This window comes from Thunnus maccoyii, chromosome 11 (genome assembly GCF_910596095.1).
Source record: "Thunnus maccoyii chromosome 11, fThuMac1.1, whole genome shotgun sequence".
Classification (NCBI taxonomy): Eukaryota; Metazoa; Chordata; class Actinopteri; order Scombriformes; family Scombridae; genus Thunnus; species Thunnus maccoyii.
In genome coordinates, this window is record NC_056543.1 from 26,437,490 (window position 1) to 26,719,601 (window position 282,112).

Consider the following 282,112-nt stretch of genomic DNA (forward strand, 5'->3'; position numbering starts at 1 on the left):
CTTTAATGTTCTCATGGTCAAGTGAGACTCATTAGTAAATAATTCACAATTTGATACCATAAACCTACAGTGAGCTCTAAAAATATCATGCACAGGAAGACATATTTGGCATGTCATCCTGGCATGAAATTTAATTTCAAAAATCGTAATTATGCATCAAAAAAGGAAAACATTCTTTATGCTGCTGTTTGATGCTTATTTGAGTTTGTAGAATTATTCATGAGTTCAAGGATTAGATCTGACTGAGAACAGAGTAAGCCATAAATATTAAAATATCCAATACATGCTCTCTTGTACGATGACTATGAGGTTACAGTGAATCTGCAGGCTGAGATAACTCCAGGATAAGTGAATGTGGGTGTAAGAATGTCCGTCCAGCAGCTTCTGTATTAACAAGACTACAAGAGGCTCTGTGCAGTTGAACTTTGGAGTAGTGCTTTGATCTAAAAGCTAAAAGCATGTTGATGTTTAGCAGATATGTTTACCATGTTCACAGTTTTAGTTTAGTATGTTAGTATGCTAGCATTTGCTAATTAGCACTAAACCCAAAGTACAGCTAAGGCTGACGGAAATGTCTTTAGTTTTCCAGGTATTTGGTCATAAACCAAAGTATTGGACAAATTGAAACATTGACCTGATGATGGCGCTAGAGGAAACATCAGAGGATCAGAGTTATTACAATTTATCTTCTGGGGACCATGACCATCTGAACCAAATTATACAGCAATCCATGGGATATTTCAGTTACAATGAAAAATGTCAACTTGCTTGTGGCGCTAGCAGAAAAGTTAAGACTTAAGTCATTATGACTCATCGTTTGGAAACCATGAATGTCTGGAACAAGTTTTTTGCCATTCCATCTAGTAGATGTTGAGCTATTTCACTAAATTAGTCAAAACTTTGACTTGATATCACAGTCATCAAATGTCATTAGAATTCATCATCTAGGGACCATGGATGTCGTGGTGCACCAACTGACTGTCCCTTGAACCACGCTGCTAGGATGGCTAAAAAGTATATAGAGGTGTTCATCAAAGAAAGCTATTCAACATTCTCACATCTGCCTTGAACAATATCTTACTTTAATAGATAGATATCAAATCACCAAAAATGTTGGGATTGTGATTGTGTGGAATATGGGACTATGTACCATTAATGCAGAATGTCCAATCTGTATACTTTTATTACAGCCAAAGATTCCTAATATTGTGCTAAAATTGCAAACTGGATATAGAAATCTGGGACCTCTAGTATTTTTCCCTTTCAAAATGTATTTTTCCCTTTTAGTCTTTTAATGTTCAATATTTATTTCCTCGTTCTATCTTTTGTGGTGCCATCTGAAATGGGGCTGAGTGTTTGTACAAACCTCTGTTTTATTAATGTCATGTACATGGATATATCTATAGTAGACTTTAGTATTATTATATCTAGGATCTGAGTTGAGTCTTAAGCTTGTGCAGTCAGTGTCATTTGATTAGCTTGTTTGTTTTATTGTGTGTGACCATTAGTTGAAGACTTGCAAGTTGTGTGGTGTTTTGCAACTATCTTGTAATATTTGTTTCATTTTAAGAACTCATTGAAGATTTCCTAACATACAAAATTCTTCCTTGAGGCATGTGTAGTCGTTCTTACAGTATGTCTTGAACAGAAATTCGTAGCATGATGGTATCTGGTACAGTGTGTGATAAAAGTGTGAAGCTTTAGACTCAGGCACCGTTTAGATGGCCAGCAGCACTCTGCCTGCTGTTGAGTGAAAGCCTTATCAAACCACAGTGTAAAAGCTAAGCTCTGGTCTCCAGTAACACAGCCTGGCAGGCAACTTTCCATTGATTGAGAGGGCAGAGTGCCTCTGAATGCTATGAAAGGCCTTTTAGTGTGGTCATGGGAGGTGCCTATTGCATGTGTATGAGTTGCAAGTGTGAGTATAGTTGTTGCCATCATGCATAACAGATTTTTTTTATATAAATTCTACTGCTAGGTAGCCTTTGTGTTTTTGTCTTCTTTAAGGAGTTGGTATGGGTAGCCTGGAACATGCCAAATTTAGAAAAGTCCACTTCAAGTGAATCTCTACAAATTGTGGAGATATTGTTGATCAAATTAGTTTATATATAAATTAAAAATGATGAATGATAATATATTCAAAAAGAGCCCATTTAAGTAAAGGACATTTTAAACCATTGTACCGTGTATGTTGTTCTTGATAGAATCATATCAGATCATATCACAGCAGTGCAACATTGTTGCAGAAATTAATGCATTTTCTGCTCTTTCACCAACTGTCTACAACACTTCAGAAAACACTTCTCCACTCCTCTCTTGGTTATTTATTGAGCAGTGCCTGATGATTACACAACAGTAGGAGTGCCTATTGTTAAATAAATAAAATATGAATATTTACACCTTTAGAAGTGAATTCTTAAAAGACACCTCCTGTCAGACTTAGATAGAACATGCAATGCATCACTGTCACAAATATCTCAAGATCATTCCTGGGCTTAGAAACAGTAGTTTGATTTTTTTTTAAAAATCTTATCTCAAGGTGCACTTACTACTACTTTCAACTCAAGGTTTACTTACTAGCTTTTTCCACAATAAATGGACCTAGTAAATAGACTGGCATTAATATTTTTGTTGTCATATGTTCAGTATGTGTTTTTTGCAACCTTTATTTATAAAAAGTGGAGTTCATACCACAATTAGCTGCAGCTAATGATACATTTCAATCTGAACGTGGCCTTAGGTGGCCAGTCTGGACCAAAGTGGTGGACTGACTGACAGGCAGACATTGGCATCCCTAAAGCCATGCTACAAGCATGGCTAAAATCACCACCTCCCATCTTCCTATCTTGCTCTGTATACTTTCCTTCCTTCTACTACAGACTTGCTATCCTCAAGATTAAGCCATGAGCCCAGTATAATGGTCCTGATCCATTTAACACGAGCAAGTGAAGCTGTGAAAACATTACGTTGCCATGGAAACAGCTATCATCTATACAGAAAACCTCCTCCTCATAGAGTGCCACTTGTTGACCTGCCAAAGGTTAACAGTAAGGTATGGACAGAATGTATACATGTTAGAGAGGTGATTTAGGGCTCCAAATGTATGAAATAAACAAGACTGCATCATAAACATCACACTAAATCAATACATACACTATTACAGCGAGCTTGATACATGGCACTGGGCTTGTGCAGGGAGAAAAGTGGACAAACCAAATGGGTCGTCCATCAACATACATTATGCCACATGACCACTAGCTACTTCCAAGTAAATTATTGATCCAGATACAAGCCACAGCAGCTCAAGCGTAATGTGGTTTCTGCTTTGAATCTTCAGACCATGGCAGGCACTCAGTGTGGCAATACACACACACACACACACACACACACACACACACACACACAAGCCTCCCACTATAGTTTAAGAGCGTGAACTACTCTGTTCTGCCTACGACTACTGAGAAATATGGGTCATGCTGCAAGGAAGGGAGCAGCACAAATCGTTCACATTATTTGGCCAACACGTTGTGTTTGCACAGTCCTAATTACCATGGTGAGATGTTGGTGCTAAAACAGTGTTACATAACTGATTTCTCACAAACATGTACACAAACACACACGCCACCCACAAGCTCCCTTTCATATTTATTTTACACAAACCATCTCTGCCCTCTAGTGGACGGCTACCTTTCCTACTAAAGCACAAGAACCAAGGTGTCCAGTATCCATAACAAGACAACAATAAGTCTGGCACACCACCATTTAGCTTACAGAATATAATTATAGAACATATGACTTGAAAAATTAGATTATCTAATCTCATTTTGAGTTCAGCTATTCTCTCCAGCAGGCACTTTGAGCTCATTTGGAAAGAGCTGATGTGTCAGAGGTGACAGCTGCACCAAAATATTTCATCAGCACTGCTGAGCATTACTCATGGAAACCATTTTTTAATGAGCTGGTTTTCTTCTGGCATTACCTATCTGGTTTCAATGGATTGTGATCACAATACCTGTGGGATTTTTTCAAGAACATACCAATAAAAAAGAGAGAATGTAAAAGATCTATGCTGAGGTGTGCAGTTGTTTGGTCTATAAAATGTCAGAAAAAGGTGAAAAATGTTGATCACTGTTTCCCAAAGCCCAACATAACATCCTCAAATGTCTTGTTTTGTTCCGACTAACAGTCCACAGGCCAAAGATATTTTGTTTACTGTCATAGAGGACTAAAGAAACCAGAAAATATTCACATTTGAGATGCTGGAATCAGAGAATTTCTGAATCAAAATAGTTGGTGATTAATTTAATAGTTGGCAACTAATTGATTAATCAACTAACTGTTGCGGCTCTAGACAAAACAGTCCAAGAAGGTCAATTTAGTAGCTGTTCTGGAGCTTTCCATCATATCACGAAATCTTCCTCAGCAGGGACTGTTGAAGTTCAAATTTGCATTTATTCAAAGGACTTCAAGGACTTCTCATCCATGGTAGCTTAAAAGTTGAGACTGAACGTTTCTTGAGTATTCAATGAATTCCTTGCGACACTCCATGATCACATGAACTTCCTCTTCCTTGAAACAGCTACTAAATGGACCGTGTGGTGAGATTGTTTTGAGACCAGCATGTACGAGGTGATAAAAGAGTTGACAACTACTTCAGTATAGTTAATAGGCTATCAGTATCTGGGTTTTAAGATTGGATGTATATCATAAAATACATTATTTCCAGCTAAATGTCAGTGGTACAGAAGTGAACATACAACGGTCTGTTTTTAAACAATGAATAATTTCATCAGCCAAGTATAAGTTTTTGTAACTCTTTTGAATGGGTAAAACAGCTGTCACACTTATTTCAGCTTGCAACAGTGTAGCATGTGTTGTGTTGGCTGTCCTAACAGCAAGCAATACTTTAGCTTCTCCTTACAGCTGATAATTATGATAAACAATCCAACCTAACATTTAAGATCTTTTTTTTGTCATTTTTGTTGATTTCAGTTTCATTGGAGTGATAAGGACTTTTTGATATGTATATCATGTGTGGCTGATTATAGCGCCAAAAACAAGCTATCAGGCCAGTTACTTCCTACGTAGCTAGTTTTCTGGCTTAACAACACAAAAACACAACAGTAAAACATCTGTTGTCCTGTAAGAGTTCCATAACTCTAAATGACACGCTGCAATGGATGAACATACTGCAGCTGAAGAGGCAGCAGCTTTCTTTGTCTTTCCTTTTTTCCTGGAAATCGTAGGTGTAGTGTGGGAGTTGAGAATTGGAGCTGTTGTTATATGTGCTTTTCACTCTTCAGCTGCACATTGAATTTCCACACTGGGACAATGAAAGCACTCAACTGACTTGAACTGAACAAAATAAAATGTAGCACTTACTAGATTGGGATATGAATATGTCCTGGTGGCATAACAATACCATCACTATATTGAGTTCTGTGGATTTGAAACATGCTGACGTCAAAATTATATAATTGTCCTCCCTGCTGCTGATGGGAGAGAAGAACAACAGCAGGATCCTTGTACATTATGTGAGTGTGCTGACCATTATATATGTTGTTTTAATGAGAATCAGTTCATGTTTGACAGTATCATTTTGATAAAGATGATTGTATTAAGCTGGCATTATGAAAATATTGAAAACAGCAGGTATGTGGTATTGACCCCAGTGCTATTGAATATTCTGGTAAATTATATTTTTAGTTAAATGGGAAGAGGGTTTCCCCTGCCTGGTGGATACGAGAGCTGTAGGGAAACAGAGAAGGAACTATTGATCATTTGGGCTAATTAATGTACATTATACATTATTTATAAACATGTTTTGTCTTTGGTTATGAGAAGAAAACCCTAAACCAGACTGTGAAAAAGTTATAAATGTTTTAGATTGCCTGACAGGGAAGCGTGCTATAATGAGATTTTCTAAACTGTACTACAGCAGATATCATACCTGAGGGTCAGGACTGACACCAAAATTATACTTTTAAGATACCTACATTGAAATATATTTGCTTTACATATATTTATATATTTTTTCATATATATTTACATTTGTTTTTTTTTTACTCTCATATGTTAAATGTTATTTACATAGACACAGCCAAAAAATGTGAATAAATATGAGCAAAAATGTTGTTTATATTAGGAACTTTATGATCAACACATATATAAACAAGATTATGAATGTGACCAGAGATTTGATGCCAGTTTTGAATATAGTGCAAGCTTCTCATGGCATTGTGGTTAAATGTAGATAGGGCACTTTGAGCAGCTGGAGTACCACAATTTATTGAATTTTTTCTGCACGTGGCTGAGAAAACATGAGGAAGACATGATAATAATGGATGGGAGAAAACATGCAGGACTGCACTCTATCTGCTAACTGCTCCCTGTAGCACCACCATCTGGCTGGAAACCTTGTTTTTGTTATTGTCAAGTGTTTGTTGTTTTGGTTGGTAATTTGGTTTGTTTTCAACGATTGGCTGAGGTTTTGGATGTCTGTCTATGAGATTTCTCCACTGTAATAAAATGAAAGTGAATTAAATTTTGTCGGTTCTCCTGGCAATGACAAACTTATATTCATGCATTACAGTTTGTGTGGGAACTTTCACTGAATAATCTGAAAACTGTTTACAGCAAGATTTTAACCAGGGGGTATTCTATTTTAAGTACAGTGTTGCTTTGATAGCATCTTTGATAAAGCACATCTACCCAACAGCGACATCTCACCGCTGGTCAGGTTAACTGGTGACTGCCTGTGTCATGTTGGGACGCTGCCTTACCATTGCTTTACTCGTTTATACTTTCTTATGCTTACTTTTAATTACTTTCACTACTTACTGCTTATACTTATTTATACGCTTCTTTGTTTACTTCTTAACTTGCTTAAACTGACATGTATTTTTGCTCCATGCCATTAAATTGTATGTATATGATGCAGGGGTTTTCAGTGTTTGTAAACAAACATTGTGATTGGTTCATAAGATTCCCTGCTCAGTATCCAGGGTAACTGATACCGCTGAACTAGCCTTCTCCATAGCGGATTAACTGTCAAGCCATGGATGTATAATAAGAGCTGGATACGGCGCCGCCACTCAGCCTTGCAGCCAATTTTTCCCTGTGGCCACTTGCGGTATTGTAGTGAAAAAAGCATTATCCTCATAAACCACCATTATAAAAGAGATGTGTGTAAAACTGTTGACTGGACACCTACAACTGTAAACAAAATCAATAATGATTATTTTTGATCTATAGAAGTTTTTTATTTGTAAAACTTTCCTCAAATTGAGAAAGGCGATTTGACATCATCACAATGTAAAGTCTATGGGCCGTGCGGGAGCTTGCGGGTGGGGCCAGCGGGGGAAACACCACTGCGCATATTCAGTGGGCCACACAACGCGAAAGCAAACCCGGAAGGGAGAAACTTTTTTGGCATATGCACCAGGCGAGCAATTCTGATTGGACTGAATGGGCGCCATTTTCAGTCTGGTATCCAACTCTTATAATACATTCATGTGTCAAGTTTAATTTAGCTGTGTTTCAAAGCATTTCCAACAGGCAGAAACAGAATCCCAAAAGACAGCTCTGCCAAGTGTTTTTTCGTGTTATTTTTTTTCTCACCTGCATTCTGCAAAGACTCACCCCTACTCTGTCTCTGGATGGTTCTGACCCTGATACTCATGCCTAAACCTAACCAAAGTGAAGCCAATGCGTAGTGACTTAAACCTGCATTCTCACTTGATTCATTACCTCAGTAAACACTTTCCTAATGAGTTTATGGTCTCAATCATTAGTTTCAAGTCTTCTTCAATGCATCATGATGTTCATTTTGTAAATTATGGTCCAATTTAGAGTAAAATAGATGATAAAGCAGAGCATGCTTTAGGGTGTGGCTATGTTGTGATTGACAAGTCACTACCACACCAACAACATTAGTTAGGTAACGTAAGCATAACGTAACCCCAGATTCACAGAGTATAGGCGTAGCCATAGCTGTCACTATTTCAGTGTATTTTCAGTTCATGAAAGTTAAATGTAACATTTTGGTCGCCTAAAAAAAACTTTTTTGGCATTTGGTTGTACTAAAAGACCCTCCAAGGAGTCAGCTGGTCAGTTTTCCGGTAAGTATATTTTGCTTTAATGGTTTTAAGCCTGTTTTGCGAGTGAAAATTAGCATTAACTTTATCACGGTTAACCATAGACCGTAAATGTATTGTGCCAACCAAGCTAGCAGCTAGCATTAGGGTCAGCTCCACCCTCTCATCCAAATATGGTCACTTCTGGCTCCAAAAATCCAAGATGGCAACAGTCAAAATGCAAACTCGAGGCTTCAAAAACGGGAGTCCACCATGGATGTATTACAAGGGCTCAACACGGTGCCGCCGCTCAGCCTTGCAACCAATTTTTCCCAGTGGCCACTTGCAGTATTGCAGCAAAAATACCCCTGTGGCCCAAAAAGCATTTATAAAAAAAAATTGTAAAAGAGACATCTGTAAAACTGTTGACAGGACACATTGAACTGCAAACTAGGTTATTATTATTATTATGTCTCTTTCTATTATGAATTTTTGATCCATGGAGGTATTGTATTTATAAAACTTTCTTCGAGCTGAGAAAAACGATTTAAAAATCAGTCATCACAACGTAAAGTCTATGGGCCCAGCAGGATAAACCAAGCCAAGAGTCCACAAACCAGTGGGTGATGTCAAAGTGGCTATGTCTATTATATTTTTTTACAGTCTATGGTCATCCCCTATTCGAAGATTTTAAAGGAAATACCCAATTTCTTCTCTGAACAATAGTCTAAACTTTTTAATCACACAAAACAATAAAAATAAATCAAAGTTCTATATAAGTAGATAATTGGCCTATATTACTTTCCTTGAGCTTTTCATTTTGAGTGTTGTTTAATTAGTTATTGAGTTGGACTTAAAGGTGTCCTACTGTGGTTAATGTCTGAACAGTTATGTGGGTGTACTTGACATTTTCTGACATTAAGAACTTTGATTCTGTCTGTATTTCATCCTTCAGATCTGTTTGACACATTTTTTACTTCATGTCTCACATCACAGAAAGTCATCATGCTTCTCTTATACATGTAAATAATAACTCACATCTCACTCTGTAGTTACAGAGGACTTTTGAAAATATTTTCTCTCAGCATGCCGTCTTGGTTTTTATCTCTACTCAATTTTATCAGTGTGAGTTGGTCTAATTTTAGAGAGGTGTTAAATCAAATGCAGTGCCACTGACTTCAGTTGTGAGTTGAAAGAGCCCCCTGCTGGACATGTATTTATTTTTTATTGCTTAGAATATGAATAAAAAACAATTTGGGTTATAGGCAACAAAAAACCCTTCTTCTGTTGGCTTCTGTCCTTTCACCACACTCATTTTCATATTCTGCTTAATGGGTTCCCCTATTAAGACAGAGACAATAACGCCAACCTTGACCAAATTCAAATAGACAGCATCAACAAACTAAATGTGATCTGAACCTTTTGGTTCTCTGGGTTTTGCTTTAGATGAGAGCAACTCTCGCCGTATATTGAATTTAGCTTGAATTAATATTAACATGCACTGGTTGGTGACTTCAATCTAGCTAAACAGTTTGATAACCAGGGAGGACATAAAATGCTGATGTCACAGCCTGCTTCACTTGCAATTTAGTGCCAGCCATTTTAAATCACTCCATGTTAAAATCAATTTATTCTAAGTGGAAAATATCAGATGAACGCTAACTCAAAGGATGGAGGTGTGGCAGGTTCCTTTGGAAACGCTCTTATACATCCTCAGATAGACTGATCAAATAATGCAAAATTCACTTAGAACAATAATCTCAGTTGTGCAGCCACATATTTCATTATTTCTTATTTTTACAGTAATGTAAGTTGATCTTGTTGCCACATATAATCTCGTCTTGTAAATAAGCTTGTAATGAGGAGGAATATGGATCAGCCTCTCTCAGCATGGTCTCTCGGATTAAAAATGTTTGCCTGCTGCTCTCACTGTAACTCCGCTCCACTCCTTTCATAAATTCGTGTCGTGCTGAGTGACTTTAATGTGTGTTTTTTGAAAGTCTTTGTTTCTTTGAATATCTACCTCATTCTTGGTTTGCCATATGTCTACATGATTAACTTCTTTGGAAAAAAATATCACAATACTAACTGCAGCCTTCTACTGAAAAAGCAATTACAACTTCATGTGTATGTGATGACTCCTTTATATTTTTCATAGAGTTCCATCAGCAGGGTTTGTTCCACTGCTTAGAAGATAACCACTCTATTTTTCGCATCTTTTTGCAACATTCAACTGTTCTGGGGAGAAGGGTCTATCTCATGGATGTAAGTATGCAGTGGTTTTTGATGCTTTGCCAAGGGCTGTGCTGCAGCTTCTTAGAGGTTCAGTAATTGAGGCGTCATTGATAGATCCATTTAATAGTGTTTATTCCTTGGGGAAGATCACATTACTGAGAATAAATGCTTGAATTAATACATCAGGAATTACATACAAGCTGTAACTCAGGAAGATTCTTTTGGGCTTTGCTTTATGGAGAAATTAATTGGCAGAAAATGTGGCTAGTTGGGGACAAATTTTGTCTTAGTAATAAAGATAGAGGTGATAAAATTTTGCATCAGATATATCCAGCAAAAAAGACATTAGAGATATTGAATATTCTTGCAATTCGTTTTATCACTGTGTGTATACCAGAATACTTTGGGTGGATGTTCAGCATTATATAAGAAGGAAAACTGGGCAAACAATCCAGTTTCAGGATAAAGACATTTTTATATGTTTTAAAGGTAATGAGATGTATGTGTAGAAATCTATACAGACGGGTGACAAATTGAAGGAAAAACTGGTACAGGTCTGAATGCTTGACCCCTACAGCGAGGGGATCTGGTGGCTCTGTTATGCTGTGGGGGGCAGTTTGCTGACATGGTTTGGGTCCACTTGTCCCCTCAGAGGGAAGGGTCACTGCAAATCAATACAAAGTTGTTCTGAGTGATCACCTTTATCCTATGATGAAACATTTCTATCCTGATGGGAGTGGTCTCTTCCAGGAAGACAATGCCCCAATTCACAGGACACAAGGGGTCACTGAATGGTTTGATGAGTGTGAAAATGATGTGAATCATATGCTATGACCTTCACAGTCACCAGATCTCAACCCAATTGAACACCTATGAGAGATTTTGAACTGACGTGTTAGACAGTGCTCTCCACCACCATCACCAAAACACCAAATGAGGGAATATCTGTTGAAAGAATGGTGTTCCTCAGCCTTGGCATTGATTCTCTTCTTCTTTGTCATCCGTCTGTATATGTATATATATAATCAACTGTACATATATGTAAATTAACTGGCAATTAACACTAATTGTGTTTTTGATAAATTTCTTTTGGGAACAGGGACATTCGTGCACAATCCTGTATTCCCTCTCTATCAATTCAATGTTCAATTCAAAGGGGCTTTATTGGCGTTATTTGCGTTTATATTGTCAAAGCAGGCGTGAAATAAAAACAAAATGAACTGTGACTTGGCTCTGTTTTGTTTTTGTAGCTGTAGTTGCACCAAGCTGCGTCTGGGTGTCGCTGTCCGATCGCTCTATAGGGGGCGTTCAGGGGCGCTGCTGCAGTGTCTGAAACCAGAGAACTGAAGGAAAAGAAGAGTGACGCAGTTAATATGACAAACTGACAAAAACAACTAAAATAAAACCATAAACCTTGATCATCTCTACATGTGCGTTGTGTTAGTGATCAGTGATAATAGGCATCACATTAGCGACAACCATTCATTACTGACTTAAAACATCCATTCAGTTTGGTCATTACAGTCTATTCAGTCTGAGAGACTCTGCTACTTTGCCATCCAGCAAAATAGCCATACTTCGACTTTTACAACCATCTAATCAGCGTTTTTACTACAATCATCTAACCTATTCTAAGTTGCTAAATTGCGTTAATTGAACGGCTTGAACCTTAATTGAAAATCGACGTTAATTCAAACCGAACTTTTTCAATTAAGCGCAGATTTCATTAGCGATGCTGATGAATACACCCCCGGTTAACAGGGAGTGTTTCTATGAAGATGTGTTTAAATAGCGTAAGTGTGAGCCCTACAAATATTCACATCCATTGCAACAGGTACCGTATTAGAGGCAAACATCTCTGAGGCGGCTATCCCCAAACGTTGGCAAACTAAGCCAAGTCTACCTGCTGCATGGCTAGATACCACTCAACAGAAGTGAGAATTGTTTTTTCTTTCAGATAGACTGATAGACTGATCAAATAATGCAAAATTCACTTAGAACAATAATCTCAGTTGTGCAGCCACATATTTCATTATTTCTTATTTTTACAGTAATGTAAGTTGATCTTGTTGCCACATATAATCTCGTCTTGTAAATAAGCTTGTAATGAGGAGGAATATGGATCAGCCTCTCTCAGCATGGTCTCTCGGATTAAAAATGTTTGCCTGCTGCTCTCACTGTAACTCCGCTCCACTCCTTTCATAAATTCGTGTCGTGCTGAGTGACTTTAATGTGTGTTTTTTGAAAGTCTTTGTTTCTTTGAATATCTACCTCATTCTTGGTTTGCCATATGTCTACATGATTAACTTCTTTGGAAAAAAATATCACAATACTAACTGCAGCCTTCTACTGAAAAAGCAATTACAACTTCATGTGTATGTGATGACTCCTTTATATTTTTCATAGAGTTCCATCAGCAGGGTTTGTTCCACTGCTTAGAAGATAACCACTCTATTTTTCGCATCTTTTTGCAACATTCAACTGTTCTGGGGAGAAGGGTCTATCTCATGGATGTAAGTATGCAGTGGTTTTTGATGCTTTGCCAAGGGCTGTGCTGCAGCTTCTTAGAGGTTCAGTAATTGAGGCGTCATTGATAGATCCATTTAATAGTGTTTATTCCTTGGGGAAGATCACATTACTGAGAATAAATGCTTGAATTAATACATCAGGAATTACATACAAGCTGTAACTCAGGAAGATTCTTTTGGGCTTTGCTTTATGGAGAAATTAATTGGCAGAAAATGTGGCTAGTTGGGGACAAATTTTGTCTTAGTAATAAAGATAGAGGTGATAAAATTTTGCATCAGATATATCCAGCAAAAAAGACATTAGAGATATTGAATATTCTTGCAATTCGTTTTATCACTGTGTGTATACCAGAATACTTTGGGTGGATGTTCAGCATTATATAAGAAGGAAAACTGGGCAAACAATCCAGTTTCAGGATAAAGACATTTTTATATGTTTTAAAGGTAATGAGATGTATGTGTAGAAATCTATACAGACGGGTGACAAATTGAAGGAAAAACTGGTACAGGTCTGAATGCTTGACCCCTACAGCGAGGGGATCTGGTGGCTCTGTTATGCTGTGGGGGGCAGTTTGCTGACATGGTTTGGGTCCACTTGTCCCCTCAGAGGGAAGGGTCACTGCAAATCAATACAAAGTTGTTCTGAGTGATCACCTTTATCCTATGATGAAACATTTCTATCCTGATGGGAGTGGTCTCTTCCAGGAAGACAATGCCCCAATTCACAGGACACAAGGGGTCACTGAATGGTTTGATGAGTGTGAAAATGATGTGAATCATATGCTATGACCTTCACAGTCACCAGATCTCAACCCAATTGAACACCTATGAGAGATTTTGAACTGACGTGTTAGACAGTGCTCTCCACCACCATCACCAAAACACCAAATGAGGGAATATCTGTTGAAAGAATGGTGTTCCTCAGCCTTGGCATTGATTCTCTTCTTCTTTGTCATCCGTCTGTATATGTATATATATAATCAACTGTACATATATGTAAATTAACTGGCAATTAACACTAATTGTGTTTTTGATAAATTTCTTTTGGGAACAGGGACATTCGTGCACAATCCTGTATTCCCTCTCTATCAATTCAATGTTCAATTCAAAGGGGCTTTATTGGCGTTATTTGCGTTTATATTGTCAAAGCAGGCGTGAAATAAAAACAAAATGAACTGTGACTTGGCTCTGTTTTGTTTTTGTAGCTGTAGTTGCACCAAGCTGCGTCTGGGTGTCGCTGTCCGATCGCTCTATAGGGGGCGTTCAGGGGCGCTGCTGCAGTGTCTGAAACCAGAGAACTGAAGGAAAAGAAGAGTGACGCAGTTAATATGACAAACTGACAAAAACAACTAAAATAAAACCATAAACCTTGATCATCTCTACATGTGCGTTGTGTTAGTGATCAGTGATAATAGGCATCACATTAGCGACAACCATTCATTACTGACTTAAAACATCCATTCAGTTTGGTCATTACAGTCTATTCAGTCTGAGAGACTCTGCTACTTTGCCATCCAGCAAAATAGCCATACTTCGACTTTTACAACCATCTAATCAGCGTTTTTACTACAATCATCTAACCTATTCTAAGTTGCTAAATTGCGTTAATTGAACGGCTTGAACCTTAATTGAAAATCGACGTTAATTCAAACCGAACTTTTTCAATTAAGCGCAGATTTCATTAGCGATGCTGATGAATACACCCCCGGTTAACAGGGAGTGTTTCTATGAAGATGTGTTTAAATAGCGTAAGTGTGAGCCCTACAAATATTCACATCCATTGCAACAGGTACCGTATTAGAGGCAAACATCTCTGAGGCGGCTATCCCCAAACGTTGGCAAACTAAGCCAAGTCTACCTGCTGCATGGCTAGATACCACTCAACAGAAGTGAGAATTGTTTTTTCTTTGTAGTTTGGGTGAACAGACCCTTAAAATAAGGTTCTGTTGTTACTAATAAAACAACTTGGCAGATTTGCGAGGCATCATGCAGATTGCTAGTTAACGTTAGTTCACCACCACGTCTAAAGGGGTAAACTCATTGAAACTGAAAGAAACAGAAGGCAGATATTTGCTCTCTTTTTCGCCTTTTCTTGTAAATACGTGTATTTAAGTGTATATGATAACACTACGGGTAACAAGCGTTCAACATTAGTTAGTTTTTTGTTTGACGCTATCTTTCATGCATAACGTTAGCTAACCGTACCGTTGTGTAGCATAGCTAACGTTAACTGTTAACGTTCATTTTTGAGTCTCAGTGGGGTAATACTTTGTTGCTAACTCTGTCGACTTCAACGACTGCTCATTTCAAATCTCAAACGACTTTTTTCGGACACTTAACCCATGACTGCTTTTCAGACAGCGTGGCCTTGCTGTCCACTCACATTACCCTACGAGGTGACTGTTTCCAGGCCCTCATACTTTACGGGTGACTATGCGGGCGTGGTGGTGCCTTCGCGGGTGATACCCTGTTTTTACAATACGGTGATTGAAAAGCCAAGTCCAAGTAAGTCCCCAAATACACTGTCACTCTTAAACAAGACGACTGCTTACACAAGAGGGGATTTCACACTTTTAAAAAAAGACTAACATTATACCCATTTACTTTATTTAAATCAGCGGAATCCTCATTAATTTAAGATTAGCCTAATTTTGGGATAACTAGCTATATTTTTGCACGGTAACGTGAGGACTGTGGATTGCGGAAGGAAATCTCAGTATGGACAGGAATGTTTAATGTAAGAAATATCTGTTCCAGTGTTCATATGGGCACCTACCTGACTATTGCTTTACATGAAAAATTGTGAACCTATCCTTGTTATTAATAACAATTAATAACACAAAACATTAGCCAGTATTTCATTCATTCATCTGACTGGTTTCTTCATCAACAGAAGAGAACAGAAAGTTCTTTCTGGACAGGTATGGAGCTATATCTTCACTCTCTCTGCACAAATATCTTTGAATAACAAAATTGATTTGCTAACCTATAGGGCTATTGTTCTTTTGCTATTGTTCTATTGTTCATCTTACAGGTCTGTGTTTGATTTGGTGGAAGATCATCACTACCTTGCATTAACTGACCAAAAGCTGCTGGGCTGGTATCTTGGTTTGTCTCCAGAGGACAGAAAGATCATACAAGGTCTGTTTCTGTTGTGCAAAACGGTAAACATAATGTGGGTTATACACACATTAACTCAAAAAAAGGAAGAGTTAAATAGTAACTGGACAAATCATGTTAAGGTTGTGAAAACCTGAACTGCTGATGACAAGTTTACAGCCAGAAGACAATAAATAACAGAACAAAATAAAACAAAAACAGTCAGTTGCATAATATCATATTGATAATATTGAGCACTGCTAATGTGGGTTTTAATAGGAGTGCAATGGTAGAAAGAAGAGAGGGGGAATGAGCAATGAAATGAAAATAAGTGTTTGGTTTGTGTGTTTTCAGAAGTGTGAGTTTTATTTCAGTCAAGTTTTAAATTTGATTGCTTTGCTTTCTCATAGATGATGGAGGTTTATACCAGTTTCTGCAAAGACATCCTGCCCTGGAACTGTCTAGGCATCATGTTTATGTGAAGTGTAAGTCTGTTAAGCTGCTGTAACCTTTTATTAGCAGATGTTCAATAAGAAAAAAATGACAATTTTCATTTACAACCAATGCAGATAACACTGGAGTTAACAGTCCTGCCCAGCCAACCATCACATCCAACAGGCACATGTATGTCTCAATGCAGTGAATTGATTACTCTACATTACATGAGTCAAGGCTTCATCATTTTACAGTAATACATTGTTGAAACTCTGTTTTGTTCTCAGATCTGGAACACCAGGAGCAAAAAAGTGCAGATGTGGTAATATGCAAGTCTCATGCACTGCCAGTGATGTTCGTTTATTGTTTTTTTTAAATTTTGTTTGTTTGTTTTATGTTTTGCTTTGTTTGGTTTGGTTTTGACAAAACCATCTAACAGACTGTAAAGGGATTATATATATATATATAATGTTTTTTTTTGTTTGTTTGTTTTTTTTAATTGCCAAAAATAACGCCAGATATCAATTCATGCAGAAATCAATAGTATTTTGGAGCTTCTGTGCAGCGCTGTTCCGTGTGTCACCCTCTGTGTGTAGCTCCTTTTTAAGGAACAGGGCAGTGCGTAATGTGTGTGCGTAGCAAGTGAGTGGTTGAATGAGAGAGCGAGTGGCAGAAAAGTGACGGTGAATGTGAGCAGAGCAGAGGAAAAGGTTGGCAGTAAACTGTCAATATGGCAGTAAATGTACAGTACAGGCTACCGTGTGTCAGTTAATAAACGCTGCAGCTTGTCAAGACCACAAAAATTCACATCTGCTGTTTGGCCAAGTGCTGGAAAAGTGAAGGGCGTTTAGCACCAAAGTTGGCAACAATGGGACACTAAACATAGAAATAGAGAACAGAGAAATGTGTGGCTGTTCACCCCCACCTCCCCCAACCCGCCAGACCAAAGCAGTCAACCTAGAGGAAACACTGGTATTGATGCATGAACCGGTAGCCAGGCTACATGTCCTGTTGTGAGTCATCAGTATAAAAACAGCCCAAAAACTCAAATTCTGTCTCTTATATGACAAGTGTACATCTTCAGTGCAGCAGATAAATCATTACATCTTGACATTGCCCTACCTGAATGAATCAGATTAGAGTTGAAATTATTAGTTGTTTAATCAATTAGTCTATCAACACAAATTTAATCACAAACAATTTTGATTGTGGATTTTTTTTTTTTTTTTTTTTTTTTTTTTAAAGCAAAAATGGCAGATTTTCAGGAGTTTTAGCTCCTCAAATGGGAATATTTTCTACTTTTCTTTGTCTTCTATGATAGTTGACTGAATACCTTTTGGGTTTTGTACTTCTTCAGTTCTGTTTGTTTGCTCCTCTTCTCAAGAAATGCCCCATAGAAATCTAGAGTTGGAGGAAATGATTCCCAACAAATTGAGGGAGAATTTAGCCCTGCTCAGCTGCAGCAACAGCAGGGGTCGATCTCAAAAACAGCCACATGAGGAAATCTGCCCCAAGAAACAGATAGTCCACCTGCAAGATGGCTTCCAAACAGCCTCCAACTGCCCCATCACAGAGAGCCATCAGAAGACACACAAAGTGAGGGTATAAGCTTTTTTTTCTGTGTATGCATTGAGTAGCGAAAGGTATAATATCAGTATAGTCCTTAACTGTTTTCATGTTGTAAATATACTGTATGATTACCTTTTTTGGCAAATAGAAGAATAATACAGGGCTTTTTCCAGGATCTAGCAGCCATGGCGAGCTTCTCTCTGGACGTGGAGCTGGAGAGATGCAGACAGAGAGGAAAGCCTGAGCTCAGGAGCCAGATTTCAATGGCACAAGTCCAGAGTCCTAACTTCACATGTGCAGAAATCAGTCAGTTACAGTGAGTATGCATATTATGCCTGACACCATGTAATGTATTTATTTCTTGTAGTTTAAGCTTAACCATGCCCACCTACGTTCTTTTTTTAATCTACATTTTACATATACATACAGTACCAGTCACAAGTTTGAACACACTTTTTCATTCAAGTGAATGGAAGTTGTGTCCAAACTTTTGACTGGTACTGTGTCTGGAAATCATAAACTGTCATTGTAATTCATCCCTGTGAAAACTAGTTTACCACTAATATCTAGATGAACCAGGGTAAATCACATACTACTATAAAAGATATGTCATTTGTTTTCACTTGATTTCACAGCTCTGGTGTCTATTTATATACATGGATGATCTCATTGTGTAAGATGATTTCATATTGATATGAGCAACATTGTGTCATGTTGCAGGTCTGAATGGTCAACAATTGAGAAAGAGTCTCCTTCTAAATACTACAGCTTGGATAGTATCCGAATGGATGGTACAGAGTACTATGACAAGAGCGTTGTCCAGTCAGCGGAGCCAGAAAAGAACGACTCTCTTTTGGCCTTCAAGGGAATCTCCTCCACTAGGGAGATTCCTGTGCAACCAGTAGAGGACAACTGCTCAAACAAAGGGTGTCAGAATTACATGGTCTATGGTAGTGAGTACACTGTGGATGATGATCAAGCTAGCTCAAGCTTTGAAGATCAGAGTGACAACTTCCATAGCATCATGGAGGAAGATCAGAGTATCCTCGCCTGTCTGCCCAGAGAAGGTCAGAATGCACCTGCCAGTGGCGTTCACTCAGGTCCACTCACTGCTAACAGTGAAGCACCTGTAGTCAGCAGCGAGACCCTGAAGGCTGATCAGTCTCTTATGAAGATGAGCACTGCAGAGACGAACACCTCCCCTATGCCCTGTGTTCCTACCTGTGACGTTATGGTCGGCACTGAGCTGACTGAGTGTGTGTTAGCTTTCACCCAAACTGAGGATCCAGCAACAGCTGACAAGCACGTCATTACTGAGGTCCACATGGCTGATCTGGACTATCTTGCTGAGGTAAGGTTGAAACCAGAGAACTGATGTTATGAGTTGCTTCTAGCAAAACATTACGCGACTGTTATAACATTTCAGGAATTTACCAAACTCAAGACGGCTCAAGAGAAACCGAAAGAGCAAAAAGAGAAAACTAAAAGGTGATGTATCAAACCAAAACATTAGAGATTAGATTTGTTCCCAAAGAATTTCTTCAACAGTTTTAGAACTAATATTTTTTATTTATTTTTTTATCCAGTCACGGTTGCAAATTGAGAAAGGAATGTGACTGTATCCAACGTGCTCAACAAGCCGAGCTGTACCTCCTGGCCCTGCAGTACAGCATGTGTAGACAGCACTGCTGGAGACTCTTCTATACCTCTGCTGAGGGAGGACAACTTCCCCCAATGCATGGAGACATGAATCTATATTGGTCAGATTTGACATGTGTTTTCCTTTCAGTATAGAAGTTGCTCTTCCACCAAGACAGTTAATGGTTGTCAAACTCTAATTTAATAGATTTATCTAGATGGATTTTTGTAATATAAACTTGGTGACTAGTATGTACTTGTATCATTCTACTCTCACTGTAGGCCAAAGGACCCTCCTGCAAATATTGTGACTGTTCTGCAAAATCTGGAATGTGATTATAATCAGATGAGGGATAAGATCCTGGCAGGGGTTCCTCTGGAGCAGCTTAAGCCTCTTTCTGTTGACTCTGAGAAGATAATCAAAGGAGCAAGTTACATCCCTGCCCAGGTAAGACTCTACTAACCCAGTAATCTCCACATATTTAAAACTGGTAGTGATATCAAATATTTTAACCACAGATTTAATAATTGTCTAATTCTGTTGTCCCTGTTTAGATCATTGGTGATGTGCTGGGAAATGCTCCATCTTGGTATGTAGGCACATGCATGAATGTCAAATGTTATTCCTTTTCAGTGGTTTAGCAGACTTGGCCTTTGACCTGCTGGATGCTGTAACATTATCTTATCTTGTGTGAAGGAACTCTCAGCAGACATGGAAACATAAAACACCAAGTGAAGGAACTGGATATTCTGATGGTGAAAACAACAATGGCTGCCAGGTGTGCTGACAGACCGAGGTGTCAAGAGCTCTGTTAAAACTAAATCCTTAAGCTGCTTGTTGTTGCTTTATTGCTGCTAATTGAACCCAGTTTGGATTTTAGATTGAACAGTGCCAGTGTTCGGTTGATTTCTCTGCAGGATGGTCAGCAGAAGCAAAACTCAGCTAACCAGCTCATAAAGGACAGCTGCAAATCCAGGAGAGCTGTCACTCTAGTCCCCCAAGAAAGGGGTGCGACTTATAGTGCACACAAGACAGAAGAAAAGCAGACAAGTAAGCAAAAGCATCTTTCAAGTTTTTTTTTCAGTTATTACTCTGGAAGTGGTTGTTTGAGTCAGCTGTGTGCCTTTCTTTGTGGGCTGCAGGTGCATGTGAAGAGCTGAACATGAGCGAGGCATGGTACGATGCAGAGGAAGACCTGGAGCCTGCAGAAGCTGCTGAGATTTCAGAGGAGTTAAAAGATAAGAGAGATGGTACGCAGTCAGTGGATGTAGCTAAAGCCTTACAGGTGCAAACGTGCTCACTTTGAATTTATATTAGGTTAAATCCTCTCCTGGTGAATCTGTTGTTGTAAGCACAGAATCAGCCAGTGAGGAGATCAAGAGCTCGATACTGTGTGTTTCCAACCTGCCCAGTAATGTGACTGAGGTGAGTCTACACATTTCTGCTTCTGAGGGCTAAAAAACAACAATACCATCTCAAAGAAGTCATATCTAGTTAAATATTGATATATGTGGGATATTGGAAATAAAAATTCTCCCTTTGTAATGTTGATTGTCTAACCTTTATGTATTGTAGCCAGCAGAGGGCAGTGCAGGCTTTAAATAAAACTTTGTTTTTGCCAGAGTGATGTGATGCTGTGGTTTGAGAAATACCATGCTTCTGAAGTCAGCATCTCTACTTTAAAGAATGATTTGAGGTGAGCCTCTGCTCTGCTATGTGAAAACATCTAATGTAACACACATTACTTATTAAATCACCAGATTGTCCTTCATTATTGTTTCTTCTAGATTCATGAGTTATTACATTAAGCAGTGTTTATATATAATATGCTGCGGTTTCGACTATGTGTGAGGTTTTATTTCCTGTGAAGTCCAGTGATCTATGTCATTCTCCTCATCCAGCTGTCGTATTTGCAAGAATAAATGTCACAACAGCGATTCTCTTTCCAAATCGTCAAATTTATGTGTAACAACTGTCTGTCTCACTGGCTGCTTTCTCTAGAGTTGCCATAGTGATGGTAAGTGGCCATCAGTCTGCAGAGGGTGCGGTGACAGATCTGAATGGCTGTAGCATGCAGGGCCATACTTTACGTGTGGAGCACATCAACAGGGTCACAGCAGGGAGTCAGGGCCAGGCCTCAGCCTCCATCAGTGAGCCTGAGTCCTTACAGGACCCCACCAAACCACAAACCTCCAAGACTGACTCCAGCAGCACTGACAGACAGGTGAGAATATGAGGAGTATAGATCCTTAATGTTGTCCTCTCCATATAGAAACTGAAGAGCGTTGGTGGAAATGATCAGGAAGAGGAGATGAAGTAAAAATTCTGGCATCTTGCATCAGGACTATTGTAGTAATATTTTTTTCAACCATTATTAGCTAATTTTCTTAGTCATATGATAGTAATTTGAATGTCTGTGGGTTTTGGACTTGGTCAGACTAAACAAAGAAGACATTACCTTTGTCTGTTTTTCATCAACATTCTATGAACAAAACGATTCTCTGAGAAAATAATGGGCTTATAAATTGATAATGAAAATAATTGTAAGTTGCTAAAATAAAATATAGTTGCCTTGAAGATTAGTTAATTCATTTTACATAATCCTGAAAATGTAAATAACTGTACAAGTTTTTATGCTATGGGATTGATTTAACTTCCTGCTCTTTTGTCAAGAAAAATCTGTTCTGTCTTCTCTCCAGTTGATAACTCAGCCTCCGCTTAGCTCCAGTTTAAAGAACAGGAAGGTGGTCTGCATCTCCCCCACAGCAAAGGGAACCTGTGTGCCCCAACACTACGGCACCATGGGCAGCTTCGATACCCTGATGGCACAGCTGACACAGCGCCACCCAGACATTGGGAGGCAGAGGATTGTGGATGCTCTGATAGAACTGAGGACCAAGCACCAGGGCATCCTCTGCGGCCTGCCCCTCAGGACCATCAGGGAGATGACGTCCGACCTTCTGACCAGGCCAGCGAGTGCCAAACAGTTATGAGGAAGCAGTGCTTTACGCTTGAGTTTTTGTTGTTTTTTAGTGGGTGGTGGAAGTTATGTGTTAGAACAGCTGAAGTTTTTCTTTACAACTGATATATTCCAAACACAGAGGAGAAGCAATTAATCTAAAAGGAAGTGAATGTAAACCTCAGCTGAGGTAGAATTGTTTTGGCCTTTTGCCAAGAAAGTCAAGATGCTCTTAAAAAAGCTGTTCAAAAAACTTTGTTACAGTTCCCCATAATGTTTGTGTTCACTCCAGGTAGCATCAGATTGTTTTTGTTATTTGGTGAAGGGGTTTTTTTGTGTCTTGCAAAGTTGATACATTTCAAGTTTCAGTCCCTCCTCTGCCAGTGATTCTGCAGTTAAATTAGTTTATATCTAGATATCTAAAGTGGTGTTAGTGTCTGCATACAGTTGTAAATGCAGCAGCTTTGTTTGTATTTTATGTCCTCTCTAAATAAAAAGGATATAAATGAAAAGGTTTTATCCTCAGCTCTATGTTCGCCTCTCTCACAGTGTCTGAGCCAACAGCTGTCTGTGACACATAGTCCTAACTGGATTGAAAAAGCTAAACTGGTATGTTACTGTAGACACGCCGGCCATCAGGAGGAGAAGAGAGCTATGAAACTTAAAATGTTGAATTTTCAGTTTAGGGGTTCAGTGGTAAATAACTTCTATAAGACTGTACAAAATATCATCTTACTGCATTACGATGCTTGTTGATTTAGAGTGCCAGACTGTATCAACAAACAGGGAAAGTGAGCTGCTAATGATTTTGCTGTCGATGGCCTGATAGTTCCTGAACCAGTCCATGAGGGCCACCACTAGGTGTCCGCAACAACTGGGTGCAGGTTGTGCGGGTGTTAACCACAATATGGTGCCGACTGTTCAGCAAAGCAGTGAAGGGGTTAATGTAATCCCTAGTTGGGAATGGGCGGAGATTCCAGCTGGGACTCAAACCGGACACCGAACAAGCAACACTCAAATCTGAAAAAGACAACCAGAGCTTGAACTGTGTGTATTTATTTGATCTAATGACCTTCATTGTTTTCTCTTCCACGTCATCTTTGCACAGACTTTGACCGTATCGGACCGGAACATGAAATCGACGGAGAAGTCTTGGAGTTGCTGGCAGCTATGGGTGAAGTAGTCAGGACGTGGAAGGCTGCAGAGGCGTCCAAACACAGAAACTCATCCGTCTTGAGTTCAACAAGCAGATCAACAGGACGCTGAGGAACGCTCGCTTTCTGCAAAGCGTAAAACAATGGAAGACTGTCCCTGATTTCACACGGAGCCTTCATCAAGAGCAGAAAACAAACGCTTCAGTGGAGCTGAGATGGTTTGAGCACACTGTACTGTTGTGGTTTGCTCTGATCATCTGGACTAAATCCAGAGGTCTGATGGTAAAGTGAGAGGATCTGTGTCAACTAAAAATAGAGAAATCTTTTCACATAGCGTCGATAAACACGCCGAGTGACACCATGTGGAGCCCGGGGACGTGGATGTGGCGAGCGGCTGTGTGCTGCATGCTTCTGGAAACATTTCTGCACACTGCCAGAGGTAGGACAAAGCCATGATGCCTGCTTTGGAAAAAAAAAAAATATCACGAATATCTGCTGTCAGCCTGTTTTTGCAACGACATCACACACTAAGCCTGTGTTACATACACACATGTTCACAGCCACTGTCAACTGGTGCTACATGGAGGCGAGAAAAACAAGACGTTTGATTGTTTGTTTATTGACAGTTTACAGTGAAGGAGACCTGGCTATGAGATGTAGATCTATGTATAATTTTATCCATGAAACACTTTTACTGACATGCAAATGCTACATTTTAAAAATAAAGAATTTGTACTGTATAATACAGTTTTAAAATGTCCTGCACACATAGGCTTTACAGCTCTCCACAGGTCTTAATATCAAGGGAATATGAAAGTGATCAAATGCTATTAGTTAGAAAAAAAATCACTATAGTGTCACAAACGCATCGGGTTACCAGAAAAATAGAAACAGCTGTGAATGCATGTTATCTTTGTGAATATTATCATTTTAAATTATTTTTGGCACTGTATAAGAGCAATGGTCATTTTTGTCAAGCTGTGTTATGTGGTGATGTTTTTATTGAACTGTATTCATATTGGAAGATCGTGTCTAAATCAATATAATGCAGTCCAATACAACAACACTTACTAACATGACCACAGAGGTGAATCAGCATCTCTCGGATCCATTGTCAATAAAACTGAAATAATAATAAACAGAAATACAGTAGTGATTGTTCTTCCATTTCAGTTTCAGCATTGTAAATGTCACACTGTATGATTTTTTTTTTTTCTCAGGTCTCAACATATGTATGAGTGGCAGCGCTACATCCTGTGAAGAATGCCTCCTAATTCACCCCAGTTGCGCCTGGTGCGCACAAGAGGTACAGCTTATCTGTCACATTATTATTAGGAATGATACACAGTTGCAGGCACGGTGTTGCACGGAGTCAGAGAAGGGGTGCATGCATGAGTGTGCGTACATATTTCTTTTCCACAGTGGTGACATGATTTATTGTGGTCCACATGTATCATTACATTTTACCGTTGCTGTTTCTTTATGAGTTACAACAATCAGTGATGCAAGTTTTGTGGCTCTCTTACTTCAGAATTTTTTGAGGGGACGGACTCTGACATCACGCTGCGATTTTAGTCAAAACCTGCAGAAGAGGGGCTGCGAGGGGAGGTTCATCGAATACCCCACCAGCAGCTTCTCTGTCCTGCTGAACAGGCCGCTGAGTTCTAAAGGATCAGGGTCGACCCAGTATGATGTCGTCCAGATTATGCCTCAGAAGGTCTCTCTCAGCCTGCGACCAGGTATGCAGTAGTTCCAATAGTCTAAACATAGAGAGTCTGGGATAAACAGCTCACATGCTTAAAAATGATGGTTGAGTGAGCTAACAGATTCTTTCCACCGGCCACCCAGGGGACCAAACATGGTTTGAGCTGCAAGTGCGGCCGGTGGAGGACTACCCAGTGGATCTCTACTACCTGATGGACCTCTCCCTTTCCATGAAAGACGATCTGGACACCATCCGTAACCTTGGCACCAAGCTGGCTCTGGAGATGGGCAAGCTCACCAGCAACTTCAGGCTGGGCTTCGGTTCCTTTGTGGACAAAAACATCTCCCCCTTCTCCTACACATCACCCAAGTATCAGGAGAATCCGTGCAATGGGTGGGTAGTGGCAGCAGGATTTACAGCACGGTTTAAATGGGATTGTGCCTTGATGACTTTTGGATTCAAATTCTAAATGGATAGATTGGTATTATTGGTATACCAGCCCAATTTAAATGTAGCTCAACTAAACAAACTGTACAAGACTGTATGTGAGATGAACCTTAACAACTCTTCTCTCTTGATGTAAATGTGTCAAAGCAAATGAAAGGGAAATCCTGAAATAATGTTTTACTCTAAGCCCACACATTCTATTTCTGCACATTCATGAATTATATATAGTCAGATATTCTGCAATTGGAGATTTTTCATATTTGATAAAGCAGAGTTCAAAATGGCCCCTCTCCTCCCACACTCCTCAGCCCTGCTGATGCGGGCAAACTGAAAGGGAGCAGAACAGATAGATGGTAAAAAGCTGTGGCACACGATGTTTGCCCCGGAGGTGAGACCGCACTGCACTAACTCGCTGTCCGCCATCGCGCATCACTTCTCATCTAGGTTACGGCCTGTGTTGTGTGCATGCATGTGTGTGTGTGTGTGTTAGTCACACACACTGGAGCACGGCAGGAAAATGTTAAAGGGATAGATGACGACATTTTGACCCCTAAGCAGCCCCAGCCCACTTTTGCCATTGCTCACTCCATTAATACAAAATGAGAGAACGGCCTACATTTAGAGCAACTGGATCTTTAAAAATGGATTTTGCGTTTTAAGCTGCTGTCAAAGCAAAATGTACAGTCAGTGACCCGTTAAAATAATCCTGCTAGGACTGATGCAAATGTTTCATTAACCTCATACAAATCTGGTCAACTTTTATCATTTTGCGTATACAAGGCCTTTTGCTCCTTTCAATATTGTCCTGATGTGACTTTCCGAGGAAATGTCTGGATCTCTTCCTATCTGTCACCCTTCACAGATACAAACTGTTCCCCAACTGTGTTCCCTCCTTCGGTTTCCGCCACATCCTCTCGCTGACCGACAAAGTGGACCGTTTCAATGAGGAGGTGCAGAAGCAGATGGTGTCTCGCAACCGGGATGCGCCAGAGGGCGGATTTGACGCCATCCTGCAGGCTGCTGTTTGTAAGGTGACAAGTGTTTTTTAATCTTTTTTTATTCATTCACTATTGAGTTGTCTTAGTCAACGCCCTCTTCCAATGCTTCCTTTAGATGACCCCCGACTGCAGTCAGTGACAGCACACATTTAGTTCAGTTGGAGGGAAAAGCTCCTGTGAAACTACTGAGATTCCCCCCTTGACAAGCAACTGGCCTATTTGCCTGTTAATTAAAAGCACCAGGGGGGATAGACAGGAAGTGCAGTCTGGTGCAGCTGGTTAAACATGAGGACGAGTCACTCGCAGGCCCAGTCATATCCCTGTTTTCCTCCGCCAATTTAATTGTTTTCAACAGGAAGAGAATGACTCCCTCCAAGTAGCTCATGCCTTGTAATTTACTCGAGCTGCACTATTTCAAACACACACTAGTTACTAGGAGGATGGGCTGGTGCTGTCCGAAAGCCTGATTGATCTGGGCTATTCTAATTTTATACTGTAAGTCAGGTTAGCCATTATATATGAAGGGTTTCAACATGAATATGACTTCAGTTAGTTGCTTTATTAGGAGATAAAGCAGAAGATGAGTTAATTATTAGCATAACCATGCTCGTGTGGAGGGGAGTGCTTGAAGCAGACTGTTATGATTTATCATCATGACAAAGTGAGAATCCTGCTGGATATGGTTTGTACTTCAGTTCTTTGTTGAAATTACTTTTTAATATTTTTGCCTTCTCTATGAGTTGAACACAGTCGGTCTCCTTGCAACGTAATTGCTTCCTTTGTACAGTATAACCTCAACAACAGGAAATAGTCGTCAGTAGACGTCAAACCAAGGGTACACAGTCCAACAGTCCAACAGTCCAGCCTTCTCAGACATGTTTCCTTCTTAGCTGAATAGTCGCTATAGTTCCGCCTCAAACAGTCATAGAAGCCTCTGATAGGGACGTCTCTCACAGCCCTTTTGTATACTGTACAGGTTAAATAATGGACAATGGAATTTTAATAACCTACTCCTCACTGGTTGTAATGTTATGTTTCTTTAGTGTCAGGCATTAGTCAGCACTCTGTAAAACGCTCATTCTGCCGCTGCCTGTTGTTTCCTATTGATAATGCCTGGGCCTGCTGCAGAAAGCTCTGGCTGTTGTTACACTTTCACTGTTTTTGTGTGTGTTTGGATCAGTGGTTCCCATGCTTGTGTAGAATGGTAAATGGTAAAGTGTCCAGAATTTGCTTTTAGTGAAATAAAAATAGATTTACACATGTGCAGATATATTGTTTCTATCATCTATTCTAGGAATGCCTCCCACCATATTTGCTCTAATCACATTTCCAGAACATCCTTTAGTGTAATCCTACCAACCAAACCGAAGTAATAGTAATAAAGTTGTGAGAAGGATCCCAAAAAACATCTCCTGTGTGTCATAACCTACTATGCCTTGTAAACAGGAGGAGATAGGCTGGAGGAAGGAGGCCTACCATCTGTTGGTGTTTGCCACAGACGACGTGCCACACCTTGCTCTGGACGGCAGGCTGGGAGGCCTCGTCCAACCTCATGATGGACAGTGCCACCTCAATAAGAACGAGTACAGCGCTTCAACTAAGATGGTAAGAGGAGCTTCCCCAAGAAACTTAAAAGCTGGAATTTAGGGACTTTTCTAGTTTTTATTCCAAAGAAAGACTTGTATAGTTCAGCTTAAAGGTGGAGTCAGTGATTCTGGAGCAAGATTGTTGACATTTGAACTAAACTAACAAACAAATACCTCAGCCCCCCAAATTTATTGACGTGCATTGCCAAGGCAACGACACTTAACATCTGGGCTAGCTGACCATAAAACAAATATGGCAGAATCCAGAGCGATGCGTCAGCTGGAGAGACCCTTCTATTCCTCCCACACATTATCACGAGCGGAGAAAAATGTTGTCTCATGTCCATCCACGCGCTCCGCCTTTCTGCAGCTTCTCCACTTCTCACTCGACCTTCGTTCAGCATCTCTGTCCACAGAAGCAGCCGTCTGTCAGCTGCAGCTTCTGGGGGAGCTGAGAGGCCAGCTGCCGGACAAACCGCCTTCACTGAGCTGACCGGCAGCAGAAATATAACAGAACCAAAACAGTTTTCATGTCAGCTACAGGGCAAACGCTCCCTGCCGATTGGCCGCAATAAGTGTTGTGTGGCGCGGACCGAACCACTTTGTTTGTTTCCCGTTTACAGAACCTGTGCTGTGTATGAATATCGGACTTTTTTCAGCGGGCGCACACAGAACGGACAGCTAGCGGACAATGAGGAGATAATAGCTGCGTATTGGATTAGAATCGCTGACTACACCTCTACGTACTGTAAAACGAGGCATTTTTCGAATTCTTGTTCAACCAGGCAACTTGAGTAACAACAAATGCTTATTAATAGCATCAGTGTTTGGTAGTAATTGTAGAGGGAGGAACCAATACACACTTCAACACCTGGAGGCTGCCTAGTAAAACCACAGAAACCGTTGACTTGTAAATACACAGCTCAAGAGTACATACCTCACCTACATATCAACCAAACTCTTCCAACTGACACTTAAGATACCAAAGAATAGTTTTGATATGAGATATAACGCCAATCAGGAGCCAGTAGATTTTTTTTAATTAGATGCAGTAAATCACACAAAGAATGTCTTTGACACATGATTAGTTTATACAAGGTCTGAAGAAGCCAGAGGACTAATGCAATAAAAATGGATTAATATCATATGAATGGCACCGTGCTCCCATTTAATGTCTTCCTGGTTTATTTTCCTCCTTATTTCAAAAGACTAATCGATAGTGTCATCATACAAGAGCTACAGTATAGAAATATATTTGTTAAAGGAGAGAATTTATCTTGAATACACATTTATCTTGGACTTCTGCCCTATAATTCCTAAATACTTTGACCCCAGGAAGAGATGGAGAAATAGAATCCAGTCAAACTGTTCCCCATTTCTGTTTTGGAGTTTGACCGTTGATACAAATCACTGGAAGTATTTTTTCTTGGTCCATCTAAAACAGAAATCTCAGTATTTACTGAATTGTGTCCAGTCACAATAACCACATCTCTCACTGCAATCTGGACTTCTAGCGGACTTCTTTATTTGTGATACTGAAATGTGATCTTGCCTAAAAGAAGAATCCACACCAGCTTTAACTCCGGTGTCAAAAGGTCAGCAGACAGACCAATGTAAATACAACACTGAGGGCAGAACAGCAACCACATCCGTTGGCGTAGCTTCCTGACTATATACGGCATATGTGGACATAACTACCCATAACTCCCCATGTTTTCTCTTTCTATTTACAGGACTATCCCTCTCTGGCACTTCTGGGGGAGAAACTGGCGGAAAATAATATCTTTCTCATCTTTGCAGTGACAAAACGACTTTACGTTATTTATAAGGTACTTTAATTTTGCCCTTTTTGTCTTTGTGGCTCAAAGATCAAACACTTTTCCCATTTCTGTAAATCTGAAACAACAAATATTATCTCTTCTTATTTCATGTCTTTCAAAAGAATTTTACCGCACTCATACCTGGAACTACAGTAGAAATCCTGGACCAGGACTCTAAGAATGTCATTCAGCTGATCATCAATGCCTACAATGTGAGTAAAGAAAATCTGTGCCGGCATATCTGTCAGTTTCCTGTTTATGAGTTTGTGTGTGAGAGAGTCAACACAGATGGATTTTGAGAAGAAAGATAAGAAGAGGGGGAGGAAAATGGAGGGAAATTCTTTAAAGTGTTTCCCACTACTGTGACAGTTAATGAGCCTCCAGCTGACACGGCTGGTTGCACAAAAGCTGGTTTTCTCATTTCGGTGGAGCAACGTGAATGTGGTTTTAACAGCTGACTTTGTAGCCATTTAGATTTTTTTCCAACAGTTATTTCTTTTAAGGATAATGCATAAAAATTTAGTCGATTAATTGATTAGTCAACAGACAATATTCCATGTTTTTTTTAAAATAAATAAATAAATAAAATAAATCAGATATATTTGGGTTTGGACTAAACAAGCAATTTGAAGACATCGACCCTTAGAAAATGGGATGAGAGTTTATTCCTATTTTATTACATTTTGTTAAACCAAATGATTGATCAGTCATTGACAAAATAATGCAAAAATGAATCAGTAATGAAAATAATCATTAATTGTAGCCTTGTATTGGGAGAGCTGCGCTGAAGGCAAAAATAATATCATTACCTGAGTTAAACCTTGAGAGTCGGAGCCAGTGAAATGAATTTTTGCAAAGTAGCATTGATGCTACTGTAATACACTTTGAATGACTAATGTACAATCTGTTACTGGTTATAAATCGCAAAAAACAGTGACGGCAGCTTCACTTAGTCCAACAGTAGAAGGTTCACTGTCCTCCAGTTCTTCCCTCCTTTCACTTCAGGCTTGATGCTGCAGCAGCTAATCATCCCGCGCTTTGAAGAACTTTGGGTCTTTGTTTTGTGATGATGATGATGATGTAACACACCAGTAGTGCTCAGATCTCTGGTCTAGTTAGAACTTATACAAAACCAGTCAAAAGTTTGGACACACCTTCCCGTTCACTTGAATGAGAAAGCGTGTCCAAACTTTTGACTGGTACTGTATATCAACAGAATTCAATTTAGTTTATTAAAGCTCTTATATGGAGGTTTAAATGGCTATAAGATGTCTTTCTGCAGCAGTTTGAACTTATTATAGGTGACTTAAAGCAGGCCAATTTAGGAATAAAGAAAACAGTGGTGGGAATTTAAGTTAGATGTAGATGAGTGTTACTAATAGACACATATGAACTAATAATGTTTAACGTATTGGGTAATGAATGAATCACATTATTCTCTGGTATGTAGCCCGCCCCCCCCTCTGTCTGGCCTCTAAACTGATCCCTGATGTTCATCTTATCGCCTGCCTTGTTTTGTTTTTTGTGCTTTTTGAAACCAAAGAACTCGATCGCATGTAGTCAACCTTTCCCTAAATGTTTTCCTGTGTGGTTGTTCAGATTTTTCCTCGCCTCAGTCAGGAGGAACTGCATCTTGTTTTGGCCCGTGGCGGTGTATTCTTCGGGACAGAAACTTGTGTCAAACGCAGACTTGACGTGCTCAGCGTGTGGGAGTGAGCTTGAATGAAGCGCTTTGACTCACGGTCTTATTAACATTCCAGCTGCCACATTATATCCACCACGCTGGGGTTGTTAGTTAGATAGGCTTTGCCAAATACTGCGAGGTTACGTTGTATAACCAACTCATTTTTCCCCCAAGTTTGATTGTGGCACAAAGCTGCTGCTTGTTGTGATTGTGTTCAGGGTCAAATAAGTGTAAGTGTGTTTGAGAGAGAGAGAGAGTGAGTGAGGGAGGGCATGTTTATCCATGTGCACCGAATACGATCCTGATTTATCCTTGACACAGTTATGTCACAATAAATGTGCATGAATGACTGCAGATTGGGTCTGCATACAGTATGTTGCACAGAGCCAGATGCAGCAGGCGTCGCAGACATCGATGGTATTTCACATTCACACACGTATGACCTGCATCCATGCACAGTGCTTGTGGTTTTGGTAAGACTGACTATAAAAATGTGTGTAACCAGGGCAGTGCATTCCCCATGTTTCGCTCTTTTCCACTCTGTTCATGCATGTAAGCAGAGTCGCATGCATGAAAAGACAGACTGAGGTGGTTTCAATATATAGATTTCTATCTGGGAGACATCAATGAAGAGGGTTTACTGTATGTTCACAATGATAATTGCTAGAAATCCCTGGTGCGCTGTCGTAGCAAAGCCTGAAAGGTATTTCTTTTACTGTGCAATAAAAGTAATCTCATTTGAAAACCTTTATCCTCTGTACCAACAAACTATATGTCCTCCTGGCTGTGTTCTCCTCAGAACATCCGTTCTAAAGTGGAGCTGACAGTGTGGGACCACCCGGAGGACATCAGCCTTTCCTTCACCGCCACCTGCCAGGATGGACAACCGCTGCCAGGCCTCAGGAAGTGTGCCGACTTGAAGATTGGAGACACTGTGAGTCTATGTCCACACTCCCCCGTCCAGCTCATCTCACACCATAAATGTTTTACGCATCCTGTTGATCCAGGGAAATGTGGAGTATTTTAGCAGCCTGGTTGTCTTCACCTACGACGTTTTAGTGCTTTAACAGGGCTTCAAGATCTCTTCTAATGTATACTCAGCAGCAGAGAGGATTTAGTGATTTTTGTCATCTTCAAGATGCCTGGTTTAGAATAAATTACATTTTCCATGAATATATTTGGCTCAATGATCTTCTGAAAGCAGCAGATCGTCAGCCGCATGCAGTTTTCAGTTTTGACCTGTAAGTTTCAGGCTGTTCAGGTTATATTATTGTCCTAGAAAAACATACACTTCCATGACTCCATTTGTGAATTATTTTACTGTTATATGTCTATAATTAAGTTTGCATATGACATTATAATTGGATAACATTATCTAGCCTCCCTTCTATGACTGTATTTTTGCAACAAGCTTGATTGAGACACTTGAAAAATATATTTTTGTTTTGCGAGAATGAATTCTCCAGGATCACTACTCTCACTGCATCCGTTCACGTGCAGGTTAAAAGTATATGTTTCCCCATTTTTACTGCAGCAAACGTGACAGAAATGTAATTCTACAAAATGCAAGATGCGGTTAAGGATCTGAGAGGGTGCGGTGAGGGATTTCAGGAAGTGTAACTGAGTTGTGAAGATGTGAGAAGAAACTACTTTCTCTGTAACTTAAAATTTACTGAAACCTGTAAAAAATATTGTCCACATGCACAGGTGTTCTGCTACAGATACAAATTCCATTGCATGAGTGCTCTGGGGTTTCACAAAAACGTCTTCATATTTTACAGCAGAAGACAATAATTATGCAGGTGAAGACAGCGTAGCACACAGGAGAGGACATGAACCTTTACTACTGGAGAGGTCGTAACTCTGTTCGACAACATCTCTCTGCCTGGTGAAGGCTGCAGATTTGAACCAGGTTTCAATTCTCACACTGTGGACAGATTCATTATAGAGAAGTTTATCTTAGGTGTGCCTTAGAAAGCTGTACTGATTTTATTTGTCAGCCTAAATTCACTCATCCTAGTTACTATATTATCATAATCCCAACCCTAGCAACATGAGAAAGGAAATATCTTGCACTGATGTATTTAAGAAAAGTCATTGTTACATTTATTATTCCCAGGGTGAATGTGAAGCTTTATTCTGGTGTAGATTTTAGGTCATATCATCCAGCCTTAATCATTCTGACCCATGCTCAACCCTCACAGATAATGATTAAAGAAAGAGAGTTGTGACTTGGCAGTCTGGGACGAATGCAGTGTGACCTTTGTATCTTCTTAGAACGAGTTCCTGTCTGATGAAATCTAACTGAGATGTGGGGGAGGGAGTTGATATTTCTCTTCACTGTTACCAAAGAGACAGTATTGGCGCACGTGAAGAAAAGTAGCCACAGTAATGAAAGTCACCGTGACTAACTGACTGTAAACCTCTGTCAGCTCTACTTTTGACTCCAGGATGCAAGTGTTTCAGCTCACAATCTCTCCCTGCCTCAACCAATTTCCTAGTTTTTCCTGTAGGTGTGGATCTGTGCAGTTTAATAATTAATTTGACTGATTTGTAAATTGTATTTTAAGGGCTAGGTAATGCTCGTCTATCAGATAAGTACTAGATTTATTATCACACAACTCTCTTGGCAGAGATTGCTCCCAAGGGAATATTTGCTCCTTTGCCTCTCAGCTGGTTTTAGTCAAGAGTGGGAAAAGCTATCTATGGGAAAAAGTTAAAGTCTGTCCTTAGGCGTTCAGACCAACAACAAGACCAAGACAACAAGACAAAAATGCAGGATCGTCCAGTAAAAATATTGAGCTTGGCTGAACTTTTACCTTGCAATTGTCAATGCTGAGGATAAAATTGATTGCTCCCATCTGTGATAACTTTCCTGAGTTGTGAAAACCTGTTTCGTTATTTTAGTTTCAGTGTTTTAAACTGCTGCGCTGTGTTTTGGTGTCTGATACTCAAACTCATGGATACAAGAAGCCTTTCCGGATCATTCGTCTTCTCACTTGTACCTGTAGCAACATGCCCGCATCAACGCAGCCCATTGCATTTTTTTAACAGTTTTATTTTCAGTCTGAACATGTCCTTAGAGGTGTCACAGGACTTTGTCCTTCCTCTGGTACTCTGCGTAGGCCTTTAATCTCTATTCCTCTTCCAATTTCAACAATTTCTATGAGTTCTTTTTCTATTCTAGTTGTTTGATTTCATCGTTTGCCTTGCTGAATATGACTTTCTTAACTTAATGTCTCCACAGATATCAGCAGTTTCCTCCAATCTCATATTGAATACTCCACTCTTGATTTGTTGATGTCGCTTGTGATTAGTTTGTAATCAAGAACTCCATCTTCGTCATGTGAATGTGCTCATAGCCTGACTGGAAACCCCCAAGCTTGTTGATAACTAGTTTTGGGATGCTGTTTATCCAAGATCAGCCATATTAGTTTAGAGAGACCAAAAAAACCCAAAAGAACCAGACTATAAGATGAATTTGTTTGGTGATCCAAACCTCAGGTCATTCTGAGCTCTGAAAATGGGTATCAGCTCTTTTCAGGTGGCATTTTTGGATGGTCCTCTGATGGATAAGATTATGGACGTCTTGTACATAGAGAATAATATACTGAAGGTTTGAAGACTTTTCCATGGCTTTTAGCCTCAGCCCCAGTTGGAATGCTTTCTCTTATGTTGTTTCTGAACAAAAGCAAAGGTCAGGTGTTACGGGATGGTACATCCCAATTGCTGTGAATTTTGCACCGATCTTCCTCTGGTGGTCACTTAATATTCTATACAGGCCTCAGTTAAGATTTGTATTGAGTCCAGGATCTATTGAAAATGCTAGTTAGGGGCAGCTTCATACATGCTGTCATACAGGGAGCTTTTGCGTGCTGGAATTCTTCCCCCAAATCCCCCCCTGTGCTCTTCTCTCAGCTGCTTTATTTTCCTGGGATGGTTTTAGGATGGGAACGGGTGGTGGAGGAGGCGATTGAGGCAGAATAACACCAGTGAATAGAAGGGGGTTCTCTAAAGACCTCGGGTGATGGGCCTCGCTCATGTCCTTTTATCAAGCGTGGTGAAAGGAGATGGAGGGTAGCAGCACAGTGCTCTGTGCCAAGCCTCCCAGTTTTTACTGAGGATATGGCCCAGTCCACGGCCCTGGTGTCAGTCATTGTGTCTGTGTGTGCTTGCCATCAAGCCTGATGCTGCATGTCAATGACCTCACACAAAAGTAGACAGGAGGAGGCCTGTGAAACTGCAAGCCATGAAAGAAATAATCTGGCAGGAGTAGAAATGCTAGCTGGAGTGTATGTAGTTAAGCCAGCATCCTTTTCACTGTAACACTCACAGAACTGTATGACTACTGAATAGACTCATGCATATAAATGAAGCCAAGTCTGCGCTAACATACCACACAGGTCCTTCTTTTTGAAGACTGTTTTTTTTTCCAAATAAACCAGAAACGTTTGAATTGGGTTATGCAGTGTTTTGTTTGACCTTTTCTATGGGTTTTGTCTCAGTTAATTTAATTTCAAGCAGTCATAAGAATTCCATCATCCCAAAAATGATTCCATGCCGCGTTTCTGCGTGAAAGGCTTCGATGTTTTTATCCGAGCCGACACAGCCGTTAATGTTAATTTCTGATATCAGCATACAGTTGTCCCACCTCTTACATCATCTATAAATCAACCTAACAACTGTCTGCTCCTTAGCCCTCCCTGATCTCATTCCTTAAATCTCTCCTTGAATCACATTACTCACCCAATCGTCTGTTGAGGCATTTCCTCAATGAGTTTAGTCTCAATATGTCATTTCCCCCACTCTTTCCTCCCCCATCCCCCCCCTCCCCCCAATGTCCTCCACGCTACTACTCCCTCCTAACATTTTGCACCCTCCGTTTCTCCACAACCCTCACGGTTGTTCTTATGAGCCACATGATTGGGTGAGCTGGCCTCCTCGCGACTCACATTTACAGTAAATTTAATTGTGCCCCTCATTAACTTGTTAAGCTTCCCGCGCTGAAGTGGAGGGGGGCACGCGGGCAAACAGGAAAGGATTGGCCCTCTATTGGCAACATGTGACGTTGGCTCTTCCTGTATCCTGAATCGGCTTGTGTTGTATGTTGCGGTGAAAAACACATGCTCCACTTTAATGGCCCCTAATACTGAGAGCCAGTGATATCTATCTTTTGAAGAAGAGAATAAGAGTGCTGCTTTGTCTCAATTACTTTTATCAAAGAGAGATGTCATTTCTTACTTAAAAGCTGTAACAAAAATGGGAGAGACATGAGGAAAACGTTATTAAATTATTGTTAATAAGATGTTATTTTTCACATCAATACATGTTGGAGAAGTGACCAACAGTGTACTGGATTAATGGTAGATATATCCACATAACTTCCATTTCTCTATTAGAATCCTGTGTAAATGGCCGTAACAGTAGCAGGTGTGACGGTGACTGTGAGGGTGGAAGAGTACAAACTAATATCAACCTTACCACACTCCTACCGCTGTAAATACTGTGTAATCTATCTGTGTATCTGTCCCTATCTAAAAGTTGGGAGGCTGTTTATAACAAACAGCTGATATCACTACATAGTTGATCTGACATGGATGTGAACACCCTCCAATTAAAGATGAAATCTGGCTCTTTAACCTCATAATTCTTGTTTTGATCCAGCTTCACTACAGAGCCAAACCAGTGAAACATGTCACTGTCCACAGTGTGCTTTTCTTTCTCAAACTGTCATATGTGGTGTGAAAAGTTTGAAAACCTGCTTTTTTTTAAAAGCTAATTATGCAGATTTGTAGTAGCACAATTGAATCTATTTAAATAAAGACAACATGAGAGAAAAAGCCCTGAGCTTTACGTTAAAAAAAGCATTGAGGATGGTGGATGTGACTGAGTATATCTGAGGAAAATACCAGCAGAATTTGCTCATGTTGGAACACAGAGAACAGAGCTGGGGTTGGGTTTCTCTTCTTGTCAAGACTTTCTTCCTCAGAGCAATCAAATGGGTGTAGGTCTCATGTTTTTTTTCTCCCACTTTCCAAGCACATCAGCTGCACACTGTTAATTCCTTTTGGTGTGAAATAAACCCATTGGTGTAATAATAACAACACAGGGTCATGTGTAGTTCACGTCCACAGGCTAGTTGGCAGCTGCCAAGTGTTTGTATAGCGGCTGTGTTTGCTCAAATGAAAAGATGTAGGGTGGGATCAGGTCTCTTGGAAATATGGAAACAAAAGAAGGTTTGAATATTGTGGATCTGACACTGTGTGATGCTGCTACTGTATAAAACTCTGAACTCTTGTATCTCTCAAATAATCTGAGCTTGACCTGAATATTCCTCATTCCACAAACAGGAAGTCACTATCTTTTTTCCATCAGTGCCAGTGCACATTTTCTTTCTAATTACACTACTTGTTTCATTTTTGTTTTTGTTTTTTTTTTTCTTGGTCATTTTAGGTTTCGTTCAATGTGAGCGTGGAGGCGAGGAGTTGTCCTCCTCGTGGCACCCACCAGGGCTTCACCATCAAGCCCGTGGGGTTCAAAGACCGTCTGGAGGTGGATGTGAATTACCAGTGTGACTGCGGCTGCAGTCAGAAAGCACAAACCAACAGCAGCATCTGCAGCTCCATAGGTAGTTTTTTCCATGTATTTCTGGACATTTTACTGTATTCACAGTGAGCATAATATTAAATCAGTATTAAAGTCCTCATACTTGGCCAATCCATTTTTGTTTGGTTTAAAATGGTTGTTTTTAATTCTTTCACAAGAGCAAAGCTGCTTGAAAAGCGTTTATCAGCTCTCTATCACATTTTATTTTTCCCTCAAGAAATCCATGAATTTATCTAAAATGGCGTGAAAAGGGAATTTAAAAAACACATGGTATTAAAATCAAATGTGAAACACATTCTGTAGTTTATCGAAAAACTTGTCTTCTTGACGCAAGAAACAAAACTCTAAAACTGCTGTTGCTCTGCTTCCTGTGGGTTGAAACTTTCTAGGAAGTTGAACATCTCATTCAGTCATGTCAGACCTGATATTTACCTCCTAATAACTGAGGACAAGTTCTACTTTTACCCATTTAATTAGCTACTTTCTTCGGTATGATTATGGAGACACTCACTAACAGTATGGGAGTTGTTGTCGAGATAATGATGGTCATAAAAAAGGAAAATTACAGCATAACATATATTCTTTTTACATTTGAAATATACAGTTATTTGACATAGTAAATGCAGTATTTAGTTCCGTCTGTTATCATCCGATTCTGCTACATACAGTATGTGACAACAGTTTCAGAGAATTTTTATCCTTGCAGGTACATATAAGTGCGGGACTTGTCAATGTGAGCCGGGCTACCTGGGCGCCCGCTGTGAGTGCCAGGAGGGGGAGGCCAGCAGCATATACCTCAGTGCCTGCCGGGAGGCCGAAGGCAAGCAGATCTGCAGCGGACGTGGAGAGTGCAGCTGCAACCAGTGTCTTTGCTACCAGTCAGAGTTCGGCAAGATCTACGGCAGCTTCTGCGAGTGCGATGACTTCTCCTGTGCCCGACACAAAGGCATCCTCTGCTCAGGTACAAACATCATCCAGATTATTTTATAGTTTTGCTGAAACTGAGTCTGCCCGAGTTGTGTATCTGAATTCTGTTGTCATGGTCACACTTGGTTGCTATGGTTAATTTTGTTGTTTTTTTTAAATCGCCGTGCTCTAATTGAGGTGGACTTTTGAGCTACAGCTGTTGAGAGACCACACCTCCCTGGGCGTTGAAGCTAATGAGAATACAAGCTGACATCAAACATGCTGTTAACTCTTAGATCTGCGGCTTGTTGCGGGTTATAATTAAAAAAATAATGCATATTCATGATGTTGACTCACGTTCCCATACCTGCTCTGGGTGTGTCTTGGTGGTTTGGCCCTCTCCTGAGCTGAGACTGTGACCTGCAGGGCTGCAGGCATCGCTTCCAAAAGTGGCTCAGAGGCGCAGCTGCAATAGTAGTTGTTCAGATGTTCAGCTCATGTTTTGTTTCGGGTCTGGCCCCGGAGGGCTTGTTTTGGTATGATACTTGTCTTGGAAAGATCTAGGACCTGAGAGAGGTGGAAAGACTTATTTGTTTGCTGGAATAGAAATTCACGTAAATGAGATGTGTGACAGATTAACAGATTTAAACCCAGCAGCGTAGAGATTATATAATGTCAAAGCTTTGAGCTCAAGCTCTTTGGCTTCAGTTATCTCCATATTTCCATCCTTAGGCGTACATATGCTCTGTTAATCAGCAATGCGTGTACCCATGCCAGCTTGAAATCCTCCTCCTCCTCACTGAACCGTCCTCTCTTTACTCCGATGCCCAAAGAGCGCTGAGACTCGGTATGAAAAGGCAGGTTTGGCTCAGTGTATCTGCTCAGCTGTACCACACAAGCTGAAGCTTCTGTGTTCCCAGAACATCGGGTCCAAGACTCCGCGTTCTGCAGCGAGACCTCCTGGCTGGAGGGGAGCCCGCTGGCTCATCACCAAGCCACCGACTGTTCCCGTGAAACCACAGAGAGCGCTTTGTGACAGTGGGGCCAGCTTTGGCGCGATCCCCTCACACAATGCCCGTGTCTATTTATCTGTACCCAGTAGAAACAGAAGTCTTTCGTTTAGTCAGCAGCAAGGCCGGACACACTGAATGCACAGATGCAGAATGGCTGTGTTTGTTTGAGCTGATCATCCATAAGCAGTCATTAAATGTTAACAGTCCACTACACCTTCTGCCGCTCCTCTCTTCTCTCTCCTCCTTTCTCAGCGTGGTTGCACAGTGTAGAACCCGTAATGAGTTCCTAATGATACCAAACAATACGCCTCCTCCACACTTTCCTCCCCTGACTCCTCTGAATCTGTCAGTTAATTATTGCAAAGTCCTCCTGCACAAGGCATGTTGTAAAAACTATCCTGTGCATGCACGTTTCTTTAAAATCCACAGGAAAAACTATTAAGGTTTGTTTCAGACTCTTTAACTGGCAATGTAACAATATCTTGTGAATAGTATTGTGCTCCACCTGGATTGGTCACAGTCCACTGAGAGAAGCTCATTTTTGTAGTCTTATGTCTGGAAATATGGAGTATTCAGACTGACAAAGCGCCTAAAGGCACAGCAGGTTTTATTAAAGAGGAAATCAGCTGGCACTGCATCCTTTTGTGTTTCTTTTTTTTTTTTTTTTTTTTAAATCTCCTTGAACGTCAAAGTCGGTTCCCATGGAGCTCACTGAGGTGCAGCTATCAGCCTTTAAAACTGAGATGCTGGTTTCGCATCAGTCGTTGAACTTGTGATATTTGTTATGTTTTTCTAGCTTGGCAACATGAGCTGCCCTACAGTTGCACTAGTTAGAAGAATGTAAAACCCTCCTTTCACTCCGGCAGATCAGACTGTGTTACATTATGTCAGTGGGCCAGAAAGCAAGCAGCAAGTCAAGGTGACTGGATACAGATCAAAAAGTAAAGGCAGCTATTTTGTAGAGATGGGACAAGTGATCAGCATCATGATATATTGTGATATAGTCTCCTGTGATTTGATATTGATTCTCCTTTCTTTCGTTTGCCAGTTTATTACAGTACATCTTCATATATTTATGTTGCTGTGTTTGTCTCTTAAAAATGCTCAGACTTGATTCTTTGGTAATCATCTCGTCCTTTATGGAATGAAGTTGAGATCAGATGGCTGTTGGCTCCTGATTTTCATCACATACTGGCATTATTGCATTGCACAAAGCTGGTTGCTTTATGCATCACTTTTATATTAAATGATTTCTTTTTGTTTCATTGGTTTTCAAACTAATTCAGCAAAACAATGTCAACTCAAGGTCCACTCACTAGCTTTTTCTGGAGCTTTCAGCAGTATCACACATTCTCTATTATTGGTGCACCGGCACAAAACTGCAAGACTCTGCAGATGCTTGTTAGATGTATAAACTGCCAAAAACGATGACAGCAGTATATATTTACTGGCTTTAATTTTTCCCCCCGACCCGTAAACTGTGACTATAGCAACCTCTTAACATGAGTGACTCAGATATTTTTCTCCCTCTCATCCAACTTACTCAAACACATGTTTTTGTGATGCCCAGCTGTGATAAACTATCTCTTTGGCAGCTCAAGTCAACTCACTTTTTGGGCCGATGAACAGATTAGAGCACTGCTGGTTTTCATTAGAAGAGACTAGTCGAGTCACTCAGCTGTTTGTGTGTTTGTAGATCTATATGAAGTTTAGATTAGAGGGTGCAAATAGGTAACAGGTTGAGTTCCAGGTCAGCGTTGATATGACACGAAGTGTGACATTAATCTTCAGCACCCTGAACCACTGAGTGTGATAGTCTGAGAGACTTCAGAGTATTCAGCTCATGGTTGTTATTGGTGTAATCAGACCTCAGAGACATTAATCAGTCTCTGCACTTTGTTACGCCCTCTGGCATAGTGCAGAGGGAGGGGAGGAAGGGCTAAAAAGTTGTAAATCACAACATCCTTTTTTGCTTCTTTGATTTTAGTCAGACTATCAATTAACTTATCAATCAAAGAGCTAGATCTGAAGGTACTCTTTTCTTTGTCTGCTCATCCACAGCGACTATCATCACTCATGTTAACTATAAAGAGTCTCAATCATTTTTTTATTGTATCCAAAGTTGTCAAGTTCTACAAGCTGGCAAATGTCAGATTTATAATCTTGTTTACTCATTCTTCAGAATCGGATTCTTGACTATAACTAGAAATGGTGTAACAATAAACAGATGGGGAAAAAACTCCTGATTTACATACAATTTTGACAATTTTAGACTGTATTTGATTTAGGCAAAGTTTTTGTATTGCTGTTTTTATTTAGACAAGATTTTACTTTTGAGAACTTGGGCTTCTTTTGTTAAATTATTTATTTATTTTGTAGAAAAACATATATACTATATATTTCTCAAAGTTGAGTAACAAACACAGTATCTATTTAGTATTGGTTTTGACTCTCAGGTATCGTTTTAACACTCGTATGGAAAAAAAAAACACTCAGCCCTTTATGGGGATGAAATAAGAGGTTGTTGGAAGCAGGAAGCTTACAGGAGTGTGTACTGTATCAGGGATTTGGTGACCGGTGTTGGACGACTGTCTGTCTCTGAATGTTCCAGTAATCTTATCCTCAGTATCTACATGGCCATCTGTCTTTGTGTTTATGTCTGTATCTGATCCTCGAGGCCTGCGTGTGCCCAGACTCTCTGAGTATCCTCAAGGTGAATGACGTGCAGACAGTCATAAGCTGTATAGACACGGTCAAGATTTTTATAATCAAGCTGCAAATGACATCATTCAAGCCCCTACGCTTCGTGTGTCATTTCCACACAATGTTTGTTTGTGTCTCGTTCAAAGACACTCATGTAAGAATAAGTTGTTGACCTATATATTAGTTATATTAACTGGCTTATTACAGAAATGTCAGTATCAGCATGTATGTATGTGCAAAGATATGCAATGTTTACAAGAGGAATTTTATGTATTTTTACCTTTTATTTTATATTAATTCAACTTTATAAATGTATCCTCATCAGATGGTCTCTTATTCTCAAGTATTGATATCAGTATGGACCTCCATAAGTCCCATATTGCTCAGGCTCTTCTCTCCCGTCTGTTTAAGGCTTCAGTATTTCTTGACTTCCTAGTCCTCCTGCCCCCCTGACCCACATCTCCACCGCCGACTCCGCAGCTGGTTCTAAATAATGATCTAAGCGCTCAGCAGTCTCCAGTTGCCAGAAATAGCGTAGCTTTATTTTCCAGACTCGCACAAACCCTACTTTACCTCATAAATATAACTGCTTTCCCAAAGCTGCGCCCCGTGTGTGTGTGTGTGCATGTGTGTAGCTGCACACCATGTGTATACATGCATGTGCGTGTCTCCTTATAGGGTAAATAGGAACATGTGTGTTCATTCATATTCGTGCCTAGCATTATCTGAGCTGTGCTTCACTGAAGGAGACAGTTTCCTTCAGGCCCAAAGTGCTTTTTCACTTACGTGGTCTTTGTGTTTTGTCAAAGAACCCGACGGATAAAAACAAGTAGATGAATTTTTATTCGCCTTGAACAGACAGTGCAGGTGAAATAGAGAGGTTCAAGTTGTAAGACGAAGCAAAGACATGTTGAGACAGAAATATGTGCGGTGTCAGCTTCCTTACTATTTCTGTCGCTAATGGCAACACAGAACTGCTGTCATTAAAAACATTTCTCATATTTGTTGTTATAAGGAGAGAAGTATCTCAACATACTGTGGGGTCCCGCTGTTATATGGAGCTAATATAGCCATTCCTTGATAAACATAAGTGTTGTTATGAGACATTTAAAGCTTGTTGCCACCAGTATAATACAGAAATGAGCATTAAAGTCTGCTTCTGGAAAGCACTCTACATAGAACTGTCATAGTTATTTGGACACTATTAAGAATTTTTTCCTCTCTGTGAGCGAATACTCCAGTTCATTTAACCAAAATTACATTCAAGATGTCGAATTCTTCCTCTTAGGAAAGCTTGTTCTGTGATCTTTGTTGTGCAGCCTAAACGTCAACTATGAGTCTAGCAGATCCCATCATCCTCTGAACTACAGATAATGAATAGGATACAGAAATATCTTACACGAGCTAAATGTATCATTTTGACGTCATACCTTCTGGTTTGAATGAGATGATGTATTGTTTTGGGGTTTTTTTACCATGGTAGCTCTATATTTTTGTAGCTTGTCAGCGTGTACAGTAATGTAATTACTGTAATTGAAATTTGTTTAGAATGGTATCTTTTGCTTTTGGTGTTGAGTGTGTCTGATTCAGTGGCTGCGGTGCACATTAACCGTTTTATGTGTTGTTACTCGAACATGCAGCAATTAGTGAGTCTGGTCTTCGTCAACATTTTGGCTGACAGCCACCCAGGCAGTCAAAGCAATGAAAAGCAGTGTATATTATGTACTAAATGCTATGAATGAAAAATTATATATACTGATCAATTTAATATTTTATCAAATTTATTGCATAAAACAAACATGTCAATTAAATTAGTATTACACATGATGGTAAATTTAATATTTTTGGACTTTTGGCTTCTAGTTAGATTAACCCTGCTATTGTCTTAGGGTCAAATATGACCCATTTTCAAGTTAAGATGTGTAACACATACTTAAATTTTTTTCTGATCAAAACAAGTCTTCATTACATCCTCTACAATGGCCTACTGAATACAATAAAATGCATTTTGATCATTTTTCTTCTTTTTTAATGCCTAAAAAGTTACATCTGTTGTGTTATGGGTCACATTTGACCCAGTAGTAATTAAATGTTGCCAAAAAAAATCATGAATAACAAAAATTACAATAAAAAAATAATAGTAATGAAATCCTATAAAAATAGTATAATAATATAGTGTAATAATATTAAAATTATGTTTCATGCCAAAAAGCGAATTGACTTGAATTCAATTGTAGAGTGGCACGCAGCAAATATGACCCCATGCACACCCCCCCCACTCTCTCTTTCACTCACACACCACACACACACACACGCACACACATGTCCTGTCCCCCAGCTGTATAGCAGTATATAGGCTGTATTTCTCACATCTCACCACACACCTGGCACAACACACACACACACACACACACGTCGAACTAGGTCACTTCTAGGGACATTATGTGGACTTATATTAATTTCCTGGAGACTTACCCTAACCAACCATAACCATCATAACCACTAACCATAACCTTAACCACTGATCCAGAAATCTGCTTTTTACCATGTGGGGACACAGCTGTTGTCCCCAATTGGACAAGCTGTCCCCAATTAACTGGTCTTTAGTCTGAAATTTATCCCCGAGAGCAGCCTATGACAGACACACATACACACGCACGCACACACAGACACAGATATACATCTCCTGTTCCCCACCTGTATAGGAGTATAAAGGCTGGGGCTTTCTTGTGCTTTTTTCTCACATCTCACCACACACCTGGCACACCTGGCACACCTGGCACACCTGGTGTTTTAAAGACCAAACAGTCAATTGAGAAAATAATCAGAAGATTAATCAATAATGAAAATAATCATAAATTGCAGCTTTATTCTACATGCTGAGACACATGGTGGTGAAATCTTACAAACACTCCTGATGGTACCATCTTCAAAACTGGCATTTAGGTGTTTTAGAAATCACAATGTGTCTGACTAAGCAAAGTTACCTGAGCAGCACCTGACGCTCCTCAGACCTCGAGGCAAAACAAACACCGATTGCCTCCGCCCTTCCTTCCCCCTCCGCTTTCTGCTCTTTGAGACTTGACTGAACTTGACCGCAACAGACAAAAACCCTCAGATCTGTCCGGTGAAATACAGCAGACACAAGGCCACGCCCCGATACTATCACTGCGCACCGGCTAATAAAGTAGAAACTAAAGCCTAGAAACCTCTAAGTGTTTCTTTACACTGGAGTTCTGGTATTTTTCCACTGGAGCCCAACATTAATTCAAACCCTAACTCACAGTAAGGCCACGTGTAGATGTTATGAGTAGCTGAGAAAAGCTCATTTACATGATCGAGTAAAAAATGTTTCATTTTGTGGGCTCAGCAGCTGTTTTCAGGAGTCATTGTGAAGTCCAGTAGACAGCCAGCTTAGTCTCTTGGGTAATTCTTGAGCATTAAGAGCCCCTAGAAGTTACTGCTTCAGCCCCTGGATTTAGATCCTTAAAGCTAAACAGCTGACTGTAATTGTTTCAGCGGGATAAGAAAAAAAAGTCACAGCTGCATGAATGCTTGATGCTTGCTGTGTTGTCCCCTGTGTGTTGAACCAGGGCGCTGGTAAGAAAATAAATAAAGGAGAGCTCCTGAATTTAGCTTTGTGTAAAGTTGACTTCAGGGAGTGGAGACCTTTCTGCATTCATAGAGATAAGCTGTCTACAGTAGTGCTGATATGACTTAAACTGATACTGATTTTTTTTTTAGGTGGCTAAATACATTTTGCTGTTGGCACCATCCACAGCATTACATCGCTTAGCTTCCGTGCCAGTACTTCTGCCCTTGAACTATGAGCTATCCCTTTAAGGTAGTGGAAGAAAGGCTAGCTACAAGGAGAGGAGGGGGTGGGATGTTGGCTTTCTTGTGGCATGAAGGAGATTAGCTTTGACTGGCATTTCTGTGGTGCCACCCACCCAACACAAAAGCAGCCTAACTCTGTGTGTGTGTGTGTTAATAAAAATTGATCAACTTTAGCGTGTATCAGTGTGTTTTTTTGAGAAACAAGACAGAGATAATTATCATTTTTAACCATGAGCACACAGAGTGTCAACAGATGATTTGCCAACTCTGCAAATATCAGTGTTTAACAAATAGCTGGTTGCCTCAGAGTTATGAGACGACTCCGGTCACAGAGGTAATCATTGTGTCTCCTTGTTGCCCTTCTGTGATTCTTTTTATAGGCTTTTGTCTTCTGCTGACTATGAGTAATGTCAATGGTGTGGAGGCATCCTATGACCTGGAGAATCTAGAAGTAAACACTATTTTCATGGCTGTTAATGACTGTTGTCTGTCAAGCATGTGATGCTATCTATGTAAAAAAAATCACACGTCAGAGCTTCCGATACCTGTAATTATACCCGATATGATCCTGTTGCATGTTCTTTTTAGTTTTAGTGAGCTCTGCACGCTGGTTGTTTTTGAAGGTGGCACCGTTCCTCTTTTACTGGCTCACAAACACAAGCTAACCAAGGAAGTGGTTGTTTCTCTTTGAAGGTTTTTACCCCCCACAGCTCGTGCAGACAAGATATTAGCTGTCTGTTTTATTTCTGATGATGAACAGCTTGGCTCAGCATACAAGAGAGGGCTTGTCCCAGCCAGCACATTTTAACAGCCAACATTTTTAAGCTGTTTAACCCTGACAGAAAGACACACACATACTCTGACTGAGGGGGATTGTAATATTATTTTAACAGCTCTTTAAAGGGGAACAGAAAAATTGGGTGGTATATACTAACACATCACAGGAGACCCAGAGTTGTAGTAGCGTAGCATGGATTTGGTTTCAGTCGATGTATAAAATGTGTAAATTTAAACAGTTTCTGTGTGTGGTAGCGCGTAATACACTGCTACAGTTGTAAAGCTCATTTTGCTAACTGAAAGAATTAGACATTTGGGGAAATATCACTTTCTTTGTAATAGTTGCAGTCAAGATGCCACAAGCATTTCTGTGCTTTAAGTATGGAGCTAGGAGGCAGTTAGCCTAGCTTAGCATAAAGACCAGAACCATGGGGAACAGCTAACCTGGCTCTGTCCACAGTTCAAAAATACACCTACCTCACTGGTTTAATCTGTACAAAAACAGTAATGTAAAAACAAGACTGTGATTTTTAGGTATGTGCTGGAACTACTGGTATTTCTTGGCAAACAGTTGCCAACAGTTTCTTGGCAAACAGTTGACTTCCTGTAGAGACATCCTCATACTGAGTTTACCAGTCAATCAATGAAGAAACTGCATAGAAGTGCTGCACTGATGGATAAACTGTCAAGAGATACAGCAGCTGTGAAAAGTACTCGTACCCCTTCACTTTTTTATGTCACAGATTTAATTTAACTTGGATTAATTTGACTTTTTTGGCTTTCCGTCTATACACAGTCACCTATAATGACAAAGTGAGAATTGATTGGATGGGATTTAAAAAGGCATACACATATTTATATAAGGACCCACAATTCATAGGGCTTTTTGGACCAAAAACCAAGCCATGAAGTCCTATAGTAACTCTCCTTACACTTACACACAATCAGAAGAGCCCACAGATGTGTGTACAGTAAGTTAAATGCATGCTTATCACCTAGCATACTGAAGTTGCTGCACAGTAAATCATCATCAATGTTGGTCATGAGCAGGACGGCATAACATCACATCAGAAAAGATGGCTTGTTCTCAAAGTGAATGTTTCACTTCTTCCACCTGCTCTCATGTTTTTCAGTAATCTGCTGGCTGCTGCGGTCAAACTGGATGAGCAGGATGTTGTCTCTGTGCGCTCTGGGACTGTAAATCTGACAGTACTCTCTGGATTTTAAAGATGAATCAGCCCTTGCTTTAATACGGCAACATATAAGTCAAGCCCTCGGAATCCATCGGCTGTCTATGTGATTCTTGAAACACTGTTAATCTCAAGAAGTATTTAGTCCCTCAAATTGGATGACATTTAATATGGCTCTCCGTCCATCGAGTTTGCTTATTTTCTTTCCTGCGTAGCAAAGCCTCAGTAGCTCTGAGTCCAGGGAGACGGCCTCTGTGTGTTGTGTCTCTGTCTCATCTTATCAGAACAGTCTGTTTTCCAACCTTCAGCCCTGAAGGAGGATTAGTAAGCATTCCTCACGTATGACAGAAAGTGTGACATTGTTTAAACTTGGACAGCGTCCTCTAGTGAACCTTGAGAAATGATACATGGTTTCAATTGAGACAAAAGAACAGATTTTTTTTTTTTTTTAATGTTATCTGAGAAATATCTGTGGGGAAAAAAAAAAAAAAAGTAAATGCCTCATCAGCAGTTTGGTTGCTTGCTGACTCCCCTTGTTTACAGAAGCCGCTGTCACTCCAGAGGTTTCACAGGCCGTACTTAGAGGGTTTCTCTGCTGATTGTTTATGTGGTTCTTCTTACTGTCATGAAAGCATCATTTCTGTTTCCATCACTATTCTAGCAGTTTTTGTTTGGTGGGGGGGAGTGTTTTGCTGATGTGCAGTTAAAGTGTTTGGGAGACTGAAATGATAGTCAACCACAAACGGGGATCTGGTCCTATCCCCTGAAGTAATAAATAAGCGTGTGTTTGTGTGTGCCTTTATTGGACAGTTAAATATATTTGAAGTTCCTCTCATGCACAATGGAAGCAGTTTTTGTTTAATGAAAAATGCACAAAAAAAAAAAAAAAAAAAGGAAAAGCTCTCCCAGGCTAGTCTGAGCCTGTGACCAAACAGTAATCTTATCCTGGAGCCTACTGTGTAATTAAGTGGAGCGGTTTTGGTGATATTGTTCCGCTGACATTTAAAGACATTTAAAGTCATATTCCGCGTTGCTTCCCAGGGTCAGGGAGGGGCCGCACGTAGATTTCTCTAGTCTAACTCTGAAATTAACGCACAAAGCACTCTGTCATTGTCATATTTGCTTTCTTAAACTAAGTCAGACAAAACAACACCATACATATTATATGTGATAGTATTAACTGGAATGCGCAAGTTGTGTATAGGCGTATATGTAGCCTACTTTTTTTTTCTTTTTTAGAATAAACTGTGGTGACTGTGGTTGAATTACACCGACTGCTATGGATTCCAAATAGAGACAAATATTAATGGAAAAACAAAAATGACAAAAATTAGCAAAATTAACCACTCCTAAATTTAACCAGCATAATTTACTCCTCTGCAAACCATTTGTTGCCAGTCAGAAGCCTTGATGAACTGACACCTGCCTATGAAAACTGTCTTTTTTAGACATGCAACTAACTGACTGACTGTGTCCCTGGAAGCTGAGCCTAACAGAGTAGGTATGCTCCAACCAAAGTGCTCATCAGATGGTCGAACTAGGTCTGAAACCCCCTCCTCCCGCACCTGTCTGCCATCAGTTAGATCATTTAATACAACTGTTAGAAACCAATAATCTGATATTCATGCAGTGATTGGCAGAGGAACGCAGAGGTGAGAAAGAAGGCAGGATCTGAACTTCCTTCTCAAGCTCTCTCTCTTTTTAATTCTTTATACAATTATGTCATTTGTACAACCAAGCGCAACACTGTGAACGCCCTCCAGGAGAGACTGTCTGGACGGGTGCGACTCATATCTCATATGGTATTCTGGGCACATACAGCACAACCAGGGGCAATAATATCACAAGGTTACACTTTCCATGGAAACAAAAGAAGTTAGATTAGTTTCATTTAGCTAAATATTTGCGTTCCTTCCTCTTTTTTTTTTGAAGCACATTATTTTTAAAATTATAGACCGTTATGCCAATACTGCACTGATTTCCAACAGGAAATGCCAAACACAGGAAAATAAAGCTTTGAATGCCTTTTTCATCCTCCCTGGAGACAGACTTGTTACCTCTTTACTTTCCTTTTTTTTTTTTTTTCAAATGCATGAATTCTCCATGTGATGCTGGCGAACCGGGGTGCACCACAAGTATTTCAAACATTCAGTGAAGCTTTTCATCAGGCTCGGCTCAGAAAGTGGGGCGATCCTTCAGACTGCAACTGGAGATTTGGGAGGTTAGAGGGCATGTTGTCTTCCCATATGCACACAAACACACCACGGCCTCTGGGACACAGGCAGCTCTTTGACCATCACTGCAGGAAGTGACTGTTTCTCTCTATGTCAACACTGGGGAAGGAGAGGAACGTTTTTGACCTCATGCCATACAGTTTCCCCCACATGTTACCGCCGCATCATATCAGACACTGCATTCCTAATGAGGGTTACTGAGTTCAGTACGATGACCTCTGCAGCTTTGTAGTGGACCATTTCTCCAGAGCAGACAAAGAATGCTGGCTAGATATAAAACCGACGGTATGCTTCGCGGCCTGTTTCAAATCTGAAGGGAGCTCATTACATCTTGTGTAATCATTTTGGATAGATTGGTCAGGGTTGATGGGACGCTGTTAAATGCGGTCAGTTTGCTTTCATTTGTCCAAGTTTTTTCGCACACACACACATCGCAATTAGACGTTTAGAAAATGTTTCCATAGCTTCAAAGTAGTAGGTTTAAATCCCAAAGCAGAGGGTTGAATAACTCCAACTTACAAGGCTAAAAGTGATGCACAGCTGTTCTAAAACAACTGGAACTAGGTTTGTGGACATCTGACTGGATTACACATCTGACTGGAGTCTGTCTCGACGTCTCGCTCTTCTTCTTCTCCTCCTCCCCCCCACAGAAGCGCAGAAGATGATGTGTCTAGTACTATTTTGTACACTTTTTACCACAGACAGGAAATATTTGAACATGCAGATGTCTGCTAATTCCAGATGTCAGAAATAAGCTGCAGAGGGAACATTTTGTTTATTCTGAGTGTTTTTTTGTTTTTTTTTTATGAGAAGGGGTGCATTAGTTTAATGACTGTTTGTTTTTAGAGACCTTGTTTTCTGGCACATTTCCATGACATGGTGCAACGTCTATCCTTCTAAAAATAACTCGTTTCCTCTTCATATAATCTCCAAATATTTACTTGAGCCTGATTTTTCTCCAGGCAGAAAATCCAGGAATGCACGTGTGATCTTGTAGTTTAGTTTACATTCTGCTAAAGCTCTTTGCTAATGGATCTATTCAACTCGTGTGAGAATCAATAAATAGACTAACATGCAGATTGTGAGCTTCATTGTTCACTTACATTATAATTATGATATAGCTATGCTGTGTTACTCCTTTATGCACTTCAAAAATATCAATATTTACGAAACAGTCTCAGCTCAAGGTCAATTTAGTTGCTGTTCTGGAGCTTTGGATGATATCACATGATCTTCCTCAGCAGATGGGGTTTGCCCAGTTTTCAGGGAATTGTTTACTGTGCACTTTTAAGGACGTCTTGCCCACATTTGCACACACTTGGAGTTCATTCTTGACCTTATAACCTGCAAGATCGACTTAACAACCTCACCTCAAGGTCCATTTAGAAACCGTTCAAGATCTTTCAATCATATCACGGGATCTTCAAAAAATATTTTTAAGCACTTTTTCTTCTCCGCAGACGCTTTCATTTTCCCGTAAGTAAATCAGAAGTGCTTCTATTTATTTATGTGTGATTCATTGTTAGGGGTGAATCACGAAGAGCTGAAAGGCAGGTCAGTGAAGACGCTAGACTATTCTCTCTCTGTTTTTCTCTCTTTTTCAAAATGTGAATTAACTCGCTGATCTGTAATCCGCTCAGCAGAGGAAGCGAGCAGCGTGGGAGAGACCCAGCTGCACAAAGCTGAGCACGGCTCCCTCGCTTTGATTTGCTCATTCTCTTGTACACTTTCACACTCTTATACTGATCTGACGGCTAACCGAGCCCACAGAGTCTGCTTTACATATATTGTATCTGAGATAAAGGAAGGGATGAGCCGAAAAGATGCTTTTATTATGAGAGAATACAGCCTAATGTCAAGATGTATTTAGACTCAGTCCAGAACATCTCCACCTTCTATGTCACTACGCCTCAACTTGGCTACTCATCCAGGCTGACCGAACGTCTACGAACAACGTCATGGAAAAGCTGCGAGGAAAAAAGAGGGATGCTCACAGCTCTGAAAGATCCCAACACATTCCATATCTCCTCCGCTGCCGCAGCTGTGTTTTTCATGAGCAGTGTTTAATCTCAACACAAGCAGTGAGTCAAAATGGCCCGAAAATACAGCCAAGAGAAACGGAGTGACAAAGCAGCTCAATAACAAAAAGGAACGGGAGGATAGAGAGCGTGCGCACGTGCTCCAAACATCTGTTTTAAAGCACGGCGGTGGTTATTGGATGTGGGCTGATGTAGTGTTGAGAGCAAATATTCTCTCCTGTCAGGATACCAATTGATCTTTAGATGTGGTGACCAGTTGCTTTCAGTGCTTAGATAAAGAAACAATATCTGACTATAATTTGACAGTTAGCACACTCAAGACGCTTTTTTTAGAACATTAGTTTTGACAGTGATGAGATCTCTATATTTCAGCCCTTATACTGGTAAAGCAGGTAAGAGGATGCTGGGATTGCGGCCGTTTGGATCCCCAATGAATGGACTGATTACAGCAGCAGAAATACTTTGATAGATAGATAGATTGATAGATACGTTATTAATCCCAAAGGGAAATTTGTTTTTGTTATTTAGCTTATTAATGCATAAAATGTTCATTCTTACACAACAACAGTGTTTGATATACAGTATAATTCAGGAAAAAATGATATTTGTTTGTTTCTTACTTAACATTTTTTTAGCTTTTTTTCGACTTGCGGGCAGTGCCAAAAACTGTAAATACATCAGCGACATATTATCACCTCATAAAGGTTCCCGCCAACATTTTAGCAAACGATTGCCTATTTACACATCCAGCAGACACGGAGAAACATTGGCCTTCATTCGGACTCATGTTTCTGACAACCTATGAATTTAAGGACAGTATTCACTCTACTTTCAGCTCTTCAACAACTCCTGAGGGAAATATCTGGCTCTTTAGCTGCTAAATTCTCCACTGTTTATTATCTTACTGTCGATCGGTGCTTGGCGGGTAGCATACAGTGTGTTTATCAAGCTTTTTTTGATGAAAACAGCTGCCTTAAGCATCTGTAAGTGACATTGATGAGAGCAGTGAGAACAAAACCAGAACCAAAACATTTAAAGTTGCAGACCGGGAAATCAAAACAATTAGCTTAAAGACACTAAAACGCTCAGGAGAATTACAGAGTTGGATGATAGTTCTTTCGCCATTCGTCACTCTGAGCAACACCCTGTCACATTACACGCAGCGTTGGCCCATTGCTAATATAAAAATATTGATTAGTGCAGCTTAATAGTTGCAGAAAACTGCACAGGAGAACATCAGGCAACTGCTTCTCAGTTTTGAAGAGCTGTGAAACGATATGCACGGACACGCATAATCTCTCAAACAGACACAACGAGCAGAGGAGAGCGTTTGTAGACAGACGATGAGGTAGCAGCTCGTCAGGACTTGCTGAACATTAACCCCATATTAAAGCAGCTGCACCTGCACTACTTTTATAGTCCTTAAATTCACAAGAAAAACCCCCCTCCCCCACCCGCCCCTCCGCCCCTCGTCCTCCAAATGCCGGCACAGTGGTGTCATTTAAGGACACATTCCCAGGGTTGATACCATGACTCAGCTACATGCCACTACTCATGCCAGCTCCACTGACCAAAGCTTGGGAGTGGTGCTCCAGACTCTCAACCACAAAATAAAAAGGATAATAAAAAAGGATTAATTTGATCGGTCTCTGTTTTTCCAACTTTTAAAAATGCACAGTTCTGCAGCTCGCTGTGAATAATAAAGACGTGAGACTTGATAATAAAACAATACAAAGAATTTGCTATGCGTGTGTGTCCAGACAGCGTGTTGCACAACTCTGACCACTTGGTTGATGATTACAAAAAAACACTTCCCGTTCACTTTGAGAAGTTTTTGTGACCTCTATGAGGATCTGAGTCTAATCGCAGTTTCTGTTTTCTTCTCCACCGTTTCCGAGGTTGAGTGGCAGCATAATCTGATCGTTCTTATCCCCAACTGTCATTAATTCATGTTTACACAAGGAGCAGCAACTCCTACGCAGACATGAGTGATTTCTGACCCATTTTCTCTCTACAGTCCTCACTCCTCAGCTGGATCACAGCTTTGTCCTCACCGTGGTTCCATTTTAACTGCTTTTAAAGGGATATTTAAAGGCAGTTTTTGGAAACACGACAATTTCCCCGTTAATCGCTTATTGGAATAGGTTTATGATGTATCAAACAATGAAATGCTTTTCTAAAACAAAGCCTAGAATAGTTTCCCTTACGCCAGACACTGCCAAATTCATAACATAGATGACTGGCCTGACTGATTTTTCTGCCTCTTGGAATACGTCCAGGAAAGTTCCCACAATAATGTTTTCACACAGGACTGGAGGGGTCTCAGGCTCTGTAATGAAGCCACATGCTGCTTTTTACAACAGCTCAGATCCAGTTGGGAATTCTGTCAGAACAGTTTTCACCAGCTTTCTTTGGAGGGTCTCAGGTTTAGCAGCTGCCCTTGTATATCTGACACATTAGTGTTCTAGTTTGTTCCTGCATATTTCTTTTTAATACAAACCATGCAGGGTTAGTGACCGGCCTGCAGCCTGCTCCGATAAAGTGTGCCTGTCTCCCGTTCGTCCACTCTTTATTCGTCTCTGATAACAGCTTAATGAATGTGCTCTTTGTGGAGGGTCTTGGAACAACTAGTGTGAAATAAGCTTGTCTAGTAACGCTTCCCTGATTACAGCTGCTGTCCTCCCCTCATCAAGGGTTCCTCTTGTCTTAAAGTGGCCTGCAGTAGGGGAGAGAAGTCATATAGACAGCCGAGACAAATCAGAGTTTCAACAAGACTCAGAGGGACACAACTTCCTCCTGAGGGCTGGCCCTCCTGTTGGAGTTATTCCAGCGCAGATAACAAGTTATTGAGTGCGGTACAAAAGGAGCAGCTTGCTCGGTGCTGGTGGTAGATGTGGATTAGGTCACTGCTGTAAAGCTCTCTCCAGCTGCTCCAGTTGTTCACTGTTGCAGGGGAAGGTCAAAGAGTTCTCTCATGAAGAAGAAACAGGATTCTTTGTGAGAGTGCCCACCTTATGACACACTGGAGATTTATGTCCAGTATTATGATATTGAATATTAAACAGAAGCATTTCAAGATAAATGTGTCAAGAACCACAGATGTGATTATTAACTTGAGGTGATCACAGCTGAGGAGGACGATGCTTCTGAATACAAATATCTCCATACTGGCAACTCTTCTTCACGGCACTTTTGATCATAGAACTTTGTCATAAAGGCCAAAAATGTTGGACACCTGTGCCCAGATACTTTAATGTACTTGTGGTTTTGGGATGTTTTCATGCTCGGCCCCTTTGTTGATGTTACAGCGTACAATAGCGTGCTTACAAATTCGTGACCCGGCACTTTCCTGTTTCAACACGACAATGCCCCCATTCACAAAGCAAGGTCCATAAAGAAACGGGTTTTGAGAGGTTGGTGTGCAGGAACTCGTCTGGCCCGCGCAGAGCCCTGACCTCAACCGCATCCAACTCAAGCTTCAGCCATGAATTGGAACGCCGACTGCGAGCCGGGCCTTTTCGCCCAACATCAGCACCAGATTACTAATGTTCTTGTGGCTGAATGGGAGCAAATCCTCGCAGCCAGGTTCCAAAAACCTTGTGGAAAACCTTCCCAGAAAAGTGGAGGCATTTTTAGCAGCCTATTAATGCCCATGGTTTGGGAATGAGACGTGTGTGTAATGTTAGGGTGTACACATGCTGTTGGGCATGTAGCATTTTCCTTTGCATAAACATTCTCCAAGTGATTTTTGTCAAATTTGTGGTGACTCCAACTTAAAACACTTAAAAGTTTGCATTCTACTGTTTGTTTTTTCCCTCCTTTTTTGCAAAAAATAAATAGATCCACACAGCCGACAGCTAACGGCACACGCCTGGCAGCTTGTCTCAACTTTTACTGGCTACTGGTGTTATCACATGATCTGTTTCTAGTTCTCTAGTGTTTGTGTATGTTATCCCATCAACACAGCACTGTGTATCAGATCAGAGTAGTACACTTGTTCCATGACCAGCGCTGACTTTTTCCTCTGCTCCTCTCTTGTCCAGGTCATGGAGAGTGTCACTGTGGGGAGTGCAAGTGCCACGCCGGTTACATCGGCGACAACTGTAACTGCTCCACCGAGACGGCGTCCTGCATTTCAGATGACGGGCAGATGTGCAGCGGGAGAGGAACCTGCATGTGCGGCCGCTGCCAGTGCACAGAGCCAGGGGCCTTCGGAGACACTTGTGAAAAATGCCCCACCTGCCCTGACGCCTGTGGTACTAAAAGGTAACTGTAGGAACAGACTGCACTGTAATGAGCACGGCACGCCACAGATAGAGAGAAAACAGTTCAAAAAGAGCAGGTATTATTATGTTTCTTCTTGTGATGCTGACATCAGTTATTGGAGGAGGTGGGTGGGATAATAGCATGAGCTTGAGGGGGGGAAATATCCGAACAAGGCGCAGGAATCTGACCACAGGAATCTGCATCAGAGATGAGACGCAGTCAGGTAGTGAGAGAGGTGAAAAGGTCAAACCATCAAACACATCAAGTCCAAGACTAAAGTCAAGACCCTCACATAACTCACTCACTTATGAACTTATCTAAGCTTTGATGACAAAGTCAAAAGAGAGTCGTTCAGATAACTCTCATGCCATTTGTGACCTAAGAAACGAAACCGCCGCCTCGCCGTTTGAACTCGCAGCGCTCAGTGTGGCAGCTCGCACTCTTTGAGGTTACGGTTAAATGTCTATTAGATGTCTTGTAAAAAGAAAGGTCTTCTGTGTGGGCAGAATAACCGCTGTGTCCTCTCAACAGGCCCTCCTTACATACACATGGCTCCGGTTTTCCAAGGCAGTAGCAAACTTTATGGAACAACCTTTTGACTCTTTACCAGACTTGAGATTAGAAACGGGTCATCACCGCCTCGTCAGCTATTTGAAATTAAGCCGAGCAGGAGCCGTAATGAATAAACTGATAGCAACTTGTAGATTTGTACAAGCCTCTACATTTCCTAGGAGAACACATCTGCGTTTTTTTTTGAACAATTGTTACCTCTACTATTGGATTTATGTTTTCAATTTTTTGTTAAGATCCAGAAATTTTTCTGGCGTATTTTAACATTTTTTGCGCAGGGATTTCCTGACCAGTTTTTTTTTTCCCTGTTCGTTTAATGTCGAGCGTGCGTCGATGCCAAGTCCAAGTCAATGTTCTTGTTATTATATTTTTTTTCTGGCATAAAACAGCTGCACAGTGGACATGTAGCCTGACAGCCTCGGGGAGACACTGTTCAGTGTAAATCAAAGCTTTTCCTTGATGGTTTTATATTTTTTTACAGCGTCTTTAAATATCCAAGCAGAGAAAGGAGTGTCACCGTTAATCTGTTGTGGCAGGAAGCTTTGGAGAGAAGTTAGACCTCGTTTCATCTCCAGCATAAACAAAACATTAAAGTTGAATTTGTTTTTAACCAACTTGATGCTGTTTGTAAAATGTTGCTGAAACCCAAAGTGATGCACACGGAAACATCAGTAATTGAAATCACTGGCTTCAGTTCATTTGTTTTATATTCTGAATGGTTCACTCGCTCTGAAGATGTTTAAAGTTTACTGCAGAGACGTTTGGAGTGTTTAAGTGAGCACAGTGGGGCATACTTCACAACTGACGTACCCAGAGCTAAAATAACAAACAGCATTAAAATAACAAATTAAGAGGATTGTGCAGACTTGTTGAAGGTTTGTGCTCTGTGGGCGCTTTCTGAATAAAGAAAAAAAGGAGTCGGTTTTTAAAGATCGGAGTATAAGTTGTACTTTTCCACTGAACTTGTTCTCTTCTGCTCCAGAGAATGTATCGAGTGTCGGCTTTTTAACTCAGGACGGCTCGCAGACAACCAGACCTGCCAGCGCCTGTGCAAGGATGAAATCATCACTGTAGAGACCCTCAGTAAGTAAACACCAGTACTGCACACGCACACACACACACACACACACACACACACACACCAGCTGGCTGGCAGAGAAAAGTATTCACATCTGTGGCATCTGCAACAGTTACCCCCTTTTTTCACATTACATACCTCCTCCAACTGTCACATTTTATTAGACCTTTCATTGTTGTTGTTTCAGCGCTGCGGTAAAACACAGTTAGTGGTCCGTTGTATTCAACCAACGTGTGACATTTCACACCTCTGATCACACCACAGCAACATGCGTGAGCCACCATCCTGTCTCCAAGTGTTAGACTTCACAAACAAGATGACATTTCTTTTATGTTGCCCAAATCATTGGCTCCGTCTTGACTGCATGCTATAGAAGAGTTGTAATCATGTTGTTAGTATGTAGGCACTGACAGTGGAAAAATAGCAAAATAGAGTAAACTTAAAAATGACAGAGCATATATACTGTATTTATATAAATTAATTAAAATTTTGACTATATTTTAACGTCTTATGCCAGAAATGCCAGAAGTTTTTTTTTTTTACTAAATAAATTGCGTCTGTATTTCATTACAGACTAACATTACCTCTAGAAAGTAACCTAAAAGTAATAAGTAAATTAATCTCATTACATTTTAGCCTCCTCGCCTCAATAATTTGTTGTGCTTATTGTTACTTCACTTGAATGTCTGAGCTTCACCGTGCAGAGTCTGACGCCCAAAAAGGCTGTTCTCAGTTTCATCTGCCGGAGGGAGAAAGTTTCTCTCACTCGAAATCCAGTCGGGGCCTCTCACAGCTCCACAGACACCTTCACTCCACACAGTGGGCAACGACAGGCACCACCAACCAAACACCTCATTTTGGTTCAAAGAGTGCAGTTAATTCAAGTGTACAATCCTGCAAAGAGCTCTTCTGTCCTTCTCTACAGGAAACGCAGTCCACCCACTAAACAAACTTGTACCTGCCGCAAAGCGTCGCCTCTCTCATGTGTCGTTTTAAAATCAGGGAATTCAAGTTTGAGTCCTGCTCTGTTAACTATAAGTGTTTCTATGCTTCTAAGTTTTTTTTACGTCCCTCACAGCTTGGTGGAAAGCATCCAGTCGATGTCTGAGAATGTATTAATAAGTGCACAGTGATTTATAGCCTTCATGGCACTGTGATGCTGCACAGCGCTGCAGAGCAGAGATAGAGGAACATGAGTGTAGTTATAGAGACTATTATAAGACCGCTCCATATTGGCCCAGCATGGCCTTGGCCCAGATCTGACGTGTTTCATAGCAATCCCTGCTAGTCCAGCCATCTGACTGGCCTTAATGGAGTCCACATGTACATTCCAGATACTTTGTGCATGAAATAGAGGAGGGGCTGATTGGGGGGGGATGAGCACAGGGAGGGAGGGAGGGAGGGGTGGACCAGGGCAGTCTGACCTCACCCTCCCTCCTGAGATTTTGGGGCTTTTTGGGTGATGAGGACCGAGCGAAAATTTGGGCACCCAGAATATCAGTGTCTCACTTGGGAACGCATTTTTCTTTTTTTCACTAAGATGTGATTTCACAGCAAAGAAATTCAAAGTATGCGAGGACCGTTCACAAGTGTTTTCTGTTTTTCTCCTCAGCATAAGATTCCTCTTTGACCTTATCTCATCTTCCCCCCCCCCCCATTCCTCTCTTTGTTCCTGAATCTGAAGTAATTATATTAGGATATTACAGCTTTCAACACACAGCTGGAAGGCAGGTTTACTACAGAGAGAAGAAAGCTCTGAAATGTAGAAATGCAAAATGAATCTTTGTGCTATTAAAATAATCTTTTCCATAAATGAACATAAAGAGAAAAGACATTTAAAGGTACTCAGAGAGAGGTTTTTTTCTTTATTAGTTCCCGTCTCTCTTTGCTTCATGACGTCTTTTTGTCATCATCAGCTGTGTAATGGAAAGAATTTTAAGATGATTGTGGTTCAAACCAACATAATGTTCTACTGGAGCAAAATTCAGTTTTTTTTCTTTTTTTCTATCTGATTGAAACTCTGTCTGTTTCTCTGTTTCTCTCTCGCGCCTTTTTTCCCTTCCAGAAACCGAGGACCCCGGTGCTGTGCTTTGTCTGTATAAGACAGACAACGATTGTGTGATGAAGTTCACATATTCTGAGCACGCCAGCGGACAATCCATCCTCACAGCTCTTAAAGAGGCAGGTCAGTTTTTCCAAACAACACATTAGATATTCTTTCATGATTATACCTTTTCTTTTTTTTTAATCACACTGATTTCTGGGTCAGAAATCGACATGTGCCAAGAACCAAGTGGCTTCAGATTGGATCTGTGGTTCATAGATCAACAAGGAGTTGTTTTTGTTCTTTTGACTGACGTAAGGTTTTTTCCATGCTAGTCACTAACTGTGAGCTCGTCAATAAAGTGACTCAGACTTCCTTGTCTGACTAAAACTGGCTTCACTGCACATTACATTTTTGCACATCATGTCAAAATGTGAAATGTTTAGACATTCAGATATTTCTGTGGCTTGTAACCTGAAATGTTTTGAAATTGATGATTAAGTGCAAACTTAACTCACTACTCAACTTCATATACAAAACTCCATTAAAGGATCGTTCCACTTAATTCCAGCCAGGCTCTTATTTAAAACTCCTTCTGAATTTCTCTCAATTTCTCACATTTTCAAAGCAGATATGAAACCGATTATATCGAAAGCCAAAAAATCATTTTATGTCTAATACGACGATGTCTCTAATATGTGTTTTCCTGTGTCAGAGTGTGGTGGCGGGCCAGATGCCATGATGGTGTTGCTGGCAGTGGTGGGCAGCATCCTGCTGGTGGGAGTGCTGCTGCTGGCTGTCTGGAAGCTGGTCATCACCATTCATGACCGGAGAGAGTTTGCACGCTTCCAGAGCGCACGCTCACGTGCCCGATACGAGATGGTAAGAACGGTCGCCCTGCCAACCATTTTATAATCTAAATCACCAGTAGAATAATGTTTTGGTATAATTGATGTAGTTTATCTACTAGCACCAAACCAAAAGAGCCAAGTAGAAATATGAGGCTCATAGTTAAATACAGTATGAGTCACATTACCACTGAGTTGAACCAGTTCCTCTCTCTTCAGTGAATGGTGAGATACAGTTTCTCTTGTCTGTCACGAAAGTCTGCTGAAACAAGAGATGAGAGTCAGTGAGTGATGACAGTTTTTGATAGAGGACAGAGATGGAGAAGCAGACAGGAAACATGAGGGCAGAGAGAGAGAGGCAGGGTGGGCGGGGGGTGTAGACATGCAACAAAGGTTCCCAACTGGAAACTTTTTAACATCAAGACATGACAAAAATGTTTTGATAAGGTTGTTTATTATATAGTTTGATCCAGATATGTAACAGGATTTCCCTCCGGACATTATTAAGCAGAGCTGGTGAACTACTCAGATCTTGCAGCATCTTATCTCAACTGCCACACTCATTATACAGTATACCTGGTATTTGCTGTGTGAAACATCACTTCAGCTCTTTGGGTTAGCAGAGGGTGGTCTGTGTTTCAGGCAAGGTGTCCCACCTCTGCTACAGTATAAAGTATAAAGACCCTCTGTAATGTAAAAATGAACTTGTCAATTCTCTCTGGTGGAAAAACTGTGATGGTGACACTGTTTTGAAATGATCTCCAACATATCTTTTGTCATCATCTTGTGACACGGTGTAACTTTCTGTCATTATCTCTCACACTCACACAGGCCTCCAACCCTCTGTACAAGCAGCCCGTCTCTACACATTTCGTAGAAACGGATTTCAACATGTACGGGAAGTCCTTCAACGGAGGGGTCCACTGATCCCTCAGCACGGGGCGCGGCAGGACCGGTCCAACGAACAGATCCCTGGAGGCCGAGGTGGACGGAGGACTGAACACACTCATCCCTCTGCACAGTACACAACTGATAACAGACACGAAATGAACTAGACTGTGTCCGAGGGAGGATTCTGTGGCCTTTTTATCTTTTTAAGGAGGAGGTTCAAGCCTTCCACAGAGAAGTGACTTCTTTTTCTTCGTGTGCGTGTTTCCGCTGATGGCAGTCTGCAGAGGAGCAACGAAGCATGAACCCCTGCGTCTTAGAGAGAGAAAGTAGAGTTAGCAGAGAGTTTGTCTGCAGTTAAACAAGATAAACAAACTCATAAAAAAACCATAACTGCAACCACTTAAAACCACCATTCATTCTGTGTACAGAGCAGGCAGGACATTGGCTTATATTTGTATATTTTTATAAACACTAAAAAATGCCTTTTTTAGTATAAACTATGCATCCAACACAACTCCCATCTGAATAAAATGAATTTCACTCCACCTCAGATCATTTCAAATTCACAGGATTATTAAAAAAAGCACATATTTCTGAAGGTGGCTCTGATCATGTTGTGGTACTACTAACATTTACTAAGCAATAGACTTTCTACCTTCATTTTGCACAGAAAATATTAGTCTCGTAAAGATTTAACTTTTCTGTTATTTTGTGTGTGTGTGTGTGTGTCTGTGTGTGTGTGTGTGTGTGTGTGTGTGTGTGTTATCGTATGCTCCACTTGCACTCCCTTCTCCTAATCTGAATTGCAGGGTATCAATTTACCAATTTAACCTCCCGGCCTCTGAGCCCTTTAAAGGATATTATATTTGTATTTTTTTAATGTCAACTAATCCAGCCAACAACGTGTTACTCCGTCTCTCAATACTTTATCAATTTTCCATCCTGTTAATCAGACCGACTTGTAATTTTGTTCATTCAAATTGGAAATACAAGCAGCAATTCAGAAGCAGGTGATGACTTCTCTACTGAGGCCCGAGCCTTTTCTTTTCTACTGAACATAAGTCAAAAATATATTGTTTGGTTTTTCAAGTAATTCCTTACAGCAGCTGGCCACTTTTTAGCAAACATTACTCAAACAGGAGCAAATAGTGCATTTGTTTGAGATTAGTTTCCGCTCCAGATGAATACATACTTGGCGTACGAGTAAGTGTTTACAGTAGAGCTGAAACGATTAAATAGATTAGTTGATCAGCAGAAAATGAATCGGCAGCTATTTTGATAATTAATTGATAAAAACGTTGTCTGGTTTCACCCGTTCCAACTTGCTTTTGCCTCTTATTGCAAAACAAACATCACCTTTGACACTAGCAAATTGTCACTGACAGTTTTACCATTTTCAGATTTTATAAACCAAACAATCAGTAATGAAAACTTTAGTTTTTGGACAACAATTGAATATGCTACTACATGTTAGGCTTTGGATAAACAGACAATATTTGTTAGTGGGATCAGTTTATTGCTGGTTTTGGTCTTTTCATGGGATTTGTTGACAATAAGAAAAACATAAAATATCACCAGCCTCTTAACAACATCCTGGAAAATATGAAATAGTCTAGCCAGTAATGTGGTAACTGCCTTAAAGCATTCTCATGTGATAAAGTAGATTTGTTAAATTCATTAATCATGGGGATGTACATTAGATGACCATTAATTTGGAATATAAACACATGCAGTACTTATAGTGTATAATGGAGTTGATATTATTCGGCACATGACTGCTGCTACATTATAAGGTCTGTCAGACGTTGTGTCCACCCTGCCCGTTATAGGAGTGGGTGGAAAATAGTGACATATAGTGTCATAAATGTACCGTTACTGTTCCCACAGGAGGAGGCAGAGTCTGAACTGTCACAGGGAAGTCTGACAGTGGGGTGAGGGAGAAGGGTGCTCCGTGGCCTTTTTTTTTTTTTTTTTTGGTGATGGTCTTACAGTGAGAGTGTCAGGGACTTGGAGTTTGTGTGTGTGTACGAGTGCGTTTGAATGAAAAGAGTGTATGTAAATAATATTCCACGGGTACGTATGTACATACAGTGCCAAATGAAATTAAAATGTTCTCAGTTGTGGAGTTTTGACTCGGCTTGGCACATTGTACTAAAACTCACCCACCCACACCTCCTTCAGCTCCAACATAAAGCATTAGTGCAGCATTCTTCCTGTACAGTCCTGAACATTTGATCGCACCACGACATGTTTATGTAATACTGCACACAGAGCAAAAACAATAAATTTGCTTATGTCAAAAGCCAGTGAGTCTGTTGTGTTTGGCTCAGCCGTACGTTCCACATTTATAAGGGCTGCATCAGGAGTGGTGTAAATCTGAGGTCTAATTTTAAACATCACCCGTAACTCTGTGTCTGTGTGTATATATATTCAGACTTCAAAGTTCAGTTACACATCTGCTTGCACCGCTAAGCATGTTCTTACATGTTTGATGTGTGATCACACAGGGAGGAAGGCTGGTTTGATGCGTCCACTGATGCTGTAATTGACACCTCCCTGGTTGGACCCCTCACCGATATAATGATTATGCTGAAGCTTTTAATAAAAAATAACCCTTTAATTATGTATTTTGTCATTTTAAAGCATGGTACATCTATTATTGTAGCAATATTATTTGCAAATATGTGTGAAGATTTGTGAAACTGCATCTCAATCTGTACGCGTGAACACACATTTGTGAATGTGTGCAGGAAATGCACGCAGTTAAAGGTTCTTGTACACATTCATAAATCTGAGTCAGCATGTATACGGGTTGAGATACAGTTTCACAACTCTCCAAACACGTTTGAAAATGATCATATAACAGTAAACTTTATTTATATAGCACATTTCATACAAAAGGTAACGAATACACCACAATGTGCTTCACAAAACATGAAAAAGACAGATGCAAGAAATGGGAACATTGAAAACATAAAGGATTTAAAAAGAGATGAATCAAAGACATTTAAAAACTAATCAAATTAATAGTAAAATGACAATACTGTAAGTGAGGTTAAAATATGGTTTCTCAGTAAAAGTAATTCAGAAAATTTAAATATTATTATTCTACTTTAAATAACTCTAAATACTAAATAATGACTCCAGTGATGGTTAAGTGTTAATGTGGTTTGATGAGGAAGTTCTGCATCCTTTTTCTTCTAAAACAAGGTTTAAGTTGAAAACAAAACCAGACAGCAGCAGCAGTGCGTGTTGTCATTGGGCTATTTCTGTAAAACGAATCAAACACATCAACTGAGACTGTTATTTTTTTTCTCTCATACAAAGAATTTCTGGTTGATGCCTCCAGTAGCTTACATGTGTCTCTACAGCCTGCAGCTGTGTTGGGAGAGTTAAGATAAACCTCTGACAGGAGGAAACTACAGCTGTGATGCAGAACAAATCAATGTTTCTTCTGTTATTCCTGCTTGAGGTGAGCTCATAAATCTCTGCACTCCCCAGGTTTAGTGTGCTTTTTTTTTTTTTTTTTCTCCCTCTCTCTCTCTCTTCCTGATTGTGAGAAAGCCTTCTGCCAGCACACTTCCATGTTAGTGAAGTCACTTTTTCAGCACGGAGCTCAGGTTGAATCTGGCTGTGAGCGGTGCAGCATGACAGTTTGGTGAAGATCACAAGCACACAAAAAGGGCCAACACAGGTAAAAAAAAACAAAAAAAAACAACCCAAAAAACATCGGACATAGATGATGAAGATGAATCACCGGTTTACTCACTTGCACTCATTAACACGATCAATGACCTAATTAGCTGTTGTTGAACTGGCCCAACACACAGCTCACAGGAGATGATGGAGGATTGATTTTCAAGAGGGTAAATGCTTGTCTCTATCATTGACTATCTTTAAAGGTTACTTTAGTTTAAATTTTTTTTTCCCATAGACACTTTATACCAGAACAGACAATAATGTCCTGTATGTATTTATATTTTATGTGCAATTATTTTTCTTTTCAGGCTTTTCTTTGACATTTCCGCTGCTTTTTCAGAGACTTTTCTAAAGTGCCTTAACAGTGTTGTTAAGTTATGATTGTTAATTGATCATTGACAATTTAATGGGCGAATGTCCTGCATAGCTCTACTACACTGTAATATCCAATCACATGCATTTGTAACACATAATTATGATTATAATTCAAAGATTGTGCAAAGTCATACTAGATGTAGTAGTATTTAAAACCCACATATTTCTTCCTTCAAGGTCTAACATTTTTCAAATTGATGAGCTCTTTTGATATCATAACTGTTTTTCTAAACATTGTAGAGAGTTTCATAGTGAGGGAAAATGTGAATGTGTATTTATACAATAATTTCTGTGTGTGTGTGTGTGTTGGTCCTGTGCATGCTGTATATAGAAGACAGACCGCTGAGGTCATACTTTCTCCTCACACTTCACACTCGCCTGAGAAAAGCTTTTCCACTGGATAAAGCTATTTCTGACTGACGTTTTCAGTTCCTGTATTTGACTTCTTCACTGCGTAAAAAAAGAAAATCCCTTCTTCCATCATTCCGCTTTATTTCCTCAACACAGTATCTTTCCATTTACTGTGTACTTGAGAGTGTTGAGTGTTGCCTCTTTCTGTTCTCCTCAGCATGACAGCTCTTCTGCTTGGAAGGAAATGAAAATGAGGGTAGAACTCGTATTAATATGTGAATGCACCTCGCAACTCTCATTCAGCTGTTTGCAGAGAAAATTCAGTAACTGATGTCATCGCTGACATCTTTGGGGACAGTCAGTGATGATTGTGCACAGTGGTGGAAAAGGCACTCAAGTCCTTTACTTAAGTGAAATTACCAATATCACAATGGTAAAATGCTCCAAGTGTAAGTCCTGCATTTAAAATTAAAAGGGAAATTTCATACTTTTGTATTAACCTCTACAGATTTGTTAAAATCTTTAAAGTTGTTAAGATAAAATCTGAATGCATTGTGTAACTGAGCTGAAACAAGGCTGTTTCTCAAAGTTCTCAAAAAGCTTTGTAGATACAAGATTCATACATGAGAGCATCTATATTTACGGGATCTCATTAGGATTTTAGAATATGAAAAGTAATGCCATTGGCTTTATTGAGAGATGACAGGAAGTGATGGGTAAGAAAGAGGGACTTTGTGATGGCACGGTCATTGTGCACTACTTGCAGATACATTTAATGGATTAAAATGTACATAATTGCCCTTTTAGGTGAATTAAAGACTAATACATTCAAAATATTCACGCAAAGTACCAGCATCTCTAAACTGTATTCATATACAGTAATTCATCATGCTCTACCAGATCTTTCATTCCTCAACAGGAAATTCTTCTTGATAACACTTCTAGTATCCTCATGATTCATAAAATACTCATAAGAAACAGAGTCAGAAGTGACAGCATATCAACGCCTCAGTCAGAAATATGATCAAGCTAATTTATGACAGTCTTCACTGATGAATTATCCACTGTGTTACTTTTGCAGCTGATGTCTGTTTCACTCCACATCATGAAGAGAGAATTCAGGGAGGGAGCTGCAACTGTGTTTTCTTTGGCGCATTAACCTCTTTTTGTGATGTAAATGTTTTGTTTAAAATGTGGTCCGCATCCTGAGAAGACTCAGGGAGATTTTCACATGAACTGCTGTGTGTGTGTGTGTGTGTGTGTGTGTGTGTGTGTGTGTGTGTGTGTGTGTGTGTGTGTGTGTGTGCGCGTGTGTGTGCGTTTGTGACTGCAGCTCACTTGTCACTAGTCTTATCTGTTGGCGTCCACATGCGTCCATGAACACAACACTGTGGAGCGCTGACCTCACATTCAAGCCATATGCATCACAAAAGCTCTGTGAAGCGTGTAAAACAACATTGTCAGAAAGTCACAATGTTTTGACCTTTGACCTCTTGTTGCTGAATGCTGGTATTGTCAACCTGCTCTGAGAGTTGCACTTAAATAAATACTGCCATATCTGCAGTTTCTTCCATCCTGCACCTGTCACATTTAGTTTGATGATATAACTTTATTTGAACTCTTGAGCCATGAAGTAGCTTTTAACTAAAACATGATGTCAAAGTAACAGATGAATAACAGGAAATGAACAAAAGTATAAAACACCATGTCTGCACCCATGAAGTGACAGAGTACTTCAAATGTTGACTTATGATCATTAGAAGTCTGGTTGCTGCCCAGCATCCTGTCTTCTGCTGCCATCTAGTGGATCACAGATGTGTCTTGTGAAACAATGTACTGTTGTGGGAGCAGAAATATGTGGATAAGGAAACATGTTTGGCTTTCTAAACCTAATTAGTTACTTGCCAGAGTGTCTTGCCAGGGACAATACATGCTCTTTTAGTGACTTCTTCAAATTTGATTCTCAGATCCCTTCTTATGATACCAGACAGGCTGATCATCTTCACTAACCTGAGTGTCCACTCAGACATCGTGGGGTACAGATATGGAGTGCCACTGTACACATTATCAAGAACTTGCAATCTTTTGAATTTAAGAACAAATTTTCATCAGATCAAATTATGATGTCTTATTTTATTATGTTTTCTTTCATACGGGTCTTGGTTGTCACAGGATTATTATCTCCTGGTTGGTGAACTTTTCTCTTCGTTTTGTGTTTCTTATTTTATTTATTCTCTTTGTATTTTGCTAAATCATGTTCATAAATCATTTATTAGTTTAGCAGTTTTTTTTCCTTTGTTTTGTTTGTTTGTTTGTTTGTTTGTTTAAATTGAGGGTATGTCTGTTTTATATACCTATGGTTTTTTTACCTCTGATGTCACATCTGTTTTATTTGTGTTGTCTAAATTTTATGCTGTTGTATAAACACAAAGACAGATAGTAAATTATTTATTGCCATACTGATCTCAAAGCAGTAAGTAAGTAATGTGACTTACCTAAACTGTCCCAGACTGGACCTGAAATACTATTTAATTTGTTTTTAGAATTTAAAGTATGCAACTTGCACAACTGTGATGTGGAAGCCTCCAGTGTACAAACACTGCACTTTATGGTGAAGGAGACATCTTGTGGCCAGCTGTTAAAGGACCAGTGTGTGAGATTTAGTGGCATCTAGTGGTTAGGTTGCAGATTGCAACCAACTGAATACCCCTCCCCTCCCAAGCATGCAGGAGAACCTACATGGCTGTGAAATTTGTGAAAAACCCGAAAGGCTCTCTCTAGAGTCAGTGTTTGTCATAGCAGGCTCCATGGAAGAGGACCCGCTGACAAAAACACTACAATTCTTAAAACATACTTATGAATATTATATTCCATTTCTGCCAGGTCTGTTTTGCTAGATGCCACTAAATTCTACACAGTGGACCTTTAAACTTTAGATATTAACAATATTTACATATTCATAGATTCAATGAGGGAGAAGGAGTAGAAGTAACTTCAAGAATTTCTAACAAGGAAAATAAACTTTTTTGTGGTAAAGCCATATGAGACACACATTATTATTCAAAGCAGAGTAATTCTATATGTTTAAAACATGTCTGGAGGGGATCTTTACATATCACTTAATCAACCCTTGAACCTTGACATTGTGGAGATTTGGTTTAAGACTTGTATTTGAGGATTACTTGTCTAAAATATCTTCTCTGATGCTAAGATTTCTCTGAACCCCAAACCACCAGCCCTAAAGAGTCCTAATGACTGGTGATCCCAATTTTTCATCTCGTCAACACTTTAACCAACACTTTGACCGACATTTTTGGTTCAGAGTGAAATGTCTCAACAACTGTTGGGTAGATAGGCATGAAAATTTGGAGACATTCATGGTAATCACAGGATAAATTGTGGCTGTAGCCTCTGGAAGAGAAATATGCTGGTGGGTAGTGGTATCTGTCAATGAAACATGAACAGCAACATTTACCACATTTGCTTTCGAAGCTGGTTTGTGGCAACTTCATGTGTTTGGAGAATGTTAGTCCAACAATGTTCTTCTGTTCTTTTTCTACCTGAGGGCATTTTAATTTTATTTTTTGGTTTTGGTTTGTTTTTATGGAAATAAGGAAAAACATGATGATATATTTATTTAGTAATCATTCTCCACCAACAGGTTTAAAGGAGTATTATAAAAAACTTGGCTATTATAGGTGAAACGAAAGATACTGTTTGATTAATAAGGACCCTTCTACTCAAATTGTTTTAAGCTGCACTCTTAGAAATAAAGGTGCTGTGTAGAACCAAATAGGGTTCTTTGTCTTGTCTCCATAGGAGAACTCTTTCAGAAGGTTATACCTAGAACCGTCTGTGAAAGGTTCCATCCAGAACGCCCTTTGAGAGATTCCACAGAGAACCCTTCTATGGTGTAATGGTTTCACCCAGAACCCTCACTAAGGGTTCTATTCAGAACCTTCACTTTCTTAGGGTTTCATTGAGAACTTACATAGGGAGATCTACTGAGAACCCTTTCATATTTCAAGGGTTTCACCTAGAACCTTCTTATCTTCTGAGGGTTCTATGAAGAACCATATTGTATTCTACAGATCAGGCAAAAAATATTGAATCCCATATATTGTATATTATGGTCACCCATCATTTATGTTACAATGTTGACATTGTGAAAATATTCAAATAATTTTTAATGAGAAAAAAACTTAAACTAACTAACTAACTTAAAATAAGGAGTGGAGATTCTCTGAGGATAAGCCAGAACAGGAGAGGCTGTGCAGGTCCTGGGGGGAACAGGTCAAAAGTGAGCATAGGACCAGTGGAATCAGCAACATGACAGACACAAGCCAGCCTCATCAGGCTGTCTTCAGCAGGTGAATCCATGTAATCTCCAGCAATAGTGACATAGAGACATAGACAGAGAGGGAAGAGAAGAAAAACAGTTAGTAGCATCAATCCAAGGTACCCTTTCTACACCAGATGAAGCAATAAGCCATCTACACACAACAAAGTAATGCATGGTCCAATGAGAGCAATCAGAGTATGGGCACATAATAATGGTGACATTGGAACAGATTGAATAAGCCTGTCCTCCAACTCCTATACTAAGAGCCTCCACTGGCACACAATCAGGTGAAAGTGAGGGAACCCCACAAAGTTTTCACATTAATTTATTTAAAAAAGTCCACCTTTCACTATAAAAGTCCTTGGTTAGAGTCAAGCTTGCAGAAATAAGATATTAGATTTAGCTTACCTTGATTCTCTGAAGTTTCTGATCTTCTGTCACTTCAATCCAGCTTCTAGTATCAATTCATACGCAGGTGATCACACAATGTGTGAACAGTAATCACTATCGATATGTCACACCTGTTTTGTAGAGAAGGGCAGACTATGTGATGCAATCTGTAGGGAAACCAGCTCTCACCTCCCACATATTAACTCCAGCAGGGCAGCCAGCTCCCAGGACCCACACACCAAATTCTAGCTTTTCCCCTGGGAGATCGGGGTTCAATTCTCGGCTCCAACACCCCTCCACGCTGTAGCCCTCCATCCAGCCCTCCCACTGTCCATAATAAAGGAAAAATAGATAAGGAGGGTCAACTGCCCACTCTCCAAAAAGAAAATAAAGGGCATTTTAATTAGGACAGTTGTTTTGGTTCATGAGGTCCTCCCTGCAGAGGTTGTAGTTACAATGATCAAAACAAAACTAACATGTTGGCTCAGTAGGTACAAGCACAGCAGTGCTATTTTGAAGATTGAGGGTTCAAGACATGATCTTCCCACCAGAGACCACATCATGTAGCTACATTATATACCGTATATGCACTGTATCCTTAGCCACTCTTTATAAAAGCACTCGTTAAGTGTTGTACATCATGAATTAGAAATTGTCAAAAAAACAAAAACAATATCAAAAAAGATCTTCAGCAGACAAATGCCCCTCAACTCAACCCTTGTCTCAATGCTCTCTCCACAGCCTACAAAACCTATACACAGTGTATCTCACATTAGAAGGACTAACCAATTAATATGGTGTGTGTTCAGTACAGGTACGCAATTAACTATTGTATGGCAAGAAATGATGGTAAAGAAAGACTATGACAGAACACGTAACAAGTAAAATGAATTGATTCATCTACATTTAAAAACACTATTTGAAACATAGGTAAACATTTGAATATTTGAGGGTGAGGATCTTCTAATACCCATGCTTTCAACAATCCTTGAAGAACTCTTTCTTCCTAAAAGGGTTCTTTAGATCGAAAGGGTTCTTATTGGAACCCTTAAGGCCTTTACACACTGGGGGCATAATGAATAAACAACATGAAAATGTGAAATAATCACCTGCGAATAATTCGCATCAAAACTATTCACACCAGCAGGGATACAAATTTGTGACAGAAACACAGAAACCCAAATTTGCACAAGAATTTGCGACAGCTCATTCTGCTGTCAGTCAGCCTGGTGAAGGCTGCTTCTGTGGACAGAGACGCTGAACTCAGGTCAGACTCAGTGTAGATTGAACGGATATAACGCTCTCCTCTTCTTTTGTTGAGTGAGGAGAACAAGGACAAGATCATCATCACAGGATGATGATGATCTCCAACTTACGTTCAGCGTCTCTGTCCACAGAAGCAGCCATCTGTCAGCTCCTGGGGAACTGAGAGCACAGCGACTAGACAAACTGCCTTCACCAGGCTGACTGACAGCAGACACTTACTGAACCAAAACAGTTTGCATGTCGGCTCCACAGTGTTTGTATTCATAAATACATGGTAATGATGCATATGATACATGATACATCAATGTATTGATTCATGGGCTTTATTTCTCTGCCCACTGTAGCAAGTGAGCATACCTGCCTATCTGCAGTGAAACCGGTGAGCTCACAGACAGACTGGGAGCTGATCAATCAATGTAGATACAGTAAATAAGTTCAAAACACATACAACAGGATATTCAACACCCCATGTGGTCCTTCGCGATAAACAGCTGTCTGCAGATTACGTTTTGTGATTGGTTGATGCTTTTATTCACTGTGTGAAAAAAAATCACATCACTTTTTCACCTCGTAATATTGGCATTCTGTATGAAAATACTCCTCACAAAAACAACGGTTCAAAAAAACATATTGACGCATGAAAAAAAGCCGCCTGTGTGTAAAGGCCTTTAGTCTTTCAGAGAGCCCTTGAAGAACCCTTTCTTCCAAAAAGGGTTTCTCAAAAGCAAATGGTTCAAGAAGAACCCTTTTGGAACCCTTACTTCTAAGAGCGTAGTTTCTCTTTTTTACTCTGATGATGTCAATTCATTTGACGCAGGGATCTTTAACAAAACACTGAAGAGGGAGGGTGTGTGTGTGTGTGTGTGTGTGAGTGAGTATGTGTCATAGACCACCAGAAAGAAGAACATCCCCCCTCCCTGCCCCATTTGACACATGCCAGTGCCGGTATGTTAAGTCATGGAAGTCCGTTTGTACAGCCCAGAGAGTTAAAAAAAAGAGAACAACCCAGAAACAAAGACTCTATTATCCTCTGCATGTGTCCCTCCCTCCATCCGTCTATCCTCTCTCCATCTGATCCTGTTGTATTTGAAGTGCATGTGGAGGTTGTTCCCAGTAATAGTTACACACAGCCTGAGAGAGAGTCTGAACAATAGAATAAGCACTGATCCAGAAAGGTGTTTGACATGTGTGGAAAGCCAAGAGGATGCCACCTCATTTCAGGACAGTAATTACTCACCACAGTGGAACCCCAACATTCAGGGAAATTTCTCCAGAACTTCCTGTTACTGATTAGTTTCAAACAGTTGAAGCACACTCAGACTTTACCAACAAAAATAAACATACTCATACTTTTAAACTCTATTACTTGTTTCATAAGCTTGTTTCATGCTCCTCTCTGTGTGGAAATAAATCATTCTGGCTGCAAATCATTTGTTCTGAATTTTACTTCTCATCAAAAAGACAAGCACAAAGAACACTACCATATTACTGAACTATTTAAAGCTACACTAATCGATATTATTTATGAATGACTATGTGTAATGTGAGAGGTGTCAGTAATAGTGGCACACCTGCAGAGAATTATCACCTAATTTTGTAGTTCCCCACAGCTCTATGAAGTGTTTTAATGTCTTTCAACTCATTTTGGTTTTACGGCTCACAACTTTACTGTTTTGGTGCTTTTTCATCACTCTCATCAACCTCGTTTCCAGCCACAGCAGGCAGCTGTTTTCAGCAAAACAGCTCTGATAAACCTAACCTATACATATGCTACCTGCTCAGCACCAAATGGCAAAGTTAGTGGCGAACAAGTAAAACACACACACACACACACACACACACACACACACACACACACACACACACACACACAGATATATATGAGAATAAAGTCTTCTGTACTTATTAAACACCTGTGTAACTGAAGTAATTAATTTAATCACCAATTTTATGATTCATGACTTTTTTATACTATAATTGCCTTACTTTGTCCTGAGTAGATGTCTAGACAGATCATGTGCTTTATCTTGTGTAATCAAAATTTGTGTCTAGTCAGTTATAAAAGGAGAATCCAAAAAGTTTGTTTGGAGGTACATGATACATATGATGACCCCGAATCTAAGAAGTGATTACTATAGAAGGGGAAGTGAGACTGAGGAGTAAAACTGGTGTCATACAGGACTTGCGCAAAAGTCACACAAATATGGTACATAGGTCACCGATCACACACTTATTCTTCGAAACACTGATTTACTGCTTCCCATGCTCATGTAATAAAGAAGTCTTGAATTCAGAGGCCTGGATTGAGACTTTTGTTTAACTGAATATTTTCCGCGAATCTTATTATTCTGTTATAAAATATAATGCTTATTTTAGTTTTTTACATTTTACTACATAGTTGGTCTCAAGAGACCACAGGAGGTATGACTGGACTACTTCTCCTACTTGTTTCTGACAGTACGTAGTGACAACAAGACCAAACAAGCCAAAAAAAGGCTCAGTCAGTTTTTCCTTTTCAGCGGCGCTACACTTACTGTTCTCATTTTTGTGATATAGCAACGTCATTGGTAAGATTACCCATTGTTGCTACATTAGTACATGTAGTACACATAAGTAAATGTTAGAGTGTCTTCAGGTGTATATTTAAAGCATGAAACAACCTAATAATGTACAACACATCCATCATGACAATCAACATGTGAAATCCTACACTTAACTATAAATCAAATCCCATGCTAAAAGCATCCAGCTCACACAGAAGCATAAATCCAACTTTAACTGTCAGGGTCGTAAAAGTTGCTTTTGGAATGTAATTCACATAGTGAGTAATGTGATTCAGTTAAACATACATACACAAAGAATTATTACTTAATTACCTTTAGTTGTGCTTAAAGTTTTCCATGATGTAAGTAAAAGGGTGTTACATTAATTTTTTAGGATGTTTCTTTCAGTATATAACAACGCTTTCTCAAAATGCCAATATCTTTGCTACATGTTTATCCTTAAAGTAAGTTTTTACTGATTTATTTTTATTCTGTCTATTTAAACAAGATACATTTCCCAGTTACACATTTGAAAAAACTCCTGCCAGATTAGTTTAAAATTGATGTTAAATCCATGAAACACGTGGTGCTAATTCTGTCAACATTATGTCGCCTTTCCTTCTTCTTCTGTGCACATTTAACATGTTTTTTACATTTATAATCCTCATGACAGACATGATGTCAGTGGTATAAATAAGTTAGTGCACTTTTATTGTTTTTTAATCATGTTACAGACTACTCACATGATGCTGCATAAGCAGTTTACAGTTGCTGGACACATGGAAATGATGATGCATCTCTCATTAAAATGCTACCGTGATATACAGTATGTCGCACTACTGTGTCTGAGACGGACTTTCCATGTGTGGGTTTGAATGGGAGAGGCGCACTGAAAAGTAAGAGGGTACAGATCATTTCTTCCCATATCTGGAACCAATTCTGGACAATTTTACCCGCCAGGCAGTGGTATGTGTGCCCTCTCACATTAACCTGCGATTCTGAGAAAGCAGATATCATGTTGCAGACTGAGGTATCACACTGTTTACCAAGGCTCTGCTCTTGTAAACCAAGCGCTGTAGGACAGAATTCAGTAGTTGTGTTTTTGTTTGGTTTTTTAACTTTAATGACTATATTTAATTTATTTTATTCTGGTCTGGTTTGACACAAAATAAACTACTGGATGCCCACTGTGAGGTTGATAAATTCACACGTGCCCACCAGGCAGCTCTTTGACTTCATTAATTGTTTGTTGAACTTTAACCTACATTAGTTGATTTTTTTGGCTACTAGCAGGCACTGCAACAAGCTGTAAACACCTGATAAAGTTGTTGTGGTGAATGTATCAGCAAACAGTTGAGGTTTACACATTCAGCAGATACAAATGAACATTAGTATTTGTTTGGAGTCATGTTTTTTTAAGTCCATGATTCACTCTCCTTTTAGCTCTGAGAAAAAAGAAAAATGGTCTTATTAGCTACAAAATGCTCCACTATGTTCACCAGTTAGGTGCTTACTAAAAAGTTTATTTGCGGCCTGTAAAACCAAAACAATGAGCTGAAAGACGCTGCATAAAGCTGTGGGGAACTGTTGGGTGATGATTTCTGTGGGCTCTAAGTAAAGTTATCCTTTTGCCCAATAAGAAGGAAAACATAACTGCCAGATGTTATTTTCTCACAGTTATTTTTGTTGTTGCTAACTAGTTAATTGTGTATTAATATAATTTTATATTGCTAATTTGAAAAGTTAATTGTTACTGTCAACTGAAAAAATATGTATCTTTAACTGTAATTTTAGTCAAATCCTAAATAAATTCTGCTTTGGGCTTCCTGGGCTGGCTCAAGGGTTGCTTTTAGGGCACAGGAAATGCTATACTATCTCTTCCCAAACTGCTGGGAAAACACAGCCCTTATTTCAACACACAATGTGTTCTTGTAAGTGAACCCTATTACTGGAGCTGTAGAGGACACCTAACATCTGGAAAAACCTCATGCATGGTGGGGTTTTCTTTGTTCAGTCCCCTGTGGCCTCTGTTGTTGAGCAACAGCATTGACGAGACTCTGCAGGGGAGCTGGGCAGAGAAGCTCAAAACCTTTTCTTTTGTCGAGCCAAACACTAAACTACAAGAAACAGGTCTTATATTAAAAAAATAAGCTGCATTAATCAATTTATTAAATTACTAGTTATACAGTTAAAGGGTTCACTGGGGTTGTGATAACCTACCCCCTGCTCTGCAGCTCTACAGGGAGTTTTAGCCTCTTTTAGCAAACTGTTTTGTTTTTAAGGTACATTTACTGTTTGGTCCAGTCTCACCACTGCCATCATGTGTCCAGCAGCAGCAGGCAGCAAACAAGCTCTGACAAACATAAAGTACGCAACCTGCCCCACACTAAATTACAGACATTGGGACAAAGTTAGTAATAAGCCTATACAAGCTGAGGAAAGACAAACTCTAACAGCTAAAGAGCCTGATACATTTCCCAGGTGTTGGTGGAGACCAAAACAAAGCTAAAAGGTGAATGAATATTTGATTCACATTTCTTACAGGATTAGTTCCCTCCAGTGTCACAGTAGACACTGTAAAACTGGTTTCAGAGTCTGAGTAGTAATTTTATGACAAGTAAACTGGTTTTGATGTATGTAATCAGTGGAGTGGCCCTTTAAAACAGTATTATAATAATTATTATTATAATGTATGTCTTTTAATTTGGTGTGGAGGTCCTCTGCCCCCTAGTGGCCAAAAGTCGATTAATGCAAATTTAAGTCAAAGTGAACATGTCTAGATGTAATGTAACGTATTAGTGTTAATGTAAGGAGGCTACTCACTGTAATAGAACAGTTGCTTTCAGACTGTTAAATTTAGGTAATAATGATTTGTCTACTTTTAAGTTGTCTTCTGAACGTTATAATTAACATTAGCTTGTGAGCACCTCTGACACTAACATGTTGCTGATAGGTGTCTGAACTGAATAATTTTGGGGATTTTTAGTCTTTCAGATAACTGTGGTGTGCTCCTACAAAGCGTGAAACTTCCCACCCAAGTGCCCATTGTCATCATCTGACCAATGTTTCCTGGAAAGTAAGAACCAGAAATGTGGAAACTTTGGCGGTACAAGACTTCTTTAAAGGACCATTGTGTACAATTTAGTGGCATCTAGTGGTGAGGTTGCAGACTGCAACCAACTATATACCCCCCACCCTGCCCCTCCCCTTCCAAGCGTGTAGGAGAACCTACAATGGCTGCGAAACTCACAAAAAACGCAAAAGGCTCTCTCTAGAGCCAGTATTTGATTTGTCCATTCTGGGCTACTGTAGAAACATGGCAGTGCAACATGGCAGGCTCATGAATGTATAAAGATAACTTGATACAGGAAGAGTGCAAGGCTTTGAAGCAAATTTGACATAGCTGCCAAACACTGTAATTACAACATCACATGATGCACACTGGCCCAAAAAGACGTTTTCCCATAGACTTACATTGTGAAAGAGACGTCTGTAAATCAGCGGATACATTTTATGAGTGTCACAACCTTCACGAAATGACTGATTTCATCAGAATTTTATCAGTTCGGTCTCATCAAATTTTGAAAGTCCAGAAGAGCTGCACAATTGAATTGTTTTATCCCTATTCAAGTTAGCCGAAGGGCTAAACCGAAAGTAACCCTCCGAGTACAGCCGGTGAAAGTCATTAGTGCACTTGCTCTATGGGCCCCACAGATGCAGAAGCAAGGCAGAAAAAGTTGAACTTTTCTGGCTTCATGAGCCACTGAGCAACTTTCATACAAATGAACACAGCCCTGCCTCCAACGCTGTATCCAGTTCTCTATATACATCCATGGGCAGGTTCCATGGAAGAGGACCTGCACCATGGATGTATAAATAAAATGGATACGGCGTCAAAGATGCTCTTCCGCATTGCTTCCACATCTGTGAGGCCCTTAAAGCAAATGCACTAGTGACTTTCAACAGCTGAGCCGGCTACTTCCAGTTTAGCCCTCAGGCTAACTTGAATGGGGATAAAACAATTAAATCGTGCGGCTCTTCTAGACTTTTGAAATGTGATCGAACCGTATGGATCGAATTCTGATGGTGAGACAAGTCATTTCGTGGGGGTTGTGACACTTAAAAAACTATCCACTGATTTACAGATGTCTCTGTCACCATGTAAGTCTATGGGGAAACGTCTTTTTGGGACAGTGTGGATCACGTGACGTTGTAATTACACGGTTTGGCGGCATTGTCAATTTGGCTTCACAGCCCAGCTGTTCTTGGGGGCTTGACCTGCTCCCTATGTAGATATAAAGGGCTCATTCTAAGGTACAAAAACACAACGATTCTTATTTTCAGGTGATTATACACAAATTGAAACATACTTTTGAATATTATATTAAATTTCTTCCAAGTCCATTCCGCTAGATGACATTAAATTTTACACACTGCACCTTTAACAAGTAACAGCATCATTTTGGAGCTAAAATCCTAACCTGCAAAGTCGTAACTCCTGCCTTAAAGTCAATGTGGCGGACTAAAAAACTTTAATTTATCTCTGAAGATACATTATAGTGAAAAAAATGTCTCTCTGAAATCGACATTCTCAGAGAAGGGGTCAGCAGTTGTAATACATGAGTAAGTAAATGTGCTCAGTCACTTCCCACCTCTCTGTGGAGGCAGCAGCAGGCAGCATGTCGTATATAAAGCCAGAGAGCTCCTGGAAACATCTGGACCGGGGAGAGCAGCAGCGCACGGAGGGCTGCACGATGCACGTCTTCGCTATTCTCTGGACACTCGGGTTTCTGCTGAAAGAGGCGCACGCATGGGGCTTCAAAAACGGAATATTTCACAATTCAATATGGCTGGGTAAATAACCTTTATCTTACTGATTTTGTAGTCGTTGTGGCTGAAATAAGGTCTGTGACGCTGTGACATATAGGTCCGCTTTGGTGTAAAGTCCTCATCGCGTGCAGCATCACTTTTAATCACTTCTCTATTGTACTAATTGTGATGAAACCAAATCGGGGCACACCTGATGTAGCGATCAATTATATTTACATCCTCCGTTTCATTCACTGAACAAAGTCTAATTTCTTTGTTTTTTCTTTTCTTTTCTTTTCTTTTTGTCAAAACCGGGGTAATCTGCGGGTTATTCAGATCATCAGATTACAGTCTCAACGTTATCAAGCAGCATCTTGTCGATTCGCATTTCAACATGTTCTTCATTCATCTATTGTCTGTGTTTCTCAGCAGTACAAGTTTTTGCCCGCTCACATACTTCTACCTGAGCATGTGAAAACTTTTTGTTTTTGTAAACAGTAAAAGTTACCCTCACATAGAGGCACATTGTGAAGAGTAACAAGGATTAAGAGGCTATACAGCAGTCCAGAAGCTTTCCTCTCTGCCAAACTGCATGTTTATGACCTGGCTGAATGCTGCATGAGGCTACACGGGGAAATGACTTCATCTCACCTTCTTACAAAAGGCATAGACCAAAACAGCAAATAGATCAGAGTCAAAAGAAAAAAAAATAGCTTAACCAATTTTCTATGACTTTGGGAACATAATGACTTTGTGAGCTTCCCTCTTCATTTGTACTGAGATATAAATCTGACAAGCTGCTGATTCCTATGCAAACACTTTTGACTACCACTTCATAAACCCAATTCTTTATATTTTTATGAGGTGAGAGTGAAAGCCTGTTGTAGTACTGGCCTTGGACGGTTCACATGCACAGCATTTTCTAAAGTTATTACATGCAACTTCTGCCCTGTGTTTCATCTTTCCATTTTAAGGTTGGGCAGCACACAGGTAAGGCAAATTGAGTTGCTCTGATCCTGCAGTTGAATGGTTAGATACTTACTGATGTGAACAGTAATATAAAACATGTGCCATTCAGAGCTGATGAGTAAAAAGGCAGTTGTTCAGTGTAGTATGGGAGTTTGTGTGAAAACACTCATCAAACATGTTTAAAAGATCAAAATATCAATAAGGGCTATTTTAGAATGCTTTCTGCCCAGTCTTGCAGTCATGCATGCGTAAAGCCAAAACAGGATCAGCAGAGGACTCCCCATAGAGAAGACCAGGGAGCAACTGACGTATTGTTGGTGGATGTCCAAAATAGAGAAAAATGTCACACACTTACCTTTCCGTTCCATGTTTTATGTTTGGCTCAATTTAACCTTCACATGCTTGCTATACAATTTCACCTCACATGCCTGCTTGTGGTCCCATGGAAGTTTTTTGTACCTTTCAGATGACGCAAAGCAAAACCATCTAATTCATTGTGGTTACTACAGAAACACAGACTGTAGGTTCTGTCTTTGCTTTGGACTGTGTTAGCAGCTTTCTTGTGGTCTCTCTTTGACAGAACAAGCAGCTGGAGTTTACCACCGGGAATCTCGCAAAGGGAGATATCAGTTGACGTATAAAGAGGCCAAGGCTGTCTGCAAATACGAGGGAGGAACACTGGCCACTTATGAACAATTGGAGGCAGCTCGACAAATAGGTCTGCAGCAACCTGGACACAAACACATCTACAGTACACAGCAGAGCTCTTACCAGAGAAGATTTACAATGGGAAAACTGGGTGGACCATACTTCACCATCATAACTCAGATACACACTCTTTTGTCACTGTCAACACTAGTTCCCATTAGTCACAGAGTCCTGTTTTATCCATTAACTTGGTGCTGTTTTATAACTTAGGTAAGTAGAAGTATATACATTACCAGTCCATTTCACCAAATAAAGGCAGGTAGGGTTGTGTTTACCTCGGCTTTCATCCACGAAATACATTAAGAATCATTTTTGAGGACTCTTCCCTGATGTTACATTAGTGATACATCTCTTCACCCACTGGAATGCTTTTAACATGTAGGAAAAAAGGTTCATATGTTCAAAGGGTAAAGGTCAGTGTGAAGCAGTAAGTGAAACACTTCTTTAGACGATTGCTTGGCTGTGAGCCGTTGCATGACACTGCCAAAATGTAAACGGCCTCTCGAGTATTGTTAAAGCCTGTTAACACTTTCTTGGGTGGATAATATCAGTGTTCCCATGGCACAGAGATTGAATCCAGCCACTGGCTCTGGCATTACAATCCACCCCCCTGACAGCTGAGTTTCCCCATGGCGGTCTACCTAGGAGGTCCCCCTTTTATCTGGGCTGTTCTGGCTGAGGTCTGCTGATTGTAACTCGAAGCTAAACTCTAAAGCAAGACTGTGTCTCCATAAATGAGAACAGCAGAACAACAAACCAAAGAATTCTCACAATGGTCCCCAGGAGGCCCTTATTCAATCTTTTCCATCTGAGACTCTCCTGTTGGCGCAGTTGAAAGAAGGCTTTTTTGTGGTTGGCAGAATACAGTAGTATATTTGTGAAAGCATTATCAGTGACTGTGACTGGGTACTGTTACATAAAACCATCATAAAGCCGTCATTTTTTCTTTTAGGTTTCCATGTGTGTGCCGCTGGATGGTTTGGCAAAGGACGTGTTGGTTACCCCATCGTCAAAGCTGGTGTCAACTGTGGTTTTGGAAAAGTTGGCATCATCGACTATGGATACAGGCTGAACAAAAGCGAGAAATGGGACGTGTACTGCTACAACCCAAACTGTGAGTGCATTTTGCACAGTCATAAATGGTGACTTCACTTAAAAACTGTACTTAAAGCTGCCCTAATCAATATTTTTATGCTAACAATGGATCAGATGTGTAATGTGAAAGTGGTCGCTAATGTGACGAATCCACAGAAATTATTGCCTGACTTTGGACTAGCGGTTCCCCTCACCTCTATGGAGCATTTTAGTGTGTTTTTGCTCCTTGTTTTGATTTTCTGACCTGCAGAACTACTATTTGGTTCACTCTCACCTCTCTCATAGTGTAATTTTTGGCAAAAGAGCATTGATAAACCAACTGTGCACTACTTGCTCAGCACCAAATGGCAGACAGACAAAGTTAGCGACTTCAAGCTAATATCAGTGGTAATGTTGCTCTGTGTCTGCTGACTGTGTAAATAAGCAATTGATTGGTAGCAGATTCTCCATAACAACTTTATAAGGTGATAATATTGTCAATGTTTTGTTGCTCCAAGTGGCCAAAAAAACCCCAAAAACAATCAATGCTTCTTTAAGTACAATTTTGAGATACTTGAAAGTTTACTCAACTACATTTACTTTACAGTTGTAGTTGACAGCTGTATGTATAGGGTTTACATACTAAACATACTATCAACTCAATAATATGATGTATTACTTTTAAAGGACCATTCTACATAATGAGTACATCCACCTGTGATCAGTGTTTTGCCACTAAACCCATTATGGCTAATGTATTAGTAAATAATGCCCTACTTACACATCCTGCAACAGTGAGTTTATCTGAGTTTTTTGTTGAAAAGGAAACGGTGTTAATGACAGCTGTGAAACTGAACAGTAAATTTGTGGTCCATAAACCAAAACAATGAGCTAAAAAAGGCTAAAAAGCTCCGTAAATATCTAGAGTTGTTCTGCTTGGTACTGTGATAAATCTCTGTGGTTTCATAAAGCAATCCCTTTCACATAACAATGAGTCATTCAATTCACTGTAATATAAAGAAATGTTGATAAATGGAGCTTTAAAAACATTTTGATGCTAATACGATGCAGTATTCCTATTGAAGTGAAATTATGAATTCAGGGCTTTTACTGAATAAGAGGTTCTCTTTAGTTTAAACAGTAAATGATGAATGTATGGCTGTGATTTAGTTTCACAGTCATGAGTTGCAGTTGGGGGAGGCAGGTTGGGCCCGCAGGTTAAGAATAGTCATCAAGTCTGAGGCTCCACAGACTCACTCAGGACATTGTCATCACCAAGGCTTCAAGTCAAACATGAGGGATGATACAAAGAATTTAATCTGTGCAGGACAGGACCACAGTGGAAGACGGGACTTTTTGAGGACTTGAGTCAAAGCCACAATCTCAGTCCCACCCTGTGAGTTATCATGGTCAGACCAAGAATAAACTTGGAGGATGTAAGAGCATCAGTGTGGTTAAGACATCAGTGAGTAAATGCACCATGGAGAAACTAAGTGATACCTGCAACACATGCTGGTCTATGAGTGAGTGTTTTAACAACCACCACCCCGAATGACTCACCAGAGTCTGAGAGATGAAGTGACACATAAATGGCATTAAGATTTCACAATTTGCCTGAAGCCATAATTTGGAAATTACACTGTTGCTTTAAAAAGTTGATAAACAAACTGTAACAGTTAGCAACAGTTGCACATTCAGAGGAAATGGAGCAACATTAGCATTCATTTGACATAATGTTTCCGGCCATCTGATGAATATAAGTCTAATATTCTCTCGGTTAGTTCTATTTTGGTTTCCAACAACTCCTAAAGGAAATACAGTATGTGACTCAGTTAAATGCTCAACTATGTTCAGCAGCTAGTTGCTAATTTTGTCTTTCTGCTGTTTGGTGCTGGGCAGGTAGTGTACAGTGGGTTTTGAGAGGTTTTTTTTGTTGCTGAATACAGCTGCCTGTCTTCATCTGGAAATGATGCTGATGAGAGTGGTGAGAGTGAACCAAAGCAATAAAGTTTTTAAAAGATGCTGAAACACTACAAAGGGCTGAGGGTAACTGCAGAGTCTGATGATCATTCTCTGTGAGCTTGTCACTACAAGCAGCTCCGATTACATTACACATTGACATTTGGTCCATTGATTAGAGCAGCATTAAACTTTAGTTATTAGTTACCGCTTCTGGTACTTATTTCTAAATACTTATTAGCTGACATATGTGCTGATACATATCTGGAATATGCTAATATATGCTGATGATATTGACCCAGGTGATTTGTTGGTCCGGCTCTTTTTAGAAAATGTTTCATCTCCTCAAGCCGGTTCAAACTGATGAGACGTTTTAAATGAAATCAAACTTAATTTCTCTCATTTCCTAACAACTTGCATTTCATAATTAGTGGCTGTGAGATTTATTGTTAGAGGAGAAAGCCACTCATCCCATATATGAATGAGAAATGATACACAAGGTCTAATTTCATATCCCTCCAGGGAGTCTAGAGGAAAAAGCTTTTGATGCTATTGTCATCAGTCTCAACATGTGTGTTTCATTTTCCTCACTTAACAAAAGAATTTTTTTCCCCTATTTTGAAATTATTTAGAGCTCACAAGCAACAGACAGACCCCCAAACCAAAATGCTTCTCATGAACATACACACAATCCCACTAGCTGATTAAAGAAATGCAGTGGACTGTGGGGAAAATAACACACTGGAGGACATAGACACTAAGATTATCCACATGTCTGCAGTTGACAGTGGTCCAGAGCTGCCTTTTACTGTGATGATATAAAATGTGTCGGTGGTTTTCTTATATGTGTGGTAAATGTATACACTGTATGCTTTTGCCGCTGCTGCTTTTATTTAGATTTTTCTCCCACTGAGTCACCATGTGCAGAGCTCCTACTGTTCACCACATTTACTTCCTTTGTGCATGCAAGGAATACATGGTCTACTACAAAACCGCTTTTTAAAATAAGATTCATCAGTGTGAGGCATAAATATAACCATAACAGAGCATAGCATTACCATTTAGAGTTTCACATTTCTGATTTAATGCTAGTCACCCATGATAATTCAACACATTTAGCAATAGAGCACTGATGATATTAGCTGTATTTCTCTAAAGTTCAAGTTCAAACAAGAAGACATTATTTTAATTTGTCTTCACTAATTTGCTTTACTTGTCACTTACTATCCAATCATTTCATTGGAATTTGATTGCATGCATTCCTGTCATCTAATGATCATATTAAGTGTCAATGCCCTGTCTATGGCTCCCTAGAGAGATATCTGATTGTCTGCTTTTTAAAGGACCTCATTGCTTTAATTTAATTTAATTTAATTGACCGGGTAAAGCTTCAGTATTCCATTTTACTGGTGGCATCTTTCCTGATTCATCAAATACAAGAGTAATCAAATTATCATATGAATTTCAGAATGGCTTTTATATTCTCTTAAGCTTGGAGGAGGTTCCACATAGATTATATATAAAATATATTTCTTGCCTATTTCATTTGTTTTTTGCTGGAAAAATATCAAATATCAATATATCTAAATCTTCCATGTGCATATAAAGCAACCTCACTTGGGACCCTGACCACATGTGTGTGAAACTCAGTATTACATGTATCTGAGAAGACTAATCAGCAGGTATGGCTAATGTGTCTTACAGCCAAAGAGTGTGGTGGTGTGCTGACCGATCAGCAGAGGATCATTCAGTCTCCTGGCTTCCCTGAGGAGTATCAGGATGAACAGATCTGCTACTGGCACATCCGTGTGCGCCTGGGTCAGAGGATCCGCCTGCACTTCCTGGAGTTTGATGTGGAGGAAGACACAGCGTGTCTTGCAGATTACCTGGACGTCTACGACAGCTACGATGATGTCTCAGGGTTTGCTGGCAGGTGAGAATCACTGAAGGAAAATGTAGTATCCATACATGGAGCTCCCAAAACCTTATTGGACTGAAACAGGGTCTTCATCAAGCAACTGGCAATATGTTGAAGGGCAAAGTGTATATAGGCATGAGATTGAGTACATCATGCTGGCGACATAGCCAATGGATCAGAAAAGAAATTATAAATAAATAATATAAACATATACAATAAGACACTCAAGACATGTTGGGACCACCTACCAATCTAAGTCAGTGCACTAAATGGTAATGGTTTATTTATAATTTCCTAATTAGGCTTTTTGTGAAGACCTATGTAAATTGGTTCCAATTATGGGGAAAATATGGATGTCTTTGAGAGAAAAGCTCAATTTAATATTGACAAAACAATCTCAGTTCAATGTTCACTTACTCACTTGTTCTGGAGCTTTCATCACACAGTCATCATGTTGTCATGGAACTGTAGATGTTAAAACTTTCTGAGCCCTTTTACGACATGTTGACTTAAAAGTCGAGAACACCAGCTTTTTTTGTCCTTGAGTTGAGACTGTTTTGTTAACTGCTGTTTCCAAGGGAAAGAGTGGACTGTCAAGCAAATTTATTTAATATATTTGTTCATAAATTCATTTATTATTGTAAACATTATCTGTTAATCTGTTGGATTATACACTTGCCTGTTGAAAACTTCACATTTTCATTTCACATATTTCACGTCTTCAGCTGACTAAAAGACTCGATGTTAATGCAGTGAACTGGATGATGATTAGAATTGTACCTATTGAACACTGTTGCTAGTTTTCAAACAACTAAATCATTCATCAGTACATTAGACTGCCGGTAACCATAGCAACAATACACAAAAGTGCAACGTGAATATCACTTTCTAATCTGTTTACAGGTTCTGTGGCGATTATTTACCTGACGATATCATCAGTACAGGTGAGTCCTCCTCATATTTTCATAGAAGAAACGCAGGATATTTCTATGCTATCCCTATGAGGAACCCAATTACATTTTTTTCTTTAATGTTTTGTTTTACAGGAAACGTGATGACACTAAAGTTCCTGTCTGATGCTTCAGTTACAGCTGGGGGCTTCCAGTTGCAATATACTGCCTTCAATGCATCTCTGTATTCACACAATTACACTAACTATTATCACTGACCAATGGTTTTATACACTGATGTAAAATGTAGTAGTATTAGTAATTCTTGAGTCTTTATAGTTGATTAAAGAAATAATTATGTTGAATAAAAAAGGTCATTGAATTTTGCTGCAGTTTCTGACATTGTTTTTCTTCTCTGGTCTTATTTCTTCCTCTTATCTTGTAGAAAAAAAAACAATCTTGACTTTGTATTCATCCGTCCAAGTCTTACTCTATAGATTTTTTTTCAATTCAATTCAAAAATACTTTATTCGCCCTCAAGGGGCAATTTGAGGCAAACAATTTAAAAAACCTAAAAAAAAAAACCCAAATATGACAATGTCAGAATGAGTTTAAACACACAGGGATTAATGGCAGTGGCCGGTCTACAGCTGGCCCACAATATCCAACACCAGAAAGGCACAAAAGAGTCAAAAGTGTGAGTGCATGAATTTATCAGTCTGTACACGAGGTAGCTGACCATTTCTTGTACTGTGGCTGTTCACAAGTCTAATGGCTCAGGTTCTGGTCTGGTTTCCAGTTATGTTATTTATAGACTTTCACACTGTCAAGTCTTTTCATAGCATAACAACCATGACTATGGCATTTTGTGAACAGGTATTTGGGTTAACACTGTTGCATCTCTGTTTTTAATACCTCATCTGTGCGTCTGTTATGATCCACCACTGTCTTTTAAATACATACTTAAACTTTGTATTTATAAAGACAATACTGTACGACATTAAGTTCCAGCAGACCTAATTGGAGCTTTTGATTCATAACTCACACTGCACTGTGACTTTTGTTCTTTATTATTTTAACTGTATTTAAATGTGACTTTTTTATAATGCATTGTGTTTCTTTTACATTTTGTTTTGATGCCTGTTATGTTTCTGTAAAGCACTTTGAATTGCCTTGTTGTTGAAATGTGCTATTCAAATAAACTTGACTTACCTAATTAAAGGGATTCTGAGAGGAAAATGTCATCTATATACTGCATTTTGTTCTTTAAAGGTATTTTTGCATGTTCATCTACCTTAGTGTACTATAATTGCCAGAAAGGCAAAAAAATTTTGTTAGACTTTGCACATCATGAGTTTTCTTTTTCTTGTGTACAGTTTGTCTTTGTTGTTCTAGTTCATAATAGAAGTCAAAGACTCAAAGGAGAAATCACTTTGCACTCTGCTGCATTTTGACACGTAGTGATGGAGAGGTGATAATGCAATTTTTTCTGTAAATCCATGAGGACTGACCTTTAATGCTATCCATGAGTGAGTCACATCAGTCCTTTGTAGATCACTAAAATATCATTAAAATCTGTTTAATAGATAGATAGACTTTATTATCCCCTTATTGTTAAACCAAAAGAAGAAAAAGAAGAAGAAGCCGGTCGTTTACCTTATAAGGTGAAATGGGTGGTCCTGAGTGTGACGTATGCGGGTCAAAGGTAATTTTGTACGTCAGCGTGGTGGTTTGGCGCCAGCAATTTCGCGGGGCAACAGCACAAGGCGCAGCAGAAGAAGCGAGATAAAATATAAAATATACCACGCTGGAGTGCAGACTAACACGCTTCACACACTGAGGCAGACAGCTGGAGCTCTTTGTTGGCGTTGATGGTGAGCGGTGGAGGCTGCGTGTGTGTCAAACGTGCAAGTGTAAATATCTGTTTGTTAGCTTTGTTTTTTTGCTTGTCGTAGAATATAAATAAGCACCTTTCCGCAGACAGGTGAGGCAAAGTCCCCGTGGTGTGAGCTCAGCAAGTGTTGTCCACCTGTGTGCATCAAACTTTGCCAGCTACAGACTCGACATGCAGCCTGCTAGCGCTGCTAACCTGTTAGAGCTAGTTAACATTAGCAGGCTAATGTTGTTCCCCTGTATGCTTCAGCATGTGTACAGAGGGTTTTATGTTTCCCTAAATAATGCTAGAGGACAGCTGTTGCAGTGTGACGAAGCTGTTAATTACAGCAGGACACTGACTGACTTGTTTTGGTTCCTCTGAGTGTCCGAGAGGAAGTTGCTACATGGCCTTGGGTAGCATTCAGCAGCACACACACACACTCATTAACTTAGACAAGTTTCACTCAAGAGACTCTGTTTTCATTGGCAGCTAATGTCCACACACATCTGCAGAGTTTAACCTTTGTCTTCATCTGCTCCATGTTCACAGCTCTGGATATAGTGGAGGGTGAACACAGCTCGACTTAAATCAGAGAGGTATGTCCACTAATTTATTTTCTACCCCATTGCTTTTTAAAGTGGGATCTGGGGACCCCCAGGCCTCCTCAGGGGGGTTCCCAGCAAAAGGGGAATAATTTATTTCCACTATAATTCCATCCATAATTATCACAACACATTATCACTATTTTGGTCATGGGTCTCATACACTTTATGTAATAAAACATCTAAAAGCAAAAATCTTAGATGGGGGAACTTGGGACAAAATCTTATCAAATGGGGGTCTATGGTCTAATTTGTTTCAGGTTAGGGGTTATTGATGTGAAAAAGTTTTGAGAACCACTGTTCTACCCTGCCGTATTTCTGTTCAGTATGATGGTTCTTTGAAGTTTATGTCTTGCGCCTTACTAAAAGACACACAGGATGTAAAAAATTGTAAAGCAAGAGAAGATAAAATTGAATGATAGTTACAGCGCAGTGGACCCAGACTGGTTTAATTTTAAAAAGAGGTGGAGCAGACCTCAAGTTTTCTGGGAGTTTGTTCCAGATGTGTGGAGCATGAAAACTGAAAACTGCTTCTTTTGACCCTGAGGTCAGCGAGCATACCTGTCCCAGATCTGGAGGTCTGGACGGCTCATGTAATTATCTTTAATGTGGATGTTAAAATTTAGGTTTGAGTCCAAGATTTCTGGCTTGGTTTGAACTATTAGTAATTGAAGTGGAACATCCGTCTTTGTTGTTTGTTCTGCTTTTGCGACAACAATTATTTCCGTTTTTAACTGGAGCCATGGTATAGTACAGTATAGTTTATGCAGCAAATTCTCACATTTGAGAAGTTGAGACCAGAGAGATTTTTGCTTGATAAATGACTCAAACAACAAATAGATTCAAAACAGTTAGCCAATTAATTCTCTGTCAACCAATTATTTGGTTAATTGTGTATTGTTTGACAATAACGAGGTCCAGGTTGCTCTTACTCTTTTAGCAGACACTTTTGTCCAAAACAATTTACATTTTTACAATCAAATCAAGGGCGATTTGCGATTTTGTTGTCTTGCTCAAGGACACTGCTACATGTGGACAGCTGTAGCCAGGGATCAACCCACCAGCTCCTATCTACACTCCCCCAGTCCTTTGTTTCCCAACATAGCTAATCGCTGTTTTCCTGACTCCCTCCTGCTTTCTCTGCTTCTCTTTTTAAGGCCTTGCGGAGGTGAGTAATAATGATGGCGACGGCAGGGCCTCCCAGCAACTCCAGCTTCCTCCCTCTGCTGGAGTCTCTGGAGGACAGTGCTGCTGGACAGTCCGAGCAGACAGACGCCTACCTCACCATCGCCAAGTAGGTCACTAGTGCTTGGTCCTTCACCATCCTCTTGATATATTGCGAGAGTCGTTATTGTTGGTATTGTGTTACAACGAAAAGTGAGTGAGGGCAAATGATTTCTTATTTGCAGCCGGCTCAGCGGAGAGGAGGGCCGTCAGTTTCTCCCTGCAGTTGAAAAGCACTTTTCTCGTTTGGGTAAAGCCATCTTGGTGAGTCTCTTGTATGTCATTAATGCATATAGAACTATTAAGAGTCCTGTTTTTATATTGAAGTATTATACCTAATCTGGTTTTTGTCTCATGTCGTTTCCAGGCTCACATAACCAGTCCCAACGCCGAGCTGAGCCAAGCTGCCTTGCAAGCTTTAGGGTTTTGTGTGTATCATTCTCACGTCGTCTCTGGAGTGCCTGGTACACAACTTTCCTTCAGAGTTAAAAGTGTTGGGATTACATGATATGGTTATGAAATCGCTGCTGAGACTGTTCTGTCTTCTGTTTGTTTTCCAGAAACCTTTGCAGCAGAAATACTATCAGCACTTTGCTCCTTGGTAGTGAAATCGACAGATAAAAATACATGTACCAGAGCATTATGGGTCATCTCAAAACAGAGTTTTCCTCCAGATGTGGTCGCCAAAAAAGTAAGTATTGGTATCAGTATAGGTTTAGATCTGGAGTAATATAATGTAGTTTCAGAGGTGTCAGGCTGTTGTTGTATTGATCCATGTTTCCTCTGCTTAGGTGCCGTGTATACTGGACACGCTGGAGAGTGTGTGGAGCAGAGAGGACATCCAGTCTGTTGTAATGGAGCACGAGGCCTTGAATGTTGTCATCAGGTAAAAGAACATTTGGTCATGCTAGTTCGTTATTTGATGGGAATATTGGTAATTGCAAACAGGACAGGAAACAGACGGATCTGTTGTACAATGGTTAAAACTTTGCTGGGGTTTGTTAGATAGAAGGAATGAATGTGCTTATGTGTCTCCGTTGTTTTTGGTGGTTGGAAAAATGCGCAAAATAGTACAAATCTGACACACAGCGTTCATTTTCCGTATTAAAGGATCGTTCTGCAACTTTCTTTGACCAGGTACAAAACAGGATTTTTTTCAATTTGAAAAATCATCATAAGATTTAATTAGACCCTTTTACTCCTGTATTTACAGCCATGACTGACATAAACAAGCTTTTAGTTGTTGTCAAGTATTTGTCTGTGCACAACAAAATCTGTAAATGAGTTTTAGAGTGATGGAAGATTCCAGACCTGAGCTTTGAATTTTAATCGTCAAGCTTTAGGGTTTAAATTTGAAACACTGATTAGGCCTCTAAAAAAGTTTCATCTGTCATAATTAGCAGTATTTAACTTCTGTAGCGTCTTTTTTTAGCTGATTGCAGAGGAACTAGGGCTTCCTTATTGCGTTGTATAGATTGCATCATATCTACTGCACATGAGTACATTGTGACGTCAATGCTGAATAAACATGTCATTTACCACTGTATATTGATATGACTTCAAGAGTTGGTTCGTATTTTTCCTGGTCTTTACAGGATGCTGGAGCATGTGCCGAACCAGATGGGCAGTGGAGCGGTGCGGTGGGCGAAGCTGGTCATCCCGCTGGTGGTGCACTCCGCCTCCAAGGTTCGTCTACGAGCCGCAGCAGCCATGGAGATGGGCATGCCTCTGCTACTGGAAAAACAGACGGAGGTGGCTGCTGTCATTGAACCAATAATGTCCCCGGTGAGTAACCCTGTGTGTTTCTTAGTAACAAGGCTTCAGTAGCTCAGTTTTTGATTTTGTTTTGTACTGTAAAAAAAAACCTCTGCTGACATGCCTCTATGTTTGTCTTCACAGAAACTGATCCCAGAGCTGCAAAAGCTTTTCATGTCCAAGAATGAAACAAACGTCCTGAAGCTCTGGCCCTTATTTGTGAAACTTCTAGGGAAGGTAAAGCATATCTGCCCTCATGTTCTGTCTCTACAGTACAAATCCATGAATGTGTGACTGAACGTGGCCCCTCTTCTCCACAAATCAATATTGTCCATAAAGGAAGAGGAATTTTGTTTAGAGGCAGATTAGACATACTACAAACTTAAAGCGCATCAGAAACATTCTTGGCTTAGATTTAGTTCTGCTACTAATTTTAATGTAGACACACTTTAGACCAAGAAAAATAACTGGACTGGACTGTCTAGACTCATTGTTCAACGTTATGGGGCAATGAAAACTTGGTCTGCAATGTGCTTTCTGCAAGGTTTCCCAAGGTTTAGGACAAATACTCCATTCAAAATGCAAAGCAGTTCACTTAACAGAGGTCTAAGATCTGTCCTTTTAGAAGAAGTGAAATTCTGAAAGGTCTGAAGGTGCAAGTGGCATTAGTTTGAGCTGGTCACATTGGACAGACTGAAAGCTGGAGTTTTATTAAGCCTTTATGAAGCAAATTATTGTATGAATTATAATTATATTAAACTTGTTGTGTTTTGTACACAGCTGCTCCACAAAGGAGGTCCTTTCATCAACTCCCTGCTGCATCTGGAGGAGCTGGGTTTCCGTAGCTCCTCTCCCACCATCAAGAAAATTGCCTTCCTTGCCTGGAAGAGCCTGATAGACAACTTTGCCCTCAATCCCGGTGAGCAGCTGATCCAAGTTGAACTCTTAGATTTAGTTCCTCACAGTCATCACGGTAGAGTTTTAATTTTTTTTACGTGTCACTCCTGAAGATATCCTGTGCAGCGCCAAACGTATGAAGCTCCTGATGCAGCCCCTCATATCCATCAACGTGAGGACGGAGCCCCTGCTGCTCACCAAGGTGGAGGTCTGGTGGTACCTGGTTGTCCAGCTCGGGCCCAACCTGTCAACCAACTTTGATCAGGTTCGACACGCTCCTCCTTCCCTCACTTGCCTGTCCCAACTAGCTTGCAGAAAAAACAACAGCTAGATTGCTGTATATCAGCGGTCGCATCTCTTCATTGTCTCTTTATTATCTTATGGGCTGAAGGCGATGGTGCTTTTACTGTCATGACTTCATGGCTTGATCATTTTCAAAACGTTTTGTCCCCTTAATGCTTGGAAGAGCGTTTTTTAACTTAAATGGTTTTGTGAAGTGCTGCATGTTTGGATGTGAACTCTAAATACACTGATGTAGCCATGCATGTTCAACGCTGACTCAAATCAGTTTTAAAAAGGTCTAAGTTATCTATGCAAGGATGTACAGTAGTAACCATTAGAATGTCTTTTTTTTCTCACATGTTGCCATGTACAGACAAATTCTTCAGTAAAGTTTTTTTTATTGTTATGCAAATCAAGACATTTGTTTATATTTAGTTGTACTTATTCAATGTAGTCAGAGAGCAGCTTAAAGAAAGTAAGGCAGTGGCATCTGAATAGTGACCATAAATGTAAGACAAGCATTTAAATCTATGTGATGTCTTTTTATAGCTCAGTGGTTATTTGTATAAATCCTGTTTGCACACAAGTGGGCAAGTGTGCAGAGAGGACTGTTTGTTACTTTTGGAATTCTGTGTAATTTTACTGTTGAGCAGTCTGGAAACTTTTGTCAGTGGTGACAAAGAAGGAATAACCTGTGACAGTAGTCTGTAGGGGTAGAGGAGAAATTGATTCTTAGATGCATTGCAATGTGGATGTTGATGATTCTGCATTGATTTGCAAATGTCAGATTGATTTTCTAAATGTTAGTTATAACGTGACGTTGACGGAATGAAAAAGGCGGAACTCAGCTGTGAGGACAGTGTAGCACCTGGACAGTCTACATCACGCACACGCTAGAGTTATCTTCACAAAAGGCAGCGGTTGTAAGCATGTTTTGATTTAATGATTAAATAATTACCTTTTGCGAGGCAAACGTGAATTATATTATGAACTTTCTCCACCGTCACTCAGAGACTAATGTTAATTGAGCGGTGCAACAATCAGCAGTAACAAACGTCACCGGCTGACCAACACACACTGCAGCATTCAACAACTTAAACCAACTTTCACCTCAAAAACCCTGCAGCCACTCAGTGTCTTAGACAGTGATGTCTTTCCCCGGAGCTAACAGTGCAGCAGAGAGGCTGCTCTGCACTGCAGGAGACATGACGTTAATAACAATAAAGTGGAGCACTCCTCCTCCTCCCCCTCATTTTGTTATCATACAGGCAGGAGACTGTAAGATGCTTTCAAAATTGATTAATTAATGCAGTTGACTTTTTAAAATAAAAAGGCTGCGGACCATTTATTTTATCTGCCAGTTATGTTTCATGTTGTATTTCAGTGGAATAAGGACAGCAGGGATGGTTTGACACACAGTATCCTGGAGCAAGAGACTGAAAATTGTGCCTCCTTTTCTGTTCATTTAATCCAGAATCAAGTCTGAATGTAATCAGACACCAAAGAATCAGAATTAAATCAAATCATGACATTCTCAAAGATTCCCGCCTCTGGTAGTCTCATATGACTGGCTCAAACAGGTTGAAGACATACAGCCAGTATGAAGAGGTTATTGGATCTTATTTAGTAAGATCCAATAACCTCTGCCCCAAAACAAACTATTTCCAATTGTTAAATTACTATAAGTTTCATAAGCTTTTTTTTAATATATCTGTATTGTATTAAACCTAATCATGATATGAGAAGCCTGTTTATGACATGAGGTGTAGAGTTTAGACATGATGCACTAACTTGATGTACTGCAGGGTAAAACATTGTGGTGTAAGTGAACAGTATTTGTGTGTCTGCAGGTTTCTGTACCTCTGCTCCAGTGCACCATTGGATCACCTTCCTCTTCTGTTACTCAAAACGGTGCTACAACACCTGGCACACCCAAGACTGGTACGTTTCTGTACATCCACTTTGACATATCAGTCCCCTGTATGATGTAATAGACCAGGTAACACAGACTGGCAGTGGTGATGATGTATTTTGTATTATTCTCCAGCTGTTGCAGGCACCCCAGGCTTCAACAGCCCGGCCAACACGACTCGAATGAGCCTGAACTCCAGCATCCAGCTCCCCTCCACCTTCCCCTCCATCCAGCTGCTGGGTCTGGAGATGTTGCTCCATTATTTTCTGGGACCAGATGTCGTTACCATGGCAGCAAAGCACAAACTCATCCTGAGTCTTGGTGAGAGTCAGAGCCACACGTTACCCTGTCGTCCATAACGCTGCAATTCATACCGTACATTTACGTCGACCTGCTCTGTCACTTCTGTTTGTATTTGTTCTTCTGTACTTCATCCTTCAACTGAAGCTGCAAAGACAATCACACTGGGTTGTATTTAGGTTTGGCATCTTAATGGACTCACACAGACTAAGTTGACAAAATGCACCACCCCAGTGTGACGGGCTAAACATCCAGCAGGTTATAAATGCTGTGCAGATGTGGCTTATGGTCAGTGTGGTCGTGCATTTTCAAAGTTTCCCTCAAAACGGACAACTGAGACAGCAAGGATGGAAATAACCTGGCCACAAAAACAGTGTTTCCTCTGTCTGTCTAACACTACTCATGAATAGCCAGTTAGTGGCTGCATTTATGTTTAGCACTTTTATCCAAACATTCCCAAATAGTGAGGAAATGTTCTCAATAGCCTGTTTCAGTCCTCTGAATTGCTGTCCACTTTTTTTTTTTTTTTCCAGTAATTCAAATACGTCTCGTGTTGTGCTAATTGACGGCTGCTTCCCTAGAATGAAAAACAGTCGAGCCAATGAGAGCTTTGTAAGCTGAAGAACGGTGTCATTATCTTTTTGTCAGAGGCTGAAAAAAGTGACAGAAAAAATGGTGACAAGCATGGATGAGGCAGCTTTATAGTTGTATAGATTGATAGCTGACTTAAATAGCAGCTCTTAAATCGTTGCTTTTATTCAACCACTACCACGGCCTCTGTGTCTAGAACACAATGTCAAACTGAATGATGAAGTAAAAACAAAATTGTAATTCAGTCTCATGATCAGGTCAGGCTCTTATTCATCAGCAGTTCAGCCTTTGTGTTGCATAGCGTATCTTAAGTGGATAAATAAATAGTACAATTTAACATGTTTCCCATGATTCTCTTTTCTTTCCAGAGCCCTTGAACCACCCATTCCTCAATGCTGCCTCCTCCTTCACCAAACATGCTGCTGTGCTCATCTCAAACATCAGAGATGGCATCACCAGCATCGGCAAAGACGCCCCAGGTAAACCTCACAGCTTCACTTCATCGTGTAGTTTATAAAAGGTTAAATTGAATCCTCTCTCCATCTTCTCCCGTCAGCATCCCACTGATTGTCAGTGATTGTTACCAAAGTAGAATTAAGCCAGTTTTTTTTAAACTTGATAAACTGTAGGAGGCCATCTGTCTGTGAAGGCTCAGGGCCCATAAATATGGAAACTGTTCTGTTTATTGACAGAAATTTACTGATTTTTCTGCCTCAACCTGCTCTCATGCACACAAGGTGTAGTCATGGTTTCCTCTCTTCTACCTTCCTTCAGATTCCCTTCTGGCTCTCTTATGGACCAATCTCGTTCGTTTTGTCAACTTAACTATTGAGTCTGGTAAGTACTGAGGTGTTCAGTCATTCTGTGTGGTGTATGCCATTTGGAGAAAATTAATCTCAAACTAGGCTCATGTGTTCCGTCTTTGCAACAATTTACAAACAGTTGTCTGTACTCTGCTGTCCAATCCAGCTGCTAAACTGCACTGTTATGATAAGAAAAGCTGTGGATGTCTTTGTACGCATCTAATCAGAGTAGTTGTAGAATCAGGCTCTTCATTAATGTCTGCAGTATGTTTTTAAAAATATCTGTTTATTTGAAAACTTTCAGAAGGCAGCTTTAGCAGAGAAAGCTGCTCCCTTTTTACTAATTAGATTTGTCTGCATTTTATACTTTTGTTGAGCAGTAAACACAACATAGCTTCCTGTTTGAGTGTTTTTAGTGATTTATAAACATGCTGTGAGAATGAAATGTAGTCTTTGACAAGTAGCCAGCTCCTTTTTTAAAAAAAAAAAAAAAAAAAAAGTTGATGAGATTTGCAGAATATTTGTTCATTTATTAGCGTGCCTTGTGGCTTTTCTTGCGCCAATAATGAATGTTTTGTTGCAGAACTGATGAGATGAATCATGATAACTTGCCAGTAATTTCCAGATATGAAATGAATACTTAAGTGGTCTGCTTTATGCCAACGTCTTTTTAAACTGCTCTTTCAAATGTGATTGTGGCTGCTGCTCAGCAGGGTGGGCTCTTAAAGTTGTGGGTCCCACCCAGTAGCTCCACATAGAGCACTCTGATTGGGTCTGGACTCTGTCAGTCGGGAGGAGGACTAGCGAGACCTCGTCCTCGTCTCCTGCCGGCCCACTCTCACTGTCATCAGTTTAAGTCAGAGCGTTCAGAAACTTTCGGTCTGGATCGCTGTGAAGAGAAAAAAACACTGAGGGGTGTGTCCCCAATGATGACTCTCTTCTTCTTTATCAGACACATTTCCAGCTCTCAAAGTCTTAAACAAATTTTCTCTCTACCAACTCTCTTAAGTTTTAGCCTCTGTAAGAATGTGTTTGCTTTTGGCATTCTGCTGATGGGGTTTTGAAAGTCATTTGTGTTGACATCCCTGGCTGTCAGTAGGCAGTAAGAAGGATCGTCAGGGCTGTGAAGTACTGACGCTGATGCTTCAGGCTCTGCAGAGCATCGTCACCTCAGAAGCTCTGCCTGCAGACAAAGTCCTGGTAAGACAGTTTAAACATCTGCACAGTTCAATTCTGCTAATTTTGTTCATTCATTTGTTGCTCCACATATGACTTTTATATACATTTTTTGTTTATTATTGTCATTTTGTGTGTGAAAAACAAAAACTTTGTACAAACAAAAAATAGATGGTTGGGATCTTCAAAAATATTGTGTATGTGTAATGATAAAACTTTAGTGCAAGTATTTTATGGTATTAGTAAGAGGTAGTGTTAAACTTTGCAGGTCTGTAATTTATTCTTGTAGTTGGAATCATTTCACAACATGTCTCTCAGAAGTACTTTTCTTTCTTTATGCTCAATTTTAAATACCAGCATTTAAAAAATGATTGGGTTACATTTCCCATCACAGTGACTCCTCTCAGCCTCTCTCAGCTGACTGTGATTGAAGTGTATTGTGTATTTTAACAGTTAGAAGGTTTTGTAGATGAAACTGCTTAAACACAGATGTCTGTTTGTACTTCAGGTTCTGTTTGAAGCCACAGTGAAAGGCATTCCCCACAGAGTCCTCGGCTCTGCCTCCTACCAAGTGGGCAAGATGGATGTACTAAACGTGAGTGCCTCTGGATCTACAGTTCACATCACATATTTTGTTAAACAGCTTTCGCGCAAATGCTCTCAAAGATGATGAAAACCTTTGTTTTCCTTTTTCCCAGGGAACACCGGCTCTGTTCCTCATTCTTCTCCTCTACAAAAGCAGCATGCTCTCAGCATATATAGAGGATGAGAGGTGGGACTGATTATTTATTCATTAATTGTCAGTTGTTCACATCTGTAGTTTTGTTCTCTTAGTCCAGACCAAAGCAAAAAAAAAAAATCCAGTTCAGTTGCCTTTTAGTTTTAGTCTGTAAAGGTTGTTCACTGACTTATTACAAGTCAGTGACTATGTTTGAGTGGGTGTGATGCACCAAGAACACTCAGCAGTGTAGTAGCCTAAACATCATGGGACAGCCTCGGTACTGGATGTGCTGAACCCTGAAAGTGAAACTCTCTGCATGTAAACGGGAATATTAGTGGAATATTCATTATCATTAGCCATGTAAACAGCTTAGTAGGAATATTGTCTCTTTCAGAATAAGGGCAAAATCTGAATATTTTGTGCATGTAATGAAGAGTTGTGAACATGATGCTTTGGTTACCATGTCAGAGAAAAGTCCTTTTCAACAGCCCACTAATGTGGCATTCACAGTTTGATAAATACTTGATCAATTTTTCACTAAATTGCAAGACTAGAGCCTTATTGTTGCTTGCAGCAGATTTTTGTCATAATTATGATAGATTTTAGCCCAGTAGGTACCACTTTTCAATCACAATTATTTTTGACAATAACTGATGTTAAATATAACCCTTGTACTATTACACTAAATGAACTGAGTAGAGTAATAATTTTTTTTCCTCCTCACATCTCAGCCCTAAAAAATAATAACCAACCTAATACATCTTTAAGCTATATCAATGCTTGATTTATGAATTTATAACATGCTTTATATCTTATATTATTCAATAAATGCGTTTGTGTCTGCAGGTTTTTTCAGTGCCTTCAAACACTGGTAGGCTGTGGCTTGTCGGGTCCCACTTCCCCTCTGGCGTTTGGGGAGGCGGTGCTGGGTGCCATCAGCCACAGCGCTGCGTCTCTGCAGAACAAGGAGCAGCTGTGGAGGATGTGGAGCGTGATGGTCAGCCCGCTCACCGACACCATCACACAGGTACGTAGAGAAGCAATGGCAGTGAAACTCATAGGAGTGGGGTAGCCAAACAGAACCGATGATCAGTGTTGTTGTCATGTAATTTCTAGATGACAGAGTTAGTTTCACTGTGTCAATAAGAAGTAGAGGACAAAATCTGGTTTAGGGATGCTTATTTAATATCTCAAATTTTAATCTGGATTTTAGTCCGTGCCACCTTGATCTGCAAGTTTATTATCTTGGCCAATTGAACCATTTTTTTAACACACCGGTGTGGGCAACAGAAATCCCGAAAAATTGATAAAATAGCAAAAAAAAAAAAAAAAAGCAGTGAGCGGAGATGCTCTAGAATCATTTTTCTGTCTGTAGTAATAGTTTGCAGTTTATTCACATCTATAAAATTCCGCTGTTGGTTTAAAAACTGCATTTGCTGCATCATGTTACAGGAAAAAAACAAAACAATGAACAAATCCTGTTCAAACCTTCCTGCCGCACCAGATGGACAGTGACACTCTTATCTCCACAGATATTTTACAAAACACAAAAGTAAACCATTAAAAGCCGTGATGCAGGTAATCTGTTAATGCAGAGTCATGATGTTATAAAACAGCTGTATTATCCAAGAATATCTAAACAGTGAATCAGGATTCAGTATCAGCAGACGCTGGAGTGTAACTGACTCACACAGAAACAAAACTTGGTGATGGTGGTGATCGTTTTGGCATTTACATTTGACTGGTAACCTGTGTTTTTACCTGATTTGAAGTAGAAACATTACAATAATTACAATTACATAAGTGATTTTTTTATGGTAAAAATATTACTGTAGCACATGAAGCTGTTATGATGGCAGGAAAACACTAAATGAATTTGATCTCACACAGAAATATTCTAAATCTTTGCTTTTTACAGTCTAATGAAGTCAACCAAGGTGACGCCCTGGAGCACAATTTCAGTGCGATGCACTCTGCCCTGTTGTTCCCAGTCACACATCTACTACGTGGTACACCTCTACAGCAGGTCTGTATATCTTAAGCTTAAATTACTTGATCATCATACGTTCAGTTTACACCATAAAGTGGCCCAACCGGTCCAACATCCTGTTTTCAGTTTGTCCGCTGGGAATGGTCTGACTCTGATTTCTTTTTTTCAGGCATCCCAGAAGTCAATGCTGTCCACGTGGTCCAAGCTGTACAAGGTGTTTGCCCGCTGCTCAGCGCTGGTGGTCACAGCTGAGGAAAACATCTGCTGCGAGGAGTTCTGTGCAAAGATGGCCGCCGCAATGGACAAAGATGCCCTAATGGTGAGTAGAATTAGCATCATGTTAAAACCACAATAAGTAAGCACCCAAGCAAATATGTAATACAATGTTGGCCATTTCACAAAAAGTACTCTATTTAAAAGCTGCCAACCTGGAAAAATTCAGCAATTATGTGGGAGAGGATGCGAAAGAATAAAAATATACCTGCAAGGATTAATAAGCCCAGCTGCTCAGCTGTTTGTCATAACGGGAAAACATGATTTGTAATTTTTTGTATGTTTTTGCATTTCGCTTTTAAACCTAAAATGATTCACCCACAAGTTTAAGTCACTCTTGTGCCAACACCAGGAATATTGTTCCCACAATTTAGTTCACGTCTGGAAGTCAGGATGTATTTTATGTCTAAATGAATGAATGAAAAATGACAAAATAAAAACCCTGATATTTTAGCATGACTGCAGAAATGTGTATATTATAAATATTTGTAAAGATCAGTTACACTTAATACACTCAATAGTATTGAAGTTTTGGTTTTATTTGTTTTGAAAAGAACCCTTATTTGATCCCCCAGGTTCCGTCGACATTAAACGCTGTTGCCAGTATCCTCCAAGTCATGGTGGAGTGTGTGGACTTCTCTCCGTACACACCTCTATTTCAGCAAAAACTGAAGTGTAAGGAAACTTGAGCTAACCTTAGCTTAGTATAATACACACTTTATTGATTTAAATCAAGTCCCCTGTGTGAATTTTTGTTTTCTTTTTTCTTTCCTCCAGCTCCTCACACTCCAGTAATCTGGACAAGAAAGAGAAATAAAGCTCTGGGGAACTTGTCCACCTTCCAGTCCCTGCTGGTACAATGTCTAGATGTGTATTTGAAGGACCCTGAGGCTTCCGCTGAGGGCACAGGAGTGGCCCTGGTCTCCATCCTGTCTGCCCTCTTCACAAACCTGGTCCTTGCCAACGCTGTCCAGGAGGTGCTGACTTCTCTGATTCAGCCTCTCACTGTCTTCTACGAACAGGCAGCCAGTGAGTCACCAAAATTCACCTCGCAGATTCTGGCAAAGGTGGGTTCTTTATCAAATGGGTACAGTCTTTACAAACCCTGGAACTTTAATAAGACAATGATGGCAATAATAATGGCAATTAGGCCTTGAATGAAACTGATGACTGTTTCTTGTCCAATTATTTTTTATTTTTTAAATAACTGTTTGCTTTATTTCCCCTCTGCCTCCTGCAGTTGGAGAAGCTTCTCGGTGAGGTTCTCGGCTGCCTGCAGAGCAGCTCTACTTTGGCCTACAATGATGAACTCCTGGCTCTGCTGTCTCCTCTGCTTTGCGTGGTATTTCCACACAAGAACAAGCAGCTCCGCACGTCAGTCGCCCACTTCTGGAACTCCACCTTCGCCAACTCAGTCAGCCTCACTTATCCAGAGGAGCTCAGGTGAAAATCTTCAGGTCATATTTAATGCTGCATTCACATTTTGACCCAGATGAAAAGGCCACATGTATAAGTATTCATACATGTTTACATTTCTTTTTGACAGATCTGCATAGTTGAGCTTACAACAATTTATCAATTTTGTAATTTCTCTTTACACAGACCAATACTGAGTCAAGTAAAGCACAAGACTCCAATCATTCTTCCTGGCTTTGAAGTTATCAGTGTTCCTGATGAGCTCAGTGGGCCGTATTCAGTGAGTTGCCCTTAACACCTCTAACGTTTTTTGGTTTTGTGATTTCAACGTAATTCACTGTTCTGTCGTTTTTCTTATCTGTGGCTGATCTTGTTTGTGTCTTCAGAACGAGAGTTCCCAGTTGGAGACCAAGCTCAGCGGGATGTCAGTTCCTTCTGTGGGGAAGAGGGACTCGCTGCTGGGAAAGGCTGCTGAGCTGAAGGACAGGAGGTCCACAAAGACCTTAAAGCCGGTTTCTGTAAGACTAAACCTAAGTCTAATCTAAATTTTTTAATGTCTTGACAGCATCAGACAAATTGAGGCATTTGAACACTACAAGAATGGTAATGAAAATATCAAATGTTTGAACATGGCTGGCACAATCCTACACACAAGTGATAACATGAATGTTTTGTCTGCGCTCCATTTTCAAGAAAAATAACAGATGTAGTGTTTAATAGGGAACTAAGAGAAAGCATTTAAAAATTAAAAAAAACGTTATCTAAAGATATTCCAAGTCAATCTTAAGGATTGGTATCTGCTAAAATAAAGCAGATCAAATGTTGATCCTTTCTTTGCTGTACTTCACTGTTCAGTCTGGCAGTGTTGCAGTGCTGCTCTCCTTTACAGCAGCCTACAGTGCAACATGTCACTTATATGCAAATGGTCTGAGTGACTCTGAATTCTGACTTTCTGGTTGGCAAAATACACAGGTTCGCTAAACTCCAACTCTTAACCCTCTTTCTTATTGTCAAAGAGAGAATCAATTTTGAGTAGATTCTGAATCGAATGAGATGCCCAAAGATTTCCACCCTTAGTGTCTGTAATCAGCCAACTGGTCATTTGTGAGGGAAGAACCTTCATCTGTAACACTGCTGTTCAATTGTGAGTGATCTTGGTGTTTCTCTATTTCCAACAACGCCCAAAGGATGATATGTCTTCTCTCCAGAAGATTGTGTCACGTCAATTTCAAGAGTCACTTTCTCCCACTTGAACTTTCATTCATATCATACGAATAATTTAATATCAGCTCAATAGTTCTGAACCAGGACCTTCATATTTTGATTAAATAGCTTGTGAAAAATGTGTGCCAAAGTCAGGAGGCTACACCTATTGTTGTTTCAGTGTGTCAGGTACATATTTAATCAGCATTGCTTGGTAACAGCAGATACCCAATATTAAAGGATTGGATAAGGGCCAAATTAACTTTACCATCACATTCATTTGGTGTTTTTGTCCAAAGCAGCATACAATAAAGGCATTTAACCTCCATTGGAAAAGAGCTAGATGTCATAAAAATCCGCAAGTGTATCCCTCCCAAACAAACGACTGAGTGTTTTTGTTCCACCATTACACAACTTTTTTTTTTTGTTTTTCATTTTCTTTTCCTCAGCAGACAAAGCTGGACTTTGGCTCTCCCAAGCCTCCCCGCAGAGAAGTTTTGGAGGAAGAGGCCTCTATTGACTTTGTCTTCATTCCTCCTGAGACAAAGGAGAGAGTTTTGACAGAGCACCAGAAGGAGATGAAGAGGACTAAAAGGTCAGATTTGTCCCTTTGGCTGTTTGTCTATCAGCAGTGTGTTTTTACATTTGAAGTGTCAGCAGTGTGTTTTTATATTTGAAGTGTCTGAGTGGTTGGTCTTTTGTATAGCTCTTTTTTTTTTTCTTTTTTTTTTTTAGGGTTGACATCCCTGCTATGTACAACAACCTTGATGCTTCTCTGGATACCACGGTATTCAGCCAGTATACACAGAGCCAAGAAGATTCAATGTAAGTTCAAAGCATCTGCTACCAAAATCAAAATAAATCCCCACTCTCCCATAAAGCAGTATTCATAGACGAAACCATTTTTCCCACAGGGGCAAACTGCCAACTGAACAAGATGACATGGTTGCCAAGGAGGCTCCAGGCAAGGTAATGAAACACACTAACACACTAACATAAGGGAAAAAATTAGCACTGGCAGGAAAGACTCCACTGGGGGCCTGTTTTGTCCTGTTTTTTCTAATACTGCCAGAACAATATGAATAAAAAAAGCTCCTTGCACATTTCTCGCAGCACTTTACAGCAAACATGCCCCATATGGCATTGTCTCCAGGTCAAAAAGCGTTACTACAGAAATCTGAAGCATTAATTGAGGCAGTGATAGATAGTGATGTCTCATAACAATATATCACAATATGACACTATCAAAATCCAGTAAAAGAAAGAAGAAAGATGGCAAAATACTTTTTAAAAGAGCAGAAATCAAATCAACAATCTATTGATTTTCCATTGCTTATTGGAGTACTGGTTGAGGTTGCATTAGAGTAAGCATGATGGCCCAAACATTTTTCTCCCCATCCACACCCTCCAGCTTTTCCTGGGGCATTTTGAGCTGTTCCCAGGCCAGATATGTAATTTCTCCAATATGTTCTGGATCTGCTCCAGGCTCTCTTCCAGTTGAAAATCCCACAAGGCGTCCAGAAGGTATCGTCATCAGATGGGGGGAGAAAATTACGCAATTTCCTGTAATCAGTTTCAGTAGCTCCCATTTATTCTTACAATACATGGAAAAACAATAAATTATCAAGCATAACATGCTTTTATGATGCTCCCGTAGAGGCATTTAAATGAATCCCAAAGCAAAACGAAAAATTAAATCTTTATGGTCTCTCAAGCATTTTTATTGAGCTTCATGGTTTATCATCACTGACATGATGGTACCTATTTAATGAAAAGATATCAAGGTCGAGATGGAGTGAAACAGTTCAGACTGCAAATGTCTACAGCAAACGAAACATCTATGCCTTATTATTACTTAACAGACTGTGGTGCTAGTGTATTGATATCTCAAGAGACCATATCATAATATATTGCTTTATTATTTTTCTCACCCTGAAATATTATTTTAATTGTATTTTAACACCAGTCACCATTGATAAAGTAATCTACTTTTTTTTTAATGATTGACAAGGTTTGGGGTGCTGAAACATTTACATTAGTACACGCCCATGAGGATTTCAGTGGCATTTGAGACTAGTAACTGGTCAGAGAAAATAGAAATCATGTTTTCATCATCACTATAACTGAAAAGGGCAAACAGAGATGCTCTAACTAATTCAGTCACTTGCATTTGGTTTCTTTTAGGTTTCTCAGGAAGCTGTGGCAAATGAGGAAGAAGCAGAAGTTCAAACAAGAGAGACTCAAGACTATGTGAGCCCCATGGCAGTGGAGAATGAGACAGAAAACCACAAGCAGGAGGAGATGATACCCCAATCAGCAGATGTTTCCATGGAGGACACCAAGAGTGATGTAGGAACAGAAGACATGGACACAAATGCTAAAGAAGGCACCAGTCCCAACATCTCTGGCTCTTCAGATTTGATCTCAGGAACTCCTCAGAAACCCTGCAGCCGCCGCCAGTCCTTTATTACTTTGGAGAAGTACGCTGAGGGAAAGCCTGCCAGTCCCAACACTGCATCCACATTCACAGGTCCCCTCATAAAGACCTCCAATAGCCAAGAACACAGTGACAGCACCAAGACATCCTCCCCTCAGGCTTCCCAGACAGCCACTGGCCCAAAGTCTCAGGACTGCCACTCTTCACAGACAGGACAAATGAACTCGCAGTGTCCTGTGAACAATATCCAAGAGTCCCCTCGAAGGCCCAGAGTAGATTCTGGGAAGAAAAGTGAGCCTGTAAGGCTGATTGAGAGACTGCCAAGTGATCCAACAGAGGATGAAGATGTTATCCCAGACACCCAGACTGAAGCAGAGGTCAAGGAGAGTACAGAAAAGGCTTCCACATTAGAGGAAATGAAACCCTCAAGCCAGGAAGGTGAATCTTTACAGAGTCTGGATGATTCTCAATCCTCTGAGACTCAGACTTCTCCAGGTGAACCCAGACGGTCAGGACGCTACAGAGTCAGACCTCTGCTGCCTGGAGAGGATCCAGAGGAACGAGAAGAGAAATACATTCATCTCAAAAGGAGACGTTCTGGAGAGGAAAATAAAGGGTCAAGCACACTACAAGGCAGACCAAACACGAGAAGTAAGCAGGCTGCCGAGGAGGAGAACAGCAGAATACGAACAAGGGCTCAGAGGGACATGAGCAAGTCAAGTCAAACTAACTCTCAAGGTAGATCACACAGGAAGATAAGACTGTACAGCAATTCAGAGGAGTTCCTTGCTAAACCTGAACACAAAAGGAGAAGCGCCAGAGATCAAGAGTCCAGCCAAACTGACATACAGTCAGACACACAATCTGATTATGAAAGCCAGTCACAGGGAAGGCACAGTCGTCCGCGCAAATCATTGGAGAAAAAGGATTTACCTGAGACAGAGTCTAGCCAAACTGCCACCCCTGAGCTTGAGCTTGTTGAACAGTCCAAAAAGGATGAAGATGAGTCAAAGAAAGATTCTCAAATGATCACCTCTCCTCAAACTGATGGCCAATCCCAAGAATTAAAGCTTGTGGAACAGACCAAAAAGGAAAAGGTAGATTCTCAGGTAATTGCCTCTTCTCCAACTAATGGAGAGTCTGAAGATAGAACAAGCACTACAAGCCAGTTGGTGAATGAATCAGAGGATGTGGTCAAAGACCAACACAAGACGATAGAAGGTACAGATGACAACCTTAGTCAAGAGGACTCTCAAGTGATCACACCTTTGTCTTCTGATAGCCAGTCTCAGCGTAGATCAAGAAGAAGTAAGGCATCATCTGAGGCAGCAGAGTCGGAAGACACAAGCAATTCATCCCGAAGGCAAAGTAGATCTAATTCTCAGACAATGGTGTCAGCTGTCAGTCAGGCAGAGGCTAGTATTGGAGGTAGGACCAGAAGGAGCAAGTTACAAGAAGAACATTCTAAGTCAAGTCCTAGCTCAACTCCCGAGAGCTCTCAGTCATTAGATAATTCAGGATCAAGCGAGTCCTCTCAAGGCCGGGGTAGATATTCAAGACGAAGATCTTCTCAAGCATTGGCAGCCAGTATGGAGTTTTCAGAGTCTGAATCCTTGGAGGGCAGAGAGAATTCCTCCATGCCCAAAAAGAGAGGGAGGAAACCTCGAGCACGGTCTCTTGCAAGTCCTCTCACTATTGAACTCAAAGACAGAATTGGTGGTGATATTGCTAAGGGTGATTCAGATATTTGTCAAAAGGTAGACCCACAAAGCATAGAAACGACTAATATAACAGATCTGGAGGATTCACAAAAGAGCCATGATTTGCAGGGTTCTGAATCACTCCAGGTTACAGGTAACATTGAGGAGCAAAGTAATGAAGGAGGACATATGGAGGTGGAGGCTTATGCTACTGTAGCCTTGGAGCCTGTTGTCCTGGAGAAAACTGAGACTGACAATGCAAAGGAGAACAGTGTGTCACCTTGCAAGAAGGATGAAACGAATGCTGATCATACATCACAAGAAAGTGACATGGGGGACTCTCAATCGGCTGAAATACTTGAATCAGTTGGGATCAGTACTAAACAGATTCAGGAAGACTTACCCTGTGGCCCTTCTGATTTGTCTGCTGTGGACACACCTGCACCCTCTGATGAGACAACAGAGGAACTGCAGGTCTCAGAGTCTTCACAGGAGACGGTGGCTGAAGTGGCAGAGCCTGGTGATGTGGTTACAGAAAACGAGAAGGATTTGGATCCAGACCACCAAGAACATCCAGTTGTCCCAGTGGAGGACACTCACAGTACCTCTTCTGGACAAAACCAGGAGGAGTGTCTAAATGTCATTGATGAGCCTTCAAAAGAGGAGGAAGAGTCTGTTTTCATCAAAGAAGACAAATCAATAAACAAGCTCACAGAGGCCAGTGCTGGTGAAGAGGTCACACCTCTGCAGGACAACATTGACGACATCAAAACCCAGGTTATGGAGTGTCAGGATGAAGAGAAAACCCAGACTCCCAACACTGAGAATGATCCAGTCGCAAATTTAGATGCTGCTCTGAGTGATGTTTGTGACGCTTCAGTCACTTCAGAATCGACGACCAAAGATGATGTTCAGGAATCTCCAGCGAAGCAGAAGGACCTGGAGGCTGTGATGGGGGCAGATGTTGGCCAAAGCCCCTGCAGTGGCAGGACCAGAGGAACCTGGTCTCCCTCAGCTTCCCCTTCAACTAGTATTCTTAAAAAGGGCCAGAAAAGACCACTAGAAGAGGAGACTCCCTCACCTCTTATCAAGGTAAGTGAAGTGTAACATACTTTGTCAAAATGCTTTTCAAATACACAGGTTTCACTGTACAAACCTGAACTAAGTAAATTTATTTTCTCCAACTTTGCAGTCCCGGCGTGTGTCTTTTGCTAATCCGATCCAACAGCAGGAAACTGCAGATGACATTGATCGTCGCAGCCCGGCCATCAGAACCAGCTCCCCCAGAAGATCCAAAATTAGCAGCATCCCACAGCCCAAGGTATGAATGAGGTCATCATGGTTCTTAATTGCTATATTTCAGATCCACATGAACCTAACTTTTTTTAGCAAATGATCCATTGTTGAACTGATACCACGACCTTCTGCTCCTTATTCTAGTATGTCACAACTCCAACAAAGGGCCTGCTGATCCTGAGTCCCAGAAATCTGCACAGTCCAGGTTACAAGAGCTCCAAGAAATGCCTGGTACGTACATGAATAAGAAATGAACATTCGGTATTGTCATCACGTTATAGTTCTTGTCTAGTTCTGACTCTTTAGCCACTGGATATTTGACTTTATTTATAAGCTAATTACTAACGTGCTGGATAGGTCAGTTAATAAATGATGCAGCTTCTCAAGACCAAGAAAAGTCTTGTCTGTTGTTTCCCCAACTACTGGAAAAGTGGAGGGGGTTAGCCCCGAATTTAGCAACAATGGGTTAGCCTAACCTGACCAGGCTCATTTAAGGTGGACCAGCTATTGTCATTTTACTGTCAATCTCAGCTGTGCCTACCATGAATGGAGAAATGCCACAATTTTATATAAACAGAATTATTTAATTCATTTTTTAATTTAAAAGTACTGATTAATGCAACCTTACAGTTCGCTTCACAGTTAGAGGCTCTCAGTGTTAATGGTAGATCCAACTCTATTACTACCCCACCCCCCAGATTTCTGAAATGAGCCAGGAGCCTCGACCTGTCTCCAAAGACTGTATCTACCCTGCCCTTGTTGGCTGCTCTGCACCTGTAGAAGCTGTGCTGTCTCAGATATCCTCCAACATGTGGTGAGTACAGTGCAGCATCTGCCAAAGAAAGAAAACGCATCATAAACTACAACTGATCTTCTGTATTCAAATATTACTTGTTTTTGCATCAATGTCAAGCCAAAATGAAAACAAATCTTTTTATTTAGTAAATTCTGTTATTTCCCCTCATAGGTCTCGTGGTTTTGGGCAGCTAGTGCGAGCCAGAAACATCAAAACAGTCGGTGACCTCAGTGCTCTTACTCCTAGTGAAATCAAGACTCTGCCAATTCGCTCCCCAAAGATCTCCAATGTCAAGAAGGCACTTAAAATCTATGAACAACAGGTATTCCAGAGATAACTTTAAAAAAGATTATTTTTTTTTCCCCCCAAAAAATAAATAAAAGCAAATTTTTATTTGTATTGACGCGAATGATTCTCTTCTAGCGTAAAGGTCGAGGTGGTGACGAGTTGAAGAGTTTTGATGAAATGGAGATGATGACCTCAGAACTGGAGGAGACGAGTGCTCCTCATAACCAGGATGAGGAGGATAAGACCTCAGGCGAGACACTAGGTGTGTGTGTGTGTGTGTGTGTGTGTGAAATAACTTTTGTATGTTAAGATGGTCACTCTCTCCATTTGCCAGTTGAACTTTTTTTTCCAAAGGTGACAAAAAATCCATTAAAATCAGTGTCACTGAGGTTATATGCTGTTCAAATTAGAAATTAATCCTGAAATACAGTTGTTATCCTGGGTATTGTCTAAATCTACATCTCACTCTATGATTAAAGCAGTAATTCGACATTTTGGGATGTATGCTTAGTTGCTTTTTGTTAGAAATTACATGAGATTGCTACCACTCTACATCTACTCTCTAAGCTATAGCCTGTTAGCTTAGCACAAAGACTGTAAACAGGGGTAAATGGCTAGCATGGCTCTGTCTGAAGGTAAAAAAATAAAAACCTACCAGCACCTCTGAAGCTCACTAATTAACACATAATATCTTGTTTGTTTAATCGGTACAAAAACTGATGTTTAAAAGCTACATTTGTGCTTTATGTGCTGGACTATTTATGTGGCTGGGAGCAGTAACTTCCTTGAGTCTCCGCTGGTTGCCCAGCAACTGCTTTCAGTCATGAACCTCCAGTAAAAAGTCAAATGACTATTTTTCTCACTTTGGTTTTTTTGTATGGATTAAAAAATGAGATATTACATGTTAGTGAGAAAGTAGGCAGATTTTATCTTTGGACAGAGCCACACTGTTTCCTGCTTTTATGCTAAGCTAACCGGCTGCTGACAATAACCTCATATTTACTTTACAGCCATGAAAGTGGTATCAGTCTCATCTATCCACCAGAAAGAGCATACTCATGTTTTCCACAATGTCAAACTATTCCTTTAAGTATGTAAACAATGGCATTTTTCTCTCTGTAGCCACAGAGCTGGTGGACGAGCCCGTTCCTGTAGAGGGGAGGCCGGAGGAGGACCGCTCCGGGAATCTGACACTTGACTCACTGGCTGCAGAGCAGCGACCTGAAGGACTGCTGTCAGAAGTTGAAGTCCTGACCTGCAGGATGTCGCCACTAGAACTCAGTCGCTGCTCACCACAGCAGCTCGTTCAGATGCACGATCAGTTAGGAGGCATGATGAGGCGCGTGGTGGTGGAGCTGCAGACACGAGCCTGCCAGACAAATAGCAAACCCTGAAGAGACTACTGCTTCTGCTGGAAGAGACAGCAGCACGGGCATAAAAAGGCACAGAAAAAGACCAGACTTTTGGATTTATTGAGACAGAATCTGCAACAATGTATCATTGCTCAAGTAAAATCAACAGATTTTACAAAGGAGGATTTTATGCTTTTAACTGGGTATGGCTTCCCCCTTTTTCTCTGCTTCAAGTATGTTAAAATAAATGCTAACAGCTGTATTTTTATTTCTAGCTTCAGCTGTAATGTAGCATATTTTTAGAAACACTCAAAGGGAAGCACAGTTACACTTTTTAAGCTGTCAGAAGAAGAAATCAAGTTTGGTTTTATTTTATTTTTTTTAGTAGTGATGGTTGGACAGGGATGGTATTTTCCTACTGTCCTGTATAGACTTTGTAATAAAGGACTGATGTAAGACGAACGTATGTAGAAGAAAAATTACATTTTTTTTTTTTCCTCCACATGCAGTTGACAACTTTGAATTTTCTACATACCCTTTCTCTCATGTCACTTCATTCCTCCATGTGCCTGTTTTTAGGCTGTTTACAGTTTCTGTGCTTTTGTATATTTTGTAGGGTTTCTTAGCTTGTTAAACATTTCTGTCATCTCACCTTAATGTCTTCTTACATTTTTAATGTCATGAAACAGACTAATCGATGGTCTGCACTTCATTGTTTGTGGTTTTAAATACTTCAATAAAAGACAGAACTGATATTTTTAAAGCGCAATTACATTTTTAAACTTTTTGTTTGGCTTCCATTTAATATGAACATTGCTCCACTCAATGTGTTTTATCTTCCTGTTCCTTCATTTGGATCTTTGCATATACATCATTCTGCACAGTGAAATTCTGAGATTGATGCTAGAAGGCTGTTTCACATTTTATCTGCCGAATGGGGAAAGTTTCTGCATGATTTGTGACATCACAGCTAGTTTGGAGCCAATCGAGGGCCAGTGAACAACTCAAACAAGTGTGATGTGGAAACTTGAAGCCTCCAGTGCACAAACAGAGAATGGATGTTACAGTGAAGTAGGAGACATCTTGTGTCCAGCAGTTAAACTTTTGAAATGAGACATTTGTATGAATATACAAATGTATTCTAGATTTTCAATGAGGGAGGAGTAGATGTCATTTTAAGGATTTTTAATGAGGTAACATTTTTTGTAGAAAAAAATATGTCAGACACAAATTATTGTTGAGAGCAGAGGTTTCCTAAATCATGTATGGAGGGAATCTTTAACATCATGTAGGAGCAAAGAATTCTGCACAGAAGATTCACACCCATACAACCAGATTTGAGGAAGGACACTCCAGAAAAAAAAAAGATTTTATTTGAATCATTGGGTGCGCTTTTTTTTAAAATGAAACACTTTAATGTGCATTGATATACCAATATGTGATACTTAAACCACTTTTTAAAATGTGTTTTAAACAAATCACCTTACATGACAGGTGTGCTGTACAATTCAGATGTTTTTATCCTGATTTTTTTTCCTTTTCATACTTTTGAAAGGCTGTTATAAACTCAGCTAGTATTTTCTCTCTGCAGGTACAAACTGAAAAAAAATGATTCAGCAGGTAAAAATATCAGTTACATTTTCAGAGAAGTCTTTGGTTTTCTGTTCCAAGAGCAGAGCTCAGGAAAGCTCTACACGAAAAGAAAATTTTGTAACTGGTTTCTAGTCAGATAACAATCACACATCACTACAAACAATAATATACAGAAACACATATTTTTTTGCTTCTCAAATGTGAAAATTCGATGCTTTTCTTTGTCACACATGATAGTAAACTGACTTAACTTTGTGTTTTGGACCGTTTGGTTGTACAAAAAAAGTACAAAAATGAATAATCGAGAATAATTGGCAGATTAATTGATAATGAAAATAATTGTTAGTTGCAGCCCTAAATTCCAGTGACTTGACAGATTAAAAAGATTATATTTAGGAAACTTTTTATTTTATCTTCAAAACTTTCAAATGTTGGCAAAGACAGTGCAGTTGCTTTTCCGTCTGGCAAATAGCCTCCATAAACACAATGAAATGCGTTTTATAAGTCTGTCTTGTTTATAGTGTTGTTTATATGTTTGGTATTTTTGTGAACTTCAAGTTAACACAAATGGTATGTGATTTTGTTTGCCAAATTGGAAATGGAAGCCACACCCAACAGTGATGTCAGGATGTACTGACACACCCTGGAGTACACTTCTACATCACTGCAGCAAAGTGAGAAGTTAAACCAGTAGAGGGCAGTAAAACACCTCTTACTGTTACTGTAAATTTGGTCATAATTTTCTTGGCATTTTGTTGTTTTTATCACTCGAAAAGTATTTCAATAAATATTCTCAAGTAACCCCAAAAGCCCCAAGAAGCACCAGGCTTATAGAATTAGATTAAGTTGGTTTGATCGCTGAGGGGAAGTTAGCTAAAAGCCTTTTATCTAAATGGAAATACAGTTATGGTAATATAATATAATATGACAGAAGGTGAGGTGTAACTGACTCATTTCACTGTTGCATCCTCAGCATGGCCTGATAAGCAGTCCTCTCTTTGGCTCAGTGTGTAAGTAATTATCTGATTATTTCTGCAGAGTGCTGCCAGAGGCTGCGTTGCATTTCCACAGTTTATTGAGAGCAGTCGGACTCAGCGTGCAAGCTTAGCAGATTGGGCTCCAGCTCTGCTTGGACGATGACCAGGAAGAGAAGTCGCTCCAACAGCATCTCCACTGCAGGGTGAGAGCTTCCACACAGCACTGTGAGGAGGAAACAACACTGAGGTAAGACACAGATTACAATGCTTGTAAACACACTCAGTCAGTTTAATCTGCTCTGACTAGGAGAAGCATCGGTGCCAGAGTTAGCAGTCATGACAATAATTTAAACAGTGTTTTTTATGTATCAGGATAAACCCCTCTAGGTGCATTTTGAGGAGGTTAGCAGAATTCAGAAAAGGAACTGTATTGATTGTAATAGACAAGGGTAGTTAGTTTGTTGATTTTTACATTTTCAAGACTGAATTTGTCATTTTTCTGAACACAAGTGAGTAAATGCTCTTTGTCTAATAACACTAAAAGTAATCACTGGGAATTGGCTTGCTTGAGGATGTCTCTTAAATGTACTGGTGCTTTGTAACAGTGAAGGGGGCGGGGGTCTGTATTTGTCTGCCTTGTTCCAGGAACAACTAAGGTTCCTGAATACCAAACTATAAGTACTGTAAACAAGTGGAATTAAATTTAAAATCATTTAATTATTTTACTTGTTAAAAGAAAAAAATCTGATTGAAATTTGAACAGGAGACTGGCCATCTATGTTCAACTTCAGCCAAGGTAATGGCTAAAAGTCGATGTTGTTGTATGTTGGGGGCAGAGCGGAGATGCTGACTCAGCTGGTTCTGGGATGGACTGCCTTGCTCAGCGGCCTCCAGCCTGCTGCTCCCTCTGTCACAACCAGTAAGTAGAAACGTGAGACGGAGGCAACCAGACCTCAAGATCCGTGTGTGCCTTAGTCAAGTCATGTCAAGTCAATTTTATTTGTATAGCCCAATATCACATCACAAATTTGCCTCAGGGGGCTTTACAATCTGCACAGCAATACAACATCCCCTGTCCTTAGACCCTTGATTCAAATAAGGAAAAACCCTAAAAACCACTTGATGGATTTTGTAGGTGTTTTCCTCTATATTTCTTTGGTACAGAAAGAGCTTGAGTCAGTTAGCTCCACTAATTGACATCAAAGTTAATTGGAATATTAATATCAGTACCTGAAACTGAGTCACCAGCGTCTGATGGAGGCTAAAGCTGAATGGATAGCACAGCCTATTTCCTTTCTAGAACTCATCTGGGTCTCAAACCAGTCCTGGTTGGGAATAATGTTTCTGATGTGCATGCCCCCTCTGCTCACCCAGTCTCAGAGTGTTACTCAATGTGGCAAGATCTGTTTACCACAAATGATTGGATGGTCAGACTAATAAAGAACCATTTACAATCCTTATTTTGCCAGTTCCTAGAGTCCAACCAGGCGAGGACAATGAGAGCAATTACTTGAGTTACTTCCTGGAGCCCAAAAAACAGGTGGAATGAGACCCATATTCCATCTGTCACCAAATTCTCACTCTATTTTAGCGTTGAGCGGTTATAGTATTCAGCTGTCATCTCTGTTTCATCTCAGCACTTGGTCGGTTTTGCTCTTAAACGATGATGTAATGATTTTTTCCCACATATTGTTGCACTGACTCATGCGGGGGACAGGACAAGACAGAGAGCACGTACAGTATATTGGTAGCTTTTCTCTTTATTACTCCTCTAAATTGTGAACTGGATGTGTTTCAAGAAGAGAGAATATTGTAATCCCTTATGAATAAGGACACAGCTCTTAAAGACCGGGATCCCTTTCAATTTAAGAAAAAGCTGGCATGTTTGGGAGCAGAGCTCAGGTCATGTAGTGAGTATATATCATGACTGCAGACCACATAGGACCTGGATAAAGGGCGTGTAAAAGAGTCTTCAAAACTAGCAACAGCTCTTATAAGGTCTGTTTACACTCAAAGAATTTGGGATTACAATACAGAACAGTTACTAAACACTTGCTCTAACAGACAGTAAGGTTGGAGGAAAATTAATAGGTTACTTGAGAGTTTCAGTAAAGTTTTTCCGTGTCTGTCTGTCTTTCTGTGTAGGTTTTCTGTCTAGCAGAGGAAGCAGGTGGTCAGTTCAGAAATGTCAAGCTTTCTTCCCTCCTCCCCTTCCACCTCCTTTGTTTCCCCCAATCAAACGGAAAGCAGACCTGATGGTGATGAGTTCACACACACATACACACACACACACACACACACACACAAACTGATGTGCACCACTGTAGGGCATTCAGGTTAAAAGAGGTTCTCCACTGATTTTGCAGGTTACCTTACGTCATTCTAACTCCACACCCCCAGATTTTTTTTCATTCTCAAACTTATAGTCCTCAGTGACGTCACTGAGGGCACATATGCAGTAGTACTCCCCAAGACCTGCAAACTGACTTTGATGCATAAAATCAGTGGAGTTCTCCTTGAAGTTCAGTAAAAGCCATACTGTATCTTTTGATACTAACTTTAGAAGTGACCTATTTATATCCTACGCATAGAGACTTTAAATTTGTAATGTGTGTCATAGTGTCAACAAAACTTCTCTAAAAAGTCCAAATCTGTGAAATAATGACATTTTTCCATGAGCAAAGCATGCTTGATGGCTGACCACTAAATCCTACTGACTTGTTTTTAACTTCTCAGGTTGATATAACAGAACACATCACAGGACCTAAAGGGGAAAAGGTATGACAGACCTTAAATATGAATTCTGGTTCTTTCTGGGACAACAAAACAATTATAATGTTAGATACATGTAATTTAAAGTAGTGAAATCAGTAAAGTAAGGGAGCTCTTTCCACACTAATTAAAAGTACAACTGTCATTCATTATAATTGTTATAGTGACTATGTTTTCTTTCCATATTGCATTAACAATATACACTACAATTTGATGATGTTTATGTTTAAAGGGCTGCAGAGGACCCAGAGGACCCCAGGTACAGTTTAACACACTCATACACACACACACACACACACACACACACACACACACACACACACACACACACACACACACACATACATACACTACAGACATAAATATACACACAAAAGCATTTAACACCATCTTGCTGCATATCTGAAACTGTGTACACATGGAGATATTTGGCTTTTTTAGGCAAATTATAAGCAAATAGCAATAAAAAAGAAAAGTTGTGTCAATCTGTGGTCTGTCATCAGGGCCAGCCTGGTGTGATGGGTCCAGACGGAGAAGAAGGACGACCGGGAGCCATGGGCCAGAGCGGCGAAAAGGTCATACTATGCCTGTCCATGTCTATGAACCCGCTATTATACACTGACCTACAGTTTGTGCATCCAAGATACTGTTTATGTAACACAACTTCAAAAGGCACTTGTGTTTGAATTCCTATATTGCAAAAAAGTTTGAGGCTCATTTTGTAGTGTAGTGTTACTGCATTTAGTGATTGTAAGCATTAGATGTTGAAAAAATAGTATTAACATGAATTTACATAATTGTATAATTCTAAGGTAATAACACTAACACGGTGATTTGAGCTCATGTATGAAACAATGTTTCCACAGGGACAGAAGGGCGACAGAGGCTGGAGGGGCCTATATGGAGACATAGGAACTCCTGGGATGATAAAGGTACATTGTAGCTTGGATTTATGCTGCATTCAGTCAGCCCTTGTCAACTTGCGAAGTAGAAAAATCATCACGTAACCAAGTCATCATACACCACCTGACTGAGTATACTGTATATCACATTAGCTGGACTAAAGCAGGCCATTGCTAGATGTAAATAATGAAAGCCAAGCATCAAATACAATTACAACTGCCTGGAGATGTTATTCATCACTACTTGTAGGTTGTTATTTACACAGATTGTGACTGAAGAATGGAAGTTATATGGATTTATTTACCGTTAACCTGATGAACTGTTGTCCATCATGTGTTGAAATCATACATTAGAACATATAAGTCATGTAACCTGCCCAAGTTTACCAGTAATACTGTATTTAGTACCTCAGTACCTTTGATTAATTACTGTCTGAATGCTCCACTGGTGCCATCATGAGTGGCAACTGTTTTTGCTAAAACTGAATTATGCTGAAATTCTTGGGACTTGACCTTCTGTCGCTTGTCAGTTTACATCACTACTCACAAAGTGATCATGGCGCTGCACAGTAGCAGACTGTGGTCAAGTGAGCCGTGATTTGTGAAAACCCGGTCAAGACAGCCGCTGCTTGGATTCTGATGTGCGTCTATTCACATTGTTACAGTATCGGTGTTTGGAGTGGCCAAAAAGGACGAAAGACTCACATAACAGCAATAATTTCTCATGAAGTCTTGTTGAATGTGACGTCACCAAATGAGTCCTAATTGTTAAAACCGTTTCCATAATAGAAAATTAAAGGGAAAGTCAGCTCAAATTACATTATACCATTCATGATTCCCTCATATTTCAAATGTCATCCAAAAAAAAAGATCCTTAAGAAGAAGCTGAAATTTTCAGTGCAGTGGAATCCTCTTCACAATGACTCTATGTCCATGTGAAATTTGGAATTATTTTACTGTACAGTTTTTAAGAAAATTAAAGGCGAATTCGGCTCAAATGACATTATATGATTAATAATTTTCTATAATAATTTCTATTTAAATGGTCATATTTTATTTTGTTTGGGAGGTTTGCTGAAATAAGGTAATTGAGCTGACTTTCCCTTTAATTTTCTATGATGGAAACAATTTTATCAAATTAGGACTTATTTGGTGATGTCATATTCAACAAAACTTAATTGAATCATGATGTGTAATATAGTGTTAGAAAGTATTGCTGTTGCTCTTTCGTCATTCTTGGCCACTCCAAACACTGGTACCATAACAATGCAAATAGACACGCATCAAAATCCAAGCAGCTGCTGGCTGTGCCGAGTTTTCACAAATCACTTCTCACTTGACTGCAGTGCTAGTACCAACTAGCAGATCATCCGTGCCGTCCACGTCTTATACGTTTTATTTGTTTTTTTAATTTTGTTTATTTACAGTATGGGGAAGTGCAAAGAAGTAGTATCCAGCTAAAGTGGAGTCATCATGGAGTGGCTCCATATTTTGATTTTCTGGACTCTGCTCTATACTGCCTGCGGTCTACTCCTGCAAACCAAGCAGCACAGCAGGATTCAATACGACTGGGATTTTCTCCTCCAGTGGAAAAACCAACCTGCTAGTTCCTTCCCAAAGGCCGATGAACCACAATGGACCATTGGAGTAGAGAATGGCTAAGAAACCTACATCAGCATCTTCATAATGCTGAATTTAGGAAGAGGGGGCATCTGACAAAGGCTGAGGAAACAAAGACTAACCGGCATCCCACTCCCTACCATGGTTCTTGCCAATGTCCAATCACTTCCGAACAAGACCAATGAGCTACAAGCAAATGTGCACTGTCTATGTGAGTACAGGGAGTCATGTATTCTGGCTCTTACTGAGACTTGGCTTAATGAAAGAGATAATGACTCTGACCTGGCTATGGACGGCTTCGGTGCACCTCTGAAGCTGGACTGAGATCCTTCCATCACAGGGAAATCTCAGGGCAAGGCTGTGTGCTTGTTGGTGTAAAACTGTAAATCACAGATATTAAATTGTTGATTGTGTCTGTCCCACAGATTTTCATATCAGTGGTGTACATCCACTCTAGAGTGGATGTTAACAAAGCAGAAGACGTGGTTCACAACCTCCAATCACGTTCTCTGGATCCACCCCATTTCATCCTGGGGGACATGACAAGTCTCTGAACTTCCATCAGTATGTTGACTGCCCCATGCAGCAAAACAAAACATTGGATTTCCCAATGGGAAAGTGGTCTCAGACTTTTGGACCCTACCGTATGTTATGGCACCATCCCTAATGCCCTTAGAGATTTCCTCAGACCTCTGATTGGATAGGCTGATCATACAAAATAGTATTACAAAGGGAAGAAGTCATCTCTCGGACTCTTCAGAGATGGACAAATGAATGCCCCTAGAGCCCCTGTCAAAATATACCCTAGTAACAAACCCTGGGTGTCCAAGTCCCTTTAGGCCACCTTAAATAAGAAGAAACTAGCTTACTAGACAGGAGGTGTTTTGGAGAGAGTGCAGGTCAATTGGGAGGTCAAACGGGAAATCAAAATGGCAAAAATCAACTACAAAAAGAGGAGAACCTTATCTCTGGCAGCATTAAATCTGCTTGGAAGGGGATTAAGACTATGGCAGGGGTGCAAGAGAAGGCTACTGGAGGTGCTATTCCCTGCGGCTCCTTTGACAACAACACTGATCTGGTAAATGGACTTAATGACTTAAAAGAAGAATGCCATTGTATCAGTACATTTATGTCCCCTGGGGAACCAATAGTTCTACAGCAGTCTATGGTTTTAAAATCACTCAAATCTACCCACATCAGAAAAAGCCCTTGCCCTGATTGTATTAGTGGTAGAATTCTAAAGCCCTGTGCAAGCCAACTTTGCCACACACCACATATTTCAGACCTCTGAATTTACAGACGGTACCCATGCCCTGGAAAAAAGCTACTGTTTTTTTGCCAAAGAGCTGAATGACTTTAGAGCAGTTTGTCTCACGTCCCATTTGATGAAATGTTTTGAGAGAATCATCAAATCTATTATCATTAACAAAACGGAAGCCACACTGGACCCCATGCACTTTGACTATAGGAGCAATAGGGGGGTGGAGGATGCTTCACTCACCTTACTTATCCTACTTTACAGCCATCTTGAGCAAGGGAAAACTCATGCTTGCCTCCCATCCGTCAACTTCTCCTCAGCTTTTATTACCATACAACCCCATATCATGGCAGATTAGCTCATATCCCATTTACCTTAGACCTCTCCTTGGTGGGATGGATATTGGACTTTTTGACAAACAGACCCCAGAGAGTGAAAGTTAATGGAGTCCTTTCCGATGAGTGGCTTTCCTCCACTGGTTCTCCTCAGGGCTGTATTTTATCCCCCTTACTGTACATACTGTATACTGACAACTGCAGGAACCTGTATGAGAATAGGCATAGTATAAAATACGCAGACGATTCTGTTGTTGTCAGTCTGCTTCACAATGATCAGTCTGCGCATGGGAAGGTCTTAGATGATTTTATTGATTGGTATAAAGCTTCTTACCTAAAGATGAATATAATCAAAAAAAAAGGACATGCTGATTGATTTTATAAAAAACCCACCCACTCCATCTCAGACTGCCGTAGAAGACAACACAGTTACCATTGTTAGTACCTACAGATACCTGTGCACAATCATCGATGACCAACTGCAATTGGAGTACAACACAAACGCCATCAACTCCAGAGCACGACAAAGACTGTTTTTGCTGAGGAAGCTAAATTCTTTTAATGTGGACAAAACGGTTCTGACTCTGTTTTATAGATCTTTTATTGAATCACTTTTGTCCTTATCTGCTGGTTTGGGAATCTTAAGGCGAGGAGTAAGACAAAGCTACAGAGAGTGGTGAACACCTGCTCTAAGATTACAGGGGTGTCCCAGCTCAGTCTATCCACTCTGTACAACAGAAACCTGGTCAGAAGGGCCACCTCCATCCCGGGCTGATCCATCCCACCCTTTGCACCAGGAGTTCCACCTTCTGCCCTCCAGGTGGAGATACAGGGTCCGTATAGGCTCAGGAGCTCCAGAGCTCAAGGCTCCTTCATTCCTAAGGCAATTGCTGCCATCAACCATTAACTATAGTCCACCTTTAATTGTTGCACTTTGTATACTCTAGTACATGCACTTTTTTTCTTACTCATTGCAATTTGTAAACTTGATGTTTGCTATTACTTGTTTATATTGTTTTTGTTGCTGTCGTATGTACAGTATGTTTCACCCATGTTTTTTATGCTGTACCAGAATTGCCCTGTGGGGACAATAAAGATTTATTGAATGGAATTGAAAGTAACAGCAGTGAACAACTGATTTACACTTGTCTGTGTGTGTATTTACAGGGCAGTAAAGGGCGAAAAGGATTCAAGGTAAGTGACTGTTATGCTGCATGTCTTTTTAGTTTAATACACTTTGAACACCACTGACATTTCCATAGAGCAATGCTTATTTTTTTCTTTGATTGTCACTTAATTCTCATCATCTTTATTTCATCTTTATTTATTTGTGTCTATCTTTTAGGGTGATAACGGTGTGAAAGGAGACATAGGACTCAGCGGAGAGATGGTGAGGGAAAAAAAGAAAATATTTTCCTTCATTTGCTTTTTGCTGGAGAATGTGACACAAAATGATACAAAACAATTAAACTACATGTGCAAATCAACGTGTGTGTCTGTAGGGTGACCGAGGCATCGCTGGAGAGAGGGGACAGAAGGTAGGCTGACATGACAGACATTTAATTCAAGGTAAATGCAGTTGAAAACATTATGAAAATAAGTAGAGCTGTGAAGGCAGGGGATTCTGTGCTGTTCTAGGGTGACCCGGGTCGGTGGGGCAAACCAGGGGTGAGGGGTGAGCAGGGACCCAGAGCAGATCTTGGGGACAGAGGAACCACGGTAGGTATATACAGTAGTGAATGACATTAACCAAGTATTTCTGGAAGGGAACTGATCACTAATCGATCTGACTGGTTTTGTGTTTAGATAATGTCACCTTGTTAGCAAGCTTGAACATCATTAAATGGTGTATGACTAATTTTTGGTGGTCAAAGATGTTTAGATTGAGCATGGTGTGTTAAATAATACTTGAGGTCTTATTCTAATCTTATGGTTAGCTGAGAATTGATTTTAATACAGTATATAATGTGTTTGAGATGGTTATATTTTGCAGGTTTGCGTTCATGAATCCTAACTTTTTCATGTACATCTTTAAAACCCTCTTGTGTGCGTACATAAGGCCCCAGAAAAACAGCTTTAATGGTCTTTCTACAAATAGACAATTCTTCCAGGGGTGGGTGAGACAGGAGTCCCCTCACCACAAATTTGAATTCATGTATCAATCTGTCTCCAGGGGTTGAAGGGACATCGTGGGCCTACAGGCAAGCAGGGTCATCCTGGTCCAGTAGGACTGCCTGGTTTGACCGGAGAGCCTGGACGACCTGGACAAGGTGGGTGACTGCAGGAACATCACTGATTTACCATCCAGCTAGCAGTTAAGGAGAGGACACTAAACCTGATAAATACCAGATTTTGAATGATGGAGGGTACCAACAGATGGCTTATTACCAGGTGCATGACGAGGGACTTCCCAACACACCTACCTCATGTAACAGCAATCACATGATGTGCACACAACAAGTCATATGAATGCTGATCATGGATTCAACTTTCCACTCATTTTGGCCTTTTTTTTTTTTTTTTAGAAAAAGAGCACACTGTTCTCACTCAAGATGACTTCATCTTAGATTAAGAAATCAATCCTCACACTGCATTCAAAGAACCAAAATATCAGGATTATTTTATCCTGATAACAGCATGTTAGTCTGAATTAGTTCAACTGCATTTGAAGAACAAGACTCCAGTGACTGATAATAATACCTTGTGTTGTAGAGTACATCCTACCAGGTCTGCAGGGAGACACAGGAAGTCAAGGTCCTTCAGCCACATGCAACTGTTCACAGTTTCAAACCCCACAGCAACAGTGGGACAACGTCCAGGCGGTCAGTGTCCCACACTGTTTAGTTTGTTTATTTTGATCTCTATCAGCTGCTACATCACTGTGTGTGATCTCAAGGGCTTTCAGTTGATTCTGTTTAGTATGGGATGCTGCACAACATTTTCAAATATTCTCTGTGTAAATAGACCCCTTTCTGTGTCTCTCCCCAGATTTTTATTGCAGATGGAGAGAAGCAGATGAGGAGGCTGCGGGGGCAGAATGTGATGGTGCTGCGGACAGACAGACAGGCTCTGTACATCTATGCTGAATCCCAGTGGATCAACGTACTGGTAACTACTGCACGAAAAACACACAAAAAAGAATGGAAACACCTCAGTTCAGTAAAGTGCCATTAGCAGAGTCACAGGCACACAATATGTAAAAGCATGCAGCTGGAGGTGGGGTGGAGAGAATGGTGGTAGAGTTGTCTGGATGGACGGGAATGTAAGACAGACTTCAGTTGCAGTGATGATGTATTTATCCTTACGACCTTCTTCTGTTTCTATCATCATGCTGCTGCTTGTGTGGACCATGAGGAACCCAGACACTGACCCCGCTCCACCCCACCCAGACTAGAAACAAGAATCCTTGGCCTTCTCTCATTACCACCACCGATGTACCCTTGAGCAACACAATTCATCCAAACTCCTCCGGTGGAACTCTGATGGAGATGCATGTGCATTGTCTCAGCATTGTAAACGGCCATTATGCATTCTCGTTCTCTTTGTTAACACACTTAAAATTTCACCTATATATTTGTTACTGTAATGTTTTCCCGCTCTGAAAAGTGTTGTGTGATGACTCTAGAATGCAATATTTCTTTCATGTCCTGCCATGTATATACTGTCGCTGCTGCAGAGATCCCACAGAGAGATCAATAAAAATCACATCACTTACTCTGTCATACTTTTGTATCAGATTGCCATACTGAAGAAGTAATCCTTAAGTTTTCTGTTGTTTAGTCTTTATCTTTATTGCTAAGTGCTCAACTGAATAAATGGAATTCTCTCAGCTTTGTAAATACGTCTGTTTGCTCTCGTGCAGGGAGTTGAGAAGCTGCACAGTTTAATCTCTGTGCATGCAGTAGAAAACAGGTTGTAGTTTGTAGTGGAAAATATTAAAGGGCAAGGATTCTGACAGCCTCACTAAAAAGTTAATATTCTCTGTAGTAACATATGATATATCAAGTCATGTGGCAGCTGACTGTTGCTGTTACAATTGGCGCTATCTGTTTGTTGGATCTTTGTTCTGGACCTGTTTGAAACAACGGCAATTTCCTAAACTGTCAGCTGTCAAAGGGCAAGTCCTGTTTTAGTGTTTGGTGGTGTGAAAAAAAATCTGACAACATATTATTAGAGGAACATCTTGGGACTATTCTTCTTCTTCTTCTTCTTCTTCTTCTCATCATTATTATTATTATTATTGTGCTCATTTTCAATAAACTTGCAAATATTTTCTTTTTCTTTATGGATGAGCCTGATAAGTTATTCATTTTTTAAACTGACATACCAAACCTAAGAAAATCTGGTGCCATTTCACCTTAGGGTTATGTTCCACCAACAAAACAAATTTAAAATGCCATAACTCAGTGGTCATGGGTCTGGCTGACTTGAAAATTTGTAGCTCATCCTTTGTTCTTGGACAGGATTTAGGTGTTCATGGGCACCATCCAGTCAAATAATCAAATGAACAATGGCTGAATTCTACTGAGCTGCATTAAGAATGGAGCCCTTGTTAACGTTATTACTTTCACCTGTGCTTTTCCTACTTCAACATGTGAAAGTGTCTACTAAAGGTCTATTCTGATCTGGATCCAGATGAAGATATTTCAAAACATTTTTTCTCATTTATGTAACAAATTAAGACAATTCTGTGGCCTTGGCGGTGGTATGTGCTCTCTGAGTGCTCCATTTCTTTTTAAATGTTGAACCTTTTCTCCCCCAAAATGCATGAGTTGATGTTTTTTTCCCCCCATGTATGACATTATAGCTATGCAACATGTTGTTTACACATTTTAGTGTATTTAACATAAGCGTCTGGTAAACAGGAGATGTTTCTTGTTGTCTGGTGCTTCACAAAAATCTTAACGGAGAAGGATAGAAACTGATGACTCTTTCTGAACTTCAACCGTCTTATTGTGTTCTCAAGTGACATTGTGTTTACCGAGTCCATTCGAACAACCCATTGATATTCAGGACTTTGTAAAGGAATTCACAAGTTGTGATGTACAGTTTTTAGATAATGTTGGAACCCGTAGAAGAAATGTAACTTAATATGCTTTGTCTACTCTTGTTCCTAAACATACACTGAAATGTAATTAAAACAAAATCATACATGAAAAACAAGGCAACATCCATCTTTGCTGTCAGTCATTTTGTTATTAGCAACAGTTTCCCCGCAACTTAAATTACTTTAATTGTTAATGCAGCTTTTTTGATACATATGTTTGCTGATGTTTGTTTTTGTTTTCTTGCTTATATATTTTATTTAGTTGCTTTTATTTTTTTTTCTTTAAACGTTCAAAATAAACTATGCTGCAAAAAACTTGATTTGTCAAAAACATGACATCACAAATTTCATTTGATGGCAGTAATACTTTCGTATTTACTAAGACTGGAGCACGTTGACTGGTGTGACTTTTATGGTTTAATATGATGTACAGTATGCTGTCAGGAACTGGGCAGTCTGACTGCACCACTGCATACATCACAGTTTTAAGACAGTTCACAATAACTCAAACATACAATCTGATACTACCTGTTCCCAATCCACAGCTTCTCAATACCTGAAAACCAATCCTCCACACTCTTAAATCCCCAAATTTCCAAGGCCCGCAAACAATAACATTTGATCAGTGTAGAAACTCCAGAATCTGCACTTCAGTTTGAATCATTTTTCTCATTTATTTTAAATGCAACAGCAGGTTTGATACCCATAACAGCCATGTGCTCTGCTGGATATCCTTGAGCAAGACATTGATCCCTTTCAAACTGTATGTTGTTCTAGAGCGTCACAGACATAAAACATAATGTTAGTCTAGTGATTACTTTCCTGCAGGGCAGTGGGCATAGGAAGTTCTCTCAGGTTATTTCTCCCCTCCAATAATATCACAAAACAGACAAATTTGATGTTAAAAGTCAGTTGTAAAGTCATTTAAAAACAAAATGAATGCACATTTATCACTGAAAAGAGGAAAACTGGGACAATAATATATTAATTTTTGGCATTGGTTCTGTAGCACTGGTGGCGACATATCATGCAGATAATTTGAATTTTGTGATAGTCAGGAGATGAAAACAGGAGAACAAAAATTTCTGAAAGGATTTCAGGTAGAAACAGACTCAGGTTCAGCTGCATATAAAACAAATATAAAAAACTATGACCAGGAAAGGTATCAACAAAATCTCTACCAGCTGATCTGGATTCTTTTCTCCAAAATGAAAGACACAATTTCTGTAACCACTGAGTGCAGAAGAATGCAGCAGACTAACTACTTTACTGACAGGGTTCATTAAACTGACTATCTAGTCTAATGTAGCTGCCTCACTGAATGGCTAACTACTGTGGCTAACTAATAGATAACATTTTTTGAAACATGTTGTTCAAAAACAGAATTGTACCAGTCTGAAATTTTGCACTGACTTACTAGCTAACTAGATAGCTAATTTCACAAAGTGACTCAGGTTGTATCCATTAGCATCTTTCTCTGAGCAACACTGCTTTTAGTGCTCCTGGCAGCTGGTTCTGCTCCCATTCAACATTTTGCATTGCAGGTTAATGTCCCATCAAAGTTTCTCAGAGCCCAAGATAAGATATTTAAAATTGTTCATTTTGTCCCATTAACAGTCCAAAAAGAAAACCAGTAAGATTTAATATTTGAGACGCTGCAACCAGTGAATGTGCAGCCTTTTTACTAAAAAGAAAAAAACAAGTTTTAAATTAATTAATCAACTAATCATTTCAGCTTTAAATATCAGCTAAAACTCAAATAAAACTTGGCTAAATCTTTCAAAGAAGCTCTCTTTGTCAGGGTCTCTTTTTATGGAAATTGTCTGAAACCTAATGGGTGACATCACTGAAGTTACAGTCCAGGGTTTCTGCAGGGTACAGCTTTTACCACGCACCTGTGAGAAGTTTGAGCATTTCATTTTTTCAGGCACTTGTTCCCTGGTTCCCAGGGCGTCCCTTTGGCTTTTCTGATCATTTAAGATGCTCAGTGGACACACACCCTTAATAACTAACTAGCAAAGTGATTGACCAGTTGTTAAGACAAGTCAACAAGTGACTGATTTATTAAGTAGCTGTAGCTGACTAGCTGCGTAGTCTGCTAGTTATCAAACAATTATCTGACTTAATGACAAATTAGCTGATGTCTCGATAGAGTCTGTTTAAATAAGGTCACCAAATGTTTGGACATTTGTTTGATGCTGCTGAGTGACTCACATGCTAAGGCTGAGCACAAATTACAGACATTTTGGAAATTGGAAAATTCTTCAGCTTTTGTCAGTCAGTGTGGGACTGTCCAGATGAGTCAAACCTGATATTTACAAACTAAAATCTAGATAGGTTCTTTGGACAGCTGAGATGAGGGAAAGAGATGCTTATCTGCCAGCAACAACCTCCCAGACATCTCATAACTGTACAGAGGGAAGGGAAGACGTGGGGAGAACTGTTGCATAGCTCCCTCTGGTGTAATAATTGTAAAAATATTGTGTGATGCAATTTGATTTCAGAACTGGTTAGGATGTTGAAACACCTGTAATCTGACCACAGTCTGGTTGATTCTTTAGCTGACTACTTCCAGGAAGTATTTGTTCTGTCAGTGTGCATTTAATCATAAAGTTTTGGGAGTCATCAGCCATGAAGCTGATCAGAAATATGACTTGATGAAATGATCCAAACATACCCTCAGTTGAACAAGCTGTTTAACACTTAGACATATCTTGAGAATAGAGACCCATGTCTGGTCAAAACTCATACACCTTTGACACTTTTTTTAAAACTTAAAATAATTATAATAATAACAATATCTTTCCAGTATTAAATAATCTTATATAAAGACACACACAAAAAAGTTTGAAAGAAATGGCAATGCTCCCTCTAAGAGTGCCCCCCCCTCCCCCAACGCTACTTCCATTGCCACGGCTCCATGCAGTACCAGTTATTTTGCAGCAAAATGTCTCTGTTGCTGTTGTCGTTCAAGTCTTGCCTTTATAGTTTTCGATGCAAAGCTGCAGACATTGTGAAAAAAGCTTGATAGGTGATTTTTCTGGCTTGCTTGTATACAGATATATATATATACATATATATATTTTTACTCATGTCATTAGATTAAACATGTACTGGTAATGATAGTAATAATGAGGATAATAGGAACAATCATAATCTGAGATTAAGAGTAGGAAAGACGTCTTGCTACTTGCTCGGAATCCAAGGGTGTATGGTTCAGGATGAGGAGAGAGACGGACAAGTCAAGACAGACACTGATTATTTCTTCTCTGCAGGAACAATGAGACCTAATTAGTCAGAATAGTTCTTTAGGCTCCATCCAGGGTCTTTGCCCCCTACCAGTCACTGGTCAGTTTGGTGCTTTGGTCCCGTTTTGGAGGAGCGGGAGGTGGGCCTCGCCGCAGCGTTGCATAGCCTGAGATGTTGGCATGTTTGGTGGAGTGGGAGTGCGTGTGGTGGCGAGACAAAGTGTGGGAGTGTCCTCGGACACCCTGTTGTTGCTGCTGCATGAGCTCGGGTGGAGGAGGCGGGAGGAGTGCCATGTCGTCCATGGTGGCCACGGGCTCCATCTTAGAGGAGGGGATGAGGTTTGAAGAGGTGAGTGAGCCATGGCGAGACACTGACTTCCTCTTAAGAGTGCGGTTAAGGTCTTCCAGGAAATGAGGCTTTAGTGCCAGGGTGCTCGGTCCCGGTGATTTTGGGGATGTGGGGGGGATGGGAGAGGAGGAGGAATAGGAGGAAAGGGAGGGGGGTGGGGTCTGAGACATAGGAGGTGGTGAGAGGGGCATTGAAGTTGTATTGTCATACTGGGTTGTGTTGCTGGTCCGCCGGCTCAGTGTTGGAGGAGGAGGGACTGCCCCCTTTTTCAGCGAGCTTTGTTTCCATGACGATGACGACAAGGAAGAGGTCGCTGGCTGTTGAGGTGGCTGCATCTGAGGCTGGGGGTTCACCACAGCGACCTTTGGGGGGTGATGGAACTCTGACGGGTGGGGAGGAGGAGGGAAAAGCTCAGAGTCACTTGGGGGAGGCGGGAAGTAGTCAGGTGATGAGTCAAGGTGAGTAGGCTGGGCGGGGGGAGGTGGGGGAGGAGGGGATGGGAAGTCAGAGGGCTGATGGTGCTGGCCTGTTTGAAGCCCCTGGAGCGCCAACGGGAGGTTCGCCAAGTTCAGCTTCCCTGGCTTGGGGAGTGGAGCAGGGAAGGCAGAGGAATCTTTTGAAGGAGACCCAGTCGCTGACGAGGAGCTGGACGAGGTACCAGTTTGAGGAGCTTGGCCAAATTTGTTGACCAGGCTCTCCACTTTCTTTGGCCTCTCATCCTGGGCCTCGCCTGATGAGCTGGACCGGATGGAGGAGGCTCTCTGTGGGGTCGGAGGAGGCCCCCGCTTAGTGGAGCCTGTGGATGAGGTGGAAGGCGACTTCTTTATGGGGGAGCCTGTTTTGGAAGAGGACGAGGAAGGAGGAGGGGGGAAATCTCCTAGTGAGCTGTCAGGAGGGGGTGGGGGAAACTCTGGGGACTGCGGAGCCACAACACCTCCTGGCTGCCACTTTGGTTTGGCCTTGACCGCTGGAGGAGACTGAGGAGCAGAGAACTTAGATCCTTCCATGGAGTTGGAGGAAGGCAGAGAGGAAGGAGCAGAGTTTCCCGGGAACTGATTGACAATCTGTTTGACCAAAGAGGAGGTAGCGGCCGCAATGGAGACGGAAGTACAGGAGGAGGGAGGAGAGAGGGCAAGGTTTTTGGAGGACAGGCTGTGCTGCTTTGGAAGAGTGGGAGGTGGCTGATTGGGGGAGTGTCCTGTAGAGAAACTTTGCTGCTTTTTTACTGGCCCATGGGTGCTATGGGGTGGTGTGGGGGATACTGGCGAGAGGGCAATTGGGAGGGAAGAGGGACCTGAAGGTTTGGGAGGAGTTTGGGGGGGGAAACCACCCATGAAGGTTTTGGGGGGTGCAGGAGGAGGTGCATTAGGGGACAGAGGCCGTAGGACTTGCAGTGATGCAGGAGGAGAAAGCTCAGCCGGAGGTGGAGGGGGAGGGGGAGAATTATCGTCGTGCGTACTTGGGCTGAAGTCATACACCATGTTGGGAAATTTCTGTGCCAGGAACTGCTGGAGGCCAGTGTTGGAAAGTTGAGTGCAGGAGTTAGGGGCCAGCTCTGGAGGGGGAGGAAGAGGCAACCCATTGGCCTCCAGGCACTCTGGTGGTGGAGGTGGAAGGTATGAGGGTTCCTGCATCTCGTCTTCCAATGGGGGTGGTGGTGGGAGAGCAGATGGGCTGGATGGACCAAATTTCAGCGCAGCCATGGCTGAGCCAGGAGCCGGCGCTGAGGGTGGAGGTGGAGGGGGAGGAGAAGGTGGTAGTGTAGGGGAGGTGCTGTAAGCAGCTGGGAGGGTATTGTAGTTGGGTTTGGGTGACTGGATGGGTATGGCAGGTGGGGTGGCTCCTGTCGGCTGTGTCCAGGACTGGCCCTGGCTCTGCAGGCGAGCCAGCGTGCTGTACTTGACATAGGAAGAGGCAGGTGCTGGCTGATGGGCCAAACTTGAGACGGGCGGTGGAGGTGGAGGAGGCGAGGGCGGTGATGGGGAAGAATCCTCGGTTGGGATGAGGCCGTCGGTGTAGCTTGTCCGGGAGGGTGGGGTCAGGGGCTGGGAGGAGAGGGTAGGGATCTGGACAGGGATAGGTCTACTGATAGGGTCGATCCTCATCATCTGGAGAGAGAAATGGAGAGGAGGAGGATGAGAGGGCCAAGGAGAAAGGAACAAGAGAAAGAGGAGGTAAGGGGGAGAAGAGGGGCGAGAAGGAGGACAGGAGATTCAAGAGGAAGGGGTGATGAGAGAGAGGGAGAGAGACACAATTACAACAAGTAACAAACAACTTCACCACTTTCAGGTTTCTGAAAACCAAATAATTCAAGACAAGATGCAGGAAATCAAACAGCAAACGAGTGCAGTCAGAAAACACACAACTATTGAAACTACAATCTTAGCACCGAATCTTCAAACTGAACTGACTGTATTGAATCAACATCGTCCCTGACTGAATCAGTAGCTTTTAGAAGTGGAGCTCCTCACTGGTGATTCACAGTATGTTATTCGCTTGTTAAAAGCTTAATAAAAGATCACAAAAGCCACAGAAACAATCATAATGTGGCAACGCTATCGCAAATCGTTGCTTGTTGAGCTATTAACCTAATAGACAACAGTTGTAGATGCCTAGTTCAGTACTAAACTGAATGTAACAGCTTGAACCAGCAACCTATTGAACTGAAGATGAATTGGTGCTGAATGTCATGGCAGTATGAATCGAGATGCGTTTGTACATACTGAAATGCATTTGAATTGTGATGCGATCATTTTTTTAGGAAAAAGTGAACTAATAGTAATCGACTATGCATCTTTGAACTAATAAAATTATGTGAATTAGCACAGCGAATTAACTCCAAACACAATGCAACACTGAATAACGTCAATTGCAGTCAGAACACAAAACTTTCTCACTCCTCACTGTGGTGTCCTACAACGATCACCTTGATAGTGAAGGTGGTCTTTACATTTATTACAAAGCTTTGTCAATTTCAGGCACCCTCGATGAAACTAAAGTGGGTCCTATGGATCGACAAAGATCAATCCAGCATATAACAGATTATAATTTAGTTCCAAATATCAAATAGGTTGTAAGCAAGTTTAAGTCTAGAGTGCTTCTAATCTGGTCTAAAACTGGTTGCTTGAAGAAAGTAGTTGTGAGCTAAACAGTGTCAGTATATTTGTTACTCTAGAGGTTGGTTAGGACATTCATCACACCATGAGGTTAGAACAAATCAACAGTTCAGCTGCAGCCATTCAAAAACATAGATACAGTAGAGTTCACCAGACAACAAACATTTTTATATCTAAAATCAAGTTCACCTCAAACTTGTGATGCTTCACATACACACACATACATATACGATATATCCATTTATACAACAAACTGATTTGATGGTTTTTGCTTGTCTGATAATCTGATAATCAACAACCACAAGTCTTGGTTCACTCTGACTTTACTTACAACATCAGTAGCTGTAAATATCCACCATGAGTAAAGAATAATAGAAATATTCAATTGTACGGTAGTTTTGAAAATTTTCCAGTGTTTATTTGGCTTCATTACTTTAACACCAGAGGAAATAGTGTGTTAATAGAAATGTATAATGTACCACAGTAGATTCAAACAGTTGCCTGTTGTCAGATTAACTCTTGAACCAATCACTTGAAGTATTGGAGTCAAATAATTGTATACACAACCCAACAATGGAAAACAAATTTAGAACGCCTAAAAGATCTAACAAATCAGATTTGTAACATTTTAACAATCAAATGACCTTCAGAAAGCACAATGACTAAAAAGAGTCTATATTTTATTTTTGATGAATGTACTGATGTAAAGATAATAGGCCTACAATCTGAATTTGTCTGTTATTTGTCTGCAGGGTTAGACAGACAAATATTAGTTCTTATCCTTAAGAAATTGGAGCACCTATGGTCATCAGCTGAGGATTTGATGTGATTATAACAGTGTTTATGCTCAGCTACTTAATTTTCATATCAATCATTATATTAGTTATCTCAGTTATGCTATTTAAAGCAGCTCTTAATACATCCTGGATGTCTGCAGATGTGAATATTGTTAAAAAAAATACAACTACAGAAAAATATTGGGTCAAGAAATTGGCATTTATATCCATGACAACAATGGCTTCCTGTCTCACAGTGGATTTTCCCCACACAGCGTAGCAACTGTGTAAACTTGACATCACAGTATAGAGTATATGGCCCAGTCTGGAACTCCAGAGGGCTGGGACACACTGTGTCCCACCGCTAATGCTACATCCACAAGTGTGATGCAACCAAATGAAGTAATGCCACAGACAGATGCAAACTGGTCACTTCAAAGCACAAACACAATTAGTCAGTGGTTTAAAAGCTGCAACTGATCTGTTAACATGCCTGTTACATCACTTCCTGTCTAACCTCCACTCCCTCCTCCTGCACAAAAAGGAACTGCCATACGTCCCTTCATCTTTGACTGCTGGCAGGAAAGCAGAGGGGAAACATGGGAAATGTAGGTAAACAGGGCAACGAAAGGAAAGGAAAGGACAGAGTTTGTGTGTGTGTGTGTTCGCTGTGTGGTTGCACCTCTCCTTGCGTTCCTCTCCTCCAGGCATCAGAGAAGATGGAGCTGACGACACTCTGGGACCGGGTGTGGCCTGATGATGCCATCTCTGATACACCACTGTCAGACTGGCTGGAGTGGTTAGACTGGGATTCTGTAGTGAGAACACACAAGCAAAATTAAGTTTTATTTTTTTATTTTTTAAATATTTATTATTGTGGATTATTAATATTGAAAAAAAAGTTATTCATTTTTGGACAGACTGACCTGGAAGGCTGGAAGAGCTGGATCCTGACTTGATTGAAGAGGAAGAGAGGGAGGACCAATCATAGGCTGCCTCCGTCCTCCTCATTGCCTCCTGGAAGTTGATGTACAGCTGCTTCCCATACTGACAGACAGGCAGACAGAAGAGAAGTTTTGCAACTACATGACAAAGACAAACTTAACACAGTCACTGCACTGAAGTATTGATGATTGACTATGTTACACATAACGCAGCATGGAGACTGTATGTGTAAAAATACCACCGTTCATATGGGAGCAGACATCAGCATACACCAGATTTTTATGTTGTTGTACAACAGGACAAGTCATTACCTTGGCGATACGAATACTGTTGATCCATTGTTGGAGGGTTCTGACATCATCACAGCAGAGGTACTTGATGTACTGAGACTTCTTCTGGATCTGAGGGTGCTTTACAAAACACAGACACACATGGCAGTACTTTATAAAATGCTTTTTGTACTATTGCCAGTAGTTTTACTACAACTACTGCCACTATTGCTGCTACAGACACTCTAGGGTTGACATTCCTGATGTATTTTTGAAAATTAAACTTAAACTGCTGCAGTATAAATACATTAAACAAAAATATATATTTCTAACATTCTTCAGTATGTCTTTTTAAAACAATACAGATGTCATTACTCTGTCAAACCACTAGGTGGCATTGTGGGATTATGGTGTAACAACCAGACAGTATTAATCTATCTCTAATTTCACTACCAAGTGTGTTTATATGAGTGTGTATACCTTCAGCACCATGCAGTAGTCAGTAGGAGCCTTGTACTTGCTCTTGTAGTCCTGGCCGTGGTAGACGTTAACATGATCCAACTGGAGAAAACACACCAGGTCTCTGGATGCCTGCACAAACACACACATTGAATAGTATAGTTGTATTTTTTCACGGTTAATCTCATTATTCATTACCGTTCAACAACACATATTTCTCTTTGTGCTTCCTTTCAATCACAAACACACCTTTGCTTTGCCCTTGGGGACATAGTAGATGCCAGAGGCCCTCAGTAGGAAATAGCGTTTCTTCCATGACTTCTTCCCATCCTCTTTCAGCCACAGCACTCCCTCCATCTCGGGGACGGACACGGAGCTGCCCCCGAAACACTCCTAACACACACAAACACACAGACAACAAATGTTTGTAAGTGTGTGATCAAGTTTTTACTTGTTGAACTAAAAAACCTATATACCTTATGAAGGTCTTTGATCGAAACGTTGTATATATTACATTATATTTATTGGGCAGGTGAAGACAGTGTGTGGGTGTCCCTTCTTTTTAGTACATGGCTACTCCACAAACACACCTGTCACATAGACTACTCAGGTTTGCAAGAGATTTTTTGATGATCAGAACTGAAAAACCTGACAGATTGTCTGCAGTGCAACAGCATGGAGGAGAATTATTCAGTACTGTTTACATTCTGTATCCTCTTCTTCTCCTCTACATTTTGATTGTTTGATATCACTGCTTGTCTGACATTCATATCAGTATTGTCTATTTCCTGCCTCTCTGCACTTTGCTGAGCATCTTTGCTGTAAGGTGGAAATAAACAACAGGTTTCAACAATGATATCCACACAGACAGTGAGCAGAGCGCCACAGTGAGATAAAAATCACTGGTCAATCTGGCCAGTGTCTGAACCAAAGTGTTGGTCAAGTGGAAATTTTGGTCTGATTATGGAAAAAGCAAACACTCAAGGGTCTTGAAACTTGATGTTTGTAAGGATCCAACAGAAGACTGTATAGGTAATAGTGTGTCAGAGTGGCATTTTAGAGAAATGCAAACTCATCCTCTGCTTTGGTAAGGAGCTGAAATTGTGCGTGCATGCCCTGGGCCTCCATTTCCAGAATACCAAAACTGATTTCCAGTTGCAAAACTGTGAGAGGGAAACTTTCCAAGTTGAATTTGTGGAATCAGCTGTGTGGAAGCCGAGAAAACAAACTAACCTCTAAGAGAGCCTCTTTGTTCCTCTCAGCCATCTCGCATGTCTCCTTACGCCCCAACAAATAGTTCTGCATCAGACAGGAGCAGGAGAGACAAATCACTGGTTAGCAGTTATTAAAAAAACATATATGTAGTTTTAATAGAAAAAGTGGCCTTTTTGGTAAACCCTCCCATGTGTGTTTGCAGATGTGTTACCTGGGGGTTTTTGAACAGAGCATACTTCTCAATACGTTCTGTGAACATCAGACGGTTCTGGCTGTCTCTGGTCCAGTTCAGCAGATTCTCCACCAGGTTCTCATGATCCTCAAAGATCCGTTCTGCACAATTAAATATATCAATTAAATTTTCAGTTAACTGACGCTAGAGCAGAAAAATCAATATAAATCGGAAAAATAGGCCTAGTTATAGTTATAGTTATTTTTTACTCTAGACATAGGCAGTACAGGTGTAGGCAGTATTTGTACCACTATAGATTACTACACTTATAGAAGTATAATGCTGGTGTTAACACTATTTTGTACTTTTCTGTGATTTTAGCACAGTTTCTAATTTGCTATGGAATGAGAAAACTGGAAAATGAACAGGACTGTTATTGCAGGAACCTTCGCTGCTCATAACCCCGCTCTCTTCACTACTCAAAAGAAGCAACATGGCTTGTGGCAATCTGCTGTCCTCATTCTCTCAAACCCCAGCTCCCTTTAAGTGGCTTTCAGATGTTTTGTCTGAGGACTCAAATACTGAAAACCATGTCAGCCGTGACCCGCACTGACTTAACTACTACTGTGCTGACCTCACTAACAAAAGGTGCCCTTCTCATCAAGTACTAACTGCTGCTTTTTAAGTGGGGCAAAATCTGCTATGCTCCTTTCTATGGGCAGGTGTAGGAAAGTGGAGAGAAATGTGATTTTGAGGGGGGGAAAGCTGGTACAGTGTACTATTTAAACCACAAATTAAAGGAGAAAATAATTCTTCCAGAATTTACCTCTAGAGCCACATGTGACATATTGTTTTCACAGGCTGAGTGGTACAATCCACGTTGAATAAACGGAACTTTTTGTATAAAATTGGTGGTATACCCCTTTAAAACAGACTTGTCATATGCTGTCGCTTAGACTATGATAGACCAATAGAAATTGATGCTGGCAGGAAAGCAGGGAATTTGTAATCCTCCAGGAAGATAAGTGCTGAAACATTTAATCAGTTTATTGTTAGGTCAATTACACTTTGATTACGGATTACTCACAAGGGTCGTTACATAAGAACAGTTTCCTGTTCATTACTGTTCATTTAAGCGCCTTACAAAGCTGTTTCATGAATGAAACAAAGATCCAAGATGTTTTGCAACAGTGCATTTTGTGTAGTTTCCATGATTATTTGAGATATAGTCTATGATATAATTGATTATGTTATAAATAAAAAGCTAATGATTTCAGTACTGAGCCATTCTGTCCACTATCTACTGATATGACATAAAAATGCGTAATGACTCCATAATTATAAGGATTAAAACACTTTCCGAATTGATGAGATCAGATTAGAAACAGTGATGATAATGAAAACCCTTATACTACATTATTATATGCCACTTTGTCATTTCCTGTAGGAAAAGCAGTAAGAGGTTAGAGGCTATGATCCTGATCGGAAGTCAGTCTCTTGCCAAAGGGCACCCAGCAGGGTGCTGGTGGTGCTGGTGTGTGTGTGTGTAGGGGGGTGCTTTCAAAGGGTTTGTCCCCCCCTTTTCAGCTACTGATACCACTTATTCCCTTAATTAACACAGCAGCCAATTTAAATCTTCCTAAAGCCAAATCCTGGTCTTGAGCCTAGGTATTAGAACCGCACGTGGAGTAGATTTGTGTAAATAAAGAAGGGTTTAGATTTGGCTGAACATGGCAGATCAAGCTACACTTTACCTTCTCTTTCTCTCTCTCTCTTTCATAACGATGCTGACTGGCCATTCAGCAGAAGCCCTCAAGATGTAGGTTAGATCACACGCATCACTGCACAAGACCTACATAAAGACTGTGTGTATGTGTGTGTATGTGTTTGTCAAAGAGTGTTAAGTGGAGTTGAAGCTCATAGTACAGTGTGTGCTGGCAAACACACATCTTGACCCCAAGGGAGGTGTGTGTGTTTGTTTGTGTGTGTGTGTGTGTGTGTGTGTGCGTACACGCGTCTACACATCTTTGCATCTGAATATTTGCTCTGTCTGATGTCACTGCTGAGCACAATGTCACTGACTGTGAGTACAAATTTACTAAATGATGCCCTACCCTTAACAAACACACACACACACACTAATACACCCGAATATCTGGGATGGGTTGCAAAACTACTGGTTTGTGTCAAGTTAGTTATTTACTAAATCAGGTAGGAAACATCTGTGTTAACGTCACAAGATGAGTGAAAATGGAAATCACAGCAGCATTTTGGGCTCCAATCAAACTTCAACAATGAAAGGTGTAAGATTACACAGTTATATGCCACTATTTTCTAAAGCTAGGTATTTTAGGTTTGGTTTATTTATTTATGCATATATAGACAGATGATTAATTCATGTAGAATTCATTCATTCACTCATGCAGTTTAGAGTAGGAGGGACTTTGCTAGTCCAATGACACCATCTACATTAACCTCTACTCATGCTGGGCCAACCATATATAATTTAATAATGCATGGATTTCAACTTAATAAACACTTAGTAGGTTGAAATATTAAGAGCTTCCGTGACTTCGGCAACAAAACTGTATATATGCATTTCACTATTATTAATAGGACTAAGCAGCATGTGAGTGTGTGTGTGTGTGTGTGTGTGTGAGTCTGCTCACCCATCTGCAGTTCATTGATGGTTTCCACCAGCGACCAGTCTGGACTGAAACCACAGTGAGATTTGTCCAGCAAACTGTCCAGAACCTGAAGAACAGGACACACTGTGAGCACTAACAGCATTACTACTGTACAATTACTGCTAATGATCTTACAACTACTATTAATGACACCGCTAATGCTAATGACAGTGCTACTGCTGACAACATAACTACTACTGCTGTTACGTCTACTACAGCAGCTAATGATCCTTCAACCATTACTACATATGACACTACTACTGCTTATATTACTACTACTACCAATAATAATTAACAGTGTTGTTTATAATAACAGTAGACTGCTGCTGCCACTACTAGTAGTATAACTTTTACTATAGCCATATGTATTACTTCTGTCTAACGCAAATAATGAATACAACTGCTCTCACAATATTACTAATACTACAACGACAATTATTTAAACTGGTACCACTCATACATCTACCATTACGTCTACTGTTACTGCTGCAGCTTCAGCCACTGCAACACTGCTACAGGTGTGATGTGAGTTGAAGTCATACCTGTCTGACCGTCTGTCTCTCATCCACCATCATGGTCTTTGAGCTCTCGTCTGACAGATGAACACGAATCACCAACTATGAAGGGACAAAGAGTGGAGGATAATTTACATCATTACTGTCCAGTTATGACACTTGTATGTTAAATATCTGATTCTGACTGGTTGATCATCGTTATGCCGCCTGTTTCCTGCTCTCAGAATAATCCAGTTTTGCATTTAACAAGACGATTGCATTTTGTAGTTTTCTCATCAAAATTAAATGGTGGTACCTTGTGAGTAAAAGACACCACATTCAGTTCACAGAGCTTAGAGCATAAAGTATTTACTACTACAGCATAACTACAAAACCACTTTTCTTTCATCGCCATGGCAGAAGTTGAGCTGAGCTAGTTTTTTGACTGACGTCTGTACAGCAATGAAGCAATTATACACGATGAAGTATCCCAGAATAGCAAAGTAAAGGAGGAGGGTATTCTTCATATACATGCATGCTGTTATTGTCTCATGGCACATGTATGCATACATACATGCATATACCCCCACACACACTAACATTACATATATACACCAAGTCCCTTCCACAAGTCCAAAGTTACATAACATAATATAGTATATTACTATAGTACAGTAATGTAGCGTGTATGCAATTATTGTTGCTATAGTTACCTGCAATTTAAAATCCCAATCAAATTACACTATTGAAATTACAGCTTATTTACATGTATGATTTAAAAGTTTGAATTATAAACATTTTATTGTTTTGTCAACTCTCTGTGTCTTAGCACAAGTTAAATTACAGGTATGTTATGTTGTACACACACCTTTTGTAATGTCAGAAAACATGAATAACTTAAGATTTAGTTGCAGTCTAGTCTTTGTCCATATAATGAAATATGTCTCAATTTGGGAGTCATAGCAGGATCCAATCCTGTATTTTGGATTTTGTTAGAGGGCAAACCATCCTTATATTAGCATCACAGATTGTGCCTTTAATATACAATATTTTATGCACAAATTTTGAAGTGCTTATATTTCTCAGTTGAACAATATTTTAAGGTGTCTGGTATGTATGAGTTTTGCACATTTTACAAATCAGTTTATGTGTGAGAAATTGTGTATAGTTTTCATAGTTATTATGCATATACATCATTTGGCCCCTTATATTATATAACAACTACCAACCAATCAAAGGGAAGTATTTCTCATGGCTGTGCCATAAATGAGATTTAAGGCCCCATGAAATGAAAAATGGCCTTTTCATGTCCATTATATTTTGACCATCTTATCGTTCATTATCCCTTAAATGATATTGCTTTATGTGTGTGTGGGAGAGAGTCAGTGACACTGCAGAAAGATGCACTTTCACTGTTCTCTCATCGCAGGATATTATACAGGCGATTAGACTTGACATACACACACACACACACACACACACACACACACACACACACACACACACACACACACACAAAAACACACACATTCAGGTTGTTAATCCAGTTTCCCTTTCTCCCTCTCTCTCTCTGTGGGATTGGGATTTAACTTGCAGTGGTCATTATGTTGAGTGCAATGTCTGTCTGTCTGTCTGTGTGTGTGTTGACCCCAGCTGTTATTGACCAGAGCTTTCAATGTGGAGTAACACTGACCTGACCCAGAAAACAGAGTCCACTGAACACGTGCCAGTCACACACACACACACACACACACACACACACACACACACACACACACACACACACACACACACACACACACGCAGTCAGATACACATATCGCACACACCCAAATATACACTACACACGTTTCTTTAGCATCTCTTGGTCTTGTGTGTTTTTTGTGAACCAGACTCACCTTCTTCACTTGGGCCTCCTTGATCTTCTCCAGGGCAACTCTGATATTCTCTGCCTTCAGCTTGGCAGCCTGCTCCTCCTGCACACACATACACACACACACACACACACACACACACACACAGTGAGGATGATGGCATAGAAATTATCCACCGGTCAATCAATATTATAAACCAATAACATTGACAGACACATTCCTGCAACACTCACTCCTAACAAGGACACACACACTCATTAAAACTCTTACCTACCTGATTCTTCCAACATGAATTCATTGTTTATTTCTGATGATTTCTCTTTAACAGCCAACGCTTCTATGTCTGCTTAGCATCAAATGAAACTGCGAAATGTGATATTCAAGGAAAAAACAACTCCAGAATATCCCAGTGTTTACCAGCAGAGTTTGGACAAAGTATCAGTATATTCCCAGTCCTGTCAGCTGGCTGTGCACCATTCGTCCTAACACATTACTCCTGCTCAATTAGGCTTCTTCCAGTGGGATTTTTTTTTGTCATGCTTATAGTGTCCTGACAGTGAGAAGGAAGAGCAAAAAGGAGCTGATGTGAAAGCGGAGATTATTCCCCGAAACAGCAGCCCAGGTTTAGTCCCGACAAGATAGAGGTACGCTGCTCAAGGATCCCAGATTGTGAGGAATCATCAGAAGTGTCTGGTTGGCAGCACAAATCCTGCTTCTCCTCCTCCTCCTCTTCATAATCATCATCATCATCTCTGTATTATTGTGGCTGCAGCACAATGAGATTGGATTCATGCTCAGACACTACATGCTGGCGGATAAGGAGGATTATCCAAAATTCCCAAACACACACACACACACACACACAGAGAGTCGAACTGGAAGTTATGGTAGTGTTTCTCTGTCACTGCGGCTGACAAACTAGAGGACAGATGGAGACATAAGAAAGTGAAAAAATCCGATCTGCTTTCCTCTGACAACTCAGCGGCGAAACGCTCCCATCTCCAATCAGAGCTTCTGTCTCTTTCAGTTTGATTCTGCACAAACACACACACACACACACACACCCTGTTAGTCGACCTTCGACAAAACAATGGAGTCGAGATCTTCAGCGCTACAGCAAAAAAATCCCCGAAAACAAAACAGTAGAACAAAGCAGCGGAGGAGGATGGATGGAGGAGCAGAAGTAGTCAGACAGCCTTGAGTGCAGGCGCAAATGCAAGATCTGGAAGCAGAAATAAGAGTATAAACAGATACAAAAGTAAACATAAATATAGGAAATCTACAGATTGACCGACAGACTAACTGATCGCCTGGTTAGTGAAGCAGCTGACTGTGTGGTTTACCTACCTCACTAACTCCCTGACTGACAAGCTGACTGACTCGTTCCCTGACTGACTGGAAGATCAAAGTGAAAGATGCTACCTTGTCCCGTCACATCCTCCCTGGCCGAGCGAGATAGAGGGAATGAGAGGAAGAGAGAGGGAAGGATGAGATGAACCAGAGGGGGGGGGGGGGGGGGGGAGGGGCAGTGTTGCTGTGCCAACTTACATGCAGAGGCACTGATCTCTTTATCTCAAGCGCTCATGCTCTCTCCTCGCAGTCTCTCTTCTCCTCTCTCCCTCCATCCGACACAGTCTCTTCCACTTCTCTTATCTGACTTGTTTTTCTCCTCATTTTTAGCCTCGCAGTTTTGTCCTCATCTCACTCTCACTGATTCACTCATCTCGTCTCGTTCTGTGCCGTCTATTTTAGGGGTTCTTTCCAGTCATTTCACGAGTGTCTGTGCATGTCTGTGTGGAGTTGCTCCAATTTAGCCAGTCAGCTTACACACACACACCAGGGGATCCATATTGTGAACAAGTGAAAGGACAGAATGAAATGAAGACGATGGGGAAGAGAGAGATTAACACCCAATCTTCTTACCAGCACCCCCCCAAACTCCCTGAAACACACACACACACACACACACACAAGACCCACAATCTCGAAGCAGCAGAAGCCAACAGTATAAGCTCTTAAACAGCTTCATAATGACTTGCCTACATTTTGTTGGTTAGGGTTAGCGCCTGTGAGCATGTGCAGCTTACCATGGTAGCCAAAACTGACATAACATTAACTCAATTTTGCTATATAGATTTTTTTACACAGACTGTAAGTGTCACTATGTAAATTTACATTTGAATCTCTCAAAAAGCACAAAATCAGTTATTAAATGGGGGAATTTTTTTTTTCTAGTTAGTTAGCATTTAATAATATTTAAACCAGAAAAGTTACATGTGATGTGTGTGGAAAAAGAAATAACATCAACAATATAGCAAAAAAAGATATATGCTGACAAATTAAAAGTGACATAAGCACTGATTTAAAATGGCCACAAAACTAGCTGTGATAGAGTATATGCTGTTATAATGGTAGAATGTAAATGTTACAATTTGTTAACACTATGTGCAATGTATCAATATCCTATGTCACTTACAATTAAATATATATACATACATGTCATTTAGTATCAGTAGTTGTTAACATTTACAATAGGCAGAATTGAAAGGACAGTAAATGTAAAATATCAGAACTGGTATTGGTAGGTTACAGTGCAAGTTTCAATATATTTAGTCACAAAATTTAAAAGAAATCTCTAATATTACTTAAATCCGCCATTGTCAATTAGCATTAGTAGCAATTAAAGTACTAGTGATGTAAAGACATTAGACTTACATAACACCTATTTGAGATTCAGTACAGCTAAAAGTAGTATGTGGAGATTTGAATCTGACAAAGTAGGAAGGAAGGATTATATTTGACGAAATATATTATACAACATATCATCTGTTTGTGCCTTTTAACATTTGAACTAAAGCTGTAACTGTGGATTAAATGTCAACATTTTAATGACTGTTACAACATTTATAAAAATGTTAGTGTGTTTCAATGTGAATCAGATAGTACAGATAACCTGGGAAGGTTAAAACACCAGTCACATAACACTGTTACATCAGTTAGCATTAGCAATTTAACATTTTCTATGTTGTGTCAATTACCTTTAAGTGTGTTTAAACTTGCATTGACATTACCGTATGAACAGGATATTACTTGCCTGAGGCAGCTGGCTAACGTGTGTCAGTTATGATCATCATCACCACCATCATAATCATCATCATCATCATAATCATCATCATCAACATCAACATGACCGTCAGAATCATTATTGTCCCGCTCAGCTCTGCCTTTAACATTTTCCATCATTGAACCTCCAACACATGAGCAAGGCACTGCCCAGGGTTAGAAGTCTGATTTCCATGTGTTGAAATGTAAGACACTTTTTAATTGTAGGGTGACTCTGGATCATTCTACCATATCTAAATATTAAAGGAGGAATCCTTATGCTTTCCTTCATAAGAATTTGAACATCTTTCAAAACAATCCTATTTAAAAAAAATAACAAGTCTCTATAGTTGTTATTGCTGCAGACCTCATTTTCCATAATGTTAGCATTAAACTTAAAGCGCACCCAAGTCTAAGGACAGCTGAGCTTACAAAGTACATTTTACACAAGTAGAGAAGCCTGAATTTTTTTTTTTTTTTTTAAATGATCATGGTACAGAGGATAAACCAAACAACAAAATAACAATAATGAATGATCAAAAACCTAATTCTGTTTAGTAAGTCTACATTGATGAGGCCCTTACAACTCGCTAAAATACCTCTGATTAACTCTTTACTGTCCTCTAATCCAGATTTTACTGACATTAATCAAATAAATTGTTTCTAGTTGAGAAGCAAACAAAGCCAGCCATCCATTTTACCATGTTAGCAGCATGGCTTGTCAACTACGATGGACTGCCATGAAAGTCTATAAAGACATTCATGGTGCCAAGTGGATACTGACTTTGGTGATCCTCTGACTTTTATTTGAGCACTTATCTTCTGAAATATCTTAACATCAACTGGATGGATCGGCACTGGTTGATCATTATTGCCTCAACTGTGACACATTTCTTGTTAAGCAGAATGTGAAAAAATATTAATTTACTCTGAACATGAAATGTCTTAATTTTTTACTTCAATATGCCATTAATTTAACAATTAACAACGACGTAATTAAGAAATCTTCAATGGGATTAAAATGGGACACGTACATTTTGAGGGACTTATATCCATTAAAAATCCCTCAGTCCATTCAGAAAACCGATTATAATCCCTTCATATTTTAAAGTGCATTATTTTATCCATTTGTTAAACCCAAATCTGGCTGTACTGGCTCCTATTGGTTTGCATTAATCTGTTATGGCATCTTATTACATTTTCATTTGATCATAAAAATCTCAGCCTCTATTACATATTAACCGTTGTACATTTTTTTTCCAGGAGTCACCGCTGTCACTGTCATTTCTAGCTTGCAGCGTAAACGTTTTCTCTCCATCTCATAGATATTCAGTTGACCTACATTATAGAGTCACTAAAATTAGCTTCTGCCCAGGAAAGATTGTGTAGCCTTTGAAGTTATGAGGAATATGTCCCTCCTGATCTAACACAGGCTCAAAAACAGCAGCTGAGTGATGCGATTTACATAGAGGCAGCAGAAGTGGGCCAGCTGTGTGTGTGTGTGTGTGTGTGTGTGTGTGAGAGAGAAAGAGAAAAGTGTGTGGGTGGATTGCAGCTATTGCTGAGGCAGTGTAACACTGACACAGATAGAATATGCTATATGCAGACCTAACAGCATCACATACAGTACATACATTTACACACAACACACACACATACACACACACACACAGCTGTGCCCTGGAAGCCGCTCTAATGAGTGCAGATAATTACACCCTCAGCCTAATCACTGCTGCAGGAATTAGACCGGCCCCTTAGCTCGTAATCTGCCTGGAATCTCGGGGCCCATTGTGGCCCCACCCACTCTAATCTGGGACCACAAATTAAAATAAAATCTCGTTTTTCAAAAAGGCAGCTCAAAGCACTTTATGCCACAAATCAGTGGAATCAGAATTACTGCGAAAAGGAAACACTGAAAGACGATGTGATGGGTTATCCTGGCTTGCTCCGCAGTAGAAAAGCTGGATTTGAGGCCAGTGACAGCTGCTCTGACATAAATGGATCTTAAAAGTAAAACATTAATCTGACTATATTCATTTAATTTGGATCCGCTAGACTCAGACTAATGTGTTGAGCCAGTATTGTGCTGTTGCTTACAATCCAATACAATCCAGCATAATGGTGCATAAATGGGGAAAATGTCAAAAATATCAACCTGGTAATGTGAAACTCTTAAGATTGGATCAGATTTGTGTGTGTGTGTGTGAGATGCCATTACAAGGACAGCCAAAGCTACAAACTCCAAACGAGACCCATTGCCAGCCAACCGCTGTGTGTTGGCATGTTTGTGTATGTGTGTGTGTGTGTGTGTATATAATGCTACGGGGAATCACCCCCTCTCTGCTCCAAAGAGGATTATCCCTGCAGATCTGGCACATTCCTCCAACATCCAATCAAACAGCCTCATCTGCTTTATCATCCAATCAAATCATGACATTAGTGATCCAATCATAATAAAGCATCCTTACTTACTTACTTACTTACTTACTCTCTATCTGATGCTCATACACACAGAAAACACACACACAAACACACACAGATAAATAAAACTTTACCCTTAGCCATTAAGAAGCCTACAGCTTTAGCTTGAGAGCAGCTAGGTGTTTAACATTATGTCATGCTTTCATCCAAACACATTCTTGTACATCAGGAAGGCTGTACAGGAGAAAATTTTGACAAACCTCTCATAAAATTGTGATATTAGCTATGTTTACGCTAACATTTATTCTTTATCACATTACTTATGAGTCATTTCTACAGTCAGAGCCCCAGAGAGGCCAGTTTCCACCAGCATCCTGATCTGGGTTGACCAACAACAACAATTAGAGCACTAGCTCGTTCTATTATCTGCATTGATCGGTAATAGTTAGCACCAGGCCCATCTACTAATCTCCATAACTGCAACTGGCTGAGATCCAAACATCCATTGTTTGGATCAAAAGAACAAACCCAGGCTGTGTAAAAACTTCCTCACTCGTCAACTTGGTTTATTTTAAGTCACATCTACAGTGAAAATCATTTCAATAACATTGCACAATTCAACACTGAACTTATTCTCCTTGACTCCTGATTGTCGGCAGTAGGAAAAGAGGAAACATTTATTCATTAGTAAGATAATTTTTTCGACTATTTCTAGGTGCTGAAAGATAGAACTTAAAGGTAAAAAAAATGTCCACATATATCCCAGTTCATCTTCTGAGCTTAAAATACAAGCAAAGCTGGAGATACATATAGTACCAATCACTGCAATACAAAATGCCACACTTAGAAACAATAGTCTCCAAACAATCTGTATGAAAGGCTAAAGCTACATCTTCTCAACACTGATTACTGCATTTTCATTTACACCAATACAGCAACTTTAGCAAAACCTTCTCCAGTACTGATTTTTGGCTCACTTTTCACAATTGTTATTTTTGCTTTTGTTGAGAAAGAGTTTAAATGTGTGATGCAAAAGTATTTGTCATATTGTCAAATTGTGATGTTTGTGGTTTCTTCTTAGGGGGAAAGTTCAGACAGGAACACACAGTACAATCCCTGCTGGACAGATTCGTGTCCTCCCTGCAGTATTCGTTGATAAAAGCAGACACAGAAGCGCTGACTGTTACTTACCTCTATTTGCTTCCACAAAACATGCAGAATTTCTCTCATGATCATTATTTTCTCAAACATTTCACTGAAATCTGTAAAGATGTCTTAAAGCACGATCACACAGGAATGTTTTAGCAGCACAGAGTGACCTTCGTTAGTTTTTTGTGATGTTTGTTTTGTGTGTTGCTGAAAACTGTTCAATGAGACAGGTGCCTTCAATCACCGGCACTTAATCTCTTTACTGTCCAATCAAGGCCAGACTTGACTGGCCTTGACTGGAGAGTAGAGAGATTAAGTACCTTGACTCAGACTCACACACTCACATGCACACACAGACAGTCAAATATACAATAGACACAGCTGATCAGTGTGTGTAAACACTTGCTTTTTTGCTTTTACTACTCTTGTGTGATCGCACTTCACTCCCGTCAGCCACTGTCACATGACGGCAGTGAAGTTGTAATGCATCACATACATTACACATGCAGTCAGGTACAGTTTGCTTTCACTTGTGCCATTTCTCATTCCTGAACGAAGCAAACTTTCATGCTTCATAGAGGGAAAGCGAAATGGCATCTACACTCCACAGCAAATCAACATTGTCATTACTGTAAAAAAAAAAAAAAAACTTTTGCTGGGTAAAATGGGAGAAATGGCATCATGCAGTGGATATTTCCCTGTTTGCATCATTCATTTCATAGGTGAACACAGTAATGAACAGTATTCACAAAGCTTTACAGAATGAAGGATCAAACACAGTGACTCTGATGCAAATCATTTGTCGCTTGTGTTTCAGAAATGAGAACAACCTGGCAGGAGGGAGTAAGAAAACATTGTCACTTATTACTCCTCTACACACACTCAGTAGACAGTTTACTAGATACACTTGCTTTAGAGAGGCATTGATTCAACCTGATGGCCAATTTTTAGTCTGTAGTGCTGTTGAATTGTATTACACTATATTATTTGTATCAATGAAGGTGACTGGTAACATGAGATAACCAGCAGAGAACCAATTACCTGTAGCCAAAGTGGAGGAGCACAGGTCAAAAACACTGCTAAACCATTTATTCTGTCATAAAAACAGCAACAACAACAACAAAAAAAAGGATGATGTCATTATGTTAAAACACCCGTTTTTTAATACACAAACAGTGATCTGACAGTGTAACTAGGACTAACGGATTTACTGAAACTAAAGTGCAAAGTAAAACTTATGAAGATTTTTTTGCTGTACAAACGCCTTCAATAGTGAAAGTAATTGTTTATTTATTATGCTTGTATTTTTTCACAATTATCACAATCACAATTTGCTCTTGCATGGAAATTAAGTTACTGTTCCATTTTATCCTTTTTATTTTAGAGTGTGTTCAGTCATTGGAAAATGCATCTGATGCGATGACACATTCCACAACATGACAAACCAAATGAACACAGATTGGTTGTCTTAATCGGGCTACAGCTACACCAGTGTTGTACAGTATTATGTTAAAGTGCCACAAGACTTACTATATATAAACTATACTACAGCATACTACTATCTGGGGAACTACACGGGGACATCATGTGTAACCACAGCCTCTGTAAAGCTTTGGGAATATACACCAGTACACTGCAGCCAAACAACAGGATACGTCATTACATGACTACACACACACACACACACACACACAAACGGACTTCCCTCCAGCACTACAGAGGAGGACAGGCACAAAAAGGGAAGCGTAAAGAAGCGTAAACATGCACAGTGGCAGCAATGACATGCATAAAAGTATGAGGAGATTGCAGGATGTTGACATGCAAAAGGAAAGGGGGGAGCGTGCAGAGGGTGTCACCTTGGTCAGCAGGTGGGAAGGTTTTCCTGCTATGTTTCTCAGAATCAGAGAGGTTTCCCTGTCCAGATAGGAGTGCTTTAAAGAGAAAGGGAGAGAGTCCCGGTGAATTAATCTGGTGTTTGATTGATTGAACGTGGCAGTCTAGCAGAAAGCTGTGCAGTGAAGCAGAGGTCAGCAGCAGAAAAACATCATCTCTGATGTGACTCAGAGATTGAAACCTGTGGAGAAATACTGCACATGTAATAAACACATTAAATAATAATACAGGTATGCTGAGATGGAAAGCAAATGATATGACACATATTAACCAACAGTCATATAAAGTACCTTGGAGCTAATTTTCACCAAAACCAGATGAGTAAGATCACTATTGTATATCATCAGTCATATTAGCAGTTATTTTGTAATGTAGTGCTGTCATTTACATTTTAGTGAATTTACATTTTTCTTCAACCTGCCCTGTCTACTTTTTCCGTATTTTTTATATTGCACTTTAAAAATCCCAAGAGAGAGAGGAGATGCTAACATATATGGAAACATCTATGACCTGCCACTTTGACCACTGCAGAAAAACATGAACGTGGAATCTGTGACGTTAAAACTGAGTGCAGCTGTGATGAACACCCAGGCAGCAATCACCAAAGCTGGGTGTAATAAACTGAGACACCTAGTTAATGTTCCCAAACATCATAAACCCTTTTAAAGCATACATTAAACCAATTTTAGAGGTGCTGGGTTTTCCTATTGACTTTAGTTTGGTTGAGTTTTCTTGTAACTGACATATTGTGGCCATTAATAGAACAAAGAATAAAATGCACACTAATAAAGACAATGTTAGTCTGTCAGGTTGCATTGATCAGTACAGTCTGCAGCTCTTTTGACATTCTTTTGAGAAATTCATATAGAAACAAATGTACAGTCACCAACACTTTACTGGTAGGGAACTGAAAGGCTAGACAACTGGAGTTTTAACTCCAGGCCAGCAGGATACCAGACAGATTTTGATATATTATTTACAGTATTTGCTAAATTATTTACAATACTGCTCATATTTACTGACAATGTCATTTGCACACTAAGAGACACAAGTGGAATCTGTGGCAAAGTAAGCTTTGCATAATCCCACATACATGCACGTGCAGCAGCGCTGTGAGTCACCGGTTCACCCTGAGCAGGTTCCTACTGAGCAGATTGAGGTCCAGGCTCAGTATGGAGCCACAGTGGGTTCAACCCATTTTCATAGAGTCAATGACACACTGACAAACAAGCTGTTGTTTTTGGTAGAAAAATAGTGCTGTGATTGTCAAGGTGGCCAAGGGTCAGTGACCTTGGTCCTATTCCAGTCTGCTTTTCTATATCCTGTATATTTCTCAGTATTTTTGGTTTGGAATAAAAATATCCACTTCCTCAAAAGACTTTTTTAATTGTTTGTTTAATTTAATCTTATCTCATTTTGTTCTAAAGAGAGATTGTTTAAATTGTCTGAAATCTGACCTATTTAGTGCTGTTAGAAGAAAAAAAAAAACAAATCTTAAAACATCATCTGTTCTCATCTTTATTAATCTTGTGTGTGTTTCAATCACTAGAAACCATTTTATAGAAAGCATTAGTTCTCTCTTGATACTCACAGATTAAATATAATATTTAGGTCAATCACACACACACAGACACACACACACGATTACGGTCAGCTTTTCCCTCTGGCCAAGATCTGACCAACCACATCCAAGAGTGCACGTGTGTATCTGTGTATGTGTTGACCTTCTCTAGGCCAAAGTAATCAAGAAGAGAGAGCTGGGCGGCTTTGTGTGTTTATTTTTGCATGTGTGTTTGTGCTTCCACTTGTTAGTATTGTGGTTAGCATTGTATGTAAGCCTAAATGCTGTAATGTCAAAGGTTCTGTGCAGTCAAAATAGTCTAATTTAACTTTTGCTATATCCATGATTCTTTATGTCAGGATGTACACAGATGTTTTTTTTTCAGTGGACTTAAGTGCTTGTTCCTGCTGATAAAAAAATGCATCTTGCTCATTGACATCATCATTGTGTTTATGCAGTATTAGGGCTGGAAGCCACCAAGTAACTCAAAATGTGATATAATACTTACAGTTTTCACACTATAACAATGGTATCACCTCACAGGACATTTTAACATATACCATCACAAATAAATTCAAATGCAGGGAAAAGCTGCCAGTTCCTCAGCATATTTGCTAAGTCACCTGTGTATTTTTCTTAGTGTTTTTGCCCTTATTTAATAGTGACAGAGTGACAGTAGGGAGATTATGACATGCAACATGCAGGTCCCTTGCTGGAAAAACTGAGTGTGATGTATTTTCTCAGCAGGAAGAAGCTTGTTGGCCTTACAGTTTTAAGTGTAAATTACACTTCATTTTACAGGTGTCGTAATGTTGTAGTAATTTCCTGGAAATATTTGGAGAAATCTGCAGGTAATTAACAGTTTATTTTCACACATTTTATAGACAGTGTGGTCCTCTTTGGTACAAACTATTTTAAATATGGAAAGAAGTGTTAAGTTTTGTTGGTAAGTACACACTCAGTATTATATATACTGATATATACTGTATATTCTTTAACTGACAGAAAACTTTTCATTGTGTAGTTTGTGTTTGTGTTTCAAAGGATACATTAGTATTTTAGGTGGTTTCTTAAAAACCCAACTAAACACACCAACATTTTTCTTATAATTTGGCCCAAATTACACCACCTTTTCTAATAAAATGTCCTAAAAATGTACTGTACATTAATTCCAAGAAATATGTATAAAATGAAGTGATCTGTAAAATAAAGCATTACCTAAACTGTACCTCATACCTTCTTAAAACCTTAGGATAAGGCCATTACGTTGAAAGCCAGAGGATATTGTGTACTTGAATATCAGTGCAGCTGAAAAACAAGGACTCCCCTGGTCCCACTTCAAGCCAAGATTTGTGATAAAGTGCTACTTTGATTACAGAGTTTATATCTGACAATCAATACTCCATTTATCCTTTATTTCTCCAGGGATGACCAGCTGAGTTCTATAACCAAACAGTACAATGGGGACTCAGTGACTCCTTAGATCTTGTTATTTTTACTGCCCTTAATAGACACTCAGAGGGAGTGTGTAAGGGAGAGAAAGACTCAGTGATTCAAACTGCAGTAGTTCCAGTTTCTAATGAGCTGGACTCGTGGGAGCAGCATTCTGGGCCAAAAACTCTACAGCACATCCTTTCTCTCATCTCTCTCTTTCACTTTTCTCTATCCTTCTCTGTATTTGTACTCTTTAGTTTCTTTTCATCTGTGTCACTCACTTACTTTCTACATTCATCCTTTAGTTTCCACTATTGCCCTCTCCCATGGTCCTTTATTGTCTGCCGTCATTTGCTAACTCACTCTGTCCTCTCATCTCATTATTCTAATTTTATTCATTCCTTCTCTCCACCTCTTTCTTCTCTGTCTTCCCTTCATCTCCTCATTTCTCTCTGTCCATCGTTGGTCTCTCCCTGTCAGCTTTGCTGTAGTATCTGTATGTATGCTCTGGATGAACTGAAGCAGTGCAGCTCATTGGGTTCTTTAGTTGGGTTGAACCAGGCACCAATACTGGTGAGTCTTAAGCAAAAATGTAAGAATTTGCTTGTGAAATGAAAAATGCCCATTGAAACCCATGATAATTGTTCAGAGATTCTTTAGCGGTTTATCTTGTTCAGATTTGGCTAGCACAGTTGACTACGTAGGTGATTCATGGAAGATTATGACCAAGCTTTTCTTTTCACTGCATGCTAGGACAGAAAAACAGAGCGCTTTTGATCATAAAAGAAGGGAGAACACAGCCTGAAGCAGCAGAAACTGCACAACACAGCCAACAGTAGAAGAAAATGCCATCTAACACAAACACTGCAGCTGCAAAACCTTAAACAACAGACACTGTAAAAAACTCAGCAGCAAGTATAGATGGACTATTGTATCTACACATGCAGGTTAAGTAGTAAAAAAAAATAGAATTGACGCTTTAAAAGACCCTTTGAGTCCTGATTACACCAGTAATTTTTCCGATTAATAACAGTTTATATTTTATAATACTAGAGTTTTAATCCTTAAGTAGTGTTTTTCCCACATTCCAGCCTGCAGCCGAATGATGACTGAAAATCATTTGCTTTTGTGCTGACAAAGTTGTATGACTGTCACATGGCAATGCAGTTTTAAAATGTCTGCACTGCATTACAACCCCACAAGAAGTCACTTGGACAATAGTTCATTGTTATGGATTTCCGCAAATAATTTTCTGCCTAAAACATGGGAAATCCATGTAAAAAGTGCAGCAACTGGCTAAAAGCGACTGGCAGTAATGTCAAGCATATGGTCCTGATATGGCCCTTTACCTTCTTACCCTTTTGGCATGAAACTGAATGCATGTGTATAATTTGTCCCAGTTATTGGCTGAAGCTCATAATCTCTTCATAATCTGTTTAAAAAAAACGACAGCAGACTCAGCATAATAATCTCAGTCAGACGACAGGTGTGGGCCGTCAAAACACCATCAGGCCTAAAATATAAAATTAGCACTGAGGTCGAATGTTGTGATGGAGTTTCAGGTCAACATTACGAAACGTGCCTATGTCTAGTAGTTTCTGTCTATTTCTGAGTGTACTTGTGTTTAATGATGTTAGCTAGCTAACCAGTTACTGCTAAAGTTAACATATCTGATTAGCACTCAAGCTAATGTATCTAGTAGAGGCACATTAGCATGTTTGTACCATCAGTGTGTTTGCCGCGTAAACATAGACGCTGCTAGCTAGTTAGCTTGCTAGTTACAACAGACAGTTTGGATGAGCTGAGCTGTCTCTTTATCAACACAATGCTTTGGAGAAAATACTGGGTCTAAGAAGAAGACAGTTTAGTGTTTGACAGTAACCATTTCTGAAACAAGTCTATCACAGTGTTCACTTTCATACAAGGTTACTGTGAATCATATTTTTTCTTGTCTTGTTTATTTTGCCATCAGTGGACTTCCAACATGGTACCAGTCTAGGAAATGTGTTGCTCTTAAAATGTCTCACGAAGAGCTCTCACCACAACATATTTAAGCTATAGCATACTGTATTCATCATTGATTCCCTTTGTTCCACATTGCCTGAAAAAAGCATGTTGTGAGTCAGCAAACATACAGTTCATCCATTCTTTTGTTCATAAAAGGTGGGTATGTACCTCTGTGTTATCTCGACCGTGACCGGCTACTCCAGCTGGGAGTGTAACTGAACTCTGTTGGCTGTCTGATTCATTGGAGCGGAGAACGCTGTCCAATGAATCCATGGAGGAGGCAGAGTTAACAGAAACCCCAGATGCCGAGGTGACGGAGGAGCGCGAGGAGTGGACCATTGAACGCACCTACAATGGCGCAACAGGAGAAAGATTAGAAGAGGAGACAAATTACAGGTCAGTGAGCCCAATTCACCTTTAGTGGCACATTTTACTATCTTTTGAATATCAAGCCTAAATGGTACGGATGCTTGCATTGAGCTAAGAGTTTTTAATTAGTGCTTTCACTGAACTGATGTTAATTAGTTGCAGCTGATTAAATCTGCCACAGAGAGTTTTCATTTAAGGTGGTGATACTGTTGTCCTCTAGCTCAAAATGAAAAACATGCACAGAATGAGAAATAGATTAGTTCTACTAGATACCATAAATCTGCAAGTTTCATCTTTTTCGTATCTCTATATTTTGTCTGGCAGATCATTTTTATGTCACTTGTCCCCCCAAGATGGAGGATATCTCATTTCATTTTTAAACTACATTTTAATGCCATTAGATCACTATAGAAAAAACAGTACCACTTAACTACCAAATTTAAATATATTAATTTTGTTCAGAAGATTCTAAACTGACATGCAACTGATTAGACTGGGTTTCATTTGTCATAAACATTTCATTACACGATAAGTTCTTCAGCTGAGTTTTTCCTTATAGAAATCAAGAATGTATGGATGAAGATTTTGGGATTTACAAAATACAATTGACATTTAATATGATTTTACTCATAAGCCGTGAAAATGAATCAAAATGTAAAACAAAAGTTGAGTTTTGTTTACTTCATGTTCGCTGACTGTGCCGACTGATCCTGTGCGTCGATGTTGGCGCTGGCTGGAGCCGGGGTGTCGCATTGTGGCTGACGTATAGGTGGAGGCAGAGCTGAGAGAGTGGGAGGAGGTCTGACGAGCAGCTTCATCCATACTAAGAGATGCCTGAAGGAAAGCAGAGCAAGAGGACAGAAGATAAAAGACGGGCTCATGCATCATGCAAAACAAACACAAAGGGAGCATAGATGATTCTACCAGGAGCTTTGCCCGACAGCATGAAGCCAGTTTCACACTGTGTAGATGGGGTAGTGTGATGATGAATATATTTAGAAATGGATATGGTAAATATGTCATCCATCACACATAACTCAGGCAAAACAACACAGGACTAAGATTTCATCAAAACTTTCACTTTCATGTTGTGGTTGTGTAATCTCACATAGCCACAAATCTGATCAAGCCCATGATGATCTGGAGGCAACGGCTTCAAAAACTGTGACAGACAGAAGATGTCCTGAGTTGCGCTCCTTTTCTAATCTCTATAAACAGATACTGTATCTGCATATAAATGCAGAATCTGAAGCATTCTGGTTGCCGTCTCTGTTTCTGTTTCTGGTTTTCTGTAAACAGTCTGTGTGGGGCGCGAAAGAGGCGGAATGCAATGGTCAAAATTTATCTATGTTTGTTTATTGTGTGAGGAAATGTTTGACTCATGTAATAAAAGACACAAATTGCTTTCAATTTGCTTGCAATTTGCTTTAGCTAGTTGCTAATTGGACTGTAAACAATGACCCGTGGATGGAAGATGAAAGTCTTGGCCCTTTTATGCCAGCTGCTTCACCAGAAGCCTGAAAAATTGGCTGTTGCCCCCAGAGTTAATCCTCATCAATGGGTTCCAAGATTGGGAGAGCACTTATCCTACTTTTGTCGCTTCCAATTCTAGTTCTGATAGCTAAACTCAGGATATCTGCCAATACTGAACACCAATTTGATACTCTTTTCCCTAAATTTAAAGCATGTATACTTCACTGCATGGAACTCACTGGTATCTCACTGGTATGTAAGTTACATGAGGCCAGGGACTGCTGTGGGGCTTAAGACTTGACAACCAGACATGCCTTTTATCGTATGCAACAGATAGCAGAAACACTGAATTTCATCATTATACTGATGGAGAAATTTTACCCAATCCATTTAATAAGGTCAGTATTGATCCTGATAAATTGTCTGAAAGGTGGTCACCTTCACAGCCTGCACCTCTGGGTTTCCTTCAGCGCTACCATGTACTTGCTGGCATGGCTCAGCTGTTTCATTTTTATTTTAGTAAAAGCTGCACCGTATTGAGGACTTAGTTGCAAAACTTTGGCACTAGTTGCTATATGTAGAGGTATGTCTTTGAAAAATCTTTATACAGTTCTCAGTAAACACTGAAAGTGTTGGTGTCTATATGTGTTGAACAAGTAGTGCTTTGATGGTTGTTAGGAACACTGTGGTGCTTCTGTTTGTCACTGTTTTCACCATTCCAACTCTGACGTTTCCATGTAACAGGAAAAAACAGATCACAAAAGATGGTGCAAACAACACAGTTGGGAGGAAACCTATTGTTCAGCCAGAAAAACACAGAACTGAAGTTTCTTTCTTTGTTGAGCACCAGCACACAACTCTGCCTCCAGTTCTCTCTGACCTACATCCATTGGATTGCAGTATCAAGACAGCCCACTGAGTCTCTGTCCCTTTTGATCATAAATTTCTCCAGACCTCCATGAGTCTCATGAGCCAGTGGTTTGGCTACATGAGTTTAGTTTAAAATTTTTACCTTTTGATATAGTGGCCGATCAGAGTTTTGTTTTCAAATGCTGAAGCATGTCACATATGTTTATGTTTTATTTTTGAAAAATTTGAGTTTTTGTTGAAATGAATGATGAAGATACAAACACCAAGACATATACAGTACCAGTCAAATATTTGGACACATCACCCCATTTACTTGAATGAGAAAGTTTGTCCAAACTTTTGACTGGTATTGTATATGAAATAATACAGCAAACGTCCAAACAATTGACTCACACATTTATATTGATATTAAAAATAAATTCCCACACTTCCACGCACCTTCTCCAGCTGTGCAGTGATATCGTCCAGGCTGAAGTTAGAAGCCAGCGCCGGTCTCCCATGATGCCCGGCGGCAGCTCTGATGGTGCCGGCAGGTGAGGCTCTGGTGCTGCTGCTGCTACTGCTCGCCCCGCTGCTACCACCCCCACCACTAACACTGTTACTGCCACCACCACCACCGCTGCTGCCCCCTGCTGGCTGCCTGCTACTGCGCCCTGCTGGAGGCTTCTGACGGACCTGGAGACACAGAGAGATGTGTATATACTCAGTGACCACTAGCTGACTGTAGAGAATATGCTTCAGAAAAAACAAACAAAAAAAAGTTCTATATAGGTGGTTCTTTAACATTTTTCTGTAAAAAGAAAATATTAACGAACTAAACTTAAGCTAACTAGATTTTAATAAACCTGAACCAACATGAACATGAAAAGACAACAAAACTGCTTTACTTGGAGGGAAAAAAAAGAGCTGGTTTGAGTCTCTGGCTTCACTGTTTTGAAAATGTTCTCATGCACAGCAACAGGAAACATGATTACAACCGATAGGAATGACGGCCAAAACTCCAACTATGAAAACAAAATCCAAGTTAAACTTTTCAACTGCTGTGGGCGTGTTTACCTTGGTATCAGTCAGCCCCAGACGGGCCATGCCGCCAGCGCTGTTAGGTTTGGCGTTGACGGTGCTGAGTTCCTGTTCAATGGAGCAGAGATCAGCCATGAGAGCGTCAAGATCCACGTTCTCCCCCTGATTCAACGCCTCTGCAGACGGACAAACAGAGAGATATCAGGATGTGAAATGAATTGATCAGCTTGCAAAGGAATTAAAGTGTATGTGTGTGTGTGTGTGAGTCTGACCGTTGATGTTGTAAATGGAGAATCTGTAGGAGAAGTTGGCCATGTTGGTCTCCTGTCTGAGGGGAGCTTTCTGCTGAGGAGGGCGCTCCGGGCGACCGTCATCCAGGCTCTGCATATACACAAAGAAACAATGTGTGAGTGTACTGTATGAGTGCAAACCTCTATCACATTTTAAATGAATAGTGTGGCAGAATATGGACAACAACAACAAAGCACAAAATTATCTATAATTTGGTTTCTTCTGGACTATTTATAATTATTCTTGTGATAATTTGTGTTTAATAAAATTAACCCAACAGGTAAATCCAGCCACGAGTGTATATACCTGTGTGAGTTTGTCCAGCTCTCCCAGCCAGGCTCCAAACATCTTATCCAGGTCCTGGTCCTCCTTATCGCTGTCCTCCTCTTCCTCCTCCTCCTCCTCCCTGACCTCCACCTCCTCATCTGACAATTGATCCATCTGAGGAGAACAGGAAACAAAGAAAAGGAAGAGGAGAAAAGAGGAGAAGAAAAAGAAAGGGAGGAGAGATTTTGGTTCATTTTTCAGCAGTTACAGAACAAAGTGTGATCTCTCAGCTCCATCTAGTGGCCAACTCTATGTACTACACTACAGCTGTTGTACATTACTGCATATTCTGGGTTTGAGTCATTCCTGTGTGTCCACTCCTACTTAAAAAGTAGAAGTCGTCCCTGGATCACCATCTTTACGAGCAACCAACCGCAAGGAGATCACAGGTCAAAGATCATGGCATCGTGACAACATGTAGACCAAATAAAAAGGTTCCTCAAGCTACTTGGCACTTGGATTAAGTTTAAAAAGCTATAATAAACATTCAAAGATGACAAAATAGGCCTGTTTCTGACAGAACACAGCTGGTGGACACCATTAAAATATAATAAATGGACAGAATCATGAAATAACAGCAGAAATTCAACAGTAAAAGAGACAACATCCTGCTGTATTTAGTAAAACAAACAGGATGAAGACTGAATCCCTGAAATGTCACATGACCTCCCATTAAGGCATTTAACATTTCTTAATACATTTGAAGGACATTATCAGGCATTTTTGTCTTAATATGTCTTTTGAAAAGCCAGTCGGTCACCTAACACTTTGTTCCAGAGTACGATGTTTTGAAAAACTACTCACAAGATTGCCAGGAACATTGATATGGATATTCAGGATACTGATGGTTTCTGATGGTTTTGGTGACCCTGTGACCTTTCCTCAAGCATTATTGGCATGTACACGCAACTGTTATGACTGGTAAAAGTCTAAGAATAGAAAAATTGTTGGTGTGTCTTTAGTATCACTTTTCTTATTGTGGGGCGAAGTGAACACAGAAGCCTCTAGATTATTAAAGTGTTACACTACTGGACTTGTTCTTTAAACTGTCGAACTGTCGTCAAAGTTCTAACTATAACACATAGCGATGTCATTATAAATCCTGTTTAAAGGGGCTAAAAATCTGTTTGACTTCTCGACCCTTTGACTCTCTATTTTCTGGAAGACAGAGCAGTCTGTTCCACAGTCTAAAAACGATAATAATAATCATACACTTGATTTATAATAAAATAATACAAAGAAGCATGACAAGGCATTTCAGAAGTTTAGAGAGAGGTTATGAGGTTTAAGGTTATGAGAGATTAAGAAAGTGTATGTGTGTGTTGGCGGGGGGTTTAAACTGTTTATAAACTGTAAACTGTTATGTAACCATGCTGAGAACAAGTCAACACATTTTGAAGGGAGTATTACTGTGATTAATGACGCCAATAACTAGCCTTCACCACGTTGCACACACGCACATGTACACGCACATACACACACATACACACACACACACACACACACACACCAGCTGTTGGATGTTCTTCGCTGTGTTGACAACCAGTAGCAGACTCCTTTGTAGCCCATGTATGATGTAGTAAGCTTTCAAATAATTCATTAAAATCTTAGGGTAGGCCTAACTACCGATCTATTGACTCGGTAATATCAATATTTAAAATGACTGATTGAGTGTAAAAGTAAAACTGAAGATATCGGACACAACTGAACTTAAATGTATTGGTTTCTGACAAATATGTGTCAAACAACATTTAAAGAATATTTCTCAAAATCCCCCGTTTTTTCTGCTCTCGATATCAGTTTGCAAAATAGAGCGTTGTTGGGGTCTTATTTATACCTTTTTTTAACCTCCGCACTTTTTAATCAATACCATCATCATCACTTTTTACAGTGTCACCAGTTTTCTTTTCCTTCTCTCAGTCCCTTCTTTTATCTCCCTCTCACACTCACACTAGGTGTTTCTGCTCTTCTCCTCAGTCTGCCTTCCCTTCTTTTCTGACCTCCTCCTCATCCCTCTTCTCCAGATCTCCACCTAGGTGACCCCAGAGTATCGCCCAGGGCAGAGAGTACTATTCCTGAGTAAGCCGCTTTGTCTTCGCCCCTCTCTCCCTCTCTGGGGATAGACAGCTAACCAACACACACACACACAAACACACACACACACACACAAGATTAGAGAGCACAATCTCACAGACCCACATACAAACACACCGAAAAACACACCACACACACACATTGACACACACCAAGGAGCGGCGCTACAATTAGATCCCTGTGGTTAGCAAGGTCTGTCATTTAGACTAGAGGATAGGGCGACTATATGTGTGTGTGTGTGTGTGTATGCGGTTTGGGGACTGTTGAGGGACTAGAGGAGCGTTGTGAAAACTCTCACAGCTGCGCTCTTGTACAACAATCTGCTGTTTCCACGCTGGCGAGGGTTAAATACAGGCCAACAAATTAACCTTTTTTCTTCACAGGCACAATTTAAACCAGAAGAAAATTCACTTCATGTTGTATCTGAAGTCTGCCTGCTCCTTGGATAGAGCAAGAGAAATCATGGATGCTCTGACCGCCAAAAACTGCACCACACAAATCTTCTTCCAATCACATAAACTGATAAAATGTGCCATTAATATTTCAGCTCCACCATGCGTATGCGTGCATAGGGCTGGGTGATAATTCTAACAATTTATCATCCCTCTGTACAATCATAGAAAACACTGTACCACGATCTGTCATATTTTAATAAACCTCAGATGAAGCCCAAGGAAGCCAATGGAATGTAGGCGCGTGTGGCATTCTTGGAGATGTAGGAAAAGTCGAAAAGCCGACAGGGAGGAATTATTTCCATAAGGACATACTGTACAATGTATTGAATGGGCATTTTTGGATTCAAAGGGGACACACTATACTTTTTCTGGTTTTCTGTTATTTATATACTGTTATGATGTTGGATGTCTATGTTAAACGTCGTCTAAGTTCCAAAACTTGAGGTTAACGTACATAGAAAAGTTCCCTGCAAGTCAAAAGCCCAGCTTTCAACGTGCTCTGAACGCTTCGTTTGCAATGTTTTTTGCACATCAGCTGACGTCAGCTTTTCGCATATGCCCATAAACGGCCATTTGTTCCGTGTCCTCGTTTGTTAAGGGGTTGTTGCTAAGGTTTTTCCACGTGTTCTTGGCGTTGTCCACTCTATATTTCAGATTGGATTTTGGCTTGAGCATGTACGGATGTATTTGAGAAGTTGCCATTTCAAATAAAGAATGAGAAAAAGCGGTGAAATTATACTACTATTGTTTGTTTGTTTCATAGTTTATTGATGTGGCCTCCCAAGAGGCTGGGAGTTGGCTGTGACGCAGCTACTGGAAGCTGACCAATCAGAACAGAGCGGGCTCCTCTGGAGGTGGCCCTAAAAGAGAGCTAAAACAGCCTGTTTTAGACAGAGGCTGAACTGAGTGGCTGCATAAGGAGCCAGTATAAAATAAATATGGAGTTTTTTGAATTGTAAATCATGCAAAGATATTCCAGTAGAGCCCCAGAATAAAAAAATTGACCTGGAAATGAGCATTACATGCCCCCTTTAAAAGACCACACTGCCAGGTTTGCATGGTTCAGTCAATTAGCTGAAATTTTTACATGACAACTGACCATTTCCTAACACCTATCATAAGTTTACTGTTTTGATTTCCCAACTGTGCCTTTCAGGTTCAAATCTATTTTAGTATACTATGAAAACTGAGTTGCAGAGAGACTTGAATTTGCTGCAGATAACTTATTTATTTTTTGTAGATGCCATCATCACATGACGATGTAGTCCTGATGTTGGTAGCAAAGCACTGTTGAATTTGGATACATTTTCTGTCAGAAAACCTAACCAAAAGAGAATAAAACAAAAAGGTAAACATGGACACATCTCTGTATTATACTGGTTGCTGTTCAGCTGCAGTTTCTTCACTCTCACGTGTCAGACTGCTGTTGAATGAACCACCCGAAAGAGTTAAAAACAGTTCTGTCAATCTCTGTTCCCTGTCAAACAGAGCTGAGACAGCAAGTCGTAGTGATGGGCTATAAGTGCTGTGCGTGTGTGTGTGTCCAAAGTAAACAGTAATTACTTTGCTGCAGCAGCCACACTCCTCCTGTCTGACTGACTGAAACCATGCAATCATCCTCCCATCCTTCATTCCTCCTACTCCTTCTGTTTCTTCATTTTCATCTTTCCCTTCACTTCTCTCCCTCCTTACCGTCTATTAATGTTTTTCCCTCCCTTTTTCTTCCTGCTCTCCTTTTCTTCATTTATTTCCTCCTTTTTCCATTAACTCCAACTCCCTCTTATCCTCTCCTTCATCTGTCCTTTTCCATCCCTCTTATTCTCTATCTGGAAATTCATCTAAAAGGTCTAATTTTGTCAAACATGTAACCACTTGATTCTGTTTTCATCAGGCTGGACGGCGCTATAGCACAATGCACATAACACACAGCTCTCTCGGCCTGTCATGACAGCACACATGGTTTAAAGAGAGAAAGTTTAAAATAAGCTTTCAAAAGGCTTCCAGCAGGCACAAACAGTGCTTCCTGCAACCATTTGTTACACACTGCAAGATACCACAGAGAGGAAGTGACCCAAACCTCCAAACCCTGACCTCTCATGTTTGACCCCTCACACAGAGTTAAATATGGAAGTTAAGACAGCTGTTTATCTGGCAGAGAGCAGACCGACTGCTAATACAATATTACACTGGAGTATTTTTCGGGGGGGAAATACAGGATCTATCCAGGTTCCCCATGTCAAGCTGAGACATAAGACTCTAAGGATAAAAGAGGAGAGGAGAAAAACAGACTTAAAAGAAAACTACAGTCTCAAATCTCTTCTATGTGAAGCGCGCTTCTCTCCTGACTCCATCAACATCTGCTGCTTTAGTGCCTTTGAGCGTCACACTGCATCTGTACAGGACATCTCCCAGTTTCCCACACCACTACACAGAGCCTCAACTGGTCTGCTGCCATAACAAAACAACAGCAGAAAAAGCTCCCTTCAACTGCTTTCAATGTGGCCTGTTCCCACGGCTCTATATCAGGCCATCACACACACACACACACACACACACACACACACACACACACACACACACACACACACACACACACACACACACACACACACACACACACAGAGCATGGTATTTTTAAGCCTGGTTGTTGGGTTTTGTGGAGCAAAGCTATAAATCACATCCAGAGAGAAACGAAGCAATGAGTGAATCCAGACAGTTAGTTGATATGTTTACATGTACATTGTAATTTTGATTATATAATCTTGTTGCTCATTTTTTATTTTTTTTATATACCCGGCATAATGACAAAAGTTAGTGACATAATTGTTTCACTTGAACATGTTTGATTCTATTTCCACACAGACATTGAGTTTTAATGTCTTCTTTCACGCTCAACTAGACGCTGTAAATAAACCACACACAGTGCCAGTTTGTGTGTGTGTGTGTGTATGTGTGTTTGTGTGTGTGTTTGTGTCTTGCCAGGGTACATAATTAATCTGAGAATTCACACTGTGACATCAATTACAGGAGCGAGCCTGTGTGTGTGTGTGTGTGTGTGTGTGAGGCCTGAAGGGGCTGCCAAGTCAGACGGTGATTCTGCAGTGAAACTGTTTAATGCTTGCTGGTCTCTCTTTCATACAGGAGACATGCATATTAAGGTGATCTATCTGCTTGGACCTTGTGTTCCAGTCTGGAAATCAGCCAATGTGTAGAAACAAACTGGAAAACGCAGAATGGACTTCCAGAACCAGATTTCAGAGAATAAGAACAACACTACCCACACTTTAAAAATACTGTGAGGAGCAAGTAAATCTTGAAAAATAAACATATTGAAAAACAGTTTATAATATATTGCAATATTGCAATGCAGTACAAAGACAACATAAAATCTGTCCTTGAGGTGACACCTGTTTATGAATTTTGTTCAAGACTTTGGACAAAGACTGTTTTCGTTGCACAGTTAGGTTTTTTGGATAGCAGTGTAATGAAAAAAAATACATTTACAGACCTTTTACATTATAGACTAATAGAATTAGGCGAAATACTACCTTATTTATGGCATTTACACCCAATTACACTACAGTTAAATGCACAAGGGCTGCAACAGTTAGTCAATTAGTTGCTCGACAGAAAATGAATCGACAACTATTTTGATAATCAAGGATAATCATTTTTTTCTGATTCCAGCTTCTCAAATGTGAATATTCTCTGGTTTATTTCGTTTTCTATGATAGTAAACTAAATGATAAAAAGTTCTTGCACATTTTATAGACCAACTGACTAGTCGATTAATCAAGAAACTAATCAACAGATTAATCGATAATGAAAATAATCATTAGTTGCAGCCCTTAAACGCATCATCAGGAGCCGCACCCAACTTTGCATCAAATTTTTCCAAATGTCCTTTAAACCCCGTAAGTACTTGTCAGTTCTGTGTTTTACTTCTTGTTAGTGTCTCTGCTGGTGTCTCATAGAATCATCTGTGACAAACAGAGTGTCATGGATTATCACACTTTCAAAGTGTCAGTCATGACCCTAGGTCAGTAAATGCCGATACTCTGCTGATCCTTCCAGCCTGGCTCCTGACAGCTCTGCCAGCCCAACAGTCAGTCACACCGGATAGCAGCAGAGGAGGCAGAAACAAGACTAAAGCTGTGTCCCAACTCTACATTACATATTAAATGTACACAGTATATACTATATACTAATACTCACAGTATATTGTTTTTTGCACTTAGCATACACCAAGTCAACATACTACATCATTTTATAGTACAAGTGCCCTGTGCAAAAACAATCACACATTTGCAGGCAGTTGGCTGACAGTGGAGGGTCGTCAGTTCACGTGGTTCACCTAGACCCTCCATGATATAAAAGCTGGCCCGTGTGCTTGTGGTTTGCACCTTAAACACCTCCACAGCACATAGCCCACACAGCCATGCATTGCTTTCACTGCTGGGTATACATACTCTTTTAATAGCCCTGCACCTGCGTGATGTGCATATAATTGCACCCCTTCTTTTCAGTATGCATACCATCTGTTTTGTGTATACTTCATTTTGTCACTTTCCCAGTGCAAATGCACTACATACTGAAAACCTGATTAGAATTTGTGTCATACATGAACAGTTCATGTATCACCGACGTTATTAGAATTCATCTTGATGGGGGTAAGAAACTGTGTACCAAATTTCAAGGGAATCCTTCCAATAGTTTTTGAGATATTTCAGTCTGAACCAAAGTGGTGGACAGACCGACAAACAAACTATACTTTGCCGTCCATGGGTGTGTTGCAGAAAAAAACGTGTCTTTTACAGACATTTTGTCATTTATGAGTGTTGTATGAATATAGTCACTATGATACTTAAGGTAATTCATGACTGAGGCGTAACTGCGGTGTAAGTGAAAAGAAATGTGTTGCTTGTGTCACACAGGAAGAAGAATGGACCGAGAGCGCAGAGGAAGCAGAGGACGAGAGAGGAGCCGCCTGCTGACCAAGCAACAATGATATCACTTCCCTTGAGACCTACAGGAGGGATTACATCATCTCCTTCTTGTTTCCCTGCTTCGTATCGACATCTGCCTCTGTCTCTCAATACAAGGAAGGGGAGAGTAATACAGAGAAAATGAGTGGGAGGTAGAGAGACGGACTGAGTGCTCTTACTTTACTTTGCTCAGCTACACTGGGCTGTATTTTACTCTGACTGTACTGTGCTAGGTACTGTGAAGTGCTTCATATTAATGTTACCTGCCTACCTGACCTACACCACATTATGTTCTGAACTTGCAGCCTGCGCGTCAGTGTGTATCTCTGTTTTCCAACTTCCATAGCTACAGTGAGGTACAACTAAACCTACTGAATTAATACACACAGCCATGGGATTACATTGCAGACAGGCACATATACAAAGTAAGGCTACAGAGGTAGTTATCCCCAGTTGTTTATAGTGTTCGACATTTTCGTCATTTGTTGGGACAGGCCTGGATTTTTTTGTGTGTATGAGGAGTCATAAGGGCCGCGTCAAAGAGACGTCTGTTTATTTTGTTGTACATCGCCAAAGGTAAGAGCACTGTGTGAATCACAAGTACTCATGCATACGCACATGTACTTTTATGAGAAAAGAGATACATATGTGAATGTATGCATGTGATGTGGCCCAAATTACATCCCATTGTGTCTGTGTATTTGAGCCCCAAGGCCCCAGCAGATCCCAGAGGTACTCAGCTGCTGCCGTGTAACATGATACTGAGACACTAATACACGCACACACGCTCACACTAGTGTGTGCCAGATTTAGAGACAGAACAAATGAACACTGGGTTCTATTTTTGCTTCAAAAGAAACAAACAAAGCAGGCAGCAGGAAGTTAATTCTACTGTACAACTGAAGGGATTTACCATGGACATATTAAAAGAGATGGATACGGTGTGGCGGAGTCGTCCTTGTTGCCAATTTGCACAAGCGGCCCAAAATATCAAAATATTTTCCTCAACTAGGCTGGCAAGTTGAGGTTACACTATATGTAACTAGAGCTATAAGTGCAGCCCCACATGATGGATGGAAAGAAGAGGCACAACTTTTCCATTTTTAGATCCTTACCACCAGTGGAGCCAAAAATGTGAAATCAGATTTACATGACAGTCATAAATATTTTGCGGCAAGATCATTTCATTTCAATAGAATTGCTGCCATCAGTGGATTTACTCGCAGGACTGAAATAAACCTGAATAAATCATCTGCAGTCAACTTTGGTGATTTTTGACATGGGAATTTGCGATACTGACCAATAACTGACCTTTGAGGGTACAGAGCCAGACAGTCCAAAATGGAGGAATCTTTAGTAGCTTATTTGATGCGTTGGACCATCTACTTCTGCGTAACTGTCCTCCAGTATAAACACCTCCACAAAAGAGGCATGGTTATAGATATGCACCAGGTGTCGACTGTACAAACGTGTCTCTTGAACAAACTCTTATTGTCCCATAATCAACAGAGTGAACACGCTTACTAACAGAGAGTTGCCAAATTAGCCATCTCTGAGAGTTTGACATGATTGTGACTAGTGCTACCATGATCCTGGGTTACAACTCTCACCAACAAGCCCTGGAGGTACTAACAACCTATTGTGGATTACTTTTGCTGTGATGCTTCTGGTAGAAGAATGGCCAAAACACATCAGACCCTTCCTCTAAAAAAACAGAAGTACTTCCTCAGTTTCATGGTATTTATGACTTTCTATTGGCACTGGAGGAAAAACATGCCCTTATCTTCATCTTCTAGGGACGATGGCTGTACTAACTTTCACAGCAATCCACCCTATAGTTCTTGATATTTCACCCACTGCTTATATTTGATATATTATATGATTATATATTTCACCACTTACCATTCCTAGAGCAAAAATACTGCCATGAATATCTTTCTTAAAAACCTTTATCAGTCAAGCCCAGTGTTTATATGTAGCCTACAGTATGAGACCTGCTGTGCTGCTCCACTAATGCCTTCATCTTCACTCACATCCTGTTTTATCCTGATTAGACATTATATATTTTTACCTTGCCAAACCCATGAAGTTCCTTATATAAATGAATGAGAAACATGAACCACTCCTTTACAACCGCCCACAACCACACACTGTATGTATATATAGTGTGAGTATATTTATGCGTATACACACACACACCACTCCACAAACGGAGCAGCTGTGTATGCAACTAAACTCACTCTAAATCTGAATGATAACAGGGCAGCATCCTACACACACACACACACACACACCCCTTTAGTTTATGATCTTCACAGAAAAGCCAACATTCCCAAACTAAGCATTCCCAAACCACCTCTAAACCTTCTCTCTCCACATAAACATTTATGTACATGTAACTCCACTACTTTGTCACCCAGGGAAGGCCTCAGTAAAGACTGGTGGAAGTTGGAGGTTAATGTTGTGTTTCAGGGCTTTGTGAACAGTCCAATGTACAACATTAGAGTTCAAACTGTCCAGCAGTAAATTTGGATGAAAAAAATGGTCAAAACAAAAGATTTTTATTAAACATAAATTTTCTTCTTGACCTTGGAAATAGTAAAAGGTAGTGGCTATTGGTACGGATTCCTCCGTGTCAATAGTCTGTTTATTGTTAGTACAGAATTATTACGCATGCACATTGGTATTGATTGCACAAGATCACCTGATCAAATCCATGCTTCCCATGGTGCGGGATTAAAATGGTTAGGTTTAGGCACAAAAACCACTTGTTAAGGGTTAGGGAAAGATCATGGTTTGGATAAACAGTAAAATGTGGTAAAATTGTCCCATTCAACAGCACTAAAATGCCTGACGTGACGGTAAAAATGTTCAGTTTTGGTCTACAAGAGGTCCAGCAATAAATTCCAGAAACCCAGTCCATAACAATAGAACAAACAAACGGCACGAAAAACCAGTCCAGACCAACAGCCTGTGAACTACTGGCATGGAATCCCATTCCGTGTCAATAGTCAGTAAATTATTGCACTGGTTCTGAAGCTGTAGCCGGTGCCATAATAATAAGAATTTTTTGTTGCCTTACGTTTAAGCGTACGTGTTAGGAATCATGTTGGAGTTAATGATGCAGCAGCAGAATAAGGAAAAGAAAATCCAGGTCAAGCGATGAATTCATTAATATTAAAGGGGCCCTGTGGAGTTTTCTTGTAAACAAACAAAAGTTATGGTTATACTGAGTATTGCTCACCAGAAATGAATTCTGTGTAATAAATGTGTTGAATAAATTTCCCTCCTCATAAAACATTTGCAAAGCTGATTTTTAAAGTATATAAAATCCTGAATAGTTTACATCTTCTTCCCTGCCTTTGCTGGCGTATTTCTGAATTTCTTGATGCATTACGACCACCGATCACTGGAATACTTTGACACTACTGGCAGGACTGTGTACCGCGTTATCCTCGTGCATGTGCATGAGACAAACAAAACTAGGCCCAGTAATAAAAAACTGCTCCATAGTGCTACTAGAGGTCAGAAACTCCACAGGACACCTTTAACTAACTGAAAATTGGATCTAACAACTAAAGTTTAAACATACAGAAAGACAAAAGCAGCACATTCTAGCTTGCATTAGGCAAACAATAGTAGACTTGAAACAGTTTAATTGATTAGTTAATCCACAGAAAATTATGTGTCTATGTAATTGCCAAACATTACCTAGTTCCAGCTTTTCTTTGCCTTATATGATAATAAACTGAATTTCTTTCACATGGGTGTTATTTTTATATTTGGTAACCACATTTAATGCGAACATTTCTTTGTTTGAGACAGAAGAGAAACATAGCTCTTAAAAAAGAAAAACCCAACACACAAAATCATGTTACTTTCCACTATTTATACCAAACTCCTGACATGACTTCTGTCAAGTATCCAAGAATTCGTTTGCACTGACCACATTTATAACACAGGCACTCAGCTAACTGTGGCTAAACGTTGGAACCTTTTGCCGCAGAGACATTTAGTTTTCCACAGAGCTCAATAGGGATGAGACACAAGCATTAAGAGTACAGAAGCTCATATTTGAGGCTGGGTATTATTAATAGTGATATCTGATGTGAATGTGGGATAAATGCCTGGCCATACAGTCAGTGTAAGAACATTTATTTTGGACAACTCCACATAGCTTTAAACCATCAGTTGAATGCTGGCCTGACATTTTTAGCAACTGGTTTGATATTTACAGACTAACAGAATAACAGACATACAGAATTATAATAGCATAAAACCCAGACCAAACAGTGTATGTGACATAAAAGCTGCTGTGTGATATCTGGGCATGTCTAGATTACATAACTCTGTCAGCTGAACGCTATCAAACAATCAAGCACAGACCAGCACACACAAACACAGAGCAGAAGTTTCCACAAGTGACGGAGTGATACAAAGTGATAAGAGTGTTTTAATGCCGTTTACCTTCGGTCTGCTGCTGTTCAGCCACAACACAGCACAGAGTGGATTATTTCACTCACCCTGCAGACACAGCGAGAGAAAATGTATTATTGTACATGATCACATTTCCTTTGGACGGATGGAGAAGCAGAGGCACGGCCTTCTTTCCTGCTAACAGCGCTATGTGAAAACCACACTAGCCCTCTGACGTTGGGTTTATAAAAGGCTGATGTTTAACTATTTAGTGATTGTTTTGGTAGCCATAGTTTTTTGAAAACATGTAATTTTGGGGAATACCATGTTTGCTGTTTCACCTATAGAGTCAAATGAGAATGTAAGTTCCATCTTTATGGTCTAGCACAGAGACTGCATACAGCAGGGGGAAACTGGTAGCTCCATCAAAAGGCAAAAAAATACACCCATGACAACCTAAACTACAGAAACACACACACACACACACACACACACACACACACCTAGCAGCTGTACACACACCAAATGTACTATCAGCAGGTGGCACTAGCGTGTGTGTTTCTATCATGCTGAGCAGTCTGGATGTGTGTGACCTATAAATAACTGACAGGCTACAACATTTAAATTCACTGCTATAGTCTCTCTCCCAGTGTGTCTCTATCTCTCTCGACCCACTGCTTACCTTTACAGCCTCTGTGTCTATACATCTGTCACTCTCTTCACCTGTATTTGCTGATTCAGCTGAAATCACTGACATTTCACAGAATTGCCAGACCTCATTATGTCAAAACCTCGTCCAGACAGATTCAATTATGCTCTAATCACTTATGACCTTTTTTTTTTTTCGCAATTCATGCAGTGAAGTAAGTGTGTGTGGAGGGTAAATATGAGTGTATCTGGGTGAGTGTTTCAGGAGTTGCGTCGCTCTTGATTTAATCTGTCACATGGATACATATGTGTGTCTGTTGGCCTTGTACAAGCTAACCGTTGCATACAAATACACAAAAAAATGTCATCACATCACATGCACAGTTACACTGTTCCAGATACACACACACCCCAATCCCTGCTTGCATAAGATCATTAGCAGGACTCATATGATCAGTAGCTGATGGCTGAAACAACAAGAACACTGTTGTTGGGACAAACACACACAAAGTATCTGCGCTCTACCAGCGCACTGCTCGTGCTGAAGAAGATTAACTCTTTGATCTCCCCAGTCATGTAAACCAGACCATCTACGTAAACCAGCAACCATCCAGTGATGAACCGACATCCTGAACCTGGACAGATGACTGCATTCCTGTTTTAGAAGATGATGCTAGCATTATTTAACGGTTTGTTATTTTCAGCGTATCGCAGAAAATGACCAAATTTTAACAATGAATTTATCCCACTGATGTGTGCGGCTTAATCCAGATGCAGAAAATATTTAAGAACAAATGTGTGCTTGCTTGCCTGCCTGCCTGCAGGGTTTTGCTAAGTAATGAAAAGGTCATACAGGTACATGGATTAAAAGAATTCTGCCCTACAGTAACTACGCGTGTGCACAGTTATGCACACTTCCACTGAAAAACAGGGGATGGCTGTTGAAGGGTTCACTGGAAGCAACTGTAAAAACAGTATTTGGGTAAAACACAACAAATTCAATGATAGTGACTACAAATCAGAGAAAAAGATGAGATACCATTAAAAAGAGTGAGACAAAAGGTATTGCAAAAAAAAGAATTAGTACAGTAACAAGAAAACTAGATTCACAAATTATAGCCTAAAGCCCAAAAGGGAGTAAAAAGACAGTTATATTGTTAGACAAAGAGCAAATTGACTGTTGTCCAATGTGTTGTAACAACACAAGGGGCATATAAAGTCAATGGTAAAACATGAGTAGACGTGAATTTGCCTGGGGCGGCGTGAACTGACGTAAAGGAAAAGTAGAGCCCCGGGATAGGCGCTCAACTTGTTTCAAATTGAGCAGAAAACGCGCAATACGTGTAAATTTACGCGTATCCCGGGGCTCTGCTTCATAACCGTCCAGAGAGACAAGATGGGAAAGGAGAGAGACTGAAGGGACACAACAGAAATAAGCAGAGTTTCCGCTGAGTTCTGAGTTCAGTTTGAAGCTGACCAGAACGACACAAATATGGTTGTGACATAAAACTTGACATTTCCATCACAGTCCAGGAATTTCAAACTGATGTGTCATTTAAAAGTTTAGTTCCTCATCCCGCTGTGTTGCAACAGATTACTTCACAGGAAAGTATTAGGAGGAATTAGCTAATAACACTGCTTCAAAACAGCTCATGGTCATGGCCATCTGCTCGCTGTAAATAACTATTAAGAGCTTGGTGTCTCTTGCTTAATGTCTTTGATTGTGGATTAATCACAGTACTGTAAATATCATTCTTTCGCCGTTAGTCTCTCTTCATGAATATCATTCATTCAGATTTTTAAGCAAATATCTTTCTGGGTTTTCTGTGGTTCCCTTTTGTAAACATATTAAAGGTTTAGCAGTAAAATCTCAGATAATATGTAGGAAATGTCAGCTGGAAGCAAATACTGACCCATTGTTGATCAACTAATCATTTCAACTCTGAACATATTATTATATTATATGAATTATATATTATACTAGGCTAGAGTATACTAAGCTCTGAATCCTATTTATCCAAATTAAGCCTAAATCATCAATATGATGTTCTTAAAAGTTCTAATTCCAGCAGAATATAATCAGCACATGCACAGAGGCAGTTTTCCTATTCTTGTTTGTGCCTGTGGTTGGGAAAAAAAGTCATTTTATTCCACTCTGACAGTATCATATATTCTATTATCAGCATGTTTAAACTGAAGCTAAATTGTGTTTACACTGAGTGAAATAGTCATAGTTTTTATGGCTGCAGCATTCAATCAAATGGCAATCTTTTCAATGTCACGTGTATCATTTTACACACAGTGTAACATATTTGGTGTCTATGGAAACTGTGGGATCTCTATTTGAATTTAAAAGAAAGGTCTTTGGGTTTGAACAATGTTTGCTGCAGAATAAGTTGAGGTTTCATGAGTCGTTTTCACATATGAACTCCAGACAATGTCTGGAGAATCAGGTCCGGACATTTTCCAGAGTTGCTCTTTCACACCTGGGTAGAGTGTGCAGGAGGCAGGACATGATGCAAAAAGTAAGCTGCGGTTGTAATTCAGAATTTTTAAGCTTTTCACCAGAAATAAAATAGCTTTTATTTTACAAGAAATCACAGGAAGTCCTCTCTCCCATTAGTACTAGCTTCACACACCATCAACGCGCCCACTCGCTCGCTGTGAATTCTCTGGAAAATGAGCTGCTCTATTCACACATGGGCTCAAGTGGACATTCCATGGACTTTGTACTAGGGAGTTGGCAAGGTAAAGTCTGTTTAATGTCCAGTCCAACTGATTGGGACATTTGTGTTTACACATGCAGCTCCTTCGGGTAATATCCAGAAAATTTCAGGGTTGTAGTGCACGTGTGAAAGGGGCTCTATTGTCCATAAATCACAGAATAAATGTTGAGAAACTAAAGCTGACAAAAATGAGAAATCTTATACTGTATCTTTAGTTTCAAATGGTGACCTCCAAGTAAATACTGCTGCTTACCTTATCTTGCATCATGTAAATCTGAGTGAACCTAAATACAGCAAATATAAGTTTAGAGTCAGCCATGTTTTGATAACACAGGCTAAACTTGGGACGGGATTCAAGTCAGCTGGAGCACTTCAAGTTTTGATTTTGTCATCTGATACTGATGAATCTTTTTATTTCTGAGATAGTTGTCGTCATGGTTGGAAATAACATTACTAAAATCTTATTGGGCTTTCTTCACTACCTTTACTTTTGAGTCTGTTATCTTCTTTTGGTGAATTCTAATATGTTGGTAACGTATTTTTGAGGCTCTGTAATGCCGAGGCTCTCCTTCCCGGCAGAATGATGACTCCTGTGTTACCCAACAGGCCGCATTACAGGGTATTATGAAACAACATGGCCTGCCAAAATGAGACTGTAACAATCTCTGACTGAAAAAAATAGCTTTACCTCTCCATGATTTCACTCATAATGAGACCTTGGAAATGTAATTTAAGAGGGCTACAAAGTTAATAGAGTATATAATGTCATGATGCTAGTTTCCATAATAAATCAGAATAATTGGCAAACTGGGAAACATTTAATTGACAAAGGCCACTTCAAAACAATAAAGACATTGTTACAACATTTGTAATGCATTGGTCAATCATTTTGATTCTTCATAACATCAAGAAAAATAATCCTGATTGCAGCACAAACACAGATCACTTAGTTTCCATCCCGGCTCCACCTGGGTCACATTTTATTTCATGGTTTATTTTGATAGTTTGGTGCTGCTATGCAACATCTTACCATGTGACTGTAATGTGTCAGTAAGAAGTCGACTAAGTGTCAGACGGTGTATATATAGCAAAGCCGCAACAATTGATTAATTAATCAAGTAGTCGAGCTACAGGAAAATGCCAACTATTTCGATAATTGATTAATCGTTTCAGTTATTATGAAATCTTTGATGGTTCCAGTGTCTCAAATGTGAAAATGTTTTAGACATGATGATGATTAATTAAGACGGATGAAGTGGAAGATATTGATTACGAAAATAAGGTTTGAGGGTAAAAACAGCAGTGATTCAGCTCAGGAAAAGGAAGCAGACACTTCAAAAGTCTGCAGCATGTTCCAACCAAAACCAAGGTTGCCTTTTAAAAATTCAGACCACAACAGACACGACTTGCAACAAATTTAACCACAGAGTAATAAGGAAAGTAATATGCCTATATGAAAGCAAAACTGTGCAAGACTAAGACTGTGCAAAGAAAAATTCAAGTGGTTCTGCTGGCCTACAGTTCATTTACACAATTTATCACTTTTATCACTATTCAACACTGAAGTAAAAACATAGAGATTATGTGTCCAACTCCAAAGCTATTTGGGAAACTGAGGAATCCTTTTAAATTTTATGTTATTGTAAAAAAGAAGCAATAAATGCATTTTTAAAATATTAATACTGAAGCTATACCAGCCACTGCACGTGTTAACTTGTCACGTTCTGTAGTCTGGTGCTCATACTGGGACTGTTCATTGAACACCACATAACTGGGAAATATGAGTTCATTTGAGCCTAGAGGATATGGACACTGTGTGTGTGTGTGTGTGTGTGTGTGTGTGTGTGTGTGTGCGCGAGAGTGTGTGTGTGATATTAGCAACTGAGAAGTTTAAAGCGCAGGGGTGGTAGACTCCCCCCGACACACACACACCTATTTAGGACAGCTTGTCTCTTGACAGCAGACAGTTTAGTCTACCAGCAACTGAAGGCCACAGACATACAGAGACAGGTCGACATTTTAAATCTGGTGCCACTTAACTCCTCAATGCATCCCTGATACTGTAAAGATGATGTTACTGAAGCAAGCTTTACAAAATGTCCTCTTGCTGCCAGTATTTAACAGGTCCAGTGGGAATCAAGCCTTCAATCCTGCCAGTGTCAACGCCCTGCAGCTGAAATACAAAGAGAATGAATCTCTAACTTATGAATATTATACAGGTCTGCCTAGTAACCAGCTAACACACATATAACAACCCACCCTGCCTAGACTAGGCCAGCCGTCAGGTCACATTACTCCGTACATTCTCCTACATTGCCTACTGAACTGACACACACACATTGCCTGAGGTTAAATGTGCAGCCTGTGTTTTTTTTTTTTTTTTTTGTAATTCAAATAGGGCACATACTGCCAGGACTGGAGGGCAGAAAAATAGAATAGAATAGAATAGAATAGAATAGAATAGAAGCTGCTCTGTTGGCAGTTCCTTCAATAATCAGAAAATGTCACTTAAGTAAGCATGAATGAGAAATGAGACCTGCTCCACACTGAGCTAGATTTAGATACATGACATTTTGATTTGTAACTGCTGGATATAAAACATCTCCAAAACATCAGCTTTTCAGGAAGTAAGTGGGCGTTCACACTGCAGGCAACTTGGTTGATGGCTGATGTTATGACATATCCTCTACATCTGGCATGACTGACCACTGGAACTTCTGCTGCCACACTAAATCTGTGCACAATGTTTCCTCAGTTAGGGCTATAGTACATATTATTTTTTTCCTTTCTCCATAGGTCAACAAGGAAGCAGTAAATAAATTCAGATTCAAATAAATACATAGCAAAAAAACAAACTAGCAATATGGCCGAGTCAATGGCATCGTCAGTGTGCACGTACACACAGAATTATGGTGACTGGCTGTTGATGGTGAAATGCTTGTTGAGTCTTGCAATAAGAAATAAACTGCCTGTGAGCCCACGCACAACCCCTCAAAACCAAGACTGGTGTTAAGAGGCCTCTTCATGATTGTTATTCAGACACAACTGCAAGCATAAATGGTGGCACACACACACACACACACACACACAGGTTTACAGTTGCTGCAGTGGAGTCGGTCGCACTGCAGAACTGTCAGGAAGAATCACAGCACTCTGCTTTTCTGCTTTGACACACACACACACACATAGATTGAGCACTGTCTCATACACTCAACACAAGGTCACTAAGCTACTACTGGGTTAAACTACTGCTGAAGAGCAGAAGAGCAAAAAAAGAGTTAGACTGGCAAGGCTGAATGCATCTTGATGTGTATCCTATATCCACTGCACACATTGGCGCAAAAGGCACAGAAAGACCCAACAGTTTGCTCTTGGATGATCATATCATATTCAGAATCATTCAAATAAGCCTTAGTCTACATCACTGTGTAATTAGATTCAGAAAAAACACTCTTCCACACCTGACAAAAACATAAAATCTGGCCATATTTAGTATCTATTCTTTGTTAACCACCAGTTAAGTGAGCTAGCTGAAGGGCCAAGTTTAACCTAGCCGCCTTGGACTGTCTGTGTTAGCTTGTTAGCTAGCCAGCTAAGATTCAAATCTGAACTGTTAAGTGCCACTAAGTTCTGGTAACAAGAAGATTTCGACTGTTAAAGTGAATAGGAAAATTTTCTCAAAGTTGAATATTTTCCACTAAAAGCTTGACTCTGAGTTGTAACTTTCACTTAATATAGAATATAGAGCTGCAATGATTAATCGATTAGTTGCTAACTATTAAATTAATTGCCAACTATTTTGATAATCTATTAATCATTTTGAATCATTTTTTAGAAAAGAAATTTTTCAAAATTCTGAATACAGCTTCTCAAATGTGAATATATTCTAGTTTCTTGCGTCTTCTGTGATGGTAAACTAAATATCTTTAGGTTGTGAACTATTGTAGACAAAACAAGATATTTGAGGATGCCACCTTGGGCTTTGGGATACAGGGTTTTCGCCATTTTTTTTTACATTTTATAGATCAAATGACTTGACTTTATTATCGATTAATCAAATAAACATTAGTTGCAGCCATAATATGGAACATCTTGGTGATGATGAAGGAATAGATTGACATTTTGTGATATACACCTTGTCTTGTATAGAGTTAGATGAGAAGATTGATACCACTCTCAAGTCTATAAGGTACTGTAAGAAGCAACAGCCAGCACCCAGTTAGTTTAGCTTAGCTTAGCTTAGTGTAAAGACTGGAAACAGGCAGAAATGGCTGACCTCATTCTGTCCAAAGGTAACAAAATCTGCCAACCAGCACTATTTTCACAGAAAGGAGTTACAAATCAGATCAATACTTCCCTTATTCTGGGAAAACAAAAATCCCATCTTATATCTGCATGAAGGTAGTTGATAGAAACATGATTCACATTTTATTCTGCAGAAATGTGAAAAATTCACTTAAAATTGGCCCAAAAAGTTTGGACACAATACAACTGACGATAACTGATACTAAATAATACATTTTTCTCAATCATACTAGCCAAAAAATAATCAGTATAATATGGTAGTGTTAGTATTTTGCTCCATCAATCGGGCCCTCTGAGTATCTATACTTTGTTTAAACTCCCACTACACTGCTGACATTTAACACCCCCATCAAAAAACCTCCAAAAACAGACCAATTTTAGCTCCCAGTACATGACAGTGGTTTGAGAGTAAAATTTTCCTTCAAGGCACACGCAGTGACACCCAAACCAAATGTCTCGCATTATGAAAAAAGCAAAACTTTCCACTTCAGTCTGTCCACGATTGAATTGGTTCCTGCCAGAAACAACATCTGTGGTAGGTACGAGAACCTTTCAACATGAAAAAGAAACAGGAAAAGAGTGAACCAATAATGACGGAAAATGCATTTAGTGTGTTTTGTGGGTGTATGTGTGTATTTTATTTACTATTTATGTGTGGTGTTGTACACCCTATGTCTACTTTTTGGCCCTTTGGAGGGAACACATATACTGCAGTTTTCAGTAAGTAACTTTCTAAGCTCTGCAAATAGCACAAGATGAGAAGAAATAGACGAGTAATTACTCTTCACTACTGAAAAACCTGCTCAGACACACATATCCACACTTATATAGAGTTATGGAGATAATCATAGAGCAGAATGAGTGACTGAATCTGACTCAGCAAAAAAACATCAGACCAGCTCCAGTTCTAACAAGTCCTCAGTGAAGACGGTCCCAGGCCCAGCTCACCCTAAGGACTTTCGACCTACCCTAACACTTGAACTTTAGAAGAGATTACCAACCTGTTGCAGCATGAATTTGGATTTATCCATATATCAGAGTCAATGCATACCTCACCAGACGTGCCAATATATCTGCTGATGGGCCAGCTATTGAAAGTATATCACAGCTTGCTTAACACAGGATTACAGTACATCCCATTAGGCAAATGCTTTTTGACTTCAATTTGTTTCCCTACATACAGGTATATACACTGGGAGCATTTACAGATCAGTGTCTGGTGCACAAACACATGACATGTGGATAGGAGGAGCTGTGGACTGCGCCACCAACATTAAGATTAATGGCCAACCAACTATGTACAGTTACAGTCACCTAGTCTGGTTTCAGACCTCCGAATTGCGGCTCACATCTCTGATTTTGGAGCTGAGGAAAGGGGACATTATTTTCCTGTTCTACATCCAGAAAAATGCCACAATTGTGGATGAAATTAACAGAGCTATATAGGTTATCGACTTATAGAAATAACTTGGCATTTGTCTTCAATGGATATGACAAACATCAGCTGCTCCTAGCAAACACGATTGGCTGTGTTGGCTGAACATGATCTTGACAGGACGGATACATCAGTCACTACTGATTAGTTGGGGCAAAACAATCCCCACAGCTTTAGTTTGAATCATAAAGTAAAAAAGAAATAGACATTCAAATTCTGATCATTACACAAATTATAATTCTTGCATACAACTTCCAATATCCATCAGTTGAACTGTCAAAGAGACAGCAAAACCCAGAGAAAAATATTACTACATAAGCATGGTCCTTGTCCTTCCCCAGGCTTTTGAGTTATTTTAGCACCTCCTCGTGGTGGTTTTGTTACAACAGGAAATAACCCGTTTATAAAGAAAGTAGTTCTCATGTGACCTGAAAGCAGCTATTTCTCCTCAAGCAGACATGCATCTTATTTTTTAAGCTTGTGAAAGCATCATCTGAAAGTTTCTGTGTTATTTAACCTCATATTGTAATTGTATTTGGTGATATTTGCGAGGAGGATGCTTTTGTGAACTTTGTAAGATATATGCTGTAATTGCTGAGATGTAAGACGTGCTTGCCATTTCTGACATTTTGGCTTATTTAAAATTCATGTAGTATGTAGCAGTAAGCCATAGCTACCTTGTCATTGCACCAGCTCTAACACTATTTAAATTGCTTATGTATTTTGTTGTGTTCTTCTGCAGTTTCACTTTTGATTCATGATTCAAAAGGCAAAACTAAGATGATCCCTGACTCTTAGAAATATCTGGATATAGAGTCACATCATAAACCCTATCCGATTGGCCAGTTTACCACAGGAAGAAACACACACTAAGCTGCCAAAAAGGGAGGAAATGTTAAATACATCTGTTTTTAACGGAGTCGGAGAGTTTTGGGCAGATTTGTTCCTTGCTGAAAGACACCTACACAGTAATTTCTGAGGTAGGCGAGCATATTCCTCCTTCACTTTCCATCTCCACATTTTTCCAAACCAGTTAGAGGATTTGAGTTGGCAACTTCCCATTCAAGAGTCAACCACATTGAACTCTTACGTAGATACTGTGTAGTGAATATTCCAAAATAAAAAAGTTTATTTTGCACAGTAATTCTCAGTGGGCTCTAGTTCAGATACTGCCATGAGTGGTGTGAGTTTGAACTCTGACCTATGTCACAGCTGATCCTGTCGTGCAGCTTGGCGGTACACAAGAGCCTCACAGTATTAATCTTCATCTTCACTGTTTTGATTCCCACTGAGACAAAGTCGGCAGACAAAAAGAAGGCTCACATACTTTCCAGCTCCACTAGAGAGCCGTCTGGACGTGGGAGGTAGCTGTGGTTTGGTATGGACCCGGGTCACGTGTGAGTGCGTGTGTTTTCACAGAAAAACAGTAGCTGTTCCAGGCGCGCTCCAAGTCATTATATTAACACACATGTCAAGCTACACACACACACTCAGGTTAAATGCCTGTACTTTTCTCACTTAGTGTGAGCAATGGAAAGCAGACAGGCTTACAGTTTTTTCAAGTCAATCGACTCACACACACTATAATAACATCATCTCCATCACATATTGCTGACACACAACAGAGGCTGTGTAGCAGAGCTTAAGGTATAATTACTGTGACTTGTTTTACTGCTTTGTACTACAATGTGAAGCTAACATGCTAACAGCTAACTTACCCCTTTCCATTTGTAATTGTGCTACTAGTGGATTATATGTTTAGCTGTGTCCACAGGCCTTTTTCAATCCGTGTCCATGTGTGTACTTGTGAAACGCCATCAGTCACGGCTCAAGTAGCCACTTCAGAATCTCCATTTAGGTAAGTGTGGTCCAAATGACTTGCTCTGCTTGTTTTACCAAGGATACTTGTGTGAACTTGGGGTGTAGCATAATGCATTTAGCATCAATCAGTGGTGATGATGGAGAATTTCAGCCAGGCTCATAACTCTTAGAATTTTTGTGCAACAACTGTTATTGTGTCACTTAAAGTTTTTCAGGCGAAAAACGTAACCAGTTAGATTTCAAATATGTGCTCAGTGTTTGTATATGTATGTATATGTATATGTAAATTTAGTATAGCACTCCTATAACACTGATGTGTAAAATTGGTGGAGTAACCCCTTTAACATCAGCATCGTCAATATGAGCATCATGGCTGTAGACTCTCAAGCTTTTAATGGAGTGTCTGAATTCTGTGTGTAAATTTATCCACTATATACAGTTGTATGCAAAGGTTTGGGCACCCCTTGTCAAACAACATATTTTGGTGAATTTTTTAATTGAAAATATGTAAACACAGCCTCTCAAGGATATAGAAAAAATATTTTCAGCAAACATTAATGCACAGTTACTGTTATGTCATAAAGTGAACAGCAATAAAAAAATAAATAAAAACATTGTTGTGGCATGTGCAAAAGTTTGGGCACCCTAAGAGTTCCAAAGTATCAGATTCTTTCTACAAGATCTCAGAACTTAATCAGCTCATTAGGCCTGAGGTATGTCAACAATTGTCATTAGGAAATGTCAGCTGGTGCCAATTTCAAAGCTTTACAAATTGTCTGACTCTTAAAACCTTGTGTGGACACTCGGCAACCTTCCTCTAAGCAGCTGTGTAAGACTCTGAAAATGAAAGTTATTGATGCCCGTGATGCAGGGGAAGGCTACAAGGAGGTGGCAAAGCACTGTCAGCTTGCAGTTTCCACAGTGTGAAATGTAATTAAGAGATGGCAGTTTAGGGGAACTGTGGAGGTCAAGATGATCTGGAAGACCAAAAGCACTGCCCTTTCAAATCAAAACCCCCACTTGACTTCAAAAACTAGCAGACGCAGGAGTGGTGGTGCACCATTCTACTGTGCAGCGATGCTTACACAAACAAGACCTTCAAAGAAGTGTCAGTAGAAGAAAACCTTACCTGCGTCCTCATCATAAAATCCAACTTCCGTAGTAGCAGAACATCTACAGAAGCCTGATGTTTTTTGGAAACAAGCGCTGTGGACTGATGAAGTTAAACTAGAATTCCTTGGCAGCAATCAGCAAAGGTATGTTTAGAGAAAAAAAGGAGCAGCATTTCATGAAAAGAACATCTTGCCAACTATTAAGCATGGGGGTGGATCTATCAAGCTTTGGGGTTGTTTTGCAGCCAGTGGCAACAGGAAACATTGCACAAGTGGAGGGAAGAATGGATTCCACTAAATACCAGCAAATTCTGGAAGCAAACATCACACCGTCTGTAAAAAAGCTGAAGCTGAAATAGGGATGGAGGGTATAAATGGTATAGAAAGTACACCCCTATGAATTTGGCCTACAGAATTAATTTTGAACACACTGTGCTGACTGGTAGAGCCCTCACAGATCCAAAGTGGCAATGATGTAACTACACCAGTGGGAGGCAGCAATGCACTAAACCGTACTTAATCTGCTGGAAAGAAGATTCACCGTAGGATTCGTCGTTGGAGAATGCATCCTCCGCGAACGTTAAGTGAATTGTCGAGCAGCGGTGGGAAGAAAAAAGCTGGCTCTGCAAATCAGACATCATTTTCTCAGGCATTTTCCAAAGGCTGTCCTTACCAGGAAAAAAGTCAGCGATGGCTCGACATAACAAATGCCGTCACTGTGTACATGAGTAAGGACATGGTTCCTTTTCAAACAGTTGACAGAAAGGGCTTTAACGAAAGAAAGATAGTGTTATAGTTAGTGTGATAGAGACTATGTGTGTTAAATGTAAATGAATGTTTATAGTGTCCGATGATTGTTCTGTGTGTACCTGCCCGCGAACCACAGATGGAAATTAGCTAAGAGGTAAATCTGACCCTGGCTGAACTTTGCCTACCTCCTCACCGCTTCATTACTGCAATGCCAACCAGATGGGGGTCTTGACAGAAAATGATCCAGATGGCGATTGAACAGCAGAAGGCCGTATCTCAGGTCCTTAAAGTTGATAAGAAAACCCAGCACCTGGCACCAACATGGCAAGAGATGGATATTTTGGAATCAGTAAGCAAGACCCTCAACCCCCTGATTGATTTCACAGATGCACTGTCAGGGGAAGAATACATCAGTATGTCATACTTCAAACCTGTGATCAATCTTCTCAATAACACTGTTGACAGACCTGACAAAAGGACAAGAAGAGGGCCATCCTCCAGTATTTAAATGAGAAATAGTCTGACCCTGCAACAGATGACCTGCTAGACATGGCCTCCCTCCTAGATCCACGTTTCAAAGCAGTTACATAGGAAAAAATACATCAAAACCAAAGCTGCAGCAGAGATTCAGTCACTGCTAGAAAGGCAGGCAACTTCCACAGAGGAGTCTCCACAACAGACTAGAGAAGCTGCAGAAGGAGGAGATGCAGAAAAAGCTGCAGAAACAGTGGCACCAAAGAAAGCAAAGCAAAGTCTGGGTAGCTCTTTCAAAAAGACTAATGTTCAACAACCTGGCCCAGTTACCCTCTCCAACAGAGATGCAACTGAAGTTGAGCTCAAGAGCTACCTGCAGGCACTGGAGGTTGATGGTGAGGCAGATCCACTGGAGTGGTCGAGGCTTCACCAAGCAAGGTGGCAAGCTTGACCAGGAAGTACATTTGTATTCCTGCCACTGGTGCCCCTTCAGAGAGGGCATTCAGCACTGGTAGCAACACTGGGATCTGCCACAGATCCGCTCTGAAGCGAGAGACGGTTGACAGATTTGTTTTCCTGGCTGATAACCTGTAGTAGCTGCTATAAGCAATGAGGCTGGCTAAGTAAACCAGCACAAACAGGAATGTTGACAGTTAGTATATTGCAGAACTAGAAGCCGTTTGCCAGGAAGAATGGAAGAAAATCCCAAATAAAAGAACTGAAAGACTTTTAGCTGGCTGCAAAAAGCATTTGCAAGCTGAGATATTTGCCAGAGGGATAGTTACTAAGTACTGACTATGTAGGGTGCCCAAACTTTTGCACATGGTACAATTTATGACATAAAAAGTAACTATGCATTAATGTTTGCTGAAAATATTGTGTTTTATATTACATGTCTTAGAGAGACTGTGTTTACATCTTTTCAATTAAAAAAAAATATCACCAAAATATGTTGTTTGTCAAGGGGTCCCCAAACTTTTGCATACAACTGTAGTACCCTCAAAAATTCTACAGTTTAAGGAAAAAAGTAGTGTCCATGACATGTACACTACTTTCTACTAAGAATCTCAAACTCTCAACTTGCTGCTTACTATTTAGTAAACTATTGAGTGTCTATTATATAGAGAGGGGATGATTTCAGATACAGCTCTTGTTTCTTTGTGCGTACGTATTTTTACTTGAGTTAGGTCAATGACAAGGCTATTTCCATTGCCTTCTGATGGACAATAAATTTGAATTTTATGTAAAGAGTTGGAGTGCTTCTCCACCACTCCTACGTCAAGAGTGTTCATGGAAAGTATGAACTCTAAAAACAAGGGAAACAGAGTCAGCCTCGACGCAACACAGTCAAAATGAAAGTCCTGATTTCCAGCTGCACAGCCTGCTCCTGGATCTCCATAAGGGCTGAGAGACATAGACACAGGAAGACAAAGAGAGAGAGGGTAGGAGAGAGAAAGTGGCTTGGCGAGAGTGATGCTGCTCAGAGGAAAAACACGAAGGGGAAAAATAAAAGAATTAAAAAAAAAAAAAAAAAAAAAAAAAACAGAAGAAGAAATGAGATTGAATTTTCCAAGAACGAGGTCTGTGCAGTAACACAGCAACAGCAGCCAGAATGACTCTACATCTGTCTGGAATTAGAGTGAGAGACAGACTGCTGATTTTGGTTGAAAACTGTATTTGAACTTAAGTGTTTTGTTCATGCTGGAGATGAAGGGAGGCCGTATGAAAGCCTGTCCAAAGCTTCCTGCCACAGCAGATAAACGCTAACATTCCTCTCTCTGAAGTATTGTTCAACACACTAAAGGACAGCATAAAAATAAAGGTAAAGCCATAATGTTGCTATATTTAGAAACTACATTTTCTCAATGCAACTGTCAAAAATATTGCTTTTACAATTGGAGTTCTGCAGATAGTGAATATTAAAAGGGGGAAAATTTGATCAGGCTTACTGCTGTGGCTAGGTATTCAGTCTCAATACTTTACTGGTACCGACCAAAATGTGCCCATGGCACAGAGTATCAAAAAACTGTCAAGTACCAAATGTTATCAGTGTGCAAAACACATGCATGTCTTTCTTGTCTAGGTCTGGGAGTCCAAAAAAATGTTTTCAGGTTATTTCTGCTACCCTGTAGAAAGCTCCCCTCATTTTTTTTCATGACATTTTCAAGCCCAAATTGTTCATAAGGCACAGGGGTAATCTCAGTGAAAATCTCTTGTCAGATATATTTTACAATTTTGCCTATTTCAGACTATTTAATTTAGAGAAATGCAAGGGAAAATGTAATTGTTAGAAATTGTATTTTCACACAATTTTCTGACATTTTATACACCAACATTATTAAATTAAAATAAAAATATGAAAACATAATCAGCAGATTAACTAATGATGAACATAATTATTAGTTGCAGCCAAAAACCTTTGGCAAATGTCTTATTTTGTTAAATGACAAAGGGGTTTGGTATCAGTACCAAAACTTATGTGTTATATCTGCACTAATATAAAAGATTTCAAATGATAACAATAGTTTGTTCTAGGGCTGGTTAACATGTGGTATCATAATGTGTAGCCACAGCAATGGGAATCAACAGAAACTAAAACACAACACAGCTGTTGGAGCTTGTCTACAAAAATGTTCTGCATCTTTTTGATGAACTTGCTTTGAGTCTACATTTTTGCTGCCTGTGTTAAAAGAGTACTGCAATAATTTAGCAATGCACTCCTATAACACTGTCGTCGACACTGACTCACAATGGACAGTTTGAAAAAAAGGGATCAAAATTGATACAGCACAAATGTTGTCTTTGTTTCCACACAGTCTTCTTCCATGTCAATACCTACCACCTACTAGAGCCCAACCAATATATCTGTCAGCCAATGTTATCAACCGATATTGGCCTATCACAGATATATCGGTATCATAGTTATTTATCATTTTTAGATTCCCAGTGAAGTTAACTGTTTCAGTGCACTGATGTCATTTTATACAATAAAGTTTATTGTTAAACTGTAAAATATCATGCCTCCGTTACATATCTTTGTGTTTGATAACCACATTTGAGAGATCATTGCAAAAAATGTATGTTTATGTATATTTTCTGTATATATCAGATTATTGGCCAATACATCGATATCAGAATTTTTTTTACTCCCTAATATCGGTATCACATCAGCCCCAAAAGTCCAGTATCAGTTGGGCCTTACCACCTACATTACCTACAATGCAATTCGACTGCTGACAGTTCGATCTTAGAGCGCTGTCTGCTATGCTAGTAACGGCTAATGTAGCCTCAATCTGCTAACTGCAAGCGGAGATGAGGAGAAGTCTACAGAGGTCTGCTTCCTAACTCCAGATTTTCTTTCATTTTCAGACTTGTCAAGTGACATCACCTGAGGCCATTTATCAGATTTCACACTCCCTCTGGAGCCACAAAAGGTTTTAAACAACTTTTTTTCCAAATATGCAGTAATACTCCGACAAACAGACTTTGAAAATTGGTGGAGTTTTGGTTTGTTTTCCAAGACTTGTTGTTTGACCACGTCACAAGGACTATGAGAGGAATGTCCATCACACCAACACCAGCCTTCCAAATGACATCCCTGACCTCTGAACCCTGAGGAATTTGTATGGGGTTTCCCTGATACACATACCACAGAAATAGTACCACAGAACCAGCAAAATCCCATTTCTACTGTTTTGGTAAGATGAAAGTCTTGAAAATGCAACTAACACAATTTTCTAAATTAGTGAACACACCATCAGAGTCCATTTCACTGTTAGTGCTCACTTGTCCTCTGTGTTTTTTTATGTTCTTATAAAAGGGACAGTGTACAGCTTTAACATAAATGTCACCATTTGATGCACTGTACCAGAATATTGCTTCAAGCTAATTCGCATCTGTAGTCCCTTGGCAGGTCAGAGCAAAGAAAAAGCACGCACACACACACACACACACACACACACACACACACACACACACACACTACACAAAATACCACATCACAAATGTATGCTTGTCAAATAAAAGCTCAGTAAATTGTATTTCTCCACCACCCTACAGTGACGGAAATGCATTGTTTGTATTTGTTCAGAGTTTGTTTGTATGAGGACTCAAGAGGTCTGTTTCACCAGCCTGCCCCTAACATGTGATGCAATAAGACATATGGGAAAGGATCATAGCATGCATAATTATCTTGGCTGCGTCCAGAGAGAGACAGTTTCTGTCTTAAATTCACTAAGTTGTACTTTATGGTTTTAACCATTTTTAAACATGTTTCTTAAAGTTTAAATTTGGATCCAGTACCACGACGAGATATTTAAAATCAGTGACTATGAATATCAGCGTTAGAAGGTTGTACCATGTTTACATTTAGACTCAGACATGATTGATCAAGCCAATGTGCAACCATTTGCTTGGCAGCTGCTAATTCAGCTGTTTTGGCATTTGTGTATACAACAGTGTCATCTGCTTAAATCTTCAGTTCTACATCATGACACTGTTGAGGGAGATCATTAATATACAGGCTAAATAATAGGGGACCTAACACTGACCCTTGTGGAACACCCATCGTACACTTCATGTTACTGGACATTGCGTCACAAACTTTAACACATTGCATCCTGTTAGATAAATATGAAGACATCCATGCCAGTGCTCTAGATGAGAAGTTAAATTTAGAGAGTTTCGATATTAAAACAACATGATTGACTGCATCAAATAGTTTACGCAGATCTAAAAATACAGCACCAACTACTCCTCCTTTGTCGAGCCTTGATTTAATTTGCTCTACAAAGTGCAAGGTAGCAGTTCCGGTGGAATGATTTGCTCTAAAGCCAAACTGCATACCAAGTAAATTGCTTGTATTAAGAAATGTTGTCAGTTGTTCAGTTCAATGACAACTTTCTCAGCAACCTTTGATGGTTGAACCTTTGATGATATGGTTACTGGCTTCAAGGTGGTCTCCAGATTTAAAAATAGGTATGACAATGGCACATTTCCAGTCATCAGGGAAGAAACTGTGCTTAAAAGACAAGTTAACCAAATGTGTTATGGGGGAGTTGTGTGACAATTGTGTGATTTAACAAACATGGTGTCAGCTTTTTAAGTTGCTGATGATTTTGTTTACTTGTGACTCATTGGTCTCATTGGTCTCTAACAGCTTGTTTGGTTTATAGAACAGTTAACTAAGGGGAGGCAGAGGAAACCAGAGCACTGTTACCTCATCTGGATACTCCATTAATACAATGTTTGTCTGTATGTGTGTGTGGGAAGGAGAAACTCACGCAGGCTGAGTCATTGTATTCAGCATGCGCACACACACAGATTCAACATCAACATTAATATGAGATATAAAGAGGAAACAAGATACATGAGACTCTTAATGCCAAAACTTGCAAGACACACACACACACACAGCTGGTATATCAGTCAGTTCAGTCTATAAAGAGAGCACAGGCAGCTTGTGTGTTTGAAATAATATCGTGTGACCTTAAAATGTCCTTAAATGGCTTCAAACAATTTTAATCAGTGAGTCAGTGAGCTAACACTCACTGCTTTCTCTCCTTGTTCTGTTGTGTACTTTTACTTTTTAAAATCAATTCACCTTCCACTTGAATCACCATTTTAATCACTGTAAATGTTTGTTTGAATTCAGTTTCCTGGCATTGGATTTTGACTTTGTTAAAAAATTAGATGCCAAGGAAAAACAAAAGGTTTTCTTTAAAATTTAATCCAATATCTAATCCCAACTGGATTGAAACTATACCATTTCATTAGTATAGGCAGTCGTCTTATTGCCACATATTGACAAGCCTTTCGTCCATCTCAGCTGTCCAATGCACCCGTACAACAGCTTGTTGTTTTTTCTTTCCATTCATTCACTTTCATCTCCTTCTAGACTTGTCTCTCTCATTGGCTATTGTGGGTTCCGCTCGCAAAGCAGTGACATAATCATCCAGATTTTAAATCCTAAGTATCAAACATGTTTGAAATTATCGGGGTGGCCCTGATGAGTCTGTGAGCAGTTATGGAGATTTAAGATTGGATCTGTAAACCCCTCACATTACCAGATAATCTGGGCCGAACATTAGTACCAACCAAGGTCCCAGACCAGATTTCTCCTCCAATTGTCGGGAGGGGTGAATCGGGGATAAATCGGCCCAAAACTCGTATACTGTAGTCTGAGCCTGTCTTAAGTGTACTTGGTAATAAACTGTCAACGGAGTGCATCTGAACAGCAGTCTCTACTGGTGACAACTCATTTGTGGAAGGAGTTTAAATTGTGAGAAGGAGGAAGGCAACATACTGTCACAGTCACCATGACAGATATTACCAATGAATATCAAATTAATGGCAGCCAGTGAAAATGGAAATACTTAATAGAGGAGGAATTTTGAGAACCATCACTTTAGAGCTACAACAATTAGTCCAACCACAGAAAATGAATCACCAACTATTTTAATAGCCCATCGCTTTGAGTCATTTTTTATGACAAAATGTCAAAATTCTCTTGTTCCAACTACTTAAATGTGAACATTTCCTAATTTCTTTAGTCCTCTATGACAGTAAACAGAACATCTTTGTGGACTGTTGGTCAGGACAAAACAAGACATCTGATGTTGCATGTAGGGCTTGAAGAAACAGTGACATTTTTCACCATTTTTTGACATTTTATAGACCAAACAACTGGAGATTGAGAAAATATCTGACAGATTAATCGATTAACAAAATAATTTTTTGTTGCAGCCATATACCACTCATTGAATCTAGACAAGTATGTAGTGTTTAGGTTAGCCAGTAACCTGACTGAACCTCCAGGTTCAAATTAGCCATACTTGCCAGCCCACATTAGGCGAGTTAGCCAAGAAGCCTTGCATTTTATCTACTTGGCAACCCTTATCGCATTGCAATAAGCAAATAGGCACTCTACACCACTGCCAACCAGACAAACTGTCCATCACACACACACACACACACACACACACACACATCTCCAATTTCTTGCTCCAGTCCTAATGCAGTTTAATGTGTGAGTGTCTCTGCAGGGTTAGCACTGACACAGCAAAACAGACTGCACTATAGACTACTACACAGTAGTGCTGCATTACACTATACACTACACTACAGCGTAACAGACTGTACTATATGTTAGTAGTATTCATGTACATGTGAAATGATGTTTCAAATGTGGTAAGTGCACATTTAGGCACATGTTTTCAGTAACGGGTGTGATAAAATTTTACATGTGCTTTTTCGTAGTGGTGGTTGCTTCTTAGATTAAAATGATGGATTCACAACTGCCAGATGTCTCAAAATGTCTGAGCTTTCTTGAACACACCAACCAGGAAAAGTGTCAAAACACTCCCTAATCACAACTGCCTTACCATGCTAAAATAGTGTTACTTTCAGAACAAAATAAAAATGACTAAATAAGAAATCAAGGCCTGGAGTGGAGTGTCCCTAGCAGATGTACTCTGTTGTTCCTTCACACCCTCTCTGCCTGTCTTACCCCTGGGACGAGGAGGAATTTCCTGAGAAAAGGAGGGATGACTTTTCCATACACTTGGCAAGAGGGAGACACACAGAAATACAGACAGAGAGGAAGAAGAAAACAAAAAAACATCAGATGGTGACCTGGTTTGACCTCTCGTAGCCACCAGTGAGAATATACTGACAAACTGCACCAGAGCAGCTGATACAGATGTAACCAGTGCATTGATATTTACAAGATGACTGCAGTTTCTGCCAGAGGAAGCACACAAGTCCCACATCGTCTCTTTACACTTGAAGGCCTGCCTCGTGACTGGAAATGCAGATGTACAATTCCCACAACGGACATCTAATAGACATTGCAAAGTTGCAGTTTGACTGACATGCGTCAACTCAAGTGTTATATTATTGCCGGTTAGTAGAAAAGAGTACAAACAGATTTCTCATATACTCTGCTGAAGAAACATTATATTATAATAATCTGTATACGACACATACTGTATACAGTAATTATGTATTACTGAAATAGGAAGCAGCACATGAATATCAACAGAAGATTTAATGAAAATCAATAAGTTTTGACAAGTAGTTTTTGAGATAAATGGTTTTAAACCAAAGTGTGTCAATGTGAAATTCAGACCTGATGGTGGCACTACAGAAAGGGCACGCAAAATCATCAGCTATTATCGTGAGAGGAAGAAGAAGAGGAAGAAGAATTTCACACCAGTCCGTTCAGTTTTTACAATATCTTGCTCAGAAGAACTGACACCGCCATCCTTAGGACCTAGTGGAGCTAAAAGTAGCCAGAGATCATAAAAAAACTTCATGTTCAATCACAATATTATCAAAAGTTGGGATATATGCTTAATTAGCATCTGAGAAAATGAATGTCATATTGCATCATGAGGTCCCTGCTGATTCACCTCAGTATTGGTGAAAGCCAAATGGCAATGGTGCTCAAATCATAACTCAAACACAATCAACAGAAAATCCAAACTGCTTGGTTGCCATTTGATGGATCCCTGCAGTACAGTGCGGAAAACACAGCAGCAATTAACGCAATAAGTGAAAGATAGTGAATAAGGACACAAGGATCCTGCGGGTGTGAGGCTGACTGGCTTGCCAGACACAGTCAGAGCAGCCTTTAGTTGAAGTAGGGCAGTGGGGATTTTTATACTCCAGTTAACCCTCAACACTACTGGGAGATACGGAGTTCTGCCCCACTTTGCCACATGCGAGTGTGTTATAGAGGTGGAATGTCTCAGTCTGTCAGAATGATTACACTTAAGCTCTGATGGGCTCGATTATAGATTACAATGCCGACAGAATCCTCCATCACTAGTCACTGAGAGTAAATTTGATTCAGAGTATTGGAAACTGTCGGGTGCTATATTATCAAACCATGTTTATATTTCTGAAAGTAAGATATCAAAAAAGTATCAGCTTTGTATTGGATATCAAAAGTAAAGTAATTAGCAGTAGTGTAGAAAAAACAAATACCAAGCGCTAGAGAGGGTTAGGAGGCATTCAGCCACAGAAATCCCCGCATCAAAAACAGCCTCTTTATTCATTTCAACTCTTGCAGAAAAAGTTGATCCTAGCTCAACTCTTCCAAGCTCATCTGGCAACAAAATGCATTAGCCAATCAAATACGTGCAAGGGCACAATCCAGGTAGAATACCCTCTGTGTCCCTTGTAGGATTGTGCCAGAGATGGAGACAAAGGAAAAAATGACAATGATCATTTTCAAGGTTGGAAAGTCCTGACTCAAAGCAATATAAACTGCTGCCCATGTCTTCACAACAGACTTCTCACCAGTACAATACAACCAGTGCTGCACTGCTTTAAATAGGTGAAATCCTATGTTGATCTAGGGCTGGGTGATATGGACAAAATCAAATATCACAATATTTTTGACCAAATACGTCGTTATCGATATTGCAACAATACTGTAGGAATGACTATTGGTGCTTTCACAAAATATTTACATAGTGAGATTTTTGATATATAATCACCAGTAATGTGGATATAATGACTAAGTGGGTAAAAGCAAATAATAGAACAGCTAGAACAGTCTGGTAAGTTCAGAAAATGACATCACTTTACTGTAATGCAGCCTTTAAAACCAGGAAAAGACAACACTTATACCAGATCACAATATTACAATATCCAAAATCTAAGACGATATCAAGTTCCATATCACAATATCAATATAATATCAATATATTGCCCAGCCCTACGCTGACCTATCAATTCCTTCATCAGAGGTATCTGCGGTGATGAACACCGTGATGCAGAATCATGAATCTACCACTGGGGTTAGTGTTGGTTAGTTCAATCTGCAATCTTGGCTCACGTTTTTTAAGAATTGGACTTGGTAGACAGAGAAAAAATAAATAAATACAGATGGAACTTTACTCTCCAAACTAATACCTAAACATTATTGCTCAACATCTTTGATCTTGACATGAACATTTTCATCTTAAATGCTAAACTTAACCATCTCAAGACTTCCATCTAAACATTAATAATCATATTATTAAGCCTAAACCCAAATGTTTGGAGTGGCAGGCTGATCACAATACCCCTACACAAAACCCTGTCAGGTTGCTGAGACAGTGAGACAGGTTTACCTGCATGAAGTCAGAGACAGTGAGACTGTCTACAGCAGAAAGTCAAGCTGGTGAGACAGATTGAGCAGAAGGAAGACAGACAGACAGACAGACAGATGGCAGGCCTGCATGTCTGATGATGCTGAATTTAAGATGACTTCAATGAGACTTGGGGTTAACCCTGTCCAGCTTGCCTATTAAAGAGAATACCAATAAAAACGACACCACATAAAATTATCTTATTCGGGCATATACATTAATTGTAATAAACTAAAAATGCATGAAGTCAGTAGTATGGCAGCTGCAGGGGAACACGCCCATAGCTGTGTAATGCTATATGAATGCCACGCCTTGCTTGTGTCAGCTCTGCACGCCTGGCCTCCGAGCTGCAGCGCTGAACCTAAATATTCCGGCTGGAGAGGCGCTGTCAGCCGGCTGCTGCTCCCCGGCGAACCTGCGCATCCAGGCCGGGAGTGTGTGTTCTGCAGGCCCTGCGGCGATTAATAATACAGCACCGAATAACACACATGCACAACGAATAACGGCGCTCACCGGGAGAAATCAGCCCTGTGCGCACATGCAGCCACCACTGAAATGCATTTAACCCGCTTAAGTGAATGAAAGCCTTTTTTTCTGTGCAGCTGGTCGTTTTCTGAGTCACCCCCCCACCCCTTCTCCTTTCTCTGCATACACATGCAGGCACTAACGGGCTTAATTGGCTTTTATTCCAGCGGATGTTAATTAAAGGATCTGCTCTCCGTTCGCCACACAATAAATGTCTCGGTTTGAACAGTGAGGAGTATAAATCCAAAAAGCAAACAGCGAGGAAAAAACAGAAAACACTGAATGTGCTGGGATAGAGATGCGTTTAGGTGAGGGGGGATCGGGCTACTTACCGTGCAGATGCAGGGAGATTTCTGGGAGAAAAGCCGCAGCCAGCAGCGGGAGACAGCGGACAAACCTCCCGGTGTGACGGTCAACGCTTCGTCGGGATTTCTGCCGGTTTAGTCCCGGTTTTTACCGACTCCCCTTTCCCAGATATCCCAGATTTCCCTGATTTCCCCTACTGCCACACTGAATCCCAAAGCTGCTGTCACTGCTGTCAAGTTAAAGGCGAGCAAAATGGACTACTTCCGGGCGTGAGTTTCACAATAAAATCTCCCACAGAGCCGTGTGAAATTATCAGCTGACACAAACGAAAAAGAAATCAAACAAACTAACCTTTATTGACCCTTTATTATTCAGAAAGTTTTCAAATAAAACCTACTAATTAGATTAACTTTTCAAAATGAAGCCTTAAATTTTTCAAATATTGTCCATAAATAAAATTTCACTCATTTAAAGGTGCATTGTGTAGAATTTAGTGGCGTCTAGCGTAACAGATTTGGCAGTATGTTTTACTGCCAATAGTGTATAATCACCTGAAAATAAGAATCGTTGTGTTTTCGTTACCTTGGAATGAGCCCTTTATATCTACATAGGGAGTGGGTCCTCTTCCATGGAGCCCGCCATGTTTCTACAGTAGCCCAGAATGGACAAACCAAACACTGGCTCTAGAGAGAGCCTTTCGTGTTTTTTGCAAGTTTCACGGCCACTGTAGCTTATTCTACATGCTTGGAAGGGGAGGGTGAGGGGAAGGGTATTCATTTGGGTGCAATCTGCAACCTCAGATGCCCCTAAATCTCACACACTGATCCTTTAATCCTAAACGTATTTATCTTTCTCATTACATTAAATGTGATTTCTGCTTCTTTGCACACACCCTATACCACATATCCAGCCTTTTCAGACTTTTCTTCATTTGTTGCAATGAAACACACATTCAAATTGTCATTCATATTCTTTATTGAATTTATTTACGTTGCTTTTATAGAGTGCTTTTGTCCAAAGCACTATGTGATGTGCAGCGAGCTACCATGCAAGGCACTGGGGAACCATCAGGACCAATTGGGGTTTGGTGTCTTGTTCAAGGACACTTAAACATGTGCACAGGAGGAGCTGGGGATCAAACTGCCATTAGTGGACAATGATCTGCTGGTCTACCCTGTACTATGTCTAGATATGTTGTTAACATTTCCAGATGGCAGTGCTCAGAGCCAGGTGAAATAATAACCTGTAGTATCAAAATGATTAATATGGTTTCATTATTATTTTAAAATATTAATAATTAAAAAATACGATCAAGAAATAAAGAAAATGCATTTTTGATATTTTATTGTGAAAGTAAAATTACATCACTTCCGGCATTCCACAGTCTGGCTTGATGTATCCTTAGCTCTTTACCGGATCCCAAAAAACTCCGCGGGAGCGCGTATCCATGCCCTGCGCGTTCCCGGTGCCTTGTTTCCTGTCGTGCCCAACCCAGAAATCAGCCTTAACCAATCAGTCCTGATGAAGTCATTCTATTCTATTCTATTCTATTCTATTCTATTCTATTCTATTCTATTCCGTTCTGTTCCGTTCTATTCTGTTCTGTTCTGTTCTATTCTATCTATCTATCTATCTATCTATCTATCTATCTATCTATCTATCTATCTAGATATAGATATAAATATAGATATAGATAGATATATAGACAGACAGACAGATTAAATTAAACCTGAATAAATGAGAGGAAAAACATAACAAAATGCAGATGCTTCAACACAGGTGCACTATATGGTACAATTAAGCAACTGACATCCAATCATGCTCTGTGGCATGTATAAAAATGCTGAGGTCCAGTTGATTCTGAGGATGTCAAGAGGAAAATATCTAAGTGACTTTGAAAGAGGGTTCATTGTTGGTGTACAGATGGCAGAAGCTTCAGTCACAGACTACTCAAGAAGCTGGTGTTTCATCAGGAACAGTGACTAAAGTGACATCTGCATCTAGATCTATGGGAAAGACATCAGTAAATACAGTCAGAAATTGTGGTCAAGATGCCCGTGCATTAGTGCAATATGTAAGCAAAAACAGGAGAGCAACTCTTCTTGACCCCTACAGTGAGGGGATCCAGTGGCTCTGTTATGTTGTGGGGGGCATTTTGCTGGCATGGTTTGGATCCACTTGTCCCCTTAGAGAGAAGGGTCACTGTTAATCAATACAAAGTTGTTGTGAGTCATCACCTTTATATTATGATGAAACATTTCTATCCTGATGGGAGTGGTCTCTTTCAAGATGACACACACACACACACACACACACACACACACACACACACACACACACACACACACACACACACACACACACACACACACTTAAGTCAGTACCTTGTCCAGTCTTTAAAATGCTTTTTATACCAAAGTCTGACCTCTAGTGGTCTGAGTCTGGTACGACAGAGAACTGAAGGGTGAGGTTGTCAAATAGGTTGTTGAATCACAGCTGTACAAAAGTGTGTGCATACAACACAGTCACATGTCTGTTTTATGTAGTTACGTAGCTTTTTCAAGCTACATTGACTATCTGGCACATCACTTCAGTGACACATTTATACTGTTAATGGTTATTAGTTAAATAGTTATTATTTTTAAATAAAATGAATCCATGAATTAATTAACTGTAATAATGATGTAATTTTTAAGTAGGATTTTAAGGGGATAATTAATGGATTCTTTAAAGGATTGTAACATATGGATTATCCGCAGTTCAAGGGTTTTTAAGGGGTAAACCTTATTAAAATCGACTTAACATGATTTTTTTTTTTTTTTTTGCAGTTTAATGTCCTCCTTGTAATACTTGATAAACTTAAGATAAGCTTAGCTTTCACATTTTCAAATGAAGAGATCTCTATAACATACACCAATACCACAACACCATCCCCCACTGCATAGACCCAGGACCACACCTGGGAAGCAGTCCTAGTTGAACCTAACTGATAGGTCAAAGGTGGGAAGCTGGTGAGGGATCATCTTGCTCTAACAAATCCTGCTGGTTGTACAGGAAGCTTGTGTGGAGGAGGGTGGAATCTGGGGGTGGATATGAACTTCTCATTTCCTCCATGAGACGCTGGTGGGTGAAAAGAATCGACTGGTAACTCTATGCTGATATTGTGTATTGTGGACGTACATGGCTGCCCACACCCTCCCAGAGTCAACAGTAACATTCTGAGTGCCAAGGACATAGTGCACAGGGAATACAGCCATTGGAGAAAAAGGAAAACACACAGAAAAAACACAAGCTTCACAACACAGCTGCAAAGGCAGATAATAAAAACAAAGGAATCAGGGCTGGCAAAGGGTATTATTTGATCCCCTCTCCATCCATGCTGCTATGGCTAACAGTAACAGTAAATCCTAGGAGAAAATTAGGCACTGCAGGCCAGACCCACAATAAGAAAACATTGTTAGTGTATTGAGGGTATCCTACAGCAGAACAATCAGGCAGACAGCAAAGAGGAAGGAAGAGGAGGTGATATGAGCTGCAGCTGTAAACCACAAAGTAATACTCCACTTGTGTATATGTGTTACAGTGGATGACAGTAATAATCATTGTTGCCGAAACCTCATAGATTGTGTTAACCTTTTAACAGCAAACATTGTATGCATATATGTGAAATTTAAAACCTCAACCACAGTTTTAAATCAGTACAAAGAGACTCCACGTCAATCAAATGCTTGACGTCATTTTTCCATCATTACAAAACTGAATGTTGCAAGAGTGTGATAAACCACAGAAGCACAAGCAGACAGAGACAGAGGCAGACAGATGGTTTTCTGTAGGTGCAGTAAGCAGACATCCTTTGTTAGCTTACAATAGAAAGTTGGTGGAAAAATGAATAAAAATAAAAAACTTACATAAAAAAACAATATCTGCATTACATACCGTATCTCAGTGCCTTGACAACCTTTCCAGTCCACAGCCCAGATTGCTATCTGAGCCCGTCACGACACAGGCAGTTGTTTGTGCTAAGCAGTCCATCAGGTGATTTTGTTCAGAGATAGAGTACTAGGTAAACACTCGTAAACTCACTCTACATGCCTTTTTACACAGTTTACAACCTCTCTATGACCCCAAATCTACATATACATCAGAGTAACTCAATAAAAGTGATGGAAATCATAAGAAAATGCATAAAGTCTCTCCACCTCCAGTCAAAAATGTGTTTTTTCTTCTTGTTCCTTCAGCTGGATGTTTGAGATTCACTGTGCAGAATGATGTATGTGCAGAATTTGACACTAGGGGCTGTTGTTACATTCATCTGCTAAAGGAGAAAAGTTTTTCTCTGCTCACCGTAAATATGAGTTTTAGGTGTGTACCTGCAAGCATGATTTGTAACATCACAATTAGTTTGGAGCCAACTGTGGTCCAGTATGCAACTTTCACAAGTGTGATGTGGAAATTTGAAGCCTCCATTATACATACACTGAGAATGGACTTTTAGTGAAGTTGGAGACACCTTGTTTCCAGCAGTAAAAATTTTTGAAATTAAAAATATTTGTATATTCATAGATTCAATAATATTTAATGAGGGAGAAGGAGTAGATGTCATTTTAAGGATTTTATTGACATATTTGAACTTTTTTTGGTGGAAAAACTGTATCAGAGGCAAACTAGTATTCAAAGTAGAGTATTTTATATACATCACACATAGCATAAAACAACGCTAATCATTATGTCACAGGGCGCCACCTCACATGAACAAAAGCTCAATTTCTCTTTGGTAGCAGTAAACACAACACGTGCACCTGCAGATAACTGATATATCCTCAGCTTGCATAGACATTTAGGGCTGTTAAACAGTAATAGATGCCATGTGTACAGAAGACACCGGAATAACAATTGTAAAATTACAATTTGGAGAATCAGAGTATTAACACAAGTAAACATGAATGAAGAATATGTATACTTGAAGGTGTCAAGCAACTTTCAGGTGCCGCCAAAGCTGGTAGGACCTGAGCCACTTGACTTCCTGTTAAATCACAAGTCTTTATAGTTTTTTCACTCTTTATCATGAAGACACAGAAAGAGGGCAGACCACACATACACACAGGAGGCAAAACCCAAAGACACCACACACAGAGGGGGAGAGGAGACACACAGTCTGTTTCTCACAATCACAGAGAGCCTCTCTCTTAGTAGACAGACACTCACGCAGCAACTCTCACTTCTGGAATGAACTTTTAGTCATTGTGAAAGGACTGCTGGACTCAGTCTGTGCGTTCTGAGTGCATTTTACACTTTTTTTCCCTTATCCAGATAACGCATCCAGATACCTCTACATCATCAGTGGGATTTTTTTTTTTTCCTGAAAAACCCGATGCACACAATCAGACATATGCAGTGCACAGATAATCCACCAGGGTGCAAAAGACATGCAACAGAGGACCTTCTTACTTACTTAATATTTTGTAACTTGTTTTATGATAAAATTGTGTTGAAATTGTGTGTATCAAATTAGATATAGCAGGTATATAAGATCATTTATCTGTAAATCTGTCAATTGTCATTTTATTGCATTTCATGCATTAGGCATACCATAAAGCTACATACACTCTTTTGATTATTTAAGGAAACTAATAAAAGACTTAAATGACATAATTAGATATATTTAGAGTATAAATTGAGATACTTATAGCCTATATTGTATTTTTTATATATGCAACTTGATGATCGATGACTAGTTGGATGTTGCCATGGCTCACTTGCTGATAACTGTCTTTTGCTCATTGATATTCACTAAAAACTGACCAATCCAGAGATGAAATACACATTCACAATACATAAATAATTTGTTTTTGGTGTCTATTTTTAGATGGCAAAAAGGCACAGTGTTGAGGATGTCCTGAAGATGATTATGGATGGTGATACAAGTGAGATGGAGCAGATACGGGAAGATGATGATGGTGAAGAGGAATGGACTCCTACTGCAGTGTGTACTGACGGAAATTCAGATGGTAGTGATGAGGAAGACTTGCAAGATGAAAGAATCAGAAACATTCAAGTTCATGGGAGGATGTGACTTTCTTGATATGGTGCATATACCTGCACTACAAGTTAAACTTCAGATCCTGAATATGGTATATGTATATTTGGTGGCACACTGTCAGTAATCAGTAAATGGAAGTAATCAATGCATGGAATCTCTACAGAAGAGACCAGAAAAAAACAAAACCCAGGCAGAAACCCATGGCCCTGTGAAGGTTTCAGGCTGCGGTTCATACCTCACTCACAAGCGCAGAAAAGGGCAAAATCAAGTGTGGCAGACCACCATCCTCTCCAGAGGCAGGAGGAACACCTCCCTGCAAATGGTCAACCTCTAGTGTTCCCCCTGATGAGAGAAAGGATGGAACTGATCAGTCCCAACATTGGAAACCCAACAGAAATGCAAGGGCTGCACAGGCAACCACTTCTCCAATGTCAAAGTCCTTCTGTGCCTGAACAAGAACAGAAACTGTTTTCTTGTGTACCACAATGCAAAATAGGTTGTGAAACAATGAACCAAAAAATGAACCAAACTAACTGAAAGGTACCTTTTTCACCCTGTCGGTCCCATTGTCCAAACGCCATTTTGGATTTTTGGAGCCAGAAGTGACCATATTTGGACAAGAGGGTGAACCTGGCCCTAATGCAAGTGGCTAGCTTGATTAGCACAGTGCATTCATAATTGACAGTCTATGGCTTCATCCAAAACATCATAGTGACATGCTATTTAGTACACTAAAAAAGTTTGTGAGATTTTTTAGTATGTCCGAAACCTTAGTATGAAACCAATGGTACGTGAACTGCATACTATTTCCGGGGAAATATTACAGTATGCAAGCAGGCATACTGTTGGCATAAATATCCCACAATGCAATGCAGTAGTGACAACAACAACAATAACATAAAAGACAATGGTGGACAGCGACCAAGGCAGCTCTGGCGTTATGTCAATAACTCTTCAAGTAAGGTTTCACTTTGTTAGATGTAATATATATTTTAAATTGGTTCAGAGGTTACATGTCTCCAACCAGCAAGGAGGCTCTCAGGAAGTGATGTGATAATTACAGCTCAGTGTGTCCGAAAAGATACATACTACTGTTTATTCACACAAACGTATGTTGAACGATAGTACACATATTGAGTATGTAGTGCAAAGTATGTGATTTTGGACACAGCATATGGTTAACTGTGATAATGCTAATGCTAATTTTTGCTGGTGAAAAACAGGCTTAAAACCATTAAAACAAAATGTGCTTAGCGGAAAACGTTGAACATCCAACTCTTTAGGGGTTCTGTTAGTACAACCAAACACTGAACAAGATCTTTTTAGGTGACCAAAATGTTAAAATTCACTTTCATGAACTGAAAACACAATGAAATAGCAACTGAAATGGCTACGCCTATACTCTGTGAATCATGGTTACACCATGGTTATGTTACCTAACCAATGTTGTGGCGGTGGTAGTGACTTGCCAGTTATGGCACCCAACTGTCACCAAAGTGGCCATGCCCTTAATTACACATAACTTTAAGCCTTAATAAAATTTAAATGGGTGAGTTATATAAAAATTCACTCCGTGTACTGTTGTCATGAACAGGGAAAGTGGCTATAGAGACCAAAACCATTTTTTGTACTAGGCTGTAAACATGTTTATTTCTGCTGTAAAGTTGGGCATTTTAACATGGGGTCTATGGGGATTGACTCGTTTTTGAAGCCAGCCTCAAGTGGCCATTCAAGGAACTGCAGTTTTTGGTACTTCCGAGTTTGCTGCTTGGTTTCAAAATGTAACAGCAACATTGCTATACAAAAAGTGTCCTGGTTACTCTAAATAATCAACAAAACTATTTTTACTTTCAAAAGTTCTTACAATCGTCTCTTGAAAGAGATGCAGTTAAATTTTTTGATCATCACAAGAATTATAATGTGTGGCTCCAACTTTTGGCAACAATGCATATTGCAATTTAGAAATATCAACAAAAAAAATTACAACAACCTGGAATTAGAGATTAGTGTGAGGGGGAGCTGGCAGGTATTTCAAAACCCAATCAGATATTATCAAAATGATCTGGGTAGCTGAAAATCACTCTGAACAATTGTGGGGTTTTGGTGTGTATGTGTGTGTGTGACTTGGTTCAAAAAACCTTTTAAAACTTGAGAACATGTTTTTTTGTTCTACTTAAACATTTTTAGTCAATACTACAAACCTGAGTTGAACATTTCACCAGAATTGTAAGGAACATATCAACTTATCAATATTAACATATATCTAGTATCCATGTTTTCTTGAAGTTTATCTATGAATTGCAAGCAAGCAAACAAAAGAGCAAATGAATCATCGCTCCTGCTGCCTCTCTTGCTGTGGTAAAAAAAAAACAACCCACAGACGCTCCCCGGTGCATGCTGGTCCTATATTGACCGACCTACCTATATAACTTGAGGTGATTATAGTGACACCCAATTCACAAAACAAAACAAAAATAACACAAAGGAAAACAAAATACTAGTAAACAAAAACTAAAAGGGCAAATAATCAAATTAAACAAATAACTAGCAAAAGAAAATACTTTAAAAATGTACTCGAAATAAAAGCTAATATCTAGAGTCATCAAACACTCAAAACAAATACTAATTATTATTAAACAAACTAATAAATAGCTCCTACAACATTGGTATTAAAACAATGCTGTGATGATTATCACAGTGTTATTTTTGTCCACCGCATCACCTTCTCATTTTACCATTGTTATTTATCATATTACTTTATCTTTTTTATGTTTTATGCTCAGTCATGAATCTTTTATGTCCAGGCACTAAGTCCATAAATCTGTACTTTTTATTGTCGCTCCTTAATGACCACAACATTTTTGAACACTCCCTTTAAAATTTATGAGAAAAGGAACCCCCCCCCCCCCCCCGTGGGTTTTTATAGGGGAAGGCTCAGAATGCTTCTCTAGAAAAAGTCAGAGGTGTGATGGGAAGCTCTTTCATCTAAATGTGGGCGATATGGTGGTTTATAATCCCCCTCATTGCCTTTATATTTCTGTATGTGTATGTTTGAGGCGAGATTGTATTTGTATGCCTTGTGCATGTGTATAAGCATGTTTGCATGCATGGGTGTATGTTTGTAACAGTGTATACAGATGTGTGTTAGTATTTAGATGTGTGTGCATATGTTTGCAGGCTTACCTGTTTTGTGTGTATTTGTGTGTTGCACACTTGGGTACATAATATACGGTTTCACAGCTTCACACAGGAAGTGCTCCTATCTGGTTCAAGTCACATTTCTCTTCAGTTGCTCTGTGTTACTGAACAGACATGGTTTTCGTTAGTGTGTTGCCACAAACCTTGCTGCAGTGAGTGTTGTACCAATCCCCTTGCACCTTGTACTGTGCAGGGGAAGACACTGTTCCTCGATACAGCTTAATATTAAACACTGAATTATTGACACAAGGACAAGATGAAAGCGGGAGTCCTGTGGATGGTGATTGTGTGTTTGAGTGATGGAAAGGTCACAACATGCTCAGGTAAGCAGAGTTAACTTCAGAATTACACTTGGGCTGCGTTCAGCAAAGTGACGGCTGAAATTGTTTAGACAGATTTTTTAGCCAACATCACAACTTTCAGAATGACTTTCATGTGGTCAAACATCTGGAATCAGATCCTGATGTCAGAAAAAACGGAGTTTGGTAAAATAAATGCTAAACCTATTTGATAATTTCTATGCTCACCTCGGTTGTACTGAGTATTTTTCTTCACATCACGAAGATCTGCAGTTGATCTCAGAGCACTTCAGGGATTGTAAGAAAATATTAGAAAAGATGGCAAAATTATACTGATAATGGTTTGAGGGATTAATTTCAATGCACAACACTTCCTGTAACTTGTCAATCAGATTCAGTAAAGTCTCCTAGGCGAAAGAAACTGATTTTACACTCGACATTCGAAAATGTAAATAAATGTTGTGCAAAATCGATGAACACTTATGACATATAATGCAGAAAACAATATAAATTGAACTTACATGATCAAAACATGAATACAACTTGAAATCATTTGTTCCTTGGAATTAAAAAAAAATCATAACCATTGAAACCTACAGACCACAGACCTGTAGTCATAAATACAAATAGTACAAGTACAATAGCTCTCACGCACACACGCTGATTAACCTTGGACAGATGTATTTGGCTGATGCAGCTGTCATTGTGAAGGAGCAGGTAGTTGAGGTCTGAGCTGTGTAATGGTTAAGGGATTATTTACACACTGAGTGCAATTTTTCTTCACATTCTAATAAATAAACAGAATAAACACTACATTATCCCGTTTCCGAGTCATGTAATACATACTGATATCAAATTGTTTTTGGCAGTTGTCAAATTGAGACTAATAGAAAGGCTTTGGAACAAAGACAAAACATATTTGTATATACAGCATATTTTTTTCTTGCTTTTTTGCAAGCTGTGAATGAATCTTTTGTGCATTGCAATGTGGGAAAATGGTGTCACAGTAAATTTGTATGTACCACATGTTGACATCTTGGACTATACTTCACAAAATAATTCACACAACACATGCATGCATGTGAAACTCCGATTTGAATTAGTATTCACTATGGAATCATTTTCACTGATAACAGGTTATTTGGAGAATAACAACTTGGTGTCACTTAACACACAGGCTGACAAACATCACTCATAAAGCAGAGTTGTTTCAGTTCTGCATCCACATAAACATTCTCACAATCATGGGCTACAACTGCAACCTTTCATTCAGGGAGACTGCAATAGGCAGTCAGCCACCCTACATGCCTTTTTTGCAATGTTACCAGATTTCCACCCAGTTGTGCTACTTTTCATCTGATTGGACAGGTAAAAATTTGGGGCCAACTGCAATTATTTTGGCTACTTTTAGCACCATTTGCATTTTTTTCCCCCAGTAAAAAGTAGGGCTCAATTCTAATGAATGGGAGGGCATTGAGTTCAGTAGACTTGACACACACTGACTGATAACTGATAACAGAGAAATCCCAGTGACAAAAACCTTGTAAAAGCTGTTACATCAGGTCATGTCTCTTATATCTGCTTAATGTAACGTTATCCAAAGGAGGTGGTGGATATAATTTCTCATATTTACTGTGGTCTTGGATATACATGCAATATTATTAATCAAATATAATTGTGTTTGGTATTGAGTAAATATAAATTAAATGAGACCATTTAGAGTTATCCATTTAAAATGAGTAGATTCAAATAGAAAACAAAAAGGAATTAATTAAAACCTAAACAATAATATTGAGTAAATATGAATCACAGAAACTTCTAAATGTGTAAATGTTACTAATTAAATTAATTTAATTATACATATCAATATTATATATTTGAGTAATAATAATCTACATTAATCACTGCATTGATGCAGTAAATTAAATCTAAATATTCTTCTTTATTAGGAACCATTGCATTTCTTAACATCTCCATGTGTTTATGTTGTGACCTACATTTTAAGGTAAGATTAGAGTCCCAGATAGTACAGAAGAAATAAAATTCAAAATACTACAAAATAATATACAATGACATTGAATGTTTGACAAAACACTTTTAATCATTCAAACTTTGATATAAGTAAGAGCAGGTGTGACACTGCATTTCTAAGCAAACTTTAAATGGTGACCACAAACAAAATTCTTGTAAAAACAAAAATGAATAAAACTGTCATATTACACAGTGGTGATCTGTCCATACACTCGCTCAATAACAGTTCCAATGTCCTTTAGGCTGTCACTTGCAGAAGCCCCAGCCTTTGTGATCACAGTAATTGCCATTATGAGCTGTTTTAAAGGGCCTCTGTGTCAATGTATGGGTGGATGACAAATTAAAGTAAAATTTCAAGTTTAAGTTTATTTAGAGCCCTGAAAATCATCGCCATACATCTGTATCACTCTACTTGTCAACAGCATCTAATCAAGGAATTACAGTCCTTGAATTAGTTTAATGCAAATTAAGTTCACTTATGTTGAATTATTTGATGAGATGTCCCCCATGTTCTCCAAGGTATTCTTTAAGGCACCGAAGGACAACCTCTCTAGTCTTGACAAGTATTGTACATCCAGCAGTTCCATTATGATCGTCAGTCTTTGTCCAAATGCTCCACCTTTGGCACAAAAAACGAAAATGAACTAAATGGGTTTTATTTCTATAAAAAAGGCAAAACAACAGTGTGGACAATGGGCAAGTAATGTAAACAGTGTATAACCGGAACCCATGTATCACCTCTACACACAGCAACACGTTTAGCTCAGCCCAAACCCTCCCCTGCTACCCAGCCTAACAACTTTTCTGGCGGGAACTCCGCTGCTGGCTTAACAACAATGCCCCCCCATTTCCGTGTTCGTACGTTTTATACAGAACAGCAAGGCAGAATAACAGTGCAACATTCCTGCCTGTGTAAAAGGGGCTACAGTCTCTACAGTATACCTAGCCTAGCGTGACAAGCTAATCTACATGGCTGCCCTGCGACACACACAGGCCTCAACACACTTCTCTCCTAATTAACAGATGTATGCATGAAAGGGAATAAAATTGCAGTGCTAAAATGTAACCAAAAACCGAAAAGTTCCGACAAAGTTCCGACACAGACGTGCGGCAGGGCAGTTCCGAAAATAAGATGCTTGCTATACTTCCGGTGATAACCCCCAACATTTCCCTTTATCAAAAGGTTTCTAACCCTAACATGGAACCCAATATACTTATTTACACATCTATCATCGCACATATCAACAACACTTCAAGAACATATGATGCATGATAGCAGAAATGCTAATACTGTGCTGAGTCTCTCTCTCTGTGGTCACTAATTTTGTATTGTTATATAGCATAAGTTATTATACCACCATAAATGTGTTGTCCTTACCAACCCAGTGAAAACAAAATAAGTTTCCTTATCTTAGATGAGTAATGTGAAATAAGAGGGGCATGCGCTTTCTGCACTTTCTTCAAATGTGGCTAGATGATAGCCTGCTGCATTCAAAAAAAGGCACTTTGACAGGAAGTGCTTTTCAATTAAAAACTGCCTGATTTCATTAGGTTGGATTCACTCAATATTCTCTCTATTTGGAATCATATAAACAGAATGCTTATGTTTTATTTAACTAGAATAAGTGGATTTTATTCCAAACATTTTTATTTGATATTTACTTAAATAATTGCCTCAAAATCAAGGACATAATTATATTGAATATACTTTACAGTAATACATTATTTAAAATCTACATGACCACGGAATCATTTTTTTACAGTGTACAGTACCAGACAAAAGTTTGGACTTTCTCATTCTTCACATTTTTTGATGCTCATTCTATTTGTATGCAGCACAGTATTTGAACCCACTTTTTCCAAGTTCATTGTTCAGTACAGCAAATGTTAAAATGTCCTGTGACCTGACATGGTAAGTACTGTATTTAAATGTAACCAGAGAGCAGAGGTAATGAGGCAGTTTTTGCAGAAGAGCCTTATAAATAAACAACATACAATGTTGCTCTTTCTTTTAGTGAATGAGGACCCTCCCACCTTTTTCGTGTAAGATGCAATGATGAGTGAGGAATTTATCAGCTATGATGAAGCACAGTGCACTGTGAGTCACAAGGCTTTAAGGCAGAGGGAGAAGCAAGCATAATATCACTATAATCAAGTGCAGACATAATTGTAGATTGTACAATGGTCTTCCAACTGGCAGATGAGAAACATGATTTGTTTCTCTTCATACAATAATTCAATTTTGACTTTCAGTTTGCTCGATAGGTGTTCCACATGGCTCTTAAAAGTGAGTCTGGTATCCGGCCAGATTCCCAAGTATTTAAAACATTCAACAGTTTCAGTTTCAGAACCCTGAAGGGTACGGATATGGGCGATAGGCTGGATACGCGTCAGTGACCAAAAGAATAGCATACATTTAGTTTTGCTAGAATTTAAAACAAGTTTATGTTTGATGAGAGACTTTATTGTATCATTAAAAACACACACACATACATACACATAAAAGAGAAAACTCTTGATAAAAGAAGTAAAAGCAAGTCTATCCATTGTTAAGTGAGGCCATTCTGTAAAAGTCAGTTTCAAGACAAGATTTAAAGGCAGCGCGAGTCAGCTGACCTAATGCTCAGTGGAAAGCCATTTCAGAGCCAAGGAACCGGTACAGCAAAGACTTCATCACCCTTTGTTTTTAACTTGACCCTGACCCAAACTGGCAGACCTGTGGGGCCTCAGACAGTAAGGTATAAGGAGTTCAGTTATATACTCCAGATCAGGCAGAGCCTTGTATGTGATTAAGAGTACTTTAAAATTTGATTCTAAAGGAGACTGGAAGCCAACGCAATGAGGTCAAGATTGGTGTGATGTATGAGAAATGCTCTGTTCTGGTCAGCAGTTGATGAATTTTGAACAATTTTGAGCTGCTCCATAGCTTGACTCTTCAAGCAAGTAAACAAGACAATATTAATCGAAGGGGGAGGATATAAAAGCATGTATAATTACTAAAAGACAGAACTTATTTTCAAGAGATTCCTCAGTTGATAAAAACACAACTAGACTACTTTCTTTACATGTTGCTTCAGGGTCAAGTCACAGCCCAATAAGATAACACCCATATTTATTTTAGCTGACTTTATGTTTTAGTGATTTTGCCATATTCCTGATTGTTGCAGATTGCAACCAAATGAATACCGCCCCCCTCCAAAAACCTCAGTGTGACAGAAGTGAAGAATTTTATTCATACATCATACAGCAACTACACACCAGGTGTTTTAACATTCAACACATTTGTAGTAATACTTCCTTTGTGTGGCTTTATATGTAGTTTCTAATAATGTTCAAGTGGGGAACTTCCCTTGTCACTGACAACTACAAATGATTACTCTGCACTTGCTTCTGGTATTTTGATAACCATTTTGTAAGCCTCTTGTATGTCTGTTTGTCTAACAGTGGAGACCACCGTCACAGTGTCACACCTCAGTAAAGTATCCATATCCTGTCCGTCAAACATGGCCAATTCCGAACTCAGCTACCTGCTCCTTCTCAATGACAGCTGCATCAGCCGAATACGTCTGTCCAAGGTTAGTCAGTGTGTGTGTGTGAGAGCTATTGTACTTGTACTATTTGCATTTATAACCACAGGTCTGTGGTCTGTAGGTTTCAGTGGTTGTGATTTTTTAAAATTCCAAAGCACAAATGATTTCACAAAAAAAGAAAAAAGTTATATTCATTTTTTGATCATGTAAGTTCAATTTATATTGTTTTCTGCGTTATATGTCATAGGTGTTCATTGCTTTTGCACAACCGCAATAATAACATCACAGTATATTTATTTACATTTTCGAAAGAGTGTCCAATTAGTTTCTTTTGCCGAGGAGACTTTACTGAATCTGATTGACAAGTTACAGGAAGTGCTGAGACCTGCCACAATATCTCACCTCTGCTGCAGGACTGCACTGCATTGAAATTCTAAGCAAGTGGTTTCTTTACAGAGTAATTTCACGCCGAATCCTGTAGGCGTGAGCTGGGGTACATCACAGTTGTACTGAACTTCATAGGCTGTGGACAGTGCATGCAGTGACCGACCACTAGATGGCAGCACAAACTAGGTTGCTGCAATGGGTTAATAGATCCAAGTCTCTTGATCCCTTTACAGCACCCAACATCAACATCATGCTAGTTGTTTTCAGAGGTGGGCTGTTGTACTTGTGACCACACCCACCTGTGATGTAGCATAGTACTGTAGCATCAAATGAGATCACGCCTGCACAGATTGTGGAAAAAGCTTGTTGTCACCACTAGTTGGCAGTGCAAGCAGGATTATTGGACAGGGTGCAGCCACTCTTTTAAAGAGCAAAATCCTGTTTTTGCTGACCTCCAGAGTTTGACGTTTGCATCTTGCTGCAGTGATGTTGAAGTGTACTCAGGATGTGATCAGGAACACTTGTGAAGACACTATGTTCAGATCACACTTTCTGTTGCTGTTAAGTACGTAACAGTGTATGTACTCTCACAAAAGCACTTTTGGCTTGCAATCCAGTCTACTGAACCCAGGCACTACAAGGTTTCACAACATTGTAGGTGCATGAGCATGACGCCCCAAATTCAAACCTCAAAATTCTCAGTTTTACTATGACTTTGAGCATGACATCATTGATGGTATCAAGATAAGGGACTGTGGATATCCCCTCAAGCCAAGGGCACATCCAACCACATACTGTGCCACCGTTGTGTTGCATTTTACATTAAGTATTGGGCAAAAACAGATAAGTTATTTTTTTTTTTTTGCAATCTACAATCACTGAAACTCTACTTACAAATCTAGAGAAGCAATATGAACCATTTGATATGTCATGACATCCTAAATCTGTTGAAACAGAGCTACTGCAGTGCCTACCTCTTTATTTCCATTTACATAAAGAAAGGGAATTGAAAAAAGGAAAAATAAAGACTTTGAGATGAGACAATTGTGTGAGCCTTCACATGATGAAAATACTGTAATATCCCACATTATGTATTTAAAACAAATTTAAAACAAAAACAGCTTGTAAGAAAGTGTATTGTTCCTCTTTGGATGTTAAAGCACAATGTATGTCTCAAAATACCTGTCCTGGAGTGCACTTTATCATCCCATATAAACTGTGCATTACTGATAAAATCTGACTTCATATGGCTGAGAGTCAGTTATGAGACTCAGCTGTTATGGGCAGCATACAACGCATGATTTTCTAGTACTCTCAATATTTTTCTGACACAAATATTAATCCATGTTCTCCTTTAGTGTGTGTAAAGATCACATTACAAATCATATTACCATCATCATCATCAGGTCCAAATCCTTACCATTAACACATCTTAACTTCTACTTTAACACTATTACTTAAAATTCTTAACCTTACTGTTTATTAATCTGATGGGGGCAGCAGCTGAGACTTAGCTCTGTGACAGAACTGTGATTTTACAAGTCACCTCCTTCAATTCTAGTATTACTTGCAGTCTTTACTCTGCAATTAATGTCTTGCAGTATAAAGCATGATCATTTCCCCCTCTTCCTTTATGCAGGAGTCTGGTTCTGGAGTGTTCTCCAGTCAGTATGAAATCACAGCCAACAACAGTGGAGTGTACATCTGTAAGAAGGAGGTGATTTATCCTCCACCATACAAAGAGGAGTGTCACTCCACTAAAGTAATAGTGGCAGGTAAGACACAAAACCAAAAATGTATATATATTATATGATATTGCATATATACAGTATATAACATATAAATCCCATTCTGATTGGCTCATAGAAAAGCAGAAAACCAATGAGACTGCCCTAGAAGCCAATCAGAGCTGCCAAGTCAAGTCTCCACTCATCCCAGAAGTGGTGTTGTGGGCAGGATGTGGTGTTCTGTTGGTCTACAGCCTGTCAATCACATGCATCACCTGCAGCATTGTTCTACGGGTGAGAATGAAAGGATGAATTGACCTCACATACATGACCTGAAATGCCCATTAGGTTTAGTAAGTGAAGGAATCCAGAAGTGTTTAGCGTTAGCATGTATGTACAAAGCATGAACAATTCTTCTTTTATACATATGAAAATGACTTGTGATGATTTCTCTGTCTGTGTGTCGTATTCCTCAGAGGAAGCTGAAGAGGGATGAAGAGGATACAAATGAGTATGTCAACACCAGACCTGGAGAGATAAGGAAACACAGCAAAACCTAATGACAATTTATATTGTAATATACAATAACATATCAAAGCTATTAAATTGATGATATGTGAGACTTTTCAATACATTGGAGAGTTGATTTAAATTACAAATATTGTAATTTAAATCTCAGTTACTTGTTTTTTAGTTAAAAGCTGACATTAAACTACATGAAAGAATTAATGCATATATATATATATATATATATATATATATATATATACACACACACACACACACACACACACACACACACACATATATATATATGTATTGTTTTGCCATTGAAAATATAGATGCAACACTTGGCTAATACAGTCAATATAACTGTTTAGAATGTTTTTTTCCCCTAAACCATTATGTAATGGGGACTGAAGAAAAGATGTAAATGTTTGTAATATTTATGACCAGCATGTTTTTACTGTGCAAAAATGAATTGTGCAGCATGTTCTGCAGTGGAGGTAATCAGTTAATTTGGTCTGGATGAGAAGAATGAACACCAGTATCCATCAATTCCAGGGTATCTTTGCTCAGGTTACTCAAATAGACCTCGCCTCATGTTTTGTGATTGCAAACTGAAAAAGCTGAAAATACTCAGCATTACTCTTTAAAACAAAATGCTGTCTTCTGTCTGTATTTTTCACATACAGTTGGAGTTGGACAGTGTGTATTTGTTCAGTGGGCAGGGATGTTCATGATATTATGTCTCTTACTTTGCTATTATTACCACATTTTTTGTGTCAAGATACTGAAATAAAGATGCAGTTTAACAATGTGAAGAGCTATTGAAATATTACATTGCATGTAAATTGTACATTACAGAACCCCTAAAGTCCCAAAAGGTGGTTTGTTTTTTTTATCTTGTGCGCACAAGTTAATATCATATAGGAACAAGTTATTATCTTGTGTTCACAAGATAAAAAATACCACCTTTTGGGACTTTAGGGACTCCGTAGTACACTGTATTCTCAATATTTTCTTTTAAAAAATTTTTTGAAAAATAAACGCATAAAAATGTTTATTTGAAAGTTTTGTGCTCTTTGGAAATATCTAACAGCTTAGAAACAGCTTTCCTATTATCATTTTAACTGTGATCACGATTTGAATTAATCTTTTTTGTTAATTTTGAGCACTTTGGGACTGTACTGTGAACGGTTTTGGAGAGACATGAGTAAGTTTTCCTCGTTCTTAGTCAAATTACAACTTGAATAGTTCAGAAATGTCACATTCGTCAATTTACTTTGAACTGATGATGAAAATTGTGTCTCTGTGGTAAAACATTATCATAACTAAAAATAACAGCTTTCATGCCCACACAGGAAATGAGCAGATGATTGTGACACCTTACAAATTATGCTACAGGCATAAGATTTTGTTTTGTTTTGTTTTCTAGAAAATTTTAATTATCAAGGAGAAAATTGGAGCAGTTTACAATATGTGTTGCATTCTCAGTGATCCTGGGTTGGTTCCATTAGTTCCACTACTATGTAAACTGGGCACAATGTGGAAAAGAGGCTGACTGGGTTATTGGTGGGAGAAATACAAAATCAGCAGGTGGATTTGGGACGAACTACAATAATGACCATGTCATGACTGTGATTCCCCTTCCCCCTTAGAAACAGACACAAAGATATTAAATGGAGCAGGAGAGAAATTTCTTTGAAGACAAATTTACCTCCTCTAAGCACCATGAAGCTCCAAAACATGAACATACATCACCCCAAATATAATGACACACCCCAAATATACTGTCAATCAGATGACAAGATGACAAGTCATGTTTCAGGAAACAACAAAAATGTACTCTTTATGTGTAATGAAAGGCCTGTTTTATAATAACAATATATCAAACGACAATGGGAGATGTCAGAGTCATCACTCGTGGTGATGCACCTTCAGATAATTATCACCCGACTCTGCAGCTCCCCTCGCCTTTATGGAGCTTTATGGCGAGTTTCAGCTCATTGTTCACAGTAGCTGTCCAGCCTGCAACGTTTACAGAGAAAGAGCTCTAAAAACCCACTGTACACAACCTGCTCAACACCAAGCAGACTGACACAGCAGCATCTAGCTAGTGAACATAGTGGAGCATTTAGCGGCTAAAGAGATATTTCTCTTGGGAGTGGTAGAAAGCAAAAACAGAGCTAAAAGCGAGTGAATATTGGACTTACATTCACCAGGTGGACAGAAAGACAATTCCAAATGAATGATAATGTTGCTCCATAATCAGCCCCGGCATTATGGGCAGGCTCTGGGGGGCCAGGCCTGCCCATCCAGTTATTTGGCCCTCCCAGGAGAAATCAGCATCAACACTGTTTTAATGCTTACTGGTGCTCAAGCCACAGGCCCAATGATGTAAAAGGGCCCATGAGGCCCTGTTGAAAACACCAACAGAACATGTAGGTGTCCTCCTAAAAGTCTTAAATTATCGTATGTTCAACACAGTATATATTTGGCACTTTTTGTATTACATTATGTAAGTTAAATGGTGTCGCCAACAACATTCACATTTCCTCACTTATTTTTCTGACATTAATCTTTTTAAATGGCTTGCTTGAGATGAATCGCCAAATCTTGTTGCAGTATCCACACTGATGGTCACAAGTTAAACAGACGGTAGGGTGGTCAAACCCAGTGAATAGTGACTATGTCACCACACAGTTTACACAATATTTAGCCACAAACTCTACTTTTATTGTGTGCACCATGACAAAGCAGGTTAATTGGTTGAATATGGGCCACTTTCCAATTAAAGATAACAGTATAAAATCACAAGATTGACCATAGCTGCACCGCCAATTTATAGGCTACGTTTTGTTTCCCACATAATAAGAAACATTATGAGGCAAACGCTTCTTGCTGAGTTCAGTTGAACTTCCGTAAATGGTTGGTGTAGATAATAAACACACTGATTGATTGATTAAAGTAAAATTGATACAGCTTTTAGGAGCCAGCTGCCAACAATACGGGCAACCACAACGCATTCAGCTGAAAGTTGGTTAAACCGAAACAGGTGCTTGAGTGACTCTCAGGGGAATGTGTCATGGTTGTCGTGGTGACGGCAGCTGTTGAAAACACCAACAGAACATGTAGGTGTCCTCCTAAAAGTCTTAAATTAACGTATGTTCAACCCATAGAAACCAACTACCTGACCAGTTACTTTCCTCTGGTGCCAGGACTGTCCATAACTGCTGGATGCAACAACTGTTTGCCAAGAAGTTCACAGATGAACTTGATAAGTTGCGTTCACCACAAGAGTGTGAAGTGGATTGTTCATTTAGTAGTATTAATTTGCTTCCATGCACACAGTAGTGTATAGTGACTGTTTAATAGTTTACTGATCTGGTGTGTAGAAAAACAGAGAGGTAATAACTAGGTGAGGTTAGATCCTCCCCTCCAAGCATGTTGCCATATCTGAACATGATCTGAACATCTGAACAGGGTTAATTAGTTAATGTTTGGTTATGTTTAGGCAACTAAAACAACTTGATTAAAGTTATGGGAAGATCGTGGTCATGGCTAAAAGAAACTAACATTGACTGGATGCAAACCACAGTCTCCAGTGTCAAAGTTAGACACTTGTATGCCCAACCATCCACCTTGATCAGCTCCCTAACAGGTTTGTGCGAACACAAGGGTCACTTGTCAGGAAAGCATAAACTTCAGTTAATTTTAGTGTTTGAATGAAATATCAGTGCTATTGCTTTTCTAGTGAGGACACTACTGGATAAAGACTAGTTCCCTAATGCCATCGAGTTTGTCTTTTGTAATGCTTGTTTGGCCAAATACTTGGACAGTGAGAGATATACTACAATGTTGTCAGAGTGATGGCATACAGTACAGAGAGACTGGAAAATCAGTAATTTTACTTTCTCACAAAAGAAGCAAAATTCCTTGTTTCTCTGTCACTAAATCAGGGTTTCACAATCTTTTCTAGACTCCTTTTCAGTCATCACAGTCATAAAGTTGTCAAGTGAATTTGAGTCTGACATACTTCTTAGCCATGCTAGTGGAAAGCCTCTTGGGATGGCAATGTTGGTCTGTCGGTCCATCTGGTTCCACAACTACTTGACGGATTGTCATGAAATTTTGTACAGACATTCATGGTCTTCAGAAGATGAATCCTAGAGAATTTGGTGATCCTCTGACTCTTACTCTAGTGTCACTGTTAGGTCAAAATTTCAGTTTGTCCCATACTATGGCTTATTACCCAGAATCTGTAAAATTAATGACCCATCATCCTCAGCTGCATGTTGTGTTCTGTGCTAGTTACTGCATGTTAGCATGCTAAACTAAGATCATGTTGAACATGGTCAGGTCAGCATTATACCTGCTTAACATCAGCATGTTAGCATTGTCATTATGAGCCTGTTATCATGCCGATGTGAGCATTGAGCTCACAGCTGCCGTAACTATGGGCAACCACAACGCATTCAGCTGAAAGTGGCCAGTTAATATGGTCACTGGTTAAACTGTAACAGGTGTTTCAGGCCTAAGTACAGCCTGGCAGAGCTGCTAACATGGCTGTAGACTCTTAGGCCACATTCAGAATGACATATACCTCTATGTACAAAACAAAGACCTCTCCTTCATTTGAATGGTGGTATTCAGTGTTTGGAAAGCCTTATTGAGCATTTTTTGTCGATTATTATAGAAGACATGAAATTATAAAAAATGTAGGCTGAAGAAACTGTATTTCTGTAAACTTGCTAGTATGACTGTTGTTGCTCTCATTCATTAGTTATAATAATGGCTGTAATCATGGCTTATGTGACTTTAAGTGTATAAAGTTTTTGAGTGTGCTGTGGGAGTTTAATCTTCTTAATACAGATAAAATTAACACAAGCGTTGCATTAGCAGGAAGCAAAGAGATTAGATTTGTGGCTCTATTGGAGATAAATCACACTGAAACTAGCTTCTTGCATTGCATTTCCAAGACTGACTAACTGACAGCTCCTGATTACATTTTTGAACTTCATACTGAACCATACTGAAACAATGACACAAGCAAAAAATAAACCACTGTTTTCCGGGTGACTGAAGACTGTACTGCTGACTGTTACTTCAGTAAGAATGGGGCTTAAACCCCAGAGAGTGTTTCCAGGCAAAACACATATGTGACGTCAGGAGGAGGCCAAATGTCATAACATCAGCACTTTCAATACAATGTATTTGAAAACACATTGACAGAATTAGCTGTTTTCCACAGTAAAGTGGTTTGGGTCTGAACTAAATGTATGTCAGACGTAACTGCAAAAATGATTTTAATATTCCGAAGAAGAAAAAATTGTGATGATATAATAGATACGGCTAAAAATAAAGAGTCACTCACAATATTCCATCAGAGTCAAATGTGAAAAATTTGCATTAATTACATCATACAGGAAGCAATGAAAAAAAAAATTCAAAACACACATACAACATATACTGTATATTACAAATTACATTATTTATTTTCACGGCTTTTTAAACAATGATCAAAAAAATAAAGATTTGATGATTTCACTTGAATTGTCTGCATTGACAGCATCTACATTCCTTTAGTTATTTGAGTAAATGAAGGTTTTGATTATGTGAATTGAAAAATCTTTTCACAATATTAATGTGCATAGAAATAGAGGCTATGTCTTTCAATAAAAAGCTTCATGTTACAGTGTAGTGCTGCTAACTGCTTTTACTCCTCTGCACTGTCACAATGATGTGATAAAGCCCACAGAGACAAGTGTACGGCTGTGACTCATGAATTTGTTGTCAGTTTACTGTTAACATTTTGTATCAAGATCTATTATTAGGCCCCTGGCCCTCAATGTTGAGGGGTGCTTGACCTTCATAAGCTCACTGCTTCCAGTACCTGACTCAGTGTCACCTCAGAAAGTACATGTGACATTATCATGGTATACTGCGTCCTCTTCTCACTCTGTCAAAGGAAGACAAATGAAGGCCTCTGAAGAAGACAATTTATCCATCCTGCTGATCTCTGAGATGGAGGAGCTGTCAGAGACACAATTTGGCAAGTTAACTCATCATCACCTCACAGCAGTTGTCAAAAAAGAGAAAATTTATTTGCATCTCATTTTACAAAGTCTTTTTTTTATGTCCTGTAAATGATAATGACATAAAATGAAGGACCACTGTTCCCCCTTTACCCCTCACTTACCTTAAAGTGGTGTACCAGTTGCTATATTTCTAGTTTCGTCTATGTTATCTGTTGTCTAAAGGTTGCATTTTTCACTTTTCTCCTGAAAGTGGACCTATAATAAGTATGAAATGTAATAATAAATAAAAATGAAATTTTTGTTGACAAGCTTGAGGCAGTTCAACGCATCTTACTGTGCTAAGTAGTTCTGTGGAGGTGGTTGGACAAACTTTATTGTGGTAATGGTCAGACATGTTGGCGGGCAAGGACAGCACTATCAGTAATTACCGTACACATTATGTCAGATATTGATGGGCCTCACTTTATCTTTCCTCTCTGTGGCAGCCGATTTGGTGTCTTCAACATCCTCCTGTGATATTAAGTGATACTTCAATGCTGGTAGCAAACAAACTGTTGCTGAATTAGTTACATTTCTATAGCGAGAGACTACAGCAGCACCTCACTCAAAGCATTGTGTAATCACTCTGCTCCCACCTACTCCTACAGAAGCTTTCTGCAGTATTGTATTCTCATAATGAGAGAACATCCCTTTCTTCTCTGTAGCAAATACTGTGAATGCTGTCTGTCAGCTGCATATTATTAGGTCACCACAGTCAAAATGATACAGATTTGGTCTAGGGAGTGTGAACTGAAGCAAAGACGTATATGCTTGAGTGGAAAATGTCATAATAGAAACAAAATTTAATCAAAAAAGATGCATGAGTCCCTAAAGTTCACAAGAAGATCCGATTTGCTGTTTGGAAATACATTTATATCACATATTATATATAATTTGAAAGTGGTATACAAGACATATAAATCAGAATTTCTTTTTTTAATGTGAAACAGTCATAGAGACAGAAAATTAACAAAATTTAGTTGTTTCATTTTAATTTTTATTTTTGATGACAATGTTATCTAAATCGTATGTGGTCTAATGGAATTTATAGTGGATATTCTCTTTTATAAAATTTTGAACATTAACAAATAATTTAAAAATCTTGTTTCTCATAAAAGATAATGAAAGATCTGCCATAATGTTGAGTAGATTTCATTTGTTCCAGAGGTATATAAACCTGTTTTAGTTATCTTAAAACAGCAAATCTTTCCACTCAACACTGTTGAAACATCTGAAGGCAAATGCAAACCTATTTCACTGTAGATTTTATTTCCAGAGTGTTGAATGAAAAAGCCTCTGTGGGTGGAAGTGTTTTGGCAGTGCATTAATCAGCTGAAGACACACACACACATTGAACACAGTTTTTTTTTTTTTTTTGCTACAGTATGGGCTCCAAAAATGTTCAAATACAAACTTTAGGTTGTGTTTTCATTTAAAGGTTGTAACCATGGTTTGCTGATCACCTCTTTTGTTATTAAAATTGAAGATATAGACTTGCTCAACCAATTTTCACCCCAATCTGTATTTTCTTGGTTTCCATGATGATACAAGAAAGTGGTTCTTTTTGAGTGCTTATTCAGAGGTTTACTTTTGTTTTTTGTTTATGTTTTGTTGTTTTTAAGTGATTTTGATTGCAATTTCATTAGCCTGGGTACCTGGTTTTACCATAATATTTTTTATGTGATTAACTGTTGTGTGACACAATAATATGTGTTTATTGTACAACTTTTTGCTTGTTGAGCTTATTTCTTTTTACAAGACAAAGAGGCTATTAATAGCACTGAGACTCATTAAATAAAATTACTTAGTTAGTTCTCAGCTTTCCTGCGATTCTGCAGGAAAGCTGAGAACCAAGTGAAGCGGTTACCGGCACAACCTCATCATCATTTCCTGTGCTGCGGCACAGTTTCCATGACAGCTAAGGGAAATTTATGAATATAAAGGTGAGTTTCACCATTTTTGCTGTGTTTTAATCAATTTTGTTCACTGTGAGGGTGTGTGTTCACCACAGTTTTGTGAGTTGTTAGTGTACGTGGCTTTGTGTGCTGCTGTATAGAAACACTGTAGGATGGTCCTGACTCAATTTATGATGGAATGGATTGTGTTGACAGTCCTCAGCCTCTGTCTGCCTGTGTGGAGTGGTGAGTATTAACAGGCTTTTACTGATGGGATGATACTGATAGACAGTCAGTTTATGGGATAGTAATACAGTGCACAGTCCAGTGTTAATACTGACACTTGACATTTCTACTCTGGTAACACAAACACTGATGTTAGCCTAAGGTGACTTCATTTTATTCCTCAGCTAAACAACTTATTGAAGTCACCATAACCACAGCCTGATTGATAAAAACTGTATTCACAACATAGTGAGTTTAAGCTGAAAACTACACTTACATTGATATGACTGATGACAATTTCACAAATAATATGTGGCAGCTGGATTCATTTTGTTTTAGTATGAGAAAGAACACATTCTGTGACAGTACAAACCTATTCTCATTCATATTGTCAATATGCTTATACGGTATTTTCCCTGTGCAAATAGCAGTATATTAAGGCAGTAATGTAATTGATATAGGAATTGGCATTATGAACCACATACTGTAATCTGGCACTGAATGGATGCTTTTTATATTTAATATTGTCAGATTTTTGGCATTTGTCCTTTATTTGAGTGTGACAGTGGAGGTACAGACAGGAAATGGAGGGAGAGAAAGAGAGGGGGATAACATTCAACAAAGGTCCCACACTGTGATGTTGCGACTGTGTGGTATGAGACTTAAACTGCTTGGTTACTGGATGCTCTGTACTTAAACAGTGATGAGTTGTGCAGAAGGTTACAATTTGAAATTCAGTCATTACATTGCGGTTACTATTCTCAATAATGCTCCTTCATTTGGATTTTATCAGGAGTTGATATAAGTTTTGTCTCTGGTCTGGACTGAGCTGTCGCGAATACGTGGTATTCTGGTTCTGCCATTTGGTCCCTCCAAAGTTGTGTTAAATACATATGTTTGGACCACTGGTAAGCCTACATTCAGGAATCATCTGGTTTTGTTCGGTGTTGGGAGAGTATGTGAACACTGCAGGGCTGCTGGGTGCAGTCAGACGACAACACCTTGTTTCTTATTTCTCCATTTGTAAAAGCAGAAGAAGTGAAGTGTGGTTGTGGAGCTGCTCTGGGTGACAAACAGTATTATATATTACATGTTGATTTTTGAAAGGTGGCTCTAAAAGGTTTGTAGCTTCCTCTTTCACAGACAGATGTAGCTGCAGTCAGTTTGTTCTCCCTTCAGTTGCCATTCTATCCTAAAAAAGTAAATCTGCAGAGGTCTTATGTTTTGTCCTTTGGATTCAGCTTATTATCATGAGGTCAAAACTCTCAGGAGATACAAACACAACAGTCCATCTCTCAACTGTCTCCACCCACCCTTCCCTTTTGACAGCTGTGAAGGTGATTCAGCCATACAGAGTAGTGAGCACCAATGGTACGGCACAGGTCCAGTGCTTTCTCCAACCTCGACCCTCCTATCACCAGAGCGAACCCTCCCAAGACCACACTCTGCCATATCCCTACCCCGACCCTGAGGATCTCCGAGTGAGTCTGCTGAAAGGCCTCAACGGCACCCAGAAATTCTGCTCGTGCAGCCTCAACTTAGGGCTGACAAAGGCAGATGTGAAGAAAGAAGGAGAGGTAAGTCTGTAAACAGATGGATGTTAATTCACTCCAACCTGAAGCAAAACAATCTAACCTAACAGTAACACCTAAAACTATGGCAAAACATATGGAAGAAATGTTATTTGATGAAAATCAAAGTGGTTCATCGTCCAGGGAGTGTGAATGTGTTCAGCAAAATTTGTGGCAATATGCCCTTAAAATTAGGAGATAATTTGGGTTGATAGCTGATAAATTGTTCTTAGAGTGGCACTAGGGCAGTGGTTCTCATTTGGGCCAGCGCCCCCCATCCATTATTCAGATCCCTTACCACCCCCCATCAATTAAAGTGTAGGCGAACTGTCTTTCCTCAATATTAATGTTGATTATTATTCTGTGTTATATCATTAAAAAAGCATGTCATTGGATGCCAAATAACAGATTTGTTTAACTGGACAATTGGAATATCATTAACATTAATTTCCTTGGGAGCAAAAAAGCCATGTGAATGGGAATTATATTAATGCGTGTTAAACAAATGCAACGATTAAAAATGTGACGGTCAAACTTTAATTAGGTCTTGTTATTGATCATGAATAGCAGCCGATCAGAAAGCAGTAATTTGGTGCCAAACAAGAAGCATTCGTATTAATTGTTCCAACAGAAAACAAGAGCAGCCAACCAAGGAAAAAGTCTGAGGCTAGATACGTAGAAATGTATCCATAGTTAAGGTATTTAATAGAATACTGATGGCATTTTTTCTTGTTCTGCGCCATTTTGCTGGTATGATTGTTGTTGTTTTATGATGCTATCCAGTTGATTAAATGATCATACCTGCAGGTCAGATGTAACCAGGTCAAAGGCCCACAGGGGTTTTGGTTGGGGAGTTTGGGGGACCTCCCCCAAGAAAATTTGATGTTATTTGACTAAAAACTATGCATTTTCACATAATTTTGGACCATTACCATTACAATATTTGTTTAAAAAAAAAACCATAGTGTGTGCCAAAAATAAAAAATAATAATCACAAAACATTGGTAAAACCAGCTTATAGTGATTGGATTTGAAGAGCAATTTTCTCATCCTCTCATAGTCAGGCTGCAGCCACTAGCCAGCTGTAGGGACGGGTATGGTTAAATTTTTATCTTAATCTTATCCACAGGTCTACACTTGTCAGCCTGGTTCTTTATCAATACTCAGTTCTTTTTAATTACTAAAGAATTGTTTTTTAAATGATCTTAAAAAAAAAAAAAATTAAATAACAACATTTTTCTACAGCAGCAACAGTAATGTTTCTATCAGCAAAGTCACTGTATAAATCCAATAATATTTCACTAGAAAGAAATCAAAAATGTCAGTAAAGTAAATAACATTCCTGACCTTAAAATACTGAGTGACGTTTAGAAAGAATGAAGAACACAGACATCAGTCACAATCTTCATCCTGTCCTCCTCCTCCCTCTGCTGATGGTTGAGAGAAGGGCTGGTATCAGCCTGCAGCTAAGTTCACAAGAATTTGCCAAATTTTAATATACGTTACAAACTAACCTAAACACAAACACCGACAAATAGAGCAGAGGAGAGGACAGAGAAGAGCTAGCGCGACCATAAATGACCGGGGCGGCGTCACAGCTCCAGGAGGCGTTCAGGTACAGTGTTGAGCGTAGGGCATCCGCGTTTTGGAAGCGCTCAGAGCCTTATACTCAAATTTGACTGTAGTTATGCGCATAAAACGGAGAAAAATATACTTGACAACGCTGTGAAAAATATAGGAAAAGCCTGAAAACTGATGATAAAATTGTGAAAATGTGCATTAGAGTATAGGACTAAATTGATATTAACACACACACACACACACACACACACACACACACACACACACACACACACACACACACACAAACGTCCCCCAAGAACACAAGAACACCTAAACGCCCCCCTTTCAACAATACTGCTTCCGGCGCCTCCCGATGTTCTCTGAACACCCCCTTGGGGGCGGTACAGGCCCTGTGGAGAAACGCTACAGTATGTTAAGTAAAGATGAGAGTCTAATGGCTGGGCCAATACACTATAAGCTTGGGCTTGGGCTAAAACAAAATTAGACATATAAAAACACCAACATATATCGGCACACCTGCCCTCCTCAGATTATCTTAACACACCCAAACAACTGAATGTTTAATACACTACTCATGCATGAAGGCATATTAATTTGTTTGAAATTTCTCCCCTTCAAGAGCACCACTGGGTATAGAAGACACCAAAATCATTCCTATCATCATAATTTTCCTTCAATTCTTGGAAATTTTGGCCTTGTTTGGAATAATTTCTATATCACCCATTTGGAGTCTCCATATTTCTTTTGGACTTATAAGAAAATGAAGAGTGAACATGGTCCAGAGAGGGTTAAGAAACTGGTGTTGTGTGTTTCAGGTGCTGTGCTACGCTCAGGTGAGGGAGGGTGCTGTGGAGGTGACAGTTTCCGGACTGAAGGCAACAGACACAGATGTGTATCACTGTGAGATAGAGGTCTTCTACCCACCACCATACCTGAGATTTACTGGCAATGGCACACTCATTCATGTCCTAGGTATGACACCCACACTTGACATTCAGACACATATGTGCTTGTTTCCTCCCTGAGCTTAAAGAACACAGAGCTTTTCAATTTTTTTTCAACTTTCTTTCCATCCATTTCCTTTATCAACAGACAGCTCTGAGTGTCCTGTGCCAGAGGCTCAGAGACAGATCACACACCAAGGTGATGATGAGACTGATGAGAGTTATGAGAGGATGGCACCAGTGAGTGTTCCCGTGATTGTACTGCTGACACTGGTCATGTTTGTCCTCATCATCATGATCTATGTCCAGGTCAGGGCATTATTTTTTATACTTTTATTCATGTTATGATTCTGATGATTACTGAAATTATTAGAATTATGTTATCACTATTAATGTTTAGAAGTAGTATCAGTTAATCATTAAAGTCAAGTTTTTGTATTATTGTTACACATTTTATTGTTACTAGTTTATTTTGTAAGCAGTAGTAATAGTGTTAGCAGCTGTGGCAGTTATGACTTGTGAATACAGTATCAAATAGCCCCTCTCACTGTTCTGAAAACTGAAAATACCTGAATTTTAACTTGACCTGATTAAGACCATATTGCACATGATCAATGTGTGCTCACAGTATTACAAAAAAAATCATGAACAGTGTGAGCACAAGCAGTGTGCAGTCCAGCTTTTATGCAAATAAGCATATTGTTGGATTGTAAAAAGTGGCTTTTTATAGCTCCAGAACCATTTAAGTGTTAAAAATCAAAATGAAAGTATTATGTGACTATTGCAGAGTAGGCGTATAAAGTGGTCTGCTAACACCTCTAATACAAGCAGCAGACAAAAATAATCTGTTAAAGTGATTCATCTTTCCAATTACTTACAGATTAACTGTTTATTCCACTGTGTGTGATTAAAATGAGTGACGCGTGTGGACAGTGCAAATGTTAATTTGTGTTTAGTCAGATTACCACACACCAGGACAAGAGTAAACAATGCAAAGAGGGAGGGAGGAATGGGTTTAATAGGGTCCAGCTGCTAAGTTTTGCCCCCAAGCCCTACACCAAGTTAATCAGGCCAATTGAAAGTAATAGCAGCAGTAGTAGTAGAAGCAGTAGTAGTAGTAACAGTATTAGTAGTTGTTGTAGTAGCAGCTATTATTCAGCTATCAGAGTGAGTCATCTTCTCTCTCCTAATAGCCGTTACTCACCATTGTATAATATCTAATAAACATCATTATCATTCAAAACTGTGTGTTTACCATTTGCAGACTCTCCAGTGTGAACGAGGGAGGAGGGAGATTGCCAGCCTGTTTCACAAAGCGGATGCTGCTGCATTTTCATGTGACAACATTGCATGAAAAACACACTTCCATCCTATCCAAAGCAGCACTGACCTACAAGCATTAGAAAACCATTGATTTTAAATGGAAGGTTAGAGGAATATAGTGCCAATATTGGCTGTTTATTAATATCACCTCTGTTATGCTTGAGGTTCATTTCTGCACACATTTATGGATAATAGCAAAATGACATTTGTGTGTCTGTGCATATTTTACTTATTAAGTATAAAATAATGTTTACATTGTTGTAAACACAATTCTTTGCATAGCTAACACTGTGTACATACTATTTGTTTGATTGAAACTGAATCACTCAACGTTTAAGTTGGTTAAATGCTCCAGCTAAGAAAATATAATGCTTTGAATTGTTAAGGCGCATTAGGGGCTACTTGACTGTAAGTGTACTGATAGTAAACTTGCGTGTGCACATTTTGTTGCTGTTGCAATGTTCAGTAAATATTCATGTTGGATATTTTTCTTGAAATAAATGTCTTCATTTCTGAATGTTGTTTGTGTAATTGCATTTGATACATACATAAACATATCAGCTTGCTGTATAGGTTATAGAAGCAGCTGAAGAGAAGTATGGATGTAATTTTAGATCTGAAACAAGAATGCAGAAGTAGAGAAGAATGCTATATTTATGTATGACTTCTAGTTTGGCTGACCCTACAGTTGTAGCTTTGAACATGAGGTAGAGAACAGCACCAAGGTAAGTAAAAACATCCTCACCAGATCTGGATCTTATTTCATGTACAGGTAGAAAACCATTACATGAGAGGTCTGATGGGTCTGTAATCATGGGGCAGGTCAGAAATATACTGGGAGGCAAACCATGAAGTGCTTTAAATAGGATAAATAGAATTTTGAAGTGGATTTTGTGTCGCATTTGGCCAGTGAAGTGATTTATTTGGGTAATTGAGCAAAGAGAGCGTTACAGTAGCCTATGTAAATTGTTTGAGACAAAAGCATGAATCACTTTATCAGAATCAGCTCAAGATGTAAAACTTCAAACCTCAAACTTCTGATATGGTTTACGTGATACAGTGTTGCCCTAGTTACAGCATGTGGATGACATGATTTTCAGGTTCCTGACATGAGACTCTCCGTGTGAATAAATTTCCTGTCTGGTTTTTAGGACCTCATTCTTGTCTTAGTTCAACTGTCAAAATCTGGAGGCCTTGTGATCAATTACAATTTAAGAGCTTGTCTGAGATCTGAGATCATCACAGGAGATAGACATGTACAGCTCAGGCAGCATATTTCGTTATAACGTTGCCAAGAAAGAGCATGTGTTAATAAATTATTTTTTTAAAAAAAGGTCCAAAGTTTGACCCTTGTGGAACCCCTGCTAACATTAGGCGCTTTTGGATCATAACTTCAAGGGCTTTTTTTATTTTTTATTTTGCAAAATAGGAACACTAAAGTGATGTAAGCTTGCCGGCAGTTGGTATAGCAATGTCACTTCTGTGCAAGATACATTAGTACATCATTGTTATGGGAGTATTTGGTCATAAACCAAAGTAAAACGAATTAAAAGTTTGACCAAATGATGGCACTAGATGAAAAGTCAGAGGATCAAAGTTGAATGACTGCACAAGATTTCATGGGAATTCATCCAATAGATAATTCAGTCTCGATCATGGAGGTGGGCCAACCGACAGACCGGCATCGCCAGCCCTAGAGCTATGCTGCTAGCATGGCTAAAAAGTGAAAGTGGTTATCTCCCTCAACATTACTGTTGGTGTGGGGTAAGAATCCAAAATCTGAAAAAAAGCAGGGTTACGAGTAAGACTGTGTTTGTTTTACATGACATGTCTGGTTACAGAACAAGACAAAACAAGACATACAGTCCATAGCACACTAGAATCTATGAGGCTGTACTTGAGCTAAATGCTAACCAGATATAAATGTTTATCATGCTTACCATCTTAGTATGGCATTAGCATGCTAACATTTGATAATTAGCACCAAACATAAAGTACAGCTGAGGCTGATGGGATTGTCATTAATTTTGCAGGTATTTTTACATAAACCAAAGTTATGGAAAAAATATTTTTTGACTGGTGATGGTGCTAAATGAAGAGTTAAGGGATCACCAAAGTGATTACAATTCATCCCGAGGAAGACATTCATGTGCAAACTGAATTTTATGGCAATCCATCCAATAGTTTTCAAGACATTTTGCTCAAAACCACAAATGTCAACATCCTGGTGGCCCTAAAGGAAAACTTAGAGGATCATCAAAGTCATTAGGATTAATAATTACCATGAATGTCTGGGACATTTTGTGACAATCCATCAGGTTGACGTTGAAATATTTCAAAAGATAAGGAAAGAATCATTTTGACCTGCTAGTGGCGCTAAATGAAAAGCAGTGGTGGAAGAAGAACTCAGGAAGAAGTACCCTTTACTTAAGTACAAGTATAAGTATAATTACAAGTATAAGTCCTGCATGAAAAATCTTACTCAAGTAAAATACATAAGTATTAGTAGCAAAATATACTTACAGTATTAAAGTAAAAGTACTTGTTTGGTCCCTTGGACTGATATATTATTATATATGACATCATTAGATTATTAATACTGAAGCATCAGTGTGTAAGCAGCATGTTGCTGTCGTAGCTGCTGAAGGTGGAGCTAGTTTGAACTACGTTATATACAGTTAGCTAGTTTAGTCCAGTGGTTCCCAACCTAGAGGTTGGGCCCCTCCAAAGGGTCACCAGATAAATCTGAGGGGTCGTTAGATGATTAATGAGAGAGAAAAGAAGAAAAAACAAAGATCTGTTACACAAATCTGTTTTCAGTTTTTGAACTTTTTCTCTAATCTTTGATTTTTGGTCCCGGCTACACACTGCTTTTTGTAAGACGTCAAAAGCCAAAAAAGGTTGGAAACCACTGGTTTCATCTTTAACAATGTGTCGTATTTTAAAAGCTTGTTATATTATCCATTGTGTCGAATTTTCATCCGCAAAGTAACTAAAGCTGTCAAATAAACGCAGTGGAGTAGAAAGTACAATATTTCCCTCTGAAATGTAGTGGAGTGGAAGTATAAAGAAGCATTAAATGGAAATACTATATAGTACAAGTACCTCAAAATTATACTTCCACCACTGCGGAAAAGTTATTGGACAAACATTGCCATCCCATCCCATGCTGCTAGCATGTCTAAAATCATATTGACACAACAAATATATGTAGAAAAGAGTTTTTAGTAGAAAAACTCAACAGAGTTTTCTACAGGAGGACAGTGAACAAGCCCTTGAGATATCTAGGTCTTCATCTTATCTTCTCTATTTACCAAGCCAGCAGAAATGCATGAAGAGAAGTCCTTCTCAGATGGACCAATCAGAGAAAAGAAACCACACTTCTAATGTGGTGGTTTTTCAGTCATGCACTCGCAAGCAGATTTCAAAGAAGCAGACAATCTGAATAACAGGATGTGGAGTGACTGCTGACGTTCTGCAAGTTTGATCAAAGGGTTTTTTTCTCTTCTAAGAGAAGCTTATTAGTGATAAAGACAATGGATAGACACAGATATATATACAGATAAACCACATCAGTGACCAGTTGCATGAAGATTTTTCCTAAAGAGCTTCTAAGGAAATCTTACATACTATTTTAAAGGAGTAGTTCACTTAAATCACAAATAGAAAACATGTTTTCCCCTTATTGCACTTAAATTTAACTTAAAACTGAAACTCTCTGTCAACAGTTTCATGTTAAGGTCTGCATAATCTTAACTATCCAGGACATCATCTCTGATGTCAGTTTAATGCTTTGAGTAGCAGAAACCAGAGAAGAGAACTTTTTTTCTCAGTGTAAGACATTTTAATTACATACACTGCATTTACTGTGTTTCACATCCTTAGACCAATAATTTGGCCTTTTCGTCTAAGAATGTAGTAAAATGTGGTGGAATTATTTGACGCAATCATTGAGTATTTCTGGCCTCTTGGAATTAAAATTGGAACAATTTAAGGATTTTATGAATAATTATTGGTGTTAAACAAAGGATTTTTCAAAAAGGCCCCCAATACCAATGTTGTGCCTCTATTGTTATAAAGTCAAAGATTTTCCACAAAAGTAAAAAAGAAAAAAATCAAACATATCCTGCTGCACAGAAAGTTGATGTACAATTGGTGGTCTAAAAAGAGAGGAAATGGAACAATTGCATGCAAAGAGTACCTGCCACAGAAACCAAATTTAACAATAAGAAACACTTTGATTTAGAGATATCTAGTAAGTCAAAACAGCCATATAGTCCAACCTCAACATTTCCTTTTTCCTGTCTAATAAACAACTCAGCATCAGACTGAGGTGTTTGTGATGCTGTTTTAACAGTGGTTTGGTTGAACGATGAGTTCATAGCTCCTGTCCACAATCTTTTGAACCACAGTGCGAGAAGGAGCAGAGAACGCTGAGATGACATCTTGTACCATCAACATCCTCATCGTCTTCACTATTTATCTGGGCTTTGTCCTCTTCCCGAGCAATGGTAGGACTCTCCATTTCACTCACTGTCACCATCAACTATCAGTGGGAATTTAAATGTTTTTTATTTATAAGTTGTAGTTATTTTTATATCTGACACATAGCAGTTAGAGAGTATATAAACAAACTGAATAAAGAACGAAAATCTTGACACAGTTCAATCTATTTTTAGGGAGAGGAAAAGAAGTGCTGAATGAAAACATTCAGTTGTCTTTGAATCCTTAAGCAGGGTGATTTCACTGCTGAAGTGAATTCTCTAACAAACAAAACAAAACCTAGTTAGACTTTAATGATGCCACTTTAACAGCTCTTTCCCGAGAGTAACTGAATCCTGTTGATTTATCAGGTTTTAAGGTGATTCAGCCCCAGAGTCAGACTGTCAACCCAGATGGGTCAGCCTTGATCAGCTGTGAACACAACGCAAATGGGAGCACAGTGGTAGATGTCCGACTCAACAACGTATCATTGTATGTATCCTGGTGTCATTAAATTAGTGATGTTTGTCTGATGGTGGGATGCTAAGTTTGCAATACACACATCAGGAGACTGTTGATGCTTTTCCACTTTGTAAACATCTTTGTGTTTATCTCAAATCTTCTCTTCTTTGTGTCTCTTTTCTCTATGTTTTAAGTGTTTGTGGTTCTCCCTACATCATTTCCTGTCTCATGCTGGTGTGTTTCTTTTAACACACTATGTTTCCTCTTTAACTGAGGTTTGAGCTTTACTGTGCAGAATGATGTATGTGCAGAGTTTGATACAAGACTGTTTTCAAATTAATCTGTTGAAAGTGGAAAGTTTAAGATGTGTACCTACGAGCATGTTCTGTGACGTCACAAGTAGTTTGGAGCCAGTCGTGGTCCAATATGCAACTTAAACGAGTGTGATGTGGAAACCTGAACCATCCAGTACACACACACTGAGAACGAACTTTACAGTGAAGTAGGAGACATCATATCCAGAAGTTAAACTTAAACTCATAGATTCTGGATTTTTAAATGAGAGAGAAGGCATAAATGCAATTTAATTGTAATCTTTAACGAGGTAATTGAACTTTTCTGTGGAAAAACCCATATCAGACACAAATTATAATTCAAAGCAGTGTTTTTATATGTTTCTAAAACTTGTCGGGAGAGGATCTTTAAGCAATCCAGATAAGAGGAGAAGTTGATAGATGTTTATGCATTTTTTTTTTGTTATGTGGTCTGACTGCTTGCATTGCATGACCTTATCAGCATTAACAGTTTAAGCTGTGCCACGCCACCCACCTCTGAACATGTCTGAGGCCAGTAAAAGACTAAAAAGAATGGACACAAATGGCACTGACTGTTTCAGTCACAAAGACCACTACATGTTAATTCATCAACTAATCTTCTAATTAATAAAGACATGTTCTAGCTGGAAGACATACGCTGTCTAATATTGTGTTGTTAACTCTCAGAACAGGGTCTACACAGTCAGTGCTCTGCCAGAAGGGACAGAAAAAATACTGTAAGAACATTGTCATGTATCCAGAGAATCACAACAAATACCTTTTCATCATTCTCAACATTGAGGAAGAGGCCATGAACATATTATACGAATGTGAGATCACGGTGGAAAAAGAAGATTTGGATTTTACTGAGAGAGGAACACCAACCAGACTACTGCCAGGTCAGTTTAGCCCTGTGAATGATTTGTAATGAAAAAAGCAAACAAAATGAAATATGTAATGTATTGCCTTTCATATACAACATACAGTTACTGTCTTAATTAAATGAAAAACTTCCTGTAGTAAAAAGATGATTATTATCCTTTACGTTTTTGATAACTGAACAAACTGTTTTTCAATGTGAATTTTTCATGTCACATCTATATCCTAAGGAAATGCAGAAAAAGGAAAATTAAAGGATAAGCCTGGTGATATTCTATATTTTTCTTATTGTCCACAAATCCCATGAAAAGACCAAAAGTATTGTTTGTGTAGCCAACAACTCATTCAGCGTATTCCTCTGTGTCATAGACTTTCCTTGTTATTACAAGTGATTGCAAACACTTCAGTGAGCCTTACCTTTGCACTGGTGGCATGTCCCTTCACCATGAGGATGGGCACTGTAGTTATGTAGTTAAGTTATTCCCACATACACTGTCCTGCTGCTGTAAATACTCACTAGAGCACCATATGTGTATTAATCCACAGAAAATAGTTCCCAAAAAACTCAATATTTACTCCTGTTTGAGTAACATTTGCTAAAAAACTGCACTGCTCATCTGTTTTAGGAAATTATTTATATTTAGGGAAGTCAGAAAATATTGAAAGTATTGCGTTGGTCTTTTCATAGGAATGTGACAATAAGGGCAATGTAGAATAACACCAGGCCTGTTCTTTAACATTAGTTTTATACATCAGTGTTGTCCAGGAGGAGGCAAAGCAACAGCATTAGTTTTACAGAGCAACTTACTGTAAGTTGCTATTGAACCCCACCAAAATTAAGACATTAATTGTATTTCATTTTTAAAGCCCCTACACACCCATAATCCACCCACACAGGTGTTTCACTTACATCATTATCATTCTGTTTGGCTCATAGCATTTGGTGACATCACTTAGTTTCTTGCATAGCTCCAGTCAAATTCCACCTGACTAGGGGTCTAATCAGGTAGAGTCACTGAAAACACCTGTGTGGGTGTGCAGGGCCTTTAAGATTCACTCCCTGGTTATAATGTGGAACCTCCTAATTCCTCCTTCAGTTCACTGTTGATGTTTTGAAATCCAACTGTGAGCTGGGTTTAAGTTTGTGCTAAATGTTAAGGCTGTATCAGCCAAAAAACATTATTGGCACTGTATGTGTGTGCAAACCAGTAAATCCTACTGAAAAGTGACTAATCTGCCATATATTTTTAAACTTGGTGGTTGCACTACCTTTCTCTTCAAAGCTTGATTTAGAAGTGTTCTTTGGTGACAAGCTGAAATAACTGTACCATGTTTTTATTAGGTCAAAGGGAGACAAAGTATGTTCCCCACCCTCCACCTCCTGCTCAGTCTCATCTGTTGTGGTGGATGCTGATTGGTCTGCTGGCCCTGATGTTTCTGTACAGCTGTGTCATCACTTCCTTCTACATCAAACTGAGGGTGACTATCTGTCTGTCTGTCACTTGTCCTCTCACTCTCTGTCTTTGTATCTGTTTGTCTGGATTTTCTTGTGTAATTGTCTTGCCCTTGATGTTTAATTGAGCGTCTTACAAAAAAAAAAAAAAAAATCATGACTACATGTCTGAACCCTCTTTAAAAACTGTCTCTACTTAAGTTTTAAATGATTCCAATTGCTTTTTCAATATGCCATGGAGAAGGGAATGTTCATTTCCCCAGACATTTTATTGTCCAACTCCTGCAGCTCACATTGTAGCAGGACATTTTTAGCAAGTATTTCCCCCAAATGTTCCCTTTAAACACAGGTGGCTCACAATCCAAAGGCCTTTGTGACATGACTGAGTTGGGGTCAGTCCATTAAATATCAGTGTTCTGTAGAGGCTATAACAGTACAATAGTGAACACTGGTGTTTAGTCATACACATGGAGAGAAAACACAGTCAAACTGCAGCAAAAATGTGGCTTTTGTTTGTTTGTTTCTGTCTTCTCATTAGGGTTACTGTAAAAATGCACATATAAGATGTTATAAGTTATAAACTACAAGTTTAAAATAAATATGATTGAGAAGTTCAGGGCAAAAATCTCAACACTGTGGCCTCAGTTCACCACGTTTCAGAAAACAAGGCTTTTTCAGAGTCTGATTTTAGAGCAATATTTGAAAGAAAGGGTCATATGAAATAAATACTCTTGTGTCACTTACATGTGGCAGCTACTCTAGCAACCTTTTATGGCATGTGACTCCATTTTTAGAAATCTCCCATGCTTTATAATTCCTCTGCATGGAAAAAAAGCACAATCTCCAGCAGTGTCTAGGGCTTGCTTTTACTCCTTGAGATACACATGATTATTAAAAGAGAACTCTAACAAATCTTTCTCTTCTTGTGTTTTTAGATTAGCAGCAATGATCCCGAGAACTCCACTTATGTGGAAATGAGGAAAGGTCCTGTGCCAAGGAATCGAGACTATGATATCTACTGTGGGTAACTGACTCATCTCTTTTTTTTACCAGCAGCCTCATGCTGAATGTAATGAGAGGGAAAACATGGATACTGCAGGTATTTTGGAAACATTATGTCTTTTCTTTCTTTTCATTTGTTTTTTCATGCAGCTGGCATTATAGTCTAAACATTTTGCTTCATTTATCTCTCATGTGTCTTTTTCTATATAAATTGAAAACCATTGGGAATAAAGTGCAGAGTGAGAGAGGATAAATACAATTTATTGTAAATTTTTAATATTTTTCATATATAACTACACAGAAACATTACAATGGTTACACTAAGTGATATCATGTACATCTTCACCTTGTGATTTTGACTAAAATTTAAAATAATGCTTGCCTGACTGGTACCTGCCTAAAAAATACGTTTTCTGTATGACTGGGGAAGCAGAGGCTAATAAATTTGACTTTGTAACACTGAGGGGGAAATACACACAAAAGTCAAAGGGGACTGCCAGGAAAGGAGGACAATCCTCTTCCTACAGCAGCTCCCAGCTCTCTTTCCCTTCCTGCCACATCCCAAACCTCAAATTGTTTTGTTGTTTTTGCTTTTTTCTCTGATGACACATGAAGTTGATATTTATTATATTGTCTTTATTATATACTGTGTAATTTGCGCATGTATTACTTATACTGTATTTACTGTCCTAATGTCTGTTTAATTGAGCTTTTGTACCATCTTTTATTTTGTCACATCAACTCATCTAACTAAAGCAAAAAAAAAAAAACAAAACAAACAAACAAAAAACCCTAAGGTTGCATTACATGACATTTGTGCAACTGGAACAGATTTGATGCCTACAACAGCAAATGCATGTTCATGCACAGCTATATTTCCAATCCCTGTGTTCACCAAAGATGAACATTGATAGATGTAGATAGATGTAACACCGACATTTGACAGCAGAGGGAGACACTGGTCTCATTATTTCTACATGTCTATCACATATTACATACTATAAAGATACAAGAAAACATCAGCTGTCACTTGTTTGATTTGAGGAGTTTGTCTTTTTCACTATATTTGAACAAACATAGTACAATGTTGAGGATAAACCCTGTTTTCAGCCACTTCCTTGTCTTTTTTAAATAAAAATTGAGAAGAGGTAGTAAAAGGATATATTTAGGATTAAGACAGGAGGTAGAATAGAACATTCAGGATATAACTTCTTTAAATAAAAAAGGCATAACAATGAGACATAGACAACACATACTCTCATTTACAGAAAAAAATAACAGTAATGACATTTTCAGGATGAAATCAGATCAATAATTCCTGATATGCAATGACCATCATACACTCATTGCAGCGGGAGTGAGTTGTATCTGGTTATCCATTTAATAATAAACAACATTAAAAACATTACAGACTCAAATAAAGACAAACAGATAACTTCTCTCACAGTAATTTTATGAAACACGGGGGATGACAAAGACCACAGAAGCAGCCTGCAATCAGTGTCTGAAGGCCTGTGAATTGATCTGAGAAAAAGAGAGATTACAGGAACATGTTAGTGAGAGTGTGGAGCTGCCTGAGGTGAAACAATTTGTTTGAGTGTAAACATTCCAGCTGTTATATGAAAATACTGTACATCAGAGTAAAAAATGTGTGATTCCTTATTCTGTTTGTTTATATGTATGTTTAATGATTTGTCCTCATGTAAAGCACTTCAAACTACATTTATATGAAACTGAATTATGCAATTAAACTTTGTATGTTGTATTTTGTCGGGGCTGCAATGTATCTGACTCTCTGCACAGGAAGGTGTTCTGAACCATAAAAAGCGATGACATCAGTTCTTCTCCCTCTTGCAACATACTTTGACAGTTTTGTGTATGCACTGTGTTTGTGGCTGCCTGTTTGAATTTTCCGTTTAAAATGAGTCATATCAAGCTCTCAAAGCACCCTGCAGATGACTAATCTGAGAACATAAGCCTAATGCAAAACCACATTCCTATCTGCTATCAGCATGAACAGTACTGAAATCATAATTCAAGTGGGAGTGGCAGCAGTAGTGCGGAGTATGCAGTCTGGGTATGGAGTTGGAGTGACAGTACGTGTACTTTTCTCTCACTCATTGGGAGGCAACACAGTGTGAACGCAGTGCAGCACTCCAAGACAGTTGTGATCATCTGAAATTTCAGAATGTGTGTTTACATCAAAGTCAACAGGTGATTCAATTTTTTATTTCCACATATGATCTGAAAACATCAATTCCCATGACCTTTATCCCAATATATAATACATATAAGACCTGTAACATGCAAGTACATAAAAACGATTGGGTGGTGATGAAGAGAATAGCATTAGCCTTAGAGAACACGTTTTCACCATATTCTCTGTACTAAAACAATTGTAACTTTGGGAGACACCTACTTGATTTGTCTTATTCTGTCTGCTGAAGCCTCATATTAGATTCAACTAAACTTTGGAGCCAACAACCCCGCTTGGGTCAGAGCTAGTAGTTGTGGTGTTTGTCTGCCACTCTGTACAGTTCTGACCACCTCAAAATGGCGTAACCAATAAATCCAACACATCCACCGATTGTTCTCCTTCAGCTATTTACTTTACCTATCTTAATTTGCACCACCATTCATTTAGATAGCAAAAACTTTCAATCAAAAATTTGAAGGCCTCAGAGGCCCTCTGGCTTTCTTTAACCATGTGATGACAGTGGAGAAAAAAATGTGATTGGCAGATTTTTCTTCGAACTGACATTAGCCCCTGTTTCAGACCTTGCTACTGAAGGTTTGTAGGACTGTGTAGGTGTCTAAGTAATACAATTATTAAGGTTTGACAATACTGTTGCAAAAATATATTAGATGATTTTCTTCACTCTAAGAAATTTAATGCCTTCAGGGTTCGACACTGTTGTACGGGATATAACTGAACCAAAACTACTGTAAGAATTGATTTTTTGTAAGTTATATTTGAGAACAGAACATCTTGAAGGTGCACAGGAGCAGTACCTGATTCCTCCAAGAGGTCAATGATAGGGGAAACATTGATGGTAAAGCTGCCAGTGAAAAGTGAAAGAACTCTATCAACTTTGAAACTTTGTAGTGTAGAAAATTATAGGATGTTTTCCCTGAAAATTGACACTCACAACCAACCTACGCTTTAAAACAGGCATTAGGAATGTACCTGTATAACACTCCTCTTACAGCAAAGGAGCCTTTTTTATGGTTTTGCACATTCAATGAATGTTCATTAACTCACTATTATTGACGCATTTTTTAATTTCTTGTTATTATTTAGTATTTAGTGAGACATTAAGATAATTAGGTTGTGGTTCACTTGCAGATACTGAAGGCAAAGTGTTGCTAGGGGGAGACAACATTTAGAAAGAATAACATATTTATTTTGGAGAGAGTCATAAAGTTTAGACAGATGTGAATCATAACCATATGAAAAACATTTAATACTGAGGTTGCATCATGTGTTGACGTGTGGGTTTTACATCATGCTGTACTGTATGTTTTGTTTGGAACCAGGATGTTTTTTCACACCTCTGATTGGACTGATTCCTCTGAGATGAGAGTTTGCAGTCATCTGACATTAATACAAAGAGGTGTGAACTAAAACCTTGACTGGCGATTCATAAGAGAGCCATTAACTATGATTGCATGTTTGTTTTGTTCAGTGCTTGACTTGGATCAAATCTCAGGGGCTCAGGTCAATCAGGCAGAGATTGTATGTGTGTTTGAAAGAAAGAGAGAGTATAGCATCTCATTAGCCTAACACACAGTTTACTGAGGTCTTTGACCTCTATCTCTCTGTATGACAATGCCTGGTCATTACTTTCCCATTAACTCCTGGATATGTGCTATTCTTGGTTTCAGTTACCTGGAAAAGTTCACTTATTATCATATTGGTTAAAAGCTGTAAATCTGAAACACTCTTAAAGCACCATACAGGAATGAAGCATGAAATATGAAATATGTAGTCTCATACTATGTAGTTACACACTGTTAGGCTATTACAAGCCCCCCCCCCCAAAAAAAAAAAAAAAAATTTCTTGTGTCTTATCTTGTGACACAAGATAATGTGTGCACAAGATAATAAAATCATCATCTTGGAACCACATCAAATGCTAAAAACATATCTTTTGGGGGGGATAATATTGTGTTCAAAATAAAAAGAATGAAATAAAAATACATTAACTTTGGAGGATGCCCATTTAATTTTGCTAACTCATATTGCCGAAGCCTTACATGCATTTGGCTGATTGGCTACATTTTTACATGGAACAATAACCGAAGATTTTGTCCTTTCATGTCTCCTCAAAGCCAGAATGGATGGGAGACTTCATTACAGACCAAAAACTCGTTCTATGTACATAGAACGAGTTGTTTTAAAACAAGTTTGAAAATGTGAACCTGTCCTTTATTGCCATATACCAAAATAATCAACACAATTGTAGCATAATACACAGTCTGTGTGGATTACTTGGCCCTGTGCTATTGCACATTCATGACCTATGCACCAGGAGAAGGTCACACATTGAGGAACATTGTCAGAGGGACCAACCCAGATCCTTAGCCCATCCACCAAAATGATCTAATCCACAATTATCAGATCATGTTCAATGTTTTAACATTGTTAAAAGATTGTGTTGCTTGCTTCAGTGGAGCTAGTGCATTATACCTTAATTTATTTTCGTGTAACTTCATTGCATCATACATCGTGAATTGGAACAGCCCGTGCAGTTTACTGAGACTTTAGCCTTAAAACTGCAGTGTCAGTGCCACAAGATCTATTGTTATAATTTGATTAGCAAATAAAATGATTAAAATTGTCCTTCCTCAAACATACATCTGTCACAACATGCTCTTCCAATATAGAACACTGGTCTTAACAGAGATCCTTTCACATCTTGACTACTGTAGATGACGAATGGAGAAGAACTAAATGTTAAGGATGAAGAACTGAGTGACAAAGATGAGACAGAAGAAGAATCAGAGAGACACAGAAACAGAAACGTCTGTATTTTATTTTTGTTTTCCTGTTTTTAAAAGGAAAAGCTTCATACACACACACAAGCACGCAAAATATCGCCATATCTCCATATCATCTCCTAACAAAACACACACATCACACCTACAGTGAACATAGATTCCTGCACCATAGCATTGCCCATTTTGCACTCATGCCCTGGCCTTGTTTAATGCAATGCTTATTTCACTGTAAGTGTGTATGCAAGTTATGACATGTCCATCTATGCTAAATCACCTGTTGTGTTTTGTCTTACTTCACCAACAAAAATAAAAAGGAAGAAACACAAACTGATAGGGAGAGATAAAGACTGGGAGACACATGACCCCATTCCTGCCTCAGTTCCATCTGAACCTCATGGTATGTTTTCTTTCTGTTCATGTAAATTCATCCACTAACCCTAACCCTAACCCGGCCAAAATCTCTTGCCACTCTGTAAAATATTCTAGATCTGCTACTGCCTTGGGTAGAACCAATACCAAAATCTTTTTTGTGTTACTGTGACTTGAGTCATATAAATATACATAAATGTTGTATAATATCTGTGTTGCTTGTGTCCCTCTCTAGACATCTCCTAACCCCCACCAACCTCCTCCTCCCCTTCCCTCTGGCCATCTCAGATTTCTTCGTGGACCTCCACGGCTGCTGGTTTCTTGGTGACCTTGTGTGCTTTGTATCAGTATCTAGCATACATTACTACCTCTGTTTCAGTAGGATCCATGGTGATCACATCTGGTGACCGCTATGTGTCTATTTGTGATCCTCTGCATTACCCCACTAAAATCATAAACTCTATATTCATCTGTGTTGGACATGTTCTGTATGCTTTCAAAGTCTGGTGCTCCTCTTCAGAGAGGAGTGCTACAGAGGCTCATAGAAATCATTCACTAGGGCCTTGAGCACTATTGGTAGTTCCTGCTCGGGGGTGGGAACACGCATCACCGGACGTTGTCTCCTAACCCCTGTAAGAAATGTTTTTCGAGGGGGTGAGTGAAGACAGGTCTATCGCAAAGGTCCTCATGACAGGAGGAAATCGCTGCTGCATACACTTTAACAGTGGCACGAGACAGCCCCTTATCCCCCAGATACTTTAGAAAGGAGAGAACCTCTCCCACTGCACATGAAAGGGGGTCTAATCTCCTTTCCCCCCACCAGCATTGGAATCCTAACCACTTAGCTTTGTAGCAAGCAATGGTTGATCCTGCTCTTGCCGGCTGGATTTTCTGTACCACTTGGGCCAACCTCTCCAAACCTGGAGAGGTTAGCCCAATGTGGGCAGCGTGCTTATCAAGCTTACAGAGCATATATGATTTCTGGAAACCCAAATCTTGGTGCAAATGTGTTGCTAGAGCTTTAGCTACTGTTATTGCATCATTTTTTGCTGTCAGAATAATTTCAATCCATTTTGAGTATAAGTCTATGATCACTAGACAATATTTTTTGTTTTCACATTTATTTAGCTCAATGAAATCCATGCATATTGTATGAAATGGATATTGAGCATTAGGCATTTTACCTGGCCTTGGTCTCAATCTACCTTGAACATTCTGTTTTCCACACACTAAACATGATGCACAAACATTTTTTGAGTAATTTTGGAATCCATATGTTGTATATATTTTGTTTATTAGTTCATACATCCCTCCTGTTGACGTGTGGGTTAACCCATGCATCAATACTGCTGCAAATCGAAATAAATTTTTTGGAAGAATGTACTTGCCCTCTGGTCATTTCCATAACTCATTCTCAGATAATGTCGCCCCCGTTTGCCCAAGATTGCTTTTCTGATTCAGGTGAGCTGTGTTGCTTGTCTTTTAAAATGTCATGGTCAATGTGTGTGATATGCTCAGCTGTGTATATGTCTTGGTATTCTTGTCTAGCAGCAGCTGCTTTCGCTTCCTCATCCGCCTTCCAGTTTCCCTGTGAGATTAAATCATCTCCTAAAGTGTGAGCAGCACACTTACATACTGCTATCTATAGTCGCAATTGTACAGCTTCTGATAAGGCTAAAATCAGATTTGTGTGCAGAATTGACTTTCCAGTGGATGTAATCATACCTCTATTTTTCCACTCGTGCAAAAACATGTAAGGTATTAAAAGCATATGCGCTATCAGTATAGACAGTTATTCTCTTCCCTGCTCCTAACTTGCATGCTTCAGTTAGTGCAATCAGCTCTGCCGCTTGAGCTGAGAAGTGGGGTGTGAGTGCTTTAGATTGTAATACTTTGTCTATAGTTACCACTGCGTAACCACTACTGTTTGATCCATCTACAAACATCACTACGTCTGGGTCTTGTAACGCCACATCAGGCAGGTCTTCTCTAGGCAATACCTTTTTCGTTGCTTCAGCCACACAATCATGTTTAGTGCCTTCTGTTTCGTTTGGTAGCAGTGTTGCTGGGTTTAAAGTTGTACACCTTGCAATAGTTAAATGAGGCTGAGAGAGTAGGATGGTCATAAAATTAAGATGTCAAGCTGGAGACATGAATGCTATTGTAATAAATCTGAGTTCAGACAGAAACCAGAACTTATATGGGATAAATGGCAGAGACCTCAGAATAATCGACACCAGACCATCAGAGTATCAAGAAAAATAGAAATCTTTATTAAGTAAACACCAATAAAAAGAAGGGGCTTCGGAGTTTCACTAAATAGGATAGGTATGCCACTTGAGGGGGAGTCAGGGCTGGCCACACTATAAAATTTCACACCACCATCCAAAGATGCAAGACACTACAAGGATAAGAGCACATCACCACAACTTCAGGAAATGCCTGGGGGCACACCACACTGCACACAGTGGAGTCGCACGTCTACTTTAAGAAAGAGGGTGGGGCCAATACAAGACCTCCCCCTACCCGGGACCCAACTCAATCCCACCCAGCTTCTCTCCTGTCCCCACGACAATAAAATACAACAACAAATACACAATACATACAAGTTAAAATATATACTAAACTTGCGTTGTCGACGAGACCCCCCCCCGGGGTCTGAGCTTGTGGCACCGTCCAACTCCCCGGGGAACCACGGCTCCGTCGGATGGCGCAGCAGGTGCACGGGCAGGGAACGGCGGCGTGCCGGAGGCAGCAGCGAGGTTGAAGAGCAGCGGCGGCGGCTTGCGCTCCTAAAGCCCCAGCCCTAACTAACTAAAGGAGGCAGCAGACCTCCCCTCCTAACACAGGAACTCACTAACCCCCTATCGTACCTGTCTTCGTCGCCGGCAGCCCTAAACAGCAGCGAACGACACCCTCCCGCTCCCGGAATGAACGCAGCCACACCGCAGAACAGCACGCTCTCCCGACCTCTACACACACGAATGCCTGCTCTTCCCTTCCCCTTTTTCAGAGTCCCACAGCTGCGCAATCAGCCACACCTGACACTCATTAGTCCATCACTTGTCAGTCCAATCAAGGTATCTTCGCCAATTCACATCACACTTTCCCCTCTCCTAATGACAAAGACTCGTCCCCGAGTCACTGCACTATCATCTGGTAATCTTGCGACCAAACAGGTGGCCTCCGGTGACGTAGGGGGCGACCACTGGAACTCCCCTGACCGTTGGACTATGGCCTCTCCTCTTGACTGGAGCAGGCTGCAGGTGCATCCTCAGGGGAAGGGCCCACAGATGCGGGGGAATCAGAGCAGTTTTTTAGAGGGATCCTCTGTGTTCCTCCAGCTCCGGAAGACACGGAGCCTTGAGCCGCATGACCCCTTAGTGGCAACCTCTCTCCTTCCGATGTCCCCAGGTCAGCTGGGCGGCGATGATGGACCCAGCCCGCACCAAACCGGACCTCTGAACGCTGTCGTCTAGATCTGGTCAGCTGAATGTCGGGTCTGTCGAGTCCGTCAGCCCTCCTGGACACTGGATCACTGGTCACTGCCAAAGAAGAATTATAGGGCTTAAGCCGGTTGAAATGCACAACACACTCAGGGCCTCCTTGCACTGACATTAGTCTATAGAGCACATCTGTCACTCTTTCGACCACCCTAAAAGGGCCTTTATAACTCCTCTGTAACTTGGGACACAGCCCTCTCTTCCTAGCCTTGTTCTGCACCCAGACTAACTCTCCCTTAGAGTAGTACTGAAAATTGGCCCTAAAATCATAAGAATTTTTCTGTTTCTCTGAGGCCCTGGACTGATGTCTTCTTACTGCCTCTACAACTGTCGAAAGTGTCTCTCTCATCCTGGACACATAGTCATTAACAGAAGAAAAATGTTCCTGGGTGTCTAGGTTTAACATGATGTCAATAGGCAGAACAATTTCTTGCCCAAACAAGACTTTATAAGGAGTGAATGCAGTACTGGCATGAACACTACTCCGATATGCCAACATCACATAAGGCAACAGAGTGTCCCAGTTTAACTGGTTGTCCTCTACAAACAACGACAGCATGGACAACAGGGTCCGGTTAAAGCGCTCTATGAGGCCATCTGACTGGGCATGATAAGGGGATGTACGAGACTTGTGAATATGCAAAAGCCTACACACCTCCCTGAACAAAGTAGACTCAAAATTTCTGCCTCGATCTGAATGGATACTGCGGGGAACCCCAAAACGACACACCCACTCCTCTGTCAGCACTTTAGCGATAGTGCTAGCTTCCTGATTAGGAAGAGGAAAGGCCTCAGTCCACTTTGAAAAATAGTCCCCTATCACTAGGATATACTTATTCTTACAAGGGGTTTCTGGAAGAGGGCCAAGGATATCCAGTGCCACCCGTTCAAAAGGTCTTGATGTAACTGATGGCTGCAACGGAGCACATGGAAGCTTACCCTGGGTCTTGCGGGAGGAACAATCTACACACTCTTTCACCCATTTCTTAACATCCCCAAACCATCCTGGCCAATAAAAACGGTCCTTTACCTTCCCTTGTAACTTATGCACCCCCAAATGACCCCCTGTGGCGTCATTGTGTAGCTGTGCCAAAACCTTAGGTATCAAAGAACAAGGGAGGACCACCTGTGTTTGAGAAGCAGCGTCAGAATGGGCAGGGGGGATCCTCACCAACCTAGATCCTTGCACATGCAGTTGACTCCAAACAGGAGCATACTTATGTAATTCAGGGTCATCTGGCATATGACACTCATCTGCCTGCTTTTTTACAGTCTATAATCTGCCGTAGCTCTCTGTCATCCATTTGGGCTTGGGCTAGCTCATCTATCTCCCTCGCTTCGCTAGGGGGACCGTGAGGGATTTCCTGTACAGCACACACTTTAGAGATCTCCTTGCTTGTCTCTTTACTGGCTGGCAACTCCTGACCCTGTCCTCCCCCATCACCGAAGGCAGGCAACCTTGAAAGAGCATCAGCATTTACATGAAGTTTGCCTGGCCGATGTACGATCTTATACTGGAAATTAGCAAGTTGTTCCACCCAGCGAGCTAGCTGCCCCTCCAGCCCCTGGAAATTATGTAACCACCGCAAGGAATTATGGTCAGTACGTAACACAAACTCCTTACCTAACAGGTAATGTTTGAAATGTTTTGTAAACATGACCATGCTCAAAAGCTCTTTTTTTGTGGTAGCATATTTACGCTCTTGCTTAGTAAGCGCCCTGCTGGCATATGCAACAACTCGTTCATGCCCCCCCCCCCCCCCCCCCCATTCTTGAGATAGCACTGCTCCAATTCCCACATCACTGGCATCAGTGTCTAAGATGAATGTTTTGTTTGGGTCTGGATACGCCAACACAGGCGCAGTAATAAGGCTGGCTTTTAGCTGATCAAATGCTCATTGACAATCTTCAGTCCATTGAAAACGCTTCCCTTTCTCTGCCAGCTGATGTAAAGGACGAGCGATATCAGCAAAACCCTTCACAAAACGCCTATAGTAGGAGGCTAGCCCTACAAAACTCTGGACCTCCGTCTGGTTTCTTGGAACGGGCCACTCCCTCACTGCAGCTACCTTAGCAGGGTCCGCCATCACCCCTTCAGCAGAGATGACATGCCCTAGATAATGAACCTGAGTAGAGAACAGATTACATTTAGAGGGTTTAATTTTCAAGTTGGCCTGCTGAAGTTTTACAAGCACCTCATCAAGACGAGCCAGATGTTCTTGAAATGTGCGCCCAAACACAATAATGTCATTCAAATACACTAGACAAGTTGTCCACTGCAAGTCTGCAAGGATTAAATCCATTAATCTTTGAAATGTACTGGGCGCATTGCAGAGACCAAAACTCAAAACATTGAATTCAAACAACCCCTGACGTGTTATGAAAGCAGTTTTATAGCGATCCTTAGGGTCAACTTCCACCTGCCAGTAACCACTAGCTAGATCGAGAGTGGAAAACCAGCAGGCATGGCTTAAGCTGTCGAGAGCATCATCTATCCTGGGAAGAGGATATGCATCCTTACTAGTGACATCATTAAGTTTTCTGTAGTCGACACAAAAACGGAGCCCACCCCCTTTCTTCCGCACCAGAACTACAGGGGCTGCCCAGGGACTACAAGATGGCCGAATGATGCCGCTGTCAAGCATTTGTTTCAGACCATCTGCTACCTCCTGCTGCAAATGGAGTGGGACCCTTCGTGGAGGCAACTTGATAGGCTTGGCCTCACCTGTATCAATTTCATGCATTGTCAAATGAGTTCTGCCCAAATCGGTTTCACCCCGGCTAAAGACAGAGAGATTCCGGTGCAATAACTGTTTTACTGCCTCGGTTTGTTCAACGGAGAGACCCTTATCCCTCACCCCAAATTGACTCATGAGGCTGTCGACTGTCCAGGATTGTAAAGCGTCACCCCCTTCCCCGGTACATCCTCCCACCTCATCAACCTCTATGTCAGTAAAGAGCGTACCCACTTTCATGCCCTTTTTCAGTGGTAAAGCATCACTAGTCACATTAATAACCCGTACTGGCAGTGTCCCCTTCTCCACCTTACAAACCACACGGGCTACCAATAGGTCACAGTGTTTAGACAGGGCTGAGGTGGGTTCCAACATCCCCTCTGCATAGTCCCCCCATGCACTTTGGACCATACCTGAAATTATGGCCTCACTCCGTGGTGGTACTACAGTATCATTCTGAACAACAACAGTTTGGGGCTGTGATGTTGGGTTAAGATCTACAAGGGGGAATGTCTTCCCCATTATCCGGCAAGTTTTCTCACCAAGGTCAACCACGGCACCATATCTGGACAGAAAGTCAAAGCCAAGAAGAATCTCTTCAGATGGTACGTCAGACACCAAAAAATCAGCAACCAAGGCCAAAGAATCAAATTGACATACTGTCTGCCAGCCCCCAAGAACCTCCATCGCCCCACCATTTGCTGCTCTTGCATCCCCAACATATTTTTGTAAGTCAGATCCTCCCTTAGTAATAGAAAGCCAAATCTGCTTAGGTATAACAGAGCGTGTGGCTCCAGTATCAACCAACACATGACGACTGGACCCACCTATCTTGGCTGCAAGATAGCCAGAGCCTCCTGTAGCCTCCTCAAGGGCCCTAGTAGATACCAATGAAGAGGGGGCGGGCATTGGGCCCTCTGTGCACGCCCCCTCTAGTTTCCCTGCAAATAAGGACAGTTGCGACGTATGTGCCGGTTACATCCACACTCTCAACATCTCCCTCCCAGCTCCATAGTCTCTCGTTTAGCTGTATTGCCATATGTGTTAGCTGGCTGGGGTAAAGGGGTTGATGTAACTGGGGCAGGACGTACAGGGTGTGATTTTAAAACCTGTACAGTAGCCTGCAAAGACTTGACCTCCTGCCTTAACCCTTCCACCACCCCAAGCAAAGTTTCTATCTGCTCATCACCTTTAGACTTCTGTTCTGAAATCCCCCAAACCTTAGCATCTTGAGCTAAATGGCTATTTTCCAGGCCTCTAATGAGCTCAAGTTCGGAAGCCAAATTTATCGCAGCCTCTAATGTTACAGGTTTGGCACTGCGAAGGCCAATACGCAAATCTCCACTGCCCACATGAGTGATAAAATGGTCCCTTGCCAATAAGTCTTGAGTATTGAGGTCTGCAGAAGGGTAGGCTCTAGCGACCAGCCGGCGCAAAGCGATACCAAATTCACGGACAGTCTCATTATGAAGCCTCCTTCGTGAGGAGAAGCTAGCCCTGTTCCAATCATCACTATCACAGGGATCTAGACACCTCCCCATAGCATCTTTCAACAAGGTATAATTAGTTTTAGCTGCTGCTGATAACCCACTGTAAACCTCACGGGCTCGGCCAGACAATAAGAGACTCATAAATTTTAATCTTAATGATTCATCCCAATTGTTTACATCAGCAGCCATCTCAAATTGCTCGGCCCAGTCTGACCATTCTCGTCCAGCACCAGTAAAAGTCTCTGGCATAAAAACTGGGCGGGGAGTTGCAACATTAGCACTTGAAGGAGGAGGGGCATCTTGGTTGATGGCTAACTCAACAGGTTGAGGTGCGTTATTCTCAGGCTCTGACATTTTTAAATGATTTATCCCACTGCTGCCACCAGTGTAATAAATCTGAGTTCAGACAGAAACCAGAACTTATATGGGATAAATGACAGAGTGCCTTCTGTTTCGTTTGGTAGCAGTGTTGCTGGGTTTAAAGTTGTACACCTTGCAATAGTTAAATGAGGCTGAGAGAGTAGGATGGTCATAAAATTAAGATGTCAAGCTGGAGACATGAATGCTATTGTAATAAATCTGAGTTCAGACAGAAACCAGAACTTATATGGGATAAATGGCAGAGACCTCAGAATAATCGACACCAGACCATCAGAGTATCAAGAAAAATAGAAATCTTTATTAAGTAAACACCAATAAAAAGAAGGGGCTTCGGAGTTTCACTAAATAGGATAGGTATGCCACTTGAGGGGGAGTCAGGGCTGGCCACACTATAAAATTTCACACCACCATCCAAAGATGCAAGACACTACAAGGATAAGAGCACATCACCACAACTTCAGGAAATGCCTGGGGGCACACCACACTGCACACAGTGGAGTCGCACGTCTACTTTAAGAAAGAGGGTGGGGCCAATACAAGACCTCCCCCTACCCGGGACCCAACTCAATCCCACCCAGCTTCTCTCCTGTCCCCACGACAATAAAATACAACAACAAATACACAATACATACAAGTTAAAATATATACTAAACTTGCGTTGTCGACGAGACCCCCCCCCGGGGTCTGAGCTTGTGGCACCGTCCAACTCCCCGGGGAACCACGGCTCCGTCGGATGGCGCAGCAGGTGCACGGGCAGGGAACGGCGGCGTGCCGGAGGCAGCAGCGAGGTTGAAGAGCAGCGGCGGCGGCTTGCGCTCCTAAAGCCCCAGCCCTAACTAACTAAAGGAGGCAGCAGACCTCCCCTCCTAACACAGGAACTCACTAACCCCCTATCGTACCTGTCTTCGTCGCCGGCAGCCCTAAACAGCAGCGAACGACACCCTCCCGCTCCCGGAATGAACGCAGCCACACCGCAGAACAGCACGCTCTCCCGACCTCTACACACACGAATGCCTGCTCTTCCCTTCCCCTTTTTCAGAGTCCCACAGCTGCGCAATCAGCCACACCTGACACTCATTAGTCCATCACTTGTCAGTCCAATCAAGGTATCTTCGCCAATTCACATCACACTATTTTTGTCTGCGTTAGTAAAGCATCTACAGCATGTGACACTTTCAGTGTTAATGGATGAAATAAGACGATTGTGGTTGAACTGTATTGCAAGGGCTGCAGCCTGTACAGCTTGAAAACACTGTGGCATTGCTCTGGCTATTGGATCTAGTTTAGATGTGTAATACGCTACAGGTCTAAGTTTTCCTCTGAAAGGCTGAGTTGACACACTGGTCATAAACCCACCTCTAGCATCACATGTTTGTACACATGGTTTCTTATAATCTGGGAGTGCTAGGACTGCTGAACTCACTAGCAGTTGTTTTACTTGTACGAACGCATGTCCTCCCTCTGGGGTCCATGTGATAACATCATTGGCTGCCATGGGTTGGTCATAAATAAGCATTTGAAGCGGGTGTGTTATTTCAGCATAGTTTGCAATCTACGTTCTACAGAAGTTAGTTATTCCTAGAAAGGACATCATATGTTTTTTGGTCTTTGGTTTGGGTGCATGTAGTATTGCAGTTTTTCTATCTTCATCTAGGTGTCTACCTTCAAGAGAGATATTGAAACCTAGATATTTCACTACCTTTTTCCATAATTGCAACTTGTTCTTACTTACTTTGTGACCCTGTTCTGCTAAATATTCTAATAGCACAACAGTATCAATTTTGCAATCCTGTTCATTTTCAATAACAGTTGGCTCCCCCTTAGGGAAGTGAATTGTGCTAAGTTGGATGACATTGCCATTGAAAAGATCGCCGGGCTTTCACAATATCCTTGTGGGAGTCTTGAGAATGTATACTTTTTACATCTGTATTGAAATGCAAACCAAAATTGATCTTCCTTATGGAGAGGGATGGAGAAAAATCCGTTAGCTAAATCTATCACTGGAAAATATTTAGCTTTAGGATTCAATTCGTTTAATAGCATGTGTGGGTCTGGAATGAGGAGAGCATGTGGTATTACTGCTTTATTTACTGCTTGTAAATCCTGTACCATTCTCCATCCTGTTGATGGGGCAGCCTTCTTTACAGGGAACAGAGGGCTATTGCATGCTGCATCTGGGCACTCTCTGATAACTCCTGCACTTAGTAAATCCTGTATTATTGGTGCAATCCCCTCTTCAGCCTCTTGTTTAAGTGGATACTGTCTCTGGTACGGCCTGTAAGAGCCTTTTGGAGTTATTTTAACTGGTTGTATTCCTTTAATAAGTCCCACATCAGCTGACCCTATGGACCACAACTTTTGAGGTAGATTGTTTAGCTCTAACTCTTCTTCAGCAGTTAGATTAAATCTAGCAACAGTGAAGTTTAGACTGGTTTCTCCACTGAGGTGAAAGGCTTTGACTGCCTGTGTCACCCAGTTTAGGTGGGTACAATACACATTTAATTTGGGTGCAAATAGCACTCTTTCTCCCATCTCTTGCCACTCACAGTTTGATCTTTTTATTTTTAGGAAAAAATCACCTAAGTCTCTCCACTGTATGTGTAGTGTTTTTGAACAAGAAATGTGTGGTGTGAGGCCCCCCTCACTTCTGGTGCTCGGAGGCTCACTGCTCAAGCACAATTTCCCTTTTTGTCCCAGTATAATTCAGTGAGAGTCACTTTGCAGCTGGGCTCTTTAAGAAACTTTTCATGGTACTCTCTTGTCCGTGTTGGAGTCGGAAGTACATTGTGCAATGTAACTCTTCAGGTGTGTGCATCTCAACATTTTCCATCTCTGCTGGAGGAATGCGATCCTTTACCAATTTCATTAGCTCTTGAGTTACACTTCCTGGCCCAGTTTGAACTAAATCCAAACTGTACCAGTAGTTTAATGTTAGTCCTTCGCACACAAATATTTCTACTTTGTCCTCTTCATCACTATCAGTTGTTTTCAGATTGACACAGCATGCTTTCATACCAGAACCAGTTTGGTCCGGTACTACTGCTATTCCCAATTTCATCATCAAATCTCTTCCCAGGAGATTAACGGGGCACAACTGTGATCAGCTGCTTGTAGTGATAGTATTTCATCTACCTCTGCCTCTTCATCTGTTGGTGTGTATGTGTGTGTCTGTGTGGGTGCCTGACCTGCTTCCGAAGTTAGTCATGCAGAGTGATCTTTTTCCTTCTCTTCCTGCCTGGGCTCTGCTCCTCCGCTCCTTCATCCCCCTCGTCCTCCTCCCCTCCATCTCCCCATCCTCTTTGAGGCTTTGCAGTCTCTCGCATAGTGACCATGTCTGCCACAATTGTAGCATAAATCTCTTCTGTCGTCTGCTCCTCTGTTCTCACCACCTCCCCATCCTCTCCTCCCTCCGTAGTTACCTCGGAAGAAAATTTCACCAGTGTTACCATCATCACACAAGAATGTATTTGCAACTCTCTTCTTTTGTTTCTTTAATTCAATTGTTTCTTCGGCATGAATTGCATAATCAATGGTTCTCTGCAATCCTTCATTTTTCCAAGAAATCAGGTGTTTGATTACAAATTGACTGATTTCTGGTCTGAATCCAATCATGACTGTGAGTGGTTGTATCACACCACTCACATCTAGGCGTGCTCGAGGGTTTGGTAATTCAATCATAGGTGCGATGAAAGGCATGTCATATTTACTATCATCCAAATCTACCTTCTTGTGACTCAGTGTCTCATTTACATGTGCAGTGTGTGAGAGACTGTATACTGTACCGCTTTGTGTCCTCAGAAGAGATTGAGGGCCTTGTGGAAGCGTCTCTCCTCTCCAGTCGGTGGAGCAGTCGGTAGTGAAGGAGGAGGAGGAGGAGGTCGAGGTTCGGGGTAAGGCAGAGTATCCAGATGGAGCCCTCATGGCACATATTTATCATCACTCTGTCGGTCTTGGGCAGAATATAAGACAGGATATATGTTATTTTATTTCTCTCTATCCTGTTGAGCTTCCTTTCGTTTATCTGCATTTTCCTGTCTTTTAGCAACCCTCTCTGCTTCTTCCCTTTTCCTTTTCTGAATGCCAGCTTGTCTGGCCCTTGCGTCTATCAGCCACAACTTGGCCTGCAGCAGACCTTCTTTCTTTGACTTACTCTTCTTCCTCTTTACTTCCTCACAAATAGCTTTCACTAATTCTTCGCAAGCCTCTACATCTAACTTCTCTACAAAGTCATACTTCTCCTGCCATCTCTTGAGGTATTTAACATTATCAGGATGTAGTGTTTTCATACGCTTGGTATCTCCACCATATTTCTCTGCTTGTGGTTTTTTACAGCTACAACAGTTACTCATTGTAGAGGTCTCTTCTCTCTTCCTTTTTTATTTTTAATTTAAAGCTATTTAATTTCCTTGTTTTCCCCTTAACAGCCAACCAGTTTGTATGGAATTCACCCAAGCAACTGGTTCAATCAGTGAAATGTGTAGACTTTTGTTGACACCGTTAGGTTTCCAATCCCCAGACAATTTGTTGACACCATAAGGTTACCCTTGTCTGGTTTTCATTTCACTGAGACACTGTTAATAACTACCATGTACAATAAACCCCTTTAATCACAATACTTATAATATATATATATATATATGTTCAATATATGTATAGATTATATTTATTTATTTATTTTTTATATTTTGATGAGCTCTTGACATTCCCTTCGGGGATCAATAAAGTAATATCTATCTATCTATCTATTTATCTATTTATCTATTTAGATATAAATCTAAACAAACACTAAATCATGATTTTACCGGAGTCCCAGACTCCCCATATTATCTGTTGAGTCCCGGACTCACAAGTAACACTATCCTGCGAAGTCCCTGACTTCTCTAGACGTTTTTTTGTTTACTCAGGCCTGAGGAATTAGTTTTTCCAATTGTCGTCCCAAAGACATTAGCTTCTAAGTCCCCAACTTAGGTTTCCCTTCTAGGTCCCTGACCTAGGTATCACTCATAACCTCTAAGTCCCCAACTTAGATTTAACTGATCAGTAATTAAATTTATCATACCCTTTTTTGCTGGATCCTTCGGTCCGTCTCCTTCTTTGGTCAACCCTTTCACTGTCTCCTCTCTCAGCTGGTTCTGACTTTCTCTGCCAAAACGGGGTTTTAAGAACTCTGCGGCAAAGGTCTTTGGTTCTGTTCCTGCAGGATCTTTTTCAGTCCCGTTGCTTCCAGAGGAGAACAGCTATTGGGGCCCCACGTTGGGCACCAATTTGTTAAAAGAATTTCTTCCTAATGACCTTTAAATAATGGAGACTGGATCCGAAGTATCAAAGTTTAAGTTGAATTTATTTTCTTGTACAAGAAGGAGCATTTCACAGTGCAACACACAAGTGGGGTTACAGAGAAAAAGTCATCCTGACCTGTCTCTGACCTTTATTCCCTCCTGACTTCTTCTAACGTATGTACTGGCCTCTTGTTGTTAATCTTAGCTGCTGCGTTTACCGTTTCTGCAACTTTGCAGAGCAAAACAGGAACATTCATCATGACATGCAAAAACAAGAACATGCACATAGTAAGGTTTTAAGACATCTAATCACAGTATAATTCTAATTTTTATAACACCTGGTGGTGGTGGTGGTGGTGGTGGTGGTGGTGGCGGCTGCGGTGGTGATGAGACCAGGGCATGACAGGCAGAAACAAGTTTGGAGCAGTGACTTAGGACAGCCTGGGAGCTGGGCTGAAGGTGACCAGGATGCAGGACTGAAGGCCTGTATCGCTCCGGAGGGTGACCAGGGGGCAGGACAGATGTGCGAAGTCGCTCAGGGGGGCAACCGAAAGTCAGGACAGATGGCCGGTGTCACACAGGAGGGCAACCAGAAGGCAGGACACATGTCCGGTGTCACTCCAGAGGGCGACCAGATGGACAACCAGATGTGCAGGGCTGCTCAGGAGGTCAGCAATGAAGGCTGGACTGCTCTGGAAATCGGTGAGGAAAGATGGGCCACTCTGGAGGTCAGCGACGAAAGCTGAGCTGATCTGGAGGTCAGCGATGAAAACTTGGCCGATCTTGAGGTTGGCGATGAAGGCTGGGCCCATCCGGATATTGGTGATGATGACCGGGCTGATCTGGAGGATGGCAATGAAGACAGAGGCCAAGAAGGCCAGCCAGCACCAGAAGATTTGGCTGCAGGTCGGGGCAGGGTGAAGGAGAGGCAGACCACTGGAGTGCAGGGCAGGAGGCGGGCAGCTGGAGATCAGGCTTGGCATCAGTGAAGACGGCAGACCGATGGTCTGGAAGGTCTGGCTGTGGGTTGGTGGAGACTGCTGACTGGAGGTCTGACTGCATGTCAACAGGGACTTTGACTTCTGAAGCTCTGGAAGGAGGTCGGCAGAGATGGACGACTGCTGGAAGTCCGGCAGGTGACCTGAAGGAGCCTAGGAAACAGGAGGCTGCTGATTGCTGCAGCCGTGCAGGAACAGAGGATTGCTGCAGCCCTGCAGTAAGAGAAGATTGCTGCAGAGAGCCAGAGAAAAAGCTGCATTCTTCTGTTTAATGCTGGAGGTCTCATGGTGGTAGGCAGATAATTCCTCCAAAGCACACAAAAGTTCTTTTACCCCCTTCATCATGTCTGCTGGGTCCATGTCTGGCCAGTTCATCCAACTGACCTGTGTTCATGGGGACAGGGGCTAGACTTGGAGGGGCATGATGAGGCAGGGGCAGAAGTAGACTGGAGGCTAGCAGTCCCAGGTGCAGGCTGAAGAGCAAAGGGGGCTGGAGTGATAGGCTCAGAATAAACAGGATAGCTTGGCTGCTGGTGGCTAACAGGCTTGGATGCTCGTCTGGGAAATCGAGGTCCCTCCAGTGCCAGATGGGTTCCCAGGAAAGGGTTTTAGGTGTTAGGTGGAATGAAGCAGGTGGACCCAAATGCAGGAATCTGCAGGTTGAGCGAGGCTGAAGAAACTTCTTTATTAAAGGCTTGTGCAGGCAAAAACAAAGCTGGCAGGTCAAAAGCAAAACTGAACAATGCAGAGCACAGCAGAGCAGAACAAATAGAGCAGAATAAACTGAACAGAGGATCCAACAAAACTGAACTGAAAACCAGGACCTAAATGCATACTGAACTAATGAAACAACAGGGAACAGGCGGCAAGACACAAGGGCAGGCTGGGAGCTGATTGGCTGGGAAGACACAAGGAGTAAGAGAATAAACAGAAAACCAAAATCCTCAGAAAACACAATATAATCATACACAAACCATTTCAGAACTCACATGAACACAACTAAAATAAGTGCACAAGTCACAACAAGCACACAGCAAAATAAACTTCAGCATATATTGCTGTTGACAAAAACATGAATAAATCAGTCTGTCAAGCTGAGTGGCTTGCATTTTAAGGCTGCATGAAACACATGAATCGAACTAAAAGACAACTGCAACTCTGAATAGCATTAGTGTTTCAGTTCATTTAAGCACTTAGTTGCAACAAGAGTCAATGTAGAAAGCAACAGTTTCTCAAGTGGTCCGTAAATATAATCTGCAAACTCTCTTATCTGTCCTTTTTCCCACTCAGTCCAGTCTTGAACAGGCAGAAAAGCCTGAGGGAATCTGGTGGACTGGTGGAGGGACATAGAGCCAGACTGGGACAGAACTATAACATCTTTCCTCTGAACCATCAAGCGACATCCATTTCTGATGACGGTGGCACATCTGGATCAAATGTCAGTCAGCTTTATCAGCTCTGTAGTGACTTTTGATGGAGTTTGTGTCAAACATTTGCACATTAATAAAAACCTGCATTCTGTATTTATACTGTGCACAGATCAATACTGTTCAGTATTGGCAGAATGCATTTGTTTTATTTATTTGCATCTGCATTAATAGATCTGATTGATCCAGGTTATGATTAAAATGTTTTAGGGAAAGTGGAAATTATGTAGTCACTTTGAACTATAGTTTACCTGACGACCCAATCATTAACTAATTTACAATACAGGGGTAAAAGACTTCCATGAAGGCTAGTCTCGTATATCCTCACTCAAGCCTCCTCAGGGATCCGTCGTTGGTCTTCAGAGCAGGAATAAGGGAACTGGAATGGCCTTCATGCATGATCATGACCAGAGCTATATCCCGGTGAAGCAAGGAGAGCAAGAAATGATCGAAAAAAGGGAATGGCTTGTACTCAGAAAGTGTATCACTACATTTTACCATGTCACACATAAACATTCAAATTGTTAAATCATTAAAAAATCTTGTGAAAGGAAGGTAAATGGGAAAATAGTGTTTTGAGCCCTACATCTCCTTAAGCATGTGGATATATGAGATTTTTGTGGTCCAAAAACTCTGCTATATGTGCTACTGTAACTACAGTGAACCTGTGTGGGCTTTTTGTGAATAACCTGCACTTAGAACTTGAGTTTTAAAACTCTCACACTCGAAACTCAAAGATTTATTGAGTTTTCTCAACTTCTTTTGTTTTTATAGTGTACAACTAATATTCTGTACCAGCAAGAATGACATGGTAACCATAATAAGAATGCAAAAGTTGCCAGTGCAGAGGATGACGAAAAACAAGAATGAGAAACAGAGTGTCAAGTGATACTCATTAGTCAAGTGAGAGATGGAGGGAAGGAACTGATGAGGCCTGAGATGAAGAGGATCAGAGAAAGCAAAGTAGGGGGGGTGAGGGACTTCAGTCTCTGTTGGACAGAAAAAATAGTACTAGTAGATAAATGAGCTGATAACAAAAGGCATCCAGAATTCAGAGACGCCTCTCTTCCTTCTGTCTATGATGATGGAGAACCCAGAAGCGGCTGAACTCTGCTTTCCACAACTCCTCAACAATTCCTGCAGGAAACCCTTGCCGTCTCAGTCTGATGGCATGCTTGCTTACATCGTGCTGTCCACCGTCTCTCTACTCACTGCTATGCTCAACATGCTGGTCATCATCTCCATCTCCCACTTCAGGCAAAGTTAAACTTACTAAGCTAATATATATATATATATATATATATTCATAATGAGAATTTACAAGAAAACAATGCAATTGAGGTGGCACATAGATTTCATTTTCAGACCATCTAATGTGACGCTTGCAGTTAATAATAGTTTTGTATTTTAAAATGCTTACTTGAGAAAATCAAAATGCTGTTATGTTAAGTATGTGCTTTCTACTACTACTGTTACTGACAAACTACCATTGATGATAATCTCACAAGTTATGATATTCTTCCTCCTCAGGCAGCTACACAACCCAACCAACCTCCTCATCCTCTCTCTGGCTATCTCAGACTTTCTCGTTGGGCTCCTGCTGATGCCGGTTGAAATCCTTCTTACAGAGGCCTGCTGGTTCTTTGGTGACCACATGTGTGCTCTGTATTATGTTGTTGATTTTATCATTACTTCCTCTTCAGTTGGAAATATGGTGCTCATATCGATTGATCGTTATTTGGCTATCTGTGACCCTCTACAATACACCAACAAAGTTACTCTGGACAGAACAAAAATATGTGTTTGTCTGTGTTGGATCTGCTCTGTTCTCTATAACAGTCTGATTTTAAATAACTTCCTGAGACAACCTGATGGGCAGAATTCCTGCTATGGAGAGTGTGTAGTTATCCTCAACAATATCACAGGAACTGTTGACTTTGTCTTTACCTTTATAAGCCCAATTAGTATCATTATATTTCTATATGTGAGAGTATTTGTGGTGGCTGTGTCTCAGGCTCGCACTATGAGGTCTCACATTGCAACTGTCGCACTCCAGCGTTCAGTGAAAGTAACTGCTAAAAAATCTGAGATGAAGGCAGCCAGGACTCTTGGTGTTGTAGTAGTTGTGTTTCTAATATGTATTTGTCCATATTACTCTCCAACCCTTGTAGGACAGGATATTGAAGACAGCAGTTCATCCTCACCCTTTGTAGTCTGGCTGTTGTATTTTAACTCCTGTCTAAACCCTGTGATCTATGCCTTTTTCTACCCCTGGTTCAGAAAATCTATTAAATTCATTGTTACACTTCAGATACTGCAGCCTGACTCATGTAATGCTGGAATAATGTAGAGAAACACAAAGGAGTAACTTCAATAAAACTTTCTGGGAAGATGGGAATAGTTTGATTTGTTAGGGAGTCACTGTAGTAAAGGTCTACTACCTTAAATGTTTATATTTTAAAACCTCCATGAATCATGTTCTTTATCAGACAATCAATAAATTGCATCCATTGTCATTACTACATCTGAAACTATCACCCACCATCTGGGGCACGGTGTGAATAGAAATCTGAACAGGACTTCTGACTCCGACCAGCTCACCAAAATCCTCCTGGGGACACATTACAACATATGGTCCATGTCACACTTAACAAGAATTACATAGTAAATAACTATGATAATTAAATTAAATTATTTGTGGAAAAATGTGAGAAATGGGAAAAACCCTGTAGAATGTTATATAATAACATAATTCTAATATATTCATATAATTTTGTAATGTTGTAATGGGATCAGATTCTACTGTGAGTGCTAGTAGTAGTACTAGTACTAGTCTACTAGTTTGTGAAGTTATGAGGGGGATGAAATACTGTGTCAGAAACACCTTTTTCATAGTACAATTTATAACTAGTACATCAAAGCACATTCTCAAAAACTACCATCATCAAATAACAATAATAACTAAATTAAATATGATAATTTGTAGAAAAATGCATGAAATGTAAAAAAAACACTAAAATGTTATACAATTATAATATATTTATATAATTTTGTAATGTTTTAATTGTTATTTCCACTGTGTCAGATCAAATTCTATGGTGATTTTATAACTGCATTTTGTGAAGTTAGAAGGTGGATGAAATACTGAGTTAGAAACACATTTTCATACCACAGTCCACAACTAGCACAACAAAGCACATTCTCAAAAACTACTATCTACTAAAATAACTAAAACTGTGTCCAAAAAAACTGAACATTGATAAGTAAGGTAATTGGTATTCATTGCAGTTCCATCTGCAGGTATTTGTATTTTTCATGTTCACCTCTTTCTGTACTAACTGCAAGTATTAGTGTAAGATAAGAATTCATACTGAGCAGTACAGCAACAAATAAAGCACCATACATATTTTAATTTTAGTGGCTTTCCTTCATTAAATCCTTGTGTAATGAGTTCTGTGTAAAGTTGCGAAGGGAGAGGAGTTATTTCGGGCGCCTCTGGTTCGAGAAGTAAAAATCCCATAAATTCTCTCCATAGACAATGTTGCATGACTCACAGTTGGAGCTCTTCTATGGCTTGAACTGGTATAAAATTCTCCCAGTTAAATCATCAGTACAAAAGATGAACAACTGTGTTTGAAAAAATCTGGCTCTGCCGAGGTAGAAGTTAATTATGACTCCTGCTTCAAGAAACATCCTGACAAAGAGCTTAAAATTCAGTTACCTGCACTGCTGTCAGTGATATGCATGTCAGCATGTTAGGCCTTTAGCTGACTGTAGAAGCAACAGGGGGTATTTGTGCGTTGGGGAGCTCTGGAGAAGCTTAGTGATAGGGGACAGAAAATAAAAATGTTCCCAATCAACATATAGCAAATGTATTTCAAAATATATATGTAATAACAATTACCATATATTGTTAAATATGTTTAACAGTTGTTAAAGGACAGGCTCACAATTTTTCAAGTCTGTCGTATAACAACAGTCAGGAGCCCAAATGAACATTGAAATAGGTTTTTCTTGCTGTAATTATTCCTCTTGTTAATACTGACCATCAGAAGATCCTTCATAATGCACTTATAATGTAAATGATGGCAGCCAAAATCCAAAAAACTCCTTCTGTGCAAAGATATATTTAAAAGTTTATCTGAAGCTAATTATCTCAGCTGTAACAGTTCTGTAGCCACTCTTGATACATTTTTGTATCTGCACATATATGCACTGTCCAAATATCTCTGTATGTTCCCTTAAACCATTTGGCAAACATCTGCACATTAACAAAAACTTGAATTCTGTATTTATACTGTGTACAGATCAGTCCTGCTCAGAGTCTGAACGCATATGAACCATTTCTACTGACAGAGTCTGCATTTATAGATATTATGATACTAAATTCATAATTTAATAATCCAGGTTATGATTATAATGTTACATAAACTGTAGAAATTATTTATTTGGCCAAATGTTTTAGAGAAGGTGGAAATTATATAAATACAGTATATCTCACATCAAATTATAGTTTACCGAACAACCCAATCACTAACTGATTTCCAATAAAGGGTTGTGTTGGCCTGGTAAAAGACCTCCATGAAGGCTAGTCTCGTATATCCTCACTCAAGCCTCCTCAGGGATCCCTCCTCGTTCTTCAGAGCAGAAATAGGGGAACTGGAATGGCCTTCATGCATATCCGGGTGAAGCAAGGAGAGTAAGAAATCATTGAAAAAATGGAATTGGCTTGTACTCAGAAAGTGTAACACTACATTTTACCATGTCACACATAAACACTCAAATTGTTAAATCGTTGAAAAATCTTGTGAAAGGAAGGTAAATGGGAAAATAGTGTTTTGAGCCATACATCTGCTTAAGCATGTGGATATATGAGATTTCTGAGGTCCAAAAACTGGATGCTATATGTTTTATTGTGACTACGGTGGGCCTGTGCAGGTTTTTCATGGGTAACCTGCACTTACAACTTGACTTTTAAAACTCTCACACTCGAAACTCAAAGATTTATTGAGTTTTCTCAACTTCTTTTGTTTTTACAGTGTACAACTAATATTCTGTACCAGCAAGAATGACATGGCAACCATAATAAGAATGCAAAAGTTGCCAATGCAGAGGATGACGAAAAACAAGAATGAGAAACAGAGTGTCAAGTGATACTCATTAGTCAAGTAATAGATGGAGGGAGGGAACTGATGAGGCCTGAGATGAAGTTGATCAGAGAAAGCAAAGTGGGGGGGGGGGGGGGGGGGGGGGGGACTTCAGTCTCTGCTGGACAGAAAAAAATAGTACTAGTAGATAAGTGAGCTGATGACAAAAGGCATCCAGAACTCAGAGATGCCTCTTTTCCTTTTCTCTATGATGATGAAGACCCCAGAAGCAGCTGAACTCTGCTTCCCACAACTCCTTAACAATTCCTGCAGGAAACCTTTGCCACCTCAGTCTGATGCCCTGCTTGCTTATATCCTGCTGTCCTTCATCTCTCTGCTCACTGTGACTCTCAACCTTCTGGTCATCATCTCCATCTCCCACTTCAGGCAGAGATAAACTAACTAAGCTAATATATTTTAAAAAAAATATATTTTCATAATGAGAATTTACAAGAAGAAATGTAATTGAGGTGGCACATAGATTTCATTTTCAGACCATCTAATGTAAAACCTGCAGTTAATAATTGTTTTGTATTTTAAAATGCTTACTTGAGAAAATCAAAATGCTGTTATGTTAAGTATGTGCTTCCTACTACTACTGTTACTGACAAACTATCATTGATGATAATCTCACAAGTTATGATATTCTTCCTTCTCAGGCAACTACACAACCCAACCAACCTCCTCATCCTCTCTCTGGCTGTCTCAGACTTTCTCGTTGGGCTCCTGCTGATGCCGGTTGAAATCCTTCTTACAGAGGCCTGCTGGTTCTTTGGTGACCACATGTGTGCTCTGTACTATATAGTAGAGTTTATCATTACCTCCTCTTCAGTTGGAAATATGGTGCTCATATCGATTGATCGTTATCTGGCTATCTGTGATCCTCTACAATACACCAACAAAGTTACTCTGGACAGAACAAAAATATGTGTTTGTCTGTGTTGGATCTGCTCTGTTCTCTATAACAGTCTGATTTTAAATAACTTTCTGAGACAACCTGATGGACAGAATTCCTGCTATGGAGAGTGTGTAGTTATCCTCAACAATATCACAGGAGCTGTTGACTTTGTCTTTACCTTTATAAGCCCAATTAGTGTCATTATATTTCTATATGTGAGAGTATTTGTGGTGGCTGTGTCTCAGGCTCGCACTATGAGGTCTCACATTGCAACTGTCGCACTCCAACGTTCAGTGAAAGTAACTGCTAAAAAATCTGAGATGAAAGCAGCCAGGACTCTTGGTGTTGTAGTAGTTGTGTTTCTTATATGTATCTGTCCATATTACTCTCCAATCTTTGTAGGACAGGATATTGAAGACAGCAGTTCATCCTCACCTTTTGCAATCTGGTTGTTTTATTTTAACTCCTGTCTAAACCCTGTGATCTATGCCTTTTTCTACCCCTGGTTCAGAAAATCTATTAAATTCATTGTTACACTTCAGATACTGCAGCCTGACTCCTGTAATGTTAGAATAATGTAGAGAAAGACACAGGAGTAACTTCAGTAGAACTTTCTGGGAAGATGGGAATAGTTTGCTTTGTTAGCTGAAGTAAATGTCTAATGCCTTATTTTAAAATCTTCATTAATCATTTCCCTATCAGACAATCAATTAATCACGTCAATTTTACAACATTACAACATTTGAAACTATCACCCACCATCTGGGGCAGAGTGGATATAAAATTGGAAAAAAGGACTTTCGACTCCGACCAGCTCACAAAACCCACGTGGGGACACATCATCAAATATGGTCCATATGATAATTTGATTAAATATGATAATTTGTGGAAATATGCATGAAAATGGAAAAGCCTAATGTACAATGTTGTACAATTATAATATATTCATATAATTTTGTAAGGTTTTATTGTTATTTTCACTGTGTCAGATCAGGTGATTTTATAATTGCAGTTTGTGAAATTATGAGGTGGATGAAATAATGAGTCAGAAACAAATTTTCATACTACAGTCCACAACTAGCACAACAAAGCAAATTCTCAAAAACTACCATCTACTAATATAACTAAAACTGTATCCACAAAAACTGAACATTGATAAGTAAGGTAACTGGTATTCATTGCAGTTCCATCTGCAGGTATTTGTATTTGTCATGTTCACCTCTGTCTGCATTAGTGTAAGATAAGAATTCATACTGAGCAGTACAGCAACAAATAAAGCACCATACATATTTTAATTTTAGTGGCTTTCCTTCATTAAATCCTTGTGTAATGAGTTCTGTGTAAAGTTGCAATGGGAGAGGAGTTATTTCAGGCACCTTTAGTTCGAGAAGTAAAAATCCCATAAATTCTCTCCATAGACAATGTTACGTGGTTCACAGTTGGAGCTCTTCTACAGCTTGAATCAGCATAAAACTTTCCCAGTTAAATCATCAGTACTAAAGATGAACAACTGTGTTAGAAAATATCTGGTTCTGCCAGGGAAGAAGTTTCAGAATTCAGTTAGCTGCACTGCTGTCAGTGATGCGCATGTCAACATGACAGGCCTTTGGCTGACTGTAGAGGCAACAGGGGGTATTTGTGCATTGGGGAGCTCTGGAGAAACTTAGTGATAGGGGACAGAAAATAAAAATGTTCCCAATCAACATACAGCAAATGTATTTCAAAATATACAGTACCACTCAAAAGTTTGGACACATCTTCCCATTCACTTAAATGAGAAAGAAAAGCAACTCTTATATTCTTAAATATATTGTTAAATACTGTATATTTAAAAGTTGTTAGGGGAGGGGTTCTAGTCTTTCTTTAAACAATAGTCAGGTGCCCAAATGAACATTGTGTAACCCCAATAAATTTAACAGACTCTAAACTCCACTGTTTAACTCCACTTGTTTATAGTTTACAGTGGCATAAGAAAGTTACCGTAGTTAAACCTTCATTGATTTTTGTATAAACATTCATTCATATGTTAACCTCATTTACCTACATTTAACAGATATTCAGTCAAATTTAATGCTAGTTATTGTTGTAGTTTGACTAAAAGTCCAGAGGGTGGCAGTAAGCGCCTGCAGAATGCACTGTTGTCAGTAGCGATGCGCAAGAGAAAGAAGGTGGGGGAGGGGGAGTAAGAGACGAAGAAAAAGCGAACAGAATCCAGCACATGGATGTATTAAGAGAACTGAATACAGGAAGAGCGCCAGGCTTTGAAGCAAATTTGACATAGCGGCAAAACTGCAATTACGTCACGTGATGCTCACTGGTCCAAAAAGACTTTCCCCCATAGACTTACATTGTGAAAGAGACGTCTGTAAATCAGCGGATAATTTTTTTTGAGCATCACAACCCCTGCGAAATGACTTGTCTCACTATCAGAATTTGATCCATTACGTCTGATCACATTTCAAAAGCCTAGAAGAGCCGCACGATTGAATTGTTTCATCCCCATTCAAGTTAGCCGGAGGGCTAAACTGGAAGTAGTTGATTCGGCCGGCGAAAGTCACTACCTTGCTTGCTCTATGGGCCGCATAGATGCGGAAGCAATACGAAAGTTGTAGAACTTTTTTGGCTTCATGCACCACTGAGCAACTTTCATAGTAATGAACGGGGCCCTGCCTCTGACGTTGCATCCAGTTCTCTTTATACATCCATGGTCCAGCGTGTGTACAAGCGTTCATATAGAGTAAAAGAGAGGAAACGTTGTTTATATTTGTTGAAGTCAGTGTTAAAGTTGCCCAGAAGAGACTTACCTTGTTCCAGGATATTATTGATTACCAGAGGATGAAGGAGGATCACCATTAGACGTGTTTTTGATGACAATTCTCCGGTGAGTGTTTTTACCTTTCAGTGCTAGCTTAAAAAATCGATGTTAGCTCATGCTCACTTTATGATGGTGGATGAAAAAAAAAAACAGTCAGAGAAATGTTTTTTTTATAATTAAAACAAGCACTGAAAAAATTTTTTTAAAAAAATTGTGATGTGTGCATTTTCTGAGAAATGATATGTGATGTGAGATATTATTGCTGGCAGAAATTACTGCCTTGTGAATTTTATTTTCCATTTATGGGCATGTTTTTTTATGTTCATTTTGTGAACATTTAGGCAGCAATAAACTGATAACAGGTTAGAAAATAACCGTAAGATCTTGATATTAATCTGCATACTAAAAAAGGAATTGGTCATTAACTGAAGTTAACTTGTACGGTATGCAGGTTGTTTTTTTTGGTTGATCTTCTGAGAGTGGAACAGAGGACTCCAGCGAGCGGGAGGTATATCAAGGGTCACTGCTGTCACGTGTCAGGAGTGTCAGAGCCAAGACGCTGCTGGACTTGGACGATCTAGATCTCCATCAGGATTACAGATAAGCTTAAGCAAAATACCGAAAAGAAATAAAAGGGGGCCCCTTAACTGAACTGAACTGAACTAAACTTTCAAGGAAATTAAACTATTTGTATCTGAGGAGGAAATAAAGAAGGACTATAAAATTGTATTGAACTGAATGTTGATACTACCTTGGTATTAACAAAAGAACTGAAGGATGGACAATTTAATTTAATTTATTTATTCATTTATTTTTGGTTTAATACTTGAAGAGCTCTAAAAAAAAGGGATACATTTAAATTGGTCTATTGTTTTATTTTAAAGGGGTATATATATATATATATATATATATATATATATATATATATATATATATATATATATATTTAATTTTATTACTATTAGCCAGATCTAAGTAATATGTGATGGGTAAATCTTGATTTATATTTTTTTCCTTGTGTGTTGCCTTTATGGCCTAAGTTTGTACATGCTTTTATTTTGAAATGTGTTTTATTTTGAAATGGGTTTTCTCTGCTGAGGGAGTCACGTGTGTACAATTCACTTCCTGTTAGTAGTGAAGAAGCTAGCTGAATCAGTTCTCCTGTGTTTGTGTTCATCCAAAGCAATTCACGCTGTAAACGCCACAGAGGCAATGTCGTAAGTATATAATTTCATGGTTGAATATAAATAATTGTTAAAAAGGATATATTATTTACATGAAAAAGAATTTGATTGGTTTGTATTAAAATATTTCATTTATATGTATTTACATGGAGGAAAGCACATGTTGGAAAGTAAAATGGGGATTTGTTTTGTATTTTTGTGTTACAGTTTTCACTCTGCCCTGTATGATACAAAAGAGGAACAGTAAACAGCAAAGAAAGCTCACTATGCCTCAAGTCAATCATTTGCAGAGAAGAGTTTAGCTAGTTGTATAGCTGCAGTTGCTACACTGTGGTGAGGACAACATAGTGAAAAGACATTTAAAGGCTGGTGTTGTACATCGTGGTAAGATGGATGGGAAACAAAATGACAAGATTTCAGTGGTTAGCAGGAGTTCACGGTCATCTGCATCGTCAAGTGGTTCATTAATACGTGCACGTGCCAAAGCAGAAGCAGCTAAAGCACGCCTTGCATTTGCTGAACAAGAAGCTAAAGCTAAGATAGAAAGAGCAGCTAAGGAGGCTGAGCAGAAGAAAGAGATAGCTGACAGAGAAGCTGAATATCAGAAGATAAAGGCTGACAAAGATGCTGCATATCACTTTGAGAAAGTAAAGAGGGATGCTGAGCTTGAAGAACTTGTTATACGCCGAGAAGCAGCAGCAGCAGAGGCTGAAGCAGCTGTGTGGGAATTAGCAGATGCCCAGGCATATCCGTTGGTGCTAGATGAGGTAGGCCCATCAGAGGAAGACAAAATGGAGCGGACAAGTGACTACATTACCTCTCACTTTGACCCACAATCACATAAAAGCTGTCCTTCAACTGACTTCCCAGATCAAGTAGCCATTATAGCTCACTCACCAAAAAGTCAGCCCCCAGCAAATGAGACATTATTTAGCCCTCGCAATCCCTTTAATCCAGAACATCGGACCCCTGCATTTCCAAATGAAACATCATATGCTAATGTCACTAGCCACTCTGACATTTTTGACTATGTGTATGTCCCGCCAGCAGTCAAAATGGAAAATCAGGCTTCGCACAGAGCACCTGACCAACAGAGTGATTCAAAAGAGTGTCAGTCCAACCTGAACAAGTCAGCACAGCCTTTCTATCCAAAGTCCATGCCTACAGCTTCCTACAGTGCACCCACAACTGAACACCTGGCGCAGTACTTGGCTCGGCGTGACCTGGTGAATTCAAGTTTATATCAGTTTGATGATAAGCCTGAACACTATCGTGCTTGGCAGTCTTCATACACCAATGTCACACAAGGGCTAGGCCTCACACCTACTGAGGAGTTGGACTTGATGATAAAATGGCTCGGTAGAGAATCCAGCAATCATGTGAAGCGTATACGGTCAGTACACATAACAAACCCAGTCACAGCACTTAAGAAGGCCTGGGATCGCCTCCAGGAATGTTATGCAGCACCTGAAATGATCGAAAGGTCTCTTTTCGACCGACTTGGCAATTTCCCAAGAGTTTCAGCAAAAGAACACGTGAAGCTACGGGAACTATCAGATTTGCTAATGGAAGTACAGTGTGCTAAGGAGGACGGTTACCTCCCAGCTCTCTCCTACTTGGACACTGCACGTGGTATCGAACCCATAGTTGCAAAATTGCCCTATGGGCTTCAAGAAAGATGGATTTCAGCTGGTTCAAAACATAAGGAAGAAAATAAAGGACAATTTCCACCCTTTGAATTTTTCAGCCAGTTCATAAGTTATGAGGCACGGAAGAGAAACGACCCCAGCTTTTCTATCCCAAGCGCTTGCAGCTCACCCACAAAGTTCGAAAGGGCCCCCTTTAAAGGCACAAGGAACCCCATTTCGGTTCACAAGACGGATGTTGATTCTACACACACACGTGCAAGCAATGTGAAAGGTGTAAGTGACCCAAATAAGAGCTGCCCAATACACAGCAAGCCACATCCCCTTAAACGGTGCAAAGCTTTTAGAGCAAAGAACCTGGAAGAAAGAAAGACTTTTCTCAAAGAAAGAGGGATCTGCTTTAGGTGTTGTAGCTCAACCACTCACTTTGCTAAGGACTGTCAAAATGCAGTTAAGTGTATGGAATGTGAGAGCACCTATCATGACTCTGCCATGCATCCTGGACCTGCATCTCAAGTTAAGGCTTCTTCAACTTCACCACACAATGGCGGGGAGGGAGAAGAGAACAACACTGCCACCACAGTTGTTAACTCAAGCTGCACTGAGGTTTGTGGGCCAGGACAAATTGGTCGATCATGCTCCAAGATTTGCCTGGCGAAAGTATATCGCAAGGGTCAACCAGACAAACACGTTAAGGCCTACGTCATCTTGGATGACCAAAGCAATAGGTCATTGGCACGGTCCAGTTTATTTGAGCTATTTAATGTAGAGTGTGAACCATACTCCTACTATTTGAAGACGTGTTCTGGCACCGTTGAAGCATCTGGGCGTAGAGCTGAAGCCTTCATTGTCGAGTCGCTGGATGGAAGGGCTATAATCCCTCTCCCACCACTCATCGAGTGCAATGATATACTCGACAATCGGTCTGAAATCCCGACTCCGAGTGCAGCTCGACACCATCCTCATCTTGCGAAAGTAGCAGAGCACATTCCTGATATCGACCCAACTGCTGAGATCCTCCTGTTGCTCGGCAGGGATGTAATAAGAGTGCACAAGGTCAGGGAACAGGTCAACGGGCCCCACAATGCCCCCTTTGCGCAACGGCTAGACCTGGGATGGGTGCTAGTTGGAGAAGTGTGTTTGGGAAGTGCACACAGGCAGACTGTCAACACCTTCAAAACAACTGTGCTTGAGAATGGTCGACCCTCACTCCTACAACCTTGCACAAGCTTCTTGCACATCAAAGAAAAGATTGATCATGGCACAGCAGCAAGTGATGGCAAGTCAGAGGTCAGTAAACCTGCAGAAGAGGTGTTAGGACAAACTGTCTTCAATCACACAGAACGTGACAACAAGCTGGCATCCTCAATTGAAGATGACATCTTCTTGAAACTGATGGGCAAAGAAGTCTACAGAGATGAGTCTAATAGTTGGGTTGCCCCACTCCCATTTAGGCAACCAAGGCAACGCCTACCCAACAACCGGGAACAAGCAGCCAAACGATTTGCGTCACTCCAGTGCAGTCTAAATAAGAGACCAGAGATGCAACAGCAATACATGGCCTTCATGGGAAAAATATTGGAGAACGGTCATGCAGAGGTAGCACCATCGTTGGGAGAGAGTGAAGAATGTTGGTACTTGCCAACCTTTGGGGTTTTCCACCCACAAAAACCAGGCCAAATTAGGGTGGTATTTGATTCAAGTGCCAAACACTTAGGTATTTCTCTCAACGACGTGCTCCTCACAGGACCCGATCTCAACAATACACTCCTTGGAGTTCTGATGAGGTTCCGGAAGGAAAAGGTTGCGATCCTGGCAGATATACAACAGATGTTTCACTGCTTCTTGGTGCGACAGGACCACAGGAACTACCTGAGATTCCTGTGGTACAAGGATAATGACATGACGAAGGAGATCATAGACTACAGAATGACGGTTCATGTTTTTGGCAACAGCCCATCCCCTGCTGTAGCTATCTATGGACTTAGAAGAGCCATCAAAGAGGGTGCACAAGAACATGGAACTGACACCGTCAACTTTGTGGAGCGCCACTTCTATGTGGACGATGGCCTTCTTTCTGTGCCAACTGATGCTGAAGCCATCGACTTGTTGCGCCGAACACAGACTTCCCTTGCTGAATCGAACCTCAGGCTTCACAAGTTTGTGTCTAATAGCCAAACTGTCTTGGAAGCTTTCCCACCTGAAGACTGTGCTGCAATCATGGAGGATGTGGATTTCTGTGGAGAGGCAGTCCTTACTCAACGCAGCCTGGGTCTTCTATGGGAGATAAAGAGTGACACATTCACCTTCTCTGTGGCCCATGACAGCAAGCCGTTTACTCGTCGTGGTGTCCTCTCCACAGTGAACAGTGTTTTTGACCCCTTAGGGTTTCTGGCCCCAGTAACAATCCAAGGAAGAGCCCTCCTCCGCGAACTCACAGCAGAGCTGTCTGATTGGGACACAACCTTACCTGAAGATAAGCTCAGTAAGTGGCAGGTGTGGCAAAACTCTCTTATGGACCTGAGACACCTTCATGTACCACGTACATACACCACAGCTTCTCTCGCCAAGGCAGTGCATGTAGAGCTGTGCGTATTTTCTGATGCATCTACCAAAGCCATTGGTGCTGTAGCATACCTGAAAACTGTGCAAGAAGATGGTGAAACCCATGTTGGATTCGTCATGGGGAAGGCCAAACTTGCACCCCAGTCAGAACCAACTATTCCAAGGCTGGAACTTTGTGCAGCAGTCCTAGCTGTGGAAATGGCAGACTTAATTCGTGACGAATTGGATTTGAAGCTGGATTCCATGAATTTCTTCACTGATAGCAAAGTGGTTCTGGGTTACATCTTCAATGAATCTAGACGCTTCTATGTCTATGTTCATAATAGAGTACAGCGCATTCGCCAAACCACTAAACCTGATCAATGGCACTACGTGCGTACAGAAGATAATCCTGCCGACTACGCATCGAGGTCTGTTCCTGCCTCACTCCTGGCGCAGACAATGTGGTTCACAGGACCTGACTTCCTGCTTAACCCTCCGAATGAACCAGAAGCAGTCCAGTCCTTTGACTTAGTGAAACCTGAGTTGGACCCGGATATCCGTCCACCAGTGAGGAGCTATGCCACACACCTCCAAGAGAAAGGTCTCAGCACAGAACGCTTTCAAAGGTTCTCCAGTTTCAACTCTCTTGTTCGAGCTATAGCACTCCTAATTCACATTGCAAGGTCTTACAATCTTTCCAATCACGGGGACAAGTGTAAAGGATGGCATAAGTGTGATCTACCTCGTACTCCAGAAGAACTATCTCAAGCTGAGGAAGTCATCATCTCAGCTGTTCAGAAGAGACCATTCCCAAAGGAATTTGAAGCCTTGACATCGAACAAGCCAGTCCCTCTAAGTAGCAGCCTTCGTTGCCTCAGTCCAACCTTGCAGAACAATCTTATCTGTCTTGGAGGTCGTTTGAAAAATGCTAACCTGGAAATTGGAGAGAAGAATCCAATAATCCTCCCAAAAGATGATCATGTCTCTTTGTTGCTTGTCAGGCACCATCATGCTCAAGTTAAACATCAAGGTCGTCACCTGACAGAGGGAGCTGTCAGAGCAGCAGGATTATGGCTCCTGGGAGGAAAAAGGCTCATCAACTCTGTCTTACACAAATGTGTAACATGCCGTAAGCTTAGGGGAAGAATACAGGAGCAACGCATGGCTGATTTGCCACCCCAGCGTCTCCAGACCTGCCCTCCTTTCACGTACGTGGGGTTGGATGTCTTTGGACCCTGGCTCATCACCACTAGACGCACAAGGGGAGGACAGGCTGAAAGCAAGCGGTGGGCGATACTGTTCTGTTGCATGAGCTCTCGAGCTGTCCACATCGAGGTCATTGATTCAATGGACACCTCAAGCTGTATCAACGCTTTAAGGCGTTTCTTTGCCATAAGAGGACCCGCGAAACAACTCATGTCCGATTGTGGCACAAACTTCATGGGAGCATGTAAGGAGCTTGGAATAAGTAAAAACCAACCAGACTCAACTGTGCAGAGGTACCTAAACCAACAAGGATGCTCATGGGAGTTCAACCCCCCACATGCTTCGCATATGGGCGGGTCTTGGGAACGTCTGATTGGCGTGGCCAGAATTCTGGACTCAATGTTTCTTGAACAGCACACTCGCTTAACCCATGATGTTTTGTGCACGCTAATGGCAGAAGTGACCGCCATTATCAACGCAAGGCCTCTAATCCCGGTTTCAAATGACCCTGAGGATCCATTCATCCTGTCACCATCAATGCTTTTGACTCAGAAAGTAGGAGTCCCACCTCCACCAGGAGACTTTATAGACAAAGACCTCCTCACCAAGCAATGGAGACAAGTACAAGTTCTTGCCAATAAATTTTGGAGCCGTTGGAGTCGAGAGTATTTGCCAACTTTGCAGCACAGGAGGAAATGGAACAAATCACACCCAAACCTGCAAGAAGGAGACCTCGTTCTTCTCAAAGACAGTCAAGCTGCCCGCAACAACTGGCCAATGGCTATAATCACAAAGGCTTTCTCTGGAAGTGATGGAAGAGTGAGAAAGGTGGAATTGAAGACCACAGACCAAGGACATTCAAAGACGTTCTTCCGACCAGTCTCAGAAGTTGTTTTACTTCTTGCTAAAAATGATGTTCAGAGACCTGCTTAGTTCATGTGGTAATTAGTTGGTGACCTCACGGAGGTCAGGCGGGGAGTGTGTTGCCTTTATGGCCTAAGTTTGTACATGCTTTTATTTTGAAATGTGTTTTATTTTGAAATGGGTTTTCTCTGCTGAGGGAGTCACGTGTGTACAATTCACTTCCTGTTAGTAGTGAAGAAGCTAGCTGAATCAGTTCTCCTGTGTTTGTGTTCATCCAAAGCAATTCACGCTGTAAACGCCACAGAGGCAATGTCGTAAGTATATAATTTCATGGTTGAATATAAATAATTGTTAAAAAGGATATATTATTTACATGAAAAAGAATTTGATTGGTTTGTATTAAAATATTTCATTTATATGTATTTACATGGAGGAAAGCACATGTTGGAAAGTAAAATGGGGATTTGTTTTGTATTTTTGTGTTACAGTTTTCACTCTGCCCTGTATGATACAAAAGAGGAACAGTAAACAGCAAAGAAAGCTCACTATGCCTCAAGTCAATCATTTGCAGAGAAGAGTTTAGCTAGTTGTATAGCTGCAGTTGCTACACTGTGGTGAGGACAACATACCTTGTGTGGAATAAATTCCATCTTTCTATTTTCACTAAATTGAATTTGTGTTTTACTTATCATCCTCCTTAAAGGGCCTATACATAAGATATTGGTGTAACTATTTATTTGGCACTTAGCGTATTTCATAACAAGTAGTGGTTACAATTGAAAATACGTTTTTCTTGCCATAATCATTCCTCCTGTTCATACTGACCATTAGAAGATCCCTTCATAATGCTTCTGTATTTATACTGTGTACAGATCAGTTCTGCTCAGACTCTGAACGCACCAAAGTGATGTGCATGAACCACCACTACTGGCAGACTCTGCATTTATAGATATTCTGATTGTAAATTCATTGTTTCATAATTTGGGTTATGAATATAATATCTTATAAAACATACAAATCATTTGGTCAAATGTTTTAGGGAAAGTGGAAAAAAAAAATCTTGTGAAAGGAAGATAAGTGGGAAAATAGTGTTTTTAGCTCTATATCTGCTTAAGCATGTGGATATATGAGATTTCTGTATATGTGCTGTAACTACACTGAGCACGATTCTGTAACTACAGTGGGACTCTGCCGGCTTTTTGTGGGTAACCTGCACTTAGAACTTGAGTGTTAAAACTCTCACACTTGAAACTAAAAAGATTTATTGTGTTTTCTCAACTTCTTTCGTTTTTACAGGGTACGACTAATATTCTGTACCAGCAAGAATGACATGGTAACCATAATAAGAATGCAAAAGTTGCAGAGGATGACGAAAAAGAAGAATGAGAAACAGTGTCAAGTGATACTCATTAGTCAAGTGAGAGATGGAGGGAGGGAACTGATGAGGCCTGAGATGAAGAGGATCAGAGAAAGCAAAGTAGGGGGGGCGGGTGACTTCAGTCTCTGCTGGACAGAAAAAAATAGTACTGGTAGATAAATGAGCTGATGACAAAAGGCATCCAGAACTCAGAGACGCCTCTCTTCCTTCTCTCTATGATGATGGAGAACCCAGAAGCGGCTGAACTCTGCTTTCCACAACTCCTCAACAATTCCTGCAGGAAACCTTTGCCGCCTCAGTCTGATGGCATGCTTGTTTACATCGTGCTGTCCTTCATCTCTCTGCTCACTGTGACTCTCAACCTTCTGGTCATCATCTCCATCTCCAACTTCAGGCAGAGTTAAACTTACTGAGCTAATATATATATATACATTTTATTTTTTCATAATGAAAATTTACAAGAAAAAATGTAATTGAGGTGGCACATAGATTTCATTTTTAGACCATCTAGTGTGAAACCCGCAGTTAATAATAGTTTTGTATTTTAAAATGCTTACTTGAGAAAATCAAAATGCTGTTATGTTAAGTATGTGCTTTCTACTACTACTGTTACTGACAAACTACCATTGATGATAATCTCACAAGTTATGATATTCTTCCTCCTAAGGCAGCTACACAACCCAACCAACCTCCTCATCCTCTCTCTGGCTGTCTCAGACTTTCTTGTTGGGCTCCTGCTGATGCCAGCTGAAATCCTTCTTACAGAGGCCTGCTGGTTCTTTGGTGACCACATGTGTGCTCTGAATTATGTTGTTGATTTTATCATTACCTCCTCTTCAGTTGGAAATATGGTGCTCATATCGATTGATCGTTATTTGGCTATCTGTGACCCTCTACAATACACCAACAAAGTTACTCTGGACAGAACAAAAATATGTGTTTGTCTGTGTTGGATCTGCTCTGTTCTCTATAACAGTCTGATTTTAAATAACTTTCTGAGACAACCTGATGAGCAGAATTCCTGCTATGGAGAGTGTGTAGTTATCCTCAACAATATCACAGGAACTGTTGACTTTGTCTTTACCTTTATAAGCCCAATTACTGTCATCATATTTCTATATGCGAGAGTATTTGTGGTGGCTGTGTCTCAGGCTCGCACTATGAGGTCTCACATTGCAACTGTCGCACTCCAGCGTTCAGTGAAAGTAACTGCTAAAAAATCTGAGATGAAAGCAGCCAGGACTCTTGGTGTTGTAGTAGTTGTGTTTCTAATATGTATTTGTCCATATTACTCTCCAACCCTTGTAGGACAGGATATTGAAGACAGCAGTTCATCCTCACCCTTTGTAGTCTGGCTGTTGTATTTTAACTCCTGTCTAAACCCTGTGATCTATGCCCTTTTCTACCCCTGGTTCAGAAAATCTATTAAACTCATTGTTACACTTCAGATACTGCAGCCTGACTCATGTAATGCTGGAATAATGTAGAGAAAGACAGGGGAGTAACTTCAATAAAACTTTCTGGGAAGTTGGGAATAGTTTGATTTGTTAGTTGAAATTAAGGTCTAATTTTGTGCTCACACCAAACGCGAAGCGAATTTTTCGCGTGTTGAGATTAGACATAAAGTCAATGTAAAAACGAGAATAGACGCGAAATTGGCGTATTCGCACGAGTTGAAAATATTCAATTTCAGCGAAAATTTCGCGCGTATCATGGGGCTGGAACGGGCGATTCAGCTGCGGCTTATCGCCAGACAGCTGCTGAGAGGCGGCCAGCTCTGGAGGAGAGGGTCGGGAAACACGTTGGTGCTGCTGCTGATTTCTGGAGGAATAAACACACACTGGACCACCACACGAGTCACATCGGATTCTGCTGTAATCCGGAGCTGTTTACCGGCGGGAGGAGTTTATTATTTAAACTTTTAAACTAATTTATCTTCACTTTCGCATCTCAACCTAACCGGAGCTAACACTAGAGTCACCTCCCCCCTCCCCGGCTGCTGTCATCAATATAAACCTAAATGCCGGTGAAAATAAGCATTTTAAAAGTTGTTTGCTTGTCTTGTGGACAGACCTGACAAAGGATGAATTCAGACTTTTTACAAATCTGCATCATGTTTTAGTTATTTCGGCATCTTTTGATTTGTTTATTGCAATTAAATCATAGCAAAACCTAAGTTTATTTTGAGCTCATACCGCATTAGGGTCGTCTGAAAAGTGTAGTAAATAAACGGATTTTTGGGGTTTAGTTTTGTCTGACAGGTTAATGCAGTGTATCACAGCAAAACGAACAGAGGAGTTGATGTATTTGATGTATTTCTCAGTGTTTACAGATAAGTGTCGGTATGAATGTTGTTAGCAGGAGGACTGAGCTGGCAGGCAGCCTGAGCTTCAGTAACATCACTGGCTGGCTCCCACTGTCCAGGTGGGGACAAACCAGTGCCTACCATTGCTCACTGGCTGCTTGGGGCGAATAAGCACAAATGATCCCGCGGCCAAACTTGCGCGAATTACGCGAATAAAAACAAATGTTCCTGCGTTCAAACTCGCGCGAGTAACGCGAGGCAAAAATTCGCTTCGCCTTTGGTGTGAACACAACATAATGCCTTATTTTATTACATTAATTATTATATTGATATTTTTATTACAACATCTGAAACTATCACCCACCATCTGGGGCAGAGTGGGAATAACAATCGGAACAGGCCGTTTGACTCCGACCGGCTCACAAAAACCCATCTGAGGACACATCATCACATATGGTCCATACGATAATTAAATTAAATATGATAATTTGTGGAAATATGCATGGAAACTTAAAAAGCCCAATGTACTATGTTGTACAATTATAATATATTTATATATTTCTGTAAGGTTTAAGCACATTCTCAAAAACTACCATCATCAAATAACAATAATAGCTAAATTAAATATGATAATTTGTGGAAACATGCATGAAATGTAAAAAAAACAGTAAAATGTTATACAATTATAATATATTTATATAATTTTGTAATGTTTTAATTGTTATTTCCACTGTGTCAGATCAAATTCTATGGTGATTTTATAACTGCAGTTTGTGAAGTTAGAAGGTGGATGAAATACTGAGTCAGAAACACATTTTCATATACAATCCACAACTAGCACAACAAAACACATTCTCAAAAACTACCATCTAGTAAAATAACTAAAGTTGTATCCACAAAAACTGAACATTGATAAGTAAGGTAACTGGTATTCATTGCAGTTCCATCTGCAGGTATTTGTATTTTTCATGTTCACCTCTGTACTAACTGCAAGTATTAGTGTAAGATTAGAATTCATGCTGAGCAGCACATCAACAAATAAAGCACCATAAATATTTTGTTTATAGTGGTTTTTCTTCATTAAATCCTTGTTTAACGAGTTCCGTGTAAAGTTTTTTCAGATTTTGTGTGTTACGTGACTCACAGTTGGAGCTCTTCTATGGCTTGAAGTTAAACACACAATATGTACTTTCTGCCGCTGGGGGTCTCTCAATTGAAATAATAACAAAAGACAGAGTGTGATGACATTGTGAAGTAGCGTGGGATCATGGGAGTTGTTGTCTTTATTGTTAAACAACCAGGTTCTCTGGGATAGTGTTCATCATTCAGGATGTTTGGTAACGCTTTAGATTACAACTGGCAATTTACATTGTAACTACTGAGTAGTTATCTGTTGTACTAACGGTGTACCAGTGCAGTACATACCTATATATATATATGAAGGTACAGGGGAACAATATGTGAAGTTATGGAATAAGGGGCTAACAATTTGTGAACTTACATACTACTGGGTACCTATTCTATTATTACAGGGTATGTACGAACTACTGAGCAAAAATCAGGACCTTTCAGGGAAGATGGAGTGATGACTTCTGCAGCACATAATAAATCTGATGAGATTTTATTTCAAAATGACCTTATTACAAACAGGCAAATAAAAAATACAGTGTTCCTTTATATTTTGGGGGTAGCCTATATAACCACGAGGTACATCTGTGCATTTATTTTGGCACAAAGGTCCAGGTGACAGTGTGTTGTCATGGATGCTGTCGGCCTCTCAAGACTGTCACAGCTGTCGTTCACCTCACCAATCACAATGCATATATATGTTTAATATGCTTTACTGACAGCTAACTGTGCAGTTAATTTAGTTTGTCTGTTCTCACATTGTTCTCTGTAGTTTCAGAACAAGTTACATGCATATGCGGTAGTAGTTTTCCCCTTGTTACATGTAGTTACAGGGTAAGTACAGGGTATGCAGGCTGTAATCTAAAGCTCTGATTGTTCCCCCATAGTTACATTTAGTTACAGAGTAAGTACAGGGAATGAGGGCTGTAATCTTAAGTGTAAATTGTACGCCTTGTATCATATTAAAAACAAAATCTTACATCCTTAAAACCTTAAAGCTTTATTTAACATACTTATTTCAAAATGAGTGAGCTGATAGTATTTAATTCTTTATTTCTTTGTTTTTCTTGCATTGCTTCTTCATTTTGTCCTTCTTTTTCATCTTCCTTTCTGCTCCTGATGAAGATGACAGGGTTGAGGTTGAGATGAGGGGAAAGAAGCCGGTGCACTGTGGCCATCTGTTGACCCTATAGAGAAAAACTGTTAGTTTCAGTCTCTTGACTGTAATTTATAGTCTGAGATATCTGGATTTCTGACAGCCATGATGTCTCCCACTTGGTGAGAAGTCATCATCACTGGCATTCTAGATGTGAATAAATACAATATTAATGGTCTATGTAAGGCCATACAAGAAATACTGTATAGCTAACTAAAATCAGCGTCTAGTTTGTCAACAAAGCATTACAAATATGTGGCGCAATCATATTGGAAAAGTTGCGTTTAATGTCCAATTATCTGATGGAACAAGCTTGCAACAACAGTATTCATCTAGCAATAAGGCATGAAACCAGGAGCATGAGTGACTTCCCTTTTTATTTTATTTTACTGATAAAGCCTAAATGCAGCATAGAATATGTTTGATATGCTTCTAATCGGCAGCAAAGTAATTATAAGTTTATATAAGTTCAAATGAGGATGTGTTGAAAGTTTAGCCAGCATAGTAACAACACTGAAGTTAGCTTCTGATTCGCAGCTCCCGATTCCAAGTTAAGTGAAAGTTATGGAATACTGGTTTCACAAATCTGACAGTGTTTTAATGAGTTTGTGAAGTCTCCATAGTAATTTAGTCCAGATTTGACAAGTATAACATCAGTGGTTTTTGATCTAGAAATATCAGTGAAATTGCCCTTTTTTCATAAGCAAAATAAAGGTTTCTAAATTCTAAAACTGTGTTTAAACAGTGTTAGGGCCTTTGCTATGAACACTTTTTAATAAGTGTAAGTGTTGCAAAAATGGAGAATCAGCCGCTAAATGTCATTATTTGTTTCCCTAAACTTTTCCTTTCTCCCTGCATTGGATGCTATGAGCTAACTTCAGTGTTGTAGTGCACTAAACGACACTAACATTAACAGATTAGCCTACTGAAGGTTGCTTATATGAATAAAATCACCTGAACATGTTTCTGCTTCTGCAAGACACAAACCCACAAACATTATATTCTATTACATTGAATGTAATGACATTGTAAATTCTATTAGAACAAACATTTGTGTTAGCTTGTGAAAACTGCAGGGTAATGTTAATGCTTTGCTCTTTCAGCTGGGCACACAACATTAGCTTGGATGTGAATGTCCGGTAGCTAACAAATGATTATCAAGCTAATACTCTAAAAACACCTTTCATTTGTTCAGTTAACACTACATTTGACCTGAGCCACAAACCAGACAGTTTTGAACCAGTAAATATATTCAGGTTATTACCCACTATGTGTTTGCTGTAAAGTAGGTTAACAGCAGTGTCATCTACAAGGCTCTAGTTAGCAGGGAACAGATTAGGTACATTCCGTCATCTCACCAGCGTACACCTATAGTGTGGGCAAGTGGAGAGCTT

At 39.9% G+C, this 282,112-nt stretch overlaps 13 protein-coding genes and 2 long non-coding RNA genes across 31 annotated transcripts; 12 read left to right on the forward strand and 3 right to left on the reverse strand.

Moving 5' to 3' along the window:
- Positions 1-11,862: 11,862 nt before the first annotated feature.
- On the forward strand, positions 11,863-23,051 carry rbm44 (RNA binding motif protein 44). 4 transcript variants are annotated; one of them, XM_042425797.1, is made up of 21 exons: positions 11,863-12,244; positions 15,196-15,343; positions 15,732-15,759; positions 15,873-15,979; positions 16,348-16,422; positions 16,507-16,561; positions 16,660-16,694; positions 17,757-17,974; positions 18,115-18,257; positions 18,662-19,292; positions 19,368-19,429; positions 19,528-19,701; positions 19,862-20,027; positions 20,135-20,169; positions 20,277-20,358; positions 20,498-20,630; positions 20,723-20,830; positions 20,938-21,005; positions 21,203-21,276; positions 21,582-21,804; positions 22,280-23,051. In XM_042425797.1, exons 1-21 carry the CDS (start codon positions 12,221-12,223, stop codon positions 22,571-22,573), a joined length of 2,883 nt encoding a protein of 960 aa, XP_042281731.1. In that variant the 5' UTR covers positions 11,863-12,220; the 3' UTR covers positions 22,574-23,051. The 4 variants fall into 4 exon arrangements, with proteins under 4 accessions (XP_042281731.1, XP_042281730.1, XP_042281732.1 ...); XM_042425796.1 differs by lacking the exon at positions 11,863-12,244 and adding an exon at positions 14,593-14,727; XM_042425798.1 differs by lacking the exon at positions 11,863-12,244 and adding an exon at positions 14,593-14,727 and having other exon boundaries at positions 17,757-17,968.
- Positions 23,052-23,143: 92 nt separating this feature from the next.
- On the forward strand, positions 23,144-65,241 carry itgb5 (integrin, beta 5). The gene is made up of 16 exons (XM_042425800.1): positions 23,144-24,132; positions 24,914-24,999; positions 25,225-25,432; positions 25,542-25,791; positions 26,708-26,876; positions 28,290-28,448; positions 30,163-30,258; positions 30,372-30,461; positions 32,733-32,867; positions 38,387-38,561; positions 39,246-39,500; positions 57,282-57,504; positions 59,057-59,157; positions 61,218-61,337; positions 61,912-62,078; positions 62,876-65,241. Exons 1-16 carry the CDS (start codon positions 24,054-24,056, stop codon positions 62,969-62,971), a joined length of 2,409 nt encoding a protein of 802 aa, XP_042281734.1. The 5' UTR covers positions 23,144-24,053; the 3' UTR covers positions 62,972-65,241.
- A 15,012-nt stretch (positions 65,242-80,253) lies between these two features.
- Positions 80,254-89,365, forward strand: tnfaip6 (tumor necrosis factor, alpha-induced protein 6). The gene is made up of 6 exons (XM_042426669.1): positions 80,254-80,755; positions 82,260-82,397; positions 83,340-83,501; positions 87,125-87,353; positions 88,242-88,282; positions 88,385-89,365. The coding sequence occupies exons 1-6, from the start codon at positions 80,533-80,535 to the stop codon at positions 88,504-88,506; spliced, it is 915 nt and encodes a 304-aa protein (XP_042282603.1). The 5' UTR covers positions 80,254-80,532; the 3' UTR covers positions 88,507-89,365.
- A 572-nt stretch (positions 89,366-89,937) lies between these two features.
- rif1 (replication timing regulatory factor 1) lies at positions 89,938-113,881 on the forward strand. Of its 5 annotated transcripts, none has more exons than XM_042426060.1 (36): positions 89,938-90,141; positions 90,654-90,700; positions 91,864-92,000; positions 92,116-92,194; positions 92,298-92,394; positions 92,491-92,621; positions 92,722-92,816; positions 93,526-93,715; positions 93,830-93,922; positions 94,466-94,604; positions 94,696-94,847; positions 96,715-96,805; positions 96,912-97,097; positions 98,036-98,146; positions 98,442-98,504; positions 99,567-99,670; positions 100,155-100,241; positions 100,345-100,418; positions 101,214-101,394; positions 102,286-102,393; positions 102,527-102,676; positions 103,206-103,305; positions 103,408-103,697; positions 103,871-104,073; positions 104,233-104,326; positions 104,433-104,564; positions 105,699-105,844; positions 105,985-106,074; positions 106,164-106,218; positions 107,434-110,478; positions 110,579-110,707; positions 110,827-110,913; positions 111,381-111,496; positions 111,650-111,800; positions 111,902-112,028; positions 112,889-113,881. In XM_042426060.1, the coding sequence occupies exons 3-36, from the start codon at positions 91,885-91,887 to the stop codon at positions 113,158-113,160; spliced, it is 7,284 nt and encodes a 2,427-aa protein (XP_042281994.1). In that variant the 5' UTR covers positions 89,938-90,141; positions 90,654-90,700; positions 91,864-91,884; the 3' UTR covers positions 113,161-113,881. The 5 variants fall into 5 exon arrangements, with proteins under 5 accessions (XP_042281994.1, XP_042281993.1, XP_042281995.1 ...); XM_042426059.1 differs by having other exon boundaries at positions 89,938-90,102; XM_042426061.1 differs by having other exon boundaries at positions 89,938-90,102; positions 105,702-105,844.
- Positions 113,882-115,419: 1,538 nt separating this feature from the next.
- LOC121907328 (acetylcholinesterase collagenic tail peptide-like) lies at positions 115,420-126,753 on the forward strand. Its single transcript, XM_042426823.1, has 16 exons — positions 115,420-115,645; positions 115,750-115,935; positions 116,525-116,607; positions 117,834-117,946; positions 118,425-118,466; positions 118,693-118,719; positions 118,964-119,035; positions 119,327-119,392; positions 123,743-123,769; positions 123,921-123,965; positions 124,078-124,113; positions 124,214-124,294; positions 124,749-124,845; positions 125,288-125,397; positions 125,564-125,683; positions 125,930-126,753. The coding sequence occupies exons 3-16, from the start codon at positions 116,532-116,534 to the stop codon at positions 125,942-125,944; spliced, it is 927 nt and encodes a 308-aa protein (XP_042282757.1). The 5' UTR covers positions 115,420-115,645; positions 115,750-115,935; positions 116,525-116,531; the 3' UTR covers positions 125,945-126,753.
- Positions 126,754-128,271: 1,518 nt separating this feature from the next.
- raph1a (Ras association (RalGDS/AF-6) and pleckstrin homology domains 1a) lies at positions 128,272-197,571 on the reverse strand. Of its 5 annotated transcripts, XM_042426204.1 has the most exons (21): positions 197,361-197,571; positions 186,076-186,200; positions 173,145-173,201; positions 161,123-161,257; positions 160,798-160,906; positions 160,562-160,701; positions 159,944-160,180; positions 157,844-157,996; positions 156,962-157,141; positions 151,755-151,829; positions 143,251-143,328; positions 141,401-141,475; positions 140,841-140,925; positions 138,211-138,332; positions 138,018-138,083; positions 137,034-137,177; positions 136,806-136,916; positions 136,368-136,466; positions 136,038-136,158; positions 135,794-135,924; positions 128,272-133,327 (listed from the first exon to the last, which is right to left on the reverse strand). In XM_042426204.1, the coding sequence occupies exons 4-21, from the start codon at positions 161,255-161,257 to the stop codon at positions 130,958-130,960; spliced, it is 4,431 nt and encodes a 1,476-aa protein (XP_042282138.1). In that variant the 5' UTR covers positions 173,145-173,201; positions 186,076-186,200; positions 197,361-197,571; the 3' UTR covers positions 128,272-130,957. The 5 variants fall into 5 exon arrangements, with proteins under 5 accessions (XP_042282138.1, XP_042282139.1, XP_042282140.1 ...); XM_042426205.1 differs by lacking the exon at positions 186,076-186,200; XM_042426206.1 differs by lacking the exon at positions 173,145-173,201.
- Positions 197,572-198,291: 720 nt separating this feature from the next.
- On the reverse strand, positions 198,292-198,834 carry LOC121906640. Its single transcript, XR_006098701.1, has 2 exons — positions 198,698-198,834; positions 198,292-198,462 (listed from the first exon to the last, which is right to left on the reverse strand). It is a non-coding gene; the product is annotated as an uncharacterized LOC121906640 (long non-coding RNA).
- Positions 198,835-206,661: 7,827 nt separating this feature from the next.
- LOC121907298 (T-cell-specific surface glycoprotein CD28-like) lies at positions 206,662-216,092 on the forward strand. The gene is made up of 5 exons (XM_042426775.1): positions 206,662-206,895; positions 212,347-212,477; positions 214,459-214,594; positions 214,686-214,840; positions 215,023-216,092. The coding sequence occupies exons 1-5, from the start codon at positions 206,829-206,831 to the stop codon at positions 215,104-215,106; spliced, it is 573 nt and encodes a 190-aa protein (XP_042282709.1). The 5' UTR covers positions 206,662-206,828; the 3' UTR covers positions 215,107-216,092.
- Positions 216,093-216,166: 74 nt separating this feature from the next.
- On the forward strand, positions 216,167-229,144 carry cd28 (CD28 molecule). Of its 3 annotated transcripts, XM_042425529.1 has the most exons (7): positions 222,278-222,709; positions 222,966-223,070; positions 223,184-223,268; positions 224,577-224,824; positions 227,218-227,374; positions 227,495-227,655; positions 228,611-229,144. In XM_042425529.1, the coding sequence occupies exons 2-7, from the start codon at positions 223,059-223,061 to the stop codon at positions 228,698-228,700; spliced, it is 753 nt and encodes a 250-aa protein (XP_042281463.1). In that variant the 5' UTR covers positions 222,278-222,709; positions 222,966-223,058; the 3' UTR covers positions 228,701-229,144. The 3 variants fall into 3 exon arrangements, with proteins under 3 accessions (XP_042281464.1, XP_042281463.1, XP_042281462.1); XM_042425528.1 differs by having other exon boundaries at positions 222,278-223,070; XM_042425530.1 differs by lacking the exons at positions 222,278-222,709; positions 222,966-223,070; positions 223,184-223,268 and adding an exon at positions 216,167-216,263.
- Positions 220,550-222,093, reverse strand: LOC121906601. Its single transcript, XR_006098685.1, has 3 exons — positions 221,551-222,093; positions 221,250-221,343; positions 220,550-221,083 (listed from the first exon to the last, which is right to left on the reverse strand). It is a non-coding gene; the product is annotated as an uncharacterized LOC121906601 (long non-coding RNA).
- A 1,202-nt stretch (positions 229,145-230,346) lies between the features above and the next one.
- LOC121907275 lies at positions 230,347-239,045 on the forward strand. Of its 2 annotated transcripts, XM_042426739.1 has the most exons (6): positions 230,347-230,433; positions 233,082-233,180; positions 233,523-233,643; positions 234,615-234,826; positions 236,149-236,285; positions 237,195-239,045. In XM_042426739.1, the coding sequence occupies exons 2-6, from the start codon at positions 233,108-233,110 to the stop codon at positions 237,285-237,287; spliced, it is 636 nt and encodes a 211-aa protein (XP_042282673.1). In that variant the 5' UTR covers positions 230,347-230,433; positions 233,082-233,107; the 3' UTR covers positions 237,288-239,045. The 2 variants fall into 2 exon arrangements, with proteins under 2 accessions (XP_042282673.1, XP_042282672.1); XM_042426738.1 differs by lacking the exon at positions 230,347-230,433 and having other exon boundaries at positions 233,014-233,180.
- A 20,480-nt stretch (positions 239,046-259,525) lies between these two features.
- LOC121906756 (trace amine-associated receptor 13c-like) lies at positions 259,526-260,796 on the forward strand. The gene is made up of 2 exons (XM_042425826.1): positions 259,526-259,701; positions 259,975-260,796. The coding sequence occupies exons 1-2, from the start codon at positions 259,526-259,528 to the stop codon at positions 260,792-260,794; spliced, it is 996 nt and encodes a 331-aa protein (XP_042281760.1). The 3' UTR covers positions 260,795-260,796.
- A 2,962-nt stretch (positions 260,797-263,758) lies between these two features.
- On the forward strand, positions 263,759-265,319 carry LOC121906757 (trace amine-associated receptor 13c-like). The gene is made up of 2 exons (XM_042425828.1): positions 263,759-263,978; positions 264,251-265,319. The coding sequence occupies exons 1-2, from the start codon at positions 263,779-263,781 to the stop codon at positions 265,068-265,070; spliced, it is 1,020 nt and encodes a 339-aa protein (XP_042281762.1). The 5' UTR covers positions 263,759-263,778; the 3' UTR covers positions 265,071-265,319.
- Positions 265,320-268,335: 3,016 nt separating this feature from the next.
- LOC121906755 lies at positions 268,336-276,870 on the forward strand. Of its 3 annotated transcripts, none has more exons than XR_006098732.1 (2): positions 268,336-275,065; positions 276,048-276,870. XR_006098732.1 is itself a non-coding variant. In XM_042425825.1 (2 exons), exon 2 carries the CDS (start codon positions 268,878-268,880, stop codon positions 274,818-274,820), a length of 5,943 nt encoding a protein of 1,980 aa, XP_042281759.1. In that variant the 5' UTR covers positions 268,336-268,521; positions 268,696-268,877; the 3' UTR covers positions 274,821-275,296. The 3 variants fall into 3 exon arrangements, 1 of the variants encoding a protein (XP_042281759.1); XR_006098731.1 differs by lacking the exon at positions 276,048-276,870 and adding an exon at positions 275,240-275,296; XM_042425825.1 differs by lacking the exon at positions 276,048-276,870 and having other exon boundaries at positions 268,336-268,521; positions 268,696-275,296.
- Positions 276,434-277,847, forward strand: LOC121906560 (trace amine-associated receptor 8a-like; the record flags this gene model as incomplete). Its single annotated transcript, XM_042425457.1, has 2 exons — positions 276,434-276,528; positions 276,797-277,847. Coding segments are annotated over 2 exons (915 nt in total), but the record flags the coding sequence as incomplete, so codon positions are not given.
- Positions 277,848-282,112: the final 4,265 nt, after the last annotated feature.

Bases quoted from the DNA above. Each gene is read 5' to 3' on its own strand.
- rbm44 (XM_042425797.1), top strand. From the start codon at position 12,221: ATGGCTAGATACCACTCAACAGAA. The intron at 16,423-16,506 runs GTAAGTCTGTTA...CAACCAATGCAG, and splicing joins GCATCATGTTTATGTGAAGT to ATAACACTGGAGTTAACAGT. The intron at 19,702-19,861 runs GTCAGATTTGAC...CTCTCACTGTAG, and splicing joins GGAGACATGAATCTATATTG to GCCAAAGGACCCTCCTGCAA.
- itgb5 (XM_042425800.1), top strand. From the start codon at position 24,054: ATGTGGAGCCCGGGGACGTGGATGTGGCGAGCGGCTGTGTGCTGCATG. The intron at 39,501-57,281 runs GTACAAACATCA...TCTCTTGTCCAG, and splicing joins CAAAGGCATCCTCTGCTCAG to GTCATGGAGAGTGTCACTGT. The intron at 57,505-59,056 runs GTAACTGTAGGA...CTTCTGCTCCAG, and splicing joins GACGCCTGTGGTACTAAAAG to AGAATGTATCGAGTGTCGGC.
- tnfaip6 (XM_042426669.1), top strand. From the start codon at position 80,533: ATGTGCTCAGTCACTTCCCACCTCTCTGTGGAGGCAGCAGCAGGCAGC. The intron at 87,354-88,241 runs GTGAGAATCACT...ATCTGTTTACAG, and splicing joins GTCTCAGGGTTTGCTGGCAG to GTTCTGTGGCGATTATTTAC. The intron at 88,283-88,384 runs GTGAGTCCTCCT...TTTGTTTTACAG, and splicing joins TGACGATATCATCAGTACAG to GAAACGTGATGACACTAAAG.
- rif1 (XM_042426060.1), top strand. From the start codon at position 91,885: ATGATGGCGACGGCAGGGCCTCCCAGCAACTCCAGCTTCCTCCCTCTG. The intron at 92,622-92,721 runs GTAAGTATTGGT...TCCTCTGCTTAG, and splicing joins CAGATGTGGTCGCCAAAAAA to GTGCCGTGTATACTGGACAC. The intron at 104,074-104,232 runs GTGAAAATCTTC...CTCTTTACACAG, and splicing joins ACTTATCCAGAGGAGCTCAG to ACCAATACTGAGTCAAGTAA.
- LOC121907328 (XM_042426823.1), top strand. From the start codon at position 116,532: ATGCTGACTCAGCTGGTTCTGGGATGGACTGCCTTGCTCAGCGGCCTC. The intron at 118,467-118,692 runs GTATGACAGACC...TTATGTTTAAAG, and splicing joins CAGGACCTAAAGGGGAAAAG to GGCTGCAGAGGACCCAGAGG. The intron at 124,114-124,213 runs GTAGGCTGACAT...GTGCTGTTCTAG, and splicing joins CTGGAGAGAGGGGACAGAAG to GGTGACCCGGGTCGGTGGGG.
- raph1a (XM_042426203.1), bottom strand. From the start codon at position 161,257: ATGGATCAATTGTCAGATGAGGAGGTGGAGGTCAGGGAGGAGGAGGAG. The intron at 157,142-157,843 runs GTAAACAAAACT...GCGCCATTGTAG, and splicing joins GCACAGTCAGCGAACATGAA to GTGCGTTCAATGGTCCACTC. The intron at 136,917-137,033 runs GTGTGTTTGTGA...GTGTTTGTGCAG, and splicing joins TCCCCAAGGGCAAAGCAAAG to GCATCCAGAGACCTGGTGTG.
- LOC121907298 (XM_042426775.1), top strand. From the start codon at position 206,829: ATGAAAGCGGGAGTCCTGTGGATGGTGATTGTGTGTTTGAGTGATGGA. The intron at 206,896-212,346 runs GTAAGCAGAGTT...TTTGTCTAACAG, and splicing joins AAAGGTCACAACATGCTCAG to TGGAGACCACCGTCACAGTG. The intron at 212,478-214,458 runs GTTAGTCAGTGT...TCCTTTATGCAG, and splicing joins GCCGAATACGTCTGTCCAAG to GAGTCTGGTTCTGGAGTGTT.
- cd28 (XM_042425528.1), top strand. The intron at 227,375-227,494 runs GTATGACACCCA...CTTTATCAACAG, and splicing joins CACACTCATTCATGTCCTAG to ACAGCTCTGAGTGTCCTGTG. The intron at 227,656-228,610 runs GTCAGGGCATTA...TACCATTTGCAG, and splicing joins TCATCATGATCTATGTCCAG to ACTCTCCAGTGTGAACGAGG.
- LOC121907275 (XM_042426739.1), top strand. From the start codon at position 233,108: ATGACATCTTGTACCATCAACATCCTCATCGTCTTCACTATTTATCTG. The intron at 234,827-236,148 runs GTCAGTTTAGCC...TGTTTTTATTAG, and splicing joins ACCAACCAGACTACTGCCAG to GTCAAAGGGAGACAAAGTAT. The intron at 236,286-237,194 runs GTGACTATCTGT...TTGTGTTTTTAG, and splicing joins CCTTCTACATCAAACTGAGG to ATTAGCAGCAATGATCCCGA.
- LOC121906756 (XM_042425826.1), top strand. From the start codon at position 259,526: ATGATGGAGAACCCAGAAGCGGCTGAACTCTGCTTTCCACAACTCCTC. The intron at 259,702-259,974 runs GCAAAGTTAAAC...CTTCCTCCTCAG, and splicing joins ATCTCCATCTCCCACTTCAG to GCAGCTACACAACCCAACCA.
- LOC121906757 (XM_042425828.1), top strand. From the start codon at position 263,779: ATGCCTCTTTTCCTTTTCTCTATGATGATGAAGACCCCAGAAGCAGCT. The intron at 263,979-264,250 runs GCAGAGATAAAC...CTTCCTTCTCAG, and splicing joins ATCTCCATCTCCCACTTCAG to GCAACTACACAACCCAACCA.
- LOC121906755 (XM_042425825.1), top strand. From the start codon at position 268,878: ATGGATGGGAAACAAAATGACAAGATTTCAGTGGTTAGCAGGAGTTCA.